Below are 239,446 nucleotides of genomic sequence, written 5' to 3' on the forward strand. Positions count from 1 at the left end.
AAAGGCATGTCGGCCTAAAATGAATGACCTCGGCCAAAAGTTCTTACACCGAGGTACTAGAAGAAAATACCGATATAGGTTCCATCACCTCAGAATGCCGAGGTAATAGAACCTAGGGGGCAGTTGTGGGGATATATTTTCTGAATACCAACACGTGGCATGGTGACGCCGACGTGTCAGCTGAAGTGCCACGTGTCGTGGTAGTTATGCCGAGATTATCTTGGCAAGGCCGAGGTTATCTCCGAAAATATTGGAATCCGAGATAAGCGGATAAGGGACAAGAGTCCTAGAGTAAGGAGAAGACTTTGCTAAGATAAGGATAGAGCTCTCAGAGAGTTTATCTATATCTCTTGAGGAATCCAAAGTCTGTACTGAATTGGAGTCCATAGAAGTCAGGCTTCTAGTGGGACTAGGATTGAGTAAACTATAAAAGAGAGGCACTCCCGTGGGTCTAAGGTACACAGTTTTATACTCAAACTTGTGAGTTTAGCACTTGATTATCTTTGAGAGATATACTGACTTGATCGTCGGAGTGCCCCCGGGTGGAAGAGCCACCGCCGGAGCCTTTTCTTTCTGTTACAGGTTTGCTGAAGCCATCTATTCTACCGGTGCTCTCCAGCTGATTACTAAGCGGGCAGTGTGGTCGGAAAATCACCCACACAATAAAAAAGTAAAATTTGTTTGACAAATTACTAATTCTTCTTTTTGTCTTTTGTAATAGCTCTTTGGGATGATTAAAATGGATATTTAGCCAAAAAAATATATATATTTGTCAAATGAACTAAGACATTTTTAGCAAAACGAGGCCTTGTTATATTTTCTCTTCATAGCTATTGTTGTCAAATTATGAATCTTAAAATTCATTTTATGTAACATAACATATAATTATATATATACATAGAGTGCTTAAAATAAAACAAATATAAATGTAATTAAATTGTATATAGGTATATATAAATAAAATCATATGGGAAATTCTATGTTACACATTCTCCTTGGAGTTGTGTATCATATGCACCCCTAATTACGACGTTTGTGATATTTAATTGACCTATTAGAGTGTTAGTTATAATTCATTGTAATATTGGTTGTGACATTATTTTAGTTATAAATCCAAAAACTTGTTGATTATAATTTATGTGTTGTTTGGGAGTTGGTGTTTCTACTGTGCCTTATGACACATCAAGCTACTGTGAGGCCTGATATGTATAAGCCCATAAAGGCCACGAATCACCTATGGCCCATCACTTGAAGCTCAGTGCATAACCCAGCTGGTGAGGTCCAGGACAGCTGGAGTCCAACATGGCATAAAGAGCCAATGACATTCAGACACACGGCAAGAGAAGGACGAGCCACATCAGCAGACAAAGATCTGCAAAGTTATTGCCACTGCACATCACCATTAATGCAGCCCGTCACAGCATTTATTACGACAACACCTCTCCGCCGGAATAGGACCCCCTTACCCTGAGCAAGGTAAGCTACAGCATAGGCTTTCGGCGAGGAGAGCAGGTCGGACGGGACAGCGAAATGATTACCAAAGGATATAAGCGAACATTATAGACAAGAAAAAGGTTAAGCTTTCTATCTCTAATATCCCCCCATATACTCTACTTCTCTTCCTAACTTGATCGTCGGAGGGTTCACTGGGGGACTACACCGTTCCTCGTTGAACTTGTTTGCAGGATATCCGGTGGGCTCGATCATTTGGGCTTGGGCTTGAGGAGCTTAGACCAGTTCGCTCCATTCACTGGGATAAACTATATCAACAGTTGGCGCTGTCTGTGGGAAACGCTTCGCTCCTCGCGCCAGTTGTGTTCACTGTCGCCGGAGACCCCGTTCCAACAACCTCTTTCTCCTATCCATCAAAGTGCATGGTCACGACTAGATCCATGGCTTCTCACAATAATGCTGCCAACCATCAAGCCGACCCCCCCAATCTAAACAACCCACTACAGTATTTTATCGAGCTTACCAATAGCATTAACCGCATGGCCGAGCAAAACCAGGCCTTGATAAACGCTTTACTCCAAAGAAACCTTCTAATGCCTCCTCCACCACCTCCAGATATTCCCCCCAACCAAGATAGAGCCCCGAGCCATACTGCTCCATAACCCCATCCACCCAACTTGGAAGGTTTGCAACCTCTCCACCCACATATAAATCCACCACCACCACCCCCACACCCGTCGGTCGTAGCACCAGCCCCAGAAGGGGAGGCCAGCAGCGTCCAGCCTCCATTGACTGACCATGGTGACCACGTTCCCCTCTGGGACGTTGAGCTCCGAGCAATGAAGCTCCAACTCCAAAGGGTCATGCAGAATATTCAGCATAAACCCTCTACCACGGCAAATTCACCATTTGTTGCCTCCATCCGGGACAAACCTTTGCTTGCCAAGTTCAAGATGCCCACCATTGACTCCTTTGACGGTACGACGGACTCGACCATCTGGAGACCTACCGTATCCTCATGATCCTCCATGCCTTCCCTGACGAGATCATGTGTCGGGCTTTCCCCGTAACACTGAAGGGGTCAGCTCGACTGTGGCTCAGCCAGTTACCAGCGGACTCTGTCTCCACTTTCCAGCATCTCAGCGACTCCTTCCTCAGCCATTTCATTGGAGCCCAGCGCCAACGCCGCCCTGCAACCTAACTCCTCAACATCTGTCAGACCGAGGGGGAGTCGCTGCGCAGTTTCGTTACCCGCTTCAACACCGAAGCCCTACAAGTAGCGGAGAATGACGATAAGGTCATCCTCACGGCTTTCACGGCCAGGCTACGATCGTCTGATTTCCTCTTCTCCCTCTCCAAAAACCCCCCGACCTCCATGGCAGCCCTATTATCCAAAGCCCAGAAGTATATGAATGCCGAAGATTCACTAGCCGCTCGGCAGGATCCAATATCTAAAAACCCAACCCCCAGAGAAAAAAGAAAAGACTCGGAACCCAGAAACACCCAGTATAACAGCCAAACACCCCAATATACCGACCGACCCCCTCGGACTGACCGGTCGGCACCGGCCCGACCGCCCGGTCGGTTCGAGCGGTATACGCCTCTTAATTCTCCCATGGAGCAAGTCCTCCACCAGATCCAACGGGATACCCCCTCAAATGGCCCATGCCCTCACGAACCCCTTCCAACCGGAAAGACCAATCCAAATATTATCGTTTCCACCAGGATCACGGCCACAACACTGATGACTGCATCAACCTCAAGGATCAAGTCGAGACCCTCATTCGTCAGGGGCGTCTCAGCCGGTTCACGGACACCCGCCCATAACAGAGGCAAAGAACTGAGCCCCTCTGAAACAACTGCCGGCGTACCCCACCCCGGCAGCTAGCCCAACCTAACCAAGGCCACGAATGCCCTCCACAGCAGCCTCGGTCCCCAGGTAATCCCCCTCCGCCAGTTGGTGAAATCCGAGTCATTTCTGGTGGCCTTACTTGCAGCGGACCATCCCGCTCCGCTCAGAGGGCAGAGCTCAGGAAGACAAGGCAAGGCTCGGACAGAGCAGTGGACACGGTAGACCGACCATCCAAACAGCCCAAGCAGTGGACAGAGTCCATCACCTTCACGGACGCCGACTGTACTGGCATCCGTTATCCTCATGATGACTCTCTCATCATTTCTGCCCTTTTCTCCAACTATAAGGTCAGACGGGTTCTCATTAACAACGACAGTTCTTCAGACATCATATTCCTCAGCTGCTTCCGCCAGCTCAAAATTGGTGAGGAAAGCCTGTCCTCCCTCTAAACCCCTTTGGTCGGTTTCACTGGTGACCGGGTGACCTCCATCAGCTCCATCGACCTCCCTATCACCATCGGCGAATACCTACGGCAGACTACTAAGTTTCTCACTTTTCTTGTGGTCGACTGTCCCTCTGCCTACAACATCATCCTTGGTCGCACCGCCCTCAACGCTTTTCATGCTGTCACTTCAACCTACCACCTCGCCATAAAGTTTCCCACCGACCAGGAGGTCGAGACAGTATGGGGAGAGCAGACCATAGCCAGGGAATGTTATGTCGCCTCACTCAAGGAAGTCAAGCTGAAGGAGCCCATGATCATTGAAGGACTTGATGCCCGAGATGAGGATGAGCTGGTCAGAGGCGAACCGGTGGAGGAGCTCGTTGAGATTCCCATCGTTCCCACCAACCTAATGAAAACTGCTAAGAACGGCAGCCAGCTATCCCCCCAAGCTAAGGCCGACCTTACTGCCCTTCTGGCCGAGCACAATGATGTATTCGCCTAGACTCATTCAGATATGCCAGGCATCGACCCTTCTTTCATAACTCATCGCCTCAGCATTGAACCTCATTTCCGACCTTACCGCCAGAAGCAGCGCATCTTTCATCCGAAGCGCAATACTCTTATAGCCGCAGAGGTCGACAAACTCCTTGAGGCCCAATTCATCAAAAATGTCGACTACCCTAAATGGTTGTCAAACGTGGTCTTCGTCCGTAAGAACAATGGCAAATGGCGACTCTGTGTCGATTACTCTGACCTGAACCGAGCTTGCCTAAAGACAGCTATCCTCTGCCCCGCATAGATCTGCTGGTCGACGCCACGGCCGGTCATCAAATGCTCAGCTTCATGGATGCTTTCTCTGGCTACAACCAAATCCTGATGCACCCGTCCGATCGGGAACATACATCCTTCATCACCGACCGAGGTACCTACCATTACCGAGTAATGCCATTCGGATTGAAGAACGCTGGGGCCACCTACCAACGGTTGGTCAATGCCGTTTTCCATCACCAAATAGGTCGGAATATGGAAGTATACGTTGACGACATGCTTGTCAAGAGCAAACTCTCCACTGACCATCTGACCGACCTGCGGGAGACTTTCGCCACCCTACGCAAATACCAAATGAAGCTCAACCTAGAGAAGTGCGCCTTCGGCGTAGGATCCGAGAAGTTTCTGGGTTTTATGGTCAGTTAGCAGGGCATTGAAGCTAACCTTAAAAAGATCAAGGCGTTGGTCGAGAGGCAGTCACCCAGAACGGTTAAAGAAGTTCAAAGACTCACTGGCCGAGTTGCAGCCCTCAATCGTTTCATTTCCCGCGCCATAGATAAGTGCCTACCATTCTTCAAAGTTCTCCGGCAAACTTTTGAATAGACATCTGAGTCCGAAGAGGCTTTTCAACAGTTGAAACAGTGCATGGCCAACCCTCCCCTCCTTTCACAGGCAATCGTGGGCGAGCCCCTCTTCCTCTACTTAGCCGTGTCAAACACCGCTGTCAGTGCAGCACTTATCAGGGAAGATGGCTCTGTCCAACGACCGGTCTACTACATCAGTCGGGCCCTCAGGGGAGCGGAACAGAACTACCCACTGTTAGAAAAATTGTCCTTGGCCTTGGTCACCACCTCCAGACGACTCCATCCTTACTTCCAAGCCCATTCCATAGTGATCCTCACCGACCAGCCCTTGAAGAAGGTCATGCAGCAACCAGAACTTTCCGGCAGACTCATACAGTGGTCAGTGGAACTCAGCCAGTTTGATATCTCTTACAGACCCCGAACAGCAATTGAGGGGCAGGCTATAGCCGACTTCATCCTGGAATTCACTAATCCTACCCCGACCGCTGCCTCTCCACCCCCACTAGCCCCCAACGAGCCAGAAGATCCCCATTCTTGGACTCTCAACGTCGACGGATCATCTTACAGGCAAGGTAGTAAGGCGGGCCTCATCCTCACCGCCCCTGAGGGTGGTTATTTCAAATGTGCACTCTGTTTCCTGTTTCAAGCCAGTAACAATGAGGCCGAATATGAGGCACTGATAGCAGGCCTCCGCCTAGCCAGGGACATTGGTGTCAGCCACATCCGAGTGCTTAGTGACTCCCAACTCATCGTTGGACAGATCACGGGAGATTTCGATGCCAAGGAGGACACAATGCGGGCTTACAGGGATCTTGCACTTCCCCTTGTTCGCCTCTCCAATACTTTCCACATCAAGCACATTCCTCGGGCGGAGAACTCTAAGGCAGATGAGATGGCCTAGTTGGCTTCTGCAGACCAATCTGACCTCAGCAGTGGTGTCCGCCTCGAATACCTATCCCACCCCTCCATTTCCCCCGACTAGCATGAAATCCAATTCCTCCAAAATGAGCCCGTCCCTTGGGCGTCGGACATCTTTCTATTTCTGACAATGGGGGAACTTCCAGACGACCAACAACAAGCCGCCAAAGTCAGGGCCCGGTCGTCCAATTACGTCCTCGTCAGCGGCATTTTGTACAAACGTGGTTTCTCACGCCCTTATCTGCGGTGCCTCAATCCGACTCAAGCAACTTATGTGATGCAAGAAATTCATGAGGGTATCTGCGGCAATCACTCGGGCGGCAGGTCTCTGGCCCACAAGATACTTCGCACTGGATATTTCTGGCCTACTCTCAACCAAGATGCGGCTGACTTCGTGCTCAAATGTGATAAGTGTCAGCGTTTTGCTAGTATTCCCCGTGTCCCTCCTACTGAATTGATCACACTTTGCAGCCCCTACCCGTTCGCCAAGTAGGGGATTGACCTAGTTGGCCCCTTACCCACCGGCCGAGGCCAGACCAAATTTGTCATTGTCGCCATTGATTATTTCACTAAGTGGGTAGAGGCAAAACCCCTTGCCACCATTACCGAGCGGAACACAACCAAGTTCATCTGGCAGTCGATCGTTTGTAGATTTGGCATTCCCCAGGCCATTGTTTCCGACAATGGCAAACAATTCGACAACGCCAAGTACAGGAAGTTCTGTGCAGACCTCCAAATTCAACCATGTTTTTCTTCCCCCGGACATCCCCAAGCCAATGGCCAAGTTGAGGTCACCAACCGTTCTCTTCTGAAGATCATCAAAACCAAGCTAGAAGCTGCCAAGGGGCTTTGGGCCGAGGAACTACCAAATGTACTTTGGGCTTACCGAACTACAGCATGGACTCCCACTGGAGAAACTCCTTTTCGCTTGACATACAGCGCTGAGGTGGTTATTCCGGTAAAAGTCGGTCTGCCTACCCCTAGAGTTTTACATCCGGATCCAACACTAACAGAAGAGCTCCGTCGGGCAGACCTGGACCTAATTGAAGAACTTAGAGAAACCACTGCTGTCAGACTGGCCTCATACCAACAGAAAATGAGAACACACTACAACCGCAAAGTCCGACCAAAGGAGTTCGCTGTAGGGGACCTTGTCTTAAGAGAAGCAACCCTTACTACCAAAAATCCGACCGAAGGTAAACTGGCATCCAAATGGGAGGGACCTTACATTGTGAAGGCCCGACCGCGTCCGGGCACTTACCGACTTTAGGACATGGAAGGTCAAGATCTCCCCCACCCCTGGAACGCTGAACACCTGAAGTGCTACTTTCAATAAGTCCCTACTGTTGTATTGCTCAGTTGTTGTATTTTCTTTTTGTTTTGTTACATAATGTAAACTTGCATCGACTGAATTACACTGATCATGGCTACAATTCTATACCTCGGCTATCTATGTGTTGTCTCCATAACATTCTCATTTGCAGCACTTATTACAAGTCTCAGCGAGACCGACCGTCAAAAGCCTCAGCCAGACTGAGCACTAAAAGCCTCAGCCAAACCGAGCACTAAAAGCCTCAGCCAGACTGAGCATTAAAAGCCTCAGCCAGACTGAGCATCAAAAGCCTCAGCCAGACCGAGCATATTTCAAATGTGCACTTGAGCACTAAAAGCCTCAGCCAGACTGAGCACTAAAAGCCTCAGCAAGACTGAGCACTAAAAGCCTCAGCAAGACTGAGCATTAAAAGCCTCAGCCAGACTGAGCATTAAAAGCCTCAGCCAGACCGAGCGTATTTCAAATGTGCACTTGAGCATCAAAAGCCTCAACCAGACTGAGCATCCAAAGCTTCAGCAAGACTGGGCGCAAGAGCCCCAGCCAATTGAGCATCAAAAACCTCGACCCGACCTAGCACTAAGAACGTCGGCCCGACCGAGCACTAAGAGCCTCTACCAGACTGAGCAAGAGGCACTCGGCCTGCCTAACAAGTCTTAGCTAGACCGAGCCCCACAGCCCAAGGATCAGACACAGGTTATTCTCTCCTCAATCAAACCCTCACAAGTTAGCTCTCTCTTCCTCACAAACCACGCCTCCCTCAATGAACCACTAACTTACCTGAGCAATGTGGCAAACACACACTTGTAATTTTACTGCATTGAGTTTTTTATCACAAGTTTAACTTTACTCTGCATTGAGTTTTTTATCACAAGTTTAACTTTACTCTGCATTGAGTTTTTTATCACAAGTTTAACTTTACTCTACATTGAGTTTTTATTACAAGTCCAATTTCGCTCTGCCTTAAGGAGTCTACCTAGTCCTTATTACAATTTCAATCCCACTCTGTCTTGAGGAATTTCTAAATTCAGTTTTTATCACAAGCTCACCACAGGTTTTTATCACATGTTTTCATCCATTTCAGACGCACAAGCAAAAACAGTGAAATGCACAACACAACTGAAATTTCATTTATCCACAAAATTTATACAAAAGTTCATTATAGCAAACTTTATACAAAAGTTCATTACAGCAATTCAAAAAAAAAACAAAAAAACAAAAAAATAATAACAAAAACAATGTCGATGCCCAGTCTTTTTCTCCTTCCTCTCCAGTTACTCCTCATCACTGGAGAGGAGGTCTTCTTCTTCAATGCCCTCGTCCAGGGGGGTTTGCGCCACATCGTCTTCGCCAATCGTTACACTACTAAAGTCTAAGTCTGGGAGCAGCTCTTCAGCTCTACATTTGAACGTCTTCCAGCCACTGTCCCAGTACTCAACCATTTCGTGCTTATAAAAGTCTGATTGCTGGAAGCTTTCAATAACTTTTGCTTCAGTTCTTCCTCCAGCAATTGTTCTCGACGGGCCCGCCCCCCCAGATTCTTGCCTAGTCAGGCTGCTCACGACCGCAGCATCAACCGCCATCTGAAATTCGACAGACCCTTTGAATTGCTCCACTGCAGTGACGCACAGATCGGGATAAGCCGCCATTTCAGAGGCTGCCTTCGCCCTCTCTTCGTCCAGCTCTTTCTGCAAGGCTGCCATTTCCAACGCAGCCTTTGCCTTTTCTGCCTCCAATTCCTTCTTCAGGCTCTCCTTCTCCGCCGTCGCCTGCGCTCTCCCTGTTTCCAACTCCTTCTGAAGCCTCCCCTTCTCCTCTATTACCTTGGTGCGCTCGCTCTCCAGTTCCTTATGGAGATCGCCCACTCTGCCATCGGCCTCATATTTTTGCCTAACCAGCTCTTCATTACTGCTCATGGCCTCTTCATGCCGCTTGACCGCGACGGCGCAGGCTCTTTGGGCCTCCTCCAACTTCTTCTGCTCGCCAGCAAGTTGGAACTCGAGGGACACAACCTGGCATCGTGTGCTCTCCAGCTCTACCTCAACTGCTTGCAGATCAGCATGGACAGCTTTCCAACTCGCCCTCTCCCTTTCCAACTTCGCAAGCTGGGCCTTTGCCTCGTCTGCCTTGAGTTTGGCAGCCCCCGTTTTCCTCAACAGAGCCCCTGCTAAGGTGGTTACCTCCATTTGGGCGGAGCATAACCCCCTCGGCAGTTCAGCCTCGTTGAATCTAGATGTCGAGCGCAGGGCTGCCTCTTCTATGATCCCCACCAGGCGGTCTGCCCTTACCCTAGCTGGGCCTTCTTCTCCCTCCAGCCGCCCAGCCACCGCGCGAGCGTGGTAGATCGTTGTGGTCAGACTAACTCCCCCTCCTTGTGGTGATAGGGCCTCCTGGGGCTGCTCTTCTCTTCTTGAGCCAGGGCCGCTTGCCCCGTCTTCTCCTTACCCTTCAGGGACGGCCCTCGCGACCCCCGTGGCGGTCGCCGCCACCACTGGCACCACCTCCATGCCCTCTGAAGCAACATCCACCACTTCTGGGCCACCTACCCTTCCTGGGGTCCCCTCCACTTCTCCCCCCTCAGCCCCCTTCGCAGCACTGGTTTCCTTCACACTTGTCTCCCTCCTCCTCTTTTGGGCAGGCACTTCCTCACTCCGCTCCACCCTCTTCTTCTTCTTCCCCACGCCCAACGCCTCCATCTCCTTCAAAGACCTCTCCTTCAAAGGGTCTGTTGGGGGCGGCCGTGGCACAAAATCACCTAAGTTTTCCTCTCCCAAGGGTTTGGGGCGAGGTCGAATCCTCTCCCTCGCAACCGGTTTTGGTGGTTGGTCGGCCTGGGCCTCTTTGAATTTTTGGGCTTTAGCCAGAATGGCCTGATCCTCCGCCTCCTAAGCCCTTCTCCTTGCCTCCAACTCCGCTCGGTCGACGTCCCCACTACTTGGCCTTGGACTCAACCCTGCCTCAAACAATGTAGACGGTTGAACAAGCTCATCCCATTTGGCCCCTTCTTTCTCCCTCCACTCCTTCACCCTCTTTACCCTCCCCTCCGCGGCTGCTCCCAGTTTCGGCTCCACAGACCTTATGGGTACTTTCCAAATGGTGAGCACTGCAAGCCCCCCATTGGCAGACACGTAGAACCATCGTGGTCGCCACCCCTTGATCGACGACGGTAGCCCCGCCACCAACCCTCTCCCTACTGCTGCCTGTAGAGTGACCCACGTCTCCTGCTGCCCCGAGGCCTTATAACATGCAAAGAATTCGTTTACTGTCATAGCCTCCCCTCCATTCGCTTTCGGCCACGCACTTGCCTAGGCCAGCAGGATCTTCCATGCATTGGGCATTAGTTGCCCCGGTGCTACCTCCAGACGGTTGAGCACATCCACCACCACTTGCGGCAGTGGCAACCTCAGTCCACCCTTCAGAGCTTCCTCATAAAGGGAAAACTCTCCTGGCCTGGCATCAGATGGCCTTTCCGTTGATGTCGACAGCAATAACGCCACTTCCCCAGGGATCTAGTATTTTTCGCGGATAGTCTCCAACTCCGCTTCAGTAATCGTGGATTTGTCAGACTTCGTGTGCTAATGATCCGGTTCCGCTTGGCTGATTGGCTTTGGAGCTGCTATCATGATGGAACCGTGGGATCGTACCACCAACTCCCCCACCCTCTCTGTTCTATACTACGCCGCTAGCTCCACAGCATCGTCATCTCCAAATGGGTCCACCTGACAATCGCATTTCCCTCTTGGGCCATTTCTGTGGTATGTTTGCGAATCGCTTCGACGGCAGGAACAAGGAAATCGAAAAAGTGTTGCAGAGGTGTATGGTGAGCAACAAAGGACTTCGCATTTGGAATATTTTGATTTTTCGTAAACAGGTAGGTGAATCGAATAATGCCAAAAGCCCACGGTTTGCCTGTATTCCAAGGATCCCAATTAATTTTCGCCAGTTTGAAAACTTTTCAAAATCATCCGCCAAAACTGTCTCTTCAACACCTATAATGACTTACCGTTTCATTTCTGATCCAACGCCTAATCTTCCTCCCCTACGGGATGTTGCCACGTGTACGCCCACGATCCACTGTCTCCTCCCCTTACCTTGTCTTTTCCATTTCAACTCCCTACGTGACCCGCCGCGTCTCGAGCCCTACGCCCCTCCATCTCACCCTTCACGGTCGGCCCTCCTTGCTGCCGACCATACCACTCGGCCAACACCGCGGTCGGCCCTCCTCGTGGTCAGCCCTACCACTCGGTCAACACCGCGGTCGGCCCTCCTTGCGGTCAACCCTCCCGCTCGGCTGAACGCCGCGGTTCGCCCTCCTCGTGGTCAGCCCTCCCGCTCGGCCGAACGCCGCGGTCCGCCCTCCTCGTGGTCAGCCCTCCCGCTCGGCCAACACCATGGTCGGCCCCCCCGTCCCTTCACGGTCGGCCCTCCTTGGTGCCGACCGTCCCGCTCGGCCAACCTCGCGGTCGGCCCTCTCCATAATCGGCCCTTCCACTCGGTCGCCCTGCGCAGTCGGACCACCTCCCGGTCGGTCCACCCCCCTCGATCACCCCTTCCGGTCGACCTCCATCCTACCAATCCTTAACACACTCGTCTACGTAACTAATATTCCCTTTGTTGGACTAAAGCTGCACTCGGGAATGGGGGACTACTGATATGTATAAGCCCATAAAGGCCACGAATCACCTATGGCCCATCACTTGAAGTCCAGTGCATAACCCAGCTGGTGAGGTCCAGGACAGCTGGAGTCCAACATGGCATAAAGAGCCGATGACATTCAGATACACGGCAAGAGAAGGACGAGCCACATCGGCAGACAAAGATCTGCAAAGTTATTGTCACTGCACATCACCATTAATGCAGCCCGTCACAGCATTTATTACGACAACACCTCTTCGCCAGAACAGGACCCCCTTACCCTGAGTAAGGTAAGCTACAGCATAGGCTTTCGGCGAGAAGAGCAGGTCGGAAGGGACAGCGAAATGATTACCAAAGGATATAAGCGAACGTTGTAGACAAGAAAAAGGTTAAGCTTTCTATCTCTAATATCCCCCCATATACTCTACTTCTCTTCCTAACTTGATCGTCGGAGGGTTCACTGGGGGACTACACCGTTCCCCGTTGAACTTGTTTGCAGGATATCCGGTGGGCTCGATCATTTGGGCTTGGGCTTGAGGAGCTTGGACCAGTTCGCTCCATTCACTGGGATAAACTGTATCAACAAGGCCCATTAAGGGTGTGTTATGAGTTTTTTTCGATGATTTATACCATTTATATTGTAAAGTTCGTTAAGTAAATCATTTATGCAAAAAAAGAAAAAAAAATTAAATTGGACATATATAGCCTTATAATAAGAGCACATTTGTTTTTTAAAAAATAAATAGTTAACATAATTTTAATATTTTTTTAAATAATTGTGTAAAAATCTGCATTTTTGAGGTATTAAACATTTTAGAGAGTGGTATTGATAATTTATTATAGTAATTTGGCGATAAAAATTTTAAATAAGAACTTAATTTATTTATCTCTTTTTATCTCTATTTCATCATTTTATTCATTTCTTAAATTTTATATTCTATTTTACTTTTGCATTGACCCCAAACAAAACCCATGTGGTGGGCAATTCTTTTCCATGCTTCCTTTTCCTTTTCTTTTTTTAATCCTTTCTCTCCAAAGAAATTTTCTTTTTTTTTTCATTTCTCTCCAAGTTTATTGGGAGGCTATTTTTTCCACAAATTATTTGGCAACTACATATTTTAACTAAAAAATTAAAAAGTCATTTTAAGTTGTCATATCATTATCTTTACATAATTTTTATAAAAAGTCAAAAAATTACTAAAATAACTTATTTCAAACGAGACATTTCAGCTCTTTTTTTTTTTTTTTTTGTAATCAAACTTTTGAGTTTAGTTTGTGAGTGTTTTAGAGTGACAATTAACAATTTGATCTAACAAAAAAATTATAGATTTTGTCAAATCTTACATACTTTGTCACACCCCAAACCCAGGTATGACCAGTTGTGGCCCACAGGGTCTTAGCCTAAAGCACACGTAATCCTAAACACGAATCCATAATCACATTGAACAACTATAAAATAGTTTGATAATAAATAACCAAACTCAATCCAGTGACATGCCACAAGTATAAACGGCAAAATCAACCATAATCAATACCATCCAAACTCATGGGATATAAACATCCCACATATCAAAATAATCCTAAATGAACCTTAATAAAAATAAACATAAATATGCACAAACTTGACATAACAATCTAAAACAAAAAAATAAAAATGAATGTCCTAGAGGTCCATGTAATTGAATCCCTGCTACGCCATGAGTCCATTCTAAGTCCTTCTAACACCTGGAAATAATAAACAACTAAGTCATCTGATAGCTCAGTTAGTAGCAACATGAATAGTAAATATAGTTTTGAAAATAGGGTTTAATTCCAAAATAAGATATATATCACATAACTAGATTGGCATACACTTTTGATTAAGATAATATGTTTCAAAAAAAAGGTTCCACAGTTTGACAGTTAAAATACTCACGTCTCTAAATAACATGATAAATGACATTTTTCACTTAAAACATATTACAACATGAACACCAATAATTTTCTGGGTACCAAAAATAACAAGTAACATGCCACACAATTCTCAAGGCAATAAGCTCGTTGGATCTAATATCGAATCAAGTGTCATCATCGGAGTGGCAACCAAGGCTTTTTCTCTAAGACGATCCGATTGAAGGTCACCTAGCCTAGCCTAAGTCTTTTCTTTACAATCATTGAGTACTAGAGTTATCACAACCTAACCCGAATTTGTTCCCTAGTGACCAAAGTCACCACACACAGTGGAATAATTTTCCTAGACTAAAATATACATATGGTCCCGATAATCAATACAATTCAGTTTCACAAAACATGATAGTTTACCATTATAAACATGAGACCATAACAAATAATTTACAGCACGCCAAGTTTACATATGTTTCAAAAATAATTTAATTCCATTGATAATATAATAATTTATCAAAACAGTTTAGTCCTAAAACAACAATTAAATTTTTCAACAGTTCAAGGTAAGGAAACATTTATAAAAATATGTAGCTCGCAACTACTCACCCGAAAATGGAATAATGTCATTCTCGAATAGAGTATAAAGTTCAACTAGTGCCTTGAACCAAGTATGAAAATTACACTTCACTACTAATTTAAAAATACTAAAGAATAAGAAACTAAGTAACCCCAAACTAAAGCGCACTAACACGGCTCAATCCAACTCACCGTTACTCTTAAATATTACCTAAGCTCATGTTCTTCAAGGTCTAAAATCACCCAAGACATGGGTTCAAATCGAAACTTAATTAAAAGTAACTTTAAGATAAAACAGAATTTTAAATAAGCTTTCCTAATTTATTTGCTAACTGTGAAAATTACAAAATCCACTCCACGCGATTCGAAAAATTTCAAAACCCTCCAGATATCAACTAATATATCATAAGTTTCAAACTCAAATGGTTTCACTTGATTTGTTTATCAAAATAATTATTTACAATTAATTATATCCAAGTAGGTTGTTTTCTGCAGCACTTCAAAGAAATTAATGGTTCTCTTAGTATACACAATCAATCAACGTAAGACCAAAAATGTAAGAAACTAGACTCATAATCGGTTCTAATGACGCTAATTTGATAATTTTTGGATTTATACCCAATGAGAATGACACTTCCGAATTTATTGTTTTACACCAGTTTTCTGGACAAATTTGAACTCATCAATTTATATGGATTTTGACTCCAAAAAATTATAAGAAAATTCTGGTATGCAATTCAATATGTAATTAATCTACTGTAAAAATTTCAGTTCAAAATTCATCCGTTTGATAAGATTTCTTAATTTTTAAAATTTGTAATTTTAGGATCAAGAATTTCCATCAACCATTGTAACCCAAAATTTCCCATCACCAACCCTTAGCTTCACACCACCGTCCATCATCCATATAAAACAATGACTTCAGCAACTTAATGATTACCATGGTCTTAATTAAAGAAAACAACACACATGCTTATATATAAAAATATTTACCAATACAACAACTCATTTTTCCTTCTTTAATTTCCTTCACAAAAGACACCCTCCTCTCTCTTTTCTCTATATCTTACGGCTACTGCTAGGGTAGTTTAGAAAAGAATTGATATCTAACCATTAGGGTTTTATCGTCCTATAATAAATTTTCAAAATGACCCCTTACTAATTATTTTATTATTATTATTGTTACTATTATTAAGATTATTATCAATAGTCTTTAAAATTGTGGACTTCCATAAAAAATTTATTTATAATTTAAAATTAATTAAAAGATTGTTCAGTAATATTTAATTTGTACCTTAAGATTTACAAGTAAAATATTTGAGGTTTGTAAAATAATTATTATTTAATTATTTTATTTTATTTTTATATTTGGGTTCTCACATACTTTATGCCTTAGAATTTTAGTCCGCCATTTCTTAATATCTATGGAGTAATGTCATATGATTAAAGTGTTGATAACGGAGGAGATTGTTTTAAGGTAATTCGGGTGATATACAATATACTCTCTCTAAATCTCTTTGCAAAGTTTTCATTATAATTACTTCCAATTTGACCATTGTTTGTTATATTGATCATTTGATAAATTATGTGAAATTATTCTTTATTGATATGTTTGATTATTCAGGTCATTTGATAAATTTCCTGTAAATTTATTCTGTGTTGACAATGTTGCTTTGTCTGACTAAGAGACGTGGAAATGCTTCCGTACATGGATCAAGTGGATCCTATCAATAGTTTGCACAAATATGTTCAGATAAACCGTTGTGCTTGGGTGAGGTGAGTGAGGCCGTTCACTAGTCATGAATTGAGTAGGACTGGATATTTGATCTTAGACAAGTTATCATATGTTTAGTTGAAGTGTTTATGCAATTTGGTAAATTGCTTGATTATCGAATCGATTTGCTTGTGCAACGTCGTAATTTATTGGATCCCTATTAATTTATTCTCTATCCAAAACATTATTATTCCTGTCGTATTGTATACTTTCTGAATTAATTTATTTTTCAAGTGCGGAATAATTTAGTGGCGATTGAAGTTTAAGCATTTAAAGGATTAATTTAGTTAAATATTCAGGGCCCACCATTGTGATAAATATTTTTTGAGACAATTGTATAAATTATATTTAGAGATATTTGTGTAAATTATTTATGAACACGATTTGTATATGTGGAATTGTAAATTTGTGGTTGATATGATTCATTAAAGGTCTGGAAGTTGGGATGTTACAAATTAGGACTTGATTATTGGGTTATTAATATCCAATTAATTTGATTTTTTACATAGATGATATACTCGACAAACTTTTTAATATAAATAATTTGGATCTTCAAAATAAACCCTTAAAATACCCCTAAAGACCCTTACAATAGGGCTGCTTTGCCTTATGGCACAACAGCAACCTTCATTATTCCCTTATTTTGTAATAAATCATTTTTTTTTTTTAGTTATCCCATAGAATTGAGTTATGACATGTATAGTAATCAACTCTACAAATGTTATAACTTGCATGTGATATACCATAACATTACACAAATCCCATATATCAATTAGGGTTGTTTTGGGAATTTGATTAAAAGATGACTTTTTAAATTTTTTTTTGAAAAAATGTGTAAAAAAAATAGAGAGGTGATGTAACCAAAAATAGGTTAAAAGCTGACTTTTGACTTTTAACCAAATTCTCAAATTGAGCCTTAGTTGATCTCTTTTTTTTTTTTAATTTTATTTTATAAAAATAAAGTCGTTTCATATATTATACAAATATTTGAATGGCTTAAATCATAGTAAATGATGAAATTAAATTGTAAAATTTACTCAATTTAAAATTCAATCAAATTATTTTACTTAAAACTTATACTGAAGAATATTGTACGGGGAGCAAATATTCCGGCGTGCCCGTATTCCTTTCTTCCGAGCTCCGTCGATATCCGATCACCTGCGAGCAAATAACGGTGAGCTACCCGGCGGTGTGTGGCCGGAAACACCCTCCGACGGTCAAATTAGCACACACCTTAGAGGGAATAGAGAGAAGGGAGAGAGTGTTTTAGTGTAAGAATTTCTTACAGAGATGTTCGTGTGTCGCGTATGGGGGGCGCAGACATTCTTATATACCTTCTGAGCCCCATATCCACTCCTAGTCATCTCCTGACACGTGGCTCTGCTATCCCATCTGTCAGCATAGACCATGCCATTCATCACCTAACCTCAACTGCCCGTCATCACAGCTGGAGCTCAGCAGCCGAGCTGCCCTATCCGTAGTCGTGTCACGCCGTGCTCCATACCCTAGCACTTTCCTGGCAAAGTATATAAGGGGGGCCGGGCTAGGCGGCATCTCGGCAAAGCCTAGCCCGAAGCACCCCGTGGCCAGCTTTCCTGCCGGTCAAACGGTAACCTCGGTCGACCGTGCCTTTCCGGGCACCGGACACTCGGCTTGTCTGGCTTCGGCTATCCTCGGACCGAGCAACCGGGTCCGACTGAGCACTGCCTTGCCGAGCTGCTTCTTTACGGTCCGGGGCGGGACGCGCTCGGCCCAAGTTCTGCTCGGCCCAAGCTCTGACAGCCCATCTCTGGGTGAACAGTCGATCATCTCGGCCCAATGCACTGCTAGGCTCTCAACTTGCTCGGTCGCTACCTCGGCCCAACACCGGATCATAAATCACCCTCTCAAATATAAATTGAATTATGAATCATAAAATTATAATAATGTTTGTAACATATACAAACTTGGTGGTTTTTTACCAACCATTAATGACTAGGTTAAAAAATGGAAAAAAATCTACAACATACATACATATAAAATATACCATAGCTAAAAACTATTAAAATTGATCATTATTATTATTTTTTAAATATGATAAACTCTTTATATATATAAACTTTTTATATATATATATATATATATATATATATATATATATAATTGATGCATTGTTGATTTATTTATTTGGGTTGAGTGCTGAGTGGATGGACTTTGAATAGATAATCACAATCATTATACGCATTCACCCTTTAAAATATATGATATTTTTAACCTTTTACTCTTAAAGAAAATATTCATGTACTTTGTTTTTATCATTAAAAAAAAAACCATCATCATAATTTGAACAAAGTGAAAAGACTCTCCCTTCACTCTGATTTTAGTGTCTCTTTTGTTTTCCGGATGATTAATTTTTTTATTTTTGTTTTGTTCATCTCATATAAAAATTAGGTTTTGTTTGGTTGCGATCTCAAATCATGTTTCTGCACCTTGATTCAAGTATGGTGTTTGGTAAAAGTTTTGGAATCACGTTTCTAAAACTCTGCAGAGAGCTCTGTCTCAACCGCGTTTTTTAGAATTTTTTTTTGAAAATTTTGTCTGACCGGTCGTCCGGCCGATCGTCCGGAATAGTGATTATTATTTTTTATATATATAGTTTTTTACAATTTATATGTTAATTTTAATATAATCGAAAAAAACATTTTCTAAAATTTTTAAAATTTTTTATGTACTTTAAAATAATTTTGAATTATATGTTTAGTTATGAGTTATAAATTTTTGTATCAAATATCAAATGTCACATCAACAATTTCCCACTCAAATCAAAACTCTTTTCAAAATTATTTTCAAAACTCTTTACCAATTAAATTTTCTACACTTAAATCATAATTCCAAACCCCACAAGTTGAAAATACAACTCATACTCTCAAATCATAATTACAAAACTCTACCAAACGTAACCTTAGTTTTTTAAGATTGGATGGATTTAGAATAAATGCGAGTTTAAGATTAAGGCTCTTTTGAAGAGATAAAAAATAATAATAATAATTTATTGACTTATTAACTTATTTAAATTGTATTATAACTTTATTTTTTATATATATTTTTTCATAATAAATTCTCAAAATAAGCCTGAGTTGAAATTTATAGGCTTTTTAAAGTTTTCTAAGCATTCAAATGAAAGGAACTTTACCGATAAGAGTTCTTTTCGGATAGAGGAGACAAAGTCACAATAAATCGACAAAAAAAAAAAAAGAGATCTTTTGGTGAAAATGAAGAATTGTGTGTAACACAGAGAGAGAGAGAGAGAGAGAGAGAGAGAGAGATTGATTGTTGATTGTTTGTTGGGGGGGGGGGGGGGGGGGGGGGATTGACTTGACTTTTGTATACAACAAAATTACAACTACGCGGCTCTGTTTGACTAACAACACCAAACAACACCACCATTTCTTTCTTATATTTTTGGTTTGATTTATTATAAAACTTGAATTTTCTCTTATTTTCCTTCCGTGCAAGCGATGACTGACTTGGTCTCCCTTCATTACATTTCTATCAAACCAATCCTCCTATTTTTTTATATTTTTTAAATAATATCATAATTAATATTATAATAAATAATATTTAACATCACAATTATAACAAAAAATCACAAAAGGTCCCACATGTACCCAACTCATAGAATTTTCAATCTGTGTATATACGCACTCACCTCGTTTAGGGGATTGATTATTTTAGTAAATTATTTTAATTTTTGATTATTTTAATAGGTTAAAATTTTTATATTTAGAAAAATAATTTAATTTTTTTATAATTAGATATAATATTTGTGGGACAAAAAATAAAATAATTATAAATTTAATATGATATTATGTCTTATTAACTATTTTAATTTAATTTGTTTTACGAAAATGATCGGTAGCTCGAATGTTTCAGGCTCGAATGGCTCAAAAGTTTAAATTTCGATCTCCTCTCGATCTCTTCCCCTCTCCGCCTTAGCAGTTCACTCTCGCCTCTCTCACCTCTCTCACTCTCAACAAACCTCATCCCTCTCCCCTCTCGATCTCTTCCCCTCTCCACCTTAGCAGTTCACTCTCGCCTCTCTTACCTCTCTCACTCTCAACAAACCTCATCCCACTTCCCTCTTTATCTCTTCACTCTCGCCTCTCTCACGAGACGGTGGACGAACGATGGCGAAGGCAGACGAACCACGACGGAGGACGACAAACCATGACAGCGGACGAATCTGAGGTAAACCTAAAATCGCAAAGTTAGGGTTCAATTTGGGACGAATCTGAGGTTTACATTTGGGTACAATTTTTGTAGAAAGTTAGGGTTTACGTTAGGCTTAAATTTGAGGTAAACCTGAATCTGGTTGGAGAAAATAATACCATGCAGATATTGTTTATGATTGGGTTCAATTTGGGACGAATCTGAGGTTTACATTTGGGTTCAATTTTTGTAGAAAGTTAGGGTTTACGTTAGGCTTAAATCTGAGGTAAACTTGAATCTGGTTGGGGAAAATAATACCATGCAGATATTGTTTATGCTCTATTCTTACTGCTTGATCACAACCCATATGCTTCAACTTGAGGACATAAATGCATTACTAAGACATAAACAAATGAAAAATTACAAAAAAGAAATTTCTCAGAGAAAAAACAGCTATAAGTCTCCACAGTCCTTACATATCATATTAAATGTTGCCAAAAAAAAGTAGAAGTGTACCTAAAATATGCTATGATCTCATATTCATCTCCATAATTATTAAATCCATCTATATCTATTAACTCTGTAACTTAGAAAATATTGACATTTGTATTCCTTTGAATAATATTAAACTAAATCAAGAAATTCCCCAATTAGCCTACAATAATGTTAGCCATTTTAAAATCAACCACTTGACTCAATGCAGAAAGAGGTTTCCAAAACTATTTCGAGTATTTCTATTCCATTCTGGATATTGCCAATGACAGAAAATTCTTCCCTCAGTAAACATTGTCCTCAAGCAAGCATCATGTAGGATTTGGCTTTAATTTGTGATAGGTGTTGCTGAGTTGCAGCTGTGCTGCACAGCGTAGCGAATCATTTTGAATTTCCAAAGCCCTAAGACTGCAGGAAAGGCGAAACATGAAAGGCCAAGAATCACCATTGAGTAACATAAATATTTACAGGATTCCTAGTGTTTGTTTGCTTTCTTTTTTATTTACAGTAGAGTATAGTTGAATCATCATCTTCTACTAATAGGTAAAACAGCCTGAGAGATAAAAAAATAGGAAGAACGTCATCTTCTACTAATCGGTAGTTGAATATGTTGGTATTTTTTATGCAGATAAAAAAATGACTTCATCTTCTACTAATAATACGAACATGAGATTAAAGCCAAGGTTTTATAATTGTGGAAGAACAACTTCCATGCGTATTGTACAAACTAATGACAATGGAAATGCAGGACGTGTCTATTTTGTTTGCCCAAGAAAATATATAAGTACCTGTTATATGTGTTTGAATCTGTTACTTTTTACAAAGTTCATTTGTCCTTTATTGATTAACTGATTCTTGTCCATTGTAGACTACGAACAACTACTACAATTACTTCAAGTGGTTGACAGATGATGATGATGACAACGACATTACCTCCACAAGCCGTGCCAATGCTGGACCTCAGACAGATTCAAGAACAGAAGAAATTAATGATCTAAGGAGAAGGCTTGGTGAGCATGATAGAAGGCTTCAAAGGGTGGAGAAGATTTTGAAGGCAATGACTTATGTCATTGTATTTTGTGTAGTTTTTGACTTTATCATGTAAATGAATCAGTTGTTACGTTTTCAAACAGAGTTATGAATGTAATCAGTACTTCTTTTGTATTTTATTTTGTATGTTCTATTTTGTAATCAATACTGCCTACTATCTTTATTTGCTATTTTATTTTGTTTTGTATTTTGTATTTTCGAAGCATTGGATATGTTAGCCATGACATAAGGCTGAATAGTGATTTGGATATCAATGTTTACAGATTCTGAAATCTGTTGGCTTGAATGAGAACCAATGATAGACTAGTATAACATTATTGATAATGCTTTGAATGAGAAGTGTACACGCAGGTTGAAAGTCATGATATACAGGTTTAAAAAAATAGGTTTCTATTTGTTCAACAGGTTGAAAGTCAAGTTTCTATTTGTTGAAAGTCATGATATACAGGTTCAACAGGTTAAAAGTCATGAGAAGTGTACACATTTGTTCAACAGGTTTCTATTTGCTGGGTCTGTTTTGGTCTTGAGATGAGATGCATACACACAGTTTGAACATAGGTACACACAGTCTGTTTTGGTCTTGAGATGAGATGCATACACACAGTTTGAACATAGGCACACAGAGTCTGTTTTGGTTTTGAGATGAGATGTATACACACAGTGTACACATCTTGAGATGAGATGAAGTGTAACTGTCTGTATTGTTTTGGGTCTGTTTGAACACAGTATTTATTGCCTTGAACACAGGTTTGTTGCCTTGAACACAGGTCTATTGTTTTGGGTCTGTTTGAACACAGGTTTGACTCATGACATACAGGTCTGTTGGCTTTAACAAATTGTAGGTTTGTTTGAACAGGTTTAGTCACATAGGTTTCACAAATTCACAGAGTCTAAGTGAGATGAATCTGTCTCCATGCTTTTGGGTCTGTTTGAACAGGTTTAGTCACACAGGTTTCACAAATTCAGAGCCTAACTGAGATGCATCTGTCTCCATGCTTTTGGGTCTGTTTGAACAGGTTTAGTTACACAAGTTTAGTCACATAGGTTTCACAAATTCACACAGGTTTCAATAATTTTACACAAATTCACACAGGTTTCAACTAATTCACATAGTCTAATTGAGATGCATCTGTCTCCATGTTTCTGGGTCTGTTTGAACAAATTCAGATAGGTCTGTTGCAACAGGTTTCAATCAGACAGGTTTGAACTAATTCACAGAAATTCACACAGGTTTTCACAAATTCACAGAGTCTAATTGAGATGCATCTAGGTCTGTTTGAACCTATGTAGTGAACCTGTCCAGTTGAACCTGAACCTGTGTAACTGAACCTGTCCAGTTGAACCTGTGTAGTGAACAAAACAGACCAGCAACAAATTTTTTTGTTGCAACAACACAGTCTAGTAATTGAACACAGACATTGATCAAAGGAGATAAACAGACAGAAATTGATCAAAGGATACATTGAACAGTGTATTACATTGAAGAGAACTTGTTTACAAAGACATTGAACCTGTTTTCAAAGACATTGAACCTGTTTGTCAAAGGAGACAAAAATAGTAGAACACAGACATTGAACCTGTTTATCTGTCTAATTGAACCAAACAAACCAAAAATAGTAGAATACAGACATTGAACAGTGTATTACATTAAAAATAAAATGGGCATTTGGATCCAATAGTGATGGTACTGTAGAACTTTGACTGCTTAGATTGTTGACCATTCATGATGTGCTTTCAATATTGTCGGGCGTTCCCATTGTGCAAACCCGTGCCTATAAAAACGAAGTACATATTACAAAATGATTTTAAAAAATATTGACTAATACATTCATCATTACAAATGTGAACTCATATATTGAACACGTACCGGTACAGACATGTTGTCTTCTGTGCCCACCATAGAAGGAAAATAGCAAGCTTCATCGTGCGGCACCTTATGATTGTATAGTAAGACGATGTTATTAATAATTTGAAGCATTAACATAAAACCCAACTAGAAGCAAAGTGCAATATTTTAAGTCCATTCAACACATACCGGAACATACATACTATCTTGTGTACTAACCATAGAAGGAAAATAGTAAGCTTGATCTTCCGGCACCTATCATGAAATAATAACACAATTTAATTACTAATTGTAACCATTCAACTATGAATCCACAAAAAGGTTCCGAAACAACCTATGCCCCGAATTTTTACCTGTGCGGGAGTAGTCTTCTTGTTCTTTCTCTTCAACCGATTAACTATTTGATTAACCTTGCTAACCTTCCGCCTCGTACATGGACGCCCTCTTCGGCGAGCAACCAAAGGACTGAGTACCTTGCGAGTGTTGCTTGCTTTTGTAGTATTCAGACGTGGCGGACTTTTCGGCGAAGTATGAGAAGGTGGTACAATACTAGTAGAATGTGGTACAGTACTAATACATGGCACATTACTCGCAGTACCCGATTCAATAGTTTTCACTCGATCCTTGATTTCCCTCAACCCAAGTTAAATCACTTTGTGTTTAACATCGTCATTGGTGGCAAGTTCTAGGATCTCATCTAACGTCTTGTGATATGAATCATGCAACTTTGGATTTATAGCAGCCCCGAAGTTAGTATATGTGGTTGGAATGCATGTATACCCTTGTTCCAAATCTTTTCTCCATCTGGAGACAATGTATTTATGTGGCACCTCATATATGAACCTCTCAATGAGCACACTAAGTGAATGGGCACACATAATACCTCTAAACTCAAACAACCGACACATACATTGGAGCTCACATTCAGTTGAATTGCAGTACACGATAAATTCTACTTTCTTCATACCCTCACCCAAAAGAATAGCCTCCCTCACATGATACGTACAAATTGATCCCTCATCTTTTGCAAGATTCGGACGACAGTACACTAAACGCTTCATTTCTACTTGAACTTCTTTAAATTTTGCATTTGTGTACGTTGCACGAAATTACTTCTCAAAATGATACACCGTTAGGCAATCATATAATTGGTTACGAGATTTGAAATCTGCTTTTGTCTCCTTTTCCACCTTACTTCTCAAGGCATTGTCATATTGCTCAACAAATTGTTTTAAGGTAGTCTTCGAGTTCACATATCCATCAAAAAATGCATTCATGCTCTCACTTCTACCGGTAGTTGACATGCCAGCCCAAAATATGTCTTTAACATAGGCAGGAATCCACCTATGTCGCTCACGGTATAATACCCCTAACCACTCGTTATCATTCAAATTGAATTTTGTAACCATTGTAAGCCAATTTCCCTCAAATTCATCTTTCGTCAATGAATCATAAACAGCATTTTGCAAAGCAACCTTTATGCCTTTATATTGTGAATATCCTCTTAGTTTCTCCGAAATTTTCTTCATCGCATGCCATAAGCACCAACGATGTCGAGCCTGTGGGAAAACTATTTCTATGGCATTTTGCATAGCTCTACACTGGTCAGTTATTATTGCTTTTGGAGGAGCATCGGACATGCAGCTTAACCATTCTTTAAATAGCCACACAAATGTCTCAGTGTTCTCATTAGATAACAACCCACATCCAAACAAGATTGACTGTCCATGGTGATTAACTCCTACAAACGGAGCAAATGGCATATCATACTTGTTTGTCAAATAGGTTATGTCAAATGAGACAACATCCCCAAATGCTTTATAAGCCGTCCCACTCCTTGCATCTGCCCAAAACAAGTTTTGCATGCGACCATCTTCATCAAGGTCAGTTGCCGAATAAAAGTTCGAATTTTGTTATTGCATTTTATGGAAATAAAGTGTAACTGATTCGGCGTCTCCTAGCCCAAGTCTTAATCTTCTAGCATTCTCAATATAATTCCTTGCATCTCGTTCATCAAACGTTAATGCTTCATATCTCCCTGCTTCAACAACTATGGAATGAAAATTACTCGCCACCCCAATCCCTGCTGCATCATTCACTTCTAGTCTTCTCTTGACCGAAGTACGAATCCTCTTATTCATTGCAAAATGTCGTGAGTCTGTAGGAATTAAATCACGAGTGTGCTCAAGCACAACTGTGGTTAACTTATGTCTGCCATCGTTTTGTAGACTAGCTCTGACCCCTTGCTTTACAATCAATTTTGGATGACAAAGATGGTTCCAAGGGATTGATTTCTGATCTTTTTGTTCTGAACCTCGCCCGAGTACATTCAATTCCAAAGTACTTCACTTCCCCATCACTTGTTAGATTTTGTGATCTAAAAGCTATAGCAAATCCACAGTGTTTCGCATATTGTGCATAAAATGCGTACACTTCTTGTTTTGAGTTAAAATACATCCCCTTCTTGGGTTCTTCAACTTCGCCAATTTCGTTAATATCAAGATTGTTATCCTGTTCTTCAACTTCCTCACTTCCATTCAATGAATTATTGTTTGAATCAATATCCATTGTAGCTTCAAAGTTAAATACAATAGACATTGTTAGCTACAATTTCAAAGCAAGTAGAATGAATTTTAATTTTAATTTGCATTTGAAACAAAGGATCAACTAAGGACAACCATGCCATGGATTACCAACCACATCCCAATCTGCTAATTTTTTTACATTCATCTTACCTAAAATCTTATAACACTATTAATATCAACTCAGTGAGGAAATATGATTACTAATACTAATATCAGCTCAAAGTGCAAATTTTGATGTCAAAAAAATATGATTACTAATACATATGATGAAATTTGATGTCAAAAGACCAAAAAAAATTTGATGTCAAAAAAAATATATGTTACTAATATACAGGAGAATGTCATGGTGCACCCAAATAGAAAGAAAGAAATCAATAAAGATTGGAAAATCAGAGAGAGAGAGAGAGAGAGAGAATTGAAGGCTTGTTACTTAATTAGTCTGATCAGCCATGGCAGTTCAGTTTAGTTTAGCTACCATCCATGGCAGCAACAATGACGGAGCAATGGAAAATGAATGGTACAAGGGAAAATAAAACGCCAAGAGGAAATACCTTATCCACAAATGTGAAGAGTCCGATTTACACACAAACCTTCTCCTCTCCTACTCTGATCAACACAACAGCAGCAGCGACCACACGGCTCCGCTAGGTTACGACGACTCGGTGCTCAAAAACTTTCTCCTACTTCGTCCTCTCCCACTTCGTTTTTGTTTTGCTTTTCAAATCAAAACAAAACAGGGTGTATCCCGCGTAGTAGACCAGCAAATTCCTTAATTCGAGCCACTCACGAGCTGTACTTTTCGAGCTACGTAGCAGGACCGTTTATTTTATTATAAATTTTAACCTAAAAAACAAGTTATAAACCCACTCCCCAAACAGGGCCAGTTGTTTGTTGTATATATAATCGTTAACGGGCAAAAATAGCAGAGTCGGACTACTCAGCAAGTTGAAAAGTACTGATTGAAAAGTACTGATTCATCACCCTTTCTTCCAATAGTTATTAGTCAAAATCCCATTTTTTCCTGCATCAAGAAAACAATATTAAAAGATAAAAAGAGAAGAAGAAGACGAAGGAGAGGACTTCCCAAAGCAGAGCTCTTGAAGATCGTTCATTCGTTCACCATCATCAAAAAAACCTCTTTCTACTTCTGATTGCTCTTTTCACTCTGGAGGAAGAAGTATATCCCCATCTCTGTTGAGATTTGCGATCTGAAAGAGAGACAGACACAAAAGAAGAAGAAGAAGATAGATAGAAAGTGAGGCTGTGAGAGGTTGGTTCATATGGGGATTTGTTGGGCTTCTCCTTCGGATAACCGAAGCCCTACCACCACTGGTCAGCTCAGTACTTCAGGTACTCCGTCAATCAAAAGCCCTGTCATCTTTTTTATTTTTTTTAGTTTCTGTTTATTTTTCATTTGCTCTGCTTTTTCACAACAGTTCTTCTTTATTTAGTGCACTATTCCATTAATTTGTTTAATTTCTTTTGTGGGTTTTGTTTGTTTTCCAAGAGTTTATTCATTTGCTGCTAAATTTCATTTGATTTCATTCTCCCCCCCTTCTTTTGGGTATAATTGGTGTTAAAAAAAAAAGAAAAGAAGAAAAGAACTGTCGTTGACTTCAATTCTCGTAATCAAACCTTGTAATTTTACTACATTTCATGATTTCTGCCAATTATTTGGCTGGGTTATAGTATTACATTTTTTATTGACTTGGTTGTTTTTGTGGGACTTTATTGCAATTTGACAGTAGGGATATCTCATACAACGACCACCACTACATCTTCAGATGGAAGCACCATCTCCGGGAACAGCCGGTTCTCGGTAGCGAGTGGCTCCGATGACGCATACCCGAATGGGCAGATCTTACCCACCCCCAATTTAAGGATCTTCAGTTTTTTAGAACTGAAGAATGCTACCAAAAGTTTCAGAACTGATACGGTGTTGGGAGAAGGAGGTTTTGGGAAAGTTTATAAGGGTTGGCTTGATGAGAGAGTGCCATCGAAGAGCAGTAGTGGAACGGTCGTGGCTGTCAAGAAGTTGAACTCTGAGAGCTTGCAAGGATTTCAGGAATGGCAGGTAACTCAACCTACACAAAATTAATACTTATGTGAGATTTCTCAGTATTTTCTAGCCTTTCAATAAATTAAATTCTTTGACTTTATCTGTTAGAGCTTGACACTTATGTGAGATTTCTCAGTTTTGTCTAAGCCTACAACTTTACTATTGGGTTGATTTAGGGTGAGTGCGATCAATGACGTAATAAGCAAGTTGTACTTGACACACCATCCAGCACACATTGACTGCTACTTTTGATTTCGATTGTGAAGACAAAGGTTTTCCCAAACCCTGCTTTTTGTTTCATTTAGAAACATTTAGCAATAGGAAAAGAAGAAAAGTACACAAAAAAATTATGAATTGTGAACATATAAGTCAAATCGCTTTTAGGTAGATGGTTGAGAGTTGTTCTGATGCAGTTTTCAGTGGGCTGCCCTGCCCAGTTCTGATCTGGTTTAACTGATCTAATAGTTAGTTATTTCTTGAGATTATGTACAAGATTTGTTCTGCATTCTTGGAAACATTAATTGTGTGATATTTTTTATCTTACTTTTGCCTTGAATGGTAGTTGATATTTGTAAATTCTTATATTAATCTTTCTTTTTATTTTTTGTTTGGGATAACTAGTTGTTTCACCAATTACTTTCATTGATTCAAATCCTTATGAACTCAGTCTGCTTATTTGTTTGTTCAATATTCATGCAGTCTGAGGTCAATTTCTTAGGAAGGCTTTCTCATCCTAACCTTGTTAAGCTATTGGGTTATTGTTGGGAAGATAAAGAGCTACTTCTTGTCTATGAGTTCATGCAAAAGGGCAGCTTGGAGAACCACCTTTTTGGAAGTAAGAACTTATTCAAGTAATTATGTTAACATTACTGCAAGATGTGCAATCATTAGCAATGTGCAAACTGATTTTCTCTTTTACTCATTTGGCTTACCAGACAATTCGCGGCTTGATTTGTGCAGGGGGCTCTGCTGTTCAGCCACTTCCATGGGACATACGGCTTAAGATACTGATAGGAGCAGCTCGAGGCCTGGCATTTTTGCACACATCAGAAAAGCATGTAATTTATCGAGATTTCAAGGCTTCAAATATATTGCTCGATGGGGTAATTTTCCTGCAATCAATTATTAGATGAAAAATAGAGCAAAAAATGTTTTCTTATAGTAGAAGGTTTTAGGAAGGTAAAGCATAATATCTTGAACTTGGACTGACATACATATTTCTTTTTGGCAGTCCTACAATGCCAAGATATCCGACTTTGGTTTGGCAAAATTGGGTCCCTCGGAGAGTCAATCACATGTGACAACACGGGTTATGGGAACATATGGCTATGCTGCTCCAGAATATGTTGCCACAGGTAGTCCTCTGAGCCTTTTCAAACATCAGACTCTTAAGGCCGAATGATTACCATAATCAAGCATAGGCACATGAACTAAACCCATCAAAATGGTGTGTCATTATACTAATATTATGCTTGTTAAACAGGGCATTTGTATGTGAAGAGCGACGTGTATGGTTTTGGTGTTGTATTGGTTGAGATGTTAACAGCCTTACGTGCAATTGATGCAAACCGTCCAAGTGGGCAACATAATCTTGGTGACTGGGTCAAACCATATTTAGCTGACAGAAGAAAGTTGAAAAACATAATGGACAGCCGGTTGGAAGGGAAATATCCTTCCAAAGCTGCACTGCAAATAGCTCAGCTCGCTCTAAAATGCCTTGGACCCGAACCCAAAACAAGGCCATCAATGAAAGAAGTTGTGGAGACTCTGGAACGTATAGATTCAAACAATGAAAAAACCAAGGAGCCTAGAATTAAGTCTGCACATCATACTGCTTATCAACGTGGCAAACAGCCTTTGCACCATCGATCTCAACATCACCTTAGGCAAGATGGAAATCAGTCCTATCAACTTCCACAACGAGCAGGGTAACTTCGCAGCTTTTAAATGCGTATGCGATTGTTTCTTATATCAAATGAGTCCCTATTCTTCTGTTAAGAGGCATCTTAAAAATTGTAACGAGTTTTGTTGTTCTATTGGTGAATTGTATGTAATGGATGAGTCTGTGAGGAGTCCAAATGTAATTATTTCTATTGGTTTGTTGACTTGTGCTTGATAATTACTATGGTAACACAAAATCATTACTTATACACCAGGATGATATTATTTGGTGTGGTATCATTTTTTATACACAACTTTTGCAGCTTTGAAGTGTGTACTTCTCCATTCTATTTTACTGCTTAAACATAGTTATAATAGGGCTTTTGTAATGCCCTTGATATACGTTTGCAGCTTTTCAAGTGAATTAAGATTTCAGAGGGTCTAACTTACTATATACCTTTCCATCCTCCCCTCTTACTTTATGCATTTTCCTCTTATCTTTCTCTCCCTTTTTTTTTCTGTTCAAATGTTCGGGGGTTCAATATCATCAATTAGCATTACATATTTAAAGATTCTCATAGTTTGGTTTCACTTTCCAATATCATTAGCTGGAATAAATTCTAGATGATAACCGTCGTCATGCACATAAATAGGTATATCATTATATTTATCTGCGACAAGTGGTGGAAGAAAGGCCATAGGAATCTAATAATTGCAAGATATGTTTTCACTCTGTTATGCCATATCTGTGGAATGGTTAGGCGTTTGTATATTGTGCCCAAGTAATGGCTTTGGAATATTCCCTCTACTATCTTCTTTTTAATGCATCTTCTATAATCCCAATATATACTCGAATAATGATGGAATCAACATTGCCACTGGCATGATGCACAGCATCTCACAAAAGTTTTTTATATCCACAGATTTATCTGAGATGTTAAAGTTTCATTGAATGAGTGAAATATGCCGCTTCTATACACCTTGATGCATTCCATGAAATTCAAACATCATCTTGAATGTTTCATGAAATGCTTTGGTCATTTGTTTCGCAGCCAATAGTGCATAAGTGATATGAGAACCAGAAGTTGTCAGCATTAGAAAAACACAATTTGGGTCACCATTCTTTCAGTTTGTACTCTGCTTCATTGGTAACTCGATCCTTCAAAGAAAACTTGCATTCGTCTAGGTTGAATTTCTCAGCTGTGATGAGCTTTTATTGTTGTCAAGCATTATATGTTGTTTGTTGTTGAATCAGCTAATAAGTTGGTTGAATCTTCCCATCTAACCACAGAGTGCACTACAGTTTATCGAGTTTGGTACACATATTGAGCTAATAACCTTCAACTAGAATTTTTCGTGACTAACAATTTTACTTTTTCCCTAGTGTTATCTTTTTGTTTGTAATTTTAGTTGGAAGAGAGCATAATGAACTGCTACGGAGTGAGTGTTTACTTCATTATAAATCTAAAGCTCTTGGAGTGAATCTGCCCGGGAGGAGGCAGCAGGGAGGGCTATGGTCTCCACTGCTAATAATTCAAAAGCTGTATTATTGTGTATCTGTTTTGCCTATTTTCCTACTGATGAGATTATGAATGGTTATTGAGCTTCTCATCGCTTTCAAGATTCCATTTAGACCCATCAATGTGTGTGCTCCAATCTATCTATAGTGATCTTTCTTGCTTGGCAAAAGTCTCTTGTTGACAATGTTAGAGACTTTAAGACATTGGAATTCAATTATGGTTTCATCGCAGTAGCGAAGAAAACTGCAAACAAGGTCAGGGTTGTTTGTTGTCTAACTCGTCACCAATACGATCCAAAAAATTTAAAAATAAAACATTTAGTTCGGATTTAGTACAAAATTAATAAATGGAAAAATACAGAAGCAAAGCAAGCCATAAATAAAGCCATTTGAATCCGCAAGAGGAATAAAATGAAAATTTAATCAATAGTATTTACTGTAAGGAAAAATACTCCAAAGCAAACATATTACTAGTACTGCACATCAGGGAGTCCCACACGCAAATGAATGTTTGTTTTTACAAACATTTGAGAGTGAATATTACAAGTCTAGGAGAATGCGTTCAATATGACAAGAGTTCAACATGACAAGTGTTTAGGAATAGAACTTAGAGGTAGTAACATTTTTGTAGTGGCTGAGCCATCTATTTTTTTCAATTGTTTTTAAGTCATCTCGTGTAAACGAATTTAGAAAGTAATTTTTTATTGAAAACTTCCACAAAAAAAAAAATGAATAGCCAAAATAAGTACAAAAAAGGTTCATTATTATTATTATTATTTTCCTTTTGTAATTTTTTTTTGAAATTAAAAAAAAATCCAGTTGGTTTCGTCCGGTAAAATTTAGAAACATAAAAAAATTTTATTTTTTATTTTTAAAAAAATATTTACTAAAATCAAAAATAAACTGATAAAAAGACTAACAAAAAATTAAACTCCAGACACTCACTTAAAAAGTGGGGAGGGAGAAGTGATAGCATGAAAAGCTTTTAATTGTAACACAAAAATATCAAGTTACATCCACTAAAAATAAAAATTTTATTATGATATTTACTATTAATGATAAAATTACAACAAAAAAATAATTGTTTTTAAAAAAAAATGATTTTAAAAATTTTCTAAATGTTTTTTTATACATAAGTGTTACTAAAAATAAAAATAAACTGAAATAAGATCAACAAAGGCCTCCATTTTTGTAATGAAGTTATTTATTATAATTGCAAAAATAATAAATATATATATATATATATATATAGTTTTTAGTTTGTATGTTTGCCAGTTAAAAGAGCTTATTCACCTTGATCGTGATCTTGAGTCAGAGATATGAGAAAGTGCCTGCCTGCACTTGATCTAACTGTCGGAGGAGCAAAAGCGGTAAACGATCCAAACACAGAGCAATAATACATAACAAAGCAATCATTCATTCATTCATTCAGAGCGAGAGAGAGAGAGAGAGAGAGAGTAGATTATTTAATATTTGCGTCTCTTTCTCTCATCCGCGATGAAAATTCTTTGGACACATCTGCCAATAATTCTCTTCGTCATCTTCCTGGTATGCAGCATTCTTTTCAATTTCTTTCTCTTCTTTTGTGCTTACTCACTGTATTCGATCCTCTTCTTCTTGTTACTCATTACCACTTCCCTATTCCTTTTGCTTCTGTTGCGTTTGTCACTCATTCATCTCTTATGACTGTTATCTTTCATTACCACTTTTAGGGTTTTTGCCATACCAAGTTCAATCAATGCTGATGCTTCCCTTCATTATGTGATTGCTGCCACAAATTGTCTTATAAGATGTTTTAGGGTTAATTCAAGCCAATTGAAGAATGTGATCTCTATCATATGCTTAGAATATATGATGATTTATTTGTATATATACTGTGTGTGGAGTCACTTTTATTGTGTTTGGTTAGGCTAGGTTATGACATGGATTAGACAGGATTGATTACTTACTTTTGACCAAATGATCCATATCTATGGTGGGGATATGCAATACCATAGGCTAGTATTACATATCCTCTACTTTTGGAGGATATAATATATGGTCAGATTTCCTATCCGGTAATGCATCTAAAAATCTCAATAATAATAATAATAACTTGCGAACATGGATTACGTTTTCTACGTTGTGCTCTTTTTGGTTGTCTTTGGGAATATTTTCCCAATCAGTCCTATTAGGATATTGGGGTCATGCTCTTACTTCAATTAACTAGTGCAAAAAATAAAACCTATGTTACATGTACTCTTATAAATATATGATATACCCTTGTTGGATGCATAGTTGCATAAAACCAAATCAAACCAAGCCAAGCCTTAAGTCCCATCAAATGGGGTCGGTTGCATGAATCCTTCTTCTCCACTCGACTCTATCCAAGGCCATTTCGTTAGTCAAATTTAGAAGATTCATATCTCTATTTACCAACATTAGTCCACGTCAATCTAGGTTTACCCCTTCCACTAACACTACCATCAAATGGGATCGGATGCATAGTTGCATGTTCACTTATTAAACATATTTAGCAAATTTGAGTTTACCATAAACCCATGCATAAGATCTCCATATTATTTATAAAATGCTCTATGATATCTTGCGAACATCATTTTATCTTAGAAAATAAAATATGTATATTAAGAAATATGAATATGTTGCCATGTCCCCATATCTTTCAACATGGGAAATAAATAAATCGTATACTTGGATATATACTCACACCTGACAATTATATTGAGTCCGTGTAACATGGATAAAAACATGCACTAGAGAAGTGCACAAAACAAAGTAAAAAGAAGCAAGAGAAAAAAATAAAAATAAAATATAAACCATTAGTCTTAGAGTTCCACCGAGGCTTTTTGGGGTCATCTTGTGCAAATACCTGCAGACAAATTTTACATTTTGCTCTTTTAAAATCTTCTTATAAGATATCCCTGAACTTTTTTTTTTATGGTTGCATATACATATACTTATTTTAAATATGTTAGTGTTTGCTTCACAAGCTAGAGTCAATTATGTCTTATTTCTAATAACTGTCGTTTGGTTTATATTTAGGCCTTTTCTTCAAGTACTTCACTTTTTAGTTTACTATTGGCAACTTGTTCCTTGTTCCACAATAGCATTGGAATTGAGCTATTCTTCTAGCATATTCTTATACATGAATATTTGTACTCTAGAAATATTTTGTAAGTTTGGGTTTCCAAGAGTAGTGTCTTATGTATCCTGTGCACCCATGCAGGTCATGATTCATGTTGCTCTTGCTGGAGCAGATTTATTAGATACACAAACAGTGTAAGATATTACAAGCATCTTTGTTGTTGATAGATGGATCTACTGGGTTTTGTGACTGTTTCACGAAATTGAAGATGTTCTTTTTAATAATTGTGTATCCTTACGCTTTATTTTTTTCCCTTCCAGGCAAAGAGATCTCAAAACATATTGGCCATTGTATGATTGTCCTCAATGTATTGGCATAAAGGTTTCATTCTCAACTTTCTTTATAGCATTTTCCATAGCTAATGTTATTGGCTAATACTTGAGTAATTATGATATATTGATAGTGTTATCATAACTGAAATCTTTTATTATATCATGTGCATCTTCCAACATTAAAGCAAGACTCTTGCAACCAATAGCAAAGTTGCATTTCTTTATTCTTGTGAGTGGTTGTTAGTGAGGTAGATTGTGGACAATAATGGTAGGCACTAAGATGCCACAAGACCATTGGAGGTGGAGGAGGTGAGAATTGAGGTGGTCTTAGATAGAGAGAATGAGTGACAATGGAGAGTCTTTGAGCTTACTTGGAGGTGGTGAATTTGGTTCTCATGTATATATATCCTTTTGTGAAGGTGGAGATTATCATTTTACAGGAGGGTTGGGACACATGAGGGCCAACTCACTCTTGCACGGTGTCCCATGGACATGTTGCTCATCCCCTTTGTCCAACTTCAGTAATGCTCAGTCCCTGGGCATCATATCAAGGAAATACAATGAGTAGGTATGATACAACTTATGAAGTATTATGTGCAAAGTTTTAAGTAACGGTAGTGGTTGCCATAACAGTAGTGATGGCAGCGTGATTTTGAAGTGTAATGATGGTTGTGTAAGTTAGTGGACATTGGAGTCATATTTCAAAATCATTTATATTGGGGTTACGGTGATTTGTTGTATTTTTGTATAATTAATAGATATGATGTACTATAGTATAGGTAGTTAATTTTATACTATTTATAAGTCGTGGTCAAGAAGAATTTACATACTTCCTTTTAATAATTATTTCTGATTATAAATGTAGCTAAAAAGACTAAAAATGCTTAAAACTTGTAAATATAGTCAATAAAGCATGTTTAGAGTAAAAAATAATTAAAACTGCTAAGTTAGGTTAGTTTTAGCATATATTTTTTCTTGTGCATTGTTTTTTAATTGACAAGTCGAATTTCACATGCACATTTTTGTCCTTGTTCATGTGTTCCAACTGATGGCTGGGCAGGGACAAGGTCACATGAAATCTGCTTCAGGTAGCAACCCACCAGATGAAAAGGTACTAAGCATATTCTGTTCAATTTGTGTTTGTCATTAGTGTAATGACTAATGGTGCTAATTTCACTTTATTTTTGCAGGATATTGATATTATTGTGACATACAGCGACACTTCTGGTTCTGTTCGAATCAGGACTGTGAAGTCTAGGGACCTATCAGCTTCCTGGGTCTGGAGAAGCCCCACTGATGAAAACATTGACCAGCCAAAAAGTTCCCAGGTAGTACCATCCACTTCAAGATTGAAATATTGTTCAGAAAAAACTGATATTAGTGGCTGAACATTTAGTTGCATCAAGTCAAACATTCTACGAGCTGTGAAAACCATATGTTATGATGACTGAAAGGTTCATATTGCTCTATGCCAATGTTCAACTAGTTGAACTCATAATTCCCAGGTTACTAACTGGAATTTATCTGCATTTATTTTGCACTATCAGACATTAGAAGAGTCATTTCAAGCTGATATGAGATTTGAAGATGATGCTGACCATTCTACTGATGAGCATCAGTCTGGAGGTGAAATGCCACAGCCACAAACATCTACTATAAACCCAGTGAAGCTCAAGCGTCTGGTAAAATTTCAAATGCTTCCAAGAACATTATGTACGGTTGAATGTGTTTATTGGTTGATTTGTATCATGACTGTTTCTTGCACTTCAGATGTTACGGCAGCGGAGGAGGGATCTCCGTACTGCAGAGCTAATTCGACAGGACAAAGAGATTGACAACCAGATGCAAGCAGCTGCTATTGAACGAGCTAAAGAGCTTGATACCACTGTCAAGGGGAAATACAGTATATGGAGAAAAGAATATGAAAACCCAAACTCTGATTCAACCTTGAAACTTATGCGTGATCAGATCATCATGGCAAAGCTTTACGCAAGCATTGCAAAAGCTAAGAATGAATCTGGTTTATGCGATTCCCTCATTAAACACTCCAGAACAAATCATTATGCCATTGGAGATGCAAGTTCTGATGCTGAGCTTCAGCCAAGGTATTGCCACTTTATTTTTTGATAAATATTGCTGCTATTCTTTGGGTTACCAAGCATACATGTCCTCTCTTGGTCCTAATGTGGACCTTTTCTTTCTCCTCTCATCCAGTGCACTTGATCAAGCAAAAGCAATGGGGCACATTCTATCTATAGCCAAGGACCAATTTTATGACTGCCTTATAGTCGCGAGGAAGTTAAGGGCCATGCTTCAATCCACAGAATTGAATGTAAATTTGCTGAGGAAAAAGAGTGCATTCTTAATTCAGCTTGCTGCAAAAGTAGTCCCTAAGCCCTTACACTGCCTGCCTCTACAGCTGACAACAGACTATTACCTTCAGAGTTATGAAAACAAGGGATTTCCCAACAAAGACAAACTTGAAGATACTTCTCTCTATCATTATGCTATCTTTTCTGATAATGTACTTGCAGCATCTGTTGTTGTCAATTCTACGGTGCTACATGCAAAGGAGCCTGAAAAGCATGTTTTCCATATTGTAACGGATAAATTGAATTTTGCAGCTATGAAAATGTGGTTTCTTGTCTACCCTCCTGCCGGTGCAGCAATCCAAGTTGAGAATGTTGATGATTTCACATGGCTCAATTCTTCTTACTGCCCTGTACTGCGTCAACTTGAATCTGCACGAATGAAAGAATATTATTTTAAGGCAAATCAAGCATCTTCCCTCTCTGTTGGCTCTGACAATCTCAAATATAGGAATCCAAAATATTTGTCCATGCTGAATCACCTTAGATTCTACCTTCCTGAAGTTTACCCAAAGCTGGATAAAATCCTGTTTTTGGATGATGATATTGTAGTTCAGAAGGATCTGACACCTCTCTGGTCTGTTAATCTTGAAGGGATGGTAAACGGTGCAGTAGAGACCTGCAAGGAAAGCTTTCATAGATTTGACAAGTATCTGAACTTCTCTAATCCGAAGATCTCTGATAATTTTGATGCAAATGCTTGCGGTTGGGCATTTGGCATGAATATTTTTGATTTGAAGGAGTGGAGGAAGCAAGACATTACGGGAATATATCATCATTGGCAAAACATGGTAAGGAAACATATTAGTGTCCAATCTCCCTTTCTCCGTGCATTCCCTGAACAGAGTGTTGTTGTGTGATATTTTTGATTGGGAGCGATACATACACGTGCACAGTTTTTTTATTTGTTTCCTTCATGCTTTGTTCTTTCCTAATCACATGCATGTGTTGAGAGTTTGTTGTTTTTAGTAGCCTATGTAAAGCAGTGCTGCTTCTCATCAAATCCCACAAATCCTTTTCCTCCCACCTAGAAGGAAAAATAGATTCTGATGTAACCCCCCTTTTCTAGAATGGAACAAAATATATTACCACTTTCTCATCACAACTGTAAAGATTCTGTTCCCCCTACTAGATTTCTAGTGGTGCATACAACTTCTAAAGGAGGATATGTTCTTGTTTAAGTTCTGATCAAGAAAAGTATTTCAATTGCATTGTTGCGTCCACTTGCCCCCAAGAAACGCTATCTGTTTTCTTCTCTTCTATGTTAGACTTCAGTGATAATTTTCTGATTTGTGGGGATATTGGTTTTGCAGAATGAGGATAGAACCCTCTGGAAACTGGGCACATTGCCACCTGGGCTGATAACTTTCTATAAGCTGATGTATCCACTGGAGCGGAGCTGGCATGTGTTGGGACTAGGTTATGATCCTGCCCTTAATAAAACAGAAATAGAGAATGCTGCTGTCATCCATTACAACGGAAACAATAAACCATGGTTGGATCTGGCCATCTCCAAATACAAGTCATACTGGTCTAGATATGTAATGTTTGATAACTCTTATCTTCGAGCTTGCAACATTAATGAATAGAATAATGCCTTCATGGTCAGCTCTGTAAAGTTTACTTCTCTCTCTCATGTAGTCTTTATTTCCATCACTTCACAGAAAATTTAAATAAAAAGAAATTTTAAAGCTGTTGTTCTCAGAGAAGTTGTCATGTTCTCTTAACATGATAATTGTTAACATTCATGCAGTTTTGACTGCCAGAGTGCAGGATAGTGCAAGTTCTGTGTTTCATTACTACTTCTTTAGAGTGTTCCCATAAGTTTAGCAATTTTCTTCGGGGTGTTTATTTTATGGGGTTGGTTGTCCTGTTGACACGAAGATGCACTGTCAAATATTTATTAATGGTTTTCGGGCTATTGCTTCTGTTCAGAACTCTTTTTTAGGTATGTATGCTAAAATTGAAATGGAGATTGCACAAAAACTGCATGATGAAATGTCTGGAAGAGATTTGATTGCTTGGAGGGAGCGTGATGATTGGGGGCTATGTACTGCGAAGTGAGGAAGCTGAGGTTGCTTTCCAGTTCTTTTGGAGAGATGGTATGGTATCCAAGAATGAAATTGAAATGGATGGGCAAATAATGGTAAATGTTATTGAGGCCTGCATTCATCTTGGGAAAATAATTAGCATTGAAAGATTGGTCCATGGGTTTGTGATTGGTAGGGGTTTTGTTTTATGATTCAAATCTTTTGGATATATTGACATGTATTGGAAGTGCCATGATATGGAATCTGCCTCGAAAGCATTTAGGAGATGAATCCAACACACTTTATTTTTCATAAGGAGATAAATTTTGATGTGTATTTATTTATAAAGGGGTGGAGTAAAAAAAATAATTCTATATTTTCTTTATCTTTTATTTATTTATTTTATATATCTATATTCCAAAACTTTTTTATTTTTTTTGAGTTGGGGGGGGGGGGAGGGAGGATATTCCAAAACAAGTTCTTTATACTTTCGAGCAGTGGGATGCAAGTTGATAAAATTGATGAATTATTTCAATGGGTTTTATTTTTTTTTACATTTACTAGAGAGTACAAAAATCATTCAGATTTGTTACAATTATTATTAGTCTAAGATCCCTCTCTTATTTTTTGTGATGGAAGAGATCCACAATATTATTTTGTGATGTCTAAGGTCCCTTAACCCTACACCCATATATCACAAAGAAAATTCACTCCCTTTTCCTCTTTCGTACGCAACAATTTCTTTTTCCCTCTCTCCGATTCACTGACCTAACCTCTGTGATTTACTGTTCACCGTTATATCAAATGCATAGAGACTGGAATTATAAGTATATTCAGTGTCTTCTTCACAAAGTTGCTTTGAAATGCAAGATTTGTAACACTACAAATATGAGATTTCTCTCAGATTAACGAGAAAGAGACTTGAAAACACTCGATGATGATGATGATTTGCATGTTCAAGTCCATATTTGATTAGCAATGATCAAAACCAGAGTTTGGAACAAAGAGAGAGAGAGATGCTTTCATGGCCGATCAGAGAGGTCTGATGATATGCTGCAGAGATTCAGAACGCTCCAACACCCAAACGATGCCATTTTGTGGAGCAGAGATCTTCGGTATCACAGCAGTCCAAAGCAAGAGTTGAAGATCAGGTCTCTCTCTCTCTATCTCCCTCTCTTTCGTGTTTCTTCTTTCCCTCTGTGATTTCAATTCCTTCAAAAGCTTAGCGAATAACTATCTAGGGCTCAAGGATCACAAGTTGTTTCCACAAGTTGAAGAGATGTTTCAGGACAGAGCGACAAATTCCTTTACAACTGTTTCACTTTTTTATTTCAAATTTCAAATCTTTATAGCTTCTTCACTCAAACCCAGAGAAAATTCAAATTTCTCTGGGTTCATTTTGACCAATTTTCTCTGGGTTTTCAAATTTCTCTGGATTCATTTTGAGCAATTGAAGGCCGGTGAAGTCAGAGAAATTTGAAAATTTCTCTGGAGTGTTGAGTCTAGGAGAAGCAAGGAGGGCAGAGAAATTTAAAATTTCTCTGGAGATGTAATTTTGTGGAAAGGCAGAGAAATTTCTCTGGGAGAGTGAGAAGTATATAGAAAGCAGAGAAATTTGGAGAAGGGGAGGACAGAGAAATTTACAGTGGGAAATTTAGGGAAGGTCAGAGAATTTTTCAAAATTTCTCTATAAAGTCCAAAGAAATTCTTCCCAGAATTTCTCTGGACCAATTTTCTCTGTAACGTGAATTTTCTCTGGATCAACTTGAGGGACCTTAGACATTATTAAAATATTGAATGTCCTTTGTGTTATAAAATCTTAATACTAGAGACCTTAAAAAAAAAAACCTTTTTCTTATTCTTATAAGCTAATAATGTGGCAACTATTACATTAATAAATTAGGTTTGGTTTCACATTTAAAAATTAAACCTATTTATAAATTGGGTTTCATTTCATATTTCAAAATTTAACTCAATATGATTTTCATATTTATTTATTTTTTTAAATAATCGCTACTCCTTGAAAGAAATAGAAAAATGAGACGGTTCAACCCAAGGAGAAATAGGGGCACGAATAAATTGTAAAATATAAATGATGCATATCATTTAGGGTAATTCTATTTCCACGTACCAAAATATCTCACTCCACATCCTTTCTCAATACACACACCAATTAATTTTGAATTTTGTAATTTTACTCAATGCACAATCTTTTTTGCCAAAAATATCCCTCTCTTTAACATTGAAACCCTAAACCAACACTCATTGTCACCCGTCGCCTATTGCCGTCCATGACCATGCATCAACGATGGCGGCGGCTCTGAGTTACCCCTTTTCAACCCCCTTCTATCGTTGTCGCCGCCTCCGTCATTCCCTCCACCTCTCCACTAGTCATTCTCTAGATTAAAAAAATTCAAACTTTTAACATCAAAACTTCACAGAGACATATATACAAACACATAGTATACATATATATACGAACCTTATGGAAAGAAAGATTTAGGCCATACAAGTTGTGGACTCGCCTTTTTCTCGCTCCCCCGCTTTTTGAAAAGGGTTTGAAAAGAAAGGCTTCACAGTTGGGACTCCCGCGGTTCTAAATCTAGTCTCACAAGTGCAATGTGAAACTGATAAACATCAAAGGGTCCAAATCAGGCAAATTGTTTTGGAAAATCGATTTTCAATCAAATAATACCAAAATTGGACTGCTTTGCCAAATTACAGAGTCACCACCTAAATATTTTATTTTTAAAAAATTTAAGAAACCTTGACTCGTGCCAAAGGCCACATGTCCGTCATCACCAAAATTGTCTCAGCTCGGGAACTTAGGTACAAGAGGGGAAGGTCCTGAAATGAGACCCCCACTCACCCGATCAAAGATCGGTCTCTACTAATCATAATATGATTTTTTATAAACATTATGTGCTCTTATTCCGGTTATTAATCTAACCTTACTATGTGACGCACACAAGCAAATATAGACTAGAATTGCAAGGCTTGGAACAATTCAACTCATGTTTGTTTTCGAAAATGGTTTGAATTTGCCACCCTCAAGTGGGCTTAAAGATGCGGTTTTGCCACTGAACTTAGTGAGCTTAAAACGTGATTTTGCCACAACAAAGTGGGCTTAAAACGAGCATTCGTTGAATTATTCCAATTCAAACAACAAGCATTCATCCACAGGCATTCATGCTGTTAAGCATTTAAGCAAATAGGCTCATGACAAGCATGCTAAATGTTAGACTTATTTATTAATAAATCATCAAAGTAAATTTTGGATTCTATTTTTCTCTTTCAAATAAATTAAAACATAATTAAATAAATCATCAAACTAAATAAGTCTAACAATCTCCCCCTTTTTTATGATGGCACACAATGATATTTTGATTTGATTTTGGAGTAACAAGGGCTCCCCCTCAAGTCATACTCCTTGAATTCATTTCTAAATACATAGGTTAGCACATATGTAATAAATAAGCTTTAATCAATAAGATGATATAAGATTAAGATATCAAACTATAAATACATAACATCAGATTAGTTTGAAAATAATACCATAATACATAACATCATATAATTTTCTCCCCCTTTGACATTATCAAAAGGAAATTATGGCTCAGAATCTAGAGGAGGATGAGGAAAATGATAGTGATAAATGACATCAAAAAATAGATAATCAAAACAGATATATACATATATATATAATTCACCCGCGTCTCTTTTTTGTTTGTCGAAAATCGCGTCGAACACATGCCTTCGCTTTTGCGTCAGCCGATCGACAAAAGCGACATGGGTCAATCAGTCAATCAACTGCCTCGGCTCTCTCTCCCTCTTGTCGTCTTCTCCTCCGTCTTCTTCTTAATCACTCTCTTTGCCTTCTTCTTCCTCATGCGCTTCGTGAGAGAGATAGAACAGAGAGACTGAGTAAAGCACTACTCTCCTTTTAATTACATCTCTCTCTTCTACTACATGGCCTCGTCCCATCCTCTTACTCTCTTTCCAAACTTTAATGACCCCTCAAGCGCTGCTGGGCCGAGTGCTCCGGCGCCTACTCTTCCCAACCTTCTTATGATGTCGATTGAGCAAATAATGGCAGTGCAATTAGATATTGAAGCCAATCATTTTACACTAACATCCTGTATGGAAACGGTTACGGCAGTCAAAAAATTGGCTCACTGATTGCAGAACAGGACGAGTGAGCTCCATCAGGCCAACGCCCAACTCTCTCTGCTCCAGCGTATGTACAAGGATGCGCGAGCGGAAATAGGCGCATTGAAGGCCGAAAATAAAGAGCTTAAACGGAAGACCACCTCCATGGCTCGATTTGGAGCAACGTCGTTTTTAGCCTTTAATAGTCAACGGGGAGTCGTTGCTCTCGATGATAGCACGGGGGCAGGGACGTCAAGGGTCGTCCAAGGTGATAAAAAGAAGAAAACGATGGAAGAGGCGAGTAAGTAAGATCGGCGTATGGCCGAAAAAAAATGAACAGTTTTTTTTTTATGTTTATTTTGATCGGCGTGTGACCATAAAAAATGAAGGGTGTTCTTTTTTTATGTTTATTTTGATCGGCGTGTGGCCGTAAAAAATTGAAGGGTGTTTTGTTTTTTTTTTATGTAAATATTTTGTATTTTGATTTGTTTTTGTTTTTATGTTTAACTACTGAAAAATGAAATTAAAAAGCAAAAAAAATAAGAAAATTAAGCCCAAACAAAAAATAATAATGAGAAAAAAATAAAAATAAAAGAAATTAAGCCTAATAGCAAAATAAAAAGATTAAAATAAAATAATACCAGCAGAAATTAAACTTAATAGAACGTTGGTGTTGCTGGAATGGTAATGTAAAAAAAATATCATGAGGGTTTAAAAAAAAATTAATGTATGCAAAGTTAATTTTACCTTAAGATGTAGAACCCAAAAAAAATTACTCAGTTGAGAATAGCAAACTGTTAAGGAGAATAAATATATGAAGGACTTGAGAGCATTCAACTGATATAAATGTTTCCATATCAATGTAGTAATACACATATATCATTTTAACAAAAATTCAAGTTTCACAGTCATTTTTTAAGTAGAAATCAACATTTCAAGCTCACCACGAATAAAATTGAAGCGATCCTCGCTTAGGGATTTTGTGAAAATATCCGCCAATTGTTTGTCGGTGTTTACAAATTCAAGTACAATATCTCATTTTTGAACATGATCTCTTAAAAAATGATGTCAAATTTCAATATATTTTACTCGTGAATGTTGAACCGGTTTTTTACTTAAATTGATGGCACTAGTATTATCACATTTAATAGAGATATGATCATAATGCAAATCAAAGTCCTCCAATTGTTATTTCATCCAAAGTATTTGAGCACAACAACTTTCGAAAGCTATATATTCAGCTTCGACCGTTGATAAAGCAACATAATTTTACTTTTTGCTAAACCAAGATACTAATGAGTTACCAAGAAAGTGACAAGTGCCACTGGTGCTTTTTCTATCAAGTTTGCAACTGGCAAAGTCGGCATCCGAGTAACTAATTAAATCAAATGCAACACCTCTAGGATAAAATAGTCCAAAATTTTGAGTGTCAACAAGATATCTAAAAATTCTTTTAACAGCACTGAGATGTGATTCTTTAAGATTTGATTGATATCTAGCACACATACAAACACTGAAGATAATATCGAGTCTACTTGTAGTTAAATAAAGAAGTGAGCCGATCATACGTTGATATTTTGTTTGATCAATGGACTTACCTTTTTCATCATTGTCTAGCTTAATGGATGTGCTCATAGGTGTTTCAGCTATTTTTGAGTCATACATACCAAACTTTTTGAGTAGTTCTTTTGTGTACTTAGCTTGGTTGGTAAAAATTCACTCCTTAGATTGTTTGATTTGAAACTCAAGGAAATAATTTAGCTCCCCCATCATGCTCATCTCAAAACAATTCAAAAATTTTATTTTTAAATTTTCTACCATGGTCGGTTCGAATATTAGTAATAAGAAAGTCTTTTTCATTTTGAATTTTACGACAAAGTTTTGTGAAAGAAGAAAATGTTTAATCTTTGTGTGCTAAAAACATAACCCATGTAAATCTTGAATAATCATCAACAATAACAAGATAATAACGTTTACCACCTAGACTGGATGTCTTTGAGGGACCAAATAAATCCATATGCAATAGTTGTAAAGTTCTAGTTGTGGAAATATGAGATTTTAATTTAAATGATGTTTTAGTTTATTTTCCTTGTCGACAAGCACTACAAAGATGATCTTTTTGAAATTTAATTTTTTGAAGTCCAATGACCAAATCCTTTCTCAAAAGTTTAGCAATTAAATCCATATGAGCATGACCAAGTCTTCTATGCCATAACCAACTATTTTTATTATTAACATATAAACATTTAACATCACTAGTATAGAGATCATTAAGATAAAAAACATAAATATTATCATGGCGATTACTAACGAATAAAGCTTTATGATCATTTGTGCTTTCAATTGTGCAATGTGATTTATAAAAAATAACTCGATTACCTTTATCATATAATTGACTAATACTAAATAGATTATACTTAAGTCCATCAACAAGTAAAACATTTTCAATAGAAGGGTTAGGAGAAATACCAATGCTACCAATACCGATGATTTTTCCTTTCTTGTTGTCTCCAAAAGTAACAAAGCCTCCATCTTTGGATGACAGTGTAGTAAAGAATGATTTATCTCTGATCATGTGTCTGGAACATCCACTATCAAGGTACCACTTCCCTTCTTTAGCTTTGGACCTAAGGCAAACCTACAAGATGATAATCAAGTGTTGGTTTTTGGTACTCATAGTTTCTTGGGTCTTCTTGGTTAGTTTTGTTAGATCCCTTAATTATCCAAATTTTTTTAATTCCCATGTTCATATTCTTTTTGAATGGACAATAAAATATATAATGGCATTTCTTTCAACAATAATGACAAGCAATATGAGGGTATGTCATGAAAGGTTCATTTTCAAAAATTGTATTGAGATTTTTTTGTTTCTTAATAGGGTCATATCCAATGCCCGCTTTATCGAAAACACATATTTGATTTCCAAGAAGCATGTTGAGATTATTTCTACATTTTACAAAATTTTCAAGTATTTTTGTTAAATCATCAACATTGTTTTTTAAGGCAGTTTTCTCATTAGAGATGGTGTCAAAATCATTTTCAAAACAATTTTTTCTTTCTTTAATTTTTCTACATTACTAGATAAAGATGCAACAGATTTTTTTAACACATTATTTTTGGCACAAACTTTTATAAATTCATCTTTTAGTTCATGGAATGCACTTTCAAGTTCTTCATAAAGAGTAGTTACCTTATCTTGAGTAGAGTCTTCATCTTCAAGAGCCATAAGACACAAGTTGGCTACTTCATTTTCAATTTCATCACTTGAGCTTTTATCTTCACTTTCTCCCCAAGCTGCTACCATGGCCTTCTTGTTTCTTTTGTAGTATTTTCCATGATTTTTCAATTTTGGACAATCCATCTTCATATGTCTAGAATTTTTGCACTCATAGCAAATAATAAGTTCTTTATTGTTATCTTTGTTGTACTCCTTTTTGAAAGGTCTTCTTTCTCCATAATTGTTTTTCTTGAAGTGTTTTTTGAGATTTCTACTAAACATGGCATAGTTTTCATCCTAACTGGAGTTTTCATGTTCTTCTTCATTTGATGATACTTTGAATGTAATTCCATTTTTCTTTTTATCTTCAACATCCTCATGTCCTTTCATGGTGATCTCATGAGTCATAAGGGAACCCATAAGCTCATCCAATCCAAGTGTGGAGAGATCTTTGGCTTCTATAATGACAGTGACCTTTGCTTCCCAATTCTTTGGTAGATACCTAAGAATTTTTCTTACCAACTCACTGTTAGTATAAATTTTGCGAAGAGATTTCAAAGAGTTTATAATTTCAGTAAATCTAGTAAACATACTTGAAATAGATTCATCAGAATTCATTTTAAACAATTCATAACTATGAACAAGCATATCAATACGAGATTCTTTCACTGGGGTTGTACCTTCATGCGTTATCTCAAGTTTGTCCCAAATTTCTTTTGCCGAATCACAACTTGAAATTTTATTATACTCCTTATAGTCTAATCCACAAACAAGGGTGAGTTTTGCTTTAGCATTGGCTTGCAATAATTTATGATCTCTCTCATCACATTCATCTTCAGTTTTAGGTACACTAATATTGTCTACTAATTTGGTAGGAATTTTTGGACCATTGGTGACAATAATCCACATGACATAATCGGTGGCTTGTAGGTATAGGGTCATCTTATCCTCCCAATGACTATAGTTGTTTCCGTCAAACAATGGTGGCCTATTTGTGACTTGTCCTTCAGCTAAGGTTGCCATGGATCGAAACTCCTAGATGGTTAAATCTAAAATAAGAGTCTAGGCTCTAATACCAATTTGATAATTTATTTGAAAGAGAAAAATAAAATCAAATTTTATTTTGTCCCATTATTTCTCACCTAAACCTTTATCCTAAATGTTGTTAGAATGTATTTAATATTTGATTAGATCAGGAGTTCAAACAGCCCAATATAAAGGTTCAAACAGCCTAGCACAGCAGCAGGCCAAAAGGTTCAAGTGGAAGATATTCAAATTAGTAATGATGGAAGTACAACGGCTATAAACAGCTATAAAGGTTCAAAAGGCCAAAAGGTTTAAAATGTTCAAGTGGAAGATATTCAAATTTGTAATGATGGAAGTACAACGGCTATAAATGGCTATAAATTCAAATGAATACAACGGCTATAAACGGCTATAATTTTCATTATATATACCAAAGCCTCTAATGTAAACAAGTTACAAAAAACCTGAAAATATTCTTTGATCTATAATCACTCACATCTATTTTCAGAAATTATACACTGAGCCTTATAGCATTAAGCTCATCTTTCCTGTGTGAGATTTACAGAAAAATCAAAGCTTCATTTTATATATCTATCTTTGAGAGATATTTATTGTAAGCTTTCTTTGAAAGCAAAAATACCATTTCATCTTGTAAAAGTGTTGCAAACACTGTATTCTTGAAATCTTGAGAGTAATTGTGAATCACCTAAGATTTACAAGGGTTTGGGCTTGTGAAGTCTGTGTAAAATCTGTGGAGGATTGCTCAATTTGTAAAGAGGTTGCTAGCACCCCTGTGACGCTAGAAGATAGTGGAAAATCTCAAGTGAAGCTTGAGGAGTGGACGTAGGCCGAGTTAAAACGGAACCTCTATAAATTTGTTTGTCTCTCTCTCCCTTATCTCTTTATTTTATTTTAAATTGCCATAGTTGTCACGACCCAAACCCGCCCCTATGGGTTTAGCACCGTAACCGGCCAATAATCCGTGATTACCAAAGGCCTGCTTAACAGTAAAGACAGTAATACAGAGTACAGGGGCTGGCAGAAGCCAAAACAGTAATTAAAGATGTCCAATGAACTGTGACAGTCTGTATGCAAAAGACTTTTCTGAACATATTCACATTCATAAGTAAAGCATATATACATACAACATATACAGACATTCAGGTTAGGGACCAAATCCCTACCATGATAGTACAGTACAAGTCTTAACATTCTATATAAAACAGAAGCAGAAAAGGGGAATCTAAAACACCCCAAAACAGCCTTAGCTTGAGCACACTTGGAACCTCGCAGTGAGGCACATTGATTGGCTAGACAAAAAGGGAGTTTAACCCAACGCTCCTAGCTCTGGTCCGGTGCCTGGACACCTACATATATATATAAATAGTGAGCTAAAGCCCAGTGAATAACAGTTATGTAAAGAGGTTAAGAATGAATGTCCTTTCAGTCAATAAGCAGTCATATCAGTCATTTAGAAACCATAACAGTTATATGTGGTACATCTAATAGCAAAACAGTACAGTAGGTCTTAATAGACCGAACAGTCAGTTGATGGCCATCATAACAGTAAACAGTAGTGGTTCCAAACATTGAAACCGACAGAGATCTCTGTGACAGTAGCAGTAACAGGACAGTAGCAGTAACAGTACAGTAGCAGTAAATTACTATGGATGCCACGAATACAGTTCACAAATAGGACAAACATTCATTCAGTAAGAAATATCATTTCAGAAAGCAGTACAGTTGATCATTCAGTAAATATTCATGATTGAACATAGCTTTACAACATTGTTACTCATAGAGCACTGGGCTAATAGCGGCTAGTGAGCGTCCTCAGATGCCAACCCTACACAGTTACAGAATGAACACACACTAAGTTACACACTTGGGAATCAATGACTTAGTCCCTATCTTGACTCGGTGTGGTTCTGCATCAATATCCTCATTAAGATGCCTTAAACATGACCTAGGAATGCCTAGGATGGAATGAGGATGCAAATATGCACTTTAAAACACTTTTCAAAATTTTCAGAAAACAGGGGTCTCGCTCGAGCGTGGCTTTCTATGCTCGAGCGGACATGCAGACAAAGGGACTTCGCTCGAGCGCGATTTTCTATGCTCGAGCGGACATGCAGACAAAGGGCTCCGCTCGAGCGTGACTTCCTTCGCTCGAGCGGACTGTAAACTCATGAAAAGTACTGGATGCATGCCATTCACGCTCGATGGGCGCTCAACCTCTGCTCGAACGTAAGACACAAGTCCTTGCTCGAGCGGACTGTAAACATATGAAAAGTACTCGATACACGCATTTCACGCTCGAGCTTTACTTTTCCCGCTCGAGCAGGATGCATGTACTCAGAGTGTACGCTCGAGCGTGTAGTCTTACGCTCGAGCGTGGGTCCAAAATCTGGAATTTCCAAATTGAACCTCCAAGCTCAAATTCAACATTTAAAGCATCAAATTCGATTCCTTTGGGCCAATTTTCTGGAAAACACTTTAAAACTCATAATATGACATGCTTCAAAGATCAATTTGCAAAATCAAAGCCCAAAGGTGAGTTAATTAAACACAGTTTCAAATAAACTTCAAGAACATGATGAACATATGATATGCAAGTATTCAATTGAAATCAAAGCTTCAAATACTTGATCAAATGAGTCAATTCATTCAAAAACATGATGAATTCATGGACCATAGCTAGAATATAGACATGCATGTAAGAATTTCCATGAAAATAACCTCAAAACTCACCAATGTGTATCTGCATGCATGATTCAAGCTTCAATTCAACAATTTAATCCAATTCTAGACTCAACTCACTACTTTCTCATGGACCATGCAAAATACAACTTAAATACAAGTTCAAGAAGATGGTTCTCCTACCTTAGGTCCTCAATTTCAAGTCTAGAAGTCCAAATATGCAATCCTCTCTTCAATCCTTCCAAGTTCAAGCAAGAATTCCTAGTTAAAACCAATTTCTCTCACTCTTCCTCTCACACGGTTTAGGCTCAAGAAAAGGGCTGAAGAAATTTTGTGTCTAAGTGTGTAGTTCAAGCCTCAAGATGTTAATAGAAGTGGCCCACTAGATGGCATTTTGGTAAATAATGCAACTAATGAATTTAACATTATTTAATCTAATTTAATCGCTCCAAATCACATTTCAATTAAACATACCATAAAATCACATAAATTTCAATTAGCATAAAACACTAATCAATTTCGGATTTGGCCGCCGATAAGGCCTTCAATTTGCAATTTAAAATATAAAACATGAACAGATCATTTAGCAGTCAAACAGATAGACTTGCATTTAAACTAATACACTTAATCAATCAGTTCTGAATTTCAGTCAGATCAGTTACTTAATGTGCTTAATCATAGATTAGCACTAAACAGTGGTGAGGGTTGTCACAATAGCTATATTTCATATTTTTACTGTGCTAAAATCATTAACTGACTGTAGACACCCCATTTTTTACCGCCTTTAAGACTTGGACGCAACTGATGGTTTTGGAAGTTGTGCAGCGCAAATGGTCAATTTCTTCGGCAAGAGGAGAGTCAAATCTCAACTTCATACCCCTTTTTGGACCAAAACAATCTTGATCAAAAGATTTTAGACCTTAAAACCCTCTCTTTTAAAACGTTTTTGAAATAAAGCTTTTACGATGTTCCAAGGCTCGCATTTTGTCAAATGTTGTGCTTTCGGTAAACCGAGCAAGGACAAAGTGAAAATGAACGAAAGAGAGATGAAATCTTTGAAAAATCTTTCAAAACACCTTGTCTAGGGGTTTGGAGTTGAAGAAAAAAGGAGAAGAGAAAGGAAAACTAGTTTGGGAGAAGTTCGGTATGAATCCGGGTAGGACCAAATCTGCGCGGCTTCACCGAAACGGGCATAACTCTTTGCACAGGAGGAATTTTGATATGAGGTTGGCACCATTGGAAAGCTAACTTCCGGGGCTTCAATGTAGCCATATGGAAAATCAGAAAATCAGATGGTCGACCAGCTTTTTTGGTCAAAAGTGGTTCAGCATGAATCTAGGAAGGAGAGAAAACATCTGCGCGGCTTCACCGAAATGGGCATTACTCTTTGCACAAGAGGAATTAAGATATGAGGCCACCATCGTTGGAAATATTATTTCTGAGGATTCATTTTTCACTCAAGAATCTCTTAAGGACAAGTCCGGGTGGGGGAGATATGGCTGGTTGAAGTCCGTTTGGACCGAATCTGCGCGGCTTCACCAAAACTGGCATAACTTTTTGCACAGGAGGAATTTTAATGCAAGGTTTGTGGCATTGGAAAGCTAAATTCAAAGGCTTCATGGACGACCAGATTTGGGGCTTTAACCTTTTGAATCCTGGTCGGCCGACCAGGGGGAGTGGCCGGCCGGTCTGCTTCTTGCTTTTTGCTCTCTCTGAGTGTAATCCAGCTGGAGACCATTTGGTGCATCCTCCATACACGTGTATGGAGGATATTTGAAGCTTACAAGAGAAGCTTTGGCCTCGCTTCTCTATAAGAGAGGCCCTCCTCTTGATATCTAAGGGTTAGACATTTTTACTTAAGGCTCATAACCTCTCTCCTCTATTGTCACTATTCCAAGCTCCAAAACCCTAATTTTCTTGGTCCATTTACACTACAACTCCTAGCCTATCACCTCCACCATCCATTCCAGCCCCTTGAAGCTGATTTCTAGAGGTTGAAGGTTCACTAACTTGGTCTAAAAGCTTTAGCTTTGCTGCTCTTCAAGGGTAAGTGCCTATTTCCCTTAAACTTGTATTTTTTTGCATGATTGGTTAGCCTTATTTGAAAGCATTTCTGGGCTTTGACCCAAACTTTAAAGTGTCTTATTTTGACCCCCTCTTCAACTTTGTTTAAGGGCACTTTGCTTTTTGAGGTCATTTTACTTCCCCTTATCCTATATCTCTCTTTTAGGGCTATTTATGCATCATATTTTAGCCTTACTTGTGAGCATTTTCGAGATTTTCTATAAACTGGAAAAAGTCTTTTTTTGACATCCTCTTCAATTTTTGTTAAGGTCCCATTTCTGTTTGGGGTCATCTTCCCCCTATGCATGCTTCATCTCTTCATGATTAAGGCTATGCATTAGAGCACTTGCATTGGCCATGGTTTGGCCTCTTAGCCACTGAAATCTAGTGGATTTTCAGTGGCTTAGATACATTTTTGAGGGCCAAAATTAGAGGGGGGTGACCCCCTCTCTCCTTGTCTTGTTTGGGGGTCTTTTGGGCCTTTCAAAGGGATCCTATTTTGCATGCATCGAAGTCATGTTTCGGGCCTCATTCTGTGAGTTTTGGGGTATGCCTTGGCTCTGTCCAAGGCCCTTTTGGCCATATTTTATACCTACAATGCATGTGTAGAGCAATCCCATCCAAGGCTCTTCAAATGAGTCTTTCTTTGCATGTTTCCTGGACTGATTTTAGGGCCTATTTGGTGAGTTTTAGGGCTTTCATAATCCATTTCCAGAGTTGGTTTTGCTATGCTAAGTGTCTATCTTGTATGTGCTTAACAAACTCTTACAAGGCCCTCCAAAGAAGCCCCTCATTTTTACATGCATTGGCTACATTTCAGTGATTATTTGGACATATTTTGGCATGTTTTATTCACTATTTTTGGCTGGTTTGATGAGTTCTCATTTTCTTCATATACATGCCATGTAAACCATGCTTGTTAGCCAATGTTGCATGCTATTTTAGTCCATCATGTTAGCATCTTTTGGCCATGCTCTAAACTAGAAATGTGCATGTTTTGGGACTGTCTTGGCTCTATCTTTTGACTTCATGATCAAATAATGCTTGCTTTGTATACTTGTGGTTCAATACATGTGCCTAGTTTTGAGTTTCGAGGCTTATTCCATGCATCGGGTACCATATTTCATGTTTCGGGACCATTTAGCATCATGTTTCAGCGCTGGAAATTAGATGTTTGTATGCCATCTTTCATCCCTTGCCATGCTTTGGTAGAGTGGTATTTTATGCTTTAGGTTCGGTCCTCGGTATATGTACACGTGTGCACGCATTTCGGTTGTCTCTTTTCCATCTCATGGCTATTGATGTGAGTGTGGCTGAGGTTCACTCATATTGGTGTAAGTCCATTATGCATTGTGTATGCCTTTTCAATTCATAGCATTGCGTATGCTAGGTTGCGTGTTAGAGCATTGTGTATGCCATGTTATATCGAGCATTGTGTATGCCATTTCATAGCATTGCGTATGCTAGGTTGTATGTGATACCCCTGTTCCGTAGTATGCAAATTGGTCCTTAAATTGAGTATGATTATGTGTTTGCCATGATTTTATGTGCCATTATGTGAATATATGTGATTTTGAAGTTTTATCTGTTCGCCGTAGGAATATCTGTTTGAATAATCAGCTTTGGAAATTAAATTGAGGGCCTTATCGGCCACAGAACCCGAAATTGATTACGCCATCGTGATTGGCATAATTTTTAGAGCCTACGGTGAAATTTAATTAGAAATTGATTCGGGTCAGATTAAATCGATTAAACTGGTGGATTAGTGCCCGATTGCCTTATTATTATTATATTGACTTAGTGGGACTTGATGTATTTGAGCACTACGCCTCATTTCTCTCCTTTAGCTCATTTTGACTAATTCTTGGACTCAATTTGAGAGAGAGAGAGCCGACTATAGAGAGGGAGAAAGAGAGATTGTGCAATTGTGGTCTTCAAACTTGGAGGTTGGAAGTCTAATTCAAGATTTAATCATAGATCGTGAGAATCAAGCTCCTAGGTGAGTAATTCTTGGATTATAGTTGTAATTTTTGTGTGCTCAACCTAATTTGGTGATCAAGAGTAAGATTGAAATGAAATTGAGTTGTAATTGTTGGATTAAAGCTTGATATATGCATGCATGTAAGGAAATGTTTTGAAATAGCATGTATAAGCTTAAAATACATGATTCATGTAGAGTTTTGGTTGAAACTCATGTTTTGATCACCATTTGTGTTATCTAAGTTGAGAATGTGGCTAATTCATCACATGCATGTACAAATTGAGAAGATATGAGCTTGAATGCATGAATTTGTTATGTTGATGTTGAGTTTGACATATTTTGGGACATGCATATGGATAAATCAAGAAATTGAGCTTCATAATGTTATGATCTTGCATTAGTGCCATGTTAGTATGAATATATTGAGATTTGAGCCATTGCATGCAAGAAATGTAGCTGGAAAACCGATTTGGAGCTCAAGAACACAATCTGGGAAAACCCAGAATTTTGATGTCCGCTCGAGCGGGAAAATCGTGCTCCCAGCACTTTTGCAGAGTTGGATGTCCGCTCGAGCGGGGTAATTAACGCTCGAGCGTGGCAGCTATTTTGACAGGCCTTCCGTTCGAGCGCCCTATTTAACGCTCGAGTGTATTTTTCATGCAACCAGTACTTTCGCAGGCCTTAAGGGTCCGCTCGAGCGGGTAAGTTGACGCTCGAGCAGGGACCCTGTTTTCTGGAATTTTGTTCATGCGTCCTGTGTTCCGTTTTCCGTTCTCTTTCACTTGTAAGCACTCTTAGGCATGTGTTAAGCATTGTAAATGAGTTAATGAGATAGGAATAAAGCCTAAAGAGGAATATGTGAATTAAAGAACGGATTGAACTGTTAGTGACCCTCTTGTGTTCATGCAATGTGTAGGGTCAAGCTCCAGGGCAAATCCGCAAGCCGATCACTGTGAGTAATATCAATATTTGAAAGCTTGTCAATGTCCAATTGTTATTTCCTTATAAACTTTATGAGTTGTTAATTGGGATTGTGGACAAAAGTCTGACAGGAATCAATGAATGGACCAAAGGTCGTTTTGATGTAAGTGAATGGACCAAAGGTCGTTTTGATGTAAATGAATGGACCAAAGGTCGTTTTGATGTAAGTGAATGGACCGAAGGTCGTTTTGATGTAAATGAATGGATCAAAGGTCGTTTTGATGAAAATGAGCGGACCGAAGGTCGTTTTTGACCTATATGAATGGACCGAAGGTCGTTCTGACATGAATGAGTGGGCCGAAGGCCGTTTTGACGTAAATGAATGGGCTAAAGGCCATTTTGACATAAATGGATGGGCCGAAGGCCGTTTTGACATAAATGAATGGGCCGAAGGCCGTTTTGACAAGAATGGAAACCTGAATGGGCCAAAGGCCAGTATGTTGGAACTACAGTCACTTGATCTAAATTTTGTATAAGTATATATATATGTTAAGTAGAAATGTGAATTGGGCCAAAGGCCGTTTGGAACATGTTGTTTTACATTGTTACGTAATTTCTGCATTTGATATTATTCACTGGGCTATCGCTCACGCTCATTCATGTGTTTGTAGGTGAGCCAAGGGAAGTCCAAACCCAGCCCCAGTGAAATCTGCTAGGAAAAATCCGAGTTTTGAGGAAGTCAGCCTTGCGTCTCACTCTTCAGACCTACCCTTGCCTTTTTGCTATGTAATTATATTTTGTCTTGCCGGCAAGGACTTTATGTATATCTGTAAATAGTCTGTCATAGGTTGACTCGTTTTGGATGATCCTGTCTGTAATGAATTTTGTGAAACTGTACTTTTGATGTGGGTTATTAACGTAACTGAATATGGTCTGTTGATGTGCATATAAGCACGGCTCTATGGACAAAGTTTTTATTTATTGCTTCCGTTTGGCCCCTTTACTCTGACAAGTTATGTCTGTTTTGGTCTGAGGCCATAGGTAATCCCAAGATTACTGGCCGGTTATGTCCTTAACCCATAGGGGCGGGTTCGGGTCATGATAGAGTGGTATCAGAGCACGAGTTAATAACTCACACACTTGTCCAAAAAGAGCAATAAGCGTCTAGATAAGATCTAGGATGCATTCACGTGATAAACACGAGTTTGGAAGCAATGATTATATGCTTAAATGTTTTGTTAGGAATAATTATATGTGTAAGTTGTGAACTACTTGCATTGCAAATTATCTGGAAATATGTGCTTCTTAGTGTATGCTTACTTGTGTATCTTTTGTATGAAATATAATGCAAGTTTAATCAGATAGTGAGAACTAGAGGTGATGAGTTAGAGGAATCCTCTACTGCCAGACTGGACAGAATGGAAAGACTGATCCAAGAAATGGCAGAAGCTTTGAGACAGCAGCAGGAGTGGCAACAACAGTGGCAGCAACCACACCCACCACCTCCACCTCCGGCACCACCTGTGCTAGATAATCAAAATGATGATCGGATAATCGCCCTCACCAAAGAGTTCAAGAAAATGAAACCACCACAGTTCCATGGCGGACTAGATCCTCTAAAAGTCGAAGCTTGGGTACTTGGGATCGAAAAACTGTTTGAAGTATTTCCGTGCTCGGATACACAGAAAGTGCTTTTAGCCACTTTTATGCTAGAAGATGAAGCGAGAAGATGGTGGATGTTGATGAGGGAAAACCACAGAGATGTTGATTGGGTGAAATTTTTAGAAATCTTCTATGACAAGTACTTCCCGCAGTGTGTCTGGGATAGGAAAGTGGCAGAGTTCATGGAACTCAAGCAAGACAGCATGACTGTAGCTGAGTATGAGGCCAAATTTACTGAGTTGGCCAGGTTCGCACCACATGTAATTGACACTGATTATAAGAAGGCAAGGCATTTTGAAGGTGGGCTCCGAAGTGACATCCTAGAGAGAGTGAATGTCCTGAAGTTGGAGACCTACATCGGGGTGCTTGATCGGGCCATCATATCAGAGGCTAACATAGCTAGACAAGCTAAGCCAACAACCGAATGGAAAGGCAACAAAGGACAAGGCTTCTTTTCGAAGAAGAAATTTCTGAAAAAGCAAAACACGGGCTCCTCAACTACTTCAAGTTCTTCCTGAGACACAGCTCCCACGTGCAACATTTGTAGCAAAAGGCACCGTGGAGTCTGTTACCGTGCATCGGGAGCCTGTTTTAAGTGTAGGAAACAAGGGCATATAGCCCGAGATTGTAATCAGAATAGTGGGAAGATAGCTGCTAGCTCCACTGCATCGATCCCAAAGCCGGGAAATACTTTGAGATCTGCTTCTACTGGAGATACAGTGAGGCAGGGGAGAGTCTTTGCACTTGTTCCGGGCGATACACGGAATGCCAATGCCGTTGTTTCAGGTACTATTTCAATATGTAATCAGGATGCCTTTGTACTAATTGATTCTGGATCAATGCACTCATTTGTGACATATACGTTTGCATCTAGACTGAATAGACCCCTAGAGCTATTGCCATATTTGTTGTGTGTGTCTGCTCCATCGGAGGAATCTGTGTTGTGTGATTATATATATCGGTTTTGTGACATGCATATCGAGGATGTTACCCTATATGTAGATTTGTTACCCTTGAACTTTAGACATTTTGATGTAATTTTGGGCATGGATTGGTTGGCCAAGTATTGTGCCACCATAGACTGTGTGACAAAAAGGGTTGTATTTAAACCACCAGAACAGAAAGAGATTGTGTTTGTGGGAAATGGGGTAGTGCCTCCACCTTATTTGATATCTGCAATGAAAGCATGTAAACTGATCAGGAAAGGATGCCAGGGTTATTTGTACTATGTGTTATCTGAACAATTTGAGAATGTTGAATTGAATAATATTCCTGTTGTTAGAGAATTTTTGGATGTGTTTCCGAATGAATTACCAGGGGAATTGGTAGACAGGGAGGTCGAGTTTACTATTGAGATTATGCCAAGCACCCAGCCTATTTCTAAAACTCCCTACAGAATGGCTACTGCCGAAATGAAAGAATTAAAGGAACAGTTGCAAGGCCTTCTTGATAAAGGGTTCATCCGACCTAGCACTTCACCTTGGGGTGCACCAGTGTTGTTTGTAAAGAAGAAAGATGGTACTTTGCGCCTGTGCATCGATTATCGGGAATTGAATAAAGTAACAGTAAAGAACAAATACCCCCTACCCCGTATTGACGATTTATTTGATCAGTTGCAGGGATCACAGGTGTTCTCTAAGATTGATTTGAGATCCGGGTATCATCAGCTGAAAGTTAAAGCAGAAGATGTTGAGAAAACCGCATTCAGAACGAGGTATGGCCATTTTGAGTTTCTTGTTTTGCCGTTTGGAGTGACTAATGCTCCGGCAGCATTTATGGACCTAATGAATAGAATTTTTAAGACCTACCTTGATGAGTTTGTTGTAGTTTTCATTGATGATATTTTGATATACTCTAAAGATAGACTTGAACATGAACATCATTTGACGACTATTTTACAAATACTTCGAGAAAGGAAATTATTTGCTAAACTAAAGAAATGTGAGTTTTGGTTGGATGAGGTTGTTTTCTTAGGGCATGTGATCAACAAGGAAAGAATTTCAGTGGACCCGCAGAAAATAGAAGCAATTGTGAACTGGCCTACACCAACTAATGTGACAAAAGTTCGTAGTTTCATGGGCTTGGCTGCGTACTACAGGAGGTTTGTAAAGGACTTTTCGAAATTAGTTGTGCCTCTTACCCAATTGACACGTAAGGAACAACCATTTGAGTGGAATAGTGAAAGAGAATCAGCCTTTCATGAATTCAAGACAAGATTGACTACTGCACCAATTTTAACATTACCTTCAGGTACGGAAAATTTTGTAATTTTCAGTGACGCATCTTATAAGGGTTTGGGTTGTGTGTTAATGCAGAACGGAAAGGTTATTGCTTATGCCTCCCGACAGTTTAGGCCACACGAGAAGAACTATCCAACGCACGACCTAGAACTGGCCGCAGTTGTTTTTGCCTTGAAGATTTGGCGGCATTATCTGTATGGAGCAAAATGTGAAGTCTACACGGATCATAAGAGCCTGAAATACTTCTTCACACAGAAAGAGTTGAATATGCGTCAGAGAAGATGGTTAGAACTGATAAAAGACTACGAGCTAGAGATTCAGTATCATCCCGGGAAAGCTAATACAGTGGCGGATGCCTTGAGCAGAAAATCAACAGGGAATATGGCTTGTTTGTTTACTGAACAAAGGGAGATTTTGCAAGACTTTGAAAAGTCTGAAATTGAGGTAGTGGTATGTGAACAGGGCGGATTGATAGCCGCTATTACAGCCGAACCGACAATTGTTGATGAAATCAAACAGAAACAGAAAGAGAATGAGTTCCTCAGAAAGGTAATTGATGAATTTGAGACAAGTCCAAAAGCAGAGTTTAGCATTGAGAATGAAGTGTTGAAATTCCGGAAATGAATATGCGTTCCTGATATTCCGGAGCTAAGGAAGAGGGTTTTAGATGAAGTCCACAGATCCGTATTTGCTATGCATCCGGGTAACAATAAAATGTATCGGGATTTGAAACAAACCTATTGGTGGCCTAAAATGAAGAAAGAGATTGCAGAATATGTGTCCAAGTGCCTTCAGTGTCAGCAAGTTAAGGCTGAACATCAGAAACCAGGCGGTCTACTTCAACCTCTCCCTATTCCTGAATGGAAGTGGGAACATGTGACTATGGATTTCGTTGTTGGCCTATCTCGGACTTCCCGAGGTATGGATTCTGTTTGGGTTGTAGTTGATAGACTGACTAAATCTATACATTTTCTGCCTGTCAAAACTACATTTACTGCTTACAGGTTGGCTACTATTTATGTTGATGAAATTGTTCGCTTACACGGAGTTCCGGTATCCATCGTGTCGGATAGAGATCCAAAATTTGTATCTAGATTGTGGAAGAGTTTGCAGGAAGCTATGGGAACAGAACTAAGGTTCAGCACTGCATTCCACCCACAGACAGATGGGCAGTCAGAACGAACGATACAGACTTTGGAAGATATGCTTCGCATGTGCGCTTTGGATTTTCAGGGGAGTTGGGAAGATTACTTGCCACTTGCAGAATTTGCTTATAATAATAGCTTCCACTCCAGCATCGGTATGGCACCATACGAGGCTTTGTATGGTAGGAGGTGTAGATCACCTATTTGTTGGACAGAGGTCGGAGACAGAGCTTTGCTTGGGCCTGAAATTGTACAAGACACCTCTGAAAAGATCAAAACTATTCGGCAAAGGCTCAAAACAGCTCAAGACCAACAGAAGAATTATGCAGACGTTCGGAGAAGACCTCTTGAGTATGAGGTCGGCGACCATGTGTTCATCCGTGTTTCTCCGATGAAAGGCCAAGTCAGGTTTGGGAAAAAGGGCAAGTTGTCGCCCCGTTACATTGGGCCGTTTCAAATTTTGGAGAGGCTTGGTCCAGTTGCTTATAGAGTTGCTTTGCCACCGGGATTCGAGCAAATCCATAACGTGTTTCATGTGTCGATGTTGAGGGGTTACCTCCGAGACCCGTTACATGTAATTGATTATCATCGGGTAGCTATTGATGAGAATATGGAATACGCTGAGTGGCCGGAAAGAATTGTTGACCGACAAGTGAAAGAATTGAGAAACAAGTCCATCCCAATGGTGAAAGTAGAATGGAAGGAACACTATGGGACGGATGCTACATGGAAAAAAGAGGAGGAAATGCGACCGCGCTATCCACATTTGTTTCCCGACGAAGGTAACTTAAGTTTGGAGGACCAAACTTCCTAAAGGGGGGAAGACTGTGATACCCCTGTTCCGTAGTATGCAAATTGGTCCTTAAATTGAGTATGATTATGTGTTTGCCATGATTTTATGTGCCATTATGTGAATATATGTGATTTTGAAGTTTTATCTGTTCGCCGTAGGAATATCTGTTTGAATAATCAGCTTTGGAAATTAAATTGAGGGCCTTATCGGCCACAGAACCCGAAATTGATTACGCCATCGTGATTGGCATAATTTTTAGAGCCTACGGTGAAATTTAATTAGAAATTGATTCGGGTCAGATTAAATCGATTAAACTGGTGGATTAGTGCCCGATTGCCTTATTATTATTATATTGACTTAGTGGGACTTGATGTATTTGAGCACTACGCCTCATTTCTCTCCTTTAGCTCATTTTGACTAATTCTTGGACTCAATTTGAGAGAGAGAGAGCCGACTATAGAGAGGGAGAAAGAGAGATTGTGCAATTGTGGTCTTCAAACTTGGAGGTTGGAAGTCTAATTCAAGATTTAATCATAGATCGTGAGAATCAAGCTCCTAGGTGAGTAATTCTTGGATTATAGTTGTAATTTTTGTGTGCTCAACCTAATTTGGTGATCAAGAGTAAGATTGAAATGAAATTGAGTTGTAATTGTTGGATTAAAGCTTGATATATGCATGCATGTAAGGAAATGTTTTGAAATAGCATGTATAAGCTTAAAATACATGATTCATGTAGAGTTTTGGTTGAAACTCATGTTTTGATCACCATTTGTGTTATCTAAGTTGAGAATGTGGCTAATTCATCACATGCATGTACAAATTGAGAAGATATGAGCTTGAATGCATGAATTTGTTATGTTGATGTTGAGTTTGACATATTTTGGGACATGCATATGGATAAATCAAGAAATTGAGCTTCATAATGTTATGATCTTGCATTAGTGCCATGTTAGTATGAATATATTGAGATTTGAGCCATTGCATGCAAGAAATGTAGCTGGAAAACCGATTTGGAGCTCAAGAACACAATCTGGGAAAACCCAGAATTTTGATGTCCGCTCGAGCGGGAAAATCGTGCTCCCAGCACTTTTGCAGAGTTGGATGTCCGCTCGAGCGGGGTAATTAACGCTCGAGCGTGGGAGCTATTTTGACAGGCCTTCCGTTCGAGCGCCCTATTTAACGCTCGAGTGTATTTTTCATGCAACCAGTACTTTCGCAGGCTTTAAGGGTTCGCTCGAGCGGGTAAGTTGACGCTCGAGCGGGGACCCTGTTTTCTGGAATTTTGTTCATGCGTCCTGTGTTCCGTTTTCCGTTCTCTTTCACTTGTAAGCACTCTTAGGCATGTGTTAAGCATTTTAAATGAGTTAATGAGATAGGAATAAAGCCTAAAGAGGAATATGTGAATTAAAGAACGGATTGAACTGTTAGTGACCCTCTTGTGTTCATGCAATGTGTAGGGTCAAGCTCCAGGACAAATCCGCAAGCCGATCACTGTGAGTAATATCAATATTTGAAAGCTTGTCAATGTCCAATTGTTATTCCCTTATAAACTTTATGAGTTGTTAATTGGGATTGTGGACAAAAGTCTGACAGGAATCAATGAATGGACCAAAGGTCGTTTTGATGTAAGTGAATGGACCAAAGGTCGTTTTGATGTAAATGAATGGACCAAAGGTCGTTTTGATGTAAGTGAATGGACCGAAGGTCGTTTTGATGTAAATGAATGGACCAAAGGTCGTTTTGATGTAAGTGAATGGACCGAAGGTCCTTTTGATGTAAATGAATGGACCAAAGGTCGTTTTGATGAAAATGAGCGGACCGAAGGTCGTTTTTGACCTATATAAATGGACCGAAGGTCGTTCTGACATGAATGAGTGGGCCGAAGGCCGTTTTGACGTAAATGAATGGGCTAAAGGCCATTTTGACATAAATGGATGGGCCGAAGGCCGTTTTGACATAAATGAATGGGCTGAAGGCCGTTTTGACAAGAATGGAAACCTGAATGACCCAAAGGCCGGTATGTTGGAACTACAGTCACTTGATCTAAATTTTGTATAAGTATATATATATGTTAAGTAGAAATGTGAATTGGGCCAAAGGCCGTTTGGAACATGTTGTTCTACATTGTTACGTAATTTCTGCATTTGATATTATTCACTGGGCTATCGCTCACGCTCATTCATGTGTTTGTAGGTGAGCCAAGGGAAGTCCAAACCCAGCCCCAGTGAAGTCTGCTAGGAAAAATCCGAGTTTTGAGGAAGTCAGCCTTGCGTCTCACTCTTGAGACCTACCCTTGCCTTTTTGCTATGTAATTATATTTTGTCTTGCTGGCAAGGACTTTATGTATATCTGTAAATAGTCTGTCATAGGTTGACTCGTTTTGGATGATCCTGTCTGTAATGAATTTTGTGAAACTGTACTTTTGATGTGGGTTATTAACGTAACTGAATATGGTCTGTTGATGTGCATATAAGCACGACTCTATGGACAAAGTTTTTATTTATTGCTTCCGTTTGGCCCCTTACTCTGACAAGTTATGTCTGTTTTGGTCTGAGGCCGTAGGTAATCCCAAGATTACTGGCCGGTTATGTCCTTAACCCATAGGGGCGGGTTCGGGTCATGACATTGTATGTTAGTCGTATTGTGTATGCCATCTCATTTGCATTGTGTTTGGGATAGGAGTTAGCCCAAGCACGGGAAACGAGGGACGTTTCGTACTCCGAGTGACGGATCGTGTCTCAATTCCCGGTCGCCGACACTCTGGATTACCCATGATGGAGTTTAGGTCTTGTTGTGTTTTCATGTGCATTCATTTCACATTGAGTCGTGCAATTCGACTCCTCGGTCATCATGCATTAAGATGTGTGATTGGTGGCACGAGGATCGAGGACTACACTCCCTGAAGAGTAGTCATGCATACATATGTGAAAATACTTTGCCATGCCCCTTTGTTGCTCTCTGTTACAGCAAATCAGAAATCAGCAGCCTTCTGGAGCTTTGCACAATATTCCGAGAACAATCGCAAACAGAGGCAAACCGGGGCATCGCAATGGATTTTCGCGCAAGGCAACTCAAGCATGCATCATTCATCATTCAGAATAGAGCTAAGGCGGTCCATGGATTTGCGTGCTAATTTACCTACTTTCCTAGATTAATTTGTTAATTAATTAGGATTTTGTATTTATTCGGACTGTACTATTTGTTCAGACTGTATATTATTTATTCGGACCCTCTGAGCGAGGGCGCAATTGTAATAAGTGTGCGTACGTGTGATGTATGTCTTCCAACCCCACATCTTTCTCCCTTTTATTTACCAGTTTATGATGGTTAGATTAGGGCATGTTTCAATTAGCATACAGTAAGATAGCATGTTTGCATTCATTCATCTGCCTTGCATGCACCGGGCTCGGCGCATCATACTAACTGCATTTGTATTTCGATTCAAAGTTGAATACATGTTATCCGTCGCATTTCATATGCCATGTTTAGAATAGCCGAGCCTATTGTAGTAGATTTTTGCATGTGTTGCATTAGGCATTTCTGTATAGTTAGGATCATGCATGGATTTCTAACAGAGCTTTTGTTTTAGCTTGGAGTACTCGGTAAGCGTTTATGTTTTAGCATCCTTGCATGTGTGTAAGTGACTGCCATGATAACATGCTTACCGTGAGGTTATGTGCTCATATGATATAACTGCCTGAATGCCTGTGGGTGAAGGTTTGATTATTTGAATTGGAACAATTCATTAATTGTGAGTTTTAAGCCCACTAGATAGTGGCAAAATCATATTTTCTAAGTCCACCCGAGGGTGGCAAATCCACGTCTTAGCCTACTTGCGGGTAACACCATCAAACCATTTTCAAATAAACAAACATGAAATATTTTGTTCCAATTTAGGCGACCCAGTCTATACTTGTATGCTGTGCGCATCACATAGTAATTCTAGGCTAATAAACCGGAATAAGAACGCATAATGTTTTCAAAACTAGATATCATGGTTAGTAGAGGCCGATCTTTGATCGGGCGAGCGGGGGTGCTCACGAAGTGACCTTCCCCAATCGTACCCAAGTTCCCGAGCCGATGCAACTTTGGTGATGACGGACACGTGGCCTTAGGTAACGAGTCAGGGTTTTCTAAATTTCCCAAAATAAAATATTTAGGTGGCGACTCTGTATCTGGCAAAGCAGTCCATGTTTGGCACTTCTTTCAAAAAAATCTGTTTTCAAAAACGATTTGTCGGATTTGGACTCTTTGATGATTCATCGGTCTTGCATTGCACTCTGCGAGATTAGATACAGGACTGTGACTTTGAGTCCTGAACTGTAGTGAGCCCTAAATGAACAAAACGAGATTCCCTCCCGGAATGTTCGGGGACGTCTACACTGACATAGTTGTTAAGACGTTTGTTTTAGTTATTTTTATTTCATTAGTTATATTTATCTATTGTGCTAATCATAATTTTTATTAGGGTATTATTAATTTTAATTGTAAAAACTTAATTCACCCCCCTTTTAGGTTGTCTTTTGGGTAACACTAAATATGACAAAACTCACACTCATACAAGTATACTAAAGCGTAAAACTCACCTAATACTACAAGCTAGGAAATAAAACAAAGTTAGAAAAATGCAAGATTCCTAACTATGTTAAATGACTAATGCAACGCATGCAATAATGCAACTAAATAGGCTCAGCTATCTAATCATGGTATTTGCAACAGTTTGATAGCATGTTTTGAAACACGTATTCAAAGAAGTATTAAAACAACAATGCAGTTTGAATGATGCGCCGAGCCTTTGGTGCATGCAAGACAAATGAATAGATGCAAACATGCGAGCATAAGGTATGCTAATTGAAAATGTCCCTAGTCTAACCATCAAAAACAGGTAAATAAAAGGGAGAAATACGCGGGGTTGGAAGACACGCATGCACGCACGCATACTTATTACAACATTGCGCCCTCACGAAAGAGGGTCCGAATGAATAAGAGCTAAGCCGATCTAAGCTAAGCTAATTAAGCTGATCTAATTAGACTAATTATTACAAAACAAAATAAAGAAATAGCTAAGCTAAGCTACTTAATTATTACAACAACCAATGCACATTAACTAAGTAATTAACATATTAAACTATGTTGCTACTACTCTGCTTCGGGAAGTAGAAGATGTATGCACGCGATTCTCGCCCCGAAAAGCCATCCGTTTTGCTCTTAAGAGGCTCTGTTTGCAGAGTTTGAACATATTCCATAACCTTTCTGCTCCACCTTACCAAACATTGGCTCAGGGTTGCACCAGTGGCCTACTAGCCATGAATGGCTGTTGTCGGCCCCCTGCCAGCCAAAAGAGTGCCTTGCTGGCCAAAAATGAGGCACTGCTGGCCATGGATAGGGCTTTGCCGGCCATTGATGCTCTTAGTCCCCACACTGCAACAGAACACAAATAGAGCAAAATGAAGGTCTTGCCAAGGGTATGTTTGTATTGTACCCCTCATTGTCATCTCAAAACCTCAAAGAAGTGGCATACTTAGATCTAAAACTACCAATTAAACAATTTCATTACATGATGGCCAAAGATCTAAGTTGTACAATTTCAATAAATGCACAAATATGACTCGAAGGACCACAACCTTATCATGCATGATCAGGGGCAATGGAGACCAAGGAGATTGACTCATTTCATCACTGAGTATGAAATGCTCCAATCTTCCTTGTGTTCAATATAACGTCTGATTGAACACATGTAATACAACACAATATGCTTATCTTGCTCAAGTTTTACTTATCACTTTTCTTTACCTATTTTAAATTACCAACTCATTCTTTAATTGGTTTAGTCCCTTGGTGAGAGTCCTCTAATGAGAGAGGTGTCAACTAAGGGATGACATAAGGCAAGAGAGAGGTTATGCATTTGGTTAGTAGAAATCTCCAAAAGAGGATTAAAACCATTAAGCACAAGTCTTAATCTCAAGCTTAAACACAACCCGAAGGTTAGCCAACCCTCAAAGTAAATGAAAAAGTGATGAAATAAGGGAGGTTGCAGAGATTGTATGTGCTGAAATTAAGATGCAAAAAGCACTAAAACATGATTTCAACTCATAAGAATGATGATCAAAGCATTAAACATTAAAATAATGAAGGAAATTACACTACAACCATGCAAGGCAAAGCTCAAGGGACTTAACTAGCTCCAAACAGAGGTAAAACAGGTCAAAACAGTAGCAAAAACATGTTGAGATCAAGTCACAAAATGCTAGAAAAACATGGTCACATGTTAAGTTATCTACGCATGCAAACAAGACACAAGAAGGGGAGGCTAACCCCTCTAATTTTGGACTTCAAAATGAAGTTTTTGTCATTAAAATAATTTTGATTTTCAATGGTTAAGAGGACCAAAAAGTTTGATTTAAAAACTTTGAAAGATGGCACAACAACTTAACAATCAAGCAACAAGAATGGTGGACCACCCCTAACTCTAAATAAACCTCAAACCACCATTTTAAACCATAAAAACAGAGATTTTAGGAGGTCAAAACCAGCATGTAAAGATGGCAAAACAAGTATTTAAATAAAGCTCAAAATACAAGTGTTCTACCTCTTGAAGACAAGATACAATTTAGACACCAAAGTCAAACCAAATCAAGCCAAAATCCACTTCTAGAGCTCAAGAAGGACCTCAAGAGACCTTATCTCCAAGGTGAGAGTGTTTGGTTTAGGGTTGATGTGCAAAAGTGTAGAGAAACTAGACTTAAGACACAAAATGAGAAGACAGAGAGAGAATTTTTTTGTCTTCAAAATTTTCTAACCCTTCTACATGCAAGAGACGGCTCCTATGTACAGAAAATACAAAATCCCCTCACAAAGATCCAGCCACACGCATATTGGAAGATGCTTTAATCTGTGCAAACAGCTGTCACAAAATATCTGTTGAAACACTATTGGCCGGCAAGGGTTCATTGGTAGGAATGACAACGGGGCGAGACGGAGCCGGGGATGACCCTCCCCGTCCCCGATCCCCGACAGTAACAAAATCCCCGACCCCGTCCCCGATCCTTGGCGGGGAACCCTTCATCTCCCCCGTCCCCGTCCCTTAACGGGGATCGGGTTTCCCCGGCCCCGAAAACTCTTCGAAAAATCTGTTCAACACACATACAACCACAAGAACAAAAATAAAATAAAATAATCTGTATGTATACATTACAGATCTGTTCAGCGCGCGCACACACACACACACAACAGATATATTGTTCATCAATAACAGACAATAACAGATATAATATAAATAATAACTTGGAAAAAAAAATTGTGCATCAATCAACAACAGATATGTATATATATATATATATATGGAGAGAGAAAGAGAGGGGGGCTTCATCACGATCTGTCTTGGTCATGGTCGTGGCTTCAGATCGGTGACAACGGAGGGATCAATGGTGGTGGTTGCTTCAGATCGGTGGTGACGGAGGAGCAGCAACGCCGTTCGTTGTGTGAAAGAGAGAGAGCGGTAGTGAGGGAGGATGATCAACGGCGAGGTACGAGCAGCGGTGAGGGAGGATCGGCGGTGACGGAGGAGTGGCGCCGTCGATCGTTGTGTGAGAGAGGGAGAGGCGAAACCCTAACTCTTGGCAACGACGTGGAGAGAGAGAGAGAGAGAGAGAGAGAGCAGCGTGTTTTGTGTGTGAGGGCACTGAGCAGAGTGTTTCAACACCAAATATATAAGGAAGGGCAAAATAGTAATTTCACATCGGGGTTTATACGGGGCGGGATCTGGATCGAGGTCGGGCCGGGTCCGGGACTGAAACATGTATCCCTATCCCCTGTCCGAACATCACCGGGGATACATTTTTGAATACCGTCCTCGGCCCGTCGGGGGTATTTTTCGGGAAATAACCGCTCATTTCGGGGTCAGGGGGTCGGGTCCCCGTCGGGCCGGGTTTCGATTGCCATCTCTATTCATTGGTAGCCGGCTAGGCATATCAGTGGCCGACAGGCCAAAAGTCATGGCCGGCAGCCCTCAAAACTAGCCGACAGGCCATCACCAATCTCAATCTGAAAGGACTTAAGCATGGTCCAAAGATGAGGCAAAAATGATGCAGGGCTTGGAAAACTCAAACCTGTGACGTTCCGCTGTGGACTTCAAGCACTCAGTGAGCAATCAGCTTCGCCACTAGTTGTACCTGCAAGATTATCCAAGTCTTAAAAGGCCGTAAAAAATGGGGTGTCTACACAAGTCGGGTTACAATATTACATTTGTTAGTGTTGTTTTTTCTCCTCTGCTTTTGTCTTAATTTTTTTTTAATTCATTTAAAAAAAAAAATTTGTTACATTGAGGCACTGCAAGTGGCATGTTGGTTTGTTCTATGTTTAATGATGGATTTACATAAGTTATTAAATTTTGTTTATTATATATTCATCAAAATTTTAGTCTCAACCCTTACTTTGAAGACACAAAGCTCATGAAGGTTTTTACCTTTCTAGACGAAGGAACAACAAAAATTACCGCCACTTCAATTAAGTAGAAAGAGGGTATGGCAAGAGGTCTTTGTTTATGTATTTCCATCCAAAAGCAATTGAAGCACCATGTGAGTTCCAATATACCCAGTACCACCAGTCACAAGTATGTTATGCGCCATAACTACATAAACCCAAGAGAGAGACAAAGGAGGAGATGGCGATTATACGGTAAAGAAGATATAGCAGAGTTGATGGTGGCGCTGGCAATAGCGATGGGCAGTAGCTAGGGTTAAGGTTAAGAAATTAGGATTTTCGTGGAGAAGATAAGAACACTTTAGTAATTTTATTTTAGGACAAAATTATAATAAAAAATAAATCATTAAGTGTGTGCACAGAAGTAAATAAGTGTGTGAAAATAGAATTTCCCTATCATTTACCTTTAGAAAAATTTATTTGAATAAAAATTGAGAACTCTTATTTTGGAGCTCTAAAGAGAGCTCTAGTGATGTGACAAGGAGTAGAACCCACATGTGATGTAATGTGTGTGTCTATATTTTTATTTGAGTGGTGTTATTAGCACCTTATAAATTATTTTGTACCCCCATTTTTTTGGACCCTTACTTATAAATTTTGAAACCCTTAAAATTTCTTTTCTTCCTCCAAATAATACCAAAATTATCTTTGTGAAAACATTCCACCCATTGAATGCACACCCCCACAAAAAAAAAAAAAAAAACCCTAGTTCCAAAGAAAAAGAAGTGATTACTGTCTCTGCTACATCATCTACCATTGTCACAGTTTGCATGCTCTCTTTCTCTCTATCTCTTTCTCTATATATATACACACACACACATAATTTCTTAGTTTTCTCATAATAATTTCTTCTCTTGCAGAAAAAATTATAATAATTGGTTTAGTTTTCTCAGTAAAATAGGTCTGAACCTATGAATAATGTTCGATTACATGTTTCCGAACAAATAATAAATGTTCGGTTATCGATTCCTGAACAAATAAACAATGTTCGGGACCGTGTTTCCGAATTTCAGTCATATGTTCGAGAGTTCAATCTCGAAAAAATAACGAACAAATTTTATTATTTTTGTCATTTTTTTTCTAGAAACTTATCCTTACAAGGTCAATCTCTTCTACGCTAAGAAGAACATTAAAACTATGAACATCCTCTAAGTTTTTATTGTTGTACTCCTCTCATCTTATGGAGTTGTGGTTGCCAAATAAACTTTCACTCATTTTCATTGTCGAAGAAGTGTAGGTAATCAAATGGTTATCACCGTTACCGCCAGAATATTACTATCAAAGGATTTTCAAGGTTTTGAGGATATATAGGTTTTGAATGTGAGATTTGAAAAAGATGGATGGGTGGTGATAGAAGTGATTGCTCTCATAAATCCTAATTCATGATGTAGTAGGTGTGTAGGTTTAATTGTGAAATGGGATATCTTAAAATTAATGATGTCCTTTGTAATAATTTTATTTGAGATTATTATTGTAATAAAAAAAAGTTAAAAATTAGGAGATCCAAAATAATTTATGAAGTACTAATAGTAATACTTTTTTTTCTTTTTTTTTTCTTCTTTTCTTTTTAGGGGAAAGCACCAATAAATCCCAAATTTGAAAATGTTAATCTACTTAGTCCCGAATGTTTTTTGTTGGACTAATAGGTCCTATTTCTTTAAAAGCTTACTATAAGCCTTTTTATGTCAAACATTATTCAGCAAACATCAAACATTAGTAACGTCAGAAGTATTTATCAAACATCAAACATTACCAACGACAGAATTATTCGTATAATTTCGGTGAAAACGTTATCAACGTTAGAATTATTCATCCAACATCAAACATTATAATCAAACATCAAACACAACTATTAAACATTAAGATTATTCATCAAGCATCAAACATTATTCATCAAACATTAAAACATCAAATTTATTTTTAAAAAAATTGAAACTAAACATCACAACATTATCATCAAAACAACATCAAAAATAATGATTAAACAATTTTTTTAACAACGATTAAACATCAAAATAACGATTAAAATAACCCTAATGTTTAACGGTGTTCATCCGATGTTTGTGGGTGTTCATCCGGTTATCATCAACATCAGACATTATAATCATCAAACAAACATCAGATTATATACCTTTTTTATGATGTTTCAAACACCCACAAACACAGATGCTAAAACATCGAACACCAAAACAAAAATTTAATCATCAAACATTTTTGATGATGTTAGGACCTATTGGGTGTTCTTGATTTGATGATGTTTTGATAATCTGATCATCGTGAAACACCCACAAACATCATCAAAATATCAGCATTAACATCATCAAACAAACACTAAAAATCATCCGTCAAACTAAACAATTTTTCCTGATCAAACATCACTGTTCTATAAAGAAGAACAAGTCAAGTCACAACATTGTTATCCATTTCCCCTGTCACCAACTACGAACCAAACACCAAATAAGAAAATAGCTTGAAAAAAAAATATGATTTTGGAATGAAAAATATAAACAAAAGAGACGTTTCTGTGAAGTTTCACTATGCCGTAATGCCTCACGCTTCTATCGGGCAAATGACATTCAAAAAACAGAGACTACTCTGTAACTTCAAAAACCCATGAACCCCACAAAAAAGTACGGCTTCACCAATAAACCCAACAGAGTTTCATAGCCAGCAAGAAACATTATGGACTCTGCAAACGATTCGGACAACAGGGCAACAACAATGTCGATTTCGCGAAACCCTAGGCGGCGATCCATTGTAATATACAAAACCATCACCATCATCCCGATTTGGCAAATCGCTTCACATAACCGTAGGATCGTTTGAGGATTTTGCGAATCCATATTGTTCGATTTCGTTTAGTATATATATATATACATAGGTTCGCTTACTTTTTACGATCCTAAAATATAAAATAATAGGGATTGATTATATATATACATAATGTTGATGGATGGATAAAACAGAGGCGATGGTGTCGATGTTCGATTGATGAATCTGATCGATCTGATGTTGTAATGAATTTGATGATGGATCTCGAGCAATAGTTTCAATTTTTTTTTTTAAAACTAAATCTGATGTTTGATGAATAATGTTTGATGTTTGATGAATCATTCTAACGTTTAATGATTGTGTTTGATGTTTGATGAATAATGTTTGATGTTTTATGAATAATCCTAATGTTTAATGGTTGATGTTTGATGAATAATCCTGACGTTAATAATGTTTGATGTTTTATGAATAATTCTAACGTTGTTAATGTTTTCACCCACATTATACGAATAATCCTCGCGTTGCTAATGTTTGATGTTTGATAAATAATTTTGACATTGCTAATGTTTGATGTTTGATAAATAATGTTTGACATAAAAAGGTTTATAGTAAGCTTTTAGAGAAATAAGACCTATTAGTCCAACAAAAAACTTTCAGGACTAAATGGTTTAACATTCTCAAATTTAAAATTTATTGGCAATTTCTCCTTCTTTTTACCACATTACTAGAGTTTTTTTTAAAATTTCAAAATTAGGATCCCCTATTATTATTGTTGTTGATTTTATTCACAGTAACCGCCTCTAGACACTAGTGTAGTGTAGACCGAATGGCAGAGGATTAAAACCCTGGGGGCTTGGGGTTGTGTGTTTGACTCATTTTGTCTGCAACCAACTACTCTATTCAATTCAATTCTACTAGTGACCCTATTATGTTCGAGTTCAATCATTATTTTTGGCTTTGTTATCATCAATGATCGGATCGGAAACGCGATGATGGCTTTCTCCTACCGGAAATCGGCGCTCTCTTTCGCTCTTCTCTTTGTTTCTTCAATTCTCTTCTTTCAGGCAAAGCGTTTCATTTTACCAATTTTTTTTAATTTTTTTTTTTACATTCCTGATCGCAATTTCAATCAATTTTTTCCCTAATTTACATACATCCATATCTGGGGTTGAATTGTAATTTGAGGGTTTCATACCCAGCAGCTACTTTCTTCTCTTCAAAATTCTGCTTCACACTTTCTTTTTCTTCTCGTGTAGTAGTTTATTGGAAACCATACGGGTCAATGATGCGATTGAATTAATTAAAAGTGCCTCATTCTTATGTTTTATCTTACTCTTGACTGATTATTTATTATTTTTGTTTTTGTTTTTGTTTTTGTTTTTTTGTTGCAGGTGTCTGTATTCGCTTCTCTACTCCCTCCTCCAGAGAATGGTGATCAGCAATTTCTTTCTATTTTTAGTGGGTATGGTTGGTTGCTTTGGTCCCATCTCCACTCAATCAATGCTTATTAGTGCCCAGTGTGATATAATCATTGTTTTGTTTTCTTGGTTTTCCTTGGGCTCAGTTGTCGCATGATTTGTATACATGATAGCTGAATTTAGTGCAAACATTTTTATATATTCACCCAGTTTTGTTGTTGTATTTGAGGAATCACTACTACGCTTGATCTTCTGATCAGGGAAAGGCATTCTGAAGAATACTGTGCAATGTATGATATTTGTGGAGCACGAACTGATGGGAAAGTTTTGAACTGTCCTTGTGCTTCTCCATCTGTGAAGGTAAAACGGGATATGCTTCAATTTCTACTTCCACGACCATTTACTTCTCTGCAGCTTCTTCTGTTTTCTACTTCCTTTTCCTACCCGTAAAATTCAAATTTTAAAACTATGCATACACGATGGGATGGGATGGGACTTATAACATGATTTAATATGCTTTGCAGCCTGATGAATTGTTTTCCGCGAGAATCCAAAGCCTGTGTCCAACAATAAGTGGAAATGTTTGTTGTACAGAGGCCCAATTCGAGACGTTGCGGGCACAAGTTCAACAAGTAAGTACATTCTTTTGCTGCTTGAATCAATTATTATGTGAATAATAAATTAAACACAAATTAATTTATAGAATTTTCATATAGAATGATGTAGCTCATTTTGCTACACTCGCTTCAAAATAACATACGCTTCACTACATATCATAATATCATTAATACGGCTGTGTCATTATTCTGGTTGTGATTTTGTATAACAAACTATGTTTCTAAAACATTTTCTTTCTGTATTAGCCACCATTTCAAGCACAATAATTTCTTCTCCCTTTTTCTTTCCGAATATCTGGAATACAACACAAGTGCAGTTGCCCGTAATGTTATCACTATTGTATAAAAAATCTTTCACACACTGGTGTTTGGATGTTTTGAGCCCACTATGTTAGTGATGTTTCCACAACTTCATTCCACACTCTTGAGTCCTTTTCTTTTGTGCCATATCTTTGTAAGCTATCAGATAAACTTAAAATTGTACTGGAGTTAAAATGTCATGTTTATCTAGTTCACTAAAGTTCCAATTTTAAGGATGAGGCAACTATATTTGTTTAGGGGACTGGCGTATGTGTGCATATTGAGGAAGGTGCTATAAACAATCTTGCCATTCATACTCCATGAATTAAATTTTAAACAAATCCACATTTGCTCAATCTATAAAATCTTTTTGTGGTAAAACTTGGTGTAGTTTCAATGTACTTTTTCCTTCAACCAAAGGCCTGGAATTCAATGCAGGTTGAAGCATATGGTTGCCTAGTGGGGTAAATACCCTTGATGAGAGTAGTATTTCACTATTCTTGACTATAGGTCCTGAAAGTTATTGCTCTAGGTTTACATACGACTGCATTGGTTTTGGTAGAAGGTGACTCTGGCACATGTGATACCAAGTTAATGCCATATAAAACAGTTATGTTTTCCTTTGGATGGCCTGGGACAAGGTGGTATATGTGACAGTCTTGCTTGGAATGTGTGGTCCTCTTATTTGCGTGATGCTGCATTTTGTCTGGAATTGCTTTTGGTGGACTGTCATGCCATTTTCAGCTATAATGTGTTATAATGGTTGATTATTTCTGAATGAGACAATTTTGGTTTTTAGCTGTGTAGTTTTAATTCATGGTATGGGGCCATACTCTTTCACTCTCTCTCTTCCCCTCCTTCCTAGAAATGTGTGCCCTATTAGGATCTCACGTGAGTCCTGCTCAGCTGAGAATGTTACATATGTGACTTCTATTTGACTAGTATCTCTCCATCTGATGACATTTGCATATTACTGAATTAGTTCAATTTGTTGCAGGCAATTCCTTTCCTTGTGGGCTGCCCAGCATGCTTAAGGAACTTCTTAAATCTTTTCTGTGAGCTTTCTTGCTCCCCAAATCAGAGTCTATTCATCAATGTGACTTCCATTTCCAAGGTCAGGCATACAAATTACAATTTATGGCAACAAGGTGTAATATTTAGTTCTTACCTTGTGGGGGACGGATGCATTTTTGATATGATTTTCCATCACTCCGATTTGACAATTCAATTAATGATGCAATGTGGGTTTACTTTACTGTCATAATTCACGACCACTTGTGCCATGGTGGCCTTGTGCATTGGTATAAATTCTTGCCTTATTTAAGTTAAGTGGCAATGGAGCTGTGGCATTTCCTGTTTGAATTTAGGTTTTACTGTTCATGACATGACATGGTGCGCATGCCTCCTAATCTCACAACTTTGTGGGTGTGCTTCATTTTATAGTGCCAGAAGGCATTATAATGTCGAATAAGTTATATTGAATTTAAGTTATTACACTTTCATGTATATAGCCTGTTTATCCATGATGAAAGGGTGTACTGCTTGCTGTTTACCTATTCTTCACTTTTTAATGGATTTGTCATTAATGTTCTGCTTTTCAGGTTAAAGGCAACCTCACTGTCGACGGCATTGACTTTTTTGTAACTGATACTTTTGGAGAAGGTTTATATAACTCCTGCAAAGATGTGAAATTTGGGACTATGAATACACGGGCATTAGAATTTGTTGGTGCAGGTGCTCAGAATTTTAAAGGTGACTTCTGGTTTCAGTTTGCAGCTCTCTGTCTCTCTCTGCCCCCTTTCACTCCCACATACGTATGCAATCACAAGTATCGGTTTTGTTGGTTTAACACTATTAATCAGTAGTTGACATAATTTAACAGTTACAGTGGTTTTTTCCTTTTCTCAATGATGGTCCAATTGAGTTTGAAAATATCTTTTTTCTTAAAACACCAAATTTCACCCCCACAACAAATTTTTATGTAATTTTTTAGATGCATAAGCACTAGGATAGAATGTATGATAGAGAATCTTGTACTTTGATCGTAATCCCAATTTTTAATCCATGTTGTACTTTAAATCACTTGGGCTGGATACTAGTATACTACTGTGTAGATGTTTGGGAAGTTGCTATTTTAGTAGGCAATTTTAGTTTTTGGCTATTTTAGGAGGTTAAAATATTTGCGTTTGGGAAGATAGTTGGATTTTTTTGTAGTTGGATGTGATATTTGTGAGAGAAAAAGTGAAATGATTATAGGTTTGATGTGACATTTTGTCTTATTAGCTATTTTAGCCTATTTTGTCTTTAGTGCTATTTTAGCCAAAAAAGCTAAAAAGCCTTCTTCCCAAACACCCCCTGTATAACGAGTGGAGAAAATTTGTAGATAAGTCTCAGCATCCTTATCAGCAAAAGCAATAAGGTCTTATGGTGCTCTAGTGTGTGTGTGTTTTTTTCCCTTCTTGTTCGTTCCATTCAGCTTCAGCTAGTTACTTGTAGGCTGTAGCTAGTTGTTTACATTCAAGTACAACATGATGTGAAGCGAAGTCCCACATCGCCTGAGTACCAAAGTAATATTAAGTATATAAGCGTGAGGGCACCCTTACCTCTTAAGTTAGCTTTTGGGGTTGAGTTCTACCCGAGACTATGTAACATGGTATCAGAGGAGTACTCAAGGATAGGTAGGGTGTGTGTCCCTCGCCTGCACGCCGTAGGTGCTGTCAAATGAGCACGTTGGGCGTGAAGCGAAGTCTCGCATCGCCCGAGTACCAAAGTAATATTAAGCATATAAGCGTGAGGGCAACCTCACCTCTTTAGCTAGCTTTTGGGGTTGAGTTCTACCCGAGACTGTGTAATACATGGAATGTTTAATTGCTTGGCATAGTTATTAAATCATGAATGTATCGTGAATCATAAGCTTTACTTTATTTTATATTGTTGGATAGCTTGGTATACATTGTTGGGTCTATTTCTTAACAACTTAAGCTTTTGGAATAATGAGTGACTTTACATGGTATCAGAGCTCAAGTTGAGAGGTCTTGGGTTCAAGTTTCTCCGTTGGCATTTAGTATTTGGTCCCATTTCTGTTGTCTGCTTCTCTTTTTGATTGGTTGTCTACTTCTCTTTCTGTTTGGTTCTCTGTTTGCATCTCCAAATGTAAGACATGGTTGCACGTGAGGGAGGGTGTTGGGTATCTTGATATACATTGTTGGGTCCATTTCCTAACAACTTTAAGCTTTTGGGACAATTGGTGGCTTAACAAATATAATATATAATTGGGTTTTGTTGACGTGTGCCCTTAGGGCACATGTTATGCAAGCTTAAAAAGATTGTACGTTTTTTATTGCACTCACTTTCATATAGAATATACAATCCTTTTAAGCTTCTTAACGAATCCTATATAATTTATATATATGTATATACATAAAAAAACACACATTCCTTTAAAATGATATAAATATCAATATAACTAATTGATCTATTTTTTTATTTCTTGATAGTGAGGTGACAATGATGCCGTTTCATGCATTATGCAAACAAAACCAAAATCAGAATTGAATTGAAATGTATTGCATTGAATCATAGTGGATCATAGTGAAACACAAATTGAATTGTATGATTCATTGAATTTAAGATTCAACAACAGGATTTGAATCATTTTGGTTGAAACTCGTATAAATTGAAGTGTGAATTGCATGATTCTAACCATATTTAAGTGTATGCATGTCTCCATACTAACATGTCATTTTTTTTTGTGGCCAGAATGGTTTGCATTTATTGGTCAGCAAGCTGATTTTGGTTTGCCTGGTTCACCTTATGCTATTAACTTTCAGTCAAGGATTCCTGAATCATCTGGAATGGAACTCATGAACGTGTCTATTTATTCTTGCGGTGACACTTCACTGGGATGCTCTTGTGGGGATTGCCCTGCCTCTCCTGTGTGCTCAGATTTAGAACCTCCTTCTCCTCCAAAAAAGGATCCATGCTCCATCAGAATAGGGTCTCTTAAGGTTTGAGTTGTGAAGCAGATTTTCCACTTTTTTGTTGGATGTTATAGTGATTCATGAATTTGTCTTGGTTGCAATATGTTAATGACTGACTGGGCATTGTAAAAGTAATTGTCTATTAGTGTGTGAATTTTGTCATGAAATGTATTTCATGAACTTGGGCGTAAGACTGTTGATTGATGTTGGCAGGTCAAATGCATTGATTTTTCATTGGGAATCCTGTACATTATTTTGGTTTCTGCACTTTTTGGATGGGCTTTGTTTAATCGGACGAGAGAAAGGAGAATATCTTCATCTAGCATGAAACCATTGTTGAGTTATACAGATGGTGGTGAAATGAATAATGTTCATGTGCAGAAGGATGAGATGAAGGTGCTTGCTTTTATGTACTATATTTCCGTGGTCTAATATCTCTGAATTGATGTGCATGTATGCTAACACACACACACACACACACACAAACAGGGAGAGTGAGAGAGAGGTACAATGCTCTTTATGTGCTGTGTGATTTTAGTTGAGATACTGTTCTTGTCTATTTTCATTTTATACCAATCTTTTTATAGATTTGCTGATCTCATATGCATCTTTCTTTTCTTTTTGTTTGGTAATTATAAGGTGCATGAAATGGATCCTCAAATGACAAGTGAGGTTCAACTATCCGTTCTTCAAGGTTACATGTCAAGGTTTTTCAGGTCAAGACCTATGCCATTATTTATCATATTTTTTTGGTATTCTTTTATTTGGCTGTAAATGTTGAGAGATTTTGGATACTGTGTTCAGGAAATACGGAACATGGGTTGCTAGGAATCCCACACTCGTGCTGTGCTCATCATTGGCAGTTGTTCTTATACTTTGTTTCGGTCTAATCCGTTTTGAGGTGGAGACAAGGCCTGAGAAGGTATCATAGTATTTCTATTGTATAGAGTTTGTGAAATAGATCATTCCTTGCATGCTTATTCCAACTAATTTGTTGTTAGGACTCCAAATGGTCATGTTTACCTAGGCCTTTAGATACAAATAATTGTATAAATGACATTGCCTGTTATACTGAAACTTGGTCACATTTTTGTCATGGACAATATTGCAGCTGTGGGTAGGTCATGGGAGTAAGGCAGCAGAAGAGAAACACTTTTTTGACAGCCACCTAGCTCCTTTTTACAGAATTGAACAGGTGTTATTATTTTGCTTACTGCTGCTATTTTTTCTTGTTTCGTATCTTGTGCAGTTCTTCTAAAATTTGTTTTGTTAACATTTGTGTTAGCTGGGAAAGATCTGTCTTCCCTTTCCATTATTTATGTACCTTCTTTTACCAGTTTCCTATGATTATCATGTTTGAGCATAGCACTCCAGTTAATGAGGTTGTTAATACCTTACTGTTTATTTTTCATACATTTTATTGAACAAGTCCTGTTCAATTCATTGAGGTTGAATGGAGGGTTCTTGTTTAGTTGGTTTCTCATATCTTTCAATTTTCATTTCAGCCAAAATTGGTCTGTTATGACACTCCACTCCAGTGATATTATTGTTTTTTGTTGTTGTCATTGTGACCATCATCAACTAAGTAGAGATGAAACATCTTTAAGAACTTTGAAAAGCCAGACCAAGGGAAGCAATTGATGCAATTTGTGTCATTATCATCATCATCATTGATATCATCACTATGTATATTCATTAGTGACCCCAAAAACAAATTGTGGGTGGTGTGCCAAGTCTCCTTAACAACCCATAGTTTTGGCCAAGTGCGATTGATGTCTAGGTGCAAGATGCTGGCTACACATTATAAGTGGATGAATAGGTGACCAAGTTAAAATTGATGACTAGGGACAATCAGCTCTTTCCACACTCCCCCAAACTCATTTCTTGGTACCATAAGTTGATAATGTTCATCATCCAAGAAGCAAATACACCTCTAAGAAGGTGATGTGTTTGCGTCGAACACCAACACGCTTCGATCACCAGCAGGTGTCAAACACTCCCTAACACGTAAGGACACAAGCTCGAATGTGTCATATTTATATTACTATTTTAATTATTTTTCAATTTGGACACTTGGGATGCGTGTGCCTATCTGTCTTTGTTTTTATTTATTTTTCTTTTATCCCAACTACTACTAGAATCTTAATTAATTAATTTATTGACTTATTTTTGTTGTTGTCTCTTATGATGGAAAACCTCCCTTCCCAATTAGCCCTTTAAACCTTTTCTCTATAAGCTTTTAATATTCATGGACCTGTATTGAAGCATAGTCTTGTTAAATTATCTATTTGTTTTTATTTTTTTTTTAAATTTAAAAAAAGCAACATTTAACCTTAATTTCCCAAAGGACTTCCCACACCATGGAAAACTTTTGGCCTTTTTTTCTTAATATTGGTAATTTTTTAAAAAAATAATTTTGTAAAATCTAAATTGGCTCAAACCATATGTATGCACATTTAGAATTCTTTGCATTTTTTATTGATGAGATTAATTTGTTTGACATTAATTTAATTATTCTTGGTTCGCATTGAGCTTATTTTCCCATTTTTTTGGGGGATAAGTATAGCTTACTTTCAGATTATACACTTGTTCCTTTTATGCAAAGAGATTATAAACCTCAATATGTTCAATAATTTAATTATTGAGAATGTATAAACATTTATTTAGGCATTATTTTTTGTTTCCAAACATTTTCATATGTTTCCAAATTGTTTTTCCATTTCCCTTATGTTTCCGAAATGTTTCAGTTGCCAAGCTAACTTAAACAACACACTGAAATGAGATTCTGATCCTTGGTCTGGTTACACTTGTCTAAACCCAAACGCAATAAGTATCTCTAGATTGTTGACCAGGCCTAGAGAAACTTGAGTTTGAAACTAGGTCGGTCTATTTTTCTGTGGTCTTCTGATTATTCAAAATCCATAGAAATTGTTAGTAGCTAAGCATGTCTTAATCAGGAATAGTAACAGACAACTACAAAATCAATCTGAATAGGCTGAAAATATTCTGGGAAATTTGAACAACTGTTTCAATTGTTAAGTGTTATCATTTGTGAAGAGTATTATAATAATGTGCAGGATTGCAATGGTGGCTGGGCTGCTGGATCAGCTTGAAAGAAGCATATGAATTGAAATGCTTCGTGTGTGTATTTGTTGAAATGTTAGATGCCTTAGCTTTGTAAAACATTCACCATTAGACGAAAAAGAACCATGAATTGCCATGAATTCGGTTTCCAGGATTATGGAAAATTTGGGGAAGTGAAGGTTTGCTAACTGAATAGCAGTGCGTAAGGTGTAGTCTTGATGTTGCAGCCGCCTTTCAAATTTAATGCCATTCACCAATCCATAACTTAAATACTTGGCTATGTTGATAAAATCTACTTAGACACTTGGGCCAGGAGAAATTTTGCATTCTGAACATTTTACTCTTCAAAGATTAAATATGATCTTGATTTTCTGGCTACCTAATCTTCTTCTTTAGACAATTTTCTCCTTCTTTTACAATGATGGTGTATGCACTATACAGTAACATGAAATTCTTCATTCTGCTGCACTTGCTATGATAACAAATGACATGCTCATGATCTTCTCTCTCTCTCTCTCTCTCTCTCTCTCTCTCTCTCAGCTCATAATAGCAACCACACCAGATCCAGAGCATGGCAAATCAAATAGTATTATAACAGAGGATAATATGCGGTTGCTCTTCGATATACAAGAGAAGGTTTTGAGTCTTGGCTACTATTTAAATGGAGTTTATATGTGTTACTTGCATTGGGCAATGCTATCTATCTGTTTATTTTCTCATTTTGACAGGTAGATGGAATACGTGCAAATTATTCTGGCACTCTGGTATCTCTGACTGATATTTGCTTGAAGCCTCTTGACGAAGATTGTGCCACTCAAATTGTCTTACAGGTTGGGTTGCCTTGTCTTAAATGAGCATATAGTCCTGATGTCGGAATTGGGAATGTTTTATGTTTGTTGTATCATGTATCAAGTAGAGTTGGTGATGTTTGAACGCCATCTGCTTCATTGAATGGGAAGGAGCTTGGCTCTTGGAGATTATTTACTTTTTACAATTTTTTTGAAACTGGTGATTCTGCTGCAGTGCTAACATTATATCTATCTTTCAAGTGTTAACATGGAATCACTTTTGTAACAGTATTTCAAAATGGATCCGGATAATTTTGATGATTACGGGGGAGTTGAACATGCTGTGTATTGCTTTCAGGTGTGCATTTTGACATCCATCTTGTTTTGAGAATTTAATTAGCTTGATTGAAATTTAAAACTAGTTATATACATTGATTAGTTCTAAATTAATATTAAGAGGATTGTCACCTCAGTAATGATGCTCAAATATTACATTCAAATAGCTCACATTTGTGGCTGCTCATGAAGCAGTTGATCAGTTACGTGCATGTGCATTATTCATGGTTGAAATCATTCTTCTAACAATTACTTAGACCCTTTCTAGAAAAGGTTAGTGTTGAAATTATTAAGGAAAAGAAGATAAGTAAACATAGAAAAAGATAATATCAGAGAGCTAATCACTTATCAAAAAAATAAATAAAATCGGGGAGCTAACTAGTTATCAAATAAGTAAATAAAATCAAAGAGCTATCTCTCTTATGAGTATTCTTTTGTTCTTGTATTCACATTTCTTGTTTGTCCCTCAGCGTATACCTTGTACATTTATATCCTTCTCAACTAAAGCTTTACATTCTGGTTGCCTGGGGTCTAACGATGTTATCCTTTCTTAGAACAAAGTATTAAGATTTATCATAAAATGATGTGCGTGTAAAGTATTCTTTCTGAGTTTAAAGTCATTTAGCTTATGTAAAAATTTATGTATTATTGATTGATGTTTATTGATATATATTACAATGATTCATGATTCCTATATATAGAAGAGGGTGAGTGTGTAGTAGGTAAGGAGTAGGTGAAGTGGAGGTGGTAGTGGTGTAGTGGGTTAGGTTTAGTGGAGTAGGTGAGGTGGTAGTGGTGTAGTGGGTTAGGTTTAGTGGAGTAGGTGAGGTGGTAGTGGTGTAGTGGGTTAGGTTTAGTGGAGTAGGTTTAAGTGGGTGAAGTAGGTGATAGGTTTTAACAGCCCCCCGCAAACTCAAGGGGGATAGGAACTAACCAACTTGAGTTTGGAGAGAGTTACAAAACAAGAAAATACATAAAAATAAAAGAGGATAGGAGACACTGTATGGTCGTGTCAGACCATTGGTGAAGACACTGGATGGTGGTGTCATAACGGTGTAGAGGACACTGGATGGCGGTGTCAGACCGATGTAGAAGACAGTTTATGGGGTCATGTCGGACCGTTGTAGCAGACAATGTTGTGACAGTTTACGGAGTCTTGCTGGACCCTTGTGGAAACTAACCGGAATCAATGTCGGGACAGTTTACAGAGTCTTGTCGGACCCATGAAGGAGCTAACCGGAATCAATGTCGGGACAGTTTACTGAGTCTTGTCGGACCCATGAAGGAGCTAACCGGAATCAATGTCGGGACAGTTTACAGAGTCTTATGGCGTGCCATCAAAAGGCGTGCCCAATCCATAAAAAGACGTGCCATCAAAATGCGTGCCCAATCCATAAAAAGGCGTGCCATCAAAAGTTGCGCCCTCAAAAGGCGCGCCCACTTCATTAAAAGTCGTGCCCGACAGAAAGCGTCGAGCCATCAAAAGGTGAGCCGGAGACGCGGCGAGGCACGTGAGCGACAGAGCGGCGTGTCGGCCGCGTCGTCTGTGTCAATATAAACCAATGCGGAGGCGGAGGAAACCAAACCAGACTGAAACCTTTGAACTTGTTATTCTGAAACAATCTGTAAATACTCTGTATCCAACCCTTCTCGGAAACACTCAGCAACCCAAAAAACATGGCCTCTTCTTCCCATTCAGCTACCCAGAATATGGCCTCTTCATCCCGTGGTCTACTCACTCTCTTTCCCGACCTCAATGAGTCAACAAGAGAGAGAACTGGTGCGGTGGCCAGTGAACCTCAACCAAACACCTCTGTGTTTGCTCCGTTGAACTTTCCGATGCGGTCGGTGGAGCAAAAAATGGCGGTGCAAACTGATATTGAGGCCAATCAGTATACTCTGAAGTCATGTGTGGAAACCATGACTGCAGTCACAAACTTGTCGCACCGGCTGCAGAGCAGGACAAATGAGGTGCAACAGTTAAACTCCCAACTGGCTCTGCTCCAACGCATGTATAAGGATGCGCGAGCAGAGATAAGTGTGCTAAAGGCGGAAAACAAGGAGCTGAAGCGGAAGGCCACCGTGATGTTCCGATTTGGAGGTCCACCATATGCTGTAGTGGAGGAGCAGGGAGGAGGCAACTTGCTTGGTGGTCTAGGAAGCACGGAGGCAACACCGGCAAGGACCACCCAGGACGGAGGCAAGAAGAAAAGACCGGCGGCTGAGTAGAGAAGAAAAATCCCACTGTGGCTGTGGTAGTTTTGTTTTTGTTTTTGTTTGTGTGGGTTTTTTTTTTTTTTTTTTTTTTTTGATGTAAAAGTGTGATCGGGGTTGATCCCCTGATATGAATAAAATGACAAGATTGTGGAATGTTGTTGGTGTTATTTTGTGGTGTTGTTTTGTTTAATAAGAAAAATAAAATAAAAGAAAATAATGGATAAAGAAAATAGAGAAAAATATTTGTGGATGGGTGATAAGAAAAAACAGCAGTGTGATTTTTTTTTTTTTTGGTGGAATATAAAATAAATAATAATAAGAGAATGGAAAACGAGTGATGCTTACTAACAAGGGATAGGGAAAATATATTATAATAAAATATATATATATATATATTAAAATAAAAGAAAAGGGTGAAAGAACGTGGATGAAATAAATTAAGAGAAAGGAGAGATATGATTAAAGTGGGTTTGAAAGTGGGAAAAGATGAGAGAGAGGGAGAGAGAGTGGGTGCATGATGATGATGTTGGGTCCATGGAGAGAGAGAGAGAGGGATGTCCAAGAAGCTTGTGCTTTTGACAGTTACACATTACCCAAGCTGTATGTGAAGATGCATGTTACTGTCTTACACTTCTGCAGGCTTGGTATTCTTTGTGGGGCACTTGCAACACGTGACATTGAAAATTGTATTCGAAAATGATGACATCTCCAACATGAAACGTCTTGGAAGCAGCCCAGGCCTTGTAATCAATATTCCCAATGATGGTTCAACCAGCGGAGTCCCCAACCTTGTACACTGCTGCCATTGAAACCTTCAAGCCAGCAAACATGGCTACCAACAACAGAGCCACAGCTCTACACCCCACACCCAAATCCATGGCTAAGAGAGAGAGAGCAAATCGGGAAAAAAACAGCAGTGACGAGCAGAAAAGCAGCGCCAGAAACGCCAACGACGACGACGAGTAAGAGTACAACCACGGATATGTGAGAGGCGAGGTGAACGGCGATAGAGGCTAGACAATGATGCGGGTGCCGCCGCCGACATAGCGGAGGAGGGGTGTAAGAAAATGTTGAAGAAGTCAAGGTATGTGTAGAAAATAAGCGGAATAGGTTGAGGTCCGGCGGGCGGCCAAGGCGAGGTTGCCGCCCGCCGGTGAAGCGAGAAATACTAAGGTCTTAACCTTGCTCTGATACCATGTAAAAATTTATGTATTATTGATTGATGTTTATTGATATATATTACAATGATTCATGATTCCTATATATAGAAGAGGGTGAGTGTGTAGTAGGTAAGGAGTAGGTGAAGTGGAGGTGGTAGTGGTGTAGTGGGTTAGGTTTAGTGGAGTAGGTGAGGTGGTAGTGGTGTAGTGGGTTAGGTTTAGTGGAGTAGGTGAGGTGGTAGTGGTGTAGTGGGTTAGGTTTAGTGGAATAGGTTTAAGTGGGTGAAGTAGGTGATAGGTTTTAACAGCTTAAAATGCCTATCAAATGATGTAAGCTGAAGGAGACTTAAATGAGTTGATTTTAGGAAAGAGCTTAAGAATAAAGACAGTAGGCATGGGAAAAGATTTGGATACGTTGATCTTTAGGGACTACCAAAAAAATTGTGTTAGCTGTGCGTATTAATTAACCTATATACGTGGGGACTACATAAGTGCCTTTAGCATCCATTTAACTCTTTAACATCCATTTCCTAGTCTTCTTGATGTATCGTCTGTCTAAGGGTTCTCCATTAAGAACCTAAAATACGTTTATTTTCTTGAATGACCTACAGCTGCAACTAGTTGCTGTATGGAGGCTGGAGAAGTCATGTATTGCTCTTGAGAGCAGACTCTCTCTCTTTTTCCACCCTCATAATAATCCATCTCTTCTATGTTCATGTCTGCGATTCTATTAAGTTATTCTATTAACTTTCCAGCATCCAGTGTATGCATTTATAGGAGTTATAGTGACATGGCATCCTTTATCAAGAAATTTGAAGTAGGTCTATTTATTAGAATTTGCCACCAATAATACGGGATTTTACTGATAAAATGCAGTTGCCATAAGTTACAGTCCAAGTGCGACAATATAGATACCATTCATATATTCATGAATTAAAGAGTTGACATCTATGAAGCACGGACACGGACACGGACATGGGACACGGTTATTTTCAAAAAATGGGGAAACGAACACAGCGATTTTATTTATTTATAATATATTTTTATGTGTTATGTACATTCATATTACATTCATCCTTAATCAAAATTAACAAACACTAACATAGTAACATTAATTTAATTTGAACTAGACATTTTTCGTATAAATTATAACCATAATAAATTAACATTAACATACTCTTTCTTTTTCCTACTCCCATCTAGAGATTGACTGAATTGCATTGCATTACTCTAATATTTATCCATTGTTCAATACATTAAGTTTTCATTAACTGGCTTTCCCAAATTTCAGCATTACACTTCTTCAGACACATGTATGAGTGCATTTAAGGCCCCGCTTGATCCAAGCACTGTGCTAGGGGGATTTTCAGGGAACAATTACTCTGAGGTAATAGTTCATTCCTTTGCTTAGGTATACATGAGTACATACTGATCACACACAATAGTTGTTTCTTGAGGCTTCTGCATTTATTCCATCCCTTTCTTTAGCTATTGGACGATACAACAATCATATAATGATCTTTAATTTTCAGGCTTCCGCATTTGTTGTAACCTACCCAGTAAATAATGCAGTTGATGAAACGGGCAATGAAAATGGGATGGCAGTGGCTTGGGAAAAGGCTTTCATACAATTAGTGAAGGTCTTGTGTGGTTCATTTCTTTCATGTCAATAATTGTTGTCTTTCTTGTCTTCAGATATTGTGGATTTTATATTTCTAAGTTTTCATTTCTGTATAATTGGCACATTTTTTTTATTGCATTTTGATCTTAATGCTGAATACACACCTGCCAATGTATTATGATGCATCTCCATATCTTCTTCTTATAAAAATACTTCAGGAAGTCGAAAAATGTTCCAGTATTATATTGAGGATTCTTTTTTTAATTTTTTTTATCAAGTAAAATTTATAAATAAAAGAAGCAAAACCTATGCTAAGGTCTCAAAAGATATGTTTACTCTTTAGATCCACACAACTCCCCAACACACCTGAGCCACGAAATCCAGCTGTACAAAATAGGTATGAATGAACTCTTTATGCAGAGGTTCTTCCATTCCACAAAAAGTCCTCTTATTTCATTCATCCCAAATTATTCACACAAGGCACAAAGGGCCATAATCAATGCTTTTTGCCTATGCTTTTTGTATCCAAGATCCAGAAATAGCCAACCCACTTGTGTGAAGATGATTTGAACAACTGTAACTGAGATAGCTATTTAAAAAATAAAATAAAATAAAATTCATTCCCAACCCTGCATCCATTTAGCTCTGCACTGTAATAAGTATGTTGATTTATTGCAATTATACTTTGTCCGCTTTGTCGTGTTCTGTACAATATAATAGTTCTCTCTCTCTCTCTCTCTCTCTCTCTCTCTCAGTATGATGTTTTGCTCAATCTGTCACTATGAAATTGTTCAGATACTTAGATGTGCATGCTAATGAACAAACTATGATGACAGGATGAGCTGCTTCCAATGGTGCAGTCCAGCAATCTCACTCTGTCATTTTCATCTGAGAGCTCAATTGAGGAAGAATTGAAGAGAGAAAGTACTGCTGATGTTGTAACCATATTAGTAAGTCATGAAAAAATTGGTGTGTATATGTATTACCTGTTGATTGGTTCCTCTTTATGTGTCCTGTACTTGAAACTAATTAAATAAATCCTTGTCAATAATTAAGCACTAAGGGCCCAAATTTGCTTCTGACAATTTGTCTTTACTCTGTTTTCCCAATTCTTATCAGATAAGCTATCTTGTAATGTTTGCTTATATATCAGTGACTTTGGGAGATGCACCGCATTTGTCTACATTCTACATTTCGTCCAAGGTAGAACTTCACTTTTTTCAGGTTTCCCTCTCTATTAATATATGTGTGTGTGTGTGTGTGTATAATCATTACTGAGGATAACTTTTTTTTTTCTCTCTTTGAATGTCAGAATGTTCAGTTTTTCCTTTACTAGACCTTCACATCCTACTGATGTTGTTTCACCACTATTATTTCTATCTTTTTTCCTGACATTTTTGGCTTCATACTCAAAGAATTTAACAATTTCTTTGGCCCAGTAAAAGTACCCGTGCATCAGTTTTTAGAAATTAGTCAGGACTTTATCTGGTCTCTGATATAATGTGCGTTCAAGACATAATTCTAGTTTTCATATCTTTGTCCCTGGATAATGAAGTTTATTAAAATATTTGTCCTTGGGGGCACAAAGCTCAATCAAGGTTGTGTTTCTATTAATTGCTGCCATTTCAATAAACCTTGTGGAAAAATTTGGTGGCCTATTACTAGGCATTATGCATTGCTTGAGTTGAGTGGATCAATGAAGTGAGGTAAATGGCCCCAATTATAGGGAGTTGAATTTAACCATCTGGGAAGCCTAATAGACCCGGTATTATGTCGCAAATGTTAACAGCCTGTCAGAGCCTGAAAGAGGCCACCAGACCTCGTCTAAGCTCCACAAGGTTTACCTGTGGCTTAAGCTGTTGTCAAGGGTGCAGGGCTTTGTTGTCCTTTGTTCTGCTCATGAGTTGGCTAGGATGGATTTATGTCTGCAGTGGAATGATGTATGGTGCACCTCTGAAAGCTGAAAAATGTTAGAGAGGATCTCTCCAAATCATAACTCAAGGGTGAAAATCAACTCTATTGAATGGATGTTTTCCCCAAAGATGAAAGTACTGCAAATTCAATATCATTTTTCTACAATGAGGGAAGCTCTATATAAAAAGGGGAGAGGGTCTCGTGTGAAAACAGTCACTACTCTCTCTCTCTCTCTGAGAAGTATATCTCATATGTAAGGTCACTTTATAGAGTACCCACAAAATGATGATGACTTAAGGATAGAGATGGCAATTTGAAACCGGCCCAACGGGGATCCCCGATCCTGACCCCGATTTAAGCGGTTTTTCCCCGAAAAATACCCCCGACGGGGAGGGGATGGTATTCAAAAATTAATCCCCGATTAATTTCGGGCCGGGGACGGGGATAGGCTCATTGGCCCCGGCCCCGGCCCAGGCCCGGAATTTCCCCGATTCATCCCGCCTCTGTATCCGTTTGTATTATATAAATATTAGTTATATTATATTTTGTATTATATAAATATTATATCAATATTAGTTGTACATTTGACCACAACTCTCAGATCTCAACTCTCTTGTCTCTCAACTATCTCACTCTCTCTGACTCTTATCTTCTCTCTTCACTCTCTCGTTCTCAACTCTCTCTCTCTCTCTTAACTCTCCCTCCTCCTCTCTCTCCCCGCCGATCTCCCTCCTCTACTCGCAGATCTCTTGCCGATCTCCCTCTTCCTCTTCCTCAGTGAAGAAACAGATCCAAAACCCAACAAATCTCACAGATGATGACGACGATGATGATGGTGGTGGTATTGTATTGTATTGTCGGTCTCTGTTTCTTCACTGTTGCTTCACCAACCTAAATGCAATGTCAAATGTGTATTATATTTTGAATCTCATGAAACAGAGTTGAGTTTTCTTTAGGTATGTAAGTACAAACCCCCCAATAAACTTAAAGATTTCATTAGGTATGTAATCATCAATTTTGATTTTCTTTTTTATTTAATTTTGTATGATTTTAATCATCTGTGAGATTTGTTGGGTTTTGGATCTGTATTAATTTTTCCGATCTGTGAATGTTGTTGATGATGAAAATCTATATTTCATATCTGTGAATGTTTCAGATCTATGTATGGGTGCGATTTGTGTGAATGTTTCAGATCTATGTTGATATTTTTTTTTTTTTTTTTGACCGGGGAATCTTCGGGGTCGGGGATCCCCGATCCCCGTTAGGGGGCGGGGGCGGGGGCGGGGGCGGGGGCGGGGGCAGGGGCAATAATAGGCTCCCCGTCGGGGTCGGGACCGGGGACGGGGGGAGTTTCCACCATCGGGGATCGGGGACGGGGAGGGTGATCCCCGGCCCCGCCCCGCCCCGCCCCGTTGCCATTCCTACTTAAGGAGTAGTGACAAATCGTGCACAACATTTTCATTTTTTTTTCCCAGTTCTATTTTCGTATCTTTATTGATAAATTGTCAAAGGCGGTGATGCACCTTTTCAAAGAAGCCAGGAACCAAAATGCTTGGGGAATAGTACCCTCAGTAAAGATCGTTAATCCAATTAGCAAGTGCAATAAGCTGTCTTGTTATGATTGAAAGGGAAGCAGTCCCTCAAATTATACAATTAACTCCATTGTATGGCGCAAAAGTGCACATTCCGTTACTTGGGATGATATTCTGTGATGGAATTTGTATGGGTAAAGTACTTGGGTTTTGTGACTTCAATTATTATTATTATTATTTTATTTCTTCTCCTTTGATTTTGTGAATATCTTTGTATTCTGATGACTCAGGTATTTAGTTGCTAGCATTGTGCATGATTCTTTCTGAATTCTTGTTGGTTACTTGGTTATATTTTGTCGTTTTCGACTATGAGTCAGAATTACTGAGTAAGGACATTCCATAGTTCACCATTATAGTTCAGCATGTAAAATACATTTGATGTTCCCTTTTATGTATTTTTGTTCCGAACTGAGTCTTCTGAAGGACTTCAATAGAATTGATTGTCAGAATCCAAAATGAGTATACATCTAGTTGTTCTAAAACCTGCGAGGAAGGCTGTTTCATATTTTGTTGGTCTAAAATTTTTAGGCTTTTGTGAAGTTTTGTATTGCTTGAATGATTGATTTTCAATTTAAGTACTCAATATTTGATATTTTTATTTTTTGTTTTTTATCCTTTGGTATATAGTACTGTGTTGGTCTCTCACCATTGATGTCCTCAAGCTCCTTGGTGTGTTGCCTAATGTAGAAAACAAGTAGAATACATTATAAGGAAATTAATGTGCAAAATCTAGGAGAGCATATGTCCATCAACGCAGTCAAAGCTGCGATCCGCAAGTGAATAATCACATGGAGAGACTGTTATGACGAGAGGTTATTACCAAATAGGCGGATGACCAATGAGACCAAGCTCAGCCAGAATTCCTACATTTGCCATTCGTAGTGATAAATTAATTACCTGACTTCTGTTGGACTCGAATTTGGGCAGATGCCTCCATGATAATTTAAAATCCACCTGACTTTATGAACTCCCATTTAGTTACCTCTGATGATATATTGTCATAGAAACTTTTATTTTTTTGACATTTGCTCTTGAAATATATATTTGACACTTCTAATCAACGTTAAAACTTATTTGTACTTTTCTGCATTTCCATGCTTAATGGCTTGAATTGCAGGTGTTACTTGCGCTTTCGGGAATTGTGATAGTTCTGCTTTCTGTCTTCGGAGCTGTTGGATTTTTTAGCGCCATTGGAGTAAAGTCTACACTAATAATTATCGAAGTGATCCCGTTCCTGGTTTTGGCTGTAAGTTATTTATCTAGTTGTTTTTAGTTGTTAAAGAAGTGTTTCTAGTTGTCTTGTTTTGGGGTCCATATCCCATAACCATCTACAGGTAGCATGGACTCTGAGCCAACTTTTGTTATTTTTGGGTAGTTGATCAAGCTGCAACATTCCTCATAATTTCAAATTTTTTAAGTTTAAAATTAGAAATATTGATAGAAAGATTGTCGAAGAGAATACACCACTAAAATGAAGCCTTAATGGATTATATGCACATGCAGCACATTTATGATGCTGTGCATAATCTTCTAACTAACAACTTGACATAAACTTCTAGTGTATGCTGTGGTTCTTTCTTAAAGCAAGTGGTGTGCATGGAAAATGCTATGCATCTGAAAGTGAAATAACATTAGAGGTGGAGGTACTCAAATAACTCATATAAAGCATCTGGAACATGAAGCCAAAATTTGGCATTGCAGTAGAATGATTGGTTGTTTGAATTCGAATTTGGTTTTGTATAAAACATCTCCCCTGTGGAATTTAACAATGAGCTTTTTCTACACTTTCCTTGTCCTGATTTTTGTTGTACTCGCTTTCAATTGCCATTAGCATTGCCCATGCTTGAAATCATATCAAATTAACCATTATTATTTTTATTATTTTATCATGGGATGCTAACATCTTGCATAAATGAGTTGACATTTATGAAGTTAAATTTTTGCAGCTAGGTTTTTGGATTGGCTATCATGTTTGTGCTGAATTTGGTAGATAAAAACAATGATTACTTATGATATGTTTTTTAGCTGTATCTTGGTTATTTGTTCAGTTGTCTCCTTTTCAGATCTATTGTTAGTTTTCTAGTCTTCTTCTTTAATTGGAGGTCTCTTCTTGACATTTTAAAAACATAATCCGTCTCCCCACCACCCCCTGGTCCCAGAGCGGTGTGCAATAGGGAGAGAGAAAGAGGAAAAAATAAAAAGATTAGTCCATGACGTTGTCAATGACTCAATGGTCATCCATGATAGTTTACTCAGGAACTGATGAAATAATGAATGGATGGACAGTTTCTTGAAGTGTATAACCTTGCCAGTGAGGAGAATTTCTCTCTCTCTCTCTCTCTCTGTGTGTGTGTGTGTGTTAAACTTTCAAGGGTTTTTTTTGATAAATAATCAGAATTTATTAGAAAGCATCAAGACGATGCAAAGAATACAAAGATGCAACCCAAATAGGGACTGAAACAAAACTAACTAATCAAATCTTCTACAAAATCTATGAAGACCAAAACATTGGAATCAACTGTACCCGTAACCCAACTATGCAACACCAACAACAACCTACGCTCTAGCCAAGAGACCGAGTGACACACATCTTGAAACACTCGTCTATTACGTTCTAACCAGACCAACCAAAGCAAACAATGGGAAGCAAGCACCCAAACCTTCCGGCGCCGCTTCCCCACTCTAGCCCCATCCCAACTCTGTAACACGCCCAAAATAGACCCCGGTTGCGCCCACACTAAGCCAAACAAAGCAACAATGTAATTCCACAATCTAGATGCAACCGGGCAACGAAGAAGCAAATGATCTATCGATTCCGCATTCCTGCAACACATACAACACCAATTCACCAACATATGTCGTCGCCGAATCAAATTATCAAGAGTAAGGATACGACCCCAAGCAGCTGTCCAAACAAAGAAAGCAACCTTACAAGAACCCGTTGCCCATATGGCTTTTGAAGGAAACACACCACCAATACCCCCTACAAGAACCCCATAAAATGAGGATACAGAGAAAACACCGTTGGACCTCTGAACATCCCAAACCAAAGAATCTCTCCCTTTTCCCCCAATCTGCAATACAGAGAAAACACCTTGGATCTCCGAACATCCCAAACCAAAGAATCCCTTCCTTTCCCCCCAATCTGCAACCCATACAAGAAGCCTAGAAAATCCACCAAGTAGTCGATCTCCCAATCTTGAACATCACGTTGTCAACAGACATTTCAAACAACTGAATCCCCTTGCTTCACCCTAATCGAAGCAACTAACTCCTCCTTATCAGCAGCAATAGCAAAAATGAGTGGGAACATGACCGCCAAAGACAAAGTAGCACACCATCGATCTCGCTAAAAGCGAACTCGATCTCCAACCCCCACTTGGAACCGAACCTTTTCCCAAAACACCTCCCTTCCCAACCAAATCCCCTTTTACAAATCACGACCATGAGATTGAACCACCCTCTGCGAACACCAACCCCCTTGGGCCTCCCCATACTTAGCCACCACCACCCTTCTCCATAGCCTCTCCCGTTTTCCTACAAAGTGCCACAACCACTTGCCTAATAAAGCCCGATTAAAAGCCACCAATTTCCGCACACCCAAACCCCCCCTCTTTCAAATTACAAACCCGCTCCTAAGGCACCAAATGATAACGAAAACCCTCCCCACCCCCACTTCACAAAAAATCCCGTTGCAACTTCTTCAACCTCGTAGCCACCCCCACATGGAGCACATGTATAGACATAAAATACGTCGGAATACTAGAAAGAACACTCTTGATCAAAGTAATCCGCCCTCCTTTGACAAGTATTGGCACTTCCACCCTGTCAGCCGTCGCTGAACTCGATCCACCACCCCATCCCACACTTTAGTCTCCTTAAAAGAAGCCCCCAAAAGAAGCCCCAAATAAGAAACTAGCAACTAGATCACTTTACAACCCAAGATGGCTGCCAACACCGGTAAACGAGCCACCACACCCAAAGGTATTAATTTTGATTTTGATAAATTAACCCGCAACCCTGACACCGCCTAAAAACATAACAGAACACAACGCAAGTAGCCAATCTGAGTCGCATTCACATCGCAAAAAATCAACGCATCATCCGCATAGAATAGGTGAGAAACCAACAAAGAAACAGGCACCTCCCCCACCACAAAGCCCAATAATAAGCCCCCTTGGACCGCCCTAGACAACAAACGTCTCAACGCTTCCATAACCAATATAAACAGTACTAGGGACAAGAGGTCTCCTTGTCGTAAGCCTCTCCAAGTGGGAAAGAAATCCGCCGGTGTCCCATTAACTAGGATAGACATTCGAACAGTAGAAATTCAAAAATGTATCTACCGCCGCCACCGTGCCCCAAAACCCAACCTCTCCAACATGTACATCAAAAACTCCCAATTTATATTGTCATAAGCTTTCTCAATATTCAGCTTACAAATAATTCCCTATTTCCCTTGCCGAAGCTGTGAATCCACACACTCATTTGCCACCAACATAGCATTCAAAATTTGTCGCCCACCCACAAAAGCATTCTGACATTCTGAGACGACCCCCTCCAACACCCCTTGAAGCCTGTTAGCCAACACCTTGGCCAATAATTTGTAAACACTACCCAAAAGACTTATAGGCCGAAAGTCACGAATATCCTTCGCCTCCCCCTTCTTGGGAATCAAAGCCATGAAAGTGGCATTCAAACTCCTCTCAAATTGCCCAGGTTGATGAAACTGTGCAAACACATCCAACACCTCCCCTTTGACCACTCCCCAGCACTGTCGAAAGAAAGCAATTGAAAAACTATCCAGGCTCGGTGCCTTATCCCCAGGCATACTGCTCAACGCTCCCAAGATCTCCTCCTCAGTGAAAGGCCTCTCTAACAAGACCTCATCCTCCTTAGAAATAGAATCAAAAGCTACATCATCCAAGCCTTGTCTCCAAATCTGGCCCTCATCACATAACAGATGCTGATAGAATGCCACTGTACCATTCTTGACCTCCTCTTCTGACAAAAGCATCACCCCATTCACCGGCATTCGCCCTATTTGGTTCACCTTTGATGAGAATTAGCCATATGATGAAAAAACTTCGTATTACCGTCCCCATCTTTTAACCACAAGCATCGCGATTTCTGCTAGAAACTAATCTCCTCCATTCGAGCTACCCACGCATAATCTCGCCGAGCCTCATCCCTAACTACCATATTCTCCTCAGTGAGATCTTCATCCAGTTCCTGCTCATCCAAACCCTGCAAAACTGACAAGATATTTGTCTTTCGAACCTTCAAGCGGCCAAAAACCTCTAAATTCCGCCTCTTCAAACCAAACTTAAGAAATTTCAATTTCTGAGTTAATCGATAGCTGGGTGTAACTCTCCTACCAACCACCCACCTTCTCAGCAAAACCATCTGCCCGTAACCACATGTTCTCAAACCGAAAAGGCGAAGGACCACTCTGAACTCCCCCACTGTCCAACAGAACTGGCCAATGGTCAGAAGTTGGTTGATGCAATCGGCACTATAGCGTCAAACAAAAATGCTCCTCCCAAGCCCTAGACACCAAGAATCTGTCAAGCTGAGAACTAGCTCGGCCATTCGACTTGGTAAGGCCTCCCCCCTGTAGTGGCAGATCTACCAGCTCCGTTTTATCAATAAAAGAAGCAAAATCCCGCATAGACCTCCCCATCTGACTTCCCCCAGTCCTTTCCACCGTGCTCCTTACGACATTAAAATCTCCACCAACACACCACGGCAATCCCCATCTGAAAGCAACATGTTGCAACTCCTCTCAGAAGGCGGCCCATTTTGAACCCCGAACTGGACCATAAACCCTAGTAAACACCCACTGAAAATCATTCTCAAGGCATCTGAACAAACAGGATAGTGAAAAACCCCCTACTTCTTCCTCCACCTTCACCACCACTCTACTATCCCAACACATGAGAATACCTCCAACCACCTCAATACATGAGAATACCTCCAACCACCTCAATACATGAGAATACCTCTAGCCACCCCAATAGCTGGTTGGAACGTCCACTCCACATGCCTCCCACTCCATAACCCCTGCACAAACGCCGGCTCAACAACCTCCATTTTAGTCTTCTGAAGACATACAACATCCGCCCTAGCACTCCTTAAAAAGGACTTAACGACCGTTCGTTTATCCCGATCATTTAGACCCCTCACATTCCAAGTCAAAATTTTCAGACGCATGGCAACAAAAGGGGACCACCCTGCTCTCTTCTAACTCGTTGTTCTTCGCCTCTCGTAGGTCGATCATAATTTATTGAGCACTCAGGTCTCCGCAACTCCCGAACCCCTTTTTCTGTTGGACTAGCGGATTGTCTCTTTATGGCCCCCTCCTTCTATGATGTTTCAATTGAGGCGAATAACTTCAAAGCCTTCACCTCATGCCCAACAAAAGAAACTCCCAGAAATTTACTAACCTCGGCAATACGGGTCAACACCCAATCAGACACCTCATCTGAAGACGGTGGGAGATCAGCTGGAAATGCATCTTGTATGTCAATGTCAAACTCTGGATCTGAGTTTGGCAAACCGAGAACCGCATCATCTGTTGCCAACGGTCAGGCCACTATGGCCATGTCGTCACTGGAGAACCCGCATCTCTCCTCATTTTCCTCCATAAGTCCCTCGCCTTCCACTGCCTATTCCGCTACTGCCACAGGTGGGACATCCCCGAACTGTCCATCAGGTGAGCAATGTGTGGCGTCAACCTCTACCGCTGGCTGACCAAGGCGGAGAATCCTTTCCGACAAGCTGGGCTTCTTCGGCGAGGTCCGCGACACCATTCCGCCTGATGGCCAACTCCCAGCATGGCTGGTTGGCGGTGGCAAGCCAACACCCTCACGCAGAGATTCGAAAACCCGTTCCGGAGATGGGTTTGAGCACTCCCTAGTCTCCACCCTTGGGCTAGGTACTCCTTTTTCTATGACACCTAGGCCAAAAATGCTAGGGCCTAGCTTACCCCTCACTTGGCCCAATCCCTCCACCATGGACGTGGGTTGGCCTAAACCCCTACTATGATCCACCCACCTTTTATTTAGGGCCACACGTGACTGCCCCATAGCCCAAACCCTTTGCCTAGAATGCTTCAATCTCCCCTGAAACCGAAACCCTACATTCTCTCCCCTAAATCTGCGAACAAACCCACCATATCCTCTGTTACCCAAAAGACAACCTAAGAGGGGGGTGAATTAGGTTTTTATAATTAAAATTAATAATACCCTAATAAAAATTATGATTAGCACAATAGATAAATATAATTAATGAAATAAAAATAATTAAAACAAGTGTCTTAACAACTATGTTAGTTAATGATTTTAGCACAGTAAAAATATGAAATATAGATGTGGCAATTTAAAATAAAACAAAGAGATAAGGGAGAGAGAGGCAAACAAATTTATAGTGGTTCGGCTTCAACTCGGCCTACGTCCACTCCTCAAACTTCACTTGAGATTTTCCACTATACTCTAGTTTCACAGGGTGCTAGCAACCTTTTCACAGATGGAGCAATCCTCCACAGATTTTACACTGATTTTCTAAGTCAAGAACGCTGAGTGTACTATGCTCTTACAAGGTTGAAAAGAAGGTGTTTTTACTTTCACAGAAAGCTACAAGAATTGTCTCTCAAAGATAGATATAAAAATGAAATTCTAATTTTTCTGTAAACCTCACACAGGAAAGATGGGCTTAAAGCTATAAGGCTCGGTGTATAATTTCTGAGAATAAATGTGAGTAATTATAAATTAAAGAATATTTTCAGGTTTTTGTAACTTGTTTACATTAGAAATTTTGGTATATATAATGAAAATTATAGTCGTTTATCGCCGTTGTAGTTATTTGAATTTATAGCCGTTGTACTCCATCATTACTAATTTGAATATTTTTCACTCTATTATTATAAATTTAAATATCTTTCACTTGAACCTTTTGAACCTCTTGAACTGCTGCTGTGCTGGGATATCTGTTTTTGGGGCTGTTTGAACTCCTGATTTAATCAAATATTAAATACATTCTAACAACATTTAGGATAAAGGTTTAGGTGAGAAATAATGGGACAAAATAAATTTTGATTTTATTAAAACATAAAATCATCAAATAAATGTTGATTCTATTTTTCTCTTTCAAATAAATCATCAAAATAAATTTTGATTCTATTTTTCTCTTCCAAATAAATTAAAACATAATTAAATAAATCATCAAAATAAATAAGTCTAACATCCTCTATTCCCAAAATTCCGCCTATCATCATGTCGTCGCTACTGACTTTCCTTCACCAGCTACAAAGCCCCACGATCTTCCCCCGCCAGCGAGATCGGGGCAACCGTAGGACCAACTTCCTGCCATAGAGGAATCACGTACAGCCAATCCTCCCATCGTAGCGAAATCTTAGTTGGAATGATGCCATGAAGCCGGACTTGCAGTCGAACCATGCCGAGATCTGCCGAAAGCTCATCGGTCTGCATAAAACCACCACAACGGTCACCGATGGCCCTATACGTAGCCAGCCTAGGAAGCACGGATACAGATACGGGATACGGATACGACACGATACGGATACGGCGATACGACAAAATTTGAAAAACTAGGATACGGGTACGGCGGGGATACGTTCGTAAAAAATATTATTTTAACAATTTTTAATAATGCAGTATGCATAAAAATAAAACCTAAAGCAAAAGACAACTTGATAAAGAAGAAAGATTCCTATAAAACTAAGAGTCTTCTAGGTCAATAGCTTCAACTTGTTCCCCTTCATCAGTGAATATCACAAGACCTTAGTTAAAGCCAAAAAACCATTCTTAAATAAAAATTTCAGCAAATATACTTTTTCAAGTCATCAATGATAGCCTAGGAAGCACGGATATGGATATAGTGATATGGGGATGTGGATATGGCGATATGTCAAAACTGGAAAAAGTATGATATGGGTACAACGAGGATACATTCGTAAAAAAAAAAAAAGTATAATTTTAATAATGTAATATGCATGAAAATAAAACTTAAAGTAAATTAATAAGTAAAGAGAGGGATTCCTATTAACCTAAAAGTGCTCAAACATTCATAAAACATCCAAAACTAAAAGCAAAAGCAAATGCAAATTAAACATCATCCTTACATGCCAACATCAAAAAAAGAATGAGAGCAGAAAGAAGAAACGTGAGAGAGTGAGAAAGCGAGAGAGAAGTGAGAGAGACAACAAGGATACATCAATTTGACAAATTCTATTACTTTAACTCTCAGTATATTCCTCTTATCAAAGAACTAAACAAAATATTATAAGTAATATGTAACTTCGAGTATCCGATACTTCAAAATTAAGTATCCGATACTTTAAAATTAATAAAAAATTAATTAAGAAGTATCTAATACTTTTAAGAAGTATCCGATACGTATCCGCGAGTACCCGAGGAGTATCGGTATCCGATAAGTATCCGATACGGATACGTCACCCTTTTTGAAGTATCCGTGCTTCATAGTAGCCAGCCCTCGGAGATGAATGGGTAGGCCCAACACCCGCACCCACATAGTCGCCTCTGACGGCGTTGGGTTGCCCTTATCATACAAAACTGACAGTGACCACCATCGCAGACGAAGGTCGCGGCCATCGACAACCCACCGGCGTCGCAACACATTTTCAGCATCTCAATGAGAGGGGAACACAAAGAGAAAGTCTTGGCCTCCTACTAGCCGGATCTCGACCTTACGTGACGAGCCCCACCATCGACCAACCCACGTTGTCATCACAGAAAACCCCACACCCTTATCCCCCTCCATACCCACTAAGCCCACCAAAGCCCTATTCAGTATGTCAAACCACCCCTCTTCAGCCATTGCCTGAACTGGTTTGTCCGTAACAACCAGAGGTGCCGTTGCTGCTCTCTTCACCACTGATACCCTCGGCCCAGCGCGAGCCTTCGCATTCCAGCTTTCGCCTCTAGCAAAGCCCTCAATAACCAACACCACACTCTCCCAGCCATCCCCAAACTCTGAGGCGGGGATAAAAACCTGATGCCGACGACCTGGTGACCACAATCTAAAACAACTACCTACCAACCTCCTCATCACGAACCTAGATAGCCACACTTCGACTCTTGCCATCCAAACAACCCAAAAAGGATTGGGGTTGTTCGTTACTTGAGGTCAATCGCAGTTTGGTGAGAACCCAACTCACCTCGAAGTCGACCAAAATAACTTCCCGCCAAAGGCCTAATCCACGCTCTACAATACCCAACCACCGATGCCTCCTCTGATCCATTGCTTCCTCCTGGAACTCGAAGGATCGACCACCGAGGAAGAGGATTCGGCATCGTGGGCCAACCTCATCTCTCACTGGAAACATCCCAGGTAAGTCTAAAGCATTTTACCGGAAATTGGCTCTATTTTTGGAAATATTAGAGAGTTAAAATTTCAAGGTTTTTGACCGTATGCATGGAGATTTGTGTCATCTTGCATACTCTCAGTCCCTCGTTTATCTGTTGAAACTCTCGATTTGGATCTCTAAGTTAGGCAGGCATTGTCTGTAGATGTTTGGATTTTAAACTTGATGGTCATTATGTGATGCTTCTAGATGTTCTAAAGCTTTTGATTTAGACATTGGGATTTTGTTAATACTGGTTACTTTCATGAAGTTAGGGTTTAAAATGCTAATGTGTAAGCAAATCTCAAACGTGTCTACCCTAGTAAGGGAGTTTTTAAAAAAATATATATGCATATATATATGGAGTTCATCAACTACCTGTAATTGTTATCAGTATCATTGTTGGCAACTTGATTGGAATTATAACATTAGCACTTCCTAGAGGAACAGGTTTGAGCTTTGATGCTGAATCGTGCCACTTGCCTAAAGATGTACTGTTGAGGATATCACTGTTTAGATTTCTTTACTGAGTTGGTAGCAGAAGTCCTTATTTATTGTCTGTTTCCAGCTGTTGAGTTAATGGAATAGATGGAAATTAAAGAAGTTAAATATTTTTATTTTTTATTTTTTTTTGTTGAGGTGGCATTTTTTTTCCCTTTGTAAAGAAAAAATTGCAAAATGTGCCTATAAATCTTCTCTTAGCTATTTTGTTAAGTTTAGTAAACACATTTTAATTTCTGCTGGACTAAGAGGATGACAAAATCTAATAGAACCATTTAGATCAACGATTACATGCAAAAAAAAAAAATTGATAAATACTGTGTTTAATGCCTGATTATCTGACATATTATTCTTTGCTATTATTTGCATTTGTTTTCTTCCTTATGTGTGTGTATTACAGAAAAGGAAAAAGAAAAGAGAGGAGGAACATGCATATCTGGTGCATATCAGTCGGGATTACAACTTATAAATCACATTTGCTTGTTGGTATTGATATCCATAATTAGATTAGTGTACTCTTTAGGTTCAACATTCTAGTGAATCTTACAAGTTCTGTCTTCTCTCTTTCTCATTTGCCTCAATATATGTTGATTTATGATCTTTTTTCTTTTTCTCTTTTGACTTAACATATGGTTCTCTCTTTCTCATCATTAAAGATGTTTTCTTCTGTGTACTTGTTCTAGTGTTGCATTCTATGATAATAACTTCATTGTTTCAAATATTTTTCTCTTTTAATAGGTAGGAGTGGATAACATGTGTATATTGGTACATGCTGTGAAACGACAACCACAGGAATTGCCTTTAGAAGGGCGAATAAGCAATGCCCTTGTTGAAGTTGGTCCTTCAATAACACTAGCTAGTTTATCTGAGGTTCTTGCATTTGCAGTTGGAAGTTTCATTTCTATGCCGGCATGCCGTGTTTTTTCAATGTTTGCTGGTGTGAAATTTTTATTTTTTATTTTGATGTCCTGGTTGATTAACTGAAAAATAACTGTTTGATAACCCCTTTGTTTTATGTACCTATAGCTTTGGCTGTTCTATTGGACTTCCTTCTGCAAGTTACTGCTTTTGTTGCCTTGATAGTTTTTGATATCTTGAGAGCTGAGGACAACAGGGTTGACTGTTTTCCATGCTTAAAAGTTCCTTCATCTTCTGTAGAATCTGTTGAAGGTACTTCTATAAGCTTTCACTTGCTTTTCCATTTATTTGCTAAGGATCTTCATATAGGGTTAGATGTGCCGTGTGTTTCACAATGTTACATTTGCACTGTATCTTTTCCATTTTGTAAATTGGTGTGTAAATTCTGATTGAAACATATGAACTAGTTGTAGGCAATCGGAGGAGTCCTGGATTGCTGGCTCGATATATGGAGGTAATTTCGGTGGGCTCTTTTTATTTGCTTTATTTAACAAGGTTAAGTTCAAGAGGATTGGCAAAGTTCAATGGAGACTGGGGACAACTTTATAATGCTACCCTAACAGCGCAAGTGCAACTTTAGCCACCATATAATCTATTGTGGAATATATTTCTGGCACTTTGATGTTCTTAGAAACAAAAAAATTGTCCTGCCATCTCTGCTGTTGCATCAATGAATCAGTGATGATGCTGACAACCAGTTGCATGCTGGCACTCCTTTTGAATTGCATAAAGATAATTTACATGGAAAATGATTGTGAATATGTGTCGAACTATTGATGTTTTACAAATTAACGTGGGTCAAAATACAGAAATGTCCAACATGATGATTGACAGATGGTACTTGGAATTCTTTGTATCTCTTTCTTTTCTTATTCAATAATAAATAATAAAAAAATGGTACTTCAAATGTCTGTTGGGAGGCCTAGTGAACAACTGCATTGCTTCCGAATTTTCTTATATTGATAGCTTTGATCTTTCGAATGGTGGAAAATGGCAGTTGGTGCGTCAAATTTTCGAAGTATGGTGTGGGAGTGGAGGACTAGCATATACTAGTGTTTGTGCCTGGCAGAATGCTGTGAGCTATCATTTTAAAGACTATTCAGTATTATAGTGAAAGTATCTAAAATTCCAAGTGCATTACTGACATTAAAATAATTAGCTAGTTTTACTAGCATTTTATCACCTAATCTCATCTATTGGGTGTGTGGATGGTGGTTTTGGGATACTAGTTTTGAGATTGACCTGGTTTCGAGCTGTCTGGGCCTTGGGATTTTTTATTGTGAAGTCAAAAGTGAAAGGAAAGGAAATTGAAAGAGAACCCACAATTTATATGAGGTTATGTAAAACTAGCATGTTGATACGTACGAGTTTTAAGTACGGGTTTTATTGGGCTAAAATGGCTGAGAAATTTGGTTGCAGTGACACTGAAGTTGGGATGAGGCACTGTGCATTTATTGAATGTAGGATGGTTTTATCTTATGTTCTGAATTTTAATCAGGATAATATCCTTTTGAACGGATGTGTTTGGATAACTATATGTGTATAGTGTTGCCTTTGTTATTGTTATAGTTTTTGCAAATAATTTATCTTGTAGGAAGTTCATGCACGCATCCTTAGCCTCTGGGGAGTCAAAGTTGTTGTTATTGCTGTCTTTACTGCATTTGCTTTGGCAAGCATTGTAAGTCACTGTTTCTTTTATCCTATTTGTTGTGTTTTGTGTTCTGGTTGTCCAATCCTCCGTGTTATATATACATGTTGTCTATCATTTCATTATTAATTTTTTGCTTGCTTTTCTCATTTTTAGGCATTATGTACGAGGATTGAACCTGGTTTAGAGCAACAGATTGCTCTTCCTCGAGACTCCTATCTTCAGGTTTAGTACATTTGATTCCTCTGTTTCATGAGTTTGCTTTGTATTAAGGATTTTCCCTTTTGCCTGGCCTTCTTGGCAGTAATGGTATATTTGCTACAGGGGTATTTCAATGATGTGTCAGAGTATCTCAGAATAGGACCACCATTATATTTTGTTGTTAAGGACTATAATTACAGGTAAAGTTTCATCATCATTTTATTTCCCAATTTGTTTCCATTGATGTTTTTCTAGTTCAATTACAAGGTGAACTGTGGCATATTCCCCAAAAATAGAAGAAAATAAATTATTTTCATTTGTGCAATCTACTATGAAGGAAAGGTTGGGATATGAACCTCTTACAGAATTTGAAACTCCATATTTTCAGTTGCATTTAATGGTGCGAATGCATCTTCCAGAATGGACTCAAAAAAAACAAATGGGTGAATCAGATATTAAAAAGTTAGTATACAATGTCAGATGACTAACAGCTCTAATTTTATTTGATATTGAAATATGACTATTATTATGGACAAGGTTGGGTGCATGGTTGCACCCTTGGTTTTATTTGAATTCTGTCAATGCTAGTGTTGGGGGTTGTAGTGATAAAATGATTTGGCTCAAAAGACTGGGGTCAATGGAAAGGGAAATGAAGGAATGATGACAACTCTTGATTTGATTGAAATGGTAATTAATGTTTTCCTTACTTGAGTTTCAAGTTTAGAAGAGTGGAAACTGGAATGTGATTGATGCTTTTTTTGGGTAATTAAAATGTCATTGATGTACTCTGTTTAAAAAGCTTTACTCTCTGCTCAAAGTCTGAAGCAGAGCTAAAAATAGTTCCACTCTCAAACTTAAAAATATCTCCTTCCTAACCCGGCCCCTTTAGCTGAAGCTGTCTCTTTCTCTGGGAATAGATTCCTCTCCCTTTCTGCATACATACATAGGCCCATCCCTCAGATGCATATATACTGATTCCAATATTAGAGGGACTATAACTGGGGAATAGCCTTAGTTGTAACGTAAACATTTTGTTCATAATATCTGCCTCTTCTGACTTGTCATGCCATCAATCCTTGTCAGCCTAGGGAACAATCACATTCATTTTAAATTTCATTCAGAATACCAGATTTCCAAGGGATTCCTTGCTCAGATTCATATCATAAATGGGTAACGTTTTCCTGTTTGTTAGATGATTCAGTCAGATATGATTTTAACTGGACTTTTGGAATACATGCATGTAACACACACAGGCCTCTTTCTGCCTTCACCATTTTTTGAAAGAACAAGGGATAAAGAAAACAAACCAAAGCCTCTTCATGGGACAGAGACACTTCAGAAGGGACGGCAATTAATATGTCAAGGAGGGACTGGAATAGTTTCCACCCATCTTTTAGAGTCCAAAATTATATTTGTTACTTATTAACTGCCCTGCCTTATTAAACAAAGTTGTGTTAACTAATATATAGTCCCATGGTCTACTTATGAGAATATCTAATTCCCAAAAAGCAAAGAGGGCTGAAGATTTGCATCTACAGATGGAAATTTATGGTGAGAATTGCAACCATTTTTTGGTTCCTTTTATTTATAGTTTATTTTCTTTCTCCAGGTAGAACATGATATATGATAGTGTTTAGGCTCAGACCCTGCTTGATGTAATTATCGCAAGGATTGGTAGGATCCGTTTAAGTGTATTTTATACCTTCCTTTATTGGAGCCATTCCACTTTCTATAATGTGGAGATCTCAGGTTCAATGCATGGATGGTAATTTTATACAGAGACTGGAAGTCGAACTCTATTTCTTCTTGATCGATGCAGTCCAGTATTATTTGAAGTGGGATTCTTCTACTTCAGGCTAATGGAAACATCCATTTTGTTTCACTGGAATGTTATATGGTTTTGCATGAGACACAACCTTAACCATGTGGTGCATAATTGTTTTGTCAAAAAAAGGAAAAAAAGAAAAAGAAAAATAAACATGTCTTGCAAAATGTGATGTAGGAAACACATATTTTAGTAGTTGATAAGGGTTACCCTCTCTTAAGCATTGAGTGAGCCTTAATGCAAAGAAAGTATCAAGCTGATTTTCTGACTGTTACAATTGGTGATGGATATTAAATGTTGTCTCTTTCCTATGCAATCAATACAAGTTGAGGTATCACACAGTTGTCTGATCTACTTGTGAATGACTGTTTTCTATAGTTCGGAATCAAGACATACGAACCAGTTATGTTCTATCAGCCAGTGTGATGCAAATTCTCTTTTGAGTGAGGTAATATAATAGGTCATATTGACATTTTTGCTTCAATATCTCGAGTATTACTTAAACATGCCTAGATGTGCATATGATTTTATCCAACATAGAACATGATTTATGTTGGAAGTGGAATAGCCTGGGTCTTGGAGAAGTTGCAAGACTGAAACAAATTTTGTTGTTCTTTGAACTGTATCTTCTGAATCTGAACCCCATTCTGGAACATGCTTATGTCTGTATCATTATATTTCTTCTATTATTTGCTTCCTTTTTTCCTATGATGCCTTCCAAACTTTTTGTAAAACTCATGGTGTATCAACATTAGATGTAACTTGTTCTTTTCTTGTTAGTTCAACACGTTATTCAATGTAACAAACTTTCGACATAACTATTTGCACGACAAGATAGGCATATCACTTTTTCCTCCCAGAACCATAATTTCTTCATATTCATGCACATTGTTAGTGGCCCTCACTCTTTAAAAGTTGTGGGTTTTCAGATTTTTCAATGGAGAAGAAAGAGTTTGGAGATAGGTGGAGGAAATGGATTAGGGACTTTCTTTCTTCTTCGAATCTTTCAGTAGTAGTTAATGGAAGTGGGGATTTGTTTAGAGCCACTAGGGGCTTAGACAAGGGGATACCTTATCCCTATTTATTTTTACATTAGTGGTTGATGTTTTGAACTGATTGTTTGATAGGGAAAAGGTGGGTTTGGTGGATGGCTTTTTGATATGTAGGGATAATGTTTCCATGTTCCACTTTTAGTTTTCAGATGATAACATTATCTTTTGGTGAGGAAGTTAAAATGGTTTATTTGCCTTCCTTATTAAGAGTGTTTGAGTTGGTTACGGGGCTTAAGGAGAATTTGGATAAAAGTACCATTGTGAGGATTAATTTCCGTAAAGAAAGTTTATAGCGATTGGTTTGCTGGTATGGTTGTCTCATTGAGTCTTTACCCCTGAAGTATTTAAGGCTTCCTTTGGGGTTAATCTTAGGTCAAATGTTTTTCTGGGCTCTAGTGATGGATAAGATTGGCAAGAGACTGTATGGTTGGGTTGGGAATAAAGAAACATAAACTTGCATTTGAATGCATTTATAAAGTGGAACGCCAAAATGAAGATCATTATGCAGTTTTAAAAAAGTCTCCAAGTACCAGAATTAGTGTTGGCCACTATTGCGCTGGCACCAACATTCAGCATATTTGAAATTCCATGAGGGTTTTTTTTCCTCTTTTATAATATCTCATCGATAGTGCAATGATACAATACTTCAAATTTTTCTTTCTTATTTTGGTGCATATAGTGTTAACTTATGATGTATAAGAGACTTCCTACTATTAACAAGTGTATGGTATGTTTGTTGACGTGACAACATGCATCAGAAAATGGTTTCAATGCGTGCAAAATGCTCACTTTTTTTTCACTTTGTTTGGTTCTCATTTTTTAAAAACAGTTTTCTGAAAATTCTACACTCTTATTTTCCGTGTTTTTTTGTTTTTACTGAATTTTTTTAATATTTTATGCAAATTTTTTACTTTTTAGACACACCTAACATAAATACACCTAAAAAGTAAAAAAAATCTTTTAAAAATTTACTAAATACCAAAAATACAAAAAAAATACAAGAATTTAGTACATTTTTTGTATTTTTATGTATTTCTTAATTTTTTAAAATATTTTTTCACAATTTTTTTACTTTTTAGACACATCTAAGTAAGGTGCATCTAAAAAAGTAAAAAAAATGTTTAAAATTTTAAAAATATTCACTAAAAACAAAAAAACACGAAAATCAAAAAACTCAGTTTTCAAAAAACTTAATCCAGAAAACTCAAACCAAACACAGTGATTGGTTCTGTGTTTCCACTACGAAGTCTGTAGTTTTTTTTACTTTTGTTCTTTTATTTTTATTTTTTTTGTGTGTGGTAAATATCATATAAGAGATTGATGACTGAGAACTTGTGTACACATTATATCTCCTTCTCTAAAGGGTAATTTCCACTAGCCTTTCTTGAGGGTCAGTCAGCAACTGTAAATAGTTTCTTTTACATTCATCTTTCAGCAATACAATCAGTTATTGGGACAATTCATTTTTATTTCTGTCTTCTGCAGATTTCAAGGGCATCTTTAATGCCTGAATCAACCCACATTGCTAAGCCAGCTGCCTCGTGGCTTGATGACTTTCTTGTATGGATGTCACCCGAGGCTTTTGGTTGCTGTCGGAAATTTGTAGATGGCAGTTATTGTCCCCCTGATGACCAGGTTGGTGATATACCATGCTTTTCATGTGGATAATTAGTGGGAATGATTGCTGTCTAGATCGATGTCTGGAAATGCTCACTGTTTTTTCTTTTCTTAGTCGAAGTCCTTTGTTGTTGATTAAAGTTTTTATTAATATGCCCTCTCTCTTTGTCTCTCTCAAGTATCATCAGTATTTATGCATGGTCCAATAGTTTATGGTATCTTGTATTTTTGAAAGGGGGAAAAAAAGAAAAGAAAAAAAAAGCTACAATTCTTAATGATTTTTGAGATGCTCATGTGTTGTATTTCTTAAAGAACCAGCTGGTGTGGCGTTCATTTTGATATTGTGAATCCTTGATTTGATGGTTTTGAATGTTTTCAAATGTAAAATGACCTTTGTTTGTCGTTACTCGAGTATGATGCATCATACGATAACTGACTTGGCCATTTTTCTTTCTTTAGCCTCCTTGTTGTTCACCTGATGAAGATTCTTGCGACTTGGATGGCGTTTGCAAGGATTGTACAACTGTAAGATCCCACTGCTTTATGTATTTGAAAACACATCCCAGTGTACTTCTGTCAGTACTTTGTACTTTGTAGGGCTGAATGTACTTATGGGTGGGCTATCTTGCAATTAATTTACAACTTACAACTTATGAAATGCAAAAGGAGTTATCTAAAACTAACATTGTGCAATTGTTCCAGTGCTTCCTTCACTCGGATCTGGATAATGGTCGTCCATCTACAGCTCAGTTCAAGGAGAAGCTGCCATGGTTCCTCAATGCACTGCCCTCTGCTGACTGTGCAAAGGGTGGCCATGGGGCTTACACAAGCAGTGTGGATCTGAATGGTCTGTTCTGCTGCTTACACATATATATCTTGTCGTAACGTAATCAATCCAAAGAAATGTACTATGATGTAGTGCTTAAATATGTCAGAACTTCCCTTTGGCTTGTATCATCAAATGAGTTATTAACAGCTTTTACCCTGTTGTCAGGTTACGAGAGTGGTGTTATACGAGCCTCTGAGTTTCGTACTTACCACACACCACTAAGGAAACAGGTACAGAAGGATCTTTTTAGTGGATTGATACTTCTGCTAATTTGCTTAACTTCACTCAGAGAATATTCCTCCTGATCTGCTTGTCCTTTTTGTACAGGATGATTTTGTTAATTCAATGCGTGCTGCACGAGAGTTTAGCTCAAGGGTTTCTGATTCTTTGAAGGTTCACAAATTTGACTTACAGTTTTGTCCTGGAATATTTTTTAGCTGTTATAGTTGCATATGAATATGGTTTGGGGTATTGGCTTTCAGTGAAAGGACTTATTTGACAAGCGTATAAAGTTATGGGTGTTCTTTTCCTCTATGAGATATAGACCATCTGCAATTATATGTCTACAGAACATAGAAAATGACAAATCTACGCTTGCCAAAGATGTTAATTTGTTTGTTGGACTGTATTGGTTTTTCATATCTGAAGTGCTTCTCATTTCTTTGGTTTTTCTCTTCCCTTGTGTGCAGTCTATCCTTAGTATCAAAAGTATTCTCAGCAAATTATTTGAGACTTTCAATCAATACCTTGACTATGATTAATCTTTAACCAAGTTTCTGGAAATACATGTCAAACAAGATTCTAGACTAGGTGTTTGCTCATGTTATTTATTCGGTTGTGGTTAAAGCTTCATCATTATACACTGCATAGAGACAATTTGTATTATTCTCTTGCAAGTCAGGCTTTGATTGAGATCCATTTTTGAGACAGTAACCAATTAATGTCATAACTCACGTAAAACATTTTTTGAAGAATAATTCCGGCTCACTTATGATGCAACATTAATTGCATTTTCCTGGTCAATTAGTTATGCAAGTGGGCTAATATTCCAAAATGTAACAAAATAAGTTGTTTGTAGGAAATCCTAGTAGCTTCTAATAAAATGTGTAATTTATGAACAATTTCTCTTGTTCATCTCTTGTTGCATTGGCAATTTCGCAGTCTAATAATTTGAGCTCTTCTTATCTTCTGAAATCAATGTTCCGTTCTTTCATTCTTGTTTGGAGTTATCTGCAATGCAAGTACTTTATTTTTCTTTTTATGCTTTAAGGCTCACAATGGTGATGAATTCTTTCCATTTTTATTCAATATATTCACGGAAGTTATTTGGAAGTATACCCTTGCACCATGCATTTGGTTGACCCATTCATGGCCTGATCATTTAGATAATTCTTTATTGCATTTCTATTCATGGCCTAGTTGGTTAGATATTCTTTATGGTATTATTGACACATTCAATTTAAGTGGTAGTGCCAAGGAGAAGAGTAAATAAACAATTAACCCTCAAGATTATAGTAATTTGTTTTTCAAATGACTTGGGGCTGAGGCTCTATGCATGGGGCAATGTCTGTGTCTAAACAAATTTTTTTTTTCTGGTGCGTTGCTTATGCTCACTTTATTGAAGCTCAGTGAGGCCCCTTCCAAACCTTTATCCCCCCAAAAAATTGTCTTTTGCTTTGAGTCTACTCCCTTGAACTCTTATCAATAGTTTTTTCTTCTTTTTTACTTGGGATATGGAATCTGACATAGGCAGACAGTATGTTCAGGTCTTTTACATCTTATTCTAAGCCTATGCTCTTGTCATGAGGTTGTGTCTTTAATGCATTGACTGTACTTACCTGATGCAGATCGAGATCTTTCCGTATTCGGTGTTCTATATTTTCTTTGAACAATATCTGGATATATGGGAGACAGCTGTGATCAACATTGCTATAGCACTTGGTTGGTATTCAAACTCTTACACTATAGTGATGTATATTTGCAGAGCCCTTTCACTCCATCTGACAAAGATTGGAGTTTCCAATTATGTGATGTTATTGTCCCGGTGGTTGCTAGTAAAAACAACACTCAATTAGTACACAATAATGTGTGTTTGGGAGGGGAAAGATTGAGTACACACCTAACCTTTGACATAATACACAAAGTGGTGACCCTAAGACTTGAACCCATAACCTCAAGGTTATTAGGCCAAGTCTTAACCATTGAACTGCTATCTCTGCTTGAATTGTTGTTTCATGCTGCTTTCAAGTTGTTCTGTATGATATGATCAAGTCGTCTTTGTGGTGGTTAGAAGCCTCCATTAGTAAAGGCAGTTTCTTCTGTGAAACATAATTGAAAATTTTGTTTGTTTGTTTGTATGCAAGTCTTAGGACTTAGAATGTGTAACTAGTATTCTGATTGAAGGTGCTATTTTTTGCCAGGATTTTCTGTTCATTTATCTAATTCCAGATGTTAGAGATACACGTGTTTTATTACCTTCTAATTGTGACTAACATCATTTAACATATATTATGTATTTGTATTGTTTCATGCCATTGGATGCATTATTTTGAGCAATTATTGACTATCTAATTTCTTGATTTGACAGGTGCTGTATTTCTTGTTTGCCTAGTTATCACCTCCAGGTTTGCTTTCTCTTCTAGCCTTTAGTTCAGTGTTAAGCCATATTTCTGCCTTCATGAGAGAAAAAAAATTTAATGGGTGTGTTTGGTTTGTGTTTGGAGAGTAGTTTTTGAGATAAAAAGTACGAAAACTTGTTTGGTTTGCCTTTTTTCAGAAATAGTTTTCGAAAATTGTTTTTGAGAGAGAGTTTTAAAAAAAGTGATTGATTTGATGTGTATGTGAGAGAGAATGATTTTGTGATTACTTTTGAAAAATTTGTTTATTTTTTTTAGAAAAATTTGTTTGGTTTGATTACTTTTGAAAATTTGTTTGTAGAGAATTTTTCCCAAAAAATTTTCTGAAAAACAAACCAAACAAGGCCGTTGAATTTAATGATCTTTACTTCTATTATTTTTCCTTGCCTATTAAATGCAGTTTATGGAGTTCAGCTATCATTGTTCTTGTCCTGGCCATGATTGTTGTGGATCTTTTGGTAAATCTTCTGCCTTGACAAAACATATATTGTGCTTCTTCTAAAACATTTATAACATTCTTGTTATGTATTTAGTTCATATTAATTGTTCATCGTTTAGTATGACTTATATATTGGCTACACAATTTGTCCAAAGAAAAAAAGGGAAACCAAAATTTTCTTGATAAAAACTCTGCAGGGTGTGATGGCAATTCTGGATATCCAACTGAATGCTGTTTCTGTGGTGAACCTCATAATGTCAATAGGGATTGCTGTTGAGTTCTGTGTGCACATATCACATGCCTTCTCTGTCAGTATTCAAATGCAGTTTTTATTTTGTTTCAAGGATTTGTAGTAGTGATTACTTGTCTTATTGAAGGAGGCAGTAGCTGTTGTTTGGCGTAGAGTCAATTCAACAGGACTTGCTAGGAAAACCAATTGTTCTGTTGACAACATTTCTGCTCTAAACACAGGTAAGCCATGGAGATAGGAGCCAACGGGCAAAGGAGGCTCTGCGTACGATGGGATCTTCTGTCTTCAGGTTATTAACCATTAATTACATTGATATGTGAGAGATGTTCTGTAAGCATGTTGGAATTTCTGAGCAATACTCAGCTGAAAAGTGATAATATGAAAGTCAGATGCGAGTATATCTGACAGAATTGCAGAATGCAGAAGTTAGACTGATAAAATGCATAAATGTGTTGTGTTAGGAATTGATATACCTAACTAGGATCGGTGAGACATAGAATACAAACAGGAATAAAAGCAGGAATCTAATCAAGCACATAAGAACACAAAAATTTACATGGTTCACCCCAAATGAGGGCTACATCCACAGTTGTTTCGGTTTTTACTATGATTAGAAATTTTACAAGATATATATATATATATAGAGAGAGAGAGAGAGAGCTGTTCCCCCTTAACTATAAATACATAAAAATTATGGCAACATGCCACAAGTGCGGAAATACCATCATACCCTTACTCTAAAGTACCCTTGATCCACGGTCGAGTTGTTAGTGTCCTGTACTTCTTAGGATCCCACACTACCCCAACTTGTTCTTCTGAGGTGCTAGAGTTCTCTTACCTGTATTATTCCATTGTCTTTGGGATTAATCCTTGTAAATTTGAAGGACAATCCGTTAAGTGTATTTTAATTTTAACAAATGTGAACTTTTGGCTAGGGATGGCAACATGGCTGCCTATTAACTGCATGTGGTTGATTTTTCTTTCGTTTAGGAAGAGTAAATTCATTCCACCTGACTTAGAAAATATGAGGAAGAAGAACTCCGAAAATATAAGGAAGAAGGAATATATTTCTATTATATTCAAAACTTCTTATCTTATAAGACCAAATGACACTCCTTATATAGGAGATATTGCAAACATCATTATAACCCATTATATGCCACTTACATATTATATATTACCACTATCTACCACTATCATATTATATACATTGCCACCAACACCACTATCATATTATATACATGCCACTATCTGCCACCAACACCACTATCATATTATATACATGCCACTATCTTATTATATACATTAACACAAATTTCCAGCACTCCCCCTCAAGCTGGTTTGAAGATATCTTCCATAGCCAGCTTGCTAGTCAACTTATCAAATTGCTTCTTGTGTAGTCCCTTCGTTAGCACATCAGCTAATTGTTCACCTGTTGGAAGGTAGGTCATACAGATTATGCCAGCATTGATTTTCTCCTTGATGAAATGTTTATCCACTTCTATATGTTTTGTGCGATCATGTAGAACTGGATTATGAGCTATAGATATAGCTGCTTTGTTGTCACAATAGACCTTCATAGGTGTCGGGTGAGAAAGCTTTAATTCTTCAAGAATTCTTTTAATCCACATTACTTCACAGATTCTATGGGCAACAGCTCTGAACTCTGCTTCTGCACTACTTCTAGCTACCACATTCTGTTTTTTACTCCGCCATGTAACTAGGTTCCCACCTACAAAGGAGCAGTATCCGGATGTTGATCTCCTGTCTGTAACACTTCCTGCCCAGTCTGCATCTGTGTATACTTCAACTTGAAGATGCCCATGTTTCTTGAACAGTAAGCCTCTCCCTGGAGTTCCTTTCAAATATCTTAAGTTCTTATAAACGACCTCAAAGTGCTCTGCCCCCGGTGAGTGCATGAACTGACTTACCATGCTGACTGTAAAGGCAATATCAGGCCGCGTATGAGACAAGTAAATCAATTTCCTTACAAGTCGCTGATATTGTTCCCTCTCTTTGACTTCTTCAGCCTTAGCAGCTTGTAACTTCAAGTTAGGCTCGATCGGAGTCTCCACCATCTTACAACCAAGCATACCTGTTTCTCCAAGGAGATCAAGAACATATTTTCTCTGATTAACGAATATACCTTCCTTGGATCTTGCAAATTCCATTCCGAGGAAATACTTGAGGGCTCCCAGATCCTTAATGTGAAATTCTTTTGCGAGTTTCTCTTTGAGGGCTGCTAACTCTGCTTCATCATTACCAGTTAAAATGATGTCATCAACATAAACAATCAAAATTGCAATTTTACTGTTTTTTGAATGTTTATAAAATATTGTGTGATCTGCTTGACTCTGCGAGAAGCCACAACTGATAACTGCCTTCCCAAAGCGTTCAAACCACGCTCTTGGTGATTGTTTGAGTCCGTATAATGACTTGTTCAATCTGCATACTCTGTCGCTTCCAAGTCTCTGCTCAAATCCCGGCGGTAGGCTCATGAACACCTCCTCTTCAAGATCACCATTGAGAAATGCATTTTTAATGTCAAGTTGATGTAGAGGCCAATCTGAATTTACTGCAAGAGATAACAGTACTCTGATGGAATTTATTTTAGCAATAGGAGCAAACGTCTCCTGATAGTCGATCCCATAAGTTTGAGTGAAGCTTTTAGCCACCAGTCTCGCCTTGTATCTCTCAACGCTTCCATCTGCGTTACATTTTATCGTAAACACCCATTTACACCCAACTGTTTTCTTGTCTTTGGGTAGATCAACTATCTCCCAAGTACCACTTCTCCTTAAAGCATTCATCTCCTCCATGATTGCTAATTTCCAATTCGGATCATCCAATGCTTCCTGTATATTCCTTGGAACAAACAAGTGTGAAATCCTAGATGTGAAAGCTCTATGGTTTTTAGACAGTCTTTGATAGGAGAGGTAATTTGCAATAGGATGTTTAATGCAATTTCGGACACCTTTCCTAATTGCTATAGGAACATCAAGGTCGGAAATAGAAGGAATAGGATTACCTAAAATTTCGATGCCAGAACTCGGGTGGACATTCGGGTCATTAGGATGGACATTTGGGTCATTATTCCTCAGATGAAATCGCTTCCTAGTATAAACCTGAAGCTCAGGATTTAGATCATTTTGTAGTACTTCTCCCCCTAAACAAGAATCTTCTTGATTAGGCACCATAGAACTTGGTTCTCCTAAGTGATCATTACCAGACAGATGTGGTTTTTGTGTAGGATAAATGACATTGGGGAGCGGGATAGAAATATCCCAAAAACGATCTTCTACTCCACTTTGGGGAAATAGGATTTTGTTTCCACAAATGACACATCCATACTCACATGAAATTTCTTGGTTTGAGGATCGAAACACTTATACCCCTTTTTGTTTGAGGAATAACCCAAAAAAACACATTTTATAGCACGGGGGTCAAGTTTTGAACGAAATTGACTGGGAACATGAACATAGGCAGTACATCCAAAAACTTTGGCGGGTAAATCAGAAAACAACCTCGTGTCAGGAAAAAAAGTTTTGAGACAATCAAAAGGTGTTTTGTATGTTAACACCTTTGTAGGCATCCTGTTTATCAAATAAGAGGCTGTTAAAATTGCTTCACCCCATAAATATTTAGGAACATGCATGTAAAACATTATAGCACATGCTACTTCAAGTAGATGTTTATTTTTTCGTTCTGCAATGCCATTTTGTTGAGGGGTATCCCGACATGTAGATTGATGAAAAATCCCCTTTTTTTCCAAAAACTCACCCAACTGCTCATTGAAATATTTTGTTCAATTATCAGAATGTAAAATACCAATTTTGGTTTGAAATTGGTTTTCAATCATATTGTAAAAATTTGTGAATAAATTTTTCACGTCAGATTTTTTATTCATCAAATAAATCCAACATAAGCGGGTATGGTCATCAATAAATGTAACAAACCATCTTTTACCAGAAAGAGTAGTGATTTTAGAAGGGCCCCAAACATCACTATGAATCAAATAAAAAGGTTTGGAAGCCTGGTAAGGTTTTGGCAAATAAGTAGAGCGATGAAATTTTGCAAAAATACAACTTTCACAATGGAAAGAAGAACAATCAATCCCTTTAAATAATTCTGGAAATAAATGTTTCAGATAAAGAAAACTAGGATGTCCTAGCCTATAGTGCCATAGCATTATTTTTTCTCGAACAGAGATTGAACTAGTACTATTAAAGCTCTGAGCTTTTTTATTACTAACAGGTACTTCATCAAAGTAATAAAGACCTTCAAGCATCCTAGCACGCCCTATCATCATCCCCGAGTTCTGATCCTGAAATTCACAATGGGATTCAAAAAATGTAACACGACAATTAGAATCCTTAGATAGTTTACTGACAGACAAAAGGTTACAGGCTAAGTTGGGGACGTAAAGAACAGCATTGAGATTAATTTTCTCAGTTAGTTTAATAAATCCTTTTCCTGCAATAGGTGAAAAACTACCATCGGCTATTCTGATTTTGTCATGACCAGAACAAGGGAAATAGGTACTAAATAAATGGGAAAAACTAGTCATGTGATCGGAGGCACCGGAATCTATGATCCACGGAGAGAAGTTTAGGCAAGAGAAGGCTTTAGGATTTCTACCTGTTTGTGCCAACAAAACACTAGGAGTACCGGATGAGGAGTTGGATTTTATCAGCTTTAAGAGTTGATCAATCTGCTCTTTGTTGAAGGGACCTGAATCGACTTCATTAGCGGTAGGAAAGCCACGATTCTTCTCTCCTTGTTTGCTGCTTTTCCAGTTGACAGGTTTGCCATGGATCTTCCAACACGTTTCGCGTGTATGGCGAGGCTTGTTGCAAAAATCACACCAGACCCGTGGCTTATCATCAAACTTGCGCTGGTAATTTGCAACCTTGTTGGCCGCAGCATCGCTAATTAAAGCAGAAATTTCAATTGATTCACCAGTACCTTTTTTCTTAAGCATGACGCTCCTTCGGCTCTCTTCCCGTCTGACTTCGGCAAATACTTCGCCAATGGATGGGAGAGGAGGTCTGCCAATAATTCTTCCTCGCACTTCATCGAACTCAATGTTGAGGCCGGCAAGAAACTTGTAAATACAGCTGTCTTCCACAGTTTTCTTGTGGTGGTTGCAGTCGTCAACCGATTTCCATTCGTATGTGTTGAAGATGTCAAGATCCTGCCACAACCTTTTCAACGAATTGAAATATTTGGTGACGGAATCATCTCCTTGACGAATCCCTCCCAACTTCAAAGTTAATTCGAAAACTTGAGATTGATTTCCTAGGTCAGAATACATCTGACTAACATTATCCCACAATTCTTGTGCAGTAGTATAGCACATGTAATTAGAGCTTATATCCTCCTCCATGGAATTGACCAACCATGTCATAACCATGGAGTTTTCAGCGTCCCAACTGTCGAACAGCGGATCATTAACAACAGGAGCCTTCTTGTCACCAGTGATGTAACCGATCTTTCCTTGCCCACGGATATACATCCGGACAGATTGTGACCAGCGGAGAAAATTATCACCATTTAGGCGGATGGTGGTGATTTGGACAGAGTGAGAGTTGGACGTTTTCACCGGAATGGCAGCGGCAGGGGTTGAAGTGGTTTCGGACGTGACTTCCGACATGGCTATGACGGTTTTAGGGCTGCTGTGTTTTTTGTTGCTCTGATACCAACTTAGAAAATATGAGGAAGAAGAACTCCGAAAATATGAGGAAGAAGGAATATATTTCTGTTATATTCAAAACTTCTTATCTTACAAGACCAAATGACACTCCTTATATAGGAGATATTACAAACATCATTATAACCCATTATATACCACTTACATATTATATATTACTACTATCTACCACTATCATATTATATACATTGCCACCAACACCACTATCATATTCTATACATGCCACTATCTACCACCAACACCACTATCATATTATATACATGCCACTATCTACCACCAACACCACTATCATATTATATACATGCCACTATCTTTTTATATACATTAACACAAATTTCGAGCAACCTGCATCAAGGTTCATACTTAATGCTAAAATTCTTCATCCTGGGTCTTACTTTGCGGAAACAAAAACTGGTTTCCCTAACATAGCTGATACCTAATGGTCACCATGCCTAGAGAAATTAAACTATTCGTCTTTAGCATTGTTGGAGAATCTTCTTGCTAACTATTTGTCCCGGAATCATTTTTGTTCTTGTTTCCTGTCCACACAACTGTTTCTGAACATTGCCCTCTGTAACTTGGTTGCAACTTGCAAATTTATGAGTTTGGTATGGACAGACACTGCCTAATTCTCCACGTTACAGAAAATAGACAAAAGCTACAGCAGTCAAATTTCCTTTTTTTTCCCCTCACTAGTATTGGGAATTACATTTGGAACCTTTCTCTAGCTTCTGTCGTGGTGTGCTTGTGTATGGTGGGTGGGCTTGGAGTTGATTTATCACGACATTGTTATTTGACTACTACTTTTTCTTCATTTTTCTTTGCTGTTTTATGTCTTGCAGTGGAATTACACTCACAAAGCTAGTTGGAGTCATTGTCCTTTATTTCGCAAAATCAGAGATTTTTGTGGTATAATGATCCATCCCTGACTTTCAGTTTTGTTTGTTTGTCAGTTTAGAGAATTTTAAATGATGCTTTTGCATTTTCAGGTTTATTACTTTCAAATGTACCTGGCATTGGTTATTATTGGATTCTTACATGGGCTTGTGTTTTTGCCGGTAAGTCAATTAAATTCTCCTACTGCCCACACAAATGATGTCACCTGCTTGTATTGTATTAGCACATTTAATATCACTTAGAACAATACGGCAATGTGTCATTGCTTCTTCCCCAAGGCGGCTGTCCAATCATCTATTGGCTTCATTTGGCATTCAATATCTTGCTGTGAGCACATGATGTAGTTGTTTTTCAAAACATGGACAGTTGCCCCCAAAAAAATTAAAGTACGTGATCACATGGGGCTTCAAGTGGCATTTTTCACCACATATGTGCCCTGTCATGTAAATGACCATACTGTAATGCAAAATATTGGACTACTAACCATATATAGGTTTGTGTTTGTGGATTGCAGGTGGTATTGAGTATGTTTGGTCCACCATCGAGAAGTGTGCCCATTGAAAGAGAGCAAGAACTTGAGACTTCCACTTTGTCACACTTGACTGATTGACCAAATGCATTTGAAAGTTGGGTGGTTTTATGATGTAAAATTATGCCAGCAAGAAATGAAAACAAAATGACGGCAAGACGGAAAACAAACAAATAAGGAGAAACAGGGAAAGGAAGAAAGGACATGCATGTACAACGAGTTAAGGACATGTAATTGCTTTCTACCCAAATTAACAGTGCATATATTTTGGTCGATGCTTATGGTGTCAGTTTCTGTTATCTTCACATTTGTTGTCAGGATCTCACCATTTCTTTCCTTGTCATTATGCTATGTTGTCAATAGTTGACCCAAACATTAGTAGGTTGGTTTTGGGTTTGGATCTATATCTAAATTTGTATAATAATGTATTATTATGTCATGTGATACCATGTAGCTACCAAAGTAGCAATTTTGATGGGCGTAGGTTTTTCGGAGCAAACTAGGAAAAATAAAAACACTGGAGACCAAGTGGTGAAAAAAAAAATTAAATAAATAAATAATGATGGCCAAAGAGAGAATATTTGAACTTAACGGGTACGAAGTAAAATTTATCCAACAAATAATTCTGACAAACTTTCGTCATACTATTATGTTAAAGCATTTTCAACCAAACTTTTCAATTTAGAGATGTGGATGTTGGTATTTTTATCCCCCAACTCTTTCACATCAAATGCATTATTCATCCATACAAATGCATGCAATATACGGCACAAAACATGCCTCTTTACAAAATACCAAGATGAGAAGAGATTCAACTACTTCCAGAACCCTAACCGCCCCTTGTATATTGTTTTGTTGAGCTTTGAGCTTTACATAAATCTTCTGTCTTTTTTTTTTGTTTTTTTGATTTTTGATGATGAAAGTATAACCTGTTATGAAAATAGGATGGTTGCCCCTTAATAAATCTTTACACAGAGATGAAATGAAAATTCAATCCACCGGTGCATGTTAGGACTATTGTTGATAGTAATCTGAATTCAATCCACCGGGGCATGTTAGGACTACTGTTGATAGTAATCTGAACTCCAAACAAAAACCATGAACTTCCCAAACAAATGCTGTTCAACTAAATATCAAAATGGAACAGGGCAAGAATTGCATCACAACATCCTTCAATATCCATAAAATCTGAAAATATTTCACAGAAGAATTACTTAAATGTGTATGTACATCAGCGCACTGGCAGAGAGAGCAAGGGAGGGAGGGAGAGAGAGAGAGAGGGCATGTAACTGCCTGGTAAAGAAAAAGCCTTTGTCCACCAAGTTCACCTCTTACCATGGAAGTGTGTACTTTCTTATTCACACAGCCCAAAATGGAATTGAAAGTGCCAACACATCTTGTCTTTTATGAGACACTGGTCCAAATCGATAACTTTTACATGCCCAACTGAATCTTTGATTAAATTTCAAAATAGGTGTACTGACTACGGGCCAGGGTTCCCTAAAAGTCGCTCCACAGCAGCATGAACATTTCCTGAGGTGGCCCGTAATGCCCTAATATTCTCTTGGGTATCAAAGAAACCCATTTCTTGAAGCTGTGACAGTTGAGTAGCATAAAGCTCTTCTGGAGGCACTATAAAAAACAAAGGCATATTTGCTTTCAGCAAAAGGCTAAAAGGCAAGCTTATCAGAAAAACTTCACATAGAAATGCGATGAAATTCTTACCATCAGGTGTATTTGGAAGATTTAAGCCCCCAGCTCCGAGTCCACCAAACACATTCATCAACAACTCCAGTCCCATATTGTTTTGTGCTCCTGAAATTTGCAGCAATATTAATGGAAGCTTGCATTGAAAGGAAATATGGACAGATATATCAAAAGAAATCAATTTTCAATAAGTTGCTCAGATACCAGGAGTCCCACCAGTCTGAGCTGTTTCTCTGCAAAAAAAAAGCACAGGATAAGCAACACGGATAACAGAAGATGTCAAAGATTGCAGGAATACCATGCATCACTAGCATTAATGCCAACAAGAACCAGAGTTAATCACAGGACATGTTTGATACAAACTAATCAATCCATTGTTTTTACCTAGTGCTACCCTTTTCATTTAAATCTAAATATTCTCCTGTTTTAAATTAAGCTCAAAGTGGTAAAAAGGTCAAAACAAATGCATGCAAGCGAACACGAACACAAAAACAAAAACACAGATATGAACAGATATTGAAATAAAAACGGGATTAGACCTCCTAATAGTTTGTATGTTCATTGCACACCCTGCATATTTAATGCACTTGTAACCCAGCTATGAGAAACCCCGAAGGAAAATAACTGCTCTAGAAACCACCTACATGTGTTGCTAAAAAAAAAATATCATATCCAACACTCCATTGTTCATCTTGAACTGTGGTTTCTGAAGAAATAAACAAAAATCTTCAGTCAAGAGTAGTTAACATTGAACACATGTCATGATCACCCCATAACAACAAAACAATGTGCAGTAAGTATATGCACTCAGTGATCCAATAAGGGTTGGTCAGTTGAGTCATTAACACATGATATTTTGCTAAAAATTAAAAAGAAAAAGACAGAGAAAAAAGAACAGAGAAGTGGAAAAAAGAAAAATATGCTACCAACTGAAAGTTGCAAGCCATGATCAATGCCTATATCCATAAATTGTTCTTTATGATGCTTCCTGGGATACCCTACCCTAGTGAGAAACCAATATCTAGCCAGCCAAACTCCCACCATCTGGAGGTATTGACATCAACTTAAATAATCAAAATGTCTAAAACGACCCCATTGGAAGGTCAATCCCTTGTCTTTTCCCCCCCAAGAATCAGGTTCTCAAATCTTCAACTACAATATACAGTCAACGCATGAAATCAGTTACAGAAAAGACCAATCCTTTGATGTGTGTATACATGTTTGTGAATATACATATATATATATATATATTTGCTACTTTCAATTATATACACACCACAAAAAAAAAAAAAAAAAAAAAACATCACTCAAACAAGCTTGGAGCCGATGGTTTCATTCAACATATATAAGTATGGTAGAACTACCAACCATGAAGCACATATACAGATACGTGATACAAATATGATACGAATATGGCAATGCAACCAAACATGTGGCACAATGCTTTTTAATCAACACCGTGGCACCTAAAACATGTTTTGTAAAATATCATTGACTTTTATGCTATTTTCAAGGCTAAAAATACAAAAATTTCATTTAGTAAGCAATTATTACAAACATAATTAGAACTGGCACCCTCACTTCTTATCCTAATCACAAACACACCTACACCCACATGATTGTAATTTGTAAATCTATACATATATAATATAAATAATCTACAAAATTACAAATAAAACTACTCAACTACAATTGTTCATATCTTATATATGAATATGAATATGATATATAACATAAAACAACAAAAACACCTAAGCCAAGCATCAATGAGGAAAAAGAAAGAGAGCAACAAACAATGCGTATCAGTACATAAAGTCCAATTTATCAGGAGTACAGTCAATACTTATGTACATCATTACCGATAAAAAAAAATACTTATGTACATCATTTTTATGGAACTTTTGTCTTCTCCTTACTTTGACAAAAGCTTCTACTAATCCAAATAAGTTTGTATGTCCGACTGCATAAACATATAGAAGTGTTTGACTATACATAAGTATCTTTGGCCTATCAGCTGATTACAGAAATGATACTCAATACATAACGTTATATCAGATGATACTTATGTACAGTATCAGACAATACATATTGAGTATCATTTCTGTATCGGCACATACTTATGTACAGTACACTTCTATATATACATAAAAACATATTTAGATAAAAAGAAGCCTTTGTCCAAGTAAAGGAAAGACAAAAAAGCCCCAAAAAAGTTATGTACAAAAAAACCATAAACCACTTCATTTTCAATTGCCATACAAGAGCACCATGAACATCAAGTGTCATGCACAATGGCTTGGTTCTGATCTCATGGAACATTCACACACTCATTGTTCCCTTGAACTAAGATTTAAATGATTTGCCTAGTTTCAGCCAAACAAGAATAATCATAATTCAAGTTTCAGCCACAAGTTAACTGAGTGATGTATCCTCACTTACGGAGTTGATTGTTGCCTATTAAGCTGAGATGAAAGAGCCTGCTGTACAGCCAACATTTGCTGCAAAAATAAAATTTTAGGTTAAAGAAAAGGAACAAGTATAGATCATCACTCTACTACCATCTAAAGCAACTTACCTGCATCGTCTCAGGTGATGTTAACTGCCTAAGAACTTCTGGGTTTTGCAACATTTCTCTTAGCTGAGGGTTCAAGTCGAGCATACTCCGGAGTTGCGGATTCAGGCCAAGAAACTACAGTTCGAGAAATGACATTCAAAATACATCTGACCACCTCTTCAACTAATGTGATCTTTGCTCGTACCTGATTCATGTACTGGGGGTTGGATAGTAGGCTTTGCATCATTTGGGACACAGCTGGATTCTGCAAGAGCTGATTCATTGCAGAGGGGTCTGGCACGCCAAGCATGCGCTCCAAATCTGGAAGACCAAGCCCTCCTAACCCACCAATCCCTGGTGGCCTGGCATCCGCAGTAGGATTTGACCTTGCAGTAGTGTTTGCTTGGGGACCTCCTTAGAATTCACAATTATAGAAGAACAATCACCGAGAAAAGTTTGAAGTAACATTCACAGATAAATTGATGGTAAGGAAAATAGTATAAAAGGGAAGGGAAAAAAAAAAATCACTACTTCTTCTAAACAAATTACTCACGTGGATTAAAAGAGGAAACTTCAAATGCAATTTTGATTTGACAAATTGCTATGTCAAACTGTACTTCAGAGACTTATTTCCTCAAGTACTTGTTCTTTATGGACTATTGCAATCATGAGTAAAACTCTCGAAGCACATAAAATATTTCAGTCAAAGGCATGAAAGACAAATACAACATTGTAGCACTTGGTTTCCCCGTGTTTGCCAGTGGGTGGGTGTGTATGGGGTTGGACAACTTCTTTTTATTTATTTTATACTGTACAACAAGCAATACATTTATCAGTTTCAGTATCTACCAAGCTGAACCCATGGAAATGATATTCCAGATCCATTTTTCAAGTATGCATCAACAAAGACTGATAATGTACAGGCACTGTGCATCCTATTGTTGAAATATCGTACGCATTCATTGCCACAAAAAATTCAGTATTTCCCAAGCTAAATCTAATGGGCCTGATATTCGATCTATTTTTCCTAGGTTTGCATGGCCACAAACTGCTAATGTATGGGAATGCCTATAGTTAAAATATCTCAAGAATAATAAGCATATGGTCCTTACTCTTTTTTTTTTCCAAAAAAAAAAAAAATGGAACTGTTACATAATAAAATTACAAAGAGAGAAGAAAAAAACAGTAGAAGCTTACCACCAGTACCACTCCAAGGGTTAGGAAGTGGATTGGCATTTGGAACAGCAGACCCTGTAGTTGCTTCAGACCCAGTGGTTGAAGTATTGTTTGATCCATCTCTGGTTTGGGCTCCAGCACCTTGATTACCCAAAAGAGCCGCAAATGGGTTTGACCCCACATCATTTCCAGTGCTTCCAGCCATTGTTGTAGCATTGAGGAACGGTTCCTGAACATTTTCATACATTCGTCTGAGCATGTTGAATCCCTCAGGAGAAGATTCAATGTTACTCATTGCCCTGTCAGTATTTCGCATCATCTCCCGCATAAGCTCAGGGTTCCTTGCCGCTTCTAATGTCTGCCGAAGGATGCCAGGATCATTGAGAACATGAGCAAGTTCAGGATTTCGGTCAATGATCTCGCGCATTTGAGGGTTGCTCATGATCATGTTGCGCATCAGGTCAGGGTTATTCATTAGGCTCTGAATGGCTGGCATGTTCATTATTTCTCTCATCATGTTGGGATTCTGAGTCAATTGTTGCTGCACTTGTTCAAACTCAGGAAGCCCAGCTCCAAGTAAACCAGATGCTCCAGAGCCTCCTAGAGCATTGAAACCAAGCCCAGGAAATAGAGATGGCCCAAGACCAGCAGCTCCAAAGCCACCACCTTCGTTTGAACTAACAGCCTGTGCAACACCTGGAGTGGGATTGGGATTGCCAACATTGGCAGCAGCAGCAGGTGTTGATGCAGCTGGAGCAAAACCACGCACCATATGAACAGTGTGATCTGCCTGTAAACCTTCAGGGCCACAAAAAAATAGAAAAGAAAAGATCAACTTCAGAAAGAAAAAATCACAAAAAGAAAACGATTTAAGCATATTGACATCCAAGATGAGGGCGCTGATATGATTGAACACAGAGATCACACACGGAACCTTTATGAATAGGGTAAATAAGTAACTTAGTAATGATATGTTACAATCATTTTATTAGCTACGTAATTCAGCAATGAAGCATCACAACCATGACAAACTAAGAGTACCCAACCATCAGCTTTAGCATAGTTAACATTTCCGAACAAAAGAGAAAACTCAAACCATTTTCAGGAAGGTTGGTTTTTTGCAATCTCTAGAATATGAAGACTGTACAAGGTGGAAAAAGGTTTGAAAGCAAAAAATAATATTCTTAGCCATTTAAAAGCAATTGATTCCAATATAAAATCACCTCAATTACAAAACACAATGTAAGTGGTAATTCACACAACCGAATGTCATCAAAAGTTGTACTTCAACACAACAATTTACAACAATGATTCTATCTTAGTTTATGCCCTTAGTTCAAATGCCTCTCCACCATGTCGTACCCCTTTGTGTGAGGCCCCGTGGATGCATTCATAGGATTCATTTAGGACTCCTTTCCATATTCAGGACACTGTAATGCTCCATTCACTAAGCGGAAGCTATTTGTAGTAATTTTTCTATCAAATATATTTCTCTTCTCTTATTTAATGTTTTTGTTTTCTTAGTTACCTAGTGAATTTTAAGTCCTCTTAATTGAGGCATTACAATTGCCAACGCAATTATCTGATGTATGTTTGACATCCTTATTGGCGCGCCTTCTCTCTTCGTTCCCAAGGAATTATTTTTTGTCAAAAGTGACAAATGAATAGTGTATAATGACGAGTAAAAATACACAAACAATTATACGTTGTTCTGTCCGTGCCTTTATTTTTTTTAAGATTGCTATACATTGGCATTTTCCTTGTATTTATGTCCCTTGTCCATATCCGACCCATGACTTTATTATGGCTATCCTTTGATTCTGCACTACTTTATTGTTCGATTAAAAAAAATATTGGCCTAGAAATCACATTTGCAGTGTTATTACGTTTAGGAGAATATCAGTTACCTACCATTGGATTTATTTATTGACAAACAACAGGTGTTTCAAATTTAATAATTTCATGTCTCCTGGTTGTTTGGTAACAACATAATGATAAAATTGGTGAAGGAAGAATCCACATTAAATTCACGTGAAACCCTCCAACACATTCAGGAAACATATGATAGCGCAACAGTAACAGTAGGAAGACTTTCATATGCTATGACAAAACTAGCACTTCAAAACATGACAAGCACAGAGTTTTCACTCCTGAAATCTCCTCAACTAAATTGCTATGGATAAGTGACTATAAATTGCCAATCTTAATCAGTAACAAAACCAAGATCAAAATCAAAATATTTCACAACACGACAATTATCACAACCTAAACCCAAAACGACGTAAAAATAAAATTCACCCAAAAAGAAAATCACCATGATAGTCCATAAAAAAATAAAATAAAATAAAAAAACAGAGAGAGAGAGAGAGAGAGAGAGAGAGAAGATAACGAACCATAGCTAGCTAGGATTTGATCGTCCTTCAAGATCCGACCTTTGTAAATCAACCTCTGCTGATCAGCCGGAACGTCGCAGTTCTGAACAAGAAGAGCTTTGAACGCCTCAACAGTCGCCTGGAGGCTTGTCCGAACAGAGAATTTGGATCCATTGGAGCATCGAATGTTAAGAGTGACTACTTCTTCACCACTACCAACGCCCAAGCTCGACTCGGCTGTCTCGCTTTCCGCACCCATTTCCCAGATCAATCAAACAAGCAAAGAAACAGATCTATGAAAAAAGGGATGCAAAAACCCTAACCCTAGAAAGAATCAGAGTCTCTCCTCCTCTTCAATGCTCCTCCTCTTCAATGCACGATTTATCTACTAATATTTCTCCTATTCAAATGAAATTAAAAACCTGTAGAGCGAGAGAGACATATATTAAGCCCATAAAAATTACATTATTATAATAAATATTTCGTCCGTCTTTAAATATTAATTTTTTTATTATTTTAAAATATTAATTTTTTTAAAAAAAAATAAAGACTAAAATAATATAAATTTTTATTTTATTCTTATTTTAAATTTATTAACAATATAAAAAGTATAATTATGATAATTAATATTTTTAAAAAAATATATTATAAAAGAATAATTTTTAAAAATTAATATTTTTAAAATATAATAATTATATTATTAAAAAAAATTACAAAAAAAACTATTATTTTAAGACAAAGGAAATAGATAATTTTTGGAAGAAATGAGCTCAAACTAATGCTAATGATCGTTCAACACTGTTGTCATTAATTTTTATTTTTAAATTTATTATTCATTAAATTTTACTAATAAATTTATTAAGTGATAAATTTATGGGTAAATTATATTTACCTTTCTTGATATTTCTGACAAATATAGGGACTTCTCTTATAGTTTGAATAATTACAGTAATTTCTCTTACTTTACTTGATAATGCCAAGATTTCTCCAAAATTTGATAGCCATTTATAAACCTAACAGACCCTGTTGATGTCATCAAATATAAACACTAAAATGCCCATAATGCCCTCAAGTGCCCAATTCAAGAATTTCTTAGACTGTTGTTTTGTTGTAAAGAAGAAATTATCAAGGGATCTATTTTTCATGAACTCATATACTAGAAAATGTTTTAAAAAAAAATATTTCTTTAGTTTGAATATATAACTTTTATTTAAATATTTTATTTCATTTTGTAAATATTTTAATATTTTAATTTTAATATTTTAAACTCAAATCACAACTTCACACTCAAATCGTAACCAAACGCATAACTCAAAACTCAATTTAAAAATTATTTTCAAACCTCATAACCAAACACATAACTCGAAACTCCACACTATTTTCAAAACTCTACACTCAAATCATAGCAAAACACATAACAGAAAAATTAAAATATTTAAAATATATTTATAAAATAAAATAAAATATTTAAAATTAAAACTATATATTTAAAATAAAAAATAATTTTTTTAATATTTAAAAAATATATTTAACATAAGTTTGTATTTTTTTTTTTTAAGTTTGTGCTTGGTTATGAATTTTAAAAATAATTTTTGAATTGAGTTTTGAGTTGTATATTTGGTTAAGACTGAGTTTTGAAAAGATTTTTGAAAATTTCTAATTGGAATTGTGATTCTAAAAGAGAACCAAACATGTTTCTGAAAAAAAATATTTTTTCGGAACATGTTTGTACTCAAAACTCAATTCAAAAATTACTTTCAAAAACTCATAACTAAACACAAACTCAAAACTCAATTCAAATATTTTTATTTATTTTAATGTGTATTATATTTCATACATTTATGTGTTGTATTTTTTAATATTTTAAATATTAAAAATTTTATTTTTTATTTTAAATGTATAATTTTTATTATAAATATTTTATTTTATTTTATGGTTGTGTTGGTCAGTCACGCGCAGCGATGTTAGCTTCAACAAAGGGCTTTTTCATCTTTTTGCAAGCAAAACACAAAGGGTAATATGGTCATTTCCTATAAGATAATAACGTCGTTTGTGCAAAATAGACAGAATGGGAGAATCTTGTCATTGTCAAGTAAAGTAGGGGAGGTTACTGTAATTATTTAAACCACAAGGGAGGTCCCTGTATTTGTCAAAAACCTCATGGGAGGTAAATGTAATTTACCCTAAATTTATTAGTCTTTTTTATTTTTATGAATAATTTATAATAATAAATTTATCAATACGACATGTAGATAAATAAACCTAATTAATATAACTGATTGGTGAGTGTCTCATACTTTTTTTTTTTTATTATTCTGTATATATATACAAAAGAAACTTATAAAAATATCAAATAAAAACTATAGTAAGTAGAAATAAGGGAAAATTATAGTACAATGGAATAGAAAAAAAAATTATAAAAACATGTAAGGTGTAAGTAATTCTATGATAGGGTACAAGTGAAGAGTTGTGGGAGCATTGTACCCCTTCATGTTTGTGTACAAAATAATTTTCTATCCCACTAACATGTAATTCTCCCAAAAAATAATTAAAAATAGGTAAAAGATCAAAACTAATTATTGTAAGATTTAGAGCATCCCCTAGATTACTTATATTTTATCCTAAAATATTATTAAAAAATTCATTCCATATTTTAAGAATCACTTTTTCATTTATTTCCCCCAACAAACTTCCTATTATTTCTCTATTCTATTAACAAATTCTATACTTTTTCTCTATTATATTAAAATATAATTTTTTATTATAAATTAAAAAAATCATAAATGTGTACTACAATTCCTAAACAAAACAAAACAAATAAATAAATAAATATATATATATATATATATATAAATATATATAAGGGTGCTACAGTGACTCCCTATAAATAGGGAGGCACTGTAGCAATTCCCATTTTAGGAGACTGTAGCAATTCCCATTTTAGGGGAGTGTTTAAGTGGGCTGCTAGAAGTGTATAGGGGCCATCAAACCCCTTAAAATAGGTAAGAAGGGGATATAAGGGTTCTATTAGAACATTCTTACTAGTTTACCTAAATTTTATCTTAAAATATTATTAAAAAATTCATTCCCTATTTTTAAGAATTACTTTTTCATTTACTTCTCCCAACAAACTCCTTATTTTTTCTCTATTCTATTAAAATAATATTTTTTATTACTTTTAAATTTAAATATTTTTTTGATAATAAAATAATAAAAACAAAAGCAAGAGCACAACATGCAAGATAGCCTCTCTGCAGTGAAAGGCGACCGGATGACCAGGTGGTCGACCGAGTGGATGTCTGGGGGACGTCCAGGCGTGCCTTCAAAACGAAATAAAATAAGAATTTGCCCTAAAATATTATTAAAATTTTCATTTCTTATTTTAGGAATCATTTTTTCATCTATTTCCCCCAACAAATTTCTTATTCTTTCTCTATTCTAATAAAATACTATTTTTTAATTATTTTATATTTTATATTTTTGGGGATTGAGATACTCAAGGTTGAATAAAAAATAATTTTATATTTTTGGGGGGTGAACAATTGCCCCCTACATTTGGGGAGCAATTGTAGCAACACTTTTATTTGAGGGGTGGGTTAAGGGATCTTATGGGGGTGTTTTTTGACAGCAAAATCCCTTATTTTGAGTAAGGAGGTGATATAAGACATCTGTTGAGAATGCTCTTAGGGATGTTCTTAAACGAATTTGATAAATATAAATATTAAAAAGAATGTTTTTTTTTGGTCAAAAAAAGGTAACCATATGAAATAATGAGTGCATTGTATTTATTTTTAACCAAATATATTATTTGAGGAAAAAAAAATGCATTTCAAAAATTCAAACAGATAATTGCAACAAGTCCCTTCTCACCTTCCTCTATTGCCCAACCCCCATATATTTTCTCAAGCACCAAAAAAAATTTAAAAAAAAAAAAATTGAGAGGGAATGATAGAATGAGTGGAGAGTATTTGAGGGTAGCATTGAGGAGTTGGAAATGATTGGAGAGCGTCGCAAGGGATTGGTGATGGTAGTTGGTTATGGTAGGCAAGGTAGAGGTGGGATTATAGTTTAAGAGATTGAGAATAATTTTTATTGTTAGAAAGGTGTCCAAAGAAATTTCTTAAAATTTAATTTTTGACATTGGAATAGGGAGCTAAAGAAAAATGGTGAAAGCTATTAGCAGAACCTAAAAAATAATTATAAAACATTATATATATATATACATATATATTTTGTCCTTCATCTTCTCTCTCTCTCTCTCTTTTCTCTCTCTCTCTCTCTCTTCCGCACCCCTATCTCTTTTTCTTCGCTCACCCACCCTCTCCAAGGTTGTCCCTCTTTCCACAGCCAACTAGTCCACCCTTACCTTATGTAGTCCACCCTTACCTTATGTTGGTATTTTTTTCATAACAAAACATGAAAAATATATAAAATAAATTAAATATAAATGACAAAATATTTTTTTTTTATTTTTAAAGAATGAAATACAAAATAAAATACACGACTAAAAATATAGAAATAAATTAGATTACATTACTAATAGAACAAATTATTACACATAGATAACTAAGGATTATAACTCATCTTTGTAAACTAAATTTTTGAAAAAATAAGAACAAATGATAAGAAAAGAATCAAACTGAAACTTGCACTAGACAATTTTTTTAAAACAAATTCACCGCCTTCTAATGGATACTGAAGGTACGTCAACGTTTGTTTCTCAAGATACGACGGTCGAAACCAATTAATACAGAAACACCTTCTGAATAGTTTCGATGAACTTAACAATAGTTGCACTCTCTGTAACAAGAACCAAAAAAGGCGCTAGCAAAAGAAGATAGAAAAATTTTATTTGGTAAAAAAAAAACATCTCTAACTATTTATCTCAAAACACTATCTCCATTTTTTATTAAAATCTCTCCAAAATTATCCGACTAAGTTGGAGAGAAAAAGTCTCCATTTATACAAGTAAGGGAATCCCTAGCCATGAAGGTTATACATTAATAGATCCATCAAATGCTATTAACCAAGGTTATCAACTCTTAACCATTAGGGCTAGACTTACAAAGATTGAAAACCTATGGTCACTAATATGGCCATCAACTCCATCATCAAAAAATGAGAGTTACAAAAGTCTAAACTTTTCATGTTCTTAAAATATACAAATAAATATGTATATAATGATAGTTGAACAAACCAACTAGATGAGTTACAAAATGAATACTAATGTTAAATCACAACCTGATTTATGCCCAATTCTTAAACACATGTTCATGCTAAGCCCAACACAATATAACTTATCTCAAACTCAAAAGTAAGTCCAAATCTAGGTCCAAATTCACAAGCGTAGGTCCAGTCCAATCCAAGACTACATCCAAATTTAAGCCCAATTTTATTGATATTTACTTTATGAGACAATTTTCATTTACAATCCAATAGTTTCGACTCATTATTTTTATATTACAATCTTCTCACTTAAAAAAATACAAAATCACTAAAACCCACCTCAACCGACAGTTAGATCTTACTTTAATTTTGAATTAATTGTTTTCCAACACCTTCCTCTACCCTCTCTAATCCCCTCCTCCTGCTTACCTCCAGTAGCTTTCACTACCAACTACAACTTTTAACAAATTACTAAACATGATTTTATTTTATTTTTATGTGTTTTAAAATATAAAATACACACCGCAAACATGGTTTTATTTTTCATTTTATAAAAATATAATATAAAATAAGAAATTCAGTTTGTTATCAAACAATACCTAAGAGCATCTCCAACCGTGAATCAAAAATTTCACCAATTCTGAGTTCAAAAATGGCCATTTCCTGAATTTGATACTTCAGGCTCCAACGGTTCACCTTCACCAAATCTATCCCGGGACAACCGGGTGGTCGACCGGCCGGTTGACCGGCCGGTTGACCGGTTAGGCCAAAAATTTTTTTTTTTTTTTTTTTTTTTGCGAATTGTCTGAACTTTTTTTGAACTTTCTGAACTTTTTTCGAGACAACCGGGGTGGTCGACCGGCCGGTCAACCGGCCGGTTGACCGGTTAGGCAAAAAAATTTTTTTTTTTTTTTTTTTTAACGGTTTGAACTATTTTTTCTGAACTGTTTGAATCTTTTACTGGTTGACCGGTTGGTCAACCGACCGGGCAACCGGTTGGTCGACCGGTGTAGCATTTTCAACGGTCAGTAACAGTGATTTGGTAAAATCTGTGTCTTGATCTCAGTTTGATGTCTTGTTTGCTGAATTCTCATTTTGGTATGACTTTGGTGCAACCGTTGGAGCGTGAAAAAGTAGGTTTTTCATCAAAATTTAAATCTGATGCTGGGTTTGGTTCAGCGTTGGAGATGGTCTAAACGAACAGGTTTAGATAGGATAGATTGAACTGCCTTATTTGACCAATTTTGTGATGATGCTAGTGTGGGGTGACTGGTTAGTTTGCCATGACAGCTCAAAACATGATCTTCTTGGTCGGGCAATGTGATCTTCTGTCATCAATGCCCCCCCACGTTATGCCAACTGATGATTATGAAATCGGTGACAAATTTGAGAGGTCCACTTTCGCATCATCCATTGAAGACCCTCCACTTCTTAGGACCACTACCAGCTATCCACCAACTGACTAATCAATATCTTGATTTAAGAGAATATTATTATTGTTACTATCGTTATTTTATTTTTTGGGCAAAGGAGAAGGTGGAGGGGATAGGAAAAGAGTTCGGACTGCAAAAGGAAACAAACTAGTCGAGTTTGCCTCTTATTTTGCTCGTTAAAATCTTGTTTAAGATAGACTTTGTTATGTAAACAAATTAAGTTTGAGTCTATTTTGAAACTCATTAAGTTTTGCCAACGAAGCTTGAACAACATACTACATGACTCATTTATAGCCCTAGAAAGAGGATCCCGAGGCTCAAATGTGAGTGTTGCCCTTGACTGACCCCTTGCCCCTACAAGTTTGGTGCTAATGAAGATTCCAATATAAGAAGTGTCACTACTACAACTGATGAATCAAAATATGACACAACCCACATACCAATAGTTTCTCTACAATTTCAGAACATGTACATGAAGAAAATTCAACAATCCAATACTCAAAGCTCCATTGGGCAGTATCTGCACTTCTAGAACTGTACTGAACATTGATGTGAAATTTTGCTAAATGGATTATAATGACTTATTTATTTATTATTTTTTGTTTGCAAACCTGGGAATATGTTCACACTTACTCATGTGTTGTAACAAGGAGTTCGCTTTCCTCTGGGCTCTACTTGTCCCACATCTTGCAATCTCCGCCAAATGGTCATACACACCATACTGAAGCGCAGCCAACACGAAAGATGAATTCTTCAATCCCAACTCAAGAAGAACCGCCGTAGCACATTCCTTGTTCTTGGGGGTCCCAACTCTTATAATTTCAACTAGAGTTTCAATAAGCGCTAGCTTTCCAATTTCATTTCGTCCTTCAGGATGCGATGCCAGGAGTAGCAAAATCGAGAGTGCTTCATCCACCATACCCAAGTTCTTATCTTCAAGTAAATGAAGTAATGGTGGTACGATACCCGCCTTAATGGCTCTGGACTTGTTAAGCATGTTGAGTGACAAGTTAAAAAGTGCAGTAGCAGCGTCCTTTTTACCTCTGATTGTCCCAGTCCTCAAGAGATCCACTAGAGGAGGAATCCCATTTAAGCAACCGATCATCACCTTGTTCTCATCGAGCATTGACAGGCTAAAGAGTGTCGCAGCAGAGTTCTCCCTAGCCTCATCTGTCCCGTTCTGCAAGATTTCAATGATAGTGGGAATGGCTCCTTCTCTGGCTATGAGTCTTTTGTTCACCTCATCAAGCGACAAGTTTAACAAAGTTGTGACTGTGTGTTCCTGGATCTTGGAATCTGGGTACAACAGGAATTTAATCAAAGGCGGTATTGCTCCCATGTTGGCTAGCAAAATTCTATTATCGGGATTTTCCTTGGAGAGCATGCGGATCTTCACAATGGCTTCTCTCTGGATGTCTAGCTCACGCGAGGATAGATTTTGGACCAAGGACGATATTTCCTCTGTGAGTGCAATCGATGAGTTGTCACAACCATCATAAATATCCTTTCTGGGCAGTTCAAAGTTGTTATTTTCACACCATTGGAGAATAAGGTTGCGGAGAGCGAAGTTTGGTGCTAGAGACATGTGTGCTAAGCTTTGTCCGGTCTTTGGGCAGGTCCGGTGATTTGAATTTAGCCACTTCTGTATGCTCTCTCTTTCGTATGTCTACGAAATTGGCAGCAAAAGTGTATTAGCTCCACACCACAAACATAAACAACAATGTCCTAAATATACTTAAAATATTAAAAGAAGTTTAATATTTTTGGTCAACTTAGTTCCTTGAAGAAATTTTCTTCATTTAATCATTTTGATTGTTGGGTTTTTATGATGACCATGATAAGAAATGAAATTGATACTCAGAACCAAAATTTTAGATCAACGAAGTGCCAAATTTAAAGAAAAATAAATCAATTTTTACCTGTCCAGTTGCGACAATAACAGGATCTGTCATTATCTCCAGAGTTATTGGACAGAGAAATTCATTTGGGATTAACAAGGACCGACACTTTTCTAAACTTCTTGACACAGGATTATCAAGCACAGATATTTCCTCTATCCCAGCAATGTGTATGAATTTTTCCAAAAGATCTACAATTTTCTTGGTGCTATCTACAGTATGGGCACCCTTCTTGTTAACTAATTTTCTAACAGCTATGGTTTCTGTCTTTAAGTCTGCAATAGTATGAAGCTCCAATTTTATAGCACGCCTTTCTAGTATTGCATTGTCTGCATTCCGGTCATCGTTTTCAGAAAATACAACCATCATATCCATTGCTAGTTCTATGTCCTGGGTATCAGTCCTCCTCTTTGCTGTTTTGAGTTGCATGCACATTAGCTCAACCTGAGAAAATGGGCAATATAGAATCAAGAAAGTATTTTAGAACTTTTTATGACAAACATCTAGAATAAGAAGAACCAACAACCTTCTACAGGAAACACCCAATTCTTTGAAAAGCTTTTGCCTGAAGAAAACCATCTTCATTTAACTGTTTGAAGTTCCAAAAAACAGATAAGTTGTGTCTGGTAATTTTCTAAGATTATTGTACGGGTGAAAAATAAAAATGAAAACCATCTCAAACAAAGCAAATATTTTGGGTTAATTACACAACATTCCAGTGTATACCATCTGTCACACTTTAATTCTCAATCTTTAATTTACTATTATTTTTTTTTATCATTTTAATCTCCAAAGTGTGCGATCCGTTATACTCTAATCGTTGACGTTAGCAAGGAGGGCATTTTTCCTCCACCCTGATTAGCATTTCTGTGTGAACCCTTATGCTTGGTTGAGGATTTGAGAAAAGATTTGAAAAGGAAAATAGAAAAGGTTGGTGAAATGTGAAAAAAATATACACACATCTCACATAGTTTCACACACTTTTTTCCTTTCCCTTTTTAAATCCCCCAAATTCCACAACCAAACAACCAAACACAAACATAATGATTATCTTTCAAGGCCAAGTTAATTCCATGAAGTTGAGCACATAATATGAAAACTAACAATAGTGGAATAAAATTGAAATTGGTGGTTATGAACTCACAAAGACAAAAGAAACTACTTTACTATCTGTGAAGGTGCAAAATCCCAATAACTATGAAATACAGATACAATTAAGAACAAAAGGAGAAAACATTACTTGCTCTTTCACTTCTTCTGAGATCCCAAGCTTCTCATAAGGCATGTCATCCAATGCCTGGTTTAATTTGTCATAAACACCATGAAATCTACTCATCACTGCCTCACTCTCAAATGTCTACAACATGCATTTCATAATTGAAAAAAAAAAACAAAAGATGGGTATTATGAGATCTCAATGAAAACCAACACACACACACACACACATATATATATATATATAGAGAGAGAGAGAGAGAGAGAGAAGATAACGAACCATGGCTAGCTAGGATTTGATCGTCCTTCAAGATCCGACCTTTGCAAATCAACCTCTGCTGATCAGCCGGAACGTCGCAATTCTGAACGAGAAGAGCTTTGAACGCCTCAACAGTCGCCTGGAGGCTTGTCCGAACAGAGAATTTGGATCCATTGGAGCATCGAATGTTAAGAGTGACTACCTCTTCACCACTACCAACGCCCAAACTCGACTCGGTTGTCTCGCTTTCCGCACCCATTTCCCAGATCAATCAAACAAGCAAAGAAACAGATCTATGAAAAAAGGGACGCAAAAACCCTAACCCTAGAAAGAATCAGAGTCTCTCCTCCTCTTCAATGCTCCTCCTCTTCAATGTACGATTTATCTACTAATATTTCTCCTTCTATTCAAATGAAATTAAAAACCTGTAGAGCGAGAGAGATATTAAGCCCGATTAAAAATTACATTATTATAATAAATATTTCGTCCGTCTTTAAATGTTAATTTTTTATTTTATTTTTTATTATTTTAAAAAATATATTTTTTTTAAATAAGGACTAAAATAATATAAATTTTTATTATATTCTTATTTTAAATTTATTAACAACACAAAAGTATAATTATGACAATTAATATTTTTAAAAATATATATTATCAAAGAATAATTTTTAAAAATTATATTTTTAAAATACAACAATTATGTTATTAAAAAAAATAAAATTTACAAAAAAAAAACTATTATTTTAAAACAAAGGAAATAGATAATTTTTGTAAGAAATGAGCTCAAACTAATGCTAATGATCGCTCAACACGGTTGTCATTAATTTTTATTTTTAAATTTATTATTCATTAAATTTTATTAATAAATTTATTAAGTGATAAATTTATGGGTAAATCACATTTACCTCTCCTGAGATTTCTGACAAATATAGGATCTCTCTTGTGGTTTGAATAATTACAGTAATCTCCCCTACTTCACCTGACAATATCAAGATTCTCCCAAAATTTGATAGCCGTTTATACACCTAACAAACTCCGCTGATGTCATCAAATATAAGCACTAAAATGCCTATAATGCCCTCAAGGGCCCAGTTCAAGAATTTCCCAGACTGTTGTTCTGTTGTAGAGAGGAAATTATCGAGGGATCCATTTTCATGAACTCACATACCAGAAAATATTTAAAAAAATATATTTTTTACTTTAAAAATATAATTTTTATTTAAATATTTTATTTCATTTTGTAAATATTTTAATTTTTTAATTTTAATATTTTAAACTCAAAACACAACTTCAAACTCAAATCGTAACTAAACGCATAACTCAAAACTCAATTCAAAAATTATTTTCAAATCTTATAACTAAACACATAACTCGAAACTCCACACTATTTTCAAAACTCTACACTCAAATCATAACAAAACACATAACAGAAAAATTAAAATATTTAAAAATATATTTATAAAATAAAATAAAATATTTAAAATAAAACTATATATTTAAAATAAAAATTATATATTTAAAATTAAAATAATTTTTTAATATTTAAAAAATATATTTAACATAAGTTTGTATTTTTTTTAAAGTTTGTGTTTAGTTATGAGTTTTAAAAATAATTTTTGAATTGAGTTTTGAGTTGTATATTTGGTTAAGACTATGAATTTTGAAAAGATTTTTGAAAATTTCTAATTGGAATTGTGATTCTAAAAGAGAACCAAACATGTTTCTAAAAAAATATATTTTTTCGGAACATGTTTTTACTCAAAACTCAATTTAAAAATTATTTTCAAAAACTCATAACCAAACACAAACTCAAAACTCAATTCAAAATTCTTTTCAAAACTCAAAACCAATTTTTTTCCAAAACTCTATTTTAAAAGAAAAAATTTAAAAAAAAAATATTTTTTAAAATTATTTTTAGAATCACGTTTGAGTGTGGAGTCGTATTTTGAGTTATGAGTTTTGAAAAGAAAAAGTTTGATTCGTTATAAATTTTGAAATTTTTTGAATTAATTTTTTTAGGGTAAATATTAATATTTTAAATAGTTTTATTTATTTTAATGTGGATTATATATTATACATTTATGTGTTGTATTTTTTATTATTTTTAATATTAAAAATTTTTAAAAAAATTATTTTATTTTAAATATATAGTTTTTATTATAAATATTTTAAAATATTTTATTTTATTTTATGGTTGTGTTGGTCAGTCACGGGCAGCGATGTTAGCTTCAACAAAGGGCTTTTTCTTCTTTTTGCAGGCAAAAACAAAGGTAATATGGTCATTTCTTATAGGATACTAACATCGTTAGTGCAAAATAGACAGAACAGGAGAATCTTGTCATTGTCAGATAAAGTAGGGGAGGCTACTATAATTATTTAAAACACAAGGGAGGTCCCTGTATTTGTCAGAAATCTCAGGGGAGGTAAATGTAATTTACCCTAAATTTATTAGTCTTTTTTATTTTTATGAATAATTTATAATAATAAATTTATCAATACAACATGTAGATAAATAAACCTAATTAATATGACTGATTGGTGAGTGTCTCATACTTTATTATTATTATTATTATGTATATATATACAAAAGAAACTTATAAAAATATCAAATAAAAACTATAGTAAGTAGAAGAAATAAGGGAAAATTATAGTACAATAGAATAGAAATTTTTTTTTATAAAAACATGTAAGATGTAAGTAATTCTATGATAGGGTACAAGCGAAAAGTTGTAGAAGCATTGCACCCCTTCATGTTTGTGTACAAAATAATTTTCTGTCCCACTAACATGTAATTCCCCCAAAATATAATTAAAAATAGATGAAAGATCAAAACTAATTACTGTAAGATTTAGAGCATCCCCACTAGATTACTTATATTTTACCCTAAAATATTATTAAAAAATTTATTTTCTATTTTAAGAATCACTTTTTCATCTACTTCTCTCAACAGACTCCCTATTATTTCTCTATTCTATTAACAAATTTTATATTTTTCTCTATTATATTAAAATATAATTTTTCATTATAAATTTTAAAAAAATAAAAATCATAAATGTGTACTACAATCCCTAAACAAAGCAAAGCAAAATATATATATATATATATATGGGTGCTACAGTGAATCCTTGCAAATAGGGAGGCACTGCAGCAATTCCCATTTTAGAGTAGTGTTTAAGGGAGCTACTGGAAGTGTATAAGGGCCATCAAACCCCTTAAAATAGATAAGAAGGAGATATAAGGGTTTTATTAGGGATGCTCTTAAACGAATTTGATAAATATAAATATTAAAAAGAATGTTTTTTTTGGTCAAAAAAAAGGTAATCATATGAAATAATGAGTGCATTTTATTTATTTTTAACCAAATATATCATTTGAGGAAAAAAAAATGCATTTCAAAAATTCAAACAGATAATTGCAACAAGTCCCTTCTCACCTTCCTCTATTGCCCAACCCCTATATATTTTCTCAAGCGCCAAAAAAAATAAAAATTAAAAATTAAAAATTGAGAGGGAATGATAGAATGGGTGGAGAGTATTTGAGGGTAGCATTGATTGGAGAGCGTCGCAAGGGATTGGTGATGGTAGTCGGTTATGGTAGGTAAGGTAGAGGTGGGATTATAGTTTAGGCCCCGTTTGTTTGAGATTATAGAGAGGGGATTGAGACTACTAATACCTTGGTATTATTAATACCTTATTTGTTTTTGAGAGATGGTCTTGGGACTACTAATACCTTGGTATTACTAATCCCTTGGAAGGGGGATTCATAGTGAGGAGGTAGAGATGGTATTAGAAAAATAGTGAGGGGATTATATATTTTTTTATTTTTTATATATTGGGATTTTTTTTAAATATTAATGTTTAATTTTTATATTTTTTTATTTGTTTTATTATTTTATATAAAAATAATTTAACAATTTCTCACTATTAATCCCCTCACTATTAATCTCATCACTATCACTTCGCTCCATTCTATCTCTGAAAGCAAACAGAGCCTTAAGAGATTGAGAATAATTTTTATTGTTAGAAAGGTGTCCAAAGAAATTTCTTAAAATTTAATTTTTGAGATTGGAATAGGGAGCTAAAGAAAAATGGTGAAAGCTATTAGCAGAACCTAAAAATAATTATAAAAACATTATATATATATATATATATATATATATATTTTTCTTTCATTTTCTCTCTTTCTCTTCCGCGCTCCTATCTCTTTTTCTTCCCTCACCCAGCCTCTCTAAGGTTGTCCCTCTTTCTACAACCAACTAGTCCACCCTTACCTTATGTTGGTATTTTTTAATAATAAAACATGAAAAATATATAAAATAACTTAAATATAAATGACAAAATATTTTTTTTTATATTTAAAGAATGAAATACAAAATAAAATACACGACTAAAAATACAGAAATAAATTAGATATCATTACTAATAGAACAAAATATTACACATAGATAACTAAATATTAGAACTCATCTTTGTAAATTAAATTTTTGAAAAAATAAGAACAAATGATAAGAAAAGAATCAAATTGAAATCTACACTAAATAATTTTTTTAAAACAAATTCACCGCCTCCTGATAGATATTGGAGGTACGCCAACGTTTGTTTCTCAGGATACGACGGTCGAAACCAACTAATATAGAAACACTTTCTGAATAGTTTCGACAAACTTGATAATAGTTGCACTCTCTCTAACAAGAACCAAAGAAATGACTAGCAAAAGAAGATAGGAAAAATTTTATTTGGTAAAAAAAAAACATCTCTAACTGTTTATCTCGAAACACTATCTCCATTTTTTATTAAAATCTCTCCAAAATTATCCGATTAAGTTGGAGAGGAAAAGTATCTATTTATACAAGTAGGATAATCCTTAACTATGAAGGCTGTACATCAATAGAGCCATCAAATGCTATTAACCAATGTTATCGACTCTTAGCCATTAGGACTAGAGTTACAAAGATTGAAAACCTACAGTCACTAATATGGTCATCAACTCCATTATCAAAAAATGAAAGTTACAAAAGTCTAAACCTCTCTTGTGCTTAAAATATACAAATAAATATGTATATAATGATGGTTGAATAAACCAACTAAATGGATTACAAAATGAATACTAATGTTAAGTCACAACTTGATCTAAGCCCAATTCTCAAACACATGTTCATGCTAAGCCCAACACAATATAACTTAGCTCAAACTCAAGAGTAAGTCTAAGTTCAAGTCCAAACTCAGCATATGCACAAGTACAAGTGTAGGTCCAGTCCAAACCAAGATTACATCTAAATTTAAACCCAATTTGATATTTATTTTATGAGACAATTCTCATTTACCTAATAGTTTCGGCTCATTATTTTTATATTACAACCTTCTCACTTAAGAGAATACAAAACCACTTCGACTCACCTCAACCAACAGTTAGATCCTACTTTAATTTTGAATTAATTGTTTTCCAACACCTTCCTCTACCCTCTCTAATCCCCTCCTCCCCCTACTCCTGCTTACCTCCAGTCGCTTTCACTGCCAACTATAACTTTTAACAAATTACTAAACATGATTTTATTTTATTTTTATATGTTTTAAAATATAAAATACACATAGCAAACATGTTTTTATTTTTTATTTTATAAAAATATAATATAAAATAAGAAATTCAGTTTGTTATCAAACAACACCTAAACGAATAGGTTTAGATAGGATAGATTGAATTGCCTTATTCGACCAATTTTGTGATGATGCTAGTGTGGGGTGACTGGTTAGTTTGCCATGACAGCACAAAACATGATCTTCTTGGTCGGGCAATGTGATCTTCTGTCATCAATTCCCCCCCACGTTATGCCAGCTGATGATTATGAAATCGGTGACACATTTGAGAGGTCCACTTTCGCATCATCCATTGAAGACCCTCCACTTCTTAGGACCACTACCAGCTATCCACCAACTGACTAATCAATATCCTGATTTAAGAGAACATTATTATTATTACTATCGTTATTTTATTTTTTGGGCAAAGGAGAAGGGGGAGGGGATAGGAAAAGAGTTTGGACTGCAAAAGGAAACAAACTAGTCAAGTTTGCCTCTTGTTTTGCTCGTTAAAATCTTGTTTGAGATGAACTTTATTATGTAAACAAATTAAGTTCGAGTCTATTTTGAAACTCATTAAGTTTTGCCAATGAAGCTTGAACAACTTACTGCTTGACTCATTTATAGCCCTAGAAAGAGGATCCTGAGCCTCAAATGTGAGTGTTGCGCTTGGCTGACCCCTTGCCCCTACAAGTTTGGTGCTAATGAAGATTCCAATATAAGAAGTGTCACTACCACAACTGATGAATCAAAATATGACACAACCCACATACCAGTAGTTTCTCTACAATTTCAGAACATGTACATGAAGAAAATTCAACAATACAATACTCAAAGCTCCATTGGGCAGTATCTGCACTTCTAGAACTGTACTGAACTTTGATGTGAAATTTTACTAAATGGATTATAGTGACTTATTTGTTTATTATTTTTTGTTTGCAAACCTGGGAATATGTTCACAGTTACTCATATGTTGTAACAAGGAGTTTGCTTTCCTCTGGGCTCTACTTGTCCCATATCTTGCAATCTCTGCCAAATGGTCATACACACCATACTGAAGCGCAGCCAACACGAAAGATGAATTCTTCAATCCCAACTCAAGAAGAACCGCCGTAGCACATTCCTTGTTCTTGGGGGTCCCAACTCTTATAATTTCAACTAGAGTTTCAATAAGCGCTAGCTTTCCAATTTCATTTCGTCCTTCAGGATGCGAGGCCAGGAGTAGCAAAATCGAGAGTGCTTCATCCACCATACCCAAGTTCTTATCTTCAAGTAAATGAAGTAATGGTGGTACGATACCCGCCTTAATGGCTCTGGACTTGTTAAGCATGTTGAGTGACAAGTTAAAAAGTGCAGTAGCAGCGTCCTTTTTACCTCTGATTGTCCCAGTCCTCAAGAGATCCACTAGAGGAGGAATCCCATTTAAGCAACCGATCATCACCTTGTTCTCATCGAGCATTGACAGGCTAAAGAGTGTCGCAGCAGAGTTCTCCCTAGCCTCATCTGTCCCGTTCTGCAAGATTTCAATGATAGTGGGAATGGCTCCTTCTCTGGCTATGAGTCTTTTGTTCACCTCATCAAGCGACAAGTTTAACAAAGTTGTGACTGTGTGTTCCTGGATCTTGGAATCTGGGTACAACAGGAATTTAATCAAAGGCGGTATTGCTCCCATGTTGGCTAGCAAAATTCTATTATCGGGATTTTCCTTGGAGAGCATGCGGATCTTCACAATGGCTTCTCTCTGGATGTCTAGCTCACGCGAGGATAGATTTTGGACCAAGGACGATATTTCCTCTGTGAGTGCAATCGATGAGTTGTCACAACCATCATAAATATCCTTTCTGGGCAGTTCAAAGTTGTTATTTTCACACCATTGGAGAATAAGGTTGCGGAGAGCGAAGTTTGGTGCTAGAGACATGTGTGCTAAGCTTTGTCCGGTCTTTGGGCAGGTCCGGTGATTTGAATTTAGCCACTTCTGTATGCTCTCTCTTTCGTATGTCTACGAAATTGGCAGCAAAAGTGTATTAGCTCCACACCACAAACATAAACAACAATGTCCTAAATATACTTAAAATATTAAAAGAAGTTTAATATTTTTGGTCAACTTAGTTCCTTGAAGAAATTTTCTTCATTTAATCATTTTGATTGTTGGGTTTTTATGATGACCATGATAAGAAATGAAATTGATACTCAGAACCAAAATTTTAGATCAATGAAGTGCCAAATTTAAAGAAAAATAAATCAATTTTTACCTGTCCAGTTGCGACAATAACAGGATCTGTCATTATCTCCAGAGTTATTGGACAGAGAAATTCATTTGGGATTAACAAGGACCGACACTTTTCTAAACTTCTTGACACAGGATTATCAAGCACAGATATTTCCTCTATCCCAGCAATGTGTATGAATTTTTCCAAAAGATCTACAATTTTCTTGTTGCTTTCTACAGTATGGGCTCCCTTCTTGTTAACTAATTTTCTAACAGCTATGGTTTCTGTCTTTAAGTCTGCAATAGTATGAAGCTCCAATTTTATAGCAAGCCTTTCTAGTATTGCATTGTCTGCATTCCGGTCATCGTTTTCAGAAAATACAACCATCATATCCATTGCTAGTTCTATGTCCTGGGTATCAGTCCTCCTCTTTGCTCTTTTGAGTTGCATGCACATTAGCTCAACCTGAGAAAATGGGCAATATAGAATCAAGAAAGTATTTTAGAACTTTTTATGACAAACATCTAGAATAAGAAGAACCAACAACCTTCTACAGGAAACACCCCATTCTTTGAAAAGCTTTTGCCTGAAGAAAACCATCTTCATTTAACTGTTTGAAGTTCCAAAAAACAGATAAGTTGTGTCTGGTAATTTTCTAAGATTATTGTCCGGGTGAAAAATAAAAATGAAAACCGTCTCAAACAAAGCAAATGTTTTGGGTTAATTACACAACATTCCAGTGTATACCATCTGTCACACTTTAATTCTCAATCTTTAATTTACTATTATTTTTTTTTATCATTTTAATCTCCAAAGTGTGCGATCCGTTATACTCTAATCGTTGCCGTTAGCAAGGAGGGCATTTTTCCTCCACCCTGATTAGCATTTCTGTGTGAACCCTTATGCTTGGTTGATGATTTGAGAAAGGATTTGGAAAGAAAAATAGAAAAGGTTGGTGAAATGTGAAAAAAATATACACACATCTCACGTAGTTTCACATACTTTTTTTCCTTTCCCTTTTTAAATCCCCCAAATTCCACAACCAAACAACCAAACACAAACATAATGATTATCTTTCAAGGCCAAATTAATTCCATGAAGTTGAGCACATAATATGAAAACTAACAATAGTGGAATAAAATTGAAATTGGTGGTTATGAACTCACAAAGACAAAAGAAACTACTTTACTATCTGTGAAGGTGCAAAATCCCAATAACTATGAAATACAGATACAATTAAGAACAAAAGGAGAAAACATTACTTGCTCTTTCACTTCTTCTGAGATCCCAAGCTTCTCATAAGGCATGTCATCCAATGCCTGGTTTAATTTGTCATAAACACCATGAAATCTACTCATCACTGCCTCACTCTCAAATGCCTACAACATGCATTTCATAATTGAATAAAAAAAACAAAAGATGGGTATTATGAGATCTCAATGAAAACCAACACACACACACACATATATATATATATATACATATAGAGAGAGAGAGAGAGAGAGAGAGAGTTGACCAGATAAATCTTGCTTCCATGGCTACAAGTACTCAACAGTTTCTTTGCATAACGGAGTGCCTTCTTCAAATTAGCCAAACAATTCAGTGCCTCATCAGAAATTGGTGTATGGAGCTGCTGGTCTCTAAGCTCTTCTAAAAGAGGCACCAACAGTTTTAACCTCCTCACAAGATTCAAACACTCTTTTCGCTGAGTCCTTCGATAGCTCACAAAGGATCCCAATGTCTCAATCACTTCCATCAATTCCTTCACCACATCACTCTCACTCTCCATTCACTTCAAATTCCGGGGAATAAAAATATGGGATTTTCTTGGCAGATGGGATTCTGAGTGTCAAACAAGCAGAGAGAGAGAGAGCAAAGGGAGAAGATTAAGCGGAAATTTCGGGTAAGATTCGATCATAAAGGAAAGTGTTTTTGAGAAGCAGTTAGTCAGTAGTACTAAGGTGTGTTACAACGGGCGATTACGCGGTTTTTTTTGCATTGGGATTTGCACAATGCACACTACTGCAAACGCGTATTCACATGGACTGTTTGCCGTTGATTGATTCCGTTGGTCACTGCTGGGTCCCATTTATTTTATTTTTTTCTCGGATTTTTCCGGCCTAGAAAATCTAGCGGTGGAGCCAGCCCTGTTTTAGGTTAAGTCCAAACAGATGATGAAAATTTGTTATTAAAAAAAAAAAAAAAAAAAAAAAAAAAAAGTGATGGAAGTTGCAAAGTATCAGCATCGGCTCCTGCCATACTTTGAAAATGGTGCCTAAGCTTGCTTATGGGCCAAGTACGTTGGGAATTTTTTTGGGTTGTCAAAACTTTAAAGTCAGACTTTGTTAAGACTTAGCCCAGACAAGTTGGCAGGCTCGATGATGGGTCATTTTTTCATGGAAGTTGTCAAACTTTAAAAAGTATACTTTTTGTGTTTATTTTATGTCAGGCAGTTGGGCCAATGGGCTATCGCTCACAAGCCAATGTATGGCCTCTTATGGTCCAATAGACCAAGTCGAATTTCAAACCTTTAGGCTTCGGCTTGGACTAGGTACAAGCCCGCTGGACCATGAGCCTTTGAACCAAATGTTATGACTTTTAAGTGCACTAGTCTTGAGATGTTGTGTGGAACTCAATTCTACATTTATGTCTATTAAATGTGTACATTTATGTGCATTAACTTTTGTTAAGATGACATCATTTTGTTTTTGTGGTGGTACTATCTGTATCAATTAGTGTATTAACTAGTGTACTAACATATGTTATGACATTATTATTAAACACACTCATTATATAAATTACAAATACTCAAAATCTCTTAAATTATGTCATATTATCAATTGATACACTAGTTAGTATACTAATTGATGCATATAGCATTATTCTTTTGCTTTTAAACTTGTAGAATATTTTTTGATAGATGTTGAGAATTATAGTATAATTTAGAAAAAAATAACAAATTAGTGATACTTTTAAAAAATAATTATAGATTTATGGTAAACTTTAATAATTAAAGTTATAAATTTTTCTATGAATTTGTCATTTTTTTAGAAAAATATCACTGTCTTCTAATTTTTTATATAATTTACAAAATTTGTGTTCTTATAGAATTTGATAAAAACTGCTGAAAATGATAAGTTGTTATGAATTTTTCTAAACACATTGGAAAAGTGTTATTAGTGATAACAACATATCTGACTAATATCATAATTTTGACGAGAATAGTACGTTTAGTGATATAAGAGTTATTTCTTTTAATGTATGTTTGTTTATTTATTTTTAGTGATATAAGGTTTATTTCTTTTAATGTATGTTTGTTTATTTCACTTTTATTTAGAGTCGATAATAACACTCATCTACTTAAGATTTCTATTTCTTTAGATCGTCATACACCTAAATTGCTTCCCTTTTTATGTAAAGATTTTTACAAAATAAAATACAAATGTGAGAGAGTAATATAATGGCTAAACATATAATATAATTTACCCAAAACTATAAGAAAGGAAGAGAAAATAGGAAAGCGAAGCTAGACCTGAGTGGCTAAGAGCGTCCACGGTTCGATGCTCCTCCAATAGTCCAACCCCCAAACCTTCCAAAAAGTGGTAATTTTGAAAGCAAAACTCACGCGCTTATGCAAAATTAACCGTTAAACAGACCAACGCAACTTTTCGTATTCATTTAGATCAACGGCCACACTCACATAAAACTTAGATCAGACGGCCACTGCTCACTAGCCGTTAATTTCAAAACTCACGTACCCCTTTTCTACGTCTTTTATTCGCTGTTCATTTCTTTTCCATTTATTTCTGATTCTCATAATTCGATAGCGCCTGCTAGATTATTAAAAACCCAAATATTAAATATATATATATATATAGAGAGAGAGAGAGAGAGAGAGAGGGACTCGAAGATATATATGATTCGATATATTTTCTGGGTTTCTTCGGAGTTCGAAGTTTAGAGATTGAAGTTTGGGCTCTGCAGCTTGAATCTATTTGATTGAAAGTGATACAGAGGTCTTCTATTTTTGGAGAATTATTTTTTTTCTTTGAATGAATGATCTTGGTTTTGTTGTTCATCATCAGATCCTCTTCATCTTCTTTTTCTTTGAATGAATGATCTTGGTTCTTCAAACGTTCCTAGAATTGGGCTTTGTTTTTTGTAGGTTGGTCTTGAAGCAAATCAAAGATGGGTGGATCAAATGAGAACAATGGACCTGCTGCCATTAAACCTTCAGACTCTCAAGGTAAGATTCAGTACGAACATGAAATTTCCTCACTCTTCTTTCCAATCTCTGATCAAGTAGTCTAGATCGAACACAATCCATTCAGCTGTAATTTTGTAAGAATTTTCTTGTTCTTTCTCTCTGAATTCAAAAGAAGGTTCAAGAATGGTGGGATTTCAGAGGTTTCAGCAGCAGAAGTTAAATAACCGCAGAAGGGCTCTCAGCAATATAAATCAGAATATTTTAGGACCTACCAACTACCCTTATGTGGTCAACAAAAGAGGATCCTTGGAGTAATTTCCACAATCTTAATCTGAATTATGCCAATACTAATTTTTTCAACAATTTCTTCTTCTTTTGTAAACTAAATTGGTTGTTAAATGTTTAGGAAGGATGTAAAGGGGGAGAAGAAAACTGTGGTGCCACCACCCGGACCAATTACAAGGTGGGGAATTCAATCTTTTAGTGTTTTCTCTTCTATTTGGATTTTGTTCCTCAGTTCTCTTCTTCTTTTTAAATTAAGATCGATATTCTTTGATGTTTCCTTAGGAAGTCTGCAGAACATAAGGAACTAACCGCGACATCATTGAATCCAAATGGGATGGAAGATTGTGCAATCACAGATATGGGACAGTGTGAGGAAGCTACTTATGATCTGGTCCCAATTTTTGTGAGGCACACAGAGGCCATGATGGATGAAATTGATCGGATGGTATGTGCATCTGAAAATTATAATTTTACTGTTACTGAGTTGGGTTTCTATAAATAATGATGTGTGTGACAGAATATCACATCATGAATTCTGTAGGTGGAGGTTGAAATGGAAGATGTTGATGACGATGATGACACAATTCTAGATATCGACAGCAGTGATATCAAAAATCCTCTTGCAGTTGTTGAGTACGTTGAAGACATATATGCTCACTACAGAGAAACTGAGGTGAGTTAACACTAACCATTGGCAACATACTTTCTTTTGGGAGGAACTTGAACCCATGAATTTATGCTAGGAATGTAGTTTGATATGTTTAAATTGTTAAACCACATTATACAAACACTGCAAACTAGACCTTTAAATCAAATCATACTTCTTCGACTATGCAGTTGCTTTGTTAGGCAATCAAACATATAAATTTGTCCCAACTATGTATATGATTTTAGCATATTAAGAGTACATTATACTCTCCAATTGAGTTGATAAATTGATATCTCATACCTCTTTTGATCTAAATCAAACACACACATAACCCTCTCCTGGTTGCCACCTCAAGTGAGTAGAAGAAAGATCAAAGAAGGAAAACAAGCATTCAAGTCCTGTCGCTAGCATATTTAGTGTGAACTAAAGATGTAGAAGTCAAGTCACCACGACAAAACACCGAAAGCACATTCTCGAGCCTCCTCCAGCTTATAGATTTTGACTTCATCTTCTCTCTCTCTCTCTCTCCTTTGTCTTATCCCATTGTAAATGTGTATATACATAGTTATGTCACCACCATTGTTGTAATATAGAATCATATAATTATGTAATCAAGTATTCAGTAATCTTCTCTCTTTTCTTCTCCCTTTATATATTTATCCAACATGGTATCAGAGTTATAAGATTTAGGCCAGTGTCTTCTACAGTGGTCCGATACGACAGTGTCTTCTACAAAGTTCTAACATGACCATATAGTGTCTTCTACAATTGTCTGAAACGACCATACAGTGTCTTACGACATTAGCCCCAGCTTCTATCTCAAGCGTACTGACACGGCCATTACGGCATTAGCTTTGGCCTCTATCTCAAGTGGTCTGACATGACTATATAGTGTCTACGGTGTCTTCTGCCATTAGCTCCAGCCTCTGTTCTATCTCAAGCGCCCCTGCGCTCCCATTCGGACTTTGCAATCTATTTGCTTCAGATCTATCCTATTTTATTTTAATTTTAGTTTATTTTCACGTTTTGATACTTATCCTACTTGAGTTTGGGGAGGGGGGGTGTTAGCATATTTAGTGTGAACTGAAGATGTAGAAGTCAAGCCACACGACAAACCACCGAAAGCACCTTCTCGAGCCTCCTCCCGCTTACATATTTTGACTTCATCTTCTCCCTCTCTCCTTTGTCTTATCCCACTGTAATGTGTATATATATATAGTTGTGTCACCACCATTGTTGTAATATAGAATCATATAATCATGTAATCAAGTATTCAGTCATTAATACAATCTTATCTCTTTCTTCTCCCTCTATAGATTTATCTAACACCTGTGACGTAATTTCCAGTACAAGGAAAACTCACCTCAAGTATATGCCACATTGGCAATTTTTGTTTTCAGCATAATGAAAAGTGAGAACTGAAGATTTTGACATTTAGTCTTGGTTTCTTTGCCTTTTCAACCATTTTATTCTTTTCAAAGGAGAGCAGTAAATGAGATACAGTACTTGTTTTTGATGAGCTAAAAAAAGTTATCTAAATAAATAGCCAGCCAGGATGGGTTGGTTAAGGAAACAAATTTCACCATCAGTTACAGTTAGTATTGGATAATGAGATGATCTAGATAGGGTTGGAAGGAGTAAGAAAAAAAAAATGACCTCTAAAATTTATTTGTGCCATGAATGATTGACCAAACAAGTCATCTTATGGCAGGACTCTGCTCGTGTCTCTCGAAATTATATGATGCGTCAATTTGACATCAATGAGAAGATGAGAGCCATACTCATTGATTGGCTTATTGAGGTATGTGATTTTGGACTTGATTACCCTTTATTTGTAGGCACAAATATATATTACCATTGTGCTAGGCATTACAGATTCATATTTTTCTAGTGCGCAAATGGCTAACTGGACTTGATCATATTAACAGGTGCACTACAAGTTTGAGCTCATGGAGGAGACATTGTTCCTCACTGTCAATCTTATTGACAGGTTTTTAGAGCATGAAACTGTGGTCAGAAAGAAGCTTCAGTTAATTGGCGTGACAGCTTTGCTTTTGGCATGCAAATATGAGGAGATTTCTGTACCACTTGTGGAGGATCTAGTTATCATATCAGATCAGGCTTATACGAGGAAGGAAGTTCTGCATATGGTATTTTGATATTTGAAAAAATACTCACTTGTTTCTTCCTTGAAAAACCTCTCTACAGTTGCAATATTTATTCAGATCTTTTGTGTGCCCCCCACAGGAGAAGCAAATGGTGAATGCACTGCAATTCAACATGTCAGTTCCAACCCCTTACGTTTTCATGAGAAGATTTCTCAAGGCTGCTCAATCTGACGAAAAGGTTAGTACTAGCTAGGACTATGGGAATTACCAAATTTAGGTAGAAGAGGAAAATTTATAGGCTTGTTTGGTTCTGTTTTCATTTTTTTTTTTGTTATTGTTGTTTTGTTTCCCCAAAAGGGGTTGTTTTTAGAAAATTTTCAAACAAGTTTTATGTGTCTTGGAACAATGCTGATGATGGTATTGTAATGAAATGAATTCAGCTTGAGCTTCTGTCCTTCTTCATTGTTGAACTCTGCCTTGTGGAGTACGAAATGCTCAAGTTCCCACCTTCTTTGCTGGCTGCAGCAGCCATTTTCACTGCTCAGTGTAGTCTTCACAGGTCTAAGCAGTGGACTAAATCTGTTGAGTGGCACACCAACTACTCAGAGGACCAGCTTATGTGAGTTTTTTCATTTTTATCCCCAAATTACACAGATTATAACGGGTACTACAGGATAATAAATGCCGTGTTTGTTATATATGTTTTCTGACAGGGATTGCTCGCGACTGATGGTTACTTACCATCAGAAAGCTGGAACAGGGAAACTCACTGGCGTATACAAGAAATACAATTTGTGCAAGTTTGGGTGCATGGCTAAAGCTGAACCAGCTCGATTCCTCTTGGATCTTTAGTTTGTCAAGCATGACGGTTGACATTAAATGTAACTGGGGCAACTGAGAAATTTGTGTGTGCAACTGAGCAGCACAAGTTGCCGTGGGGATTTTATTGAAGCTTTCGAGTCTTGTAACTCTACTAACTTAGTGGGGTTTCTCAATTTCCGTATGTTTTCTATGTTGAACTTAGTTTCAAACAGCTTTTATGGCATTTTTGTGTGATATTTCTTTCCGGGGTAATATGAATGTGGTATGATTTGCATGAAATGAGTATTTTTTTGTTATAATCTTCTCCCTCTCTACAGACTTTGGCCAAGTTTGCCATCCTCCAAAAAATTCAAAAAGTCAAAAAATTACTATCCTATTTAAGTCATATTATCTTATTTAAGTCACATCACCTCTCTAACACATCACTTCAAACCCAACCCAAATCCAACTCATATTTCATAAAAAGTCAAAAAGTACACTTATTTAGTCTTCCCAAACTTGACTTTGTTAATTTTCCATTATGAAATCAAGTACCTTGATCTAACCAAAAAAAAAAAGCACCAAAAGAACACAAGCTGCACTTTAAGCTGATAAATATCAACCAATGTTACTAAGGAGTGAATAATTCCCAAAGGAGAGGGTCCTCTTTTTAAATTTCTTTATTAAACATTCACAATCATGAAAAAAATATCATGAAGATGATCATGAAAGATTCTTCACCTTTGAATTACACATATAATAAAACACGACACACTAATTAAGGGATGAAAAATTTTCAGGATGTATTTCATGATATATTTTTCATGATCCATAACATTATTCTTCACGATTATTAAAAGAGTGCATATATTTTTTTTCCAAAATTTTGACATTGTTCAACAATTATGAATAATTTTAGCCAAGAAACAAAAAAACTTTTGAAACAAAAGACGGCAGTGTTATTATTATTGGTAAAGGCCTCGTTTGTTTTGGGAGATAGAAGAAGATTGTGATTGAGATGGAGGTGGGACCTACTAATGTTGTGTTTGTTTTGGGAGATGGAGAGGGGATTCATAGTCCCCTTCGGATTAGGATGGGTCTTGGGGAGGGAATTGAACATTAATGTGTAGTTTTTGTTAAGTAAAAATCGTTATTTTATTTATTTTTACTTTATTTATTTTTTATTTTTTACATGTTAGGCATTTTTTTTAAATAATATTTAATGTTTTTGTATTTTTTTATCATTTTATATTTATTTATATAAAAATAATTTAACAATTCCTACACTAATAATTATCATAAAAACAAACACAAATTTAATTAATTTCTCACAACAATCCTCTCCATTCTACCTAATCGAGCCCTTATAAGAAAATTTAGCTAGCAAAAATGGATGGTTACATCGGTGAAAACCGAACGCAATAAACAAGTCAAAACGACGTCGGATGAATGCCAATAGATAAGACAGAGACAGAGACAGAGACAGAGACAGAGAGAGAGAGAGAGAGAGCAGACCAGCAAAAAAGAAGAGAGGAGGGGAGTCGAGTCGTCTGAGAAATGGAGAACAAGGCGATTCTGAGAGAATGGTTCGACCGAGTTGACTCGGACAAAACTGGAAGCATCACCGCTGCTCAGCTCAAGGTTCGTCCCTCTCTTCCAACTCACTTCAATACCCTAACACAATTATTCGTTTCTCTCTCTCTCTCTCTATTGGATTTTAAGAAAACGAAGATGTTTGTGGATGATCAGAGTGCTCTTGCCGTCGGAAACCTAGAATTCCCTATCTCTGTTGTTCAACAGATGATCAGGTTCTCGTACTTGGTATTTGTATTGTGTTCTTGTCTTTACTCACACACACAGAGACACAGACACATTTTTGTGGGTTGTTTTTAGCTAATTGAGGTTTTGGGGGATATTTTGCAGGATGTATGACTTTGATAGGAATGGAACTATGAGCTTCGAAGGTAATCCAATCCACGATTTTGTCGACACTTGATGCCCATTTTTATCTGTCTACATTTTAATTTTAGGTCGGAGTTTGATTTCAGTTTTAAGCTGTTCTATCAAGTTTATGAATTCGCCTAAATTAGTGAATTTTGTTGGGCTTTTCATGCATAATATTACTTTTCCGTTTGTTTGGGCTTGGCTTGGCTTGATATAGCATATATTATAGTATATATTTTAGTATATATTGTATAGCTGTGATAGAACATAATTAGTGTGATATATTGTGTCCTTATTTTCTATTTCCTATTTTAGCTTGTAATTGATGTATAAATAGGCTTCCTGCTTATGAGATGAATACAGTGAACAAATCTTCTTTTCCTTACCAACTCTCTCGACAGATTGGATTGGCAGCTCGTGAATTTCTTTTGTAAATGAAAAAAAAGTTTATTTGGGTTTTCCATATAGTTTCTGCATATTGAACTAGGTGTTAGAAAAATTAAACACGATTTACTATTAGAATAAAAATACCAAACTAATAATAAACCAAAAGCAACAAATAAATTTTATCATTAGAGAGAAAGTTTAAAGAAGCTTGAATGGTGGTCGAGGCATGCGCTCTCCTTAGGAACGATACACTATTTTTTGCACCGAGTTGAATGGTGTTCCTCCCCCAAGATACGACCACCTTTGAATTCGTGAACCTTAAATTGCCCAACACGCACTTGTAAACTCAATACAGTAAATTCACAAAATAAATAACAGAGCAGAAGAAAAGGAGAAGAAACACTTTTTATTTTTTATTTTTAGAAAACAACGTTGAAGTCTTATTATATACACAATTAAATAATCATAATTTAGATATTTAGGAGATATTGTAGGATAATCTAAAAGACTAGGAAGCTAATATAACGTTATAAACTAATTCCTAAAAAGATGCAAATATCAAATAAAATAAAATAAAATAAATAAAATATAATTTTAAAATTATAAAATAACAATCCTCCACATAATTTAAAATTGAAAAGAGTGTTTTTACAGCACATTGGGTGTAGGTGTCTTCCAGACTTGAACCTCCACTTAGTGATAATAAGTTTCAGTTTGAAGAAACCATAGTAAACAAAGTTTTGAACTAGGCCCTTGTGATCAAACATAGGCTTACCACACGCACAATATGGGCAATTATCATGGTTCTAGAACGGTTGTTAAATGGTCATGTGCATATATCTTGTTTCTACAAGTGTCTTTAGGGAGGAACCCAATTTTCCACAACAGCCACCCCACTGTCACACTTATATAGGTGTATCCTTTAAGGGTGATTTGTGACCAACACCCCATAGAAATCCTACCTTGGATACATTTAGAACTAAGCTCTTCCTAAAACCCGTCGCAATAGTGAGCACTATCACCATAGGAATAGGACTAAGGAATTTTCCTCTAATATTTTTAGTGCTCTTCCAAGTCACCCATCAACTTCGTTATTACCTATTGAACCTTATTCATGGGATCTCCAATCACAAAGGTTAGGTATCCATTGTGATGACTAATTTATGGGTTTCAGTCCCATTCCCCTCGATGATTCAACAACTAGCTCGCGCGCTAATCCTTTGGTAAAAGGTCTGCTATATTCTTTTCAGACCTCACAAAATCAAGTGCTACAACACCTTGAGATAATAACTGTTTAATAGAATTATGTCTTATTCTAATGTCTTTTTTTTTCTCATTTAAATTTGCATTTTTTGCTTTAGCAATTGTAGTTTAATTATCACAATGAATAGAGACAGCAAATATAAGACTATCAGATAATGGTAAATCAGATAATAAATTCCTTAGCCATTTGGCCTCGGTATAAGTCAAATTTAAGGCAATGAGTTCTGCTTCCATGGTAGATCTAGATATAACAGTTTGTTTAGAAGATTTAAAAGCTATTGCACCACCACCTAAAGTAAACACATAACTACTAGTTGCTTTAGTTTCATCAGATTCAGTTATCCAATTAGCATTACTAAATCCTTCTAGCACAACAAGAAATCCACAAAAATGAACTCCATAATTTATTGTACTTTTAATGTATTTAAAAATTCTTTCAATTGCATTCCAATGTTCTAAATTAGGATTAATAGTGTAATGACTTAGTTTACAAACAACAAAAGAAATATCAAGACTTGTGCAATTAGATACACCAAAGATCTTATTATTTGAGCATATTTATGTTGAGATATACTTTCACTCATATTTTTCTTTAAGTGAATATTAGGATCAAATGGAGTAGAGACAACTTTCGTATCACAATAATTAAATTTCTTTAGCAATTGGTCAACATAATGTTCTTGTGACAAAACAATTCCTTTATCACTTTTAATTATTTTAATACCCAATATAACATTAGCTGGGCCTAAATCTTTTATATCAAAATTGTTAGATAAGAAATTCTTAGTATCATTAATAACAACCAGTTTACTACCAAAAATAAGAATATCATCAACATATAAACAAAGAATAACACAAGCACGATCAAATTTTTTGATATACAGACATCTATCAGAATCATTGATATTAAACCCATTAGAAAGAATTGCTTTATCAAACTTTTCATGCCATTATTTTGGATCTTGTTTTAATCCATAAAGAGATTTTACAAGTTTACATACCTTTCTTTCTTGTCTAGGAGCTACAAAACCTTCGGGTTGATCTATATAAATTTCTTCATTTAATTCTCCGTTTAAAAACGCCGTTTTGACATCCATTTGGTGTACATCTAATTTATAAATTGAGGCAATAGCTATTAAGACCCCTATAGTGGTTATATGAGTTACCAAAGAATATGTATCAAAGAAATCTATTCCTTCTTTTCGTTTAAATCCCTTAGCTACAAGTCTAGCTTTAAATATCCATTTACAGTCCATTGAATTACAACCTAGTGGAAGATCAGTTAAGTACCAAGTATTATTAGTCATAATAGAATCCATTTCACTATTTATAGCATCTTTTCAAAAAGAAGTATCTACTGATGTCATAGCTTCGTTATATGTTCTAGGATCATTTTCAACTAAATAAGTAAGAAAGTCATTATCAATATTCTTTTTTATTTTTCTTTTTTTACTTCTTCTTAGTTCAGTTCCTAGTTGATTTTCTATACTACTATTAGACATAAAATTTTCACCAATTGATTCAGATAACTTATATTTCATAGGAAATACATTTTCAAAAAATACAGCTTTTCTTGACTCCATTATAGTATTATTAGAAATTTTAGAATTTTCAGAATTAATTACTAAGAATCTATAACTAACACTATCCAAGGCATACCCAATAAATACACAATCAACAATTTTCGGTCCTAATTTTTTTTTTTCTCAGTAATTGGTATTAAAACTTTAGCCAAGCACCCCCACACTTTGAAATATTTTAAACTAGGCTTTTGATTTTTTCAAATTTCATAAGGTGTTTTTTTTTGAATTTTTGTAAGGCACTTTATTTAATATATGATAAGCAGAATATAAAGCTTCACCCCACAAATTATTAGGTAAACCAAAACTAGCTAACATAGCATTTATCATATCTAACAATGTTCAATTTTTACGTTCTGTTACTTCATTAGATTGTGGTGAATAAGGTGGAGACCGTTGGTAAATAATTCCATGTTGTTCACAAAACTTTTCCATTTCTATTGGTGCATACTCGCCTCCTCTATCAAACCTTAAGATTTTAATTTTCTTTTCTAATTGATTTTCTACATGAGCTTTATATATTTTAAATTTATCAAATAATTCACTTTTGTGACTTAATAAATATACATAGCAATATTTAGAAAAATCATCAATAAACGTAATAAAATATCATTTTCCACCATGAGTTAACACATTGTTAAGGTCACATGTATCACTATGTATAAGTTGTAACAAAGATGTATCTCTTTCAACGGATTTAAAAGGTTTTTTAGTTTGTTTAGCTTGTACACATGACATCTTTCCTTTAAATTAACTATAGATTTTGGAATTAATTCTAAACTCATCATTCTTTTAATAGTGTTCAAATTTACATGCCCAAGTCTACCATGCCAAGTATTAGAACACTCTAGATTAGCAATAGAAGAAGTAGAGAAAGAATAACATGCAATTTTATTTAAATCAAAATCCATAACATGAAGGCTAAACAAACCATCACGAAGATAACCTTTACTAATAAAGTTACCATTCTTAGTTATTACAACTTTATTTGATTCAAAAACAACTTTAAAAACATGCTGAACTAACAAAGATGTACTAATTAAAATTTTCCTAATATCAGGAACATGAAAAACTCCATCTAAGGTGATTATATTGCCAGATGTCAATTTCAACCTAACTTGTCCTTCACCTAGTACCCTGGCCAAGCTCCCATTTCCCATGCTTACAGTTCTTGTGCATGATTCTTGATAATAAGGTGAAAAAATATTTTTATCAGCACACACATGAACGTTAGCACCCGAGTCTATAAACCAATCATTTGAGTTAAAAACAATATTTAACTTGGGATCGCCAACAAAATACCTGCTAGCAAGGTTAAAGGAGTTGGCCCCACAGTCACAACATTAGCTTGTGGTTTAGGGGTTACTGGAGGACCACGGGCTTTGTGGGGTTGACCTTTTCGATGATAACAATCTCTAGCAGTGTGATTAGTCTTCCCACACACCCAACAAGGCACTATTTTTCTCTGAATAATATTTTTGCCTTTTGATTTATTATTAAGATTGTTATTCCCATTCTTGTGTGCACCATTTTTCTTGAAATTAAAAGGCTTGGGTTTAAAATTTTCTACAAAATGTGCCTTGACTCGAAAATCAGAATTTAAAAACTCGGCTTGTTTTTTATATTTAGGGATACTAGCAATTCGTGAAAGGTATAATCATCATGTTTTTGTTTTAATGTTCTACCAAATTCTAACCAAGATGGAGGTAATTTTTTAATCAGTGAAGCGACGAAAAAAATATCAGATAAATCCATTACTTTTCTTTTCATATCATACACGATATTTTGAAATTCATGCACTTGTTCCATAACCGATTTACCATCAATCATATGAAAGTCTAAATTTTTTTTCAGCATAGTAATGTTTAAGACCAGCATCTTCAGACCCATATTCAAAATCAAATGCTTCCCGTAATTCAATAGAAGTTTTTGTATTGCAAAAAATATTATAGATAGAAGGAGATAAAACACTTAAAATCCTACCATGACAAAGATAATATTTTTCATCAAAATCATCATCATCAGATTTTTTGTACGAAGTTGAATCCTTACCTGTCTCAACAATTTCTATAGCCTTAGAAGTTTCACTTTTTTCAGAATCCTTTTCTTTTTCAAAAACCTTTTCTTTTCCTTTTGGAACAGTAGCTTTATGAATCACAAAATAAAGACCCAAAGTGGTTAACCAAAATTTCATCTGTTGTTGCCAATATATAAAATTTTGACCATTAAACTTCTCAGGCTTGCTGGAATTGGTTTCATCAAATCCCTTATTTTTTCCAAAATAAGATTATAATCAACGCAACAACTTCTAACATAAAATCCTAATTATCATTCCTAAGATTGTTAGAAAAATTAAACAGGATTTATTAATAGAATAAAAATACCAAAATACTTATAAACCAAAAACAACAAATAAATATTATTATTAGAGAGAAAGTTTAGAGAAGCCTGAATGGTGGTCAAGGCATGCAAATTGTGTTCTCCTTAGAAACGATACACCCTCTTCTGTACCAAGTTGAATGGTGTTCCTCCCCCAAGATACAACGACCTTCGAAATTACTTGTGTATAACAAAGTGAATTCACGAACCTTAAATTGCCCTTCGAAATTACTTGTGTATAACAAAGTGAATTCACGAACCTTAAATTGCCCAACACTCACTTGTAAACTCAATACAGTAAATTCACAAAATAAATAACAGAGAAAAAGAAGGGGAGAAGAAAGACTTCTTTTTTTGTTTAGAAAACAACGTTGAAGTCTTATTATATACACAATTAAATAACTATAATTTAGATATTTAGGAGATATTGGAGGATAACCCAAAAGACTAAGAACTAATATAACGCTATAAATTTATTCCTAAAAAGATGCAAATATCAAATAAAATAAATTAAATAATTTAAAATTATAAAATAACACTAGGAAGCTCAAATGCTAATATATATATAATTATGTTTATGTTTAGTTGATTCTGCTATAGTTCTTTAGTTTATGAATTCGACTAAATTAGTGATTTTTGGTGTGTGTTTTATGTATATTGCTTTGCCATTTGGGCTAGCAGCTCCATCACACAAGATATGATTTTCTTCTGTCAGAAAAGAAAAGAAAAAATGAAAAAAGATCCATGCAGTTTCCAAATATTGAACTGGGAGGCTCAAATTCTCAATGCCACTTGATCTTGTATTCTTCATTCCAGAGATTTGTGCTCTGGAAGTGGTAACATAATTTCTCTTACTAAAATCTAATTTTTATTTTTATTTTTTTACAGAATTTATTGCACTCAACAAGTTTCTTCTTAAGGTTAGTATCTTCATTTATATCTGAAATTGAAGCTGTAAAGTGATGTAGCCTTTTTTTGTTTTTGGGCTTTATGTGAAAAATTCTAATTTATGATTTGCAATTTATGAACTCATGAATGCTAGGATAACATAATAATTGTAAAATTCTCTGAGGCTATGATGCCATTAAGTCTGCTCATTTTTGTTAATATAAGAAATGCCATTTCTTTGCCAAATTTTCTTCCATATGTGACATTAATCTCACTTTGATTCTATTGAAAAATCAAGGATAGACTCTCAATTTTGTGGGGAACTAATTCAGGAGCTGGTAACAAAACCACCATGCACTTCTTTATGTTGGGCTTATCAATGTCCCATATTACATATAACCTCTGATCAAGAATGCAAAAACTGGCCATCACGTTTGCTCTGTTGCTGAAGATAATGTATAAATTATATATATATATATATATATATATATATATATTTCAGAAACTACCATTGATATCATTGGGTGTGTATTTGGAGGTTTTGTTCTTTGCTTGCAGTTTTAGGGTATGATCATATTCTTCAAGTTTTTTCCATCTAAATTTTTTGTCTAAAATTCTTTTGCAGGTTCAACATGCCTTCTCAGACTCGGAGAGGTGATTTTCTTCTAACAATATCTCATGTGTCCAGTGTTATTAACATCTCTAAATGACGTTCCTCAGTAACAACTGAATGTTGTTCATACCTTATAGTTATTTTCTTTCATTTGCCTTTTTTTTTTTTTTTTAATTTTTAATTTTTAATTTTTAAAAAATAAAAATTAAAAATTTCACTGTCAAGCTATCTCATAAAAATTAGGGCAATGGTAGAGGGCCACAATTTTTGTGGCTCAAATGGCTCAAAACTGCCAAAACGACGTCGTTTTGAGCACAAAACATGCCAAAACGACGTCGTTTTGACAGTTTTGAGCCATTTGAGCCACACAAATTGTGGCTCTCAAACATTATTCTAAAAATTATTGTAGTGTTTATTCATTGATAGTGCAAAATCCATGTACCTTGTATTCAGTTAGGGTAGCAACTATTTCAGACTAGAATGTTTGATATATGTATAATTACATCTTGACAACATCTTGATATCTTTGATCATTGTCATAGGGATCGTGGATATCTTGTTCCTGATGATGTTTATGAGGTATTATTTAACATCTTGAATTGCCTATGATTTTTGGATGGTTCAGTGAAGTTTTGCTTATTGTGTGGCATGCTTGCTAAGGCTGAACATACAGTCCTATCCTTTTTTTTTTTGGGTGTATTTTCCCCTATTTACTTCAGAAGTGAATTTGTCAAACCTTTAAAAACCTTCTCTATATTCTTCTGGATGCTCTTTGATAATGCTATTAATGGATACCCACGTTTCTCTTTTGATCTCTCTAACTTCTTCACCTCCTCCCTCCCTTTAACTGTTGTCTGTTGCTACATGGTTACAGGCGTTGGTAAAAATTGGATTCTCCCTCGACTCTCCTGCATTTTACACAGTCTGTGAGGTAAAGCTTGTAGAAAATTTTTCATTGTAGTAAGCGTGTAGAATTTTTTTTCATTGTAGTATGCACGTACCACATATTTGCAAAGTAATTTTTCATTTTCAAACCAATTTTACTTTTTTTAATCTAGGCACCTTGGATGGTTACTTGCATGTTTAACCTTTTTTATCTTCCTAGCAAAAATCAATCTTCTCAAGATGAGCGATAAACTACTTATGCAAGATTTGGACCAATAATTTATTGTCCCCCCATTAATTGTTCAGAGTTTCGATCAAAAGAAGAATGGAAGATTCCGGCTTGATGACTTCATAGCTCTTTGTATCTTTGTGCAGTCTGCAAGGTTTGTGACTATTGATATATATATATATATATTTTCTTCTTCTTCTTCTTCTTCTTCTTCTTCTTCTTCTTCTTTTTTATTTTTTTTATTTTTAAAAATTTAGTATGCATCTCAAATTGAACCTTTTACCATGAATTAAATACTGCTTGGGGCACTTGGACATGAATATTTGTGCACCCAACTTTGATGGGTTCCATCAATCTTCTAGGTTCCATCAATCTTCTAGCTTAGTTCAACTGGATGACCCATGCAGACACCTGCAGACTCAATTCAGGGTGTCTGACCCAAATGGGAACCAATGAACCATCAATTAATGGACATATTAGTCCATCTTATAATATATTAAAACTTTGGATTATTGAGGTCAGGATTCCCAACTTTTTACCTTAAATTCGACCTATCTTTATGTTGAAAATATTTTGGTTGAGACATAGTTGCATCATGTACAAATTTGCTTTATGTTGTTGGATTTACAGTCTCTGTATGTATTATGTACATCAATCCATTGATATTAAACAATTATTAGATTAACGTTGTGTCGATGAGTGATGGCTGCAAGTTGTCAATGTTGTTAATGTATTCTTCTCCACTGTTGGATTCATTATTCTATTGGTAGACTGGTTGCATTCATGTTTTTTATTTTGCAGGAATATGTTTAATTCATTTGATACAAGTAAGCAAGGCAGGGTCAGTCTCGATCTCAATCAATTTATATACTGCAGTGAGTATACCGACTTCATGCCATTTTGTTGTCTACTGTCACGTTCAAAGGCTCCTGTGTTGTCATTTGAGCTTTCCTAAACTGAGGAATACCAAACACTATCAAGTCTTTACACACACACACACACACATATTATTCTTAGTTACGTGAGTAACCAACCACCTTTTAGTTACCATCTGCATTACACAAACTTCTTGAACCAAAGCTGATGCAGGGTAGAGAACTTGAACCCCTTTGTTTTCGTTATATTCATCAAGTACTAACATGTTTCACCTTGTGGTGTCCTTTCTTCTTCTATGCAGCTGCCAATTGTAGAATATGATGCCAATTTCTCAACAACCGGTGAAGATAAGCACATGCTGTAAATTGACAGAATTATGTTGATTTTGATTTATGGAAAGGACCTTATGTATTTGTTGTAACATGTATTGTCAGGCATAGAATATTTGAGAAATTCTTTGAGATGCAGTCTTATTGGTCAAATGGCTTGTGTAATTGATCTTAGTGTGATACTTGATATTCGGTTCTGATGTGTTTTGTTTTGGTTGAATTTTTGCTGTGGTATAATACAATCTCGGTGCTTTTTTATTTTTTCTTTATGGGAGTGTTATCTTAGTTAGGACTTTTAGCAAGTATATTGTGAGCCTTTTTACTCACCTCAGCCAGCAGCTTGAGCCTGTAGGGAAACAACAATGAGAGAGATGTCAACAACATAACTTGATTTTCAAAACATACTTGAAAATACCATTAGAATGGAAGTGGAATCGAGATGAATATTAAAATGACGAGAGAGCTTACTCTTGCTCCCATTGCTACAGCACAACCATGGCCAACTCCAAGAATAGAGCCCTTACCCTTCAAAATATCACAAAATTCTTATTTGTCTGTAATGAAAACACTGATTTAAAAAATAAAAGAGAAGCATATGCATTGATATGTACCTTGATTCAAGATTCCAGGTGTTTAAACATTGGGGCATTCTTCAGCATATCCAGTAGACCATAAACCTGATGTTGTTTGGTATTCCTTATAAATTATGGGTTTCTTAATGCCCTACTTATAAATACATTGTTTAACAAATTTTAACATAATAACACACATACTTTTATTTTACAAAAAATGATGTACACTCATATCAAACTTATTAACAAATACTTTATATTTATTCATAAATATTAATAGAACTATTAATATATAGAAATACACAAGCAAATCATAACTATTGTTCTCAAATTATTAATACAATTTATTTTATTAGTGGTAGAGAAGGCAATAGAACCATGGTTGAAGAAGCAAAATAGAATTAATAAAGCACCACCTTTCGTAAGTGGAGGTTTTGGATGGAGAAAAAAAAAAAAAAAAAAACCCCTTAGGCATATTCATACATAATGTGATCTTTAGTACCGAAAGGGGGAAATTTTTTTAATTTAATTTTTTTTATTATTATTTTTTTTCTAGAGATGGAATGAATACAGGCAAAACCAAGCTTCTGTAAACGTGGAAATGAACATAAAAAGGTAATGAGGTTTTGAGGCTACAATAATCTTAGTTGCGAGGCTTGGGACTTGCTAGTCACTGCAATAACAATTATGGTGACCCAGCTGCAAATTGCCCGCAGAAATTTTGGAACAAGTTGGTTATTACAAGAATATATAGTCATAGAAGAAGATAAATTTCAACAGCTAATAAGCCTTCCCGAAGGCTATGTCTATGTCCATAGAAGCTGCAATTTATATAACTGCCCGGAGTTCTCCAGTAAGAAGGCTGAACTTCCGGTGCAGTGACAGGACGGAAGGAACTTTAACAGCCTGTATTCTTGATGCTAAGTCATCAACATTGGGTCCGGTATGTTCTTTAGCTGCATTGAGTATCGTCTGCAAGATTTGAAGGGGATCACCATGGCTGACAACCAAGATTGTGCAGCTGCAACACAAAAGCACTATTATTTCACATATCAAATTATCTTAAAACATGGCAAAATTTGAAATGCTATTTCAAGCAAAGAATTACAAGACAGAAGTGGTAAACAGTGTAGTTAAAATTGGCATAATGTTAAAATTCACCTACTCTCCACCTACTTCACCCACTTAAACCTACTCCACTAAACCTAACCCACTACACCACTACCACCTCACCTACTCCACTAAACCTAACCCACTACACCACTACCACCTCCACTTCACCTACTCCTTACCTACTACACACTCACCCTCTTCTATATATAGGAATCATGAATCATTGTATCAAGATCAAGAAATCAATCAATAATACAATTCTCTATTTCTCTTTATACATTAAATTTCTGCATGGTATCAGAGCTAGGTTAAGCACTTAGTATTTTTCGCTTCACCGGCAGGCGGCAACCTCGCCTTGGCCGTCCGCCGGACCTCAACCTATTCCGCTTATTTTCTACACATACCTTCCCATCACTGCCTAAATCCTCTCTCTTGAGGCCAATGTGAATTCCTCTTCTTCATAATCTGCACTAACTGCAGCAAAAAGGAGAGAGAGATTTCTTGGGTTTGAATTCTAAGGATTCTGTAGTTGTTGTGAAGGAAGAGGCTGTTGAAGGATGTAAAGACTCAGCATTTTCAACGGGCTCCTCCTCAATTGACCATCTTCTATGCGGGAACAGTGAACGTGTATAATGATATCTCTCCTGAGAAGGCTCAGGCTATTATGTTCTTGGCTGGAAATGGCGCTTCTAACAAGGCACAACCAAGAACTCAGGTTCAGGTCCCTACCTCCAAGCAGACTGGGGGAGATGGTGTTCTTGGCAATCAGCCCACTAATAATACTCCACCTAACTCTGGCCTTTCCAGCCCTATCTCTGTTTCTTCACATCCAGTTGGTCAGTCTGGTAATGGGCTTACTGCCAATGGTGAAATGATGGCAGCCAAACCAAATGGGGTTTCAACCACTCCGCTTAGCAAAATTGTCCCCTCTCTCTCCGCCGTTTGATTTCAAAATCCATTATTTTTATTTATTTTCTCCAAACTACTTTCCTTATTTCCCCATCTTTCATTTTGATTTCAAATATATTTTTATTATTTCTTTCTTTATTTTTCTTTCACATTATTTTTAATCTTTTTCACATTCCATTCATACCATATAGCTTTGCACACCAAACCATAATTTATTCATCTCAGGGATCAACCCCGATCACAATTTTACAAAAAAAAAAAACAAAAAAAAAAAAACAAAAAAAAAACAAAAAAAAAACAAAACAACAACAACAACAACAAAAAATCAAAACACAACACCAAAAGATTTGTTTTCTTTTCTGCAGACGGCCTCCCACCGACCTCACTTCTTCGCCTATTCCGCCGGTCTTTTCTTCTTGCCTCCGTCCTGGGCGGCCCTTGACGGTGTTGCCTCCGTGTTTCCCACTCCACTGGGCACGATCACTACTCTCTGCTCCTCCACTGCAGTATATGGCGGACCTCCAAATCGGAACATCACGGTGGCCTTCCGCTTCAGCTCCTTGTTTTCTGCCCTTAGCACGCTTATCTCTGCTCGCGCATCCTTATACATGCGTTGGAGCAGAGCCAGCTGGGAGTTTAAATGCTGCACCTCATTTGTCCTACTCTGCAGCCGGTTCGACAAATTTGTGACCGCCGTCATGGTTTCCACACATGACTTCAGCGTATACTGATTGGCCTCAATATCAGTTTGCACCGCCATTTTTTGCTCCACCGACCGCATCGGAAAGTTCAATGGAGCAAAACCAGAGGTGTTTGGTTGAGGTTCACTGGCCACCGCACCAGTTATTTCTCTTGTGGACTCGTTCAGTTCTGGAAAGAGCGTGAGCAGGTTCTGGGTAGCTGGACGGGAAGAAGAGGCCATGTTTTGGGTTGCTAAGTGTTTCAGAGCAGGGTTTACAGAGTGTTTCAGACTGCCAAAATTCAGAGGTTTCCAACTGGTTTGCACAGCCTCTGCCTCAACCTTGGTTATATAGCCGAGGCAGCCACGCGCATCGCGCGCCTCTTGCCACCAGCCGACAAACGGGCACGCCAGTCAAGGCACTCACGTGCCTCACCATCATGTCCGGCACGTCTTTTTATGGATTGGGCACGCCTTTTGATGGCACGTCTTTTGAAAACATGGGCACGCCTTTTGATGGCACGCCTTTTTATGGATTGTGCACGCCTTTTTGATGCCACGCCTTTTGAAAGATTGGACACACCTTTTGAGGGTGCGACTTTTTAAGGGTCCGACAAGACTCTGTAAACTGTCCCGACATTGATTCCGGTTAGCTCCTTTTAAGGGTCCGACAAGACTCTGTAAACTGTCCCGACATTGATTCCAGTTAGCTCCTTTTAAGGGTCCGACAAGACTCTGTAAACTGTCCCGACATTGATTCCGGTTAGCTCCTTCAAGGGTCCGACAAGACTCAGTAAACTGTCCCGACATTGATTCCGGTTAGTTTCTACAAGGGTCCAGCAAGACTCCGTAAACTGTCACAATAGTGTCTGTTACAACGGTCCGACATGACCCCGTAAACTGTCTTCTACATCGGTCCGACATGACCCCATAAACTGTCTTCTACATCGGTCTGACACGCCCACACAGTGTCTGCTACAACGGTCCGACATGACCCCATAAACTGTCTTCTACATCGGTCTGACACCGCCATCCAGTGTCCTCTACACCGTTATGACACCACCATACAGTGTCCTCTACATGGTTATGACACCCCCATACAGTGTCCTCTACAACGTTATGACACCACCATCCCGTGTCTTCACCAATGGTCTGACACGACCATACAGTGTCTCTTATCCTCTTTTATTTTTATGTATTTTCTTGTTTTGTTACTCTCTCCAAACTCAAGTTGGTTAGTTCCTATCCCCCTTGAGTTTGCGGGGGCTGTTAAAATTCACCTACTCTCCACCTACTTCACCCACTTAAACCTACTCCACTAAACCTAACCCACTACACCACTACCACCTCACCTACTCCACTAAACCTAACCCACTACACCACTACCACCTCCACTTCACCTACTCCTTACCTACTACACACTCACCCTCTTCTATATATAGGAATCATGAATCATTGTATCAAGATCAAGAAATCAATCAATAATACAATTCTCTATTTCTCTTTATACATTAAATTTCTGCACATAATTATGACTGGGAGCTAGTTTACTAGTCCAAGAGTAGCACAAGTTAACAAATAACAACTCTCCCAAGCTACATGATCCAGTTTTTTAACCAAACCATGCAATTTTAAATCATGTTTCCAAAATCCAAGAAATTTTTAACTTATTTCCCAAACCCATGCTGTTTTGTGAAGTACTGTTTTCAAAACATGATTAAGCTTGAAGTTGTGTTTTGAAAGCACATCCATGACTAGCACCAGACTTGCCATTTTGCTGCTAGTCCTTTACATGTCAGAAATCTCCCATATATCGCCCATCAGATCTCATTTAAGATGTAGAAAAAGATGCCCACCATTTGACCCTTGAAACACAGACCTAAAGACAAAAGAAGAAAGAATTTTTACCCTTGAAGCTCTGACTCAATGGTTATCAAAGCACTTGTCAGTCTAGAAACAACATCTGAAACACTTTCTCCACCTTCCGGCTTCATGAATGGATCTTTTGCATCAAGAGCCCATATCTCTGAATACTGTTCATGAAAGAGCACAAATTCAGACTCAAATGTTAACAGTATAGTAGCATGGTACTTATAATGAGTGCTAGACCCAGAATCAAATCAACTCTGCATCAATTAACTCCAATAAACAAATGCATACAAGAAGTTCAAGAATTGAAAGCCCATCAATCTGCTTCTTTCACTTCACGTAAAATCTATATTTAGTCCCTCAAAGAAACTACGTACTTTATCATGAGATGTAAGTTCAAACGAAGGACCAAAGAAACGCTCCCGGAGATCTTCTATCATCTGGCCAGAAAATTTAATTGAAAAGTCAACCAGAGAGAAAATAACAAAAGCTCTTTTTTGGGTACAAGATAGCAAAAGCACAGCACAATTTCAAAACTAAATAAATTGTTCACATTACGCTACAGCAGAAAGTTCCAGAGAATTGAGGCAACGACAAGGGCAACACGTGTGAAATAACAAAACAACAGCTACACATGCATTTCAATATTAAAATTTACTTCATGAAATAAATCTGTCAAGATTCGATACCTTACCTTACATTGAGGACCTTCAAAGGGGATATTCGAAACTGATGCAACAACTTTAGCAGTGTGTCTAGTTCTTGAAAAGGGGGAATAGCAAATTCGAACATTTTCAAGTGGTATTTTATTTTCCTCCAGTTCCTGCACATAATTTGTTTCTCCTGTAAAACTCAATATATATGTAGAGAAACATATTAGTAAAAGAGAGGTACCAAGGGAATGCATACTTCCATCCACATGGACAAGTCTTTCCTTCAGGCTCATTAAAAGATAATAACAGAACTAATCACGATCAAAATCAGAAATTCGTTCAAGAGGAGCAAAAATCTAAAAAAACCTTTCTTGAGGTTTCTCACAATCAAAAGGACTTTCTCTACGGTCCACAATGGCCAAGTATAATGAAGATGAACTGTTTTGAGAAATAAAGTTTAGCAAAAATTTATGATCCAAACTGAGGAAAGGAATTAATTGCCACAATGTTGCAGCCTTGCAGGTGGATGATGTGATTGGGTGATATCATATGTGGCACATAATAGATCCACTGGGAAACTTGTGGGAGATATCCCACACGAATACCTTACAAATAAGGCAAACCTTGGTGTAGATCTGTGTTATTTTCCACCTTTATCTGTTACTGCCACATCTTCAATTAACACTGCCTTTTCTAGCTTTTCACCCACTTACAAGGTAGAAAATGTAAACTAAATTGGTAAGAAGGTAGAAAATAACACATCAATTGGTAACCTTTAAAACTAGGATTATGTACTTGACTGACTATACAATTTGGCTTGATCAATTTTATGGGCTTTTGGTTCAAGTAGTATTATAGTTAGTAATCCGTAAGACCCAACCAGAACCTAATCCGGAAGATTCTCAAGCATAAGAATCAGCCCGGCTATAGAAGTTTTAGCAAATTTAGAAAACACATAGAATACAAGTAAAAACAGTGAGAGAGTGAGAGAGAGTAAATAAAATGGTCAAAAGTTACTTGTCAGAAAAAAAAAAAGGACTAAGCTACACCAGTAGAAAGGCAACATCTTCACCTAACAAGTACTCATATTATAGATCATCTCCAATCCTTCATCTTTCTTTCTTTTTTTTTTTTTTTTCCCCATCAAATTTGGCTAAAAAATTGATTGGATATGGGATATGTTCCAATGGCTTTTCATCAAATTTAACTAAAAGTTTGATTTGGTGAAAAAACTGACTGCTCCAATCCTCACTTTAAAATTTCATCAAATCATTTAAAAAAATTTCAAGCTCATCCTCAATAGCTTCTTTCATCCAATTTGGTGAAAAACTTGTTTTTTTCCTTGATTTGATGAAAAATTTGGTAAAAACTTGATTTGATACAAGTTTGGTGAAATGATTGGACGCCATTTTCACCAAAAATTTCATCAAATTTAAATTTCATACAAGATTTAGTGAAGGATTGGAGATGCTCTTACATCAGCTATACATTCTAGATCACTTTTCAGCAATGTTAAATTGAGAAAGCCGTGTTGGCCCTGGAGAACCACAGCAAGTATTTGTAGGAACACCTACCTTTTGGAATAATTCTCCTGCCAAAAGTGCTTGATTAACACCTTCAGGAGCTAATTTATATTCCTCCAGTGTGCCATTTTCCTGTTAAGATACCAGTCACTATTTAACAAAATTGATGGCTGCTGTAATAATAGAAACTTGAGTCATGTTAAACCATGTAACTACATAAATCACGTGAAAATTGATTAAACCCAAACAAAAAGAATCTTCAATGTAAATCTTCCACATTATTAAAATTAATCTTGTGTGCATTATTAAAATTTTCACTTCATAATATATTTGGAAGTTGAAGACATAACCTGAGAGCACTCCTCATCTCCAAGTTAGATCTATAAAGACAGGAGTCGAACAAGACATGCAAGGATAAAGTTTTATTGTAATGCTTATAAAGTTATAAACTGAATGAGCATTAGGCAGCCGTTCTATATGCAGATAAAGGCTCGCATTTTTCATGTTCAAAATAGGGAAAGGACATTCCATTATTCAGTCAAAATTTGATAATTCATTAGTCAATCAGGGAAATTTTTTTTAAAAAAAAAAAGAAGAAGAAGAAGAAGAAGAAAAAGAAAAAGATAAAGAAAGGAACCTGGAAAAAATGTATATCTTTTAGAAGTAAAGAAAATTTCAGAAAACAAAAGGTATACAAATATATGATGTATGAAAACTTAAAAAAAAAAAAAAAAAAAAATGATGTATGAAAGCAGCAATCCTCTGACAAAGCGTATGTTCCCCCAAACTATTCCACACACACAAATACACATTCATACTCGCAACATGAATCCATAAAGCTAGTAAGTTAATCATTCAACAATTCAACATAAAAAATAAAATAAAAAAAAGTAATCAGATAACAGTAAAAATCAACCATTTGTAAAACCCAAAAAAGTATTTCCAATGCAATTGAAAAAACCAACCCAGCACAACACAGCGAGCACATAACCATCTAAAACAGACATATATGTAAAGGAATCATTTTCGAATAGTAGCAAATTAAGACATTGAAAGGAAGAAGACGAACCATAGACGAAACAATTAGACCCTTCTCATTTGGAATGCTTTTACCATGTCTCAGCACCCAGTACTTGTTTCCAAGAAACGATGGCCTTGCCATCACCCCCAAATCAATTCTCTCTCTCTCTCTCTCTGAGTGTATTAGTCTGATTTTGACGAATATCCACATTCCAGATGCTTACATATTCATTGTGAACAAAATGAACACAAAAACGGCGTCGTTATAGTCTGGCAAAAGTAAAACTTGTTTAGAAACTTCTGTAACCAAACAGTGGGTGTTACCATACGGCATTCAGAAGGAAGGTAGGTATAAGACAACGCCACCGTCGTCTTCGTCTTCGTCTTCGTCTTCGTTCTCCTGCGAAGCTTTCTACAGCACTCAACCATGGCACTCAATCTCCGACAAAGACAGACCGGTAGATCTCTCTTTCTCTCTCTCTCTCTCTCTCTAGATCTATCGATCTAATTTGTTGATATTCATTCATGACTTTGATTTGCAGAATGCATAACTCGAATGCTGAATCTGAACCAACCTGTGAATTCAAGTGGAACAGCGAATGAAGAAGTTTACAAGATCTTGATCTACGACAAGTTCTGCCAAGACATTCTCTCCCCTCTCATCCACGTCAAGGACCTCCGCAAGCACGGCGTAACCCTATACTTCCTCATCGACAAGGACCGCAAGCCTGTCCACGATGTCCCCGCCGTCTACTTCGTTCAACCCACTCACCTCAACGTTCAGCGAATCGTCTCCGATGCCTCTCGATCTCTCTACGATTCCTTCCAGCTCAATTTCTCATCCTCGATTCCTCGCGCTCTCCTTGAAGATCTCGCATCGGGGACTCTCAATTCCGACTCCATCAATCGAATTTCCAAGGTACACGATCAGTACTTGGAGTTTGTAACCCTAGAGGATAATTTGTTTTCTCTTGCGGATAAGTCTTGTTATGTTCAATTGAATGATCCTTCTGCCGGAGACCGCGAAATTGAGGAAATTATTGAGAAAATTGTGAATGGTTTGTTCTGTGTTTTGGCTACACTTGCTGTTGTCCCTATAATCAGGTGCCCGCGCGGTGGGCCTGCTGAAATGGTTGCGTCTTTGCTGGATCAGCGTTTGCGCGACCATTTGTTGGCAAAGAACAATTTGTTCTCTGAAGGTGGGAATTTTGCTACTTCATTTCAGAGGCCCATTTTGTGTATATTTGATCGGAATTTCGAGCTGTCTGTTGCTATACAGCATGATTTTAGGTATAGGGCACTTGTTCATGATGTTTTGGGTTTGAGGCTGAATAGATTGAGTGTGCCAGGAGAGAAGGGTGGGATGAAATCTTATGAATTGGATAGGATGGACCCGTTTTGGGTGGCAAATGGGTTGTTGGAATTTCCAGAAGTGGCTGTGGAGATTGAGACCCAATTGAATAAGTATAAGAAGGATGTTGATGAGGTGAACAGGAGGACTGGTGGAAACGAGGGGGCTGAATTTGATGGGACAGACTTGATTGGCAACACAAAGCATTTGATGAATGCTGTGAATTCCCTGCCAGAGTTGACTGAAAGGAAGCAGGTGATTGATAAGCACACCAATATTGCTACTGTTTTGCTGGGTGAGATCAAGGAGAGGTCACTCGATTCGTTTGCCAAAAAAGAGAGTGACATGATGGTTAGAGGTGGTATCGATAGGACTGAACTGCTCAGTGTACTTAAAGGGAAAGGAACCAAGTTGGATAAGCTGCGTTTTGCAATCATGTACCTTATTTCTTCTGAAAGCATGCCTCATTCAGAAGTGGAAATGGTTGAAGAAGCACTCAGGGAGTCTGAAGTTGATACTAGTGCATTTCAGTATGTCAAAAAGATCAAGTCGTTAAATGTTTCATTGGCTAATGCAAATTCTGCTAGTAGAAGTCACATTGTGGATTGGGCTGAGAAGCTCTACGGGCAGTCACTTAGTGCTGTCACTGCTGGTGTGAAGAATCTATTGTCTAGTGATCATCAACTTGCATTGTCAAGGACAGTTGAAGCCTTGATGGAGGGGAAACCAAATCCTGAAATTGAATCTTATCTTGTATTTGATCCTCGTGCTCCCAAGTCAAGCTCTGGGACAAGTAGTAGCCATCTGAAAGGACCATTTAAAGAAGCTATTGTGTTTATGATAGGTGGTGGCAATTATGTGGAGTATGGGAGCTTGCAAGAGCTTGCACAATGTCAACAGCCAGTCAAACATGTAATATATGGAACGACTGAAATTCTCACCGGTAGTGAGTTTGCAGAGCAGCTTGCGGTTTTGGGGAAGAAGATGGGATTAGGAAGCAGTGGTGCTACTTCAGCCCAGTAAGACAGGCACGTCAGTTTTTAGCTTGAAGCATATTATTTGGTGGTTCATGACTTCATGCATTGAAAGGAAAAAAGTGCTTTCTAAAGACACCGTGTAAAACAGTCAATTATATACTTGAAGCTGTTGAATTGGAAGTGATTGGGAAGGAGTTTGGGTATACATTTGTATTTGTGTTGAGTCCCAAATGATAGTTTTCTATATTGATGCACACTGTCCTTTAGGGGTATAGAAGAAAGCCTTTTTTTAATCTTCAGTGTTGAAGTGAGTAGATTTCTGCCCTTGTGTTTTCTATTTTATTTTATTTTATTTTTTTTGGTGTTTGAAATTCTTAGAATCATTGAAATGTCTACTACCTACTTCTTGTTTCAGTCTTTTGCAGTGGATGCTTATTGGAAATTGTTTTGACAGTTACAAATTGGATCATGTTTTTTGTTTTGTTTTGTTTTGTTTGTTCGTTTGTTTTTTTTTTTTTTTTTTTACAAACTTGAGATCTTAAACCATTTAACCTTAGGAATTCTTAAATCACAACCACCTAAATTGTTTGCGAGGTGCCACTTTCACTATCATATGTTAATAATTTGAAACCTGTTGTATAGTTTTTGAGTCTTTGCAACTCAACTCAACCCAATAAAGAATTGAATTTGAATTGACACACATCCATTTTTGTAGTTTAGACATAATTAATTAATTCATCATTGTTCCTGCTTGAGATCTTACACAACTGAACTCCACAGAGGAAATATTTGAATTCCAATTACTTGGGGCTTGGGAGTGGCTACAAGTCTTTTTGACATGTTGTTTGGGGACAAACTATTTTAGTAACTTTTTGACTTTTTGGCTAAAATATGAGGTAAAATAAACTAGTACGTTTAGGATGACTTTTTAATTTTTTACCCAAAGATGTGCAAAAAGTAAAGAGAAAATGAAATCTTTTACTTTTTGATATAGGTTATTGGTTTTTTGATTTTTTTAGTGACTTTTTGACTTTTAGACTAAAAAATGATGTTGCCAAGTTCATTCTTATTCAAATTTGAGACCTTGTACAACTCCATTTAATCCAAACCAACACAACAATGCCCAAGATACCAACTACAAGGGGTTGGTTTCAAGAACACCTCTTCAGCTGTCCCTAACAAAAAAAAGGGGCTTTACATACGTAGTGTCCAATCATTGGTAAATGGAGCGTCAGAAGGAAGAGTTCTAGAGTTGAAAGAGCTTTTACATGAAGTAACACAGATTTAGGATTAACTTTCATGAAGCTTTAGATTCGGGATAAATGCTTTCTGCTGGCTATATAAGATGCACAGAGCTCTTCTGTTTTTTGTACTAGGGAGATGCTTTGTAGAAGATAGAGAACATCAGAAGAAGATACAGGTGTATCTGCAGACCATGAATTTGCACATGGATTCGCATTTCATTATGGTTTCCTTTTTTTCCTTTTTTAATTTTGCCCTGCTAAGTTGTGCACTATTTTTAAGATTTGGAATGATAAATGTTGCTCAATACAATTTTCTTTATTGTTGATCGTGCATCAAACTAGTCAACTTGGATAGAGCCTCCACCAGCTTCCAGAGTGGTCTAATATTCTCCATCAGCAACTGATAGCCGTAGTTCCTGCAACACAACCTTGAGGATAACTGACTGTCACTACAAGAAAAGGGGGTATATAACAAAAGTATTTGCGACGGCACCACTTACCGTCAAAAAAAATCGTCACAAAAAGTGAGTTTTTGCGACGGCACCACTTGCCGTCTCCAATAAATCGGGTTTCAGTGACGGTACTACTTCCTGTCACAAAAAAGCAAGTTTTTGCGATGGCAACTACTGCAGTCACAAATAATTCGGGTTTTTGGCAATGGCAACCCATGCTTTCACAAATAAATCCATTGTTTGCGATGACAATCCCCCCGTCGCAAATAAAAAATTAGTTAAATGACGTCGTTTAATTATTTAAACTTTCATTTGTGACGGTGAAACTTGACGTTGCAAAAAAAAAATTGAAAATTTGAGAACTCATCTTTTTTTTTTTTATCCTTCGCGCTTGTTTTTCCCCCTTCAACCAAAAATCCCCAATCTCAAAAATCCCTAACCCTTTGAACCAAAAACCTTATCTCTCTCTCTCTCTTCTCACGACTCTCTCTCTCTCGACTGTGAGCAGCGGCAGATGACAGCGAGCCTTGAATCGGCGACGGCAGCGAGCAGCGTGCGACGGCGGTGAGTAAGCGACGACAATCAGGCATTTTTTTCATCTTCGTCTTCACATCTCAGTCAGTCTCAATCTCTGAACCAGGTTAGCTCTTTTTCTTCTTCGTCTTCACGTTTCTCTCGTTTGTTCGGATTGCAATTTCACATTTCTTCTTCTTCTTGTTCTTCTCTCTCTCTCTCTCTCTCTCTCATTTTCCTTGTAATCTCTCTCATGAATTTGCTTTCAGGCACTGACAGCTTCACCTGAACTCTGAACAATCTACCAATTCGTCGAAATTTCAGTTCCTTCGCTGACCTCGTTCTCTCTTTCTGCCACTAAGTTTTGCCTAGGTATGTATATTTATATTTTTTTTGCTCACTTTCTTTTTTACTCCCTTGAATTTTCATTTATTTCTCGCTTAAATCTATTTGACTGGCAGAAAATTGAGTTAAAGAAGAAGAAAATTAAAAAGAAAGCATGGGTTTTTGTTACTTTTTGTGCTTTTGCAGACACCTGTTCGAAGAAAGTTTAGGATAAAATACAACCAACAACTAACAAAAACATACAGTCAATGAAACAAAAATGATTCAACAAAGTCAAATTGAGTGAAAGATTAGTACCTGAGTAAACTGATAACAGGTTGTAAAGCTCCAGCAAGCAGAACTTCTCTCTTAATATTTGGGGATGAATGCACCAGATTCCCAATCACACCAACCTGACAAAAAATTCAGAGGTCAATTAGTGATTCTGGGTTCCGGCAATATGAAGTAATAAAAAAATGTCCCAAATGTATGTAAAGTTCAAGATTGAATAATATAGATTAAAATTAGAGCCAACCGCTTCATAATGTATGGCAGCATCCTCAGACCGAAGCAATAGAATAAGAGTATGTAGAGCATTGCATTCCACAATCTGCAGATTTATAATTTCAAAACACAAACTGCATAATAAATTAAAATTTTATTTAGATCCTCAAATGAGTTCGGTGAATCAGAGAAAGTAGTCAACCTAATTTTTGTTCTCATCATTTTTAAAGGCAAGGGTTCGTAGGGCTCCTGCTTCTGCTCTCTGGACTTTTGAGTCAATAAACTCTAGCAATTCAACTGGGGGCAGGATTCCACCTTCAATCCTGGATGTGCAACCAAAAATGTCACAAAGACAGTATAATACTAGATATTTAACTGAAAATCATGCAAATAAACAAACCTAACACAGGTTTTAATGCTGCTGTTCTCATGAGCAAGGTTGGTGATTGCATCGGCTGCTCTTCGAATAACACCATTGACCGCCTTAGAGTTTTTACCATTATTTTTATTTTTTTGTAATTGGGATTGTGAATACTGTTTTCCATTTGATTGCAAATTTAGGGTTCCAATATTTTAAGTACCAAAGTCTAATTACTGACAGAGTGGAAGAAAGAAAAGAAAGAGGAAATTTTTATTATCATGAGCTGTTAGATTGATTGGCTTGCCTAAAATTTAAATTTACTTTGAAGTTGTAAAGAAATAACCACACCATCAATTATGAATTGGATAATTGTGTTTGTTTGCGTGTGTTTGTGTGGAAGAGAACCTTTTAGTTTTTGTCAAATAGCGAGTTGGGTAAGAGTGAATTGTATGAAACTTTTTAAATTTAATTTAATTTTTTTTTTTGTATTCTCTGGGTATCCTAGAAGAAATCAGCAATCACCATATATATATACATTTATTTTATTTTTTTGACTTTCGAATCCAACTTCTTGTGTGTTGTTACTATGTTGTTGTATACATTCATATATACATGTGTGGTTATGCATAGTCAAAATACGAATAACTGAGATTGGAGAGTTTCCATAATTAAAATAAATAAAAAAAACTGATTTCTAGGGTTGACTATTTAGACCTTTTTTTTTTTGGTGTGAAACATTAGGCCTTGTAAATCTCTGTAGAATTATTGGATCTTGGGCTGCTCATTAGTTATAGTAAATAGAGTACAACTTCAATCCAATCCAAGTCGTGGAAATTTGTAAATCTCCGTTGAATTATCACATCAAGATCATTTCAGAGAGATCCATGACAGAATTATCATCATGATGAGCATGAAGGCTTTCATTACTTGCAGGAACTTTAAAATTTCAATGGATGGATCTTATCTGTGATAGGCAAAAGTCGAGTGTGTTGTGTACTTATACATAACCTTGACAAACAAAATTAGCTAAACAGAGAGAAGCGCTAATTTAGTAAAAGCATACATGCCACACCTAATATTCTTTTGCCCATTTATACATTCAGTAGATGATTTCTAAATTTTCCAGAGCAGAACTTCTGTTTCCTTATAGTACCTTAGATAGTGATTCATTACTAATTGTCCCCCAAATCTGTCTCTGTCTGTAATGTATTGATTTGAATTTTGTGAGGAATAAAATGCCTTCCTTTTGTTTATACTTGGTGAAATCTCTCTTTTGGATTTGTTGCAAAGGTTTTCTTTGATTGTCTCATCAATCTTTGAATTATTGTAGTTCTTGTTTTGGGCATTTGTTTTGATATTAATTTCCTTCTATACAAGAAACTGGATTTAACTCTAATAAACAAATATACTCATTGAAAGTGCTGGACATGAGCTAAACTAATTGCAATTATCATACTGCAATCATTTGCTGATATAATAAAAAGTAAGAGCTTTATTACATTTCAGTTGACAAGCCAAATGATTATAATAAAACTTAATTGGTAGAAGGCGGAAAAAGAGAAGAAAAATACCGTTAACAGATGGGCATGATCCTTGGGAGTAAGAATGAATAGTTGAGAACCATGATGCTGCTTCTTTCTGGTTGCTGTTGCCTTTGTTCTTCTTCTGCTCTCTGCTGGCCCTATTTTCCTCTATGTTCTGTTTTCTTTTAAAATCCTAGAATTTCCCTTTTCATAACCTTAATGTTTTTTATGCTTAATACCAGGAACTTTTGTGAGTATGCATTATATGTGGTTTCCAAATTACTATTGTGCATGTGATATGACCCCTTGGGCTGACTAGTAAGTAGATTGGGAAGCATGTGGGAAATGTATATGGATATTATTATATCATCCTACTTCCTACTTCATTGTAATCTGTTGGTCCTTGTAGGATAAAGTATAGCAATGCAGAATTAAGAAAGAGACAGATTATTTGATGATTAAATTAGAAAAAAAGAAAAAGAAAAGGAAGAAGTTAAACAAACTAGAAACATAAATTGTATTAATCAAAATTATGAATCCTTGTTGCAAAGATAGTTATTGGGATGCCTAAAATAGCAAACTATCTGTGAGTTTGGCACCAAGAAGTAAATTCTGTGGTTAGGATGGAAATGTAATGCAGCCTTAGGTTTATTAAATGTGTGCAGAGAAACATATGTGAAATTCTAAGCACTTATGAAACTGTGCCTAGAGGGATGCCCAAATTCCAACGTACTATCATTTTTTTCTCTAATAAAGTTCTTGTCTCTAAGAGTAAAAGAAAGGGGAAAAGAAGAGGGTGGAAGCAAACAGAGAGTATAGAACTGTTTATTATTATGTTGCTCCATGCAGCTTAAGAACTTATAACATTATTATGGCAGGAAAATGGAGCATTTGTTAGGATGGGAAAGTTCCTTGCTTTGGTTCACTTGTTGAGGTTAATGCTCAAACTCAATGCAAGAATTGGATTTGTCAATGTTCAATACCGTCTTTAACTGCTAAAAAAGGTTTGTTTGGTTAAGATTTTTTATTCATCATGGTGCAGCTGGACAGGAAAGATTCAGAACACTAACTAGTTCATATTATAAGAGGTAAAGGAATAATAATGGGTAAATGTAAGAAATAATGTATAGAGAAAGAGAGAGAATAAATTGTATGTATTATTATTGATTGATATTTGTAATTGTTGAAAAATTGAATGCTACAATGATTCCTATATATAGAAGAGTAGGTGGTAGTAGGTGGTAGATGGAGTAGGTAAAGTGGAGGTGGTAGGTGGAGTAGGTGAAGTGGAGGTGGAAGTGGTGTAGTGGGTTTAGTGGAGTAGGTGAGGTGGTAGTGGTGTAGTGGGTTAGGTTTAGTGGAGTAGGTGAGGTGGTAGTGGTGTAGTGGGTTAGGTTTAGTGGAGTAGGTTTAAGTGGGTGAAGTAGGTGGAGAGTAGGTGGATTTTAACAGCCCCCCGCAAACTCAAGGGGGATAGGAACTAACCAACTTGAGTTTGGAGAGAGTAACAAAACAAGAAAATACATAAAAATAAAAGAGGATAAGAGACACTGTATGGTCGTGTCAGACCATTGGTGAAGACACTGGATGGTGGTGTCATAACGTTGTAGAGGACACTGTATGGGGGTGTCATAACCATGTAGAGGACACTGTATGGTGGTGTCATAACGGTGTAGAGGACACTGGATGGCGGTGTCAGACCGATGTAGAAGACAGTTTATGGGGTCATGTCGGACCGTTGTAGCAGACACTGGATGGCGGTGTCAGACCGATGTAAAAGACAGTTTATGGGGTCATGTCGGACCGTTGTAGCAGACACTGTGTGGTCGTGTCAGACCGATGTAGAAGACAGTTTATGGGGTCATGTCGGACCGATGTAGAAGACAGTTTACGGGGTCATGTCGGACCGTTGTAATAGACACTGTTGTGACAATTGTTGTGACAGTTTACGGAGTCTTGCTGGACCCTTGTAGAAACTAACCGGAATCAATGTCGGGACAGTTTACAGAGTCTTGTCGGACCCTTGTAGAAACTAACCGGAATCTATGTCGGGACAGTTTACAGAGTCTTGTCGGACCCTTGTAGAAACTAACCGGAATCTATGTCGGGACAGTTTATAGAGTCTTGTCGGACCCATAAAGGAGCTAACCGGAATCAATGTCGGGATAGTTTATAGAGTCTTGTCGGACCCATAAAGGAGCTAACCGGAATCAATGTCGGGACAGTTTATAGAGTCTTGTCGGACTCATAAAAAGTTGCACCCTCAAAAGGTGTGCCCAATCTATCAAAAGGCGTGCCCAATCCATAAAAAGGCGTGCCATCAAAAGGCGTGCCTAACTTATCAAAAGGTGTGCCGGGCATGATGGTGAGGCACGTGAGCGCCTTGGCTAGCGAGCCCGTGTTGTCGGCTGGCGTCGCGCGATGCGCGTGTCTGCCTTGGCTATATAACCAAGACGAAGGCAGAGGCTGAGGCTGAGAAAAAACTTAGAGAAACCTCTGAAAAATCCTTCGTGTTGCTGAGAAAGATAGTTCCGTTTGCTGAGAGAGAGTCTGTAATACTCTGTTGCCCAGAAAATAGTCTGTAACACTTTGTTGCCCAGAAAATGGCTTCATCGTCTTCCCGCGGGCTGCTCACCCTCTTTCCCGACCTCAACGAGTCAACCAGAGAGAGAACTGGTGCGGTGGCACTGGAAACTCAACCAAGCGCCCCGGAATTTGCTCCGTTGAACTTTCCGATGCGGTCGGTGGAGCAAAGAATGGCAGTGCAGTCAGATGTGGAGGCCAATCAGTATACTTTGAAGGCATGTGTGGAAAGCATGACGGCGGTCACAAATTTGTCGAACCGGCTGCAGAGTAGGACAAATGAGGTGCAGCATGTAAACGCCCAACTGGCTCTGCTCCAACGCATGTATAAGGATGCGCGAGCAGAGATAAGTGTGCTAAAGGCGGAAAATAAGGAGTTGAAGCGGAAGGCCACCGTGATGTTCCGATTTGGAGGGCCGCCATTTGCTGCAGTGGAGGAGCAGGGAGGAGGCAACTTGCTTGGTGGTCGAGGAAGCACGGAGGCAACACCGTCAAGGACCGCCCAGGACGGAGGCAAGAAGAAAAGACCGGCGGAATAGGCGAGAAGAAAAATCCCACTGTTCCGATTTGTGTTGGTTGTGTTTTGTTTTGTTTTGTGTTTTTTTATTTTTTTATTTTTTTATTTTTTTATTTTTTTTTTATGGTGTAAAATGCTGATCGGGGTTGATCCCCGGCATGAAGAAATAACAAGTTTGTAAAATGTTGTTTTTTTTTTTTTGTTTTGGGAGTGTTTTGTTGAAAAAATAAAAATAAAATGAAAGAAAACAAGGGAGAAAGAAAATAGATAAAAAATATTTATAGATGGATTATATGAAAAACATCAGTGCGATTGTTTCAAAATAAAGTGGGGTATTTAAAAAAGAGGAAAAGTGACTTGGAAAAAATAAATAAAAATAAGTGATTTTTGAAATCAAATGGAGGAGAGAGAGGGACAAACCCATGTGATAAAGTGGAGAGAGAGTCGGTGAGTGGGGTGCAAAAAGTGAAGGAGAAATGATGGATTGAAAATGGTTTGGGTCAAAAGTGGACACTGTTAGTGGGGAACATGAGTGCATTGATTATTTGATATAATAATAATAATAATAAAAATAAAAAGTTAGAACAGTTGGAGAGAATGAGTGGAGTATGGTAAGGGTTTCATCCAAAGCCAAAATTCCTGCAGCGAATCACTTCGCAAATCCTAGCATGAGCTTTTTCTCTTTCCAGGCTTATTCATGAATTTCCTGGTGATTTCAAGAGCCTCTGGTGGCATTGTGGCAGAGAACACCCCAACCTGGATTTTGGGTGACAGCAACTGAGAACACCCCAACCTGGATTTTAGGTGGCAGCAACTGGAAAATATCATAGATCTGATTTTTAAAAACCTCGTGACAGCATTTCATCAGCTTCATCCAAGACAAACATTTTGATGTAAACAGGGCGAAGTGATTGTCTCCGCAACATGTCAAACACACGACCAGGAGTACCAACAACAACATGAACCCCACTGGAGAGAATGCGCTGATCTTCGCGCACACTAGTCCCTCCAACACAAGCATGAACCTTCACACTTTGCTGGGCAAGTTCAAGAGTGGGTGGAAGAACCAAAGCTTGGCACTCAACCAAGCTATAATCTAGCTGCTGCAGAATTCCAGAGCAGAATGTTGCAATGTTTCCAGTTCCAAACTGTCTCGTCATATGAGGTGAAGAATTCTTCTCCATCAGCCTCACACATGACTACAGTTGCACAAATCTTTGTTGATTTTATCAGCGGAATAGGTTGAGGTCCGGCGGGCGGCTAAGGTGAGGTTGCCGCCCGCCGGAGAAGCGAAAATACTAGGTTTTAAACCAGCTCTGATACCATGTAAGAAATAATGTATAGAGAAAGAGAGAGAATAAATTGTATGTATTATTATTGATTGATATTTGTAATTGTTGAAAAATTGAATGCTACAATGATTCCTATATATAGAAGAGTAGGTGGTAGTAGGTGGTAGATGGAGTAGGTAAAGTGGAGGTGGTAGGTGGAGTAGGTGAAGTGGAGGTGGTAGTGGTGTAGTGGGTTTAGTGGAGTAGGTGAGGTGGTAGTGGTGTAGTGGGTTAGGTTTAGTGGAGTAGGTGAGGTGGTAGTGGTGTATGACAAAATCCTCAAGTTATGCACATGGAGCTTGATATTTTGTGACTGGTTGTAGTGCCCCTCTCCTCCTCCCCCATTTTTTCCTTTTGCAGTGTTCCTCATCATGTATATTGGTTATTCAGTCACAACCTTCTGAGTTATTAAAGTTGAGATGGAATCATTTGGCAAGAACTTCTGCATATGGGTGATTTTTTAAAACTATGACCCAAATGAACTAAATAGTCTATTCATTGTGCAGTGGATATAGTTAAGCATGAGAGTTTGGGCACCGAATTGTTGTCTTTGTATTTATTTTAGTTTGTCAAAATGTGCAGCTGTTTATGTGTGCCACTTCAGGTCTGATTTACATATGGTATGTAAGCTATCCATAATTGATTCGTACACAATCTGCACACTTTTCTGGCTGCTAACTTGTCTAAGATTCCTGTTGGCCTGACAATGTCCTGTGTTGCATTGCTGCTTAACTATTTTTTTTTCTGTTTATTAATTTCTTATGAGAGTTATGGCCCAGGACAGACAACTGGCGAAAGAAATAGTTGGGAGCAGATTTTGTTGAGTTGAGTTTTATGTATTTATTTCGAAGATTAGATACTTGCACATCTCAGAGTTTTAACATTTGAGTTAACCTTATTAGGAGAGATCAAGAAGCCCCCTGTTTCTTGCATACCTCGTGTAGGCTTCAGTCTCCTGATGTTTAAATCCCAATCAATTGGTTCTCTTAAAACTTTTGGGGCATCACACACTACATCATGATGTTAGAATTAAAACACTGATCATGTTGGCTGTGTAAGAACAAAGGAGTTGCATTCTATTTCAGCATTTGAGATAAGACAGTACAGTATCTCTGATAACTAAAGGAGGAAATTGAGTTTTCTTTGTGTAGTTGTGGTGATTCTTTATCCATGTGCTCTGATAAATCTCCTCTCTGGTACTTGTCAGTTTCTTAAGGGACTTTTATTTGTCGGAATGTGTGTGGGTTGAAGTTTGGTAAAGTTCTTTTGTATTTTAGTTTAATATTATAAGCATTTTTATTGGTAATTGTTATTTTTTTGTTTACTAATTAACTGTATAAGATTTACATTACCTGATCACTGCAAGCAGTTTTTCTGAATTCTTTCACAGAGTCTCCTTATCTCAAAGATTTTGAACCCTTCACATATTCAGTGAACCTAATTGAGTTTGGAATTGAACAGTTTATGTTGTAACGCGGCAAGAAACATTTACAAATCTATCTGATGTGTGGGCAAAAGAAATGACCTGTACTCAACAAATTCATCATACAAAAGTTTTATTTAGAATTCTTTCAACTTACCAGGTGCTAGGAGAATCAAATAAAATTACTTAGTTTCTAAGAAATTGTGTTAAATTTTGCTTTGTCTCCCAAATTTATGATCCAATGTTGCATTATTGGATACTGGATAGTATGATGAAGTTTGCACAAAATACAGGTGTACTCAGCCTCTCAACTATTCCTTTGCCAGGAAAGTGAAAAGGTTGTCACAAAAAAAGAGGGAATTGACTTTGCTAGGGAGTATGGATGTCTTTTCATTGAATGTAGTGCAAAAATGCAGGTGAATGTGGAGCAATGCTTTGAGGAACTTGTTTTGAAGGTATGCAAAATTTTGGTAACTTTTTCCCCATGTTTAGTTAGAATTTTTGTGAAGAACACCCAAAAATCATTATATATTTAATCACACAGCAAACTGATCTGTTGTTTATGTAAGCTGTATCTACTTGGATCCAATCATACCCATGTAATTTCCTGTCATCTTACCTCTCCAGATTGGTTTTCTGTTTGATGACATAGGGCTTTTTGGCTTAGTTGCACGAAGCGGGAGCGGGAGCGGGAGCGGGAGCGGGAGCGTGGAATCGTAGACACTTCAAGAATCGTTAGTTGGGAGCATTTGTATATATTTTAAATAATATATAAAAATATATTGTAAGATTATATTTTTTTATGGGACTATACATGTTATAAATAAATAAGAATTATAAAAAATTATATGTTAAAATATTCTAATTATATACTTTTATTAGAATTTTTTAAATTTATTTTAAAATATTTTTATTACTTTTTTATCTATTTATTCTAAAATATTTTTGTTAAAAATTATTTGTTTTATGTTATTTTCTTAAAAAAATAGCATAATAATATTAAGTCGATAAATATAAGTCGATAAATATAATATACAAATAAATACACATAAATTTATAAAGATAATATATAATATATAAATTAAAACAGATATATATATATATATAAGATAAATAAAAACATATATTTATAAAAACAAATATATATACATAATACGTATTATATATATATATATATATCTTTAATCTGAGAAGAGAAGATCAGAGAGAGAGAGACGTCGCGCGAAGACTAGCGAAGACGAGAGAGAAGTCGTGTGATGGCCTGTGTGTGACTCGCGAAGACCAGCGAAGAGGGAGACGTCGCGATGACCAGCGAAGAGGAGAGAGAAGTCGTGATGGCCTGTGTGCGACTCGCAAAGACCAGCGAGTAGGAAGGGAGAAGTCTGCGATGGCTAGTGATGGACCTTCGACTGAGAAGAAGATAGATTCATGATCAGATTCGCGTTTCTTTTGCATCAAAATCGCGATTCTTCAACGAATTTGAGTCATAAGCGTAGAATCGCGCTTCTGAGGAAGAATCGTGAGCAGCATGGACGATTCCTGCTACTAAGCTTTTTGGCAAGGGTAATGATAAAAACTGAATGCACATCTTTGGGTATAAGATATGATTGTGTTTATTCTGAACACATTCACAAATGTTTTCATGAATGTTCACTTCCAACACCTTATTATACTACTTGGGGTGTCAATTCCAAGTTTCCTGTTCATGGGTGTCTTAAGTATGAGAAGTTATTAGTTGGTCCAGGGGCAACGCTACGTAGCACTCCACATGTATTGTGATTAGTGGAGGGGTGGGACTTGCGATTTTGTATTAGGTGATTAGGAAACATGAGGGGGCATGGAGGTTTGTGATTGGCTTGGGACACGAAACTTGGCACACATGACCTCCTAGGCATGAGAGACTTGTGGGAGAAGATGGGACTCAAATCAGGTTCTCGGTTTGAGAGTTAGAACCGGATTTTGGTCTAAGCAAACTAGTTACTTAAGAAACTTAGAATTACGCCCCAAAACCACCAAACGGCGTCGGATTAGCACGAAACTTGGCACATAGGCACGAGAGACTTGTGGGAGAAGACAGGATTTGAATCGGGTTCCCGGTTTGGGAGTTAGAGCCGGATTTCAGTCTAAGCAAACTAGTTCCTTAAGAAACTTAGAATTCGAGGTGTTGACGCCCTAAAATCACCAAACGGCGTCGGATTAGCACGAAACTTGGCACACACGACTGCCTAGGCATGAGAAACTTGTGGGAGAAGACATGACTCAAATCGGGTTTCCAGTTTGGGAGTCAGAGCCAAATTTCGGTTTAAGCAAACTAGTTTCTTAAGAAACTTAAAATTCGAGGTGTTAACGCCCCAACATCACCAAACGGCGTCGAATTAGCACGAAACTTGGCACACATGACCGCCTAGGCATAAGAAACTTGTGGGAGAAGACAAGACTCAAATCGGATTCCCGGTTTGCGAGTTAGAGTCGGATTTCTGTCTAGGCAAACTAGTTCCTTAAGAAACTTAGAATTCGAGGTGTTGACGCCCCAAAATCACCAAACGACGTTGCATTAGCACGAAACTTGGCACACACGACCACCTAGGCACGAGAGACTTGTGGAAGAAGACGGAACTCAAATCGAGTTCCCGGTTTGGGAGTTAGAGCCGGATTTCGGTCTAGGCAAATTAGTTCCTTAAGAAACTTAGAATTCGAGGTGTTGGTGCCCCAAAATCACTAAACGGTGTCGGATTAGCATGAAACTTGGCACACACGACCGCCTAAGAATAAGAGACTTGTGGGAGAAGACGGTACTCGAATCGGGTTCCCGATTTGATAGTCAGAGCCGCATTTTGGTTTAGGCAAACTAGTTCCTTAAGAAACTTAGAATTCGAGGTGTTGACACCCCAAAATCACCAAACGGCGTTGGATTAGCACGAAACTTGACACACACGACTGCCTAGGCACGAGAGACTTATGGGAGAAGACGAGACTTGAATCGGGTTTTCGGTTTGGGAGTTAGAGCTCGATTTCGGTCTAGGCAAATTAGTTCATTAAGAAACTTAGAATTCGAGATGTTGACACCCCGAAATCACGCAACGGCGTTAGATTAGCACGAAACTTGGCACATACGACTGTCTAGGCACGAGAGACTTGTGGGAGAATACAAGACTCGAATTGGGTTCCCAATTTGGGAGTTAGAGCTGGATTTCGGTTTAGGCAAACTAGTTCCTTAGGAAACTTAGAACTCGAAGTATTGACGCCCCAAAATCACCAAATGGCGTCGGATTAGCACGAAACTTGGCACACACGACCGCCTAGGCACGAGAGACTTGTAGGAGAAGATGTAACTCGAATCGGGTTCCCGGTTTGGGAGTTAGAGTCGGATTTCGGTTTAGGCAAAGTAGTTCATTAAGAAACTTAGAATTCGAGGTGTTGACGCTCCAACATCACCACACAGTGTCGGATTAGCATGAAACTTGACACACACGACTGCCTTGGCACAAGAGACTTGTGGGAGAAGACGGTACTCGAATCAGTTTTCCGGTTTGGGAGTTAGAGCCAGATTTCGGTCTGGGCAAAATTATTTACTTAATTATCTTTATAATTATCTTTGTAATTGTATAGTAGTTAAATTTTTATGTTTTTTTGTAATTAACATATCAACACATAATTATATTGTCATTAATTATTTTTGTTTTTTGTTTTCAGATATTTCCCGAGTAGGAGTTTCCTTCTTGTGGAATGAATGCTTGTGAAGAATGCGACTAACTTTTGTTTTTGTTACATACGGAGAATGATGAGGAAAATTCTTTTTTTTTTTGTTTATGTTATTTTGAATTGTGAACAACATTATGTATTTAAACATTATATATGTATTATGCAACATTATGTAATGGAATAATTTTGATGATGTCTAGTTATGAATGCAAGAATATTTTTATTATGGAGAAATTGTTATTTCTATACAGGAATTTTTATATTATTATGCAATTATTGGTTTCTTTTTCAATTTTTTTTTCCCATTTAATATAGGTAATTTGAATATTTTTAATATATATATATATATTTTTTTTTTTTTTTTTGCGACGGCACCACATTGTCGCAAAAAACATTAGAGCTAAAATGTATTTTTTTGGCAACACAGGCAATGTCGTCGCAAAAGAATTTTAGCGATAGAGGTCATGATGTCGCAAAAAAAAAAAAAATATCATGACAGCATTTTTTTGCTGTCTCAAATAACAATTTTAGCAACGGTATAACATTGCCGTCATAAAATGTCTCAATTTTTACATATTATAGGTGATAGTAAAACGCCGTCGCAAAAACCAACATTTGCCATCGTAAAAAAAATACCACGTTTTAGCAACACCTTCTGTTGCGGCCCCTCTTTTGCTATCGCTAAAATTCATTTGCTGTCACGAAAAATTGAAATTTTTGTAGTGTGTCTCTAAGGCTCCTGCATATGAACCATATCCTACTTGGTGTGTTGGATTGGATGTCAGGAATAGAGGAGTGACCAACTCCTCCATTGTTGGACAAAACCTCCTCTAGCAGACTCTAATAAAGAGTCCAGCGCCCAGAGAAGATGACCAGATATGTAAGTACCTCTCTAGTAAATATGATTTTTCTGTTCATGCAACAACTCTGATATCTTCAATCAATTCAGGGGTTCTCAACTTTGCTGTTTGAGAATGAGCATGAGTCACCAGTGCGTTCCATCTTCCACTTTGTTATGTACCTGCCAATGCAAAGTTTTGGGCTTTGTTTGGTAGAACTTTTGAAATTTAATTCTACCCATTAGTTTGAGTGTGTTGTTTGGTTATAGTTTTAGAAAATTAATTCCACACCCACTTTTTAAAACACTTTTCAAAATATCTACTTTTCAATATTATATGTCACATCACTCAATTCAAACTCTTTTTAAAACTCATAACCAAATAAATTTTCTACACTCAAATCATAATTTTAAAACTCACAAACTCAAAATACAACTTTATTCTCAAATCAAAATTCTAAAGCTCTACCAAATGCAACCTTGGTCTTTTGGTAGTATTTCGGTTAAATTTTAAAGTGGTGTTTGGTGAACTTATAGATATGGGATTCGGTTAAATATCACATGAATCTTCTAATCACCTTTCTTATACTGGTGGGACAAACGTGGTGTATTTTTTACATTTGAATTTTTAGATGATTTGATGGTTGAAGATGATTTGATGAATGAGAAAAATTATTTAACAATTTTTGAAGAATTTAATGAATGAAAAAATGGTCAAGGAAAAAAAACAATAAGCAACAGAGATTTGTATGCTTCATATAATTTATAAAATGATACCACATGCATTTTTTAATTACTTTTCTTGCCTTCTTTCTCTGAAATACATCTTTTTTATTATTTTTAAGAAGGTAGTGGGCTCGTGAATTTTTATTTACATGTCTTTTTTACAACTAAATGGCTGTGTTGTTCCAATAATTTTTTTAATTAAGTAGAAAAATATTATTTATCATCAATTTTATTTTATTTATTTATTTCATCTCCTAATAATATTGATGTAGTAAAAATAATATATATGTAGAACCCTTAAAAAAGAAGTAAAGAATTTCAATGAATTATAACTTAAATAAAAAAAAAAGAAAAGAAACATGTGAAAATGCAAAATTTGGAAACCCGTTAAGGGCAAAGAAATGGGAAGAAAATGAAAAACTCAATTCAGCCGAAAAGGACAAAAACAGTGAGAGCTTAAAATGGAGTAAGTCCAAACTAACAGTGTTGCGCTGCAAATAAAAAACCAGGTTCCGTCTGATAAGACTTTCTAACTATGATTTGAGAATATAAGTTATATTTTGAGTTTGTGTATTTTGAAATTATAATTTAAATATAAAAAATTTGTTTGGATATGATTTTTGAATAGAGTGTTGAATTTAGTTTTGAATTGAGTGTAGAATTGAATTTTGAAAATTTGATTTGACATGTGAAGTAAGAAAATTTGTTTGGTTATGATTTTCAAAACTTAATTCAAATTGTTATAATTGTTAGGAAAAATATGTGATTCCCACAAGTAAATCAATCAATGAGAATAAAAACTAATGCGGAAAAATTAAATCAAAAGCAACACAAGAATTTTACGTGGTTCCCTCAATGTGAGGTACATCCACAGGATCGAAATTCGATTTCACTATCAACCAAAAAGTTTCCAAACAATTACAAACGTCCACGGGATCGAAATCCGATTTCGCTATCAATCAAAAAGTTTCCAAACAATTACAAACGAGACACGAATGATCTCACAAAATCACCCTTGGGTGAATTTCAAATAATCACAAATAAACAAAAGGAAAGACCTCACTAAATAGATAAACAAAAATCTTTAGAAACCAAAGTTGTAGAAAACCTAAAATAATACTCCAAATCAACCCACACAAAGCAGCCGAATATTCACACCAAAAGTAGTCGAAAATCAAGAATTGATTCTACCAAATTTCACCTAAGCACTATCTCACCAATCAATTAATCAAAAAAGTGCTGCTATTGCTTCACTCAACTTCGGGAAAAACAAATATAATTAGGCCACTGTTAACTCTCTCTGAAAACAAAGCCATATATATATATAGTTGGGTCTTGAGTTTGTTTTATCAAACTCTAATTGTATCCAAATTGAATTGGATCTTTAAATTATATATAATATATTAAAATATATTATACCAAAACCAAAACAAATTAAAATTATTTTTCCAAAAGCAATTGGGTCTCAAGCTCCAATAAGGAGATATACCCCAACAATTCTCCCCCTATTGACTTAGGTGGAGACATCAACCATACCCGCCAAAGTTCGACACTTCAAATGTTTGTTCCTCGACAAAGTCTTAGTCAACATATCCGAAATATTATCATCCGTGTGAACCTTTTCGAGTTACAACAATTTCGAATCTAACACATCACGACTCCAATGGTGTCTTACATCAATGTGTTTCGATCTCGAATGAAAAGTAAAATTTTTACTCAAGTGAATAGCACTTTGACTATCACAATAAAGCACATACTTTTCTTGCTTCAAACCAAACTCTTGCAAAAATTTCTTCAACCATAACTCTTCTTTGCAAGCTTCTGTAATGGCAATAAATTCAGCTTTGGTAGGTGAGAGAGCAACACATTTTTGTAATTTAGATTGCCATGACACAGCTCCCCCTGCAAAAGTCATCAAATACCCCGAAGTAGATTTTCTAGAATCAACATCACCAGCCATGTCAGAATCTGTGAACCCATCAAGCATCGGCTTACCATCTCTAAAACACAAACATACATTCGAAGTCCCTCGAAGATATCTTAAAATCCATTTTACCGCTGTCCAATGTTCTTTACCCGGATTAGAGAGAAATCGACTCACCACACCAACGGCGTAAGCAATATTCGGCCTTGTACAAACCATGACGTACATCAAAGAACCAACTGCTGAAGCGTAAGGAATTTTCAACATCACTTCTTTGTCTTTTTCACTTGTAGGACATTGATTCGAACTAAGTCTGAAGTGACCCGCAAGTGGACAACCAACCGGCTTTGCTTTATCCATGTTAAATCTCTCAAAAACCTTCTCCATGTAGCTTTCTTGAGACAACCAAATCAGCCCCTCTTTGCGATCACGAACAATTTTCATACCTAGTATTTGCTTTGCCGGTCCCAAATCTTTCATAGCAAAAGACTTGCTCAACCCCAATTTCAACCTGTTAATCATGGTAGAATATTGACCTACAATTAACATGTCATCAACATAAAGCAAAAGAATAATAAATTTGCCATCTGAGAAATTTTTCACAAACACACAATGGTCCGAAGTGGTTTTAGAAAAACCATTATTCATCATGAGAGAGTCAAATTTTTTGTACCATTGTCGCGGGGCTTGCTTGAGACCATATAAACTTTTCTTCAATTTGCAAACAAATTTATTTTTCCCTTTTTTCACAAAACCTTCCGGTTGTTCCATATAAATTTCTTCTTCAAAATCACCATAAAGAAATGCGGTCTTCACATTAAGTTGCTCAACTTCAAGGTTCATACTTGCAGCCATGCCAAGTATAACCCGAATAGAAGACATCTTTATAATCGGTGAGAAAATCTCGTCAAAGTCAATGCCTTTCTTTTGTGCAAAGCCTTTCACAACAAGGCGTGCTTTGTACCTCAGATTCTTGCTATCATTCTTCAATTTGAATACCCACTTATTTTTCAAAATTTTCCTCCCCTTAGGCAACTTCACTAAATCATAGATGTGATTTTCAAGTAAAGAATTCATCTCCTCTTCCATGGCCTTTTTCCAATCACCTTTCTTTGCATGCTCAATTGCTTCTTGGTAGCTCTCGGGCTCCCCTTGATCAAATATCAATACAAATTCATTGGGAGGATACTTTCTTAAAGGTTGTCAGTCCCTTGTAGATTTTCTTAACTCAAGTTGTGGCGGCGGTTCTTGAGTTGGATGCTCTTCTTCAATTTCTGGCTCAACTTCATTAGGATTAGCAGCATCCTCCATATATTCAATAGGTGGCTGCATATCTCCCCCATTTTCATCATCAACTGAAGATGAAGAAGATGAATCCATGTCAATGAGATCACTAGTTTTTAGCTCTGGTTGATCACCTTTGCCAAAGTCTTCAATTATTTGGTCTTCAAGAAACACAACATCACAGCTTCGAATGACTTTCTTGTCGACTGGATCCCACAATCTATACCCGAATTCATCACGCCCATAGCCAAGAAAAATACATTGTCTTGACTTACTATCAAGCTTGGACCTCTCATCCTTTGGAATGTGAACAAAAGCTCGGCAACCAAAGACTCTCAAGTGCTCATAAGATACATCTTTACTGGTCCAAACTCTTTCTGGAACATCACCATTCAAAGGATAGGAAGGAGACAAATTGATCACGTTAACCGCTGTCTTCATTGCCTCACCATAAAAGAATCTTGGCAATTTAGCTTGTGAAAGCAAACATTTTGTTCTTTCCACAATTGTGAGGTTCATCCTCTCAGCAACGCCATTTTGTTGAGGAGTCTTCTTAATTGTCTTTTGGTGCCGAATACCTTGGCTGCGACAATACTCATCAAATGGCCCAATGTATTCACCACCATTGTCAGATCGGATGCACTTCAATTTCTGCTCTGTTTCTCTTTCAACCATGGCTTGAAAATGCTTAAATACTTCTAGAACTTGATCTTTAGTTTTTAGTAAAAAAGCCCAAACTTTTCTTGAATAATCATCAATGAAAGTAACGAAATAAAGTGCACCACTATGTGTTCTAACTTTTAAAGGACCACAAACATCCGAATGAATCAACTCCAAAACATTTTCTTTTTTAGAAGCAACATTTTTCTGAAAAGAAACTCTATGTTGTTTACCCGCCAAACAATGAACACAAGTTTTAAGATGTGTACCTTTCAAACCGGGTAGAAGCTCTTTCTTGAACAAAACTTGCAGCCCTTTTTCACTCATATGCCCAAGCTGCTTGTGCCACAATTCGGTAGAAGTATCATCTTCAAGTGCATTGACAACACCTTTACAAATTTTTCCTTACATCGAATAAAGTGTATGATACACTTAGCCACCATCAAAGAACCCTTTGTGAGCTTCCATATTCCATCACCAAATTTGTTGTTGTAGCCTTCATCATCTAGCTTTCCGGTAGAGATCAAATTGATGCAAATGTCGGGAACATGCCTCACATCTTTAAGCAACAACTTGCAGCCCAAATTTGTTTTCAAGCAAACATCACCCATGCCGATAATCTTTGACAAACCTTCATTACCCATTCGAACAGAACCATAATCTCCTTTGGTGTAGGTAGTGAAGAAATCAACTCGAGAAGTCACATGAAAAGAAGCATCGGAATCAATCACCCAATTGCTCTCTTGGCCCACAAAATTGATACAATCATTTTCACAAACGACCATGAGATCATCGGTAGTAACTACCGTTGTGTCTTCTTACTTCTTATCCACACTTTTGTCACGCATTTTCTCCTTGTTCTTGAGCTTTCAGCATTCTTACTTTATGTGCCCTTTCTCATGGCAATAATAACACTCAATGTCTTTCTTTGAAAAAGAATCCATTGTGACAACTCCATCGGGCGTCGAATTACTAACGGTCACAACCAAAATCTCTCAACTTTTGGGCAAAAAACTAAGTAGCATCAAAGCCTATAACTCATCATCAAAAATAATTTTCATAGAAACAAGTTGGTTAACAATACTTTTTATTTCATTCAAATGTTCTGGAATGGGGTTGCCATATTTATATTTTAAATTAACCAACTTACGAAACAGAAAGACTTTATTTGTGGCTGATTTTTTATCATAAAGACTTTCTAATTTTTTTCATAAATCATGTGCCGAAGTTTCAGTAGCAACATGATGAAACACATTGTCATCAATCCATTGACGGATAACACCAACGGCTTTTCGATTAAGCCTCTTCCATTCATCATTTTTCATACCCTCGGGTTTGCCAGAATCACCCTCAATGGGTCCATATAAATCTTTACAAAATAATAGGTCCTCCATTTTAGTTTTCCAAGTTACTCAATTGCTTCCATTGAAGCTAGACATACGACCCACATTCCCCTCCATTGATTTACACAAATAAATAAACTCAAATAAACCGTAAGCTTTGATACCAGTTGTTAGGAAAAATATATAATTCTCACAAGTAAATCAATCAATAGGAATAAAAACTAATGCGAAAAAATTAAATAAAAAGCAACACAAGAATTTTACGTGGTTCCCTCAATGTGAGGTACGTCCACGGGATCGAAATTCGATTCCACTATCAACCAAAAAATTTCCAAACAATTACAAATGAGACACGAACGGTCTCACAAAACCAACCTTAGGTGAATTCCAAATAATCACAAATAAATAAGAGGAAAGACCTCACCAAATAGATAAACAAAAATCTTCAGAAACCAAAGTTGTAAAAGACCCAAAATAATACTCCAAATCAACCCACACAAAGCAGCTGAATATTCACACCAACAGTAGCCAAAAATCAAGAATTGATTCCACCAAATTTCACCTAAGCACTATCTCACCAATCAATTGATCAAAAAAGTGTTGCTGCTGCTTCACTTAACTTCGGGAAAAACAAATATAATTAGGCCACTGTTAACTCTCTCCGAAAACAAAGCCATATATATATATATAGTTGGGTCTTGAGTTTGTTTTATCAAACTCTAATTGTATTAAAATTGAATTGGGTCTTTAAATTAAATATAATATATTAAAATATATTATATCCAAACCAAAACAAATTAAAATTCTTTTTCCAAAATTAATTGGGTCTTAAACTCCAATAAGGATAACAAAACATATTACTTTCACACTATTGAAAATTCTGATCAACACTCATAACCAAACTCTTTTTAAAATTCAATTAATTTTTTTATTATTAACAGAAAATAACATTAATCAATTTTTTAATTGAAAATACTACAAAGGAAATAAATTTTTTTTTTCAAAATAAATATTCAAAAAATTTAAATCATAAATATTTAAATAATTTAAATAATCTAAAAAAATTAATAAGTAAAAAATTTAAAAAATTTAAAATTTTAAATTTAAAAACAACTCTACACTCAAATCGTAACAAAACGCATAAAAAAAAACTCAATTAAGAAATTATTTTTAAAATTCATAGCCAAACACATAACTCGAAACTCCATACTACTTTTACAACTCTACACTCAAATTGTAACCAAATATATAACAAAAAAAAATATTTAAAAATATTTTTATAAAATAGAGTTTGAATTTATTTTTATAAAATATTTTAAAATTTAAAAAATTAAAATCGTAATATTTAAAAATTAAAATATTTTAAAATATTCATAAAATTAAAAAAATTGTAGCATATTTAAATATTAAAATATTTAAAATATTAATTTGAATTAAATTTTAAAAAGAATTTTAAATTATATGTTTAGTTATGAATTTTGAAGAATAATAATTATATTTTAAATTAAGTTTTAAGGATTAAATATAAAATTATGATTTAAAAATTTAAAATAAACACCACGTTTAAATCAATGATTGAAACTATAATTTGAGTGAGACCAAACGTAGCTTTTTCATGGCTTGTGATGTGTTGTGTGTGTGTGTGAGTGTGAGTGTGACTATTCTCTCAGATACTGTTGGCTTTTTGGCTTTCGAAGGTTACTTTTGTAATTATGAGCGTGCCAGCAAGGATCAATCAGTTCTTATAGAATTATAATCGCCAAACAATTATTCAGACGATTGTATTATGGTTCTTTTGGCTTCAATAAAGAGGACTTTTACTGGTGGCTTACTGGTAATTTGACTTCAGAGAACTTGAGCATAAGAACAGTTAAATAAACTGAAGCATTTCATTAGTATGAAAAACTTACAATGATCTTAGTTCCGTAGAGAATTACAGCGGCAATATACTCGAAAACTACTCCTACAAATGAAGTGCAGCGCAGGAACTTAAAGTACAGAAATATAAAGGACAGGAAATAACACTGGAATATGTAAAGTAATTCTTTAGATCTTTTTCTCCTCATTTTCTCTGAAGTCCTTCCTGCTATTTATACTTTCCGAAGATAACCATCGAATTGTACTTTGTGCCTGTTTGGCAGAAATTATAATCAGCTTATTTCAGCTTTCAGCTTAATTTAAGCTATTTTGATGTGTTTAGTTTAGCTTATAGCTTATAGCTTATAGCTTTTTGGAAGTCAGAAATCAGCTTATTCTTTGAGTGAGGCAGGAGATGCTTTAAGAATAAGTCAGAAATCAGCTTATGTTCATAGTCATAAGCTATAAGCTATTTAGACATAAGCTATAAGCACTTTCCCACAGTTCTACCAAACAGGCTTTTAAACCGTCGAACTGCTCCTCCGTAATCGCTGATCATATTACCTTATAAGTAGTTCCAGTACGCCTTCACTTGCAGTTAGACTTTCCCCTATATTCGAATTTGAATGTGAGCAACCGTTGAAGCCATGTCACCGTACGTCTCTTTATTGATCCGCTACTACTCAGATCTTATAACAACCAATATTAATTGCCACGTGTATAATCAAGATCAAAGACCTACCTGATCTCCCCATAGTACTCTTACTTTGCCACGCGTCGAATTGTCACTTGCTACCACAAAATGTGTAGCCAACAGATACTCTCTCTCGAGCGATCGGCTCTTGTGTTGTACTCGTTTCATGTGTGGTCTAGTCAAGAAGAAGAGTCTATCTGGTGTGGAGATTCCGGAATACACATCCATGGCTCGACGAACCCTACCCATCCTAAAACAACTATGCTCTCGCTCATCATCATCATCATCATCTCATACTCCTCATCACTCTCTCCTAGGGTTTGCTTCATCCCGACCCGTCACCTAATAGCCCCGACCCGGTGACGGCGCTCCTAGAACCGTCACCCTCATCACCGGCGACGGAATCGGACCTCTCGGTCATGGAAGCAATGCACGCCCCAATCTTCTTCGAGCGCTACGATGTCCATGGCGACATGAAGAGCGTGCCTTCGGAGGTGATCGAGTCGATCCGCAAGAACAAGATCTGCTTGAAAGGGCGGCTCAAGACTCCAATCGGTGGTGGTGTGAGTTCGCTCAACGTTCAGCTGAGGAAAGAGCTCGATCGTTATGCTTCCCCTGTCAATTGCTTCAATTTGCCTGGTCTGCCTACTAGCCACTAGGATGTTGATATTGTTGTGGTAAGGGAGAACACCGAGGGGGATTACTCGGGCCTCGAGCACGAGGTCCTCGAAAGCCTCAAGGTATTGCCTTCCTATTACTACTATAATCTGATTGTTGATTATCAAGTTGTGAGTTTGCATACCTACCTGTTTACTGAAATCTTACAAAATTGCCAAAACCATGGTATTGCACCAGTCAATTAGAAGATATACAATCATCAAATGTAATGGAATGGAAGTACATTGCAGTTAAAATTATTTCAGGGCAAACGTCTACTGATTAAAAATTTGGTCAAACCACAATTCTAAAGTTACTAGACTACTCATTACATATAACAAGAGATTGTAGACAAGGCTTAAAGTAAAATACCCTAAGCATAAAGGAAATAAAGGACCTTCCGGTTCAAATAGGAAGAATAGTAAACAAAGAATGTTTGTGAATGATGGAATAAAAGCACCTTAACAAGACAACCCATAAGCAAAATGGTGCTCAAGAAAGGATTAGTTTCGATTTATATGCAGCAGAGACTATTGCAAATACTTAATAAGTCACGTAGAGATGGTTTTATGCTTCAAAACATCCATGTTAGAGAAAGAAGCTAGATATGGAGGAGAGCAAGAATAAGTTTATTCAAAAAAAGAAAATGAAAAAAAAAAGAAGAAAGAAAAGAAAGGAGAAAAAGGAAGTGGAAAGGGTAGCAGATGATGTATCTTCTTGCAATATCCAAACCTTTTTAAGAGGAAAAGACTAGATTTATTGAGACAATTCCAAAAGATCTAGCCTTTGGTTTCCCCAAGATTCTGCCACCATCCTGAAAATAAATAATTAATAATATTTGAACATCTTCATCTTTGTTATTACATGAGAGTTTTTGATGGTGTAGAGAGATTCAAGTAGACAAATTGTGGTTAAAAGGAACATTACTATTATGCTTTTTGTTTTGGCTTAGGGGGACTTCTTTTTTTATTTTTATTTTTAATTTAATTTAATTTTTTGGATTGGCAAGACTTTTCTTTTTCTTTTTTCATCTTTTGTTGAGTTTTTGGGGTCATATATTGGCCCTGTTTGGTAGTGTTGTACAAAAGTGATTATAGATTATAACTTAACAGATTATAGCTTATAGCTGTGAACATAAGCTGTTAACCTGTTTGGTGCAGTTATGAGATTATCGATTTAAGCAGTAGAGTAGTGTTTGGTTGATAAGCTGTAAAATAACTTTTTACTGTGTAATTGTCCTTTTTGCCTTTATATGATATAAAAATGATTATTTTGTCATTTTTTTCAGTTTTAATTTTAAAAAAATTATTTTATTAATAGAAGTTAATATAATTAGTATTACAAAAATTATTATTTTCATTTTTTCATTATAAATTATTATTTTTATTTTTCATTATAAATCGATTAGTATAAAATTGTTTCATTATAAATTAATTAGTGTCAATTAATGGCTTATTTTCACGTTTTCATTATAAATTATTATTTTCATTTTTTCATTATAAATCAATTAGTATAAAATTATTTCATTTTTTTATTATAAATTAATTTGTGTTAATTAATGGCTTAATTAGTATCAATTAATACTAAAATTATTAATTAGTATCAATTAATATAAAATTTATTTCATTCATGATTAAAATGCTTAATTATTATTATTATTTTTTGATTAAAAAAACATTGAAAACCTCCACACACATGCACAAAAAAAAAAAAAAAAAAACTGAAAACCCTAACTCCGGCAGGCACAGCGATGGTGGGTTGAAGGGAACTGGGTTTGTTGTTGGTGGTGGTGGTGATGGAGTTTTGAGACTTGAGATTGGGAAGGAGATCATTGTTTGTAGTAGAAGAATCAGAGGACGATTGCGAAGAATAGAGGGAAGAAGTTGCAGAGAGCTTAACACCAGTGAGAAGAAACCTATAGTGATTACGAGTGTGCTCACTGGCTTTGTGTATCGGAATATCATAGTCTCTGCATAGAATCGCTCTCTCTTGTTGACAAAACAAGAAAGCCCTCTTCTCCTACAAGCACAAATAAGGCCTAAATCACACTAAAATACGCTAACATATATGAATTTTATTGATGGGCTTTGTTGGGTTGTGTTGAGTTTGTACCTGGCAGATGTCACAGAGAGGGAATTGTTTGGGAGAAGGGTGGAGGAGAGAGAAACACTGGTTTTTTCCGGCGAGCTTGTTGGCGTGGTGGACGCGATGGTCGCAGGCGGTGTAGAGGGCGGCCTCGTCGGCAGAGCAAAACACCGATGCTTTGTCTTTGTTACAGACATCGCACGGGATCTTCATTTGGGTTGCTTTTCAAGATTGAATCGAAACGATTTTACCAAGTCAATTACGAAGGATGATAATGGAAGAGAAGAGTTGTTGAGAGTTTTAACGTAGAGAGAGAGAGAGAGAGAGAGAGAGAGAACAGCAAGAAATCGTCGCCGGAAATCGTCACCGGAAATCACCTCTCAGGCAAGGTTGTTAAGATCGGGATCTTACATAGGATCGTTTTGGGGGTCTGTCGAATCGGATCATAGGATCGGATCGAGGATCGTAAAATCCTACTAAAATGATAAAAAAATGTAATAATTTTTATATGACTAAGTAATACTATCAAAATATATATAGAATAAGCCCCCAAAAAAGAAATATAGCAATTCAAGGTACCATTCAAACATATTTTTCCAAAAAAAGAAGTGAAAAACATAATAAAAATAAATACCAACACTTACACACCATTGTCATTGTTTCTTAATGAAAACAAGCCAAACTAAATAAAGGAAGAACAAATAAAAGACTAAATAAAGTCATCATGGTTGCCGAAATTGTTTGTGACCAGCAGCATTTTTCCTCTTCCTTTATCTTCCTGAACCAGAGGCTGACATTGTGTGTTGCAATGCAAATTGTGAAAATTAAAAGAAAAATTTTCAGCAAAGTTTAAGGAAAAATAAATAAAGAACAGCAGTGCATGAAGGAAGAGAGTTGAATACACAAGTGCATAAATAAGAGACTGGAGGAGCATAAAGGAAGAGAGTTGAATACACAAGTGCATAAGTTGGTGTCCTGATATATATTTTAAAGAGAACAAAATATATATTTTACAGAAAAAAATGAGAACAATTAATATATAGAGAACAAAATGAGAAAAAAAAAAAAAAGAGAACAAAAAACAGGAAAGAGTTTGATTATTTTTATAGAAAAAAAGAGAACAAAAAAAAAAAAAAAGACAGAAAAAAAAGAAAACAAAAAACATAAACATATATATAAAGAGAACAAAATGAAAAAAAAAAAGAAAAGAAAAAACAATTAATATATATAATATACACTAATATATATTTTACAGAAAAAAAGAAAAAAAAGAAAAAAAAAGGAGTTTGATTCGAATCACAAAATGAGAGCAGCTCAAAAAAAGAAGGGAAGCAGCTCAGTGAAGGGAAAGAAAGAGAACTGAGCAACGACGAAAGAGATGAAGAGAAGATTCGAAGAGAGCGGTAGAAGAACAGCGAAAAGAGTAGTGAAGAGAGAGGAAGAACAGCAAAGAAAGCAACGAAGAGAGAGGAAGAGAAGATTCGAAGAAGAAGGAAGAAGCGTACCTGGTTGATTGTGGCTTCAAATTCAGAAATTTGCTGTTGAAATTTGCCCTAATCGCAAGGTATGCTTCTCTGCTTCGCTGTCTGTTTACTCTCGATTTTGCTTTTAAGTTGCGAAAAATAGCTTCAAATCTGGATCGCATAGTTGCGATCCAGAAACGATCCCATGGATCCCAACGACCCTATTATGATCCCACCACGATCCTGACCTGGAGTCGATCCAAAGTGCGAGTCAGATCGAATGCTGTATATTGGGTCATAGGATCGTACGATCCTACGATCCGGATCGCGATCTTAACAACCATGCTCTTAGGCCACTGAAAACCACCTCACTCTCTCTCTCCGGACGTGAACAGTGCTTGAAGGGGCATTTATATAACGGTATTTTGGTAAATTTTTGAATTTTTGAAGGGGCATTCAAGTCATTTCGCCCATTCCACAAGCAACTGTTCGTATAAGCTAAAAGAAAAAGCACCTCTGAGGCAGCTTACAACTTTTAGCTCAAAATCAATTAATTTAAGCTATAATCTGTCTCTCATAAGCTCAACCAAACACCCTAAAATTGCTTATTTTAAGCCAAAAGCTGATTTAAGCTGAAATTAAGTGCTACCAAACAGGCACAATGTCAAGAATGACAATTTTTTTCATAAATTTTCTGTGATTCTGCAAGTATAATATTGCTCACTGAGCATTCTGCTAGGTGATGACAAAGTTCTGCTAGGAACGGATTGCAAGATATGCCTTTGAGTATGCTTACCTTAACAACAGAAAGAAAGTGACAGCTGTGCATAAAGCCAACATTATGAAACTTGCTGATGGTCTGTTTTTAGAATCCTGCCGGGAGGTCGCAAGCAAGTATCCTGGTATCAAGTACAATGAGATTATTGTAGACAACTGCTGCATGCAACTTGTTTCAAAGCCTGAGCAATTTGATGTGATGGTAATACACTTCAATAAAAAGTGTTTCAGTTCATAGATGGCTTGCGCTGGTCTATTATTTTGTGCTCAATGTGTTCAGCATCCAATCACATGATGCTGGATGGATATGAAGTTTTTGTTATATGGTATGTTGATGCACTAGTGAAATTCCGAGTCTCGAATAAAAAAGAGGAGGATATCTCATTTATGATCAAGCTTTAGAAGTACTGACCTACGATAGGATGTTCTTTATGGAGAAAGAACTAGAAGAAGAAATTAGAGAAGAAATTTGGAAGCTAAAATCAGACTTTGTGTTGAGTTGTGTTGGAAGAGCCCTCGTGATTTTAGCATTTCTTCTTTTATTTAGCCCAATTAATGTAATGTATAATTCTGAATGTTTTCTTCCTCAGCCCACCTTATTGACCGGCTGTTGATGAAGCCTGAATTATGTTTTGTAGGTTACTCCTAATCTTTATGGCAATCTAGTGGCAAATACAGCAGCTGGTATTGCTGGAGGCACTGGTGTCATGCCCGGAGGTACTCATCATTACCCAACAATTCAATTTCTTTTGAAAAAATTTCCTACTCTTTCTTGACTATGACTTAAAAATTCCAAAATTAGTAATATGTTATGAGGGAGTCAGTCTAGCTTATTCAGCCCCTTTGAGACGTGGATTTGGTTAACCTGGGCTGATATTTATATACCTCAGAAGTGGTGATAAGGTTTCGGTGACTTCAGGAAACGTTGGGGCTGATCATGCTGTTTTTGAGCAAGGGGCTTTGGCAGGAAATGTGGGAAATGAGAAGATACTGGAACAAAATAAGGCAAATCCAGTTGCTTTACTTCTGTCATCGGCCATGATGTTGAGACATCTCCAGTTTCCTTCATTCACTGATCGATTGGAGACTTCCGTGAAGCGTGTAATCTCAGAGGGCAGGTACAGAACAAAAGATCTTGGTGGAGATAGTACCCCCCAAGAGGTTGTTGATGCCATCATCGCTAATCTGGACTAAACCCATAAAATCACCACCCCCATCTTGTGAAAGCTGTTCTTGTAATGTTTCTGTTTCTTCATATGTTTTGTTTTCGGTGCTGCTGCATTTCAGAGAATGTGATGTTCTTGTGAATAATCCAGGTTATTTTTGAGTTGGAAAATACTTCAATAAGAATACTCAACTGAGAGTTTTTCTTGTTCCAATTCACTGCTTGATATCCATTTATATTGCTTAAACTCTTCAAATGATAGAAATTTCATCTTTAACTTGACTCTTATTTGATGAAATGTGAAATGCACTTATTTTTCAGAATACCAAACTTGGTTGTTCAGAACAAACACAGTAGTGAAGACAATCTTCTACAAATATACATACAAATCTCACAAACACAAATTACTCCACATTTATTTGCTAATATCATGTTATTTTTGTGAGTCTTATTTCAAATATTAAAATTGAGTTGCTTCTGTCATGTTATTTTAATATATTCCGTGGTAACTAGAATTAACGCTTATAGTAATCGGCATTACTTAAGTAAGAAGCATGAAGGATGCCGATCGTAAGGGGTCACAAATGCGCATTGGCCAAGGAAGCGTATGCCGAGAAGTAGTTTCTGGCGTCGGCAAAGTACGTGAATATTGTGTTAGAATTGTCAAAAGGTGATTATGAGAAAAGAAGATGTTACATCAGTTGAGGAAAAATTAATAAGATACAATATGTTCAAACTAAAGACAATAATGTAAGGAGAAGGAACTCTATAAATAGAGGATCTGCATCTGAAGTAAGGGTGAGTGATAAAAAAGAACAAGAAAGAGAGGACTTACAATATTGAAAGAATACTAATTAGATCTTCAGAGGATTCACAATAAATCATCCTCCTAGTAGCAGCTGGGCAGAAATTCTGACTGATTACATATTCTATGTCAAATACTAAAGCCATGTTGAATTTACAAGTAAAAATAATTTGTTGAAATTCATGTTTTTATTTTCCTAATAAAAAATATAAGTTGCAGTTGAGTTGATTTGTAACTCAAAAGTTACTTTTTACCTAAATATTACCTAAATAGTAATATTTGGTCCGATATAAAGCCTGGCTATCATTTTCTATGCATACCCAAGACATCAAGAAACCAACATTCTAGAACTGTTTAGGTAAGAGTGGAGATTTCAAATTTTTGATTGGAAAATTCGAGCGGTTGGTTTCTCTCTCGTCAGTGATCGGATTGGGATGTATTGTTGGATTTGTGGGGATCCATTATGAGTCTCATTTTGACAATCCGAATCGTTCAATGTGTAGAACTCGTCGAGTACTATATGTCTGTAAAAAATAACATTGATCAGATATCGATAACTATTTCATCGGATCAGATTTCTGTCAATCATTTATTTTTTCACCGACTATTTTTTTAATACAAAACTGATTTGATCACGTAATATCGATATCTGATTAACATGATTTTTTACAGACATAGTATTTGACAAATTTTATATATTAAACGGTTTAAATTATTAAAACGGGATTCGTGATGGGCCTCCACAAGTCAAACAACACCCTCCAATCTGATCACGAACCGGAGAAAAGCCAAATATAAAATTTAATATCAATATTGAGGTACATGATTATCCTGTCTGTTATGTGTGAATAAGTTGATCATGTGTCTGTCTTATAAGACAACCTCTTTGTCCTATTGGAATTAATTTTTATTTAATTTGATCTCTACTCGATGTTGACGAAAAAATGGACTTTTGTATGTGCCGATTAATCACCGCCTCTCTTATGAGATAACTTCTTCATCCTACTGAAGTTAATTTTAATTATAATTTAATCTGTACACATTGACACCTTTAAAAAGTTATTTTTGTATGTTCTATTTGAAGTCGGAGTTTCAACTTTTATCATGTCAAAATTGTTGAAACATCCTTATTCATATCAAAGATGAGCTAAGGGACTCAAGATTTTAAAAAATATATTTTATTTTATTTTATTTTTATTTATAATCATATTATTTAATAATACTTCTGAATTATGTAATTTGTCCCATTAATTTTTTTTTTTTTTTGAAAAAATTTATACCTATCCTTCTTAGTATATTGTCAAGTCATTATTATTTCTTCCTTGATGGATTGAATTAGATAGATTGGATATGACCCGGTTAGGAGTAGATAATCGTGGGGCTGGATCAACATTATATAATAAGAAATTTTGTGTCTATGTATACCGGGCTTAATTCTAATATGGGATTTTTATATTTGTCCAAACTTAGTCTAAAAAATAATTATAAATTCTAAACCCACTTATCGGGCTATATGTTAAAAAAATAAAAACATTGCATAATTAAATTTAATCACCCATTATATTTCTTAAATAAATATATTGGCATCATTATAAATTGAAATTTTTTGTATATAAATTGAAGAATTTCTTAAATAAATTCAGTCACATGATCATAAATGTGAGTTTCAATAAAATCAACAAAAATAAAGTTTAGATTTTAATAAAAAAAAATATTTTAATGTATTATAAATAAATAAATAAATAATTTAATAACGGGCCAAGCCGGGTTGAGCTGGGTTGAAAGTATAAATTCTAAGCCTAAACCATTAATATTTCGAGATGAAAATGTTGGCCCACGTCAACCCTATGAGCTAAAGTAATCTTCCCAAATCCTAGAAAAATAGAATTGGGCCAGACAGGCTGGGTGGGCCAACGTGTCGAAATCCACCCCTAGACCTAACTAAGCCTAGTCTGATTGGCTACCATGACTCTCTTAAGGGTTTAGTCTTAAAGAGAAGGTCATGGTTCAACTCTTTCTATAAGAAGAGTTGACTTAGGAGGTAAGCACTTGGTTCTTTGCAAGAGTGGATAAGCTAATTCCCATAAGTGTTAATCTAACAACTAATTTTTTTTTCTCTTTCTTTTGAGGAACATGAAAAGTAGTTTTATTAAAATAAAACAAACAACATACAAAATTACAAAAAAAAAAAAAACAAGACCCTAAAGGGCAAACAAACAGTCAAACAACAAAAACAAAAACAAATCTGTCAAAAAAACAATTATGATTTAGGAAAAAGCATGGATCTTCTCATAGATGTAGTTTAAAAAGTAAGATCTGGATTAAACCAAGCAAGATCTGCATCAACACTCGCCATCACCGTCGACGTCGACGTCATCCCTGTTACCACTGTCCAACTTCATCACCGTCGCCGCTGAATTTCGGACGCCGCCAGAAGCTAGAGTTGAAGAGGAAGAACACCCACAATGGTATAGGAGAAGACTTGAGAGAAAAGAGAACCATTGTGGGTGTCAAAAAGTTAAAAATCTATGCCAAAATCGAAATAGAAAAACTAAAAACCCTTGTTTCAAACATAAAAGGCTACATCTACACTTAGTATCTATAGTCTATAGATCTACATTTTAAAATTGTAAAAGAGGTCACCAGAGCATTGTCGGAGTTTTGCTGGAACACCATTGAAATCCTATAGAGAGAAGCCCTGCTCGCTCACTTTATTTGATAAAAATATATGTACAAAAAAAAAAAAGAGATTGGTCGAATATAAATGATAGGTTGAATTAGTAAGTAGGTTAAAAGCTAGCTTTTAAATTTTTTTTTTCAAAACATATAAAAAAATAGATAGATGGCATGACTCAAAAAAATAAAAAAACTGATTTTTAACCCATATACCAAAATAGACCAAAGATTTTTTTGGTATGATTTTTTTAATAATCATGTCGTTGTGTTTTTTACCCAACAAAAGATATGTAAAATAAATAATCAAATTACTGCAACAAAATCATTACAAAGAGATTCATTCTAAATAGTTCTAATCTAAAAAAATTATATGATACACGTGAGTATTTTTGATATATTTTTTCGGTCAACAAATGATAACGTTTTTTTTTTTTCTGGATTAAAGACAAAAATTTTGAGCTTGTTTGGCATGTTGAAGTGTGAGTCTGAATTAATGCATGTATGTGAGCTCGTAATTTATTATTATATAGTTGGGTGACCCTATTATATAATAATCACTTGAGGGTGAGGACAAGTCGTCTTCTTATAGGATCTAATCTCAGAGATTAACGTGTTTAGGTTGTTTTTTTTTTTAAATTTATTTTTATTTGTAAGAAGATAGGTGTATGCCGCTTTGGGTTGTGTAATCAGTTTCATTCTTATTATTTTTATTTTTTTAATAAAAATCCTTATTTCTCAAAAAAAAAACTAAATAGATACATAACACACATTGTATTTGTTTGAAGGGAAATGCTATACCATAGGTAAGTTATTATGATATTTGTGGGATTAATTATAATAAATGCTGAGTGCTGCTATTAACACTTACCTTTTTCCTTTGGACCCCCACCTCTTCCATTTCTTTTTATTTCCAATTTTATTCCAACATAAAATTCCACTTTTACCCACATCCCTCATCTTCTAACCCTAATTTTCCAAACCCTAACCCTAACCCCTCTCAACTCTGACTACCACCTTCACCGGTCACCGGCCAGCCCCTCACTGCTAGTCACCACCTTTGTCTCCCTCTTATTCTTCTTCTAAAATTGCGATCTCCACTGCAATCGTGATCTCCACTGCCATTGCAATCTCTCTCCCCCCCTCTTTCTCTTTTTCTCTCTCTCTCTTTCTCTGCGCATGGTTGGGTCGATAGGGTTTGAAGGTGAGATGGCGAGGAAATGACGATTTGTGACCTCCAACCCTAGCCACCTCCATCGCCGTCGCGATTTAAGATCTCAATCCTAGCCGCCGTTGTGATCTGTGACCTCAAACCCTAGCTGCCGTCGCGATCGGTGGCCTTAAACTGTAATCGTCTTCATTGCCGTCGCGATTTGAGTTGGGATGAGCAGCGACCGACGATGGTGGCTAGGCGATGGTGGTGAGCAAGAGAGAGAGGGAGGGGCTCGCAGCGGCGGCTCTGGATTGAGGTTGTCTGAAGCGGCTAGGGGTGGTCGACTGTGGGGGTCGCGATGAAGTTGACTGAAAAGTGGCTCTGGATTGGAGTTGACCAGAGAGTGGCATCAGTGGTGGAGGTTGTGGTCGGAACTAGCAATGGTTAGGTTGAGAAGGTAGGTTAGAGTGAGGGTATAGTTGGAATTAAAGTGAGGGTTCAAAGAAAAAATAGAAGGGTCTCATTTAGTTGGGTGGGGGTTCAAAGAAGTGGGGGGTTCAAGGAAGAAAGGAAGGTATTAATAGCAGCACTCTAAATGTTAACTTAATTCCATAGGAGGTGTGGAGATATATTTTCTGAGTACCAACACGTGGCCAAGGTGACGCCGACGTGTCAGCCGAGGTGCCACGTGTCCTGGTTGTTATGCCGAGGTCATCTCGGATAGGTCGAGGTTACCTCCGAAGATATCGAAATTCAAGATAAGCGGATGAGGGGCAAGAGTCCTAGAATGAGAGAAGACTTCAGTTTGTACTAAGATAAGACTCTTAGAGAGTTTATCCTAATCTTACTAGGAGTCCAATATTAGCAGTAATCTTGAGTCCATAGAAATTAGGCTTCTATTGGGACTAGGTTTATGCTGGCTATAAAAGAGAGGCACCCCCATGGGTCTAAGGTATGCTTTTGAAACTCAAGCTCGTGAGTTTAGCACTTGATTTATCTTTGAGAGATATACTGACTTGATCGTCGGAGTGCCCCCGGGTGGACGAACCACCGCCAGAATCTTCTCTTTCTGTTGCAGGTCAGCCAGGTGCCATCTATTCTGCCGGTGCTCTCTAGCTAGTTACTAAGCGGGCAGTGTGGTCAGAAAATCACTCACACAATTTGGCGCCGTCTGTGGGAAAGAAAGAAGAATTGATGGCCAATGAAAGAAAGAAGAATAGATGGCCAATGACGGACAGAAGGATCAGATTGGAGACAACGCTCCTGCTGGGAATGAGAGACCTATTAACCTCGACGTTGAAGGGGATGACCGCAACACAGAAACTCGTGACCAGAGTCGCAGAGTGAAAGACGTCGGCCAGAAAGGTGACACACCAAAGACAACAGATCAAAGTGGATACTACAACGAAGATGGCCTCCAGGTCTGGAAGGATAGATACCTGCGGAGGAACGAAGACCCTTCCAGAAGGGATGCAAAGACGGGGCATGAGTGCTCCTAAGGAGATAACATTCAAGTATAGAAGAACTCATCCTAAGCGAGCAGATCCCGGATTCCAGATCCTGGATCTCGGATCCTAGAAGACATGATCTCGGCCTAGATGAGTCAGTCCGAGAAGAGAAGAGCTCAACCTGAGTGAGTAGATCCAAGATTCTAGCAGACAAGATCTCGGCACTTAAGTCCAAGAAGAGAAGAGCTCAGTGAGCAGATCTCAGATCCCAGATCTCAGAAGATAAAAAAAGAAAACACACAAGGTTGAACTGCAGTTAGCTAGGTTGAAGACCTTTTATAAGGTTCATAAAGGAGTAAAAGAAGGAAACAAAACTACTCGGCATCAATGGCAGGATATAGAAGACAGTTGGGAAGACTTCTCAGCGGCCTTCTCAGCCTCGAGCTCAGCATCGATCTCCCGAAGAGTTTGATCAAAGCTTTTCTCAGCGATTGGCACCTCGGAGTTTGAAGGCAAGGATTGAAAGCAAGAATCTGGAAAAAGACACAGAAAATAGAAACAAAAATGTAATTCGTAATCAAGAATGGTGATGAAGCTATCAGGAAATCAAGACAAAAAGATTGCACAGGTGTGTCAAGCTAAGAACAGTGGCAGAAATCAACAGATGTGTGAACAGTGTGTATTCAAGAAGATGATTTGGAAACAACGGGTAAAACAACAATGGTGATTAACAATGAAGCAGAACTTCTTGGAAAGCAACAAGAAATAAAATCAGGAGGAACAGTGGCTTACCAGAAAGAGGGAAGCCGGAATGAGAATTGCCGAAGACTGACGACGGATGTGCAAATGACAGAATGACGTAAGCTTCACCGGAGGAGAGGAACAAAAACAGTTGCAGAGCTTGAAAGCTTGGAACAACGACAGATTTAAGCAAAAGAGCTAGATAGAGAAAAAGACAGAGGATTGAATAAAAAAAGAGAAAAGTCAGAGTCAAGAAGACGACAAAGTTCAAGAATAAAGCCAAGTGCACAGGCACTAAGTAAGTATGTGAAGAACAAAAAAGTAATGACCCATACGCGATGCTACCAACAGAAAGCGGATATGGCAAGAACAGTGCCAAACGTTCAAACAATTCAAAACTTACAGACGAAAATAGAAGACAATAGAGGGCAAGTAAATGGATTCAGAAGAGTTAAGAAAGATTGAGCTTAATAAAAGAGTTTATGAACCTACCAAGAGAAATGAACGCCGATATGAAGATCGCTGGAGTCAAATAGATGACCGGAAGTTGGGAACCCACCGAAGAATGTGAGTGGAGCAGTTACAAAGCTCTTGGAGTTTACAAATTAATGGAACAAGAACCTCGGCTAGGAGGTGTGATCTCGAGCAGCTTGGAAAGCATGAAGGTTGATACTTTACAGAAGTGGACAGTAAAGTCCAGGGAACTTTGAGGTCGGCGAGTTTGATCTCGGACAGAGGGGCACAGATCAACGAACAGTATAGGTTCCATTACCTCAGAATGCCGAGGTAATAGAACCTAGGGGGCAGTTGTGGGGATATATTTTCTGAGTACCAACACGTGGCCAAGGTGACGCCGACGTGTCAGCCGAGGTGCCACGTGTCCTGGTTGTTATGCCGAGGTCATCTCGGATAGGTCGAGGTTACCTCCGAAGATATTGGAATCCGAGATAAGCGGATGAGGGGCAAGAGTCCTAGAATGAGAGAAGACTTCAGTTTGTACTTAGATAAGACTCTTAGAGAGTTTATCCTAATCTTACTGGGAGTCCAAAATTAGCAGTAATCCTGAATCCATAGAAGTTAGGCTTCTATTGGGACTAGGTTTATGTTGGCTATAAAAGAGAGGCACCCCCATGGGTCTAAGGTATGCTTTTGATACTCAAGCTTGTGAGTTTAGCACTTGATTTATCTTTGAGAGATATACTGACTTGATCGTCGGAGTGCCCCCGGGTGGACGAACCACCGCCGGAATCTTCTCTTTCTGTTGCAGGTCAGCCAGGTGCCATCTATTCTGCCGGTGCTCTCCAGCTGGTTACTAAGCGGGCAGTGTGGTTAGAAAATCACTCACACAGGAGGTATCACTGGGAAATTTCTTTTTTATAACCAAACATCATACAGAGTTTAACCAAAGAACTCTTGGATCACAACAAAAATAATGTTATAATTGATATCACATATATCATAACTAACATTTTCATATGTCATAACTAAATATCAAAAAACATATAACTAGAAATGCATATAGTATATACCCTCCACACCTCAAAGGGAGTGTGTATCATAGAATTTCCTTTATTTGAAACATGAGTAAAAATGAAAAAATAATGAGTAACCTTAAAACACATCAAAGGATATAATTGAATATACTTGAAACAAAGTGAAAAAAGAGAATATATTTACCTTAATTCCTATCAAAATGCATGTATCATTCTAGTTGAACCAAAATTGTTCTATGTGTTTGCATCTTCCACTTGTGGAGAAAGAAAAAAGGAGAGAATTTGTGAATAAAAGTTCTATTTGATTCACGATTTCTGTTTTCTATTCCCTTCGATAAAATCCTTCACAACTCAAATATATAAACAGGATCTAAGTCAATGTGACAAGGCGGACTACAAAATTAAAATATTAGTTCTTCTACTTGCATATGTTTCCATATTATTTAACATTGTTTTTGAATTGTTTCTTTGTAACTTAGAAAATTTGATGAAACAAATAATATTGAATGATTGTCTTTGCGTACAAGCTTATTTTATATTTTCGTGTTAGTTCTTCACTCTAATATTCAAGATTTTCTTGATTTTGAATGAATTCATTGGATCATCAATTGTTATTAAACCCCAAAAAAAATAAAAAAATCATTGAGTACTAAAATATGAATTTGAAGCCACCAGCTACCGACACCGAGTGTCAAACTTGGTGGGCAGATGTAATATAAAAATAATATGAAAACTCGATGAGTAAATCTGTAATTTACTATTTGCACCATATTAATTTTAATAAAGTAAATTACAATGACCTTCCTTTAGATTTGAAACACATACAATAACCCTCATAAGTTGGGCAGAATCAGATAGGCTTCTCTTTTCATAAGATTAAAACGACTAAAATTAATATAAATAGTATGCATACACAAGGATAAATAAAGTAAAATATGTATTTTAATATAAAAGAAGTGACAATATTATTTTCTTTTATACATATAATTAATTAATTATTGATAAAAAAGAAATTAAGTATCTTGTGAATTAAAATCTTAAAAAAGCTTAATACAATTATGTCAAACTTGTAGGATTTAATTTCCCTTCAAATCTCATCATTTTAATAAGTAGATCGATAATTACTCTCTTATTAAGGAGTTGGAGCCACTGCTGTGCAGCTTGCACAACAGTGACTGTGGTGCAGCTTATGAGAATTATTTCGGACTTTATTTTCATCATCCGAATTGTTCAAGTTTTAAAGAATATTGATTAGAACATATCTGTAAAAAATCAAGTTGATCGGATATCGATAGACCCTTCATCAACTTATATTTGTATTCAGTTTAATAGTTATATATTTATGTTTTATATATGCAAATTTGAGTTGATGAAGGGTCTATCGATATCCGATCAACTTGATTTTTTATAGGTATGTTCTACTTGATGTTTTTTAAAAATTGAATGGTTCAAATAATAAAAATAAAATCCAAAACAATTTTCATAAGCTACACACCAGTCACTAACACCTTATTAAGTCAGAGATCTAAAATTTCATTCATAATCTCCTTGAAATAAATTTCGAAGTTTATGTTTGATAAGTAGATTATGAAATAAATTTCGAAGTTTATGTTTGATAATTACTTAATATGTGTGTGGGATGAGAAAAAAATAAAAAAAATAAAGATCTTTTTTTTTTTGATAAAAAAAAAATTCAAGCTTCAATCAAATTGGGTTTTGATCCCCTCTATTTTTCAAAAAATTTTATAACATTTTATAAAGTTGCAATATATTAAAATTCAAAATCATTTTATACTACAAGATGATTATAAACATAAAACTTCGCATAATTATTTTTTTATTGAAAATAAAAAATTATATATTTAACAAAATTTGAATAGGGAAATCTCTATTTGATTCCCATCCATCCAAACTATCCTTCAACCACGCTTCCCTATTTTCCTTCCATTCCTAATTTGTCTCCCACTATATAATATAGATTTATTTGTTGTCATTTTTGACTACAGTATAGATTTGTCTGACCATTCATATGGCTGGCGAAAGACTTGTAAAATAAGGCCACTAGACTCGAACAAAATATTGAGCAAAATCACACCTCTTCTCACACTTCGACTAATAATAAAAACAAATGAAATTATATAGATATTTTTTTGTTACCCGTTAATCTTATTAACTTTTTTTTATTAATTAATGGTGCTGTCATGATATTACCTTTATATCAAACAAAGTAATGACACACAAACAAAATATTTACACATAATTTTTATATAAATATTATGACTTGTGGTTATTTTTATTTTAAATCAAAATATTTATCATTTATGTTTTTGTATAAGGAGGAGGATTTTTTTCAGTCCAGATTTTGGATTGAAGGGCGTTGTTTGGGCATGTAGGGATCACCACGGGTTTTGTTTCAATAATTCGAACCATTCATTTTGTTGGGCATTTCCTGTATTTTGTCCACATGAAAAATTAGGTCGATCCGATAATTATAACTGGTTTAATTTTTCACAAAAAAAAAAAAAACAATTGTATTTTTAAAAATAAATCATACATTTTTTTGTACTGACAAACTCAATAAATTGAACAAGTTGCAGTTATCAGATCGATCTAATTTTTTATGTGAACGAAATATACGAATTGCTTAACAAAATGAACGGTTCGAATCATTAAAATGAGACTTGTAATAAATCCCATAAGTTCAAACCCCGCCCTCAAATCTAAAATCTCAACTGAAGAGATCCTCCTCCTTTGCATAAAATTTAGATTATAACTGCACGAAACTCAAGCTAGTCCACGTTATCCTTCCATTTAATTTTTCAATAAATTAATGGGAGTGAGAGAGGGGTATGCAACTATGGGTTGGTAGTTCCAACTTCTATCCATACTAGTATAAATTCACAAGCAGTACCAAATAACCCATCATCTCACAACAAGAAAGAACACTAGTTGGGAGATATCTACAATCCCCATACTATTGCTAGTGCTCTCTTTTCTTCTTCTACTTGTACACTCACAACTCTACTGAAGAGTACTACTTAGCCAGAAAATATGTTGCCTGTGGGAGTAGCAGTGACCACCGTTGTGGTAGCATTGGTTACCATATTCGTAACTCACTGGGTTCGCAAATGGAGGAATCCCAAATGCGAAAACGGTGTTCTTCCACCTGGGTCCATGGGCTTCCCTCTCATCGGAGAGACCATTCAGCTTCTCATTCCCAACCGATCTTTAGAACTCCATCCCTTCATTTCTAAGAGAGTCCAGAGGTACTTAAATAGAATTTTGCCAAATAAATTATATATTTTTTTGTAATTGAAGTGTAATAATTTTTTTTTGTTGATGTGTTTGTGTGCAGATATGGATCAGTGTTCCGAACTAATGTGGCCGGTAAACAAGTTGTTATAACAACCGACCCAAAATTCAATCATTACATCATTACAGAAGAAGGGAAATCCGTAGAATTGTGGTATTTGGACACGTTTTCGAGCATGTTGCCCATATATGCTGTAGGCTCTGTCCAGAAGTACATTAGAAGCATAACTTTGACACACTTCGGAGTTGAGGGCATCAGAGTGAATTTGCTACCACAAGTTGAACAACTCATTCAGAAAACTCTTCGTCATTGGTCCACCAAGCCAATTGTTGATGTCAAACATGATGCTACTTGTGTACGTTTAAAGATATTCCAAACTAATTAATTTCATCTCTAGTTCATTAATTATCTTTAATTTTTTGTGTTTGATATTTGATTGACGATAACATATATATCTCGGTTTGGTTATTGCAGATGATTTTTGATTTCACCTTGAAGCAGTTGTATGGCTATGATTGGGAAAAATCATCAGAGATGCGACATAGTGAGAAGTTTTCAAGCTTATTGCATGGTCTTTTGTCCTTTCCTTTGGACATCCCTGGCACTACTTTCCACAAATGCGTCAAGGTAATTACTTATTCCCAGCCCCCCCCCCCCCCCCCAAAAAAAAAAGACTTGTTTTTGAAGATATATATATGTATGTATACACTGAAATAGTTGCCAATTTTTAAGTTTTTTTTTTTTTTTTTGGTGGTATTTAGGAACGCAAGGAATTATTAAGCATGTTGAAGGATATCGTACAAGAGAGAATCGATTCCGATAACCAGTTTAGAGGGGACTTCCTTGACAGAGCAATGGAAGACATGAAAACTGAGAAGTTTTTAACAGCCGAATTTCTATCCAATTTGATGTTTGGAATTTTATTTGGAAATTTTGAGCCAATCTCTTCTGTTATACTTTTGACTTTGAAGTTGCTCTCGGAGCATCCTTCAATATTAGAGGAGCTTACAGTACGTTTGCAAACTTACAATTTAACTAACTAACCGTTATTGATTTTTTAATTTTTTTTGGCCTTAGCTGAACAATGATAGACTACTCTTTCTGTATATATAATTATGACATTAATTGGTGATCGTTTGATTTTGTCAGGTTGAAAACGAGGCAATCGTTAAAAACAGAGAGAATCCAGATTCTCCACTCTCTTGGGAAGAATATAAATCAATGACTTTTACACTTAATGTATGTTTATATGATCATCTCACTTATTTGTTTTTGTCTCTGCTAGTGAAGGATTAATTAATTGGAATTTTCACTGTACTTGAAAAATTACAGGTCGTGAATGAAGTTCTTAGGTTGGGAAATGTAGCACCAGGGCTGCTAAGAAAAGTCACAAAAGATATCAAATTCAATGGTAAGTACTATAATTGCATCACAATGGTCCTGTTTGGTGTAGTTGTTAGAACAGATTATAGATTATAGCTTAACAGATTATAGATTATGACTTTAATCAGAAGCTATTAATCTGTTTGGTGTAACTGTTGGATTATAGATTTAAGTTACTGAGTAGTGTTTGTTAAATAAGCTGTGAAGTAACTTTTTCAATTAACTTTTTTTTAATATTTATTATTTACTATTTGTCTATATTTCTCATAAAAAATAATAATAATATTTCTATAGTCCATTTGGGTCTTTTTCTATTTTTAAAAAAATAAAAAATAAAAAAATCTAAGAGTATAACCGTGAATTAACATGTCCACAGCAGAAGCTGATAATGAGAAGTAAGGGGTCAGCAGTTTCTCAGAATTAGTTTTTTTGACTTAAAATAAGTTGTTAGAATCAGAAACTGTTTGAAATAAGTTTAACTAAACAGTCCAAAATAACTTTTTAAAAGCCAGAAGTCATAAGTTGGCTAAAAAAAACCCCACCAAACACCCCCAATACCCTAATCAGCTTCATGCAAATATAACCTACAAATAATTGAAATTAAAATGTCTACTGGTTAAAAACTCAACAGGATATACAGTTCCAGCTGGTTGGAACATTTTGATTGTTACTTCCGCTCATCAATTAAATCCAGAAGCCTTTAAGGATCCAGTTAAATTCAATCCATCACGTTGGAAGGTGCGTGCCAATCCATCTTGAGCTTATACCATTGCCTTTCCTTTTTTGTCTCCAGGAAGTGATGGCTTGAGAGTTTTGTAAATTTTTACAAAGTAGTTGTTATAATCTTATGCTTAACAGTGAGACTTGATCATTGAAAGAAGCCATTGACAGGTACTAATTTTGCTCCTTAATTGTTGACGACATATAGGACCTTGATCCAACTGTTATATCAAAGAATTTTATGCCCTTTGGAGGAGGGGTGAGACAATGCGCAGGTGCAGATTACGCTAGGGCGTTTGTATGCACTTTTCTCCATGTATTGGTCACCAAGTATAGGTAAAAGAATCTTTTTTTCCCCAAGTGTTTACTCAAGCTTGTTAACAAAAGAATGGTCAATGTTGGTCTGCTTGTTTGGGTTGCAACTTAATTTGTGATATTTCTTTTGAAAAACAGTTGGACAAAAATTAGGGGAGGAAAGATCGTTCGGAGACCCATTTTGGACTTTGTAGATGGGGTTCACATTAAACTCACACAAAAGAGCAACTGATACCTAATGAAGATCGGCTGCCGTGGACTCAAATATTGCAAGCTTTTTATATAGGGCTTTCAACTAAGAAATTATGTTATATGCTCTTTTATTTTTTGTGTTATCAAAGTTGTAACTAGAGATTGTTTTAGAACAGCTACCTCATGTTTGTGCTGTCAACTAAGCTCTATCAATTAATAATCTTTTTGTTCCTCTGTACTATAATCTATAAATGAATGCTTTCTTTAACCCGAAAATATGCACTATAATTTGTTATTATTCTTGTTGTTGGCCTTCATTCAGCAATTAAATTTTCCTTTGGCAAAGCATCTCCTTTGGAAATTATATTATATGGTCTTTTATTGATTTTTTTTTTTAACTTTAATTTTTTTTAAAACTAATTTATAGTGTCTTTACCATTAAAATAATAAAAATAGAAGAAATTTGACGTCTTCTTTGACAATGCCAAATTCGACATTGCTCAAGACATGCCTATTGCCAACTCAATTTTACAAGTTCAGGTGGAGCGCAATTACATGTGAATTTTTATTGTCATGTGTGCCACCCCTAATGACCATTCAAGTGAAGATGCTCTAAATAATTAACTAGAAGTACTTAAAATCATGTAGACTTTTGTGCAGAAAATTATTAAGAGTCTCAAATTGTCATATGATATTATTTACATAGTCGTTCCTACAAATGAAAAATCGTAAAACATATCAAGGTTATTTTTTAGACAAATTGTGACAGTAGTCTTTGTATCTTGATTCTTATGTCATTTTGGTACTTGTACTTTCAATTGGCTCGATTTTAATCATGAATTTATGATTTTGTTTTAATTTGGTCAAATTAATTATAACTCTTAATATTTTTTTATGAAAAATATGCATATAAGTGGCATGTGATTTTTTTAGAGTAAAATTATAAATTTACTAATCTCAGTGAGTTAATCTCAACTAATTCAGTAATTATTTTCAGTTAAAAACATTAACGACATTATCAATTCGATCAAATTGACACAAAATTTAAAATTAAATGTCAAAATTGTGGCAATTAAAATTGGAGAGACCAAATTAACATAAGGGGCAAAATATAAGGACCACCAGTATAATTTATTCTTATTTCTTTACTTTCAACTACTTAACAAATGTGGATTAACACATAAACAATGAGACATGATGCGGCAAAACTACTTGTGGGGACATATTTTTAGGGTTGTCCATGTGGCCAAGGTGATTGTCGAGGTGCCACGTGAATGAACTGAGATGCCGAGATATAGTGGACTATATCGGAATTCGAGATATTCAGATAAAGGACAAGAATTTTAGATAACATTAAGCTGTTTGTTTGGATAGAGATGAGACTCTTGAACAAGTTCATCTTAATATGAATAGTGTGAGTTGTAATAGATGTTATCCTTGTAAAGGATTTAGCTCCATGAAATAAAACTTCTAAGGAAAATTGGCTACTAATCATTATATAAAGAGGGCATCCCGTGGGTTTAAGGTATGTTCTGAACTAATGTTATTTTGTGTTGATATTTTTTAGAGATAAGTGACTGACTTGATCGTCGGAGTGCTCCCGGGTGGATGAATCACCGTGGTATTCTAATTTTCTTGTGCACAGGTGCCACCGTGGTATTCTCATTTTCTCGTGTGTAAGTGCTTGGTTTAATTTATTTTGCTACGTACTCTCCAACTAAATTCCCTATTTGGTTGTGAGGTCAAAAATCAACACTCACACTACTAAATTATTACCCTTTTCATTTAAGTGTAGAATGGAGTCTTAATCCTCCATCACAAGGAAAAATAATTTAATGCCCTTTGGGTTCATTTACTCTGGAGGCTACTCCATTCAGTTTTTGGTTAATAAAATTAAATTAAAATTCATTATTTTCATATATATATATATATATATATATTTAGAATGAATATTATTTCTGAGAATTCAAAAATATATGATTTTTGTGTATTTATTTTCATCAAAATAATTTTTATATTTAAAAAAAATAACTTGAAAGCATAACTAAACATAGTAATTACTTTTTATTTATTATAAATTTTTATTAACTATATTTAATATTAATCTTTTTTTAAAAATATATTTTTAATGATATTAATTTTATAAAAATTAAAATTTTATATTAAAAATTATATATATATATATATATATTATGAAAATAAAATAAAAAAGATTAAAATAAATTTTATAAATCTATATCTAGAACATATATAAAAAGAACGTAAGAGTGGTGTAACATGGTGTAACGCTGGGTTCTTGGTGTAGCTCTATTGATTCAAATCATCCACACCGACTATGAGGAAGAAAACAAATTTTGGGAGCTTTTTCCATATTAAGCCTATTTTGTATCTTAATTCCCAAACTAGGCTTAGTTTGGACAGAATTCCCAAACTAGGCTAAAACGCTATAACAAATAGCGCTTTCACTGTTTGGAGCCTAAAATGTGATGAATAGTGAAAGCACTATTGCAAACCACGCTTTTAATTAAGCAAGCATGGTTGCAAATCACGCTTTTAACATAAAATTTTTTTCTGAATAAAACGCTATTTGAAATCGCGCTTCCACAGAAAACGCTATTTGAAATAGCGCTTTCACTGTGCATTATTTTTTCTTCAGAAAATGCTATTTGGAATCATGCTTTCACTGTTGATAAATGAAAGCGTGGATTGAAACCACGCTTTTAAAAGTTATATAAAACACCCAAGCCCCCTCGTTTGCAATCACATTTTTTACACTTATGTTTTTTCTTCTCTTGCTCTTTGCTCTCAGACTCTCTACCTCTCGCTCTCGATCTCCCTCTGCTCAAACTCTCTCGCTCTCGATCTTGCTCTGCTCTCAGACTTTCACTGTCGCTCTCGCTGTCCTTCTGCTCTCACTCTCTATCTCTGCTCTCTCTCTCCGTGGTATGGCATCTAGCTCTGTCTGTATCATTTGAATTTTATGTATTTATTTATTGTGTTTGTGAAAATGTGAATGTGTGTTTGTGAAAATGTGAATGTTAGGGTTCTAAATGTCAATTATTAAATATGTTAGGGTTTTATCAGCGTGGTTATGAAATTATGAAATCATAAAATGCTGGGGTTTTGAATTATGAAATCAGAAATTATGCTTGTGGTTTCAGAAATTAGGGTTTGGAATTTTTTGAAATCAGAAATTAGGGTTTGGAATTTTTTAAAATCAGAAATCAGGGTTTGGAATTAGGGTTTGGAATTTTGCTTCTGAATCAGAAATTAGAAATTATGCTTGTGAATAAACTAACCTATATTTGTTGAATTGGAATTATGAAATGTCTATATTTTGAAATTTGAAATCAGAAATTGGAATTTTGAAATTATACTTGTGAATCAAAATGTCTATATTTTTTGAAATTAGGGTTTGGAATTTTGAATTGTGAATAAATCAACCTATATTTGTTGAATTGGAAATTTTATTTTTTGCTTGTTAAGAGGAATTAAAAGGAAATTAGGGTTTTGAAATTAATTTTTTTAATTAAGAATAAAATTTAAAAAATTGAAATTCATATAATTGATAATTGTTAATGTCATATTATGAAATTCATATAATTGAGAATTGAGAATTGAAATTCATATTATGAAATTCATGAATTGAGATATTTATGAGTAACATAACTAAGAGTTTGTTTGAATTGGAATTTGGAATTTTTCATGAACCAAATAACATATGGCCCCATGAGTGTGGACTTTTCACCAATTATCCCTATTTTAAATTGATAATGTTATATATATTAATAAATTTTTATTATAAAAAAATTGACTACTAGTATAACACCTATTACATCATTAAAATAATTCATGCTTTAATTTTAAAAAATTTATTAGTACATGATATATCAATTATTAAGAATAATTTATAAAATTTATTAATTTGTATAATGTTTTTCATTATGTATATGTTATATATGAAGTTGCTGTGTTAAAGTCAATTTCCTTTAATCATATATACAGTTAGAGTATTCTTTATTTGTTACACATAATTACCAATATACATAGCATGAATTGTTGACTTTATGGTTGTATATTCAATTTTTTATTCAGTTTCTACATCAATTGGTTGGCATAATCTAGAACTAAGTAGGTAAATTTCATTTTCGATTTGCCACTCACCCAAATAATACTGACCTACGAAAATCTGTAAGTCCAATCACTTGTATAGATATTATGGTACACTGTAAGGAATATTACCTTATTTTGTATTCACCCAAAAAACATTACCTTATTTTGTGAAAATAGCTTTTTAAAAAATAAAAATTGATAAAAAAAATTATGTTTATCACCCGTTAAAAAAATAAAAATAAAAAGCAACCCAATTTCATATTAACTTTTTTAACTTATAAAAAAGTCAAAAAAATCATTAAAAAAATAATATCAAACAAGTTTTTAGCCATATTATTTATAAATTAAGAGGTCAGTAAATCGATTTTTACTTAAAGGCAATGGATGATTAGTGAAAAATATAAACGCAGGACTTTCCAAGAGTGCCTAATAATTTTTCCTCATTAAAAAAATATCAAACAAACTCTTAGTTATGTTACTCATAAACCGATAATTCATATTATGTTACTCATGAATTGGAATTTTTCCTCATTGAAATTCATATTATGTTCTCTCAAATATTTAATTTTGACTCTATTTTATTCAAAAAAAAATATTTTTATTGACTTCAAAATAATAAATGAAAAGATCATGTTCTCTCAAAATATTTAATTTTGACTTTATTTTATTCAAAAAAAAAATATTTTTATTGACTTCAAAATAATAAATGAAAAGAACATGTTCTCTCAAAATATTTAATTTTGACTCTATTTTATTCAAATAAAAATATTTTGGTTTAGTTTCGTTTGGTTTATTTCACTGTATTTGGGGTCAGACACCCAGAATATGATTAAAAATTCTTAGGATTTATTTTCATTTGGGTTTAGCTAAAGGTTTCCACTTAGTTGTTAACTATCTAAATCCATACTTTAGGACATAGCTTATTGCAGGTGTCTGCATATAAGCACATAATCACTTGTAAATTGTATGTAAGATCGGATTGCACTCTGCCCCTCCAAGCTAACCAACCAAAAAAATTTAATTTAGAGAGGTGCCACATTCTTCCACAACCATTTGGAAAATCAAACCAAACAATTTATTTTTGTCCAATTTATTTATATTTTTTCAAAAAAATCAAAAAATAATTTAAAAAATCAAACCAAACCGCTATATCATGTATTATTTTTAATATACATTCAATAAAATTAATAAATTTTATAAAAAATATTAACTTTGATATTAGAATAATTTGATGACATTTCATTATAAAATACTAACATTTAATTTTATAATCTTGTCATAGAAATTTTAAAAAATTTAATGAGCTGAATTTGTAATACATATAATAGCATTATAGTAGAAATTAAAATTTCCTCACAAAACTTAAGAAAATTTGAAAAAGTTTTTGAAATGGGTATTGAACGATGTGACTTCTCGCCACTTCCGCTTTGTGACTGTCCACCACCATTGAAAAGGAAAATCTGAACATTATGTTTTAATAATTTTTATTTTGATTTATATAATTAGAAGTCATTATTACACTAGTTATAATATATGCATGAAAAGAGTCTTAAAATATTCTGATTAATAGTCCATAGCAATTTCGTAGGTAAGAAGGACAAAAAAAAAAAAAAAATGGCACTTTGATGGGTAAGCTTGTGTTTCATAATACCAAATAATTGGTACGGATGCCCCGATAGATTCACATGGATAACTATCCAAAATTTACTACATAGATTTAACCACCAACTTAAATTTTCTCTCTAATTTTTGGCCATTATAAATTATCTCTGTAATTATTATTTTGTTTTTGTATGTTTAAGAAAAAAAAAAGAGTAAATAAATTAAATTTTTTTCTTACTTTTCAGAACGAGCCAAAATGAGTTTTTTGTTTTAATTTCATAGCAAAGCCTCTATGACCTCTAAAAGGTGGACGAGGGTTACTAGCTCACATAGGAAATAACTTTGTCATTAAGGTCCCTAATGGCACAAGTTTGAGCAAATCAAATTAACTTATCTGTAATTGTCCATAAATCTGAAGAATTGGATCACCAGTTTTAAAAAATTAATAACAATATTTGAAACCTCTATTTTATATTGTCCAAATCAATCGAGTTCTTTCAACTCAATGGAACAAATATTTAATTATCTACAAAACTTACACTATGATTTAAGATGTTTGTATGATTTGTCCAATTTTGTCCAGTCTCACTGAATAAGAAAAAAGCTTGATAAAATGAAGTGTTTTTTAAATGTGTGATATATCTGTCTACCTTATCAAAATAATAAAAAATAGATCAAGATTTATGAAAAGAAAACAAAATAAGTGTTTTTAAAATTGGTCCCGCTTACATGCATACGATTAAATCATTGCCTAAATTAACGGTTGTGTAGAGTCATTATTATTTATTTATTTATTTTCAGTGAATGCCTTTTAAAAATTGATCATATTGAGGGAGGGAGGCTCTTGCCGCAATGGTAAGATTGTTTTATTATGCTGATAATAATATAAAATAAAACAAATCTATTATAATTCGAGGGTTATGGATTCAAATCATAGAAATAATGGGCTTCTTTGGTTTGTTTTTCATATAAAATGTTGGGAAAATTTCTCTACAAACAAATTTTCAAGAGTAATAAAACCAAACAAAATTTTTCAAATAAAATCTCAAAATTTTGTTTGGTTACCTACTTTCCAAAATAACTTTCTCTGTCATACACATCAAATCAATCACTTTTTGTAAAACTCTCTCCCCCAAAACAAATTTCCACAACTATTTCTGAAAGAAGGCAAACCAAATAAGACCGCATACTTTTTATCTCAAAAACACTCTAGAAACACAAACCAAACACACCTCTTTAAATACTTAATAATACGCATGCATATATCTGATCGTCCTCTAAACTCTGCCATGACTGTAATCTTTGGAATTGTCCCTTTATAGATCTTGTACATCAAAATGGGTCACTAGCTAAAAAATTGTAGTTTTGTTATAAACAAACAAAATTGATCATGAAATTGAATAAAATTACATATATATGCATAAAATTTTATAGAGTTTGTTACTATTTTTAAAAATTTTATCCATCTATATACATTTTCTGTACAGTTCTATAACCATTTTTGTATTCTTAGACTTATTCAAAATCTGAAGTTATTGCTACTATGTGATTCAAAATTTTTTTTTCGCCACTAATTCAATAAACATTTTTGTGTAGGACATGTATACATGTGTATGAATTCCAAAAAGGATCATATGAACAAAGCATATCCAACCTTAAAAAGAATGAGAAAAAAATAAACCAATGACAACAAAAAATTAAGACAAGAAGTATAGTTGTTCTGATGTTTTTTTTTTTTTTTAATTTAGACAAAAGAGTAATGACAACAAAGAACCTTCACGTAGAAAAGATAAGAGTCTTCACGTAGGAAGTAAATAAAAACTCCACGTAGAGATGAAATCTCAGCTGTTGTTTTATACGAATAAAAATAAGTGAGAAAAAATGTGAAAATAAACACTAATAAACAAATTGAGACACAAATATACAGGCGACAAAATATAAATTGAAATAATGTTTCACCTCTACAGTTCCTTCAACCCTGGAAAATATAAATTGACAAAAAATGGGAGGGTTGATTTTTATAGGAAAATGTCACTTATGATATAAATGTGACTTATAGGAAAATTTAAATTGTCTCTTCACTCCCACAACTTCCTTTCACCAACTGTCCGCCTAAACAAATTCAAATAACGAACATCAAAATAAAAGTAAGTTAATTTATAAAAATCAAATCAACACTGAAATGTTATCAAAACAATAAAGAAGAAACATGAAAAAATAAAAATTTACATTTACCGTGTGCAATAGCATGATGTTAATCGTAATAAATAATGGAAAAAGCAAAACACAGGAGTTCCATAGACAAGTAATTCGAATAAAATGATTTAAAGTTCGTATAATTATTTTAGAAGTAGAATTCGATATATGTATATTGTTGATATTTTAATGTTTATTGTTTCATTGAAGCAAGTATATGGCAACTGTTCCAATTATCTTCTACTGGGGGGGGGGGGAAACATAATTCGGGATCTCGATGGAGGTGTGTCATATGATGCTGAGCTGAAAGGGATATATGGGGTGCAACTTGGCACCACACTTAGCAATTTGGAGGAGATGTTTATGTCCAAGGTGGCAAGTTACGGGAAAATAGTCCGATTGATCTTCAAATGTAGATATCCTTATCGCCAGTGGCAAGCAACCAGCAAATACAAATTATTACCGATTAATGACGATAAGGCGTTGAACACTGTATTAAGTATCGGTGGAAGTGTCCAACCACCAAATTTTTTGGAAGTGTACATTGAGAAAGAGGTTGTACACAATCTTCCGAATATGACACAGATGGATTCTCATCCATTCACTACATTGCTAACACATGGGATTGACACGACAGCGTTTCAGTCTCCTATGTATGAATCAAATGAATGTTATGCAGTGGGCTACACACAACAGACATTTCATGGCCATGGTGGAGAATCAAGTTCACGTGGTGGATATGAGACTGAATTTCACAATAACACCGAAGATGCGCCCACCTACAGCTATCATACCACTCCAGTTGAAGTTGCTAGTAATATGGCTGAAACGGTTAATTCTGTGCAGTTTGCTGACAGTGACCTGTACGGTCCTGATGTTGCCCTAGACAATGATGAGAATGAAATGTGTGATGAAAAAAATTTATTGGGCGGATCAGATGATGATGATGATAAAGAAGATGATGCCGACGCTCCCGTTGATATTCAGAATGCCCCCATTCCACCTAGACTTGAAATCCCTTTCTATGAAAACATTCACATGGGTGGTGATTTTGACATTAGTAACCGCGATGTCGTTCCCCGTAATCGAATCTGGAATGCTGAAAATCTAGAGTTGGACAAAGGGATGGCTTTCGTTGATAAGAAGCAACTCGTACATGCTGTGAAATTGTACCATGCAACAAATAATCGAGAGTATAAAGTCGTAACCTCAAAGCGAGACGTTTGGGCGTGTGCTTGCAAGCACGATTGTAGATGGTGGTTGCGTGCATCTCTTAGTAGGATATATGGTCTTTTTGAAATAAAGCAGTATATGGGTCCTCACCATTGTTTATACCCACAAATGAACAGGGACCACACTAATATTAGCTCCAGTTACATTGCTTCTCATCATTTGGGACAAGTTGTGGTGAGTATACAAAATAAATGCTTACATTTATATACATATTTGTTTGTTTAAAGTGTTCACACCAAAATAATCTGACTCATAGGTATTTTCGTATGAAAAATGAACCTGATATGCCCATTAAGAATGTCATCGAAGATATCAAAAAGGCCATGAACTATAGTATATCATACAAGAAGGCGTGGCATGCAAGGGCAAAGGCAATTAGAATGGTATTTGGGGATTAGGATGAATCGTATAGGATGTTGCCTAAATTCATGCATGCATTACAAACATCTAATCCTGGCACCATTGTGCAATGGAAGCATAGATATACCAGAAGTACAACCATTATGCCCGTCTTCCACTTTGTTTTCTGGTCTTTCAAACCCATCATCGATGGATTTAGACATTGTAGGCCTGTTATAACCATAAATGGTACATTCTTATACGGGAAATACACTGGTGCGTTGCTTGTAGCAACGATTTTCACTGCCAATGGCAAAGTATTACCGTTTGCATTCGTTGTTGTCGACAGGAAGAGTTTGGAGTCTTGGTCGTTCTTCATTTCAAATATCAAGGAACATATTGTCATGGACCGACAGGGAGTGACTTTGATATCTGATCGAGCTGAGAGTATTTTAGCTGCTGTGAGGCAGCATTGGCTGAATCCTTCGCTCCAATTTGTTGGATATCATCGGCACTGCCTTCGACATGTTTGTAGTAACTTTAACACTAAGTTCAAAAATAAGGAGCTGAAACAATTTCTATGGAAAGTAGGGAGTGCTCATCAACGACGAAAGTGTAATGGTTACTTACAACAAATAGGGGCTATTGACCAAGAAGCCATCAATTGGAGTGGGCCCTTTCGCATGACGGTGGATATCCGTGGGGGGTATTGACCAGCAATGATGCAGAATGCTTCAATAGCGTCTTGAAAGGTGCAAGGAACTTACCTGTCTCAGCTATGGTTGAATTTACATTTCGGCGGCTCGTAAAATATTTTGACGAGATGGAAGCCCAAGCTGAAATAGATGTACGAAATGAGTTCCAATACCCTAGAGAGATATAAAAAACTATTGAGGATGACATCGCAAGGGCAAACACTTTCAAGTTGATATCGTATGACAGGTTAATTTGTAATATAAACTAAATTGCTGTTATTATGTTGTGAAGTTAAGTACACCTAAAAACATGAATTTGATTAGTTTCTATTACAATTTTCTGATGGGCCACGCCGCGTATTTGAGGTGCAAACATCTTTTTGCCATGGACGAGGTCGCAATACACAAATTGTGCGGATGAATCAACCCATGTGCAGTTGTGGGAAATATGAGATACGACACTATCCATGTTCCCAAATGCTTGCTGTAATGTCTGAATGCGGTGACAATCCATTCGAGTACGTTGATCTGGTATATAGGCTTCCTGTATACATGAGGGTTTAGGAAACTAAATTCAATCCAATACTGTGTCAAGATTATTGGGATGATCCGCAGTGGACCTTAATGCCTAATGTATTTCGTCTGCGAGAAGTAAAACGGGGTCGTGCATCTATGTCTCGTATTCCGAATGAGATGGATATATCAGATAGGTGTTTGACCGCTCGTTGCAGTGAGTGCCAGCAGACAGGTCATGATAGACGAACATGTCCGGCGCGACTTGGTCGATGAAGACTATGTAATACTTACATATTGTAATAGATCATTTTTTAATTCTTTATTTGTAATAGATCATTTTATTCTTTATTTTGTAATTCATTATTTGTAAACGGGGTCGTACATTTAAATAGATCATTTTTTATTTGTAATAGATCATTTCTACTTTTTAATTCTTTACATATTGTAATTGTTTGATTTCCTTGACAAAATTTACAACTAACATACTAAACAAATAAATTAAACTAAATGACAATGCAAAAACATTTAACTATACCACATAGGCCTATGTTTTTTATTCTCTACTTGATTGAAAATGTCTATTACAAAATTTTAGTGAAAATCACATAGTTCTTCTGCCATTTTAAGATTTTAATATTTCGATTGCTGCAAGCATTTTTTACATTTACAATTTATGAATCAGATCTACGTAATTTACAAATTTTATACTTTATTGGAACTTTTACCATTACAAAATCAATAATGAAGTTTTGTCAAATATGCCATAAATGTAATTAGCAACCTCTTATTGGAAAAAAAATTCTCATTCCATTTTTTCACAAATATTTATGTACGAAAACTATCCACACATGTTACTGGTCATTATTAAGCTTATGTAACTGAGACCCTAAAATGATTTTGTAAAAGATTTCTATATTAGTTATAGCATAGATAACGATAGGTTCTGTTGAATTGCTTATCATATTTAATGGCACATAAATTGATAAATTTAGATTTTAGTGAATTGCTTCCATGTTAATGGCACACAAACTGATACTTTTAAAATAATCGACCACATTTGTTTTTCAAGTCGTCATGTACGGAATAATTTGAGTTTAATTGTTATAGTTAAATTACATGCTCACCAATATAGTTTTTTTAAATGTATTTGTTTTTTAATTGTACAGGCTTCATGGCACATCTACCTGATGAGATCCCACTTTTGAGTTATCCACATCGGGCTGACAGTATATGGGAGGACCCGGTATGCAATAACGTTTGTTGGACTTTACGCTTACAATGAAAATACCCCGCATTTTGTTTTATATTACGTGATAATGCTATAATTTAAACTACTCATTCTGTTATGCAGGACCAGGCACGCACAGTGGTGACATGCCGGCGGGGAGATTTCGGCCTGTGGGAGCGTCCATTGGACCATAGAGTCTTGTAGTGTCTACTACGCGCGAGATTCTATGGTGTCTATCGTATAGGCCATATCAGACTGGACCACCCACTCATTACTGCTCTCGTCGAGAGGTGACGCACAGAGACTCATACATTTCATTTCCCGATCGGTGAGGCCACCGTCACATTGCAGGACGTATTTGTCCTATACGGTCTACGGATTGATGGGCGAGCAGTTACTGGACCTGACCCACCATTGACAAGGGACCAGTGGATAGCCCTATGTGTTGAGCTATTGGGAGTAGCACCTACACCTGCAGACTTACAGGCAGGTAGAGTGAGGGTGAGGTGGCTGTCCGAGCAGTTTCAGGGCCATCTTCCAGTTCATGCTCCAGATGAGTTAGTACAGCAGCATGCCCGAGCATATATTCTGTGGCTTATTAGGGGGGGATACTTCTCCCTGATAAGTTATAGAACCTGCTCAAGCTGATGTACTTGCCACAGTTGAGAGACATTGGCGTGATCGGCCAGTACAGCAGGGGCGCCGCGGCTTTGGTATGCTTGTATAGGATGCTATGTCGAGCAGCTCAGGTGGGTGCGAATCAGATCGGAGGACCCCTTGTCTTGCTACAGGTTAGTAAGAATTTTATTACATGTCAATTCATATTGTATGGCATATATTAGTATTGTAATTGCGTTCAAACTATTGCAGATTTGGGCGTGGGAGAGATTGATTCGCATTGCCCGGTCTAAGCAGCAACTGGTTGCTCCTGGTGAGGTTCCCATCGGCCAGGGAGACATGCAGTTGCCGGCCGGACCTCGAGGTAGCTGGTGGAGGGTTGACATGGGCCACGAGGTCGTATCGACCCACGTAGTCGTCGTGTATAGAGACCAGCTTGACCGGATGATAGAGAGCGAGGTATGAAATTTAAATACCTAAGTTTTAATTGTCATATGGAGTGTATATGTTCATGAGTGATTTTTAATAGACTTGTCGTTATTGTAGTTTATCTGGCAGCCTTATGCTGGGGTCCTCGGTACGCTCCTAGACTATTGCTGACTAGGTGAGGAGATATGGATGGCGAGAGTGCCACTCATTTGTTTTGACGTGGTTGAGTGGCATCTCCCTGATCATGTCCTTCGACAGTTTGGTCGGGTCTAGTCCGTGCCGGATTGGTGTGACACCGAGTGGCGGTTGCATGCGACTGATAGACGTGGCTGAGCCGGCACTGACTGGAGTGTGCATCATATGTGATACATACAGCTGTGGGATGCCCGTCGCGACAGTATTGTACAGGCTGACTGGAGCGATGGGGTCCTCCCCTCTCCCGACCCTTACATGTTGTGTATCGGTGACATACACACCTACTTGTCGGTAATTCGAGCCACCGGTCTGAGGCCGGATATCAGGGAGTTGGGCCTTCTCTCGAGGCATTGGTGAGTATCATAGTATGTGTCAGATAATTGTTAATATCATAATTGATTTACTTTCAGTCAACTATAGCCTAATATATCTGATTTTTTGTTCAGGTGGTTCGAGTTGAGAGGTCATATCACTTGGTTGAGGACGCCCTTTTCAGACGTGATGGACAGCTTGGTCTGCAGGCTCTTGCAGAGATCCGAGAGTTATTGTACGAGGGGATCTAGCATGCCCATCGGGTAGATCGTCTGCATTTTGGGGACTACGGTGTACACAGTGTAGCAGCTGCACCAGACACATCAGTCCCGTCCACGTCAGTGCCTCCCACTTTAGCGCTAGCCACAGCAGGTCCTTGGACTTCAGTCACCCCACCGCATGATACCCCATACATTTCTCCAGATTCCCCACACGTACATCCTACCCAGCATGCTGACTCTGACTGGACACTGCCCTGGTTCATGCATGATGTTGTTACCCCACCCACCCAGTTACCACCTGCTTTTCTGGGGACTACTTCGATTACGCCCATAAGTACACATGATGCAGTTCTCACTGACATCTCCTACGTTAACGATGAGGCCCATATTGAGCCCCCCCAGAGCGCGAGGGAGAGGCCGAGGTTATGGTCGCGGGGGACGTCGCGGCCGAGGTCGGGGTGCGGGCAGAGGCAGAGGTCGAGGTCCAACTATAGATCGTGATACAGTTGCGCCAGATAAGGGAGTTTCACAGCTCACAGCAGTATCCGATCTTTAGGCAGAGACAGGATCAGGGGCAGCAGATGCAGGAGAGGGGGGTCACACTCACAGGCTCCACAGGCAGTCAGTGGAGGGCCACATGCAGGGGAGGGAGTGCCAGATATTCAGAGAGTCTACCGCAGGAGACCGAGGAGGGAGGTCCACGGTCGGGGTTGTGGGACTGGGGGCAGGTTAGGGCATTAGCGGTTGTGATATGGACTGTATAGGTTTTTTTTTTTTTGTAGTAATTGTTATAGTTTTTGTAAATCAAACTTGTACAGCTGATGTAAATGTGTCATACTTATTTATTCGCAATTATAATTTCATAATTTTTTATTCTTACTTATTTTGATGAATCACACAAATCTCTTTCACATCTCTACCTCCCTCTCATTCTCCGTAGTCTCTGCATTATTTATAGTAATTTACGTTTTTTCCTCAATTTTACAAATTGAGACAACCATTTATAAATCAAAAAAATTATCGAACAAACTGAGACATCAATTCATAAAATTGAAGTTCAAATAAATTTTAAGAATTAAATTATAAATCCTAAACCCTAAAATAAAAATAAATAAGGTAGCGTTTGGTAACGTTTACGTTTTTGGTTTATGTTTACAAAAAAATTAAAAACTGATTTTTGTTTATTTTTAGAAAAACATAAATTACAAACGCGTTTGGTTTGAACAAAATGCTTAAACAACCCATAAAAACATAAAATAAAAAATATGTTTGTTCAGGCCTAAAAAAGATGTTTGTTTAGGCCTAAAAACAATTGAAATATTTCCCTTCATTGTTAAGTCGTGGATAAGTATTACAAATCTATTACAACATAAATGGTTTGGTCATTCATCCAAACAATTTCATTCATTGTCATCATCATCTGACATCTCAATATCAGATTCATACATAGCATCCATGCTCCAGGCGAAGTACTGGTGTGCATCATCCATTAACCCATCTTCGGCACGCTCATTTGCGGTCTTCATTAGTGAGGACCTTTGCAAACGTTGGGTCATGTAATTAACTTCGTCGCGGATACGATGCAATGCCCTTTGCAACAACTGTGGAGTGTTAGTTGGCATACGCATGGCTAACCGGCGAGTAATTTAATATTAACTTCACGACATAACTCAACGAGAACGTTTGCTCGAGTTATGCGAAATTCCCACTCAGCTCTCTCATGGTATTGACGGTGGCATGTGAGTAACGCAAATTTGGATTTAATAGGTATTGAAATTCATCTCCATCTACAACCCAATAGCGACCCATTGCTGAATATAGATCAACCACCGTATATCTCATGATGATATTGCTCGAAATAGCTCTAAAACTTTTGTTGTGGTATGATGCGATATTTATACCATATATACACATGGTAGCTGTATGTATGAAATTATTGTAAACAACTATGACAACTATGCATCAGAGTTGTCACATCAACTTTGATGACCTGAACAATTATGTATCAACTTGATAGGAGTTGTCACGTCGACTATTATGAATTGCATAATTTATTGTTATTTCAAAACAAAAAGTAAAAAATTTGTGAAAAAATATTTCAAAAAATTAATAAATACATAAAAATACAAAAAATGTACTGAATGTTTGTATTTTTTTAATATTTTTGCTATTTAGTGAATTTTTAAAAGATTTTGTTTACAATTTTTTTACTTTTAAAGTGTATTTATGTTAGGTGTGTCTAAAAAGTAAAAAAATTACTTATAATATTAAAAAAATTCAGTAAAAACAATAAAAAAAACACGAAAATTAAGAAAGTAGAATTTTCTGAAAAATCTTTTCTGAAAAATGAAAACAAGCAAGTTGATCAACCGACTAAACGTCTGAATTAGTCAAATTTCTCTGTCTGAAATTTTTTTTTAAAAATAAATGTGAAATTATAATTTAAAAATCCAAAACAAATACCACGCTCGTAAAATTGGGTAAAAATGTATTTGACAAATATAACTGAACACAGCCTCAATTTTGACTACAATATTGCATTGAAATATACTTACAATTTCAAGTACTAAAATATTTTAATTGATTATAATATTTTGTCTCAACCAATTTATGAGCATTTCTTGTTCGATCACATGCATGCTACTGACCTTATACAGTGCATTCGGCTGCCAGGACTCCACTTTTGTCAAGTCATGAACGAATCAAAGGCCTGTAGCATCGGCTGTTGTGCCGCAGATAGTGTCAGCCTGGCTACATTATTAAATGTAACTTTACCTTCTTTCAAAGGGAAGTTGAAAATTAAGAGGTTGTTTGAAATGATCTAAATAAGTGTATTTTTTGTCTTTTTATAATATTTTTCTACAATATATTTTTCTACCCATTGTTCAAACCATTTTTTCTACAATATTTTTTACTTTTATGTATTTATTAATTTGTTGAAATATTTTTTCACAATTTTTTTTACTTTTTAGGTGTATTGAAATATTTATTAATTTATTGTTATTTTGTTTTGACACCCCCTCAAAATTTGTATGAATTGCATAATTCACATGGGCACAGTAGGTTGGTATGTGACTTTGTACAGCGATGCAGTGATGCATGTGACTTTATGCAGTGATACAGTGATGCATGTGACTTTGTGCAGTGATGCAGTGATGCATGTCACTTTATACAGTGATGCAGTAATGCATGTGACTTTCTGACTTTGCGATGCTTGTATACGTTGTGACTTTTTTCCTCACATTACGTGATGCATGTGACTTTGTGCAGTGCAACTTACATGCTTTGTTTTTTCCTCATATTTCAGAATTCATCTAAGTCACATTAATACGACTGTGAAAAGAAGCAGAAAATGCATAACAATGAAAATGGGATGACTGTGAAGTTCATTAAGTGAAAATAAAATAAAATATAGGCTGCAAAGTTCCAATCGTGTTTACATATCAAGTGACTATTTTATTATTTTGGTAAAAAAAACAACGATAGTTTTGTAGGTCGAAATGAGTTGGACGGTTGTGTATTTACTTGCACTCTGTTTAATAGTTATTTATGAACAATATTACTTTAAAACAAAGAAAATTAAAGCCGTTGTTTCATTTTATGATTTCATTTATAATTTTTTTAAAACACCTGTGTACTAAAATCGTCAATTCCAAGTGACTACTTACTGTATTACAAAAGTAAGCATGAAAAAATAGTTTCATGTGGCGATGTGACAACTCACTGCATTTTGTTTTATTTGACAACTCACTGCTGAATATAAAGGGATTGCATTCTGATCCTCTAGCCTACAATTATGATTTTATCTGACAACCACATGCGTGACTACATCACAAGTACACAAAGTCACGACTACTCAAAATTGCATGAAATGAATAACATAAAATAATATCACGCGTATCACTTCTTCCATAGTGCCCTAGCATGCATTATCGTCACTAGATCATCTTTAGTTAACCCCCACTATAATGTCTATAAATACCCCAGTATGATGTTTGTTGAAGTCATAACAATAGTAATATATCTACAATTACTATTATTATTAATTTTTTTATTTTATGAACAATGTCTTCAAGAGGTGCAGGAAGTTCACGCCGGCAAATAAATCCGAAAGTGTGGCTGTTACCTTCATTTACCTATGACTACAAGAGCGAAAAGTACTCGAGTCCGAAGGATTATCATGCTGGTATCCGAGCAGAATGGGCGTTCAGGGTAACGGAGCAAGAATGATTGTTTAATGATTTACGTAACTTTGGGTCACCGGTACCTCATTGTCGTTCATTGACCATGGCTAGACGAAATGTGAGTGACTATGAAAAAGCAGCTAGCAGAATTAAGAAGGAGAACAATAGAATGTTGATGCGGAGATGTCGACATTTCATGCTTCAGCTAGCCACTGAAATGGCAGAAGCAAGCAACAGAGATTTGACAGTGACTGAGCAAAATAATGTCTTAAACAATGAAAAATATCTCTCTGACTACTACATGTCAGATGAGGAATGAGAAATCAAACATCGTTATCTTTCATATATGTTTGTATGTATGTTGTGTCGTATCTTCGTTACTGGAGTGTAAGACAATGTTGTTGTTCATCTAACGTACGGATGTATTTCAAGTATTTGTTTTATGAACCTGAAGTTTAT

At 36.6% G+C, this 239,446-nt stretch overlaps 12 protein-coding genes, 3 long non-coding RNA genes and 4 pseudogenes across 26 annotated transcripts; 12 read left to right on the forward strand and 7 right to left on the reverse strand.

Annotated features, from left to right (window-relative positions):
* Nucleotides 1–24,903: 24,903 nt before the first annotated feature.
* Nucleotides 24,904–25,659, reverse strand: LOC145815472 (protein FAR1-RELATED SEQUENCE 5 pseudogene; annotated as a pseudogene).
* A 1,607-nt stretch (nucleotides 25,660–27,266) lies between these two features.
* LOC145815443 (putative serine/threonine-protein kinase PIX13) lies at nucleotides 27,267–30,656 on the forward strand. Its single transcript, XM_082912138.1, has 6 exons — nucleotides 27,267–27,729; nucleotides 28,125–28,453; nucleotides 29,138–29,273; nucleotides 29,399–29,541; nucleotides 29,670–29,793; nucleotides 29,922–30,656. Exons 1-6 carry the CDS (start codon nucleotides 27,660–27,662, stop codon nucleotides 30,368–30,370), a joined length of 1,251 nt encoding a protein of 416 aa, XP_082768264.1. The 5' UTR covers nucleotides 27,267–27,659; the 3' UTR covers nucleotides 30,371–30,656.
* Nucleotides 30,657–32,831: 2,175 nt separating this feature from the next.
* On the forward strand, nucleotides 32,832–39,328 carry LOC145815445 (putative galacturonosyltransferase 3). 2 transcript variants are annotated; one of them, XM_082912140.1, is made up of 10 exons: nucleotides 33,109–33,386; nucleotides 35,065–35,117; nucleotides 35,244–35,304; nucleotides 35,675–35,823; nucleotides 36,316–36,366; nucleotides 36,446–36,583; nucleotides 36,803–36,937; nucleotides 37,026–37,360; nucleotides 37,470–38,415; nucleotides 38,938–39,328. In XM_082912140.1, exons 5-10 carry the CDS (start codon nucleotides 36,328–36,330, stop codon nucleotides 39,211–39,213), a joined length of 1,869 nt encoding a protein of 622 aa, XP_082768266.1. In that variant the 5' UTR covers nucleotides 33,109–33,386; nucleotides 35,065–35,117; nucleotides 35,244–35,304; nucleotides 35,675–35,823; nucleotides 36,316–36,327; the 3' UTR covers nucleotides 39,214–39,328. The 2 variants fall into 2 exon arrangements, with proteins under 2 accessions (XP_082768265.1, XP_082768266.1); XM_082912139.1 differs by lacking the exon at nucleotides 35,675–35,823 and having other exon boundaries at nucleotides 32,832–33,386.
* A 34,317-nt stretch (nucleotides 39,329–73,645) lies between these two features.
* Nucleotides 73,646–121,707, forward strand: LOC145815429 (uncharacterized). 3 transcript variants are annotated; one of them, XM_082912107.1, is made up of 39 exons: nucleotides 73,646–73,869; nucleotides 74,197–74,267; nucleotides 74,484–74,583; nucleotides 74,748–74,855; nucleotides 76,138–76,254; nucleotides 76,742–76,892; nucleotides 78,900–79,147; nucleotides 79,334–79,516; nucleotides 79,760–79,836; nucleotides 79,925–80,042; nucleotides 80,232–80,315; nucleotides 82,745–82,840; nucleotides 82,933–83,034; nucleotides 83,282–83,350; nucleotides 87,997–88,092; nucleotides 88,238–88,345; nucleotides 89,163–89,276; nucleotides 89,446–89,529; nucleotides 92,950–93,078; nucleotides 103,456–103,654; nucleotides 103,744–103,887; nucleotides 104,043–104,089; nucleotides 105,230–105,313; nucleotides 105,440–105,508; nucleotides 105,608–105,684; nucleotides 107,688–107,757; nucleotides 109,847–109,996; nucleotides 110,438–110,503; nucleotides 110,681–110,825; nucleotides 110,973–111,037; nucleotides 111,135–111,200; nucleotides 112,655–112,748; nucleotides 113,395–113,431; nucleotides 113,844–113,901; nucleotides 114,080–114,190; nucleotides 114,354–114,421; nucleotides 120,685–120,751; nucleotides 120,832–120,900; nucleotides 121,254–121,707. In XM_082912107.1, exons 1-39 carry the CDS (start codon nucleotides 73,795–73,797, stop codon nucleotides 121,347–121,349), a joined length of 3,912 nt encoding a protein of 1,303 aa, XP_082768233.1. In that variant the 5' UTR covers nucleotides 73,646–73,794; the 3' UTR covers nucleotides 121,350–121,707. The 3 variants fall into 3 exon arrangements, 2 of the variants coding, with proteins under 2 accessions (XP_082768233.1, XP_082768232.1); XM_082912106.1 differs by having other exon boundaries at nucleotides 73,659–73,869; nucleotides 104,049–104,089; XR_014358366.1 differs by lacking the exon at nucleotides 112,655–112,748 and having other exon boundaries at nucleotides 73,659–73,869.
* LOC145815430 (uncharacterized) lies at nucleotides 84,012–84,313 on the forward strand. Its single transcript, XR_014358367.1, has 2 exons — nucleotides 84,012–84,072; nucleotides 84,115–84,313. It is a non-coding gene; the product is annotated as an uncharacterized LOC145815430 (long non-coding RNA).
* Nucleotides 121,708–122,423: 716 nt separating the features above from the next.
* LOC114293353 (ubiquitin domain-containing protein DSK2b) lies at nucleotides 122,424–129,544 on the reverse strand. Of its 4 annotated transcripts, none has more exons than XM_028237398.2 (8): nucleotides 129,099–129,544; nucleotides 126,727–127,503; nucleotides 125,735–125,940; nucleotides 125,551–125,664; nucleotides 125,415–125,473; nucleotides 123,180–123,208; nucleotides 122,994–123,083; nucleotides 122,424–122,900 (listed from the first exon to the last, which is right to left on the reverse strand). In XM_028237398.2, exons 1-8 carry the CDS (start codon nucleotides 129,334–129,336, stop codon nucleotides 122,752–122,754), a joined length of 1,662 nt encoding a protein of 553 aa, XP_028093199.2. In that variant the 5' UTR covers nucleotides 129,337–129,544; the 3' UTR covers nucleotides 122,424–122,751. The 4 variants fall into 4 exon arrangements, with proteins under 4 accessions (XP_028093199.2, XP_028093198.2, XP_082768234.1 ...); XM_028237397.2 differs by having other exon boundaries at nucleotides 125,735–125,943; nucleotides 129,099–129,523; XM_082912108.1 differs by having other exon boundaries at nucleotides 123,192–123,208; nucleotides 129,099–129,493.
* Nucleotides 129,545–136,037: 6,493 nt separating this feature from the next.
* Nucleotides 136,038–139,475, reverse strand: LOC145788882 (U-box domain-containing protein 15-like). 3 transcript variants are annotated; one of them, XM_082912112.1, is made up of 5 exons: nucleotides 139,070–139,424; nucleotides 138,815–138,931; nucleotides 138,101–138,163; nucleotides 137,596–138,018; nucleotides 136,038–137,342 (listed from the first exon to the last, which is right to left on the reverse strand). In XM_082912112.1, exons 4-5 carry the CDS (start codon nucleotides 138,007–138,009, stop codon nucleotides 136,269–136,271), a joined length of 1,488 nt encoding a protein of 495 aa, XP_082768238.1. In that variant the 5' UTR covers nucleotides 138,010–138,018; nucleotides 138,101–138,163; nucleotides 138,815–138,931; nucleotides 139,070–139,424; the 3' UTR covers nucleotides 136,038–136,268. The 3 variants fall into 3 exon arrangements, with proteins under 3 accessions (XP_082768238.1, XP_082768236.1, XP_082768237.1); XM_082912110.1 differs by lacking the exon at nucleotides 138,101–138,163 and having other exon boundaries at nucleotides 139,070–139,475; XM_082912111.1 differs by lacking the exon at nucleotides 138,101–138,163 and having other exon boundaries at nucleotides 138,815–138,871; nucleotides 139,070–139,411.
* Nucleotides 139,476–145,377: 5,902 nt separating this feature from the next.
* On the reverse strand, nucleotides 145,378–148,971 carry LOC145815431 (U-box domain-containing protein 15-like). The gene is made up of 4 exons (XM_082912113.1): nucleotides 148,348–148,971; nucleotides 148,094–148,210; nucleotides 146,874–147,296; nucleotides 145,378–146,620 (listed from the first exon to the last, which is right to left on the reverse strand). Exons 1-4 carry the CDS (start codon nucleotides 148,618–148,620, stop codon nucleotides 145,547–145,549), a joined length of 1,887 nt encoding a protein of 628 aa, XP_082768239.1. The 5' UTR covers nucleotides 148,621–148,971; the 3' UTR covers nucleotides 145,378–145,546.
* Nucleotides 148,972–150,614: 1,643 nt separating this feature from the next.
* LOC145815386 (G2/mitotic-specific cyclin-2-like) lies at nucleotides 150,615–155,198 on the forward strand. 2 transcript variants are annotated; one of them, XM_082912033.1, is made up of 11 exons: nucleotides 150,615–150,847; nucleotides 150,997–151,077; nucleotides 151,211–151,349; nucleotides 151,445–151,501; nucleotides 151,606–151,768; nucleotides 151,865–151,996; nucleotides 153,684–153,773; nucleotides 153,901–154,122; nucleotides 154,220–154,318; nucleotides 154,521–154,699; nucleotides 154,794–155,198. In XM_082912033.1, exons 2-11 carry the CDS (start codon nucleotides 151,020–151,022, stop codon nucleotides 154,930–154,932), a joined length of 1,278 nt encoding a protein of 425 aa, XP_082768159.1. In that variant the 5' UTR covers nucleotides 150,615–150,847; nucleotides 150,997–151,019; the 3' UTR covers nucleotides 154,933–155,198. The 2 variants fall into 2 exon arrangements, with proteins under 2 accessions (XP_082768159.1, XP_082768160.1); XM_082912034.1 differs by having other exon boundaries at nucleotides 150,694–150,847; nucleotides 151,214–151,349.
* Nucleotides 155,199–156,363: 1,165 nt separating this feature from the next.
* On the forward strand, nucleotides 156,364–166,517 carry LOC114293347 (uncharacterized). Its single transcript, XM_028237391.2, has 10 exons — nucleotides 156,364–156,522; nucleotides 156,631–156,689; nucleotides 156,805–156,845; nucleotides 163,323–163,354; nucleotides 163,948–163,976; nucleotides 164,478–164,514; nucleotides 164,810–164,866; nucleotides 165,127–165,203; nucleotides 165,851–165,924; nucleotides 166,227–166,517. The coding sequence occupies exons 1-10, from the start codon at nucleotides 156,439–156,441 to the stop codon at nucleotides 166,244–166,246; spliced, it is 510 nt and encodes a 169-aa protein (XP_028093192.1). The 5' UTR covers nucleotides 156,364–156,438; the 3' UTR covers nucleotides 166,247–166,517.
* Nucleotides 166,518–167,411: 894 nt separating this feature from the next.
* LOC145815433 (uncharacterized) lies at nucleotides 167,412–174,773 on the reverse strand. The gene is made up of 6 exons (XM_082912115.1): nucleotides 174,642–174,773; nucleotides 173,624–173,704; nucleotides 172,091–172,219; nucleotides 171,774–171,836; nucleotides 171,436–171,560; nucleotides 167,412–167,847 (listed from the first exon to the last, which is right to left on the reverse strand). The coding sequence occupies exons 1-6, from the start codon at nucleotides 174,732–174,734 to the stop codon at nucleotides 167,655–167,657; spliced, it is 684 nt and encodes a 227-aa protein (XP_082768241.1). The 5' UTR covers nucleotides 174,735–174,773; the 3' UTR covers nucleotides 167,412–167,654.
* Nucleotides 167,896–168,986, forward strand: LOC145815461 (uncharacterized; annotated as a pseudogene).
* On the forward strand, nucleotides 174,711–177,381 carry LOC145815432 (SEC1 family transport protein SLY1-like). Its single transcript, XM_082912114.1, has 2 exons — nucleotides 174,711–175,050; nucleotides 175,135–177,381. The coding sequence occupies exons 1-2, from the start codon at nucleotides 175,020–175,022 to the stop codon at nucleotides 176,964–176,966; spliced, it is 1,863 nt and encodes a 620-aa protein (XP_082768240.1). The 5' UTR covers nucleotides 174,711–175,019; the 3' UTR covers nucleotides 176,967–177,381.
* A 1,072-nt stretch (nucleotides 177,382–178,453) lies between these two features.
* LOC145815436 (uncharacterized) lies at nucleotides 178,454–182,947 on the forward strand. Its single transcript, XR_014358370.1, has 4 exons — nucleotides 178,454–179,256; nucleotides 179,399–179,501; nucleotides 182,720–182,775; nucleotides 182,884–182,947. It is a non-coding gene; the product is annotated as an uncharacterized LOC145815436 (long non-coding RNA).
* On the reverse strand, nucleotides 179,639–180,530 carry LOC114293349 (uncharacterized; annotated as a pseudogene). The gene is made up of 4 exons (XR_014358368.1): nucleotides 180,358–180,530; nucleotides 180,160–180,280; nucleotides 179,989–180,063; nucleotides 179,639–179,866 (listed from the first exon to the last, which is right to left on the reverse strand). The product of XR_014358368.1 is annotated as an uncharacterized LOC114293349 (transcript).
* A 4,138-nt stretch (nucleotides 182,948–187,085) lies between the features above and the next one.
* LOC145815435 (uncharacterized) lies at nucleotides 187,086–191,645 on the forward strand. The gene is made up of 2 exons (XR_014358369.1): nucleotides 187,086–188,150; nucleotides 191,389–191,645. It is a non-coding gene; the product is annotated as an uncharacterized LOC145815435 (long non-coding RNA).
* Nucleotides 191,646–200,819: 9,174 nt separating this feature from the next.
* LOC114293344 (isocitrate dehydrogenase [NAD] regulatory subunit 1, mitochondrial-like) lies at nucleotides 200,820–207,084 on the forward strand (annotated as a pseudogene). Its single transcript, XR_014358371.1, has 4 exons — nucleotides 200,820–201,463; nucleotides 205,668–205,907; nucleotides 206,344–206,422; nucleotides 206,625–207,084. The product of XR_014358371.1 is annotated as an isocitrate dehydrogenase [NAD] regulatory subunit 1, mitochondrial-like (transcript).
* LOC145815437 (B-box zinc finger protein 21-like) lies at nucleotides 200,850–204,295 on the reverse strand. The gene is made up of 2 exons (XM_082912116.1): nucleotides 203,493–204,295; nucleotides 200,850–203,399 (listed from the first exon to the last, which is right to left on the reverse strand). Exons 1-2 carry the CDS (start codon nucleotides 203,676–203,678, stop codon nucleotides 203,004–203,006), a joined length of 582 nt encoding a protein of 193 aa, XP_082768242.1. The 5' UTR covers nucleotides 203,679–204,295; the 3' UTR covers nucleotides 200,850–203,003.
* A 10,811-nt stretch (nucleotides 207,085–217,895) lies between the features above and the next one.
* Nucleotides 217,896–221,382, forward strand: LOC114293342 (beta-amyrin 16-alpha-hydroxylase CYP87D16). The gene is made up of 9 exons (XM_028237384.2): nucleotides 217,896–218,449; nucleotides 218,539–218,851; nucleotides 218,971–219,123; nucleotides 219,258–219,506; nucleotides 219,646–219,735; nucleotides 219,829–219,907; nucleotides 220,511–220,617; nucleotides 220,808–220,935; nucleotides 221,053–221,382. The coding sequence occupies exons 1-9, from the start codon at nucleotides 218,235–218,237 to the stop codon at nucleotides 221,144–221,146; spliced, it is 1,428 nt and encodes a 475-aa protein (XP_028093185.2). The 5' UTR covers nucleotides 217,896–218,234; the 3' UTR covers nucleotides 221,147–221,382.
* The last annotated feature ends 18,064 nt before the right edge of the window (nucleotides 221,383–239,446 follow it).

Source organism: Camellia sinensis, unplaced genomic scaffold (genome assembly GCF_055761805.1).
Source record: "Camellia sinensis isolate YWXY unplaced genomic scaffold, ASM5576180v1 Unanchor2, whole genome shotgun sequence".
Classification (NCBI taxonomy): domain Eukaryota; kingdom Viridiplantae; phylum Streptophyta; class Magnoliopsida; order Ericales; family Theaceae; genus Camellia; species Camellia sinensis.

What these genes read in the sequence shown, in the direction of transcription:
- LOC114293342 (XM_028237384.2), top strand. Translation starts at nt 218,235, where the DNA reads ATGTTGCCTGTGGGAGTAGCAGTGACCACCGTTGTGGTAGCATTGGTT. An exon ending in CTTTCCACAAATGCGTCAAG is followed by an intron (nt 219,124 to 219,257) that starts GTAATTACTTAT and finishes GGTGGTATTTAG; the next exon opens with GAACGCAAGGAATTATTAAG. An exon ending in TCAATCCATCACGTTGGAAG is followed by an intron (nt 220,618 to 220,807) that starts GTGCGTGCCAAT and finishes GACGACATATAG; the next exon opens with GACCTTGATCCAACTGTTAT.
- LOC145815432 (XM_082912114.1), top strand. Translation starts at nt 175,020, where the DNA reads ATGGCACTCAATCTCCGACAAAGACAGACCG. An exon ending in TCTCCGACAAAGACAGACCG is followed by an intron (nt 175,051 to 175,134) that starts GTAGATCTCTCT and finishes TTTGATTTGCAG; the next exon opens with AATGCATAACTCGAATGCTG.
- LOC145815445 (XM_082912139.1), top strand. Translation starts at nt 33,336, where the DNA reads ATGAAAATTCTTTGGACACATCTGCCAATAATTCTCTTCGTCATCTTC. An exon ending in TTATTAGATACACAAACAGT is followed by an intron (nt 35,118 to 35,243) that starts GTAAGATATTAC and finishes TTTCCCTTCCAG; the next exon opens with GCAAAGAGATCTCAAAACAT. An exon ending in CAGTGAAGCTCAAGCGTCTG is followed by an intron (nt 36,938 to 37,025) that starts GTAAAATTTCAA and finishes CTTGCACTTCAG; the next exon opens with ATGTTACGGCAGCGGAGGAG.
- LOC145815443 (XM_082912138.1), top strand. Translation starts at nt 27,660, where the DNA reads ATGGGGATTTGTTGGGCTTCTCCTTCGGATAACCGAAGCCCTACCACC. An exon ending in AAGGATTTCAGGAATGGCAG is followed by an intron (nt 28,454 to 29,137) that starts GTAACTCAACCT and finishes ATATTCATGCAG; the next exon opens with TCTGAGGTCAATTTCTTAGG. An exon ending in GGAGAACCACCTTTTTGGAA is followed by an intron (nt 29,274 to 29,398) that starts GTAAGAACTTAT and finishes TGATTTGTGCAG; the next exon opens with GGGGCTCTGCTGTTCAGCCA.
- LOC145815431 (XM_082912113.1), bottom strand. Translation starts at nt 148,620, where the DNA reads ATGGAGAGTGAGAGTGATGTGGTGAAGGAATTGATGGAAGTGATTGAG. An exon ending in ATGGAAGCAAGATTTATCTG is followed by an intron (nt 148,211 to 148,347) that starts GTCAACTCTCTC and finishes TGCATGTTGTAG; the next exon opens with GCATTTGAGAGTGAGGCAGT. An exon ending in CAGAAGAAGTGAAAGAGCAA is followed by an intron (nt 147,297 to 148,093) that starts GTAATGTTTTCT and finishes CCATTTTCTCAG; the next exon opens with GTTGAGCTAATGTGCATGCA.
- LOC145815433 (XM_082912115.1), bottom strand. Translation starts at nt 174,734, where the DNA reads ATGGCAAGGCCATCGTTTCTTGGAAACAAGTACTGGGTGCTGAGACAT. An exon ending in GTCTAATTGTTTCGTCTATG is followed by an intron (nt 173,705 to 174,641) that starts GTTCGTCTTCTT and finishes GTATCTTAACAG; the next exon opens with GAAAATGGCACACTGGAGGA. An exon ending in TTGAAGGTCCTCAATGTAAG is followed by an intron (nt 171,837 to 172,090) that starts GTAAGGTATCGA and finishes TTTTCTGGCCAG; the next exon opens with ATGATAGAAGATCTCCGGGA.
- LOC145815429 (XM_082912107.1), top strand. Translation starts at nt 73,795, where the DNA reads ATGATGGCTTTCTCCTACCGGAAATCGGCGCTCTCTTTCGCTCTTCTC. An exon ending in TTCTGTAGAATCTGTTGAAG is followed by an intron (nt 103,888 to 104,042) that starts GTACTTCTATAA and finishes CATATGAACTAG; the next exon opens with TTGTAGGCAATCGGAGGAGT. An exon ending in CAAAATCAGAGATTTTTGTG is followed by an intron (nt 120,752 to 120,831) that starts GTATAATGATCC and finishes TTGCATTTTCAG; the next exon opens with GTTTATTACTTTCAAATGTA.
- LOC145815386 (XM_082912033.1), top strand. Translation starts at nt 151,020, where the DNA reads ATGGGTGGATCAAATGAGAACAATGGACCTGCTGCCATTAAACCTTCA. An exon ending in TAAACCTTCAGACTCTCAAG is followed by an intron (nt 151,078 to 151,210) that starts GTAAGATTCAGT and finishes TGAATTCAAAAG; the next exon opens with AAGGTTCAAGAATGGTGGGA. An exon ending in AACAAAAGAGGATCCTTGGA is followed by an intron (nt 151,350 to 151,444) that starts GTAATTTCCACA and finishes TTAAATGTTTAG; the next exon opens with GAAGGATGTAAAGGGGGAGA.
- LOC145788882 (XM_082912110.1), bottom strand. An exon ending in CAGAAGAAGTGAAAGAGCAA is followed by an intron (nt 138,019 to 138,814) that starts GTAATGTTTTCT and finishes CCATTTTCTCAG; the next exon opens with GTTGAGCTAATGTGCATGCA. An exon ending in TTATTGTCGCAACTGGACAG is followed by an intron (nt 137,343 to 137,595) that starts GTAAAAATTGAT and finishes CCAATTTCGTAG; the next exon opens with ACATACGAAAGAGAGAGCAT.
- LOC114293347 (XM_028237391.2), top strand. Translation starts at nt 156,439, where the DNA reads ATGGAGAACAAGGCGATTCTGAGAGAATGGTTCGACCGAGTTGACTCG. An exon ending in GTTGTTCAACAGATGATCAG is followed by an intron (nt 156,690 to 156,804) that starts GTTCTCGTACTT and finishes GATATTTTGCAG; the next exon opens with GATGTATGACTTTGATAGGA. An exon ending in GCCTTCTCAGACTCGGAGAG is followed by an intron (nt 163,977 to 164,477) that starts GTGATTTTCTTC and finishes TCATTGTCATAG; the next exon opens with GGATCGTGGATATCTTGTTC.
- LOC114293353 (XM_028237397.2), bottom strand. Translation starts at nt 129,336, where the DNA reads ATGGGTGCGGAAAGCGAGACAGCCGAGTCGAGCTTGGGCGTTGGTAGT. An exon ending in TCAGACTGGTGGGACTCCTG is followed by an intron (nt 123,084 to 123,179) that starts GTATCTGAGCAA and finishes TGCAAATTTCAG; the next exon opens with GAGCACAAAACAATATGGGA. An exon ending in TCTTCCAAATACACCTGATG is followed by an intron (nt 122,901 to 122,993) that starts GTAAGAATTTCA and finishes TGTTTTTTATAG; the next exon opens with TGCCTCCAGAAGAGCTTTAT.
- LOC145815437 (XM_082912116.1), bottom strand. Translation starts at nt 203,678, where the DNA reads ATGAAGATCCCGTGCGATGTCTGTAACAAAGACAAAGCATCGGTGTTT. An exon ending in CTCTCTGTGACATCTGCCAG is followed by an intron (nt 203,400 to 203,492) that starts GTACAAACTCAA and finishes TTGTGCTTGTAG; the next exon opens with GAGAAGAGGGCTTTCTTGTT.